This window comes from Schistocerca americana, chromosome 7 (genome assembly GCF_021461395.2).
Source record: "Schistocerca americana isolate TAMUIC-IGC-003095 chromosome 7, iqSchAmer2.1, whole genome shotgun sequence".
Classification (NCBI taxonomy): domain Eukaryota; kingdom Metazoa; phylum Arthropoda; class Insecta; order Orthoptera; family Acrididae; genus Schistocerca; species Schistocerca americana.
In genome coordinates, this window is record NC_060125.1 from 617,728,736 (window position 1) to 618,017,093 (window position 288,358).

General features: G+C 43.9%; 1 protein-coding gene and 1 pseudogene across 1 annotated transcript; both read right to left on the reverse strand.

Moving 5' to 3' along the window:
- Nucleotides 1-13,249: 13,249 nt before the first annotated feature.
- LOC124623149 lies at nt 13,250-232,595 on the reverse strand. The gene is made up of 13 exons (XM_047148940.1): nt 232,575-232,595; nt 210,996-211,442; nt 182,020-182,258; nt 174,388-174,587; nt 159,459-159,680; nt 138,154-138,426; nt 122,389-122,562; nt 89,528-89,912; nt 65,792-66,119; nt 59,801-60,038; nt 45,670-45,891; nt 37,210-37,473; nt 13,250-13,571 (listed from the first exon to the last, which is right to left on the reverse strand). The coding sequence occupies exons 1-13, from the start codon at nt 232,578-232,580 to the stop codon at nt 13,384-13,386; spliced, it is 3,186 nt and encodes a 1,061-aa protein (XP_047004896.1). The 5' UTR covers nt 232,581-232,595; the 3' UTR covers nt 13,250-13,383.
- LOC124623234 lies at nt 230,763-230,880 on the reverse strand (annotated as a pseudogene).
- Nucleotides 232,596-288,358: the final 55,763 nt, after the last annotated feature.

A 288,358-nucleotide genomic window follows, 5' to 3' on the forward strand; every position in this document is an offset into this window, starting at 1 on the left:
CAGACACATTTTCATAGGACCTCTTTCCTTCATTTCCAAACAGGAATCCGCCCGTGAAGTTTGTCGGTTTTATTAATTTTCATCCTATGTACATTCAAATTTTTTATGGCGTTTAAAAATTTTATTTTCGAAAAATAACACATGTACCTTTTTCTCAGAAACTATTCTTGAGATTTCTACAAAATGTTCTCCTTTTAATCTCTCTGCATACGGTAAGCTTCTCTCGTGAAGGTTTTTGAAGCTATCGAATGGAAGAATTTTAATACTTTTATAATTATGTATACACAATATAAAATGAATGCAAAATTCGAACCACTTTGTCCCATTATACTCAGAATTTCAAAACTTTCTGTTGAGACAACGGTTATTGGTATTATAATTCTAGCCTTCATGGATTCTGAGGAAAAGGTACAAAAATTAAAAAAAAACAATTTTCAAAAAATGCAATTCAAATTTCAACTGAGCATTTTTTCTTGTGCCAGAAGGTCCCAGATTTGTACTTACGATCTTCTTTTCTTTCCACGCCTCTCTTCTGGTTCTTGTTTTCTGTCATCTTTCCTTTACAATGTCACAAACTGACCTTTCAGTTGCAGAGAGGCGCTGTAGTTGCATTTTTCTCAAGATGAGTGAAATTTCCTATCTAAAAGTCCATTCTCTCGAATACCTCCAACCGCCATACGTTCCCATCGTTAAATACAAGAAATGCGTCATACGTTGCAATTCTGACGATTGAAGCAGGTGAAAACAAGAATTGTTTCTTCATAAACGAAACAGCTGGTTGTTTATTGTTTCTAAGATACGGAACTAAGATCTATAAAACCTAAGAGAATATTTCACCGCTGTGTAGATACATTCCGTGCAAATTTGCTTGAAAGTGAAGCGTGGAATCGGTGTTTAACGAGCTAATATTGTAGTTTTGCTTCAAAAAGCAGGCATGGCAGGAAGGCAGTTACACACACTGAATAATTTTTCAGGTACTTTGGATGTGATTTCAGCATTGAAACTTTGGGAACGTATTGTCCAGGAGTTCCATTAACAAGTTAAAAATAAATTGAAAATTTATATTTTAATGCAAGCTAGAAGAATACCTGTAGTATGAACGCAACGCCACCATTTGGGTATAAGCAAGTAAGTAAATTGGACAATAAAGTACGTAGGGAAGTGTGTTCCCTGTACAGCTCGGGCGCTGATAACCTCGTTGTAGTGCGCCCTAAAACACTAATCATCATCATCTCTCTAGAGCTGTATAGGAGTCATTAGGCAAATTAGATAGTGGTGCCCCATAGGAGAGCGAGGTAGCGCACAGGCACAAGAGCACTCAGGTTCTGCAGGTGCCAACAGATGGAGCAACAAGGGTTGTCTACAAGTCAGTCACAGGAGATACGACGCATGGCCACGTGATCGACAGTCACGAAGATATTGCTGGTGTCAATAGGCGTTTCGGTATTGGTATCCACTGGAGTTACATTGATATCATGAAGAGAGCCAGAGTATAAATCTTCAAACAAGAGCCAAGTTTGTAACAAGATCATTATCCAGAGAGGCATTGCAATTACCAGTGGAAATACCACGGTAAATCTACTTGATTGGCCAGGAGACCCCATCTGGTGTGTTCGGCCAGCTGGTGCAAGTATTTTTATTTGATGCCACTACGGCTACTTGCGGTTCGGTGGCGCTGAAGTGATGATGAGAGCACACAAACCCAGTCACCAACGGACAAAATCCCCGACCAGGCCGGAAACGGTTCCCTGGGACCCCGCGATCAAGAAGCACCGACTCACTGCAGGACCACAAGCTGGTGAACAGTAGTTCTGTAGACTTAATATACTACTGGCAATTAAAATTGCTACACCGGGAAGATGACGCGCTACAGACGCGAAATTTAACCGACAGGAAGAAGATGCTGTGATATGCAAATGATTAGCTTTTCAGAGCATTGGCACAAGGTTGGCGCCAGTGGCGACACCTGCAACGTGCTGACATGAGGAAAGTTTCCAACCGATTTATCATACACACAGCAGTTGACCGGCGTTGCCTCGTAAAACGTTGTTTTTGTGATGCCTCGTGTAAGGAGGAGAAATGCATACCAACACGTTTCCGACTTGCATAAAGATCGGATTGAAGCCTATCGCGATTGTGGTTTATCGTATCGCGACATTGCTGCTCGCGTTGGTCGAGATCCAATGACGGTTAGCATAGAATGGAATCGGTGGGTTCAGGAGGGTAATATGGAACTATGTACTGGATCCCAACGGTCTCGTATCACTAGCAGTCGAGACGACAGGCATCCTATCCGCATCGCTGTAACGGATCGTGCAGCTACGTCTCGATCCCTGAGTCAACAGATGGGACGTTTGCAAGACAACGACCATCTGCACGAACAATTAGACGACGTTTGCAGCTGCATGGACTATCAGCTCGGAGACCATAGCTGCGGATACCCTTGACGCCGCATCACAAACAGGAGCGCCTTCGATGGTGAACTCAAGGACGAACCTGCGTGCACGAATGGCAAAACGACATGTTTTTCGGATGAATCCAGGTTCCGTTTACAGCATCATGATGGTCGCATCCGTGTTTGGCGACATCGCGGTGAACGCACATTAGAAGCGTGTATTTGTGATCCCCATACTGGCGTCTCACACGGCGTGATGGTATGGGGTGCCACTGGTTACACGTCTCGGTCGCCTCTTGTTCGCATTGACGGCACTTTGAACAGCGGACGTTACATTTCAGATGTGTTACGGCCCGTGGCTCTACCCTCCATTCGATCCCTGCGAAACCCTATATTTCAGCAGGATAATGCACGACAGCATGTTGCAGGTCCTATACGGGCCTTTCTGGATACAGAAAATGTTCGAGAACTGCCCTGGCCAGCTAATTCTTTAGATCTCTCACCAACTGAAAACGTCTGGTCAATGGTGGCCGAGCAACTGGCTCGTCACAATACGCCAGTCACTACTCTTGATGAACTGCATAGGCAGCTGTACCTTTACACGCCATCCAAGCTCTGTTTGACTCAATGCCCAGGCGTATCAAGGACATTATTACGGCCACAGGTGGTTTTTCTGGGTATTTATTTCTCAGGATCTATGCACGCAAATTGCGTGAAAATGTAATCACATGTCAGTTCCAGTATAATGTATTTGTCCAATGAATACCCGTTTATCATCTGCATTTCTTCTTGGTGTAGCAATTTTAATGGCCCTTCATCTGTAACCTTGCGAAAGCCCTGTCAGCGCAGAGACCGCATTTGAGGCCATTGTGTCGAAATACATTTTGAGTCTAGCGCCTCACCGATTTCAGCAGACTAGCAATAATTTTTTGCGTAATGGGAGAGCCAGGTGACTAAAGAGTACGACTATGTCTCGGTTTATGAGGCATAGCCAAACACGTCATTGTGTCCATTCTTACCCTACAATTAGGTTCCCACTTGAGTGCGACATAAACTGTAGGGGCTTACAGGATAGCCACATCAACAGACAGATACGCAAACGTAACATACTCCCCAAGAGTTGATCAAGGATGTTTCGTATACGAGCAGAGGTCAGTTCTCTATGAGTTCAGCACCCACAGAGCTACTGCAGATCTTAGCATGAGCTTTTCATTTGGCGTTCGTAAATTCAACGGAAGTACTGCAGATGCCAGCAAGAAAGTCAGCATGTGTAGCCACACAGGTCAACCGTGGGAGTTCCAGGCACACTATTAAGAGGTCGACAGAGCCACTGCTTGCGTCAGCAGCCGATTCAGGCTGTGTGGGCTAAAACATTATGGTAAGAAATACTAAGTGTGCTGGAGCAAACATCACGTAAATGTATTCCAGGTGCCATCAAGTGAGTTCATACGTGAGTTCCCGCAGGTCACTCAGAGTTCTAGACAGGCTTCGACGTGTGGCTGAAAGAGGTATAACACGTGTGCTAAAGTACATGTGTTGTAACAGTTTGGCTATAACAACCGTTCGTCCGTAATTTTAATCCTCGTGCACATCACTGATCGATTTTGCTGAGCGGTCAGACGTAAAAACATGTAGGGGACTTATTTTGTGGTAATTTGCCACAAAACGTGTTGTTGTTGTGGTCTTCAGTCCTGAGACTGGTTTGATGCAGCTCTCCATGCTACCCTATCCTGTGCAAGTTGCGTCATCTCCCAGTACCTACTGCAACCTACATCCTTCTGAATCTGCTTAGTGTATTCATCTCTTGGTCTCCCTTTACGATTTTTACCCTCCACGCTGCCCTCCAGTACTAAATTGGTGATCCCTTGATGCCTCAGAACATGTCCTACCAACCGATCCCTTCTTCTGTTCAAGTTGTGCCACAAACTTCTCTTCTCCCCAATCCAATTCAATACTTCCTCATTAGTTATGTGATCTACCCATCTACTCTCCAACATTCTTCTGTAGCACCACATTTCGAAAGCTTCTACTCTCTTCTCGTCCAAACTATTTATCGTCCATGTTTCACTTCCATATATGGCTACACTCCATACAAATACTTTCAGAAACGACTTCCTAACACTTAAATCTATACTCGATGTTAACAAATTTCTCTTCTTCAGAAACGCTTTCCTTGCCATTGCCAGTCTACATTTTATATCCTCTCTACTTCGACCATCATAAGTTATTTTGCTCCCCAAATAGCAAAACTCCTATACTATTTTAAGTGTCTCATTTCCTAATCTAATTCCTTCAGCATCACCCGACTGAATTCGACTACATTCCATTATCCTCGCTTTGCTTTTGTTGATGTTCATCTTATATCCTCCTTTCAAGACACTGTCCATTCCATTCAACTGCTCTTCCAAGTCCTTTGCTGTCTCTGACAGAATTACAATGTCATCGGCGAACCTCAAAGTTTTATTTCTTCTCAATGGATTTTAATACCTACTCCGAATTTTTCTTTTGTTTCCATTACTGCTTGCTCAATATACAGATTGAATAACATCGGGGAGAGGCTACAACCCTGTCTGACTCCCTTCCCAACCACTGCTTCCCTTTCATGTCCCTCGACTCTTATAACTGCCATCTGGTTTCTGTACAAATTGTAACTAGCCTTTCACTCCCTGTATTTTACCCCTGCCAACTCCAGAATTTGAAAGAGAGTATTCCAGTCAACATTGTCAAAATCTTTCTCTAAGTCTACAAATGCTAGAAACGTACGTTTGCCTTTCCTTAATCTTTCTTCTAAGTCGTAAGGTCAGGCCAAACGTGTTCCAGTATTTCTACGGAATCCAAACTGATCTTCCCCGAGGTCGGCTTCTACTAGTTTTTCCATTCGTCTGTAAAGAATTCGTGCTAGTATTTTGCAGCTGTGGCTTATTAAACTGACTTACTTATTAAACTTATTAAACACAAAACGTATAGAAAGAAAAAGTTCTCCGATGACTTGCAGTCTACGGAAACCCTGAGAAGACGCTACCTGTCCTGCTCTGCGTGGGAAGCGGCAGCAGGGCGACAGTACTGCAGCAGACACAGGGTGTCTGGACTCCACTGTGGCTTGCAATAAATATGAAATTAAATATTAAATTGTGTCTAGTCAGTCTTTACAATGTATTCCTGATTCACTAAGATATACTAGTGGCCATTAAAATTGCTACACCAAGAAGAAATGCAGATGATAAACGGGTATTCATTGCACAAATATATTATACTAGAACTGACATGTGATTACATTTTCACGAAATTTGGGTGCATTGATCCTGAGAAATCAGTACCCAGAACAACCACCTCTGGCCGAAATAACGGCCTTGATACGCTTGGACATTGAGTCAAACAGAGCGTGGATGGCGTGTACAGGTACACCTGCCCACGCAGCTTCAACACTATACCACAGTTCATCAAGAGTAGTGACTGGTGTATTGTGACGAGCCAGACGTTTTCAGTTGGTAAGAGATCTGGAGAATGTGCTGGCCAGGGCAGCAGTCGAACATTTTCTGTGTCCAGAAAGGCCCGTACAGGAACTGCAACATGCGGTCGTGCATTATCCTGCTGAAATGTAGGGTTTTGCAGGGATCGAATGAAGGGTAGAGCCACTGGTCGTAACACATCTAAAATGTAACGTCCACTGTTCAAAGTGCCGGCAGTGCGAACAGTAGGTGACCGAGACGTGTAACCAATGACACCCCATACCATCACACCGCGTGATACGCCAGTATGGCGATGACGAATACACGCTTCCAATGTGCGTTCATCGCGATGTCGCCAAACACGGATGCAACGATCATGATGCTGTAAACAGAACCTAGATTCATCAGAAAAAATGACGTTTTGCCATTCGTGCACCCAGGTTCGTCGTTGAGTACACCATCGCAGGCCTCCTGTCTGTGATGCAGCGTCAAGGGTAACCGCAGCCATGGTCTCCGAGCTGATAGTCCATGCTGCTGCAAACGTCGTCGAACTGTTCCTGTAGATGGTTGTTGTCTTGCAAACGTCCCCATCTGTTGACTCAGGGATCGAGACGTGGCTTCACGATCCATTACAGCCGTAAGGATAAGATGCCTGCCATCTCGACTGCTAGTGATACGAGGCCGTTGGGATCCAGCACGGCGTTCCGTATTACCCTCCTGACTGCTAACAGTCATTGGATCTCGACCAACGCGAGCAGCAATCTCGCGATACGATAAACCGCCATCGCCATAGGCTACAATCCGACCTTTATCAAAGTCGGAAACGTGATGGTACGCATTTCTCCTCCTTACACGAGGCATCACAACAACGTTTCACCAGGCAACGCCGGTCAACTGCTGTTTGTGTATGAGAAATCGGTTGGAAACTTTCCTCATGTCAGCACGTTGCAGGTGTCGGCACCGGCGCAAACCTTGTGTGAATGCTCTGAAAAGCTAATCATTTGCATATCACAGCATCTTCTTCCTGTCGGTTAAATTTCGCGTCCGTATCACGTCAACTTCGTGGTGTAGCAGTTTTAATGGCCAGTAGTGTAATAGTTTTCCGTTGCCAAGAAACTTACTTAATTTAATTGCATTGAATTTTGAAATATTTTAAACCTTTAATAACAGACACAGAGGTATATGGTGCACTCTAAGTAATATTTTTTGGAATAATAATATGCAATATGCTACAACATCCTACCCTCCACATGATTCGTAGCTAGAGTTCTTTTGTGTGATAGTAGTGAATTGTCAATAGTGAATTTAACTTTAATATATTGAACAGTTTTATGTCATTTGTAATATTAGTATCTGTTTCGATAGCTTAAATAGACCTACATTCGATAATCTAACAATGCAGGCTCATAAAAGCCAAACAATTTGTGTAAAAATTTCTTAGATCGTCGCTGAGCAGCGACTACCTGATATTTCAAAGAAGATCATACGCGCCACAGCGCAGAATACGAATTGTTCATAAATTGTATCGATAGTGATATTTTGTGTTTCTTATTTTTTTACAGCTGAAGAATTGTAATCCTCGTCTGTTACCACAGACCTGATATATTTTTTTTAAAGACGGCGGACGTGTATATTGCGTGGTCCGCAAACACTAATTAGTAATTATAAAATATTACTATTGTTCAGTGGTATGTAACAATTTGTGTGTGCAGCTAAGATGAAATGTCGAAAATGTTAAAGGACGTTATTTAAAGAAGCAGCCAGCAAGATATAAAATTGAAATATTACGGAGCCTATTGCTAGCAATACTGACTGAGGTAATTAAATTGGTTATTGTGCTCTCAAATGCTGTAGTGCCTGCTTATTACTCAAAGTATTTCTCTGCTACCCATCTCCTATTAATGGCAACAGAAATAACGTTGTTTTTATAGTTTTCATACAGCTACCAGCGACTGACTGCATGTCGGGAAACGTCGTAGTTAAGGCAGAAGGCGCACTGCTATTTACCTTGTTTGTGTTTTAAATCCAATTTCTTTTAATGTGTGTTGTAGTATACGAAGAAAATTTCCAGTTCTGTCTGGTCCCTTAGGTTTCTCTGTTCGAGTCTCATATCCGGTCGTGATCGAACGTGATCACGGCACAAATAAATTAAGTGGCAATGCGAACTCTGTTCTTAATCTTGAGAACGCTACGGCTTGTGCAAACGATTTCAGGTGACATATAAACCATCACATACAGTACTTAAGGCTCTAAAAAGTCTTTGCTCTTCCCGCAAAGAAGTGGTGCAAACCTCACGACAGATTCCTGAATCCTCACAAGAGAATAATAATTTAATCAAAATATAAATACATTTAAAAAACACTACACATTGTGGGATAGCTAATTACGAACGGTGCATAATACACCGAAGCTCCAAAGAAACTGGTATAGGCATGCGTTATTAACATATAGAGATATCTAAACATGCAAAATACGGCGCTGCGGTCAGCAACACCTATGTAAGACAACAAGTGTCTGGCGCATTTGTTAGATTGTTTACTGCTGCTACAATGCCGGATCATCAAGATTTAACTGAGTCTGCATGTGGTATTATAGTCGGCGCACGAGCTATAGGATATCGCATCACCGAGGTAGTGAATAAGTGGTAGATTTCCCATACGACCATTTAACAAGTGTACCGTGAATATCAGGAATCCGGTAACAGATCGAATCTCCGAAATTGCTGCGGCCGGAAAAAGATGCTGCACGGACGCGACCAACGACGACTGATGAGAATCGTTCAACGTTTCAGAAGAGCAACTCATCCGCAAATTGTTGCAGATTTCAATTCTGCGACATCTGCAAGTGTCAGCGTGCGAACAAATCAACGAAACATCATCGATATGGCCTTACATAGCCGATGGCGCACTCGTGTACTCATGATGACTGCACGACACAAAGCTTTACGCCTCGCCTGGGATCGTCAACACCTATATTGGACTGATGATGACTGGAAACATGTTTCCTCGACGGACGAGTCCCGTTTCAAATTGTACCGGGCGGATGGACGTGTACGGACATGGAAACAACCTAAAGAACCCACGGACCCTGCATGTCAACAGGGGACTGTTGAAGCTTCTGGAGGCTCTGCAATGGTGTGGGGTCCGTCCCGTTGGAGTGATATAGGACCCCTGATACGTCTAGATACGACTCTGACAGGTGAGACCTACGTAAGCATCCTGTTTGATAACCTGCATCCATTCATTTTCATTTGGCATTCCGATGGACTTCGGCAATTACAGCGGGACAATGCGACACCCCACACGTCCAGAATTGCTACAGAGAGGCTCCAGGAACACTCTTCTGAGTTTAAACACTTCCGCTGGCTACCAAGCTCCCCAGTCATGAACATTATGGAGCATGTCTGGGATGCAACGTGCTGTTCAGAAAAGATCTCCACTCCCTCTTACTCTACGGATTTATCGGCATCCGTGCAGGGTTCATGGTGTCAGTTCACTCCAGCACTACGTCAGACATTAGTCGAGTCCATGCCACGTCGTCTTGTGGCACATATACGTGCTCGAGGGGCGCTACATGATATTAGGCAGGTGTACCAGTTTCTTTCGTTGTTCAGTGTATTTACTCTTTCGAAACGCTCGTGTCTCTGAGAGATTTGGAACTTGAGATTTCGCATCAGAGAAGAATTTTAATTACATTGGGATCATATCAGTGATTATTGAGGGCATCAATCTAATAAGCAGTTGCGCATGATTCTGGAGATTTAATGCTTGGCCCCTAATGCAGGTGATCTCACATGGACCAGAATTTAATATTCTATAATTATCTTTGATCAGGAGTGTGTGTAAACGAACAGTTACAAGTCACGTTATGATCAGCTCAAGATAGACAGAACGTCACATTGGCAACTACAGACACGTCCCAACAGTATGTCATCACAGGTCAGAAACGGATTGGCTGCGATCAGCGTGAGCCACATAGCCAAAAACGTATTGCAGCTGCCTGCGCAAATATCAGCACATGTGGCTCCGTATGACAGTTTTTGCTGACATCCATGAGAAAACATAGCACAACCTTGGGCAGCTCCACCTTCCTTCAGAAACGCGGTTCGATGCATGGTTTGTGGTAAGAACTCTGGATATACAAAGTATGAAATATTCGTATTGAAGGTAACGTAGTTACGCTTTATTGGTTCATAATGTCTAAAATGTGTATATCTGTGATATGTATGGTTTTGGGATAGAAACAGTGTGCAGTGTGAGTTGCTGTTTCTTTCTGTTACTATGGTTCGAGGGCGCTGGAACAATTGCGCTGGGCTTGCTGCAACAATGTGCGGCGTCGTTGAAATCTGGTCATCATACGCAAGAAGTCGACGGGCATGCCAAGCTGAAAGATATCGTCGTTGCGACAGATGCCTTTCATTATTATTAAAAACAAACATATTGTATTGCATTTGAAAAATAAAAAAAGATCAACATCTTTGTGTGATATTAATTCACGTATCAGTTGTTGACTGGTTATGTTCACATCATTAAGTCCCATTCATATACAGGAGCATCCAGAATTCCTTTTATTACACTAACGATACAAATGTATTATGAAGAACGAACAAAAACTGAAGATAAGATGTTGTTACGAAATTTAAGACATGTGCTGAGAGGTTATTTGTTGCAAGAGCGTTTGTGTTAGACTCTCATCGTGTTACATCTTATCCAGCTCATGTTATTCAACAGAAGCGGAATGATTAACTGTGTGAAGCTCATAAAAAGGAAAGTGGATTGTCTTCAAGACTGGAGATTTTCGGTGGAGTGACTTTCAATTTCGGAGGGAGTATTAAAATTCGCGATCAGCTTTGAAAGACTATAACTGCACGTAAAGTGAACAGGTGCCGCAATTTTTGACAGTGACGTAACGCTAGCTCAGAGATACGAGTTACGTAATTGCCCTCATGTCTGACTAGATGCATGTTCTTAACAACGGACGACAACAACTATATTTTGAACAGCAAAGAATACGTTATTGCTTAAGATAATGAGCAGATTTATTTATTCCAGTTACACTACTAATGCCAGCTAATCCTGTTAAACAAGAGACTACTGGCATAATATATTTCTTCGGAACAGACTACGGTGATATAGACCCAGTCGGTATTAGTGCAACAGTTTGCAACATTATCATGAAGTCAGGGCCTTAGCAGGATAGTATTGGTAACTGGAGTGAAGACTAGGTAACTGCTAAGAGCACTGAAAGACCGACCTGGTCAACATACGAGGTGTGTGAGAAAAGTAATGAGACAGACAACACTGGTAGCGATCTGGCAACGCTGTCTTGTTCTCCTTCAATAGACCGGTGTGTTCATCCCATTCCAGATGCTCAGCCCGTGTTTCAGCTCAGTACAGCCATCACATAATTTTTTAAAGTGTCGTCAGTGAAACTACGTTTTTGTTGTGGGTTATGGAATTATAACAGTGAAATTTAGAGAAACATTATGCCATATTTGTGTTATACATGTTGATTCACCAGTGTGACCTTCGAAAAGTTGAAACAGCCTTATAGGGAACATTCCTGATCAAGAGCGCAAGTTTTTCGTAGGCAGAAATCATTTTTGGAAGGCCGAGAATACGTTGCAGATGAACCTTGCTCAAGGAGACCTTCGACTTCAAAAACTGACGAAAACGTCGAACGTGCGCCTGCCCTTGTAAGATCAGATTTACGTTTAACAACAAGGAGGATGGGTGACCTGCTAAACACTTTCACCGTACATCAAATTTTGACCGAAGTTTTTCTCATGCGAATGCTTTGTGCCAAAACTCTGCCGAAAAACGTCACAACTGAGCAGAACGACAGTCGGAGAAACATGTGTATTGATCTTGAGAGTACTTCCAGTGACCACGAATGGTTCAGTGGTGTGATCACACGTGACGATCCTGAGGTGAAGTGGCAAAGGGAGGAGTGGCACACTGAGATATCTCCTAGACGGAAAAATGATAGAATCAGCAAATAAAATATCAAAACAACGTCGATTTGCCTTTTTAGCAGTGGGATTGCCGTGCATAAGAAATTTCTTCCTCCAGGACAAACTGTCAACCAAGTGTTTTACAAAAGAGGTCCTTGAAGGGCTCAGGAAAAGGGTTAATCGAGCGAGCCTCGACGTTGCAGGCAAGTGGTTGGTGCCCCATGTCACACGGACAATTCCATGACAGAGTTTTTGACCTCAAAAGGCATTCCTGTTGTTCCGTTGCCCCCCTTGTTCAAAAATGTTCAAATGTGAGTGAAATCTTATGGAACTCAACTGCTAAGGTCATCAGCCCCTACGTTTACACACTACTTAACCTAAATTATCCTAAGGACCAACACACACACCAATGCCCGAGGGAGGACTCGAACCTCCGCTGGGACCAGCTGCACAGTGCATGACTGCAGCGCCCTAGACCGCTCGGTTAATTCCGCGCGGCTGAAGCCTTGTGACGTTTTCTTTCCCCGAAATTGAAAAAGTCTTAAAAGTACGTCATTTTGGTACTCTGGAGAACATTCAGACTAATCTGACCGACATGTTAAAGGTCCTATCAGCTGAAGCTTTTCAGCGCTCCTAGCTACACTGGGAACGACTCCGCCGGTGTATAGCTGCCAAGGGGAAAATATTGTTGGTAGAAAAAAATAAAAATTTCTGTAGACAAAATATCAGTTTCATTACTTTTCTCACATACCTTGTATAGCATCACCGTTGCTAATACCATTGGAAATCTTTTGTTGTTAACTAAGTAGACAGTGAGGTCGAGTAAACGACACAGTGGAGAAATGTCTCTGTATGTCTGTCTTTTTAGAGATGGTTGTGGGACTCGACTGTTCGATAGCGGATGTCAAATTAAACACCTTTTCCACCTTATTGTATTTGGCAACCAGTTTCAGCGTTTTACTTCGCTATCTTCAGGCCCATAATCGACGTGCAGGAAGAATCTACCTCGGTTGTGATCATAGGAGAGGCCAACAATACTGGTATTAGCAGATATCTACTTGCTACAGTGAACAAGCGATGTCAGCATGTGATGCTTGAAGTGTTCACTGTAGCAAGTAGATATCTGCTAATACCAGTATTGTTGGCCTCTCCTTTGATCACAACCGAGGTAGATTCTTCCTGCACGTCGATTATGGGCCTGAAGATAGCGAAGTAAAACGCTGAAACTGGTTGCCAAACAAAATAAGGTTGAAAATTGACGGCTCAAAAGTGTTTGACAACCCCCATTGGAGAAATAGTATGCCCACGCGCACACGCCACAGTTTCAGGAGTGCCAGGTGCAACAAAAGACGTGGCACACACTGGCAATGTATATGTCAGCAGCCAAGTCAGCAGTTGTGGCCTCACAGGTCAGCGACAGGAGTGCTCCGCGCGCCGTGAAACGGGGTGCTCACAGGTACTGCAGGTGTCAGTAGGTGAGTCAGCACCTGGGATCCCACGGGTCAGTTCCAGGTGTGCTGTGTGCGTGTGCCGCAGAGGAGTGGTGCACAGAGATGCTGGAGACACGTCAGCAGGCGAGTCAGCACTCACTCGTCGTAGGCGAACCAGGTGCGGCGCGACACTCGGACGCGCAGAGGTTCGGCTGGAACCAGCAGCCGCGCTAGCGGGTGAGCTCTCGGCGGGCGCTCCGGAGTCCGAGAACACCGGCTCAGCTCGAACTGGGCGAGCAGCGATGCCAGGCCGAACTTCATCGTCGTCTTCGAGAAGATTTCAGCTGAACAGAAGAAGATGCGACATGAAAACACTTAGGATCTCGAGTGAGCTACAGTGGTTAACATTGAGGTGACAGGAGAAGTCATGGGACAGCGATGCGCGCGTATGGACATGGTGGTAGTATTGCTTACACGAGTTGTAGAAGTGCAGTGCATTGGCGAAGCTATTATTACTACTCAGGTAATTCCCGTGAAAGGATTTCCGACGCGATTATCGCCACACGATGGGAATTAACAGACTCTGAACTCTCAATTGGAGCTATAAGCACGGGACATTCCATTTCGGAAGTCGTTGGGAAATTCAGTATTCCGAGATCTACAGTGTCAAGAGTGCGCCGAGAAACCCAAATTTCAGGAATTGTCTCTCACCACGGACAACGCAGTGGCCGTCGGCCTTCACTTCTACATCTACATCTACATCTACATCCATACTCCGCAAGTCACCTGACGGTGTGTGGCGGAGGATACCTTAAGTACCTCTATCGATTCTCCCTTCTATCCCAGTCTCGTATTGTTCGTGGAAAGAAGGATTGTCGGTATGCCTCTGTGTGGGCTCTAATCTCTCTGATTTTATCATCGTGGTCTCTTCGCGAGATATACGTAGGAGGGAGCAATATACTGCTGGACTCTTCGGTGAAGGTATGTTCTCGAAACTTCAACAAAAGCCCGTACCGAGCTACTGAGCGCCTCTCCTGCAGAGTCTTCCACTGGAGTTTATCTATCATCTCCGTAACACTTTCGCGATTACTAAATGATACTGTAACGAAGCGCGCTGGATATTCTCTATCTCTTCTATCAACCCTATCTGTTACGGATCCCACACTGCTGAACAGTATTCAAGCAGTGGGCGAACAAGCGTACTGTAACCTACTTCCTTTGTTATCGGATTGCATTTCCTTAGTATTCTTCCAATGAATCTCAGTCTGGCATCTGCTTTACCAACGATCAATTTTATGTGATCATTCCATTTTAAATCACTCCTAATGCGTACTCCCAGGCTATTTATGGAATTAACTGCTTCCAGTTGTTGACCTGCTATATTGTTGCTAATGATAAGGGATTTATCTTTCTATGTATTCGCAGCACATTACGCTTGTCTACATTGAGATTCAATCGCCATTCCCTGCACCATGCGTCAATTCGCTGCAGATCCTCCTGCATTTCAGTACAATTTTCCATTGTTACAACCTCTCGATACACCACAGCATCATCCGCAAAAAGCCTCAGTGAACTTCCGATGTCATCCACAAGGTCATTTATGTATATTGTGAATAGCAACGGTCCTACGACACTCCCCTGCGGCACACGTGAAATCACTCTTACTTCGGAAGACTTCTCTCCATTGAGAATGACATGCTGCGTTCTGTTATCTACGAACTCTTCAATCCAATCACACAACTGGTCTGATAGTCCATATGCTCTTACTTTGTTCATTAAACGACTGTCAGGAACTGTATCGAACGCCTTGCGGAAGTCAAGAAACACGGCATCTACCAGTGAACACATGTCTGTGGCCCTCTGAGTGTCGTGGACGAATAGCGCGAGCTGGGTTTCACACGACCGTCTTTTTCGATACCCATGCTGATTCCTACAGAGTAGATCTCTAGTCTCCAGAAAAGTCATTATACTCGAACATAATACGTGTTCCAAAATTCTACAACTGATCGACGTTAGAGATATAGGTCTATAGTTCTGCACATCTGTTCGACGTCCCTTCTTGAGAACGGGGACGACCGAGAGCAGCGGCGTAGAGTTATCAGTCCCAGCAGACAAGAAACACTGCCTGAAATAAGTGTATAAATTAATGTGGGACGCACGACGACCGTATCCGTTGCGACAGTGCGGCGAAGTTTGGCTTTAATGGGCTGTGGCAGCAGACAACCGAAGCGAGAGCCTTTCCTAAGAGCGCAACTTCGCCTCCTGGGCTCAAGGCCACACATGTTGGACCCTAGACGAATAGAAAACCGTGTCCTCGTCAGGTGAGTCACCGCGTCAGTTGGTAAGAGCTGACCGTAGGGTTCGAGTGTGGTGCATACACCACAAAGCCGTGGTCCCAAGGAGTCTACAATGCACTGTGCAAGCTAGTGGTAGTTCCATAATGGTGTGGGCTTTTTTTACATGGACCGAGCGGGGTGAAGCAGTGGTTAACACACCGGACTCGCATTCGGGAGGACGACGGTCCAATCCCGCGTCCGGCCATTCTGATTTAGCTTTTCCGTGATTTCCCTAAATCGCTTTACGCAAATGACGGGATGGTTCCTTTGAAAGGGCACGGCGAACTTCCTTCCCCATCCTTCCCTAATCCGATGAGACCGATGACATCGCAGTTCGGTCTCCTCCCCAAAATCAGCCACCCCCTGCTTTTTTACATGGGATACGCGGGTCCTCTGGTCCAACTGAACCGGTCAGACCATTTGGAGCCATTCATGTACCTCATGTTCTCCAGAAACGATGCAATTTTTATGGATAACAAAGCACCACGTCACAGAATCACAACTGTTGACAGCTGGTTTGAACAACAATGTGGACAATTCGAACGAATAGTTGCTCCCAGACTGCCAGACACGAATCTCATCGGACAAAATGGGATATAATCGAGAGGTCAGTTCGTGCACAAAATCTTGCACCGGAAACACTTTCGCAATTATGGTCGGCTGTAGATGCAACATGGCTCAGTATTTCCGCAGGGCACTAACAACGACTTTTTGAGTCCATTCCACGTCGAGTTGCTGGAAACGAAGTCTGACACAATATAAGGGGTATCCCATGATTTTGGTCACCTCAGTGTAAACGTTCTGTATACTATAGTTGCGATGTTTCGCTAGAAACTGTAAACAGAATATTGGGTCACCCCCTTAGAAATACCAGGGTTTTCAAAGAACGAATGTCACAGTAATTTTATACTTCCGCTTTTTAAAAGCGCCTTTCGCTGGACTGCTAGCGGTTATGGACTGCTTTAACGTGGAATGAAATAATTCTTGGAAACGAGTTAGGAAATTATAGCTACCAGTCACCATTCTCTAAAGTGAATTTTCAGTTTAATAAACGAGAAAGATAAAAAACTTTAAGCTTTTCTCTGAGGGTCCTCTGCAACACAGAAAAGCTGTAAGAATGGTAGACAATCCACAGACAATATGTTCGCCATTAGACAATTCATTAAGGAACACAGAGAATTCGGTAGAGACACACACTGACCATTCATATACACTCTAAGACATAAAGCACTGATACACCAAGAAGGAGTTGTGGAAATTGGTTTCTGACTGATATTCATACATGTATCGACGGAAAATGCAAAATTTTTAACTTCATCGGCTGATGAATGAAAGTGTGATGCTGTGGCGGAATTTTATCTCACTGCTGGCAAGGATAGTAAACATGGAACATGTCGATACTACCGTGCGGTTAAAGGCGCTGCAGTCTGGAACCACAAGACCGCTACGGTCGCAGGTTCGAATCCTGCCTGGGGCATGGATGTTTGTGATGTCCTTAGGTTAGCTAGGTATAAGTAGTTCTAAGTTCTAGGAGACTGATGACCTCAGCAGTTGAGTCCCATAGTGCTCAGAGCCATTTGAACCATTTTTGTCGATACTATTGCATAAAGTGCTTACCAATTTCACTCTGTGTACTCAGCGTGACAGTAGCTATTCTTCGAAGCAGGAGCGTGGACAACATATGCAATTGTCAGCACCTGAGACAGTAGTTGGGCTTAAAGAAGCCTGTCGGAGGAATCAGCGAATCGCTCGACATTTGAACAGGAGCGATGCTGCTCTTTGATAATGTTGGCAGGAGTGTGTGAACCTTGACCGAATACACCAACAGTAAAGCAGCGGTCGACGCAGAACGACGAAAGAACGTGATGGCAGAGCAAACGTCAGAGAGGCACTCAGAGACCAGAATTCATCACTATTCTCGATCAGACGTGCTTCAGTGACCACAAGAACCACTAATAGGTGGCTCACAGAAAAAGGGGCTGAGGTCACGGCATCCCTTGCGCCAGCTACCGCTGGCCTTCGGTACACCAGCATCCCCGCCTGCAGTGATGCCGGGCACATTCGGCCTGGAACCTCACTGACTGGAGTAGAGTTGCCTTCAGTGATGAGTTTGGCTTCGAACTGAGCCCCTATGACAACCGAACACTTGTCTGGAGACGCCTCACACAGCGGTGGTGTACCAGCTTGACCGTCACCCGTCAGGCAGGGGTGATGGCGTGGGGTGCCATTTCATTTCATACCAGGACCCCTTTGTCATCCGCGGCACCCCTACAGCACGGCAGTACGTCGACGATATTCTACGTCCCGTTTTGATGTCCTTCATGACAGGCCATCCTGAGCTTACATTTCAGCATGGTATTGCCCGCCCGCACATGGCGAAAGTTTCTACTGCTTGTGTTCGCGCTTGCCAAACCCTACATTGGCCAGCAAGGTCATCCGAGCTCTCCCAAATTGAGAACTTTTGAAGCCAGGAGCCTCCAACCACTTAAGGGTTTTGACGATCTAACACCCAAATTGAATACAATTTGGCACAATGCTCCTCAGGAGGGCTGCCAACTGTCAAAAGCGAATAACTGCCTGGATAAGGGCCAGAGGTGGACCAACGCGTCATTGACTAGCTCAATCTTTGAAGCTCTTTCCCTTGAATAAATCACTTGTGTTAATATACGAGGTGCATTCAAGTTCTAAGGCCTCCGATTTTTTTCTAATTAACTACCCACCCGAAATCGATGAAACTGGCGTTACTTCTCGACGTAATCGTCCTGCAGACGTGCACATTTTTCACAACGCTGACGCCATGATTCCATGGCAGCGGCGAAGGCTTCTTTAGGAGTCTGTTTTGACCACTGGAAAATCGCTGAGGCAATAGTAGCACGGCTGGTGAATTTGCGGCCACGGAGATTGTCTTTCATTGTTGGAAAAAGCCAAAAGTCACTAGGAGCCAGGTCAGGTGAGTAGGGAGCATGAGGAATCACTTCAAAGTTGTTATCACGAAGAAACTGTTGTGTAACGTTAGCTCGATGTGCGGGTGCGTTGTCTTGGTGAAACAGAACACGCGCAGCCCTTCCCGGAAGTTTTTGTTGCAGTGCAGGAAGGAATTTGTACTTCAAAACATTTTCGTAGGATGCACCTGTTACTGTAGTGCCCAATGGAACGCAATGGGTAAGGATTACATCCTCGCTGTCCCAGAACATGGACACCATCATTTTTTCAGCACTGGCGGTTACCCGAAATTTTTTTGGTGGCGGTGAATCTGTGTGCTTTCATTGAGCTGACTGGCGCTTTTTTTCTGGATTGAAAAATGGCATCCACGTCTCATCCATTGTCACAACCGACGAAAAGAAAGTCCCATTCATGCTGTCGTTGCGCGTCAACGTTGCTTGGCAACATGCCACACGGGCAGCCGTGTGGTTGTCCGTCAGCATTCGTGGCACCCACCTGGATGACACTTTTCGCATTTTCAGGTCGTCATGCAGGATTGTGTTCACAGAACCCACAGAAATGCCAACTCTGGAGGCGATCTGTTCAACAGTTATTCGGCGATCCCCCAAAACAATTCTCTTCACTTTCTCGATCACGTCGTCAGACCGGCTTGTGCGAACCCGAGGTTGTTTCGGTTTGTTGTCACATGATGTTCTGCCTTTATTAAACTGTCGCACCCACGAACGCACTTTCGACACATCCATAGCTCCATAACCACATGTCTCCTTCAACTGTCGATGAATTTCAATTGGTTTCACACCACGCAAATTCAGAAAACGAATGATTGCACGCTGTTCAAGTAAGGAAAACGTCGCCATTTTAAGTATTTAAAACAGTTCTCATTCTCGTCGCTGGCGGTAAAATTCCATCTGCCGTACGGTGCTGCCATCTCTGGGACATATTGACAATGAACGCGGCCTCATTTTAAAACAATGCGCATGTTTCTATCTCTTTCCAGTCCGGAGAAAAAGAAATCGGAGGTCTTGGAACTTGAATGCACCTCGTACTACATTGTAGCAGGAAACATGCAACATCTACCAATTATCAGAAATTGGCTTTGCAGAAAACGGAAGATCTAAGAACAGGACAAGTTTGAGAGTAAAATCTAGAGGCAGTTTGTCTCCAATTCTTTATAGTATTTATTTTGGCAACATGCTGAAGCAATTGATGTATGGCATGCTGCCGAGTACAACCTGACTTTCCAGATCAGGCAGCATGCCATATATCCAACTACTAAACATCATGATGGTACAACGAGAAAAATCTCATTACCCCCAGTCAATATACTAGGGTCGTCGTGAGCATCGGATTCCGGAGGCTCACGGACATCATGAGAAGAATCGGAGCTTCTCAAACTCCCTCAAGACCAAATGCAAACACTACATCGGCACATTCAACGTGAACACACTGATGAAGGCAGGAAAGATGAAACAACTGACAGACACTCTCGAAAAATTTCAAATCAAAATATGTGCACTGCAAGAAACGCGATTCACAGGCGAAGACCATTTCAACACGGAGAATTTCAGAATATACAACTGAAAAACCTAAGGCTTTTTGGCACAGGATTTGCAATACACAGGTCCATCACGGACAGCATAATCGGCTTTCGTCACCAAACGAAAGAATCAGCATCACCACAGTGAAATCAGCCAACAAATCCTACACAATAATCAACGCACATGCACCGACTAATGACTACAACAGGAAAAACCCGGGCGAAACTGATGACTTCTGGACGACAATGGAAGAAACTATCAGAAAAATTCCTGCACATAGAGTCAAATAATACTGGGAGACTTCAATGCTAAACTCGGAAAAGAAAAGATATACAGACATACCACAGGAAAACATACTCCACACAAGGACACAAACAAAAACGGAAAACATCTGATAGACTTTTGCAAAAGCCACGAACTCGCCATTATATCAACAAAACTCAAGAAACCAACACGGAAACTTACCACATGGAAGTTCCCCAGCGGAAAGCAAGAACTACAAATCAACCACGTAATAGTCCAGAAAGAATCACAAAAAGAAATTTTGAACATAGACACACGTAAAGGCTACTTCGACTCAGACCACCACCTACTACAGATCAGGATTCGTCTTTTGCCCAAGAAAAAGCTCCAGAAGAACAGAATTGTTAGACCAGATCCAGTATACCTTACTTTAAACCAGATACAAATATTAGACAAAATTAAAATGGAGAAAACGACAGACTGGACACAACTTTCAGGAAGAATCCGAGAGGCCATGAAACGAGCACAAGCACCACGCACAAGGAAACACCGTTGGTGGAACCACACATGTTACCAAGCTATTGACCAACGACTCAGTGCATGGAAAAAATTTAGTAGCCATAAATCCCAAGAGAATTGGATGAACTTCCTGAAAACATAAAAGCAATCTAGCAAAATCATTCGCAGTGAAAAACGGCAGTATGATAAACGGCGACTGACGGAGATCGAATCGGACTTCATGAAGAACAATACAAGAAACTTTTACAGAACGTTCAGAGAAAATATGACTGGATATCAACCACCCAAATTGTGCTTCAGAAGACCGGATGGAACCCTAGAAACCAATACCAAAAACAATTGTGACATTCTGGCAAAGTACTTTGCAAAACTGCTCAACACGGAACCCCCTATGGTGAAATGATGACAGAAACGAGCACGTACAATCTAGATAGTGAACCTCCAGCTCTAGCAGAAGTTAAAGAAATAATCAAGTCACTCAAGAATCGCAGAGCACCAGGAGAAGACGGCATCATCGCGGAAATCTGGAACTTACAAGACCCAAAACTCACCAAAGACATCCACAGGACCTTGGAAGATATCTGGAAGACCATGAAAATTCCTGACGACTGGAAAATTGCCCTGATACACCCACTACACAAAAAAGGTGACAAGATTGACCCGAACAACTACAGAGGAATATCTCTACTACCGGTCACATACAAAATCCTCTCTAAAGCTTTACTGAACAGACTAGATTGACAGACCGACCACTTGATTGGGGAATACCAAGCAAGCTTCCGTAAAGGGCGGTCTTGCGCAGAACAAATTTGGAACCTGAAAATGATTTTACAACACAAACAGATTCTGATCATTACCTATGTCGACTTCAAAAAGGCGTACGACTCTATCGACCAGAACACTCTCTTCAAAATTCTAGCAGAATACAAAGTAGACAAAACCAACACGACCTCCAAAGTAAAGCTCTGTGGGGAACTATCTGAGCCCTTTGAAACTCGCACAGGTGTCCGACAAGGCGATGGCCTCTCACCTCTCCTTTTCAATCTGGTGTTAGATAAGGCCATAAAAGAATGGGAAACATCACAACAGGGGATAACCTTAGGAAACCTACAGATTAAATGCCTGGCTTTTGCAGACGATTTGGCGATTGTCACGAAAGGTATAAAAGAAACAAAAGACGCTATTGAAAAACTACACGAAATCGCTTCCATAACTGGACTACAGATCTCTTACGAAAAGACACAGTTTATGAACACAAAGTATGGCACGATTTACAAAACGGCAAACTTCAAATACCTCGGTGAAACACTGCAAATGAGCGGACATAACAGAGACTCAAACGAAGTAAGAAAAAGTAAACTGGGCAAGGCATACAAAGTAGTGTGGAATCATTACAACAAGATCTCACAAAAAGCCAAATTACGCCACTACGACACGGTGGTGCTCCCCGAGGCACTGTATGCAGCAGAGACCACACTAATCCTAGGGCATACACGTATCAGACAACTAGAAAAAGTATAACGGAAAATACTTAGGAAAATATTTGGCGCAACTAACAACAATGGAATATGGATCAAGAAACCTACAGAGGAACTATACAAACATACGGAGACAATCGCAGAAAAGATTAGAAAACGCAGACTTCAATTCTATGGACACCTATACAGAATGCCATCACACAGACTGACCAAACAGATCTTTGACTGGGTAACCACTAGAAACAACAAATGGGTGGCAGAGGTGAAAAACGACCTGAAACAGCTCAACATAACAGCAGACACAATAAACGACGGAATAAAATTCAGAAACATCATTAAGAAAAGTAAACTACATGACATACAATGTGACAAAGGAACAGGCGTAAAATAGACCGAAGAACGCAAGGAAGATCATAGCCGGAAGATGAAAGAAATATGGGCAACCAAAAAGGCAATCAAGATGAAGCCGAAAACACAAAGCCGACAAGAAACATGGGAAGAGGACCAGAAACAGAAACACAGCGAGCGAATGAGGGAAGTTTGGGCCGCAAGGAAGGCAGCAAAAGGAACTGGCCACGTAGTTAAGTCCAAATGCGCTCTTTAAGGGCAAAACACCAATAATAATAATAGTAATATATATTTATATATACAGGGTGGTCCATTGATAGTTATCGGGCCAAATATCTCACGAAATTAGCATCAAACTAGAAAACTACAAAGAACGAAACTCGTCTAGCTTGAAGGGGGAAACCAGATGGCGCTATGGTTGGCCCGCTAGATGGCGCTGCCATAGGTCAAACGGATATCAACTGCGTTTTTTTAAAAATAGGAACTCCGATTTTTTATTACATATTCGTGTAGTAGGTAAATAAATATGAATGTTTTAGTTGGACCACTTTTTTCGCTTTACGATAGATGGTGCTGTAATCGTCACAGACATATGGCTCACAATTTTATACGAACATTCGTAACAGGTAGGTTTTTTAAATGAAAATACAGAACGTAGGTACGTTTGAACATTTTATTTCGGTTGTTCCAATGTGATACATGTACATTTGTGAAATTACGCATGCTGTTACAGCGCGATTACCCGTAAATACCACATTAGTGCAATAAATGCTCAAAATGTGAGATATTTGGCCCCGTCACGATCAATGGACCACCCTTATTACTTCAATGAAAGAAATTATTTCTACTCTTTACTGTCGATCAAATTGTGATTACTGATGAGGTAAAACCTCTCATACGAGCTGGTCACATTTAATAGCTCCAAAGAGAACAAAAGTTAGCCGCGCGGGATTAGCCGAGCGGTCTCGGGCGCTGCAGTCATGGACTGTGCGGCTGGTCCCGGCGAAGGTTCGAGTCCTCCCTCAGGCCTGGGTGTGAGTGTTCGTCCTTAGGATAATTTAGGTTAAGTAGTGTGTAAGCTTAGGGACTGATGACCTTAGCAGTTAAGTCCCATAAGCTTTCACACAGAACAAAAATTATGCCTTTCATGGGCCAGGGTCAATTTCCAGTCAGTAATAATTAATGGACAGTAAACAGAAAGAGAGAACCTTTTCAAAACCCGCCTCCGTGGCCGAGGTTGCTAACGCACGCCTCTGCGGTGGCGCTCGCACCGAGGAATCCATGGACGCTGCATGTCAGCAGGGGACTGTTCAAGCTGGTAGAGGCTATGTAATGGTGTGGGGCGTGTGCAGCTGGAGTGATATGGGACCCCTGATGGTCTAAACACGACTCTGACAGGTGATACGTACGTAAGCGTCCTGTCTGATCACCTGCATCCATTCATGTCCATTGTACATTCCGACGGACTTGGGGCATTATCAACAGGGCAATATCAACACCAATAGTCTTTTTGTTGCCACTTCCCACAATTATTTTAAAAATTCTGATGGAATATTATCTTTTCCTTCTGCCGTATTTGCACTTACGTCTTCCAAAGCTCTTTTAAATTCTGATTCTAATACTGGACCCCTCTCTCTTCTATATAAACTTCTGCTTCTTCATCTATGACATCAGGCAAGTCTTCACCCTCATGGTGGTATTCAATTTACTCTTCTCATCTATCCGCTCTATCCTCTACATTTAACAGTGGAATTGCACCTTTGACACTACCATCCTTGCTTTTCATTTCACCGAAGGTTATTTTGACTTTTTACATGCTACACACGCCCAAAATTGCTACAGCGTGGCTCCAGGAACACTCTCCTGAGTTTAAAAACATCTGCTGGCCACCGAACTCCCTAGATATGAACATTCGTGAGCATATCTGGGATCCCTGTAACTTGCTGTTCAGAAGAGATCTCCACCCACTAGTACTCTTACGGATTTATAGACAGCTCTACAGGATACGCGGTGTCAATTCCCACCAGCACTACTTCAGAAATTATTCGAGTCCATGCCATGTGTCTAGAGGAGTTTGTGGCACAGCTTGACTAGAAGAAGTGATCGGTTGGTAGGACATGTTCTGAGGCATCAACGGATAGCCAATTTAATACTGGAGGGCAGCATGGAAGGTAAAAATCGTAGGGGGAGACCAAGAGATGAATACACTAAGCAGATTCATAAGGATGTAGGCTGCAATAGGTACTGGGAGATGAAGAGGCTTGCACAGGGTAGAGTAGCATGGAGAGCTGCATCAAACCAGTCTCAGGACTGAAGACCACAACAACAACAACAACAACAACAACATGTCAAATCGTGTTGCGACAGTTCTACGTGCTCGCGGGGGTCCTACACGATATTAGGCTCTGAGCACTATGGGACTTAACAGCTATGGTCATCAGTCCCCTAGAACTTAGAACTACTTAAACCTAACTCACCTAAGGACAGCACACAGCACCCAGTCATCACGAGGCAGAGAAAATCCCTGACCCCGCCGGGAATCGAACCCAGGAACCCGGGCGTGGGAAGCGAGAACGCTACCGCATGACCACGAGCTGCGGACCACGATATTAGGAAGGTGTGCCAGATTCTTTGGCTGTTCAGGGTAAATAAACACACAAACAATGGCTCTTCCAACTTCTCAGGAAATTCTGTCTCATTCATGACTAAACTGAACATTTAAAAGGAAGCAGAAATATTTATTTACGTAACGGAACAATCTACACTACCTTCAGAACTAAAATAAGAAAGGAAACTCTGCGTAAGTTCTACCAGTCAAGACGTATGGAAGTGAGTCATGGGCTGCAACAAAGAGAAATTAAGAATACAATAATATAAGATACAAGGCGCATTACAACACGGAAATGCGATTCCTACGAAGTATTCCTCGGACACACAATGTTGACGTCATAGAAGAACGGGATTAACGAATACAGGAAAATTGTGATGACCACGTCACGAAAATGGAAGGCGAGAGTACACCAAACTTAATTATGAATTATTACCTAGTGGGCATTTGATCTTTAGGAAAACCGTGGAAAAGGTGGAAAGGTCAGTAAGTTGTGCCTACACCACAGGCAGAATAAAGAAAATGAGTGAAAAAGTTTTACTTGCAGTGTCTTTTTTTAAAGTTTTGGAAGTGAGATGCCATGAGAAACTATTAATTAATTTTGTGCTGACGAGGAAACCCTGTCTTCATGAACTACGTTTCTGGTTTTCATTAATGACGTTTTAATGGTATAAAATACGTATCCTGCACTTGAACGAGTATCTTACCATTTCTCAGTCTATTACGACATTAGCGTATTTTGTTTTGGTGCAGCTATAGAGACAATTATGAAATTATGCTTTATTTGTAAACTTTTTACTGTGGTTAAAACGTTGTATTGAAGGTTACTTGTTAAGATACGGTCATTGTTCCAGCAATGTTTCTTCGTACTATAAGGTCCTCTCTTGTTGTCCGTGAACTAATGATAAGACATTATTGGTGTGTACAAGATTTAGCTAGGCATAATAACTAAGGGCAGGCATGAACTGTAGATAGTTCCAGGAGTCATGAAACTGCACACGGTCCATGTAGCCAAGTAAACCACAGTTCCCAATCATGATTCAATGTCAGGACGTTTGTGTAACTCATTTTATGTTACCAAATCTGAAGTTTCTGAGGAGAGGTGCCGATGGCAACGAAACTGAAAGTTTAATGCAACTATTCTATGTCATTTTTTTCCAGGGATTTGTCTTCTCCGTATCCAGTCTGACCAAAGTACACATTACTTTTGTTTTGGTGTGCGAGTATTTTGAGTTCAATGCATTCAATCAGCTGAGACATATATGATGTTACGGCCAGCGTATGCGGCAGTATAAAGAGCAGGACGGACTATAGCATAAAGTATATTTACGACTTTTCTGAAAACTTTCACCCCAAAAAGGGTTAGTGGTAACCGTTGGAAATCAAAGTATTCGAACTTTTATGCACACTCTCAAAACCCAGAGATCACAAACACACGCCACTAAGATAATTGCCATTCTATTGGTGGAGGTGGTAAGTTACTATGGAACCAAGCTGCTTACGTCATCGTTCCCTACGCTTACACACTAATTAATCAAATTTAAACTAACTTAAGAGAAGAACAACACACACACACACACCCATGCCCCAAGGAGGACTCGAACCTCCGACGGGGGGTAGACGCGCGAACCGTGGCAAGGTGCCCAAGACCGCACGGCTACCCCGCGCAGCATTCTACTGGTTACAGTTATTATTGCACATTACGAACAGATAATAGTGTCGCAGTACTTTGTGTGTAGAATCAGACTTTTGTCTCCAGCAACCGTTCATTTTCTACATTAAAAATTTTTATTGGACGTTGTGGATCTTCCACACCGCCTGGAAAATGTACGAATTATTTTACCCTTGACCAGTACAGCTGCTCCCTCACAGAAATGGGTGACGTCATTTCCAGGGATCCTGAGGCCGCCCTACAGCACGGCAGCATAACCGAGCAGAGCCTGAGGTATAGCTCCTGTGATGAATGAGAATTGGCACAAGAGCCAACACCGTGTTACTAGAGGAGGCCGAAATGCACGCGTTTTAGCTCAGGCAGGCTGGCGTGAGGAGGGAAGAACTATACTGACGTGAGGTCTGGAACATGACAAGGAATTAGAATTCAGAAAGCGGACGTAGCTAGTTTGATACTTAACTTTAATCCATTAATGATGAACGTCGCTCTTGACGGTACATGATTCACAATATTGTCTGTTCAGAATACATAGTAACTGAATGTGGCACCTTGCTAGGTCTTAGCAAATGACGTAGCTGAAGGCTATGCTAAACTGTCGTCTCTGCAACTTAGAGCGTATGTAGTCAGTGAACCATCGCTAGCAAAGTCGGCTGTACAACTGGGGCGAATGCTAGGGAGTCTCTCTAGACCTGCCGTGTGGCGGCGCTCGGTCTGCAATCATTGATAGTGGCGACACGCGGGTCCGACGTATACTAACGGGCCGCGGCCGATTTAAAGGCTACCACCTAGCAAGTGTGGTGTCTGGCGGTGACACCACAAGGGCTATCGATGATGAGAGACTAAAGAGAAAATGACAGAGTAATTTACGATGCAAAAGGCACCAAAACTCCACCGACTTCGCTATGACACCTGTCCGAATAAATGTACTCACTTATTCCTGACGAAGAGATTGTTATTGAAAATTCGAATTTAAGTTCCAATTTGACGCTATAAGAAAGCCGAGATTATTATATGCCATGAAGAAACTGTTGATGAATTGGGCTGACCTTCAGCATCTACAAAAGAGCGACAACAGGAGCGTGTTCGATGCGTTCAAGCACGCAGTCAATCACAAAGATGTGGAGGCAAGGAAGATCTTCTCTGTTCCGAGCTGCCTGAGTTGGCGGTTAAGTTTGCGTCAGTCGTACTTGCTTGTGTGTATGAGTGGTGTGTGTTTCTCTTTGCTGAAGAAGGCTGTAGCCGAAAGCTTTGTGTAAGTGTCTTTTAATTGTTCCTGTCTGCAACTGAACGTGTCTCCTTTACGTTAAGCTGTAATCCATCTTTTCCTATATTTCCTATTTCCCCGAAATGTGCAGTATAAAATATGTAACAAGCATAGTACATTGAACAGGAGGTGCATTACATATCATTGTTTGACGTGTCTTTCCTGAAAATCACAATCACAGATTATCAGGACTGACGTTACTATTTTGGTCCAGATATGTATAGCCCACCGTCAGGGTCGTATGCCACACCTAACTATACTGAAAGTACCGTTCGAGCAAATTCATAACTAGTGGTCATTAACAGATGTAAGCAGATTATTCGTGTTGGTATGTAGAATGTATGAGAGTGGCCATATCGGAAAAATATCATCCACAGAATTCAGAAGATTATAAGAGCCGACAAAGGCGAGAACTGTCTCACAATCAGCTTAACAACTCACGCATGTAAGCTACTGACAAGATTAATGCACAGAAGAATGGCAAACAATGCTGCGGATCTCTTTAGATGACGTCAGAAATGTGCCAAGACTGAAAGTTATATAATGCAAGGATGAATCTGTCTCCTCTACTGTTGAACGTGTATGTCGAAGAACAATGAAGAAATAAAAGAAGTAATCAGATGTAAGTTCAAAGTGCAGTTATAACAATATCAATAATAAGATTCGCTGATGAAACTGCTATCGTATGTGATATGCGGAAGGAAAGTGGGACCTTTTCCGTGGAATGTACAATATCCTCTGCCAGACAATTAAATGTGATTTGTAGGGTATCCATGTAGACGTAAAAGTAGATGAAGGAATTCTGTCATGAAGGGAGTAAAATAACTCATGACGAACAAAACAAATAGGGCAAAAAAATGGCTCTGAGCACTATGGGACTTAACAGCGGATGTCATCAGTCCCCTAGAACTTAGAACTACTTAAACCTAAGGACATCACACATATCCTTGCCCGAGGCAGGATTCGAACCTGCGACCGTAGCTGTCGCGCGGTTCCAGACTTAAACTCCTAGAACCGCTCGGCCACTCCGGCCGGCACAAATAGGTCATAAGAAGCAAGCTAGCTCAGGCAGAGTTCATTCTCTGTGGAACATTCATCTAATATCAGTTACAAGCCTTATATATGAAAAAAGGAAACTTCTAAGAATGTATGTGTCAGGCATAACATTGTGTGGAAGTGAGTCAAGGGCAGTAAGAAAACTGGAGAAAGTAAGAATCGAAGCGTTTTCCATGAGACGTTGCAGAATAATGTTGCAAATTAAATTAGCTGATAAAAATGGGGGTGCATTCTGTAAAATTGGAGAGCAAAAGAGTCCAGCACATGATAGTTAGATTACGGACCAAGACGTCTGACAGTATCAGGCATCAGGAGCTATGGAGAGTAACATTTGTAGGAGGACAGTGAATCTGGAAGATATACAAGGCGTAACTCAGACCTGAGAAGAGGTGTAATTTTGAGGTACGGAGGTAAGTGTAGGATTTGAAATCATGTTATCAAACCAGGAGGTGAGTACACTTGCCCATACGTTGTGAACAAGCAAGTTCGTCGGATAGCTATCGGCGAAAGCAAGATTATATCCACTACTTTTCTCGATCTTCGTTACTAAGTCAAGACGTGACCTTCTGTCTGGGTATATCGCAGTAGTTCTGCATAACAAGCTACTACAAGTTGTGATAACTTAAAATTATTAAATGGCTGCAAAGATGGATCAGAAACATGTAAACGTAATTCATCTTGAGTCTGAACGCCGCCTGTTCTACAGGTTCCACAAAAATCGATGTTTTAACGAGTTTCTCCTTGGCTAAAGTTAAAAATTTTAATAGCATATATGTTTTGGTATAAAAACATTGTGTAGAAGTTTGTTTGTCGACGCTTTACCGAAATAACACATGACTGCAGTTTGAAGCTGCAGAGTCAAAATCGCAATAGATATATCTGAGCACAAAAATATCGTACGGACGTTTCAATAGCTTCGTGTTCAATAATTTCAAAGTTATTTGAAAAACTATCGATTTTGGTAGAAAATGTCGTAAGGCGTAACAGTGCCGCTACTCTTTAGAAGTAAGTTATGTTCTAGCTAGAACAGCGCAATATATTGGCTGTAAAATGGTAAACATGTACTCAGTTTCAATGAAGTTTACATGATAATATTACAGCGACGACAGAAAACGCAGTTCAGACGACAGAGGCCACTCAAAGCTCTATTGAAAATATTGTACGGGCTGTATTCATTGAAATAATAAAAGTATAAAAATTGTTGGATGTAAGGTCCACCAGTTATTTGGCGGACCTTACATCCTACAATTTTAACTACAAACACGGTAAACACAAAGAGCTTCATATCCAAATGAAATCAAAACATAAATATCACGTTATTTAAACATTTATCTACCGTAGAAAAAATATACAGGAAACAGGCATAGTCCGAGTTGAGAGAGTCACTGGAAATTGAATGCAGCGAGAAGGATACTTTCGAAGCGCATAATTAAATATACTACAGGTCCAAGTCACAGCTGCAAAATACTAACACGAATTCTTTACAGACGAATGGAAAAACTAGTAGAAGCCAACCTCGGGGAAGATCAGTTTGGATTCCGTAGAAACACTGGACCACGTGAGGCAATACTGACCTTACGACTTATCTTAGAAGAAAGATTAAGGAAAGGCAAACCTACGTTTCTAGCATTTGTAGACTTAGAGAAAGCTTTTGACAATGTTGACTGGAATACTCTCTTTCAAATTCTAAAGGTGGCAGGGGTAAAATACAGGGAGCGAAAGGCTATTTACAATTTGTACAGAAACCAGATGGCAGTTATAAGAGTCAAGGGACATGAAAGGGAAGCAGTGGTTGGGAAGGGAGTAAGGCAGGGTTGTAGCCTCTCCCCGATGTTGTTCAATCTGTATATTGAGCAAGCAGTAAAGGAAACAAAAGAAAAATTCGGAGTAGGTATTAAAATTCATAGAGAAGAAATAAAAACTTTGAGGTTCGCCGATGACATTGTAATTCTGTCAGAGACAGCAAAGGACTTGGAAGAGCAGTTGAATGGAATGGACAGTGTCTTGAAAGGAGGATATAAGATGAACATCAACAAAAGCAAAACAAGGATAACGGAATGTAGTCTAATTAAGTCGGGTGATGCTGAGGGAATTAGATTAGGAAATGAGGCACTTAAAGTAGTAAAGGAGTTTTGCTATTTGGGGAGCAAAATAACTGATGATGGTCGAAGTAGAGAGGATAAAAAATGTAGGCTGGCAATGGCAAGGAAAGCGTTTCTGAAGAAGAGAAATTTGTTAACATCCAGTATTGATTTAAATGTCAGGAAGTCATTTCTGAAAGTATTTGTATGGAGTGTAGCCATGTATGGAAGTGAAACATGGACGATAAATAGTTTGGACAAGAAGAGAATAGAAGCTTTCGAAATGTGGTGCTACAGAAGAATGCTGAAGATTAGATGGGTAGATCATATAACTAATGAGGAGGTGCTGAATAGAATTGGGGAGAAGAGAAGTTTGTGGCACAACTTGACCAGAAGAAGGGATCGGTTGGTAGGGCATGTTCTGAGGCATCAAGGGATCACCAATTTAGTATTGGAGGGCAGCGTGGAGGGTAAAAATCGTAAGGGAGACCAAGAGATGAATACACTAAGCAGATTCAGAAGGATGTAGGTTGCAGTAGGTACTGGGAGATGAAAAAGCTTGCACAGGATAGAGTAGCATGGAGAGCTGCATCAAACCAGTCTCAGGACTGAAGACCACAACAACAACACAGGTCCAAGAGTGACCGTTTCGTTTGCTATTCGCACTGAGAAGTATCAGAAACGAGAATATCCAGGAACCCAACATCAGTACTTGGGGTTCACGAAGAAGATGAAAATGAGGACTTCTGCTACTTAGATAGCAAAACAACCCATGACGGACTGAGCAAGGAGGGCACAGAAAACAGACTACCACAAACTACTAGTACAATCCTGGCCAAGAGAAGTCCAGTAGTGTAAAATGTAGGGCATAATTTGAGGAAGAAACTCTTGGGAATGTACGTTTGGCGCACAGCATTTTATGATAGTGAAACACGGGCGGTGAGGAAAGAGGAACAGAAGAGAATCAAAGCATTTTAGATTTCGTGCTACAGACGAATGTTGAAAGTTAGGTGGACTAATGATATAAGGAATGAGCAGGTGCTCCGTAGAATCGGCGAAGAAAGGCGAAGAAGAAGGTACATGGTGGGCTTCCGTTAAGTCATCAGTTAATGGCCTCCACCGTACTAGAAGGTGCTGTGGAAGGTTAGAACTGTAGCAGAAGATAGAGATAGGAATACATTCTGAACATAATGAGGTTGTAGCTTGCAAGTGCTACTTTGAGACGGAAAGGTTGGCACAGGTCAGGAATTCGTGGCGGGCCACACCAAACCAGTCAGAAAATTGATGATTCAATAAATAAATAAGAATAAAAAAAGAGAGGGACTGTGGTCATACTTGATTCGTACTGTATTACACCGAAATTTTGTGTTAGCATTAGACAATTATTTGCATTATCTGTTCCTGTTTAGTGATTGTTTGTGTGCCGCTCGTATTCAAACAGCGCGTGGCGTGTGGAATATTTAAATTTGTACTTTAAGGCGAGCTAAGCTATCTGCGTTCGGTCGAGTCGATGTTTGATAGAGACAGAGTTTGAAGAAATGCGGAAGCCACTTTGATTGTGAACTGTTCTAGGTACAGGGGAAAGGGTACACTGTTACCGAAATGTTAGAATTTTGGGCGCGTGGTCATCATCATTTAACAGTTCCAGTTCCCCGGATACTGGTAATGAGCTTCTTCCACTGTAGAAATTCAAATTTCAACAACGTAAGAAAAACGATTGCTGGATCGTAATCTACGGACTTCCTTCACAAGTTTCTGTATTGTGACGTCATCGGTGTCTACCAAGTTACCACAGGCTAAATGGTGTACATCAACGCTACGTTTCGACAGCGTGCTAACATTGATTTCGAAATTCACCTCACATTTCAAAGTGCGTATGCTCTGAGTGGGAGCTAGCAGCCTTAGGAGATAGGTGAAGTATTTCAAAGAGGGGAAAACGAGAATTCAAGATGAGTCTCTCAGCTGCCGCCTGCGAACTGCCTCCACGGAATGCAACAAGGAGATAGCTTGCGTTGAGCTCGTTATAAAATGGGTCTGAGCACCACGGGACTTAGCATCTGAGGTCATCAGTTCCCTAGAACTTAGAACTACTTAAACCTAGCTGACCTAAGGACATCACACACATCCATTCCCGAGGCAGGATTCGAACCTGGGACCGTAGTGGTCGCGCAGTTCCGGACTGTAGCGCCTAGAACCGCTCGGCCGAGCTCGTTAGAGAAGACAGGTGTGTTACAACTAATGAAACCGCTGCTAGGTTTGCAGTAGGGCACAATGCAGCGCAAGAATTGACTCAAAGCCCGTTGTGTCTCATGTTTGTTGACCGAACACCATAAACTTCAGAGAAGAACCTCCAGCCAAAACCTTCTCCACAGACTGCAAAATGAAGGTACTGATTTTTTTGACGAGTATTGTGGCAAAAATAAAGGAATCGAACCACCCGAGCCATATTATCAAAAAGGTATTTATTTCAAACAACTACTTTCAGCGCTACGCTTCCCCTATCTTCAGGTCCACTGTAAACCAGAAGAGTACTTTCACTCGGCCTGTGTATCGTAGAATCCAAATAACACTTCTTGTCGTGGGCTGCACACATCAGCAGCGTACACTCCACAACGTGTTGTCGCCATTGTGCTGACCTGTTTTCGAGTGTTATGGCATCATGAGGTACAAAGGTGGTACAGTGAAATTTTGTACGATCAAATATACTAAACTAGTGCTTCTGCAGAGCATCTCCTTTTCCAGGGATGAAAAATGGTAATGTTACATTTAGGAATAAAAGGAGGGGAAGGATTTCAGCGTAAATGCGATGTCAGATTATCTAACTAAGATAAAATATGTAAATAATAAACTAGTGAACTATATACAATAAATCAATGCAAATATCTGTAGACTAAGATGATGTACTTGGTTTCTCTAAAAAAGACAAGTGTTAAGAGATTAAAAATTATTGTTCACTACTTTCGGTACGACCGTAGTACTTATGGAGAGTTGGAAATATGGAAAAGTGAAGTACAGACTAGAGCATCGATTCCCAACCTGGGGGTAACTACCCCCTGAGGAATAAAATGGAATATTCCGAGGAGGAAAAACTAAACGATTCGATTCCTTTTCAGTCACGGAACTAAGTTATTTTCAAAAGATCTTTACTATTACTATATTTTGTAAGATTCTATTAATAATTATATCAGTTGTCAATAATATCTTTTTTTCTCATTTAGTAACATTAATGCGGTGTTCCTCAAATAGTCCACCCACTACACACACTGTTGAGCTCTATCGCGGAAATCGCTGATGATAAAAGTGAGACGTATAGCTCAAAAATGCTAAATATCTCGAGAACATGTCTTTTCCATGTTGATCACAGTACCTACAGTAGTTCACAAATTGCTTCATTTCTAGCTTCGAAACAGATAAATGAATTAATTCGCAACACGACACAGCAGCAACTTCATGAAGGCCACTGTAATGCCGTACACAGAATTATTATTGTTGTTCTTGTTATTGTTGTTGTGGTCTTCAGTCCAGAGACTGATTTGATGCAGCTCTCCATGCTACTCTGTGCAAGCTTCGTGATCTCCCAGTAACAACTGCAGCCTACATCCTTCTGAATCTGTTTAGTGTATTCATCTCTTGGTCTCTATCTACGATTTTTACCCTTCACGCTGCCCTCCAATACTAAATTGGTGATTCCTTGATGCCTCAGAATGTGCCCTACCAACCGATCCCTTCTTGTAGTCAAGTTGTGCCACAAATTTCTCTTCTCTCCAATTCTACTCAATACCTCATCATTAGTTATGTGATCTACCCATCTAATCTTCAGCATTCTTCTGTAGCACCACAGAATTATTATTATTATTATTTCTTTCTTTCATCAGACGTTATGTCTGGTTAAAAATGGAAAGTGACGCGGACCTTGATCAAGCGTGACTTCCTTTTAACTGTACGGTATGTGTTACATTGCATTTAGGAACTTTCGGGTAATTGAACATGTATCAATAATTACAGATTTCTGTAGTTATATATATACGTTTGGATGTAGCTGTATTGTGTTGATGTACTGGTGGATATTGTGTGGTATGACTCCTGTAGTTGATAGTATAATTGGTATAATGTCAACTTTATCCTGATACCACATGTACTTGACTTCCTCTGCCAGTTGGATGTATTTTTCAATTTTTTCTCCTGTTTTCTTCTGTATATTTGTTGTATTGGGTATGGATATTTCGATTAGTTCTGTTAATTTCTTCTTTTTATTGGTGAGTATGATGTCAGGTTTGTTATGTGGTGTTGTTTTATCTGTTATAATGGTTCTGTTCCAGTATAATTTGTGTTCATCATTCTCCAGTACATTTTGTGGTGCATACTTGTATGTGGGAACGTGTTGTTTTATTAGTTTATGTTGTGTGTCAAGTTGTTGATGTATTATTTTTGCGACATTGTCATGTGTTCTGGTGTATTCTGTATTTGCTAGTATTGTACATCCGCTTGTGATGTGATCTACTGTTTCTATTTGTTGTTTGCAAAGGCTGCCTTTATCTGTTGTGGTATTGGGATCTTTAATAATATGCTTGCTGTAATATCTGGTGTTTATTGTTTGATCCTGTACTGCAAACATGAATCCCTCCGTCTCACTGTATATATTGCCTTTTCTTAGTCATGTGTTGGATGCGTCTTGATCGATATGTGGCTGTGTTAGATGATACGGGTGCTTGCCATGTAGTGTTTTTTTTTTCCAATTTACTTTCTTTGTAGCTGTTGATTTTGTGTGATCTAAACGGTTGTAGAAGTGGTCATGAAATTGCAATGGTGTAGCCGATGTATTTATATGAGTGATTGCTTTGCGTATTTTGCTAGTTTCTGCTCGTTCTATAAAGAATTTTCTTAAATTGTCTACCTGTCCATAACGTAGGTTTTTATGTCGATAAATCCCCTTCCTCCTTCCTTTCTGCTTAATGTGAATCGTTCTGTTGCTGAATGTATGTGATGTATTCTATATTTGTGACATTGTGATCGTGTAAGTGTATTGAGTGCTTCTAGTTCTCTGTTACTCCATTTCACTACTCAAAATGAATAGATCAATTTTGGTATAGCATAAGTATTTATAGCTTTTGTCTTGTTTCTTGCTATCAATTCTGTTTTCAGTATTTTTGTTAGTCTTTGTCTATATTTTTCTATTAGTTCTTTAATATTTGTATTATCTATTCCTATTTCTTGCCTGTATCATAGATATTTATAAACATCTGTTTTTTCCATCGCTTCTATGCAGTCGCTGTGGTTATCCAATAAGTAATCTTCTTGTTTAGTGTGTTTTCCCCTTGATTATGCTATTTTTCTTACGTTTGTTTGCTATTTATATCGTTGCTGAATACTTCTGTTATCTTTAGTAATTGGTTGAGTTGTTGATTTGTTGCTGCTGCTGTATTATTATTATTATTAGTAGTAGTGGTAGTAGTAGTAGTAGTAGTAGTAGTAGTATTACTATTAATGACCGTGGCTGTGGTCAGACACAAAGCATTAACAGCATAAAATCTTCCAATTTCTGCCAGTTCAGAAGTGCAGCAATCAAGTGATTTACAAACAGCAAGTACACTGTACACATTATAACTTGGTTGACTTTAAATGCCGCTGCAGTGTGCAGGTCAAGCAAGTACCGCAATGGAGAGGAGTAATGGCGGGGAACCACGTTTATAACAACTGTCTAACCTCATTGTGGATAGTTAGCTTTCTTATCTGAGAAGGAGTTGTGGATAGCACTTGCGACGCACCACGAATTCCTTCGTCACACACACACACACACACACACACACACACACACACTAAATATCACTCATGTTCCATCATCCAACAGCCCGCCACGCCCCTCCCTATTGTGGGAAGCGCGGTCAGCCAGACTCACCCACGCAGCGACGCTGGCCCGCTCCGTAGGGCATGTAGACGCCCGGGTGTCGCCCCGCGCTGTTCTCCGGGCTCCAGCGCTCCGGAATGAACCGCAGAGGCTCCGGGAAGTGTCGCGGGTCCCTCTGGAGCGAGAAGAGCGGCGCAACGACGTGGGTGCCCGCCTCCACCACGACGCTGGAGCCTCCAGGGCCGCTGAGGCGGTGCGTCTGCGTGCACTCCTCCAGGTACGCGCCGGCCATCACCGGGTACAGCCGCAGCGTCTCTGCCGGAAACGCCTGCTGTCAGCTCCCCTCCTCAGGATAGGCGCTCGAACCCGCCTCCCTGACCTAAACCGCTAACGCGCGCCTGTACATTATTTTCCGGCTCACAGGCAGCCATTTCGAGTGCTGTTTGCTGAGGGAATCGACTACGCTAGTATGTGAGTGGTAGGGGGAGTAAACGTCTTGGTACTCATGTAGAGGCTGACAATTATTGAACAATATGAAAAAAAATCGGCATGTTTGAACGGTCTGCGTGAGGACGTTCAAACTGGACGGTTGGCGGCGAGGCGTGATGAGAATTAGTCTGCGCATGCGTGGTTTTTATTTAGCGACGAAGCCTTAGCTTTGGATGAGGTTGCTCAGAACAGCCATTCCGGAGGTCATCGGCATCAGTGATGTTTTGCCACAGCGAAACGGGCTCATTTTGGGCACTGAGAATCCGCATTCCACGATCGAGTTGTCTCGTCACCCTCAACGGGTGACTGTATAGTGCGAAACGTCCAGTCATAGAATAATCGTTGCAATATTCCTTGAAGGCACGATGGCTACTACACGGTACGTAAGGGTTTGGAAGATGATTTCATCCTCATCATCCAAAGTGTCTCTGATTTCAACAAAATGTGGTTCATGCAAGACTGAGCTCGACCCCATCGAAGGAGGGGAGTGTCTGATGTCCTGGAGGAACAATTTGAGGACCGCGTTCTGGAGGATACCTAGAGGCCAGTGGTATGGGCCTCGATTGGCCGCCATATTCTCCGGAGGTGAACACATGCGACTGCATTTTGTGGGGCTATATTAAAGACAAGGTGTACAGCAATAACCTCAAAACCATTGATGAGCTGAAAACAGCCACTCAGGTGGCATTCGACACGAGCGGCTCATGCAGAAGTTCGCTAGTCGTTTGCGCTACATCGTCCACAATCCAGTGACGTTTACATTTTGAATAAACCGTGTGCACGCCGTAGTTTGTAATTAATTTAGGTTCTATCATACAATTCAATAATTGTGACCCCATCAAAACGTAAGCTTCTGTCACCAAAAGTGAGAGGGGCGCTCAATGAATAATGCAACACTTCATTTTTCTGAAAGCAGGTTCAGTTTATTCAGGTTTCCAATACAGCACATTATTCTCCAGTCTTTTACCTTAAAAACCCAATTTTTCAACATAATCTTCGTTCAATGTGGCGCCCTTACGGTCGTCTTACTGGGAGGGTGTGTATGCACGCATGGTGTTACTTGTCTGTCTGCCCCCGGTAGCTGACTGGCCAGCGTAACAGAACGTCAATCCTAAGAGCCCGAGTTCGATTCCTGGCTGGGTCGAAGATTTTCTCCTCTCAAGGACTGGGTGCTGTGTTGTCCTCATCATCATCATTTAATCCCCATCGACTCGCAAGTCACCGAAGTGGCGTCAAATCGGAAGTCTTGCACCCGGCGAACAGTCTACCCGACAGGGGGGCCCTGGTCACACGACATAATCACCACTTTTCTGGTCGACGTCGGAGCCAACGGGTTACTTCTTCAATAAACTCCCAATCATCGACGTACTGCTTTCCTCAGAGTGCGCCCTCCATTGGGCCAAACAGATGGAAGTCGGAAGGTGCGAGTTCTGGACTGTAGGGTGGATGAGGAAGAACAGTCCAAAGACGTTTTGAGAGCTAGTCTCGGTCGCACAGACTCGTGTGAGGCCTTGCTTTGTTATGGAGATGAAGAAGTAGTTCGCATTTTTGCGACCGCAAACACGCTGAAGTCGTTCCTTCAGTTTAATAAGGGTCGAACGATACCCTTCCGAGCTGACCGCCGCAGCCTGAAGGTAGACATCAAACAGAATAACTCCCTCAGAGTCTCACAAGGCCGTCGCCATGACTCTACCGCCCGAGGCTGCGGCTCTGAACATTTTCTTCGGAGGACAGGTGATGTGGAGCTACTCCGTGGATTGGCGAAGTGGTGAACGCATGTGCAACGTCTGTGACACTGTTATGCAAAATATTGTGACCATCAGTCTCGCAACGCCCAAGCAATTACCCACAGATGGTCCTGCGTTGTTCTTTATCGTCTTTTATTAAGCGGCGAGGAACCCAGCCGGCATAAATCTTCGATTACCCCAACTGGTAGACGGCTTTGTCGGCACTACCAACAGGGACGTCCATTTGCGATCCTATGGTCACACCGAATGAGAGTGTCCGCACTTTCCAGAAGTGCAGGAGTCACTGTTGTTTGCGGCAGGCTCGAGATCTGACAGGTTTGCGCCACCTTGTTGCGATGATGGCAGACGCCTCGCCCAACGACTCACTGTGCTTTTATTCACTGCCAGGTCCTCCCAAGACATTCCACAAGCGTCTATGAATATCTGCGATGCCCTGGTTTTCCACCAAAAGAAACTCAATGACAGGTCTTCAACCGACTTAAATTAAAATTTGAAGATTGATTTGTTTAAAAACTAAATTTTGAAAGTTTGTTCTATTTGAAATTCTTGTTATCCAGGCCTTAAGCCCTGAGTTGTTCAGTGTCCAGTGTGTGGCCTTCAGCCGCGCTTTTACGTGAAACATTTTTAAGATAATGCCTTCAACAGTCTTAAATTAAAATTTGAAGATTCATTTGTTTAAAACGATTTTTTTTTTTTAAATTTGCTGTATCTGAAATTCTTGTTATCCAGGCCCTGAGCCCTGAGTTGTTCAATGTGTTGTGTGAAACATTTTTTAAGTAAGGCCTTCAGCTGCTTGTATTCTTTGAAGCAATTTTCTGATAACTTGTGTTCAGTCCTTCAGCCGTTCTTGTTTTTGATGTGGTTTTGGGCCTTCAGCCCAGGATATATCTCAATTTTTCTTAAGTAGGCCTTCAGCCATATTGTTTTATTTTGATCCTTTTAAGGCAATGTGTAATTAAATGGTTCTTAGGAAAATAAAAGTTTTGTGTTTTGTGCAACTGACAGTAACTGATTATGGCCGCCTCCACAACCATAGCCTGATCCGCTCTATCCTGCGTAACCAGATTTCTAGGACGTTTGGATAAAACATAAACGACCCTTGAAAGAGCACCCAAATTCTGTTACCCATCTTGTAAGTTTTATCGGTCCTGCTTTATGTTCTTTCTAATGAAATAGTAATTACCTTGTTAAAGCCACTCTAGTTCTCAATAGTTATCTGGTCCTCAATTTGCATTAGTAATAATAATAATTTGTGACCCAATAAATTTAAAAACGTTTTAAATGAACAATGTTCAATTTCCCGCTCCCCCTCCGTGGCCCACTCATTCCTAATGTGTGAAGCCGAGCACACGCATTGGTACCGTAGTGCCACACTACATACGCTCCCTCTTCTGATAAAGTCACCGTGCCGCTATCGCTGATTCATCCGATACCCTCTCTCACTGCAGTCCATTTTACACAAGATTCTCAAGCGGCGGCCCTGACGTAGTGTCATCCAGCTCCGTGTACTGGCCGGTTTTTGCACTGGTTTATATAACACCCCATTTCATTTCTGGCATACGGGTCAAGTTTGGCCTCTCTAAAATTGGTTCAAATGGCTAACTATCAGCGTCTCTTTGCCGTCCGTGTCCAAAACTCGACCGTTTTGTGATTATTCAGGCCGTACATTCCTCAAATAACAATACAATCTATTGGTTTCTCTTTGGTCCATCTCAACTGGCACCTCAAAGAGCTTTCTACTAGCAGTGTACTGAGCGTGTTCATAGACATTCTTTTAGAGATCGAATGCTCGATACTGTGTGTACCTTTGCAGAATATCTGCGATTTCAAATATGGGAGAGAGTCAGTACTGAAAATTGTCACTTTGACAAACCACTTACATGTTTTACAAATATATTACAACAAGATCAATATAAGATTAATTTTTGTAATAATTCTGCCCTTCCATTATTATTGGACCTATAATTATCGTTGTCTTCTGGTAGTAAACTGCGCAAGAAACGTAAAATCACCTAATTATCTGAGATTCTGTGTGGGAATAGTCTGCATAGGAGCAGTGAACCAATGCTAAAGCACATACATACATATCCAGTGATCTGCGGCTCTGCACACTACACGCTGTTTCAACTGCCTTCAGCCCTCAGATCTACCAGGTAATTCACCAGGTCGTCCATATAGTGCTGTCTTGGTCTTCCTGATGTCTGGTTCCCTTCAAGTGCCTTGTTCACCTTTCTTCTGGATTTCGGTCTACATGTCCTGCCCACCGGATTCTTATGCTCTTCGTCTACTGTAGGACTGTTGGTTGTTGCACCAAGAGGGTGAATTCCTCTTTGTTGCTCCTCCTTCATTCTCCTTTGTCTAAGATCGATTATATTTATTTATTTATTGTTCCGTGGGCCCAAATTAAGGAGAAGTCTCCATGGTCATGGAACGAGTCAATACATGAAATTATAACACGATAGTAGAAACAGATAAAATGAAATACAACAAACGTATTCAGGCGACAATTCGTAAGTTTAAATAAACAAAATTAACAATTGGAATTTGCTTAATTTTTCAGCTCTTCCAGGAGCTCCTCGACGGAATAGAAGGAGTTTGGGCTACTGCTAAGATTTTTGAGTCTTGTGGTAGCTTATCGAAAATGGATGCAGCAAAACAGTGCACTCCTTTCTGCAAAAGAGTCAAGGAGGTGCATTCCACATGCAGATTTGATTTCTGCCTAGTATTAACTGAGTGAAAGCTGCTAACTCCTGGGAATAAGCTAATACTGCTAACAACAAACGACATTAAAGAAAATGTATACTGTGAGGGCAATGTCAGAATTCCCAGACTATTGAATAGGGGTCGACTAGAGGTTCTCGAACTTACACCACATATAGCTCGAACAGCCCGTTTTTGACCCAAAAACACCCTTTTTGAATCAGAAGAATTACCCCAAAAAATAATACCATATGACATAAGCGTATGAAAATATGTGAGGTAGACTACTTTTCGTGTTAAACTGTCACTTATTTCAGATACCGTTCTAATGGTAAATAAAAGCAACATTTAGTTTCTGAACAAGATCCTGAACATGGGCTTTCCACTACAGCTTACTATCTATCCGAACGCCTAGGAACTTGAACTGTTCCATCTCGCTTATAATATGCCCATTCTGTCTGATCAAAAATCTGGTCTTGTTGAATTGTGAGTTAGAAAGTGTAAAAACTGAGTCTTACTGTGATTTAGCATCAAATTATTTTCCACAAGCCACAAACTTATTTCATGAACTGCATTATTTGGTAATGTTTCAATATTACACACAAGATCCTTCACTACCAAGCTGCTGTCATCAGCAAACGGAAATATTTTTGAATCGCCTGTAATACTAGAAGGCATATCATTTATATAAATAAGAAACAGAAGTGGCGCCAGCACTGACCCTTGGGGAACGCCACACTTAACAGTGCCCCATTGGGACTGAAATCACTACCACTCTCAATATTGCGGAGAATTACCTTCTGCTTTCTGTTCTTAAAGTAAGAGGCGAACCAATTGTAAGCTACTCCCCTTACTCCATAATGGTCCAACTTCTGCAGCAATATTTTGTCTTTAACACAGTCAAAAGCCTTCGTTAAATCAAAGAAAACACCTAGCGTTCGCAACCTTTTATTTAATCCGTCAAAAATGTCACAGACATAAGAGAATATAGCATTTTCAGTTGTTAAACCATTTCTAAAACCAAACTGTACATTTGACAGCAAATTCTGTGAATTTAAATGCTGCAGTAACCTTGTATATACAACCTTCTCGATAACTTTAGCAAACACCGATGGCATAGAAATAGGTCTATAATTGTCAACATTACCCCTGTCTCCCTTTTTATAAAGTGGCTTCGCTACCAAGTACTTTAATCGGTCAGGAAACCGACCACACCTAATGGAAATACTTAGGAATACTTTCCTCGTTCCTCTTCTTTAAAATATTATTAGTTTTTCCTTTCCTCGTTTAGTCATGTTCTGTGTTTATGAACTGAACACGACCGCTGGGTATATGGAACTTAACATCTGAGGTCATCAGTCCTCTAGAACTTAGAACTATTTAAACGTAACTAATCTATGGACATCACACACACCCATGCCCGAGGCAGGATTCGAACCTGCGACCGTAGCGGTCGCGCGATTCCAGACTGTAGCGCCTAGAACTGTTGGGCCACACCGGCCGGCTTTGCCTCTCTACCTACATTATTCCGTGAAGTAGCGCAGTTTCAAACGTTAGCGGCCTTCGGGTCACCCCGTATTACGTAAAGAAACGATTCTAAAGGAACGAAGTAGCTGAGCCGTGGTAAAAATTGCTGTTTTGAAGAGCGCGCCGCAGCAGCCCCCCTCCGTTTCTGGCGGTGGCGCCGCTGTGGCAATCGCAGCTTTGGTGTCTCCCTCTGGTGGCAAAGGGGAAAGGTTGCCTGTTCAAGTGCATTTGAGGGGCGCTATGAGCTCGACACTGAGTCTGGGTCAGTCTGGGTCAGTCTCTCGTCCCCAGCTTGCTAGTCTGTCTCTCGTCAGAATTTGTTAGGCAGTTAGTGTCTGTCTGTCGTTCGGAGTGCTAGTATGTCTGTCGTTCGGATCAACCTTTAAAGCCGGCAAAAGGAGAGTCTTTCCACTCCGCCAGTAAGAGAACTCAGCGAGTGGTCGCCCGGTCGGGGCTTAGTTCCTGCATCTGAGTCTGCGCGTTAGGCCGCCAGTCGGCTCGAGTTTGCTCAGGCAATGGTCATTGGCGGCTGGATCTATCGATTGGTCGGTCGCGCACTGAGACACAAGATGACTTGCCCGTCTTGAGCGTCGGCGCATGTGAGGTCGCCACGTGAGTCCAGTGGGCCGCGGCGTATAGCGAGGGGTAGTGGCTTCGCGGTCGAAACGAGAGCAACAGGAGTCAACCCACGACATCGGTCTGGCCGGTGCGAGCTGCGCCGCCGTGAGACGGGAGATCGGCGCGCCTTCCTGCGTCCGTTGAAGCGGCTGGCAGCGGACGGTTCGGGAGAGCGATTTGGAGGTACTGCGCCAGGTCTTCTCGAGAAATCGCAGTTTATTAGAAGTTAAGTGATTGGTGATATGTTGTTTAATTTACTCTTGTTAAATTCTACTTGTTTTCTTGGTGAGGTCATCAGCCGTTTTGCTTTTGAGGTCGTCCCACCACTCTTCTCCGTTTGCCCACCCGCGGGAAGGTGGTTGTTTATAAATTGGGTGGTCCGTTTTTGCCTTCTGGGGTAGGGGCGGGTTAGAGCGACCTTCGTTTTGGGTTGTTCGGTAATCTCCCTATCAATGTACCGTAGCTGCCTCTGTCATGTTTGATTTGGTGTGTTAACGATTTTATTGCTTGGAGTGTAACGGCCTAATACCTGAAATATGTTTTGATCTTTGGAAACATTTATGTTATTGCCTTTGATCTTGAGTGGCGGTATCTGTGTACTGTAGAGCATCTTAACTATTGTTTGGCCAACCTTGAAGAATTTTATATAAGATTGCATTTCATGGGCTGTTATTTAAATGATCATTTTAGTATATAAAGTTGCCACCCTTTCACCGTAAGACTTTTCTTAGAAGTTAAAATCAAGTTGCACCTTCGGTGGCAAGTTTGATATTTTAATTGTTAGTGTTTTGTACCATTTCCATCCCTCCTACGAGGGGGGGGGAGGGGGGGTGCATAGTTTGTGTGCTTGTGTAAATTGTTAAAACTCTTAGTTTAAGGTTATCTGGTGTGCTGCAGAACTGCACCAGTGTAGTCTTTCAGAGGCTGTTGTGAGCGGTCGTAACTACGGCCGTGTCCAAAGGGAGCGGCAAGGTTCTCAGCCCGAAAGCTCATACTGTCAAAACTTGTTTCTTTCTGCATCAGAATAAATTGTAACTTTGATATTTAGAGGATGCTTTCTGATTATAATTTTTAAATCTGTTTCTTTTAAAAAATGTTTTTAGGCCCTATTAAAGTGAATAAAATTCCCATTTGTTAAAAGGAATTTGGTTATGATTTCATCAGTTACTCCCTGGCAACTACTTCAATGCTTAGACAGTGTGATTAAATGTGTTAATGTTCTTCATGAATCGCTAGTAAATAAAATAAATTCTTAAGTATATTCTTGCGAAATAAATCACGGTTCAGTAGCTTTTTTTTTTAATCTAGTTCTGAGGTTTCAAAACACAGTACTCGTACCAGTCGTCTCACCGTCATTAGTGGTTGCGGAACGGGGAATGCGTGGTCTGGTCCAACTGCTTTACTGTCAGACGGAGATCAGTGGCCTTACCGCTGAGCACCATGTCGAGGTAGGTCATCTCCTGGACGGCCTCGTAGCTGAGCCTGCCGCCGCGTGCTCTCAGCGCCGCGTCCACCTGCTGGCGGGCCCGCGTCTGCACCTCGGTGTCCAGCGACAGCTCGTACAGGCAGAAGCTCAGGGTGCTGGCCAGCATCTCCAGTGAGAAGCCGAACGTGGCGAACACGTACGCCACCAGGGAGTCGTCCGAGAACTCTGAAACACGTCACCGCGATAACAAAGACAGTCACTACTGGAGATTAACACTTTAGGCCGTATACAGGGTGTTACAAAAAGGTACGGCAAAACTCTCAGGAAACATTCCTCACACACAAATAAAGAAAAGATGTTCTGTGGACATGCTTCCGCAAACGCTTAATTTCCATGTTAGAGCTCATTTTAGTTTCGTCAGTGTGTACTGTACTTCCTCGATTCACCGCCAGTTGGCCCAATTGAAGGAAGGTAATGTTGACTTCGGTGCTTGTGTTGACATGCGACTCATTGCTCTACAGTACTAGCATCTACCACATCAGTACGTACCATCAACGGGTTAGTGTTCATCACGAACGTGGTTTTTCAGTCAGTGCAATGTTTACAAATGCGGAGTTGGCAGGTGCCCATTTGATGTACGGATTAGCACGGGGCAATAGCCGTGGTGCGGTACGTTTGTATCGAGACAGATTTCCAGAACGAAGGTGTCCCGATAGGAAGACGTTCGAAGCAATTGATCGGCGTCTTCGGGAGCAAGGAACATTCCAGCCTATGACTCGCTAGTGGGGAAGACCTAGATCGACGAGGACACCTGCAATGGACGAGGCAATTCTTCTTGCAGTTGACGGTAACCCTAAAGTCAGCGTCAGAGAGGTTGCTGCTGTACAAGGTAACGTTGACCACGTCACTGTATGGAGAGTGCTACGGGAGAACCAGTTGTTTCCGTACCATGTACAGCGTGTGCAGGCACTATCAGCAGCTGATTGGCCTCCACGGGTACACTTCTGCGAATGGTTCATCCAACAATGTGTCAATCCTCATTTCAGTGCTAATGTTCTCTTCACGGATGAGGCTTTATTCCAACGGGATCAAATTGTAAATTTTCACAATCAACATGTGCGGGCTGACGAGAATCCGCACGCAGTTGTGCAATCACGTCATCAACACAGATTTTCTGTGAACGTTTGGGCAGGCATTATTGGTGATGTCTTGATTGGGCCCAATGTTCTTCCACCTACGCTCAATGGAGCACGTTATCATGATTTCATACGGGATACTCTAGCTGTGCTGCTAGAACATGTGCCTTTACAAGTACGACACAATATGTGGTTCATGCACGATGGAGCTCCTGCACATTTCAGTCGAAGTGTTCGTACGCTTCTCAACACCAGAAACGTGGATGTGCTTGATGCTAGTACTGTGGAGCAATGAAAAAAGTCGCACGGAGCGATATCTGGTGAATAAGGTGGCTGTGGTAGTACTGACATTTATTTTGAGGTTAAAAATTTCTGTACTGACAGAGCAGTATGGGATTGCGCATTTTCGTAATGCAGAATCCAATTATCAGCAATGTTGGCACGGTCACGAAGAACTCTTTTACGAAATCCTTCTAAAATTTCTTTGTAGTAATATTGCTTAATTGCTTGTCCAGGAGACACCCACTCTCTTTATGAACAATTCCCTTGGAATCAAAGAAGCACACAAGAATACATTTCACTTTTGGCTTTGACATGTGAGCTTTTTTTTGGTCTGGGTGATCCCTTTGAGCACCATTGCGAACTTTGCCGTTTTGTCTCTGGATCGTACTGAAAAAAACAACTTTCATCAGCAGTGATAACACGGCTCAAAAATTCTGGGCTGATTTGCGTTTGCTCTAACAGATCAGGCGCCACATTTTTCCGCGTGGTGTGAGATTTTTGGGGACCATTTTTGCACAAATCTTTCTCATACCAAGATCTTCAGTTATTATTAGACGAACCGTTTCTCGATTGATGTTCGGTTCTTCTGCAATCATTTTCACGGATAATCTTATATCAGATCGTACGAGTTCACGCAACTTAGCCAAGTTGACATCCGTCATTGAGGTTGATGGTCGTCCATTGCTGTCTTCATCTTCAACATTCGTTCTGCCTTCACTAAACATTTTATGCCAACGAAAAACTTGACCTCTTGACATAACCGCCTCTGCAAAAGCCTTTTGAAGCTTACCGTAAGTTGTCGTCGCGTTTTCACCCAATTTAACTCAAAAAGAAATGGCATACCGTTGCGCAACATTATGCGGTCCCATTTTCGTAAAAAGAGACACAAACACGTGCTAACTTATTACAGCGCAACTCACGGATGAGCAGTTGCATCGATGTGCAGCTAGGACTAGAAGCAGCTTATACACCAAGGTCAAAGATATTGTGCCTATGCAAGCCTGCAGTGTTGACACATCTTGCAAAGAAAATCAGTCACATTACTTTATTGTTGCACCTCGTACATCTACATCAACACTCGTGTCGAAAATTAAAGCAACTGTAAGTAGGCTGTTTATGTTTTCTTGTTGGCAACGTTACGTAGCGCTCTGTATGAAAATCACTGGCTGTGCTGTGTGCAGTCTGTGGCTAGTTTGCATTGTTGTCTGCCATTGTAGTGTTGGGCAGCGGCAGCTGGATGTGAACAGCGCGTAGCATTGCGCAGTTGGAGGTGAGCCGCCAGCAGTGATGGATGTGGGGAGAGAGATGGCGGAGTTTTGAAATTTGTAAGACTGTCATGAACTGCTATATATAATATGACTATTAAGGTAAATACAGTGTTTGTTCTCTATTAAAATCTTTCATTTGCTAACTATGCCTATCAGTAGTTAGTGCCTTCCTTAGTTTGAATCTTTTATTTAGCTGGCAGTAGTGGCGCTCGCTGTATTTCAGTAGTTCGAGTAACGAAGATTTTTGTGAGGTAAGTGATTTGTGAAACGTATAGGTTAATATTAGACAGGGCCATTCTTTTGTAGGGATTATTGAAAGTCAGATTGCGTTGCGCTAAAAAATATTGTGTGTCAGTTAAAGCACAGTCTTGTATAATTCTTCAAAAAGGGGACGTTTCACAACAAACCACTATTTCCCGATCTTGTATCTAATTCACGATATAACCCAGTCAACAGACGTCCGTACGATCGCCTCCTGCACGGAAGATGGCATTGTGCTCAACGGACAATCACCCCAACGATGACGTCAGGGCACCTATCGAATGGGATAGTGTTTGCTGGGTAGTCCCACAGCCAGAATCACTGTGTACACAGACGGAGCATCATGGCAGAGAGAAGACGCCTACCAGGCTCTCAGCGGTGTAAGCCCATGGGAGGAATGGAAGCAGGATAGTCGAAAACTGATGTATCGCGGTGGCTTAAGGGGGGTAGGACGTCAAACGGGCCGACTTCGAGAACGACAGGCACCACAGGACATTTTAATTTTCATTGTCTATACGTTTACAAATGAATTCATAAAACTTTGTCAGCATGACCAGGAAGGATTCAGGATTCACACTCATAGCAGTGGAAGTTCAAAAACATGAAAAAATAATATTTTTGAAATGTGAAATTTCATTATTTTTTTCACTTTCTGTTGGTTGCATTTGTTGCTATAGGTACACTTTTCTCCACAAGTAAGAGAGATTCTTCGATAAATTTTGCGCAGCTTAGAAACCATACTTACAGATGTATGACACTTTAGAATTTATTTAATCTATGGAAAAATGAATGGGCTGTTACGTTTTAAACTTCGTATTTATAGAAAACTCGAATTTTACAGTTGATTATCTCAATTTTCACCACAGTTTTCAACAGATTTGGCAATTCTAGTGTTGCATACACCTGTAAGTATGGTTCGTATGCTGTGCAAAATTCACCGAAGAATCTGTGGTGTCACCGCCAGACACCACACTTGCTATGTGGTAGCCTTTAAATCGGCCGCGGTCTGTTACTATACGTCGGACCGCGTGTCGTGACTGTCAGTGATTGCAGACCGAGCGCCGACACACGGCAGGTCTAATCTAGGAAGACTCCCTAGCACTCGCCCCAGTTGTACAGCCGACTTTGCTAGCGACGGTTCACTGTCTACATACGCTCTCATTTGCAGAGACGAGAGTTTAGTATAGCCTTCAGCTACGTCACTTGCTACGACCTCGCCAGGCGCCATGTTCAGTTACTATGAAAGTATTCTGAACAGATAATATTGTGAATCATGCACCGTCAAGAGCGACGTTCATCATTAATGGATTAAAGTTATCAAACTAATTACGTCCGCTTTCTGAATTCTAATTCCTTGTCATGTTCCAGACCTCACGTCAGTATAGTTCTTCCCTCCTCACGCCAGCCTGCGTGAGCTAAAACGCGTGCATTTCGGCCTCCATTAGTAACACGGTGTTGGCTCTTCTGCCAACACAACCGAATCTCTCTTTCTTATGAAGATAAGTGTACCTACAGCAACAAATGCAGCCAATAGCAAGTGAAAAAATGATGAAATTTCACATGTAAAAACATTTGTTTTGTTATCTTTTTGAACTTCCTCTGCTATGAGTGTGGATCCTGAACCCTTCCTGGTCATACTGTCAAAGTTTTATGAATTTATTTGTAAAAGTATGGACAGTGCAAATTAAAATGTCCTGTGCTGCCTCTCCTGCTCCAAGTCAGCCCCTTTCACGTCCTACCCCCCTTAACGAAAATCGTTCTGTTCTTTTTCGGATGTGGCTACAGTTTATAGAGATCGAAACTGTATTCCGGAGACCAGGACAGGACCGACCATGTGTGACATCACAAAGAGAGGACCGTTATTTGGCTGTAAGGGGACGATGGTACCGCCTTAGTACCGCACGGCAACTGGCATCTGGCCTCGCAGCATCCACTGGACGTGTTGTATCGAGGCAAAGGGTGTACAGAAGGCTGCGGCAGAGTGGCCTTTATCGTCGGAGACCTGTTGTATGTCTGCCTCTGACGCGTCTTCACAGAAGGGAATGTCTACTAGAGTGGAACCGTCGACACGCCACTTGCACAGTGTGCCAATGCTCTTTTCACAGATGAGTCCTGATTTGGTCTGGACAGTCATTCTCGACGGATTCGCATCTGGAGGTAGCGTGGAGCACGGCTTCGGGGCGCAACCATTGTGGAAAGAGACTGACATGGAGGAGGATCCCTAATGGAGTGGGCAGGGATTATGTTGACCATTGGAACACCTGTTAATGAAATGGTACAGGTAAACAGGCAAGGTTTAATTGCCGTCAGGTTTAGTGACGGTATGTCGGGACCTATTGTGCGGTTGTTGCGAGGTGCTGCGGGCCCAGACTTCGTACTGCTGGACCATTATTTTCGGCCTCATAGATCACGGGCGGTTGATGTTTTCCTGAAAACGGAAGATACTGCACACATGGCATGGCCGGCTCGCTCTTTCGATTTGCATCCCACAGAGCACGTCTGGTATGTGCTAGGAACATGGGCTGCATCACGTCAGCATTCACCAACCATTCTCCAAGACTCGCGAGCTGCGCTGCAGGAAGAACCGGCGGCATTGCATCAACATGAGACTGATGGTATCATTCACAGCATGGCACATCGTTTGTCAGGCCTGTATTGCTGCCAGAGGCGGTCACGCCCCATACCGAGCGCATTAGCCAGTCGACGGAATGCGTGTGTGAATCCGTTAAGTTCGGAAGAACGAAGAACACTTTTCACCAACTGCGACATAATCTACACTATATTTTAAATCTGTATGACGATGCTATGCTGATTATATTTATATGTTTTGACGATGCCATTATGGCCGTATCACTTTAGGACATGGTGTAAAAACGATCTGAAGATGGTCATTACAGACTGAAACCGGTAGTCGTCTAAAGAACTAATTTGTGATCAGAGACTGGAATAAAAAAGCATTTTAATAACATTTTTGTCTATCTTTATGCATGTTGCATTTGTTACGTTCTGTGTTCATTATATAGTTTCTACATTACTATCACCAGATTGTACTGTATTGTGGCTAAAATAGACACAACCTTGCCAAATTCCGGTCTGTTACTTCAGTCTTAGACACCAGTGTACATAGATAATCCGCTGCCCACCGTACGGTGGTTGGCGAAATGTACCCTGTCCCATTACTAGTAATTTCTTTTCCTGTTCCACTCGCAAATAGGACAAACCAAAAACGGCTATCAATACTCATCCCTATGAGCACTAATTAGACACTGGACTCGCATTCGGGAGGACGACGGTTCAATCCCGCGTCCGGCCATCCTGATTTAGGTTTTCCGTGATTTCCCTAAATCACTCCAGGCAAATGCCGGGATGGTTCCTCTGAAAGGGCACGGCCGACTTCCTTTCCCATCCTTCCCTAATTCGATGAGACCGATGACCACGCTGTCTGGTCTCCTTCCCCAAACAACCAACCAACCACTAATTCCTACTTTATCATCTTCGTGGTACTTCCGCGCAATGTACACTATCGGCCATTAAAATTGCGACGCCAAGAAGAAGTGCAGATGAAAAACGAATATTCATTGGACAAATATATTATACTAGAACTGACATGTGATTACATTTTCACGCAATTTGAGTGCTTAGATCCTGAGAAATCAGTACCTAGAACAACCACCTCTGAAAATAATAACGGCCTTGATACGCCTGGGCATTGAGTCAAACAGAACTTGGACGGCGTGTACAGGTACAGCTGCTCATGCAGCTTCAACACGATACTACAGTTCATCAAGAGTAGTGACTGGCGTTTGTGACGAGCCAGATGCTCGGCCACCATTGACCAGACGTTTTCAAATGCTGAGAGATCTGGAGAATGTGCTGGCCAGGGCAGCAGTGATACAGGACCTGCAACATGCGGTCGTGCATTATCCTGCTGAAACGCAGGTTTTCGCAGGGATCGAATAAAAGCTAGAGCCACGGGTCTTAACACATCTGAAATGTAACGTCCACTGTTCAAAGCGCCTTCAATGCGAACAAAAAATCACTTAGAAGTGTAACCAATGGCACCCCGTACCATCGAGCCGGGTGATACGCCAGTATGGCGATGACGAATACACGCTTCCAATGTGGGTTCACCGCGATGTCTCCAAACACGGATGCGACCATCATGATGCTGTAAACAGAACCTACATTCATACGAAAAAATGACGTTTCGCCATTCGTGCACCCACGTTCGTCGTCGAGTACACCATCGCAGGCGTTCCTGTCTGTGATGCAGCGTCAAGGATAACCGCAGCCATGGTCTCCGTGCTGATAGTCCATGTTGCTGCAAACGTCTTCGAACTGCTCGTGCAGTTACTTGTTGTCTTGCAAACGTCCCCATCTGTTGACTCAGGGATCGAGACGTGGCTGCACGATCCTTTACAGCCATGCGGATAAGATGCCTGTGATCCGGACTGATAGTGATACGAGGCCGTTGGGATCCAGCATGGCGTTCCGTATTACCCTCCTGAACCTACCGATTACATATTCTGCTAACAGTGTTTGGATCTCGACCAACGCGAGCAGCAATGTCGCGACACGATAAACTGCAATCGTGATAGACTACCATCCGTCTTTTCTCAAAGTCAGAAACGTGATGGTACGCATTTCTCCTCCTTAGACGAGGCATCATAACGACGTTTCACCTGGCAACGCAGGTCAACTGCTGTTTGTGTATGAGAAGTCGGTTGGAAACTTTCCTCCCCTGTCAGCACGTTGTAGGTGTCCCCACCGGCGCCGACCTTGTGTCAATGCTCTGAAAAGCTAATCATTTGTGTATCACAGCATCTTCTTGGTCATCCTCGTGGTGTAGTAATTTTAATTGTCAGTAGTGTAGCTTAGGAGTAACAAGGAGAGGGAGAACGAGGACTGAGAGGGTAGGGGAAATGGTGTACGAGCAAGCCTTGGAGAGCAGATTCGACGCAAGGCTAAGGAGTTGTGGGCAAGGAGATACATGAAATGCAAAGACCAAGAGGGAGACAAGGAAATAGATGATGGAAAAGTTCGGGGGAGTGTAATGAAAAAAGAGGCGAGGACTGGACCAGATTGAGCACAGGAAGATGGTGGGAAAATAGGACTAGAAGGGGAGGCTTATGTTCGAAACTCACCGGAGCTGGAACTTGTTCAAGATTATGATGGCGATGATGATGATTACGATGGTGGTGGTGGTAAGGGATGTACAAAAAACGTGTCAAAATTTATAGAGGTTTATTCTTCAGCCCAAAATGTTACGAAAAGTGCGAATGAACGTGGGGCCGAAAATTCTTGATGATTGCACAGCGTCCCATTGGAGACAAAAACAAATTAGCGCGTCGAAGATTTAGCTGAAAATTATAATGCCTCTTAAAAAAGCTTTCATACACTACTGGCCATTAAAATTGCTACACCACAAAGATGACGTGCTACAGACTCGAAATTTAACCGACAGGAAGAAGATGCTGTGATATGCAAATGGTTAGCTTTTCAGAGCATTCATGGAAGGTTGGCGCCGGTGGTGACACCTACAACGTGCTGACATGAGGAATGTTTCCAACCGCTTTCTCATACACAAACAGCAGTTGACCGGCGTTGCCTGGTGAAACGTTGTTGTGATGGCTCGTGCAAGGAGGAGAATTGCGTACCATCACGTTTCCGACTTGGATAAAGGTCGGATTGTAGCCTATCGCGATTGCGGTTTATCGTATCGCGACATTAGTACTCGCGTTCGTCGAGATCCAATGACTGTTAGCAGAATATGTAATCGGTGGGTTCAGGAGGGTAATACGGAACGCCGTGCTGGAACCCAGTGGCCTCGTATCACTAGCAGTCGAGATGACAGGCATCTTATCCGCATGGCTGTAACGTATCGTGCAGCCACGTCTCGATCCCTGAGTTAACAGATGGGAACGTTTGCAAGACAACAACCATCTGCATGAACAGTTCGACGACGTTTGCAGCAACACGGACTATCACTTTGGAGACCATGACTGCGGTTACCCTTGACGCTGCATCACTGGCAGGAGCGCCTGCGATGGTGTACTCAATGACGAACCTGGGTGCACGAATGGCAAAACGTCATTTTTTCGGATGAATCCAGGTTCTGTTTACAGCATCATGATGGTCGCATCCGTGTTTGGTGCCATCGCGGTGAACGCACATTGGAAGCGTGTATTCGTCATCGCCATACTGGCGTATCACCCGGCGTGATGGTATGGGGTGCCATTGGCTACACGTCTCGGTCACCTTTTGTTCTCATTGACGGCACTTTGAACAATGGACGCTACATTTCAGATGTGTTACGACCCGTGGCTCTACCCCTTATTCGATCCCCGCGAAGCCCTACATTTCAGGAGGATAATGCACGACCGCATGTTGCAGGTCCTGTACGAGCCTTTCTGAATACCGTAAATGTTCGACTGCTGCCCTGGCCAGCACATTCTCCAGATCTCTCAACAATGGAAAACGTGTGGTCAATGGTAGCCGAGCAACTGGCTCGTCACAATACGCCAGTCACTACTCTTGATGCACTGTGGTATCGTGTTGAAGCTGCATTGGCAGCTGTACCTGTACACGGCATCCAAGCTCTGTTTGACTCAATGCCCAGGCATATCAAGGCCGTTATTACGGCCAGAGGTGGTTTTTCTGGTTAATGATTTCTCAGGTTGTATTCATCCAAATTGGGTGGAAATGTAATCACATGTCAGTTCTAGTATAATATATTTGTGCAATGAATACCCGTGTATCATCTGCATTTCTTCTTGGTGTAGCGAATTCAATGTCCTGTAGTGTATATTCTTACAGTTCCCTTGTAAGCAGACAGAAGTAGGAGGGTTTTGCATTCGGCTGACCTCTGGCAGGACCTAGTATAACTACAGTATATAATTGAAACTATTTGCACACCCTTACGTAATGCGGAATTGACCACTAGATGTCATCAGAGGCGTATAAAAGGAGGAGAATACTGTTTTGTCAGTTGAGAAGCGGTAACTGCAGAATGGGCCGGTAAGAGCAGCTCAGGGACTTGTCACGTAGTAGGACCTCATCAGAGTCACAAATTAATTTGGGGCATTTCAAACACTTTAAGCTGCGCAAATCGACTTGGACTGCAGTAGAAGTGATTGTAAAGTGATAACGTGGAGAGACAACCAGAACCAAGCCAAAGGGAGGCACGCCTCAATTACTGACCGACACGGACCGTAGAACATGATAGAGGCTGAAACTGTGTAGCGGACCGAGATTCGAACTCGGGTCCCGACTTCGAGTGTCGGTAAAGCACACAGTTTTAATCTGCCAGGAAGTTTCATATCAGCGCACACTCCACTGTAAAGTGAAAATCTCGTTCTGATTGCGGAGGGTGTTTGTAAAAAAGTCACACGAAAGCTGCGGAAGGAATCCCTCGTGAGTTCCAGTGTGCTGCCAGCAGTGTAGCTAGCACTATGACTGTGTGTAGGGAATTAAAAGGAATGGTGCAGAATGACGAAGCAGCTCCTCATAAGCCACATATTTCCGTAGTCAGTGCTAAGTGGGAGGTGTAAGAAACGACACAAGTGGTGAGTGTGTAAGTGGAAACGGGCGATCCGGAGTGATTAGTCACGCTATACCCCGCGGCAAGTCAATATAGGGCGGGAGGTCACACAATAAAGAAGTACGTTACCTTGTACTGCACAACAGGCACATAGAGAGGCGTAGGCTTGTTATAATCTCTTTGGCGGTATAAGCCCATTGCTGCTGACACGTATGCTTCCCTGTGTAAGTATATGTTAACGCAATCACTCTCATTAGCACGATACATCACACACCTCCAAAACACATCTTCGATAAGATGAGCCCAAACGGAATAGACTCAAGCAGAACGTCCTGTTTTCCTCCCAAACGTGAAGAACTTTCACAGCAACAACGACCTTGCTAGACACTGGTCGAAGCCACTTGCGTATCAAAGACATCAGGGAGACATAGTCGTGATGCCGACGCAAACGCGAACGATCAGAAGCCAATAAATGTGTCATATTACGGTAAGGTAAGCTACTCATAAACAGAATATATGAAAGATAGGAGACTATAAAGGCCCCCCTCCCCCAAAAGTATTCTCCATATCAGGTTTTATTCTGCTTAAGGGCACGTTGCAAGAATCATTTACACTCGTCATTGTCTGGTGTTGTGGACTTCGGTGATGGGGCGTGAACTTCTGTACCAACGGAGAGGTATCTGTTCTTCTCAGCCTTTCTCCACTGTTCGGTCAACATGTAGCGAAAAAATATCTATTACCACAAGGAGAAGGCTTATGAAACTTAATCGGATTCAGCACAGATTGTCCTCATGGCCGATTTATGTCCACAATCTCTGGCTAATATGAGCACTCTTCCCAGGAGTGATTACAGTGTGATTCGTAAAATGTCTGAGTAAGAGGTAACTTGCAAGACGACAGTGAGAAACTACGAAATATTCGTTTCCTGAGAAGACGAATCGAACAGCCAGATATACTTGTACGTGAGGAGTTCAATAAGTGAAGCAACACATTTTATTTCTCGGCCAGTTACGGTTGAAAAAATTCAGAATTTGTTGTGGGACCTTGTGAAGTAGTCCCGCTTCAGACCCTATAGTTTCATGAAGTTCCGATAGGTACGGCGCTGTGCATAGCCTTAAAAATGGCTTCTGTAACTGAGCTGCGTTCCAGTTAGAGAGCAGTCGTTGAGTTTCTTTCTGCAGAAAGCCGGAGCATCGTAAGTATTCATAGACGCTTGCAGGATGTCTACGGAAACGCCAACAAAAGCACGGTGAGTCGTTGGGCGACTAGTTCGATTCCCTGCATGCCGGCCGGCCGCACACAGATGTGACTCCTGCAGTGTTGGAACGTGCGGACACTCTCATTCGACGTGATCGACGGATTACAACGAAACACCTCGCTGCACATCGGGACGTCTCTTGTGGTAGTGTCTGGCCGCTGGGTTCCTCGCCGCCTAATACAAGACCGTGAAGAGCAGTGAAGGACCATCTGCGCGGAACTGCTTGTGCGTTACGAAGCCGATAGTGGCAATTTTGTGCTGCACATATTCACAGAACATGAAACTTATATTCACCACTTCAATCAGAAAACAATACTACTATCCATGGAGTGGCGCCACACGACTCTCTTCTGAAGAAAAAATTCAGAGCCACACTCCGACCCTGTAGTCATGGAAACGTCTTCTGGCACTCTGAAAGCGTTTTTTTTGTGTCGTACCTCTTGGCTCAACGGTCAGTTCGTAAGTGACTCGCGCTACCCTCAGGAAACTAAAGAAACAACTGCAGCTTGTTACTCGCCGCTAAAATGCAAACGAGCTTCTCCTGCTCCCTGACAACGCACAATGGGGGAGCTCACACACCCTCGTTGGACTGTTCTTCCTCCTCCACCCTACAGCCCGGATCTCGCACCTTCCGACTTCCATCGGATTGGCGCATTGGGGAATGTACTCCACGCGACGACCTACTTGGATAATGCAGAGGTCATTGATGCAGTAAAACGTTGGGTTCGACGTCGACCAGTAGAGTGTTACCACCTGGACGTACGGGCCCTCACAATAAGATTGCGTAAGGCCGTCACACTGAGCAGAGATTATGTTGTAAAATAATGTTTTCTTACCGAAACAACGGGAAATAATGAGTGTATTGGAATCCTTAGTAAAATCAACCTGATATCAGAAAACAATGTGTCTTTTACACTACTGGCCATTAAAATTGCTGCACCAAGAAGAAACGCAGATCATAAACGGGTATTTATTGGACAAATATATTATATTACAACTGACATGTGATTACATTTTCACGCAATTTGGGTGCATAGATCGTGAGAAATCAGTACCCAGAACAATCACATCTGGCCGTAATAACGGCCTTCATACGCCTGGGCATTGAGTCAAACAGAGCTTGGATGGCGTGTACTGGTACAGCTGCCCAATGCAGCTCCAACACGGTACCACAGTTCATCAAGAGTAGTGACTGGCGTATTGTGACGAGAAAGTTGGTCGGCAACCATTGACCAGACGTTTCCAGTTGGTGAGAAATCTGGAGAATGTGCTGGCCAGGGTAGCAGTCGAACATTTTCTGTATCCACAAAGGCCCGTACAGGACCTGCAACATGGGGTCGTGCATTATCCTGCCGAAATGTAGGGTTTCTGAGGGATCGATTGAAGGGTAGAGCCACGGGTCGTAACACATCTGAAATGGAACGTCCACTGTTCAAAGTGCCGTCAATGCGAACAGAAGGTGACCGAGACGTGTAACCACTGGCATCCAATTCCACCACGCCGAGTGATGCGCTAGTGTGGCGATGACGAATACAGGCTTCCAATGCGAGTTCACGGCAATATCGCCAAACACGGATGCGACCATCTTGATGCTGTAAACAGAACCTGGATTCATCCGAAAAAAAAAAAAAAAACGTTTTGCCATTCGTGTACACCACCGCAGGCGCTCCAGTCTGTGATGCAGCGCCAAGGGTAACCGCAGCCATGGTCTCCGAGCTGATAGTCCATGCTACTGCAAACGTCGTCGAACTGCCGTGCAGATGGTTGTTGTCTTGCAAACGTCCCCATCCGTTGACTCAGGGATCCAGACGTGGCTGCACGATCCGTTACAGCCATGCGGATAAGATGCCTGTCATCTCGATTGCTAGTGATACGATGCAGTTGGGATGCAGCACGGCGTTCCGTATTACCCTCCTGAACCCACCTATTCCATATTCTGCTAACAGTCACTGGATCTCAACCAACACGAGCAGCAATGTCGCGATACGATAAACCGCAATTGCGATTGGCTACAATCCGACCTTTATCAAAGTCGGAAACGTGATGGTACGCATTTCTCCTCCTTACACGAAACATCACAACAACGTTTCACCAGGCAACGCCGGTCAACTGCTGTTTGTGTATGAGAAATCGGTTGGAAACTTCCCTCATGTCAGCACGTTGTAGATGTCGTCACCGGCGCCAACCTTGTGTGAATGCTCTGAAAAGTTAATCATTTGCATATCACAGCATCTTCTTCCAGTCGGTTAAATTTCGCGTCTATAGCATGTCATCTTCGTGGTGTAGCAATTCTAATGGCCAGTAGTGTACTTACTGAGCGCCCCTGTTATTACAAATTCTGACAAGTGGAACATTATAGATAGTATTATTAAGATAATAGGTATCCTACCTGTGTTGATATTTTGAACAGACTTGAGACCATTTAGCCTCACTTTCAGCAGCTCATTCATCATATCGTCTCGGCACAGTTTGTTGTCTCGCCTGTAGCGAAGAATGTCCAAAGCGACATCCCTGAAGAACTCGTACGTATCACGTGACAATATGTCTGGGCGCAGAACGCTGACAATGTGCGGCTGCCATAGCGACATGACGTCTGCGAAATTTTGCCACCGGTTGATAAACACAGCCTGTAAATTCAAGATTCAGTGTCTCTGCCATTGGAAGAAGGCTTTCATTAGACAGCGTGCCAAAATTTCCAAACATTAGAGCATTCCAACTTCGCTCACAGGTATGCCATACATAGCGATGATTGATTTGCTGAACAAGCAGATTTCCATTGTATTTTGATACGCCCGATTTTTCTCTACCTGTTGTCATGTACACGGTATCCCAGGAGGAATGGTCGTTATTCAGTAATAAGACAGGAAAGATATGTCGAGGCAAAAACTTTCAGTAAAACAACAGCTCTATAATACATACCTGTAAGAGCTATGAGTACCTGTTCAGTGGAAGAGTAGCGAAGATGGAGAAGTGCTCACAGCTCTTAAGGCATGCACTTTAGAGTCCACTTTTCCTAGACACCTTTTTCCCTGTTTTTATCTATACAAACACCTCTAGAAATGTGGAAAGCAAAGAGCTTACTGTATAAGAGATGTGTTTCACAGTACCAAAGATGAAGAAGTGTTCAGATCTCTTAAGGTATTCGTTTTAGAGCCCATGTTTACTAGGTTTTGTTGGTAGGAAAGATAGTTCCATTAACGTCCCTTAATACTAACCATTCCTCCTGGGATAATCTACATACATTTCTCGATAATTGGGTTATAACTAAAGCTGCATACTATTTCAATTTTGAAAACAAGGAAAAATATTTTCTGATTTACAGGCAAAAAATTAATGTAGCACGTGAATAAGATTCAATACATTAAGTAGATTGTTCTGATTGATAAAAACTTGAATGAGAATAGTAATATTACCGAGGAACTCAGGAATCGAAGTTGAAAACTTGTGCTCTTCGTTTAGTTATTTGTTTTGAAATAAACAAATCAATGTCTTAACAATTGTGAAGTATTTTCATTCACCATCATCTAGTGGCCTAATTTTCTGGTGTGACTCATGACTTGGAAAGTACTGACTGACCAAACACGAGCAGTGAGAATAAAATGTAATGTTCACTCATCGGTTAGTCTGATGTTCTATGGATCATCTGCACGATAAATCGCAATGACGCAGGACATGTCATTTTATATTCACAAATTATTTTGTAAATATGCATACATGGTGATAATTGAGAAGGTGTGTGTTTGTGTGTGTGTGTGTGTGTGTGTGTGTGTGTGTGTGTGTGTGTGTGTGTGCTTGATTTTTAGTAAAAATGAAGGATTACGGATATGAGCACCCATCACAATGATAGACACTCTTCTACGGAATACAAGAAGTTGTCAAGGAGAAACTTCATCACTTCATTTTCAAATTTTACTTTGCTGCCTGTCAGACATTTTATGTCAGTGGGTAAGTGATTAAATATTTTCGCTGCATCATTGTGCATCCACTGCCGTGTTTCAGGCAACCTTAATATGGCATAGTGAATGCCATTTTCCTTCTGGTGTTGTACTTATGTAGATCATTGTTCCTTTTGAAGTGCAGTGGGTTGTTTACAACATACTTCATGGGGGAATAAACACACTGTGAAGCAGCAGCTAAAATACATATCTCGTTAAACATATTTCTACAAGATGATCGTGGGTGAGCAGCACATATAGGACGTTTTTTGAGAAATGTAGACTTTCTTTCTTAAAGACGAGTTACCCTAGAACACTAATCCACATGACGCTATAGAATGAACATCTGAGAAACATGTCGACTTACTGATTTGTCTCTGTCAAAGATCTATAATGATTCAAAGTGTAAAGGTGCTGAACTAAGTTGTTTTAGGAGTTCCAAAATGTGATTTTTCCAGTTTAAACTGTCATCAGTATGGACACCTAAGAATTCTAAAGATCTATTATCACCTCTTGAACAATTCTTCAAAGAATTTGGCATTTTAACTACGCTTTCCACTATTTATATTCACTTATGACATTAGTTATAGGTAACTGATAACCACTTGCATGCACTGGAGTGGTGGCTTAGCTTTTTCGTGACTAACAGCAGCGAAAAATGGTCGCACATATTCTATCGTGGGTTACCAATTACCACCATGCGAAATAACTCACGAATGCTCCCCATAGAGCCTCTGTTTGTCTCCTAACAGCGACTGTTGGCATTTTAGTGCCACTAAAGTCTGAGAAGTTTACCGTCGCTGGTCTAGTGAAGCTGTAAGAAGCACAATATATCGATGTACCCACTGCTCAGATAAATTTGTCTACCACTCGAAGAGTTACACAGCTTCTCTATGTTTTAGTTTTCTACGATGACATGGCAGCAGACCAGAAGAATTTTAATGAGATTAACAAGGTACGTATTTAGTATAAAAGTGGTACCATGTAGAAGCGTGAGATATCGAGAATTCGTCTGTTAGTGGTGAGATGTGTTAGGATGGTGCGTAAGCTAGAGTCGTTTTCACTTTGAATTTGGTATTCCGGTTTCTACCCGCCAGGGTAGCAGAGAGCGCTAATGCGCTGCTTCCTGGACTCGGGTAGGCGCGCCAGCCCTGGATCAAATCTGCCCGGCGGATTAACGACGAGGGCCGGTCTGCCAGCCAGCCTGGATGTGATTTTTAGGCGGTTCTACACAACTCGCTAGGTACAAACCGGAGTGGTCGCCACGTTCCGCCCCATTTACACGACTCGCAGACATCTGAAGACGTTCGCACTATTTCATGGGCTACACTAGATGCAGACAGCTGAGGTACACTAATTCCGTCCCGGGGGAGGGGGTCGAGATGGCTGCTGGAAGGGTCACCGGCGACCCTCTGCAACTAACACTGCCAAAGCAATAGAAACACGGCCGACTACGCACGACGCGGGACAAAGGCCCCAACAAAGAAGGAAAATTTCGTATTCCGGTTGCTAAGCATTTATTTACCGACTGTCATATTTTATTTTTCAAGTTCACTGTTGCTATTTGAGTTTTCATATTATCACTGTATCGTATTGTACGTTAACCAGGGACCTAGAAACGACGGAGAGGCTCCGTCCACACCGCAGCCGCAGCGGTCCAGAACAGAACCCCACGACGACTACCGCAGTCCACTTCACCCCCCCCCCCCCCCACCGCCCCACACCGAACCCAGGCTTATTGAGCGGTTCGGCCCCCGGTGGACCCCCCAGGGAACGTCTCACACCAGACGAGTGTAACCCTTATGTTTGCGTGGTAGACTAATGGTGGTGTACGCGAACGTGGAGAACTTGTTTGCGCAGCAAGCGCCGACATAGCGTAACTGAGGCGGAATAAGGGAATCAGACCGCATTCGCCGAGGCAGATGGAAAATCGCCTAAGAACCATCCACAGGCTGGCCGGTTCACCGGACCTCGACACAAAGCCGCCGGGCGGATTCGTGCCGGGGACCAGGCGCTCCTTCCCGCCCGGAATGCAGATGGTGAGTGGAGCTGTGTCAAGTGGAGAAATCAGAACATTTCCGATTTACTCTACAGTTCGAGTTCAGTGGAGGGGAGACAGCACCGGAGGCAGGCAGAAATACCCGCGCGATGTGTGGGGATAATGCAGTTGGACTGTTCTTCTTTTGAGGAGGACCGTTTTGACATTAGAGACTCTCCACGGAAGACCTTGGGGGTCAGATGAAAATCGTTTAAATGCATTAATCCACAATGATCCACGTCCGTGTAGTCGAGAACTGGCAAGTGTGAAGGACGGTGTTAATTTCATCAAAGCGCGACATGTGCATGCGATGGGGAAGATTCTGAAATCAGGGGTGTGGGTACCACATGCTCTAACCCATAATCACAAAAATCAGCAGGTTGAACATATGTGCATCTCCGCTTGCTCTTCATCAATTGGCTCGTGAACACCACCGATCATTCTTACCCTGCTTCGTTAATGATGACCAGAGATAGTGTCTCTGTGCTAACTTAAGGAAAAGAAAGCAATGGTCGAGCCCAAACACCCAAACAATGCAGCAACTATCCGGAAAAAGACCTGAACGCATCCACAAAAGAAGTGTTATACACCTGGTGCGACGGCGACGGTGTGGTGTACTACGAATTGCTTCCCCGAGGTGTAACAATAACTTCTGACATTTTCTATCAACTGAAACTTCTTTGCAGACGCAATACATGAACAACGACCAGCAAGGCTGCGTGAAGTGTGCTACTCAACGATAAATACGTCGGCACACGGACCGTGCTGTCGAACGTTAACGTTGAGCGTGCCAAGTTCAACGTGCTGCTGAACGCTCAGGAACGATGCGACTTGTGCATACGGTACGTGGGTCCCAACGTGGTATACGCGATCGCAACGCACTCCAGCGGCAGTTGAGGGATGTTTCTAGTTCGTAAATCACACTATTTACTCAACAAGCGCGGCGTAAAATTCCCACGTTAGCCCTATTAAAACGCTCATTCCCTCCATCGTCCACGAAAAGGAAAGTGCCATGTCCAATCAATAAGGACACAGGCTTATAAAAGTTCCATTGCAAACAGTGCGGTACAAATTTGGAATACTTCTCCGCACAAGATAAACATTATTTCATCATTCCCATATGTTAGTAAAACCCCAAGGTCAGTCTTACTTGATCACTGTTCCTACCCAGCAGCAGAATCTTTGCAACATGTGAATTACGAAGCGTAAAAGAAAAAGGAGCAAAATATCTTTATACAAGTAGCGCAAGCTGTCCTGTAGATTAAGCCAATCCAACAAAGTCACCCCTCAAAAAAAGGTGAACTTATATTTACATAACATCGTATATTATAGCGTATACTTATATTAAACTAATAATAAAGTATCAGAACCTAAAAAAAAAAAAAAAACGCGAATTGTAGGGAAAAAAATTTGGTAGTACGAAGACGCGAACCACCGCCTTACCGAAAAACTAAATACTGTACAATGACGCTACTCATTACACTAAACCAAGAAGAACGTTGCCTTACCAAAGAACTAATCACTGTACAACGACGCTACTCATTACGCTAAACCAAGCACAACATCCTTGTGGTTGATCATATTATGTTACGCCCTGCTGAAAACGTTAGATAATTATGTTACTAATTGAAATTTAATTATAACAAATTGTACCAAGAGCAATGCATTGTGGGTGGATCTTCAGTGTGTCGCTGCCTTCAGATAACCTACTCTCATAATATGAAAATTGCATAATTATTTTGCTACGAATATGATGTTTCTCATTATTTTATTGGAACGAATTACACAATTAACAACGGGTTTTCCAGTGATTCTCAATTTGCTGTTGCTTAGAAATGGCATATATAACATATAGGCTTGAAATAAATGCCAATATGGCGCCTCACAACTCTGTACTGAAGGGAGCCGGCGTGCGTGTGACGTAGGTGGCGTAGTGCCATCTCATTGGTCAACGCTCAGAAGGACGCTCACAATATCTGACATGCCAGATATTGCTCTGCACGTTCGGAAAGACTCCTGAACGTGCTGTTCCACGCCATGACGTTCGGATGCACGGTCCGTGCGCGACGGCTTAAGGCCCTCCCGCATTCCGCTAAACTGACAAAAAACGCTCTTGCCCCCTCAGATTTTCACCTTTTCCAGTCTCTATAGAACAACCTTCAGGGAACTTCCTGTCGCGGAATCGAAAAGTTGCCCCAAAGTTGGCAGGCTGTTGTAAATAGTGGAGGAGAATGTATCATTGATGAGTAAAATCTCTATCTTTTGTGTTTATCAAACTTATGGAAAAACGCTACGAACTTATGCACCAACCCATCCTTCATACTGTGTGATTATTTACGCTTTTGCCAGTTACCGGAGGACATCACGCTTCCTCTCCGTGAAACGTGTGGAGTTCCGCCGTGCTTACCTCGTGTGATAAGAGGAGGAACTTTGAGCGCGGGTCATCGATGGCGCCGCATTCGATGCCGAAGGCGCAGCAGCCTATGGCATCGGTGGCGAACCGCGAGCAGACGCACATGAGGTCCAAGTCTCTCCAGCCGACATCTTCTATCCGCTGCGACAGCGCGTTCTGCATGCGTAGGCCGCACTCTTCCAGTAGGAAGGACACCTTCCGCGTCTTCTCCGTTACGAAGGCCTTCGTTAGATGTCCCATGATCTCGCGCCAGTGGCGGTCATCAACATCCAACAGGTTCCTCGAAATGGGATCCATAGCATTGCCTTTTATACGGGCGCCCCTGTGTGACAGTAAACCAGCGTGAACTGTTACGCAAAATGACATAGCTATAGATGTAGAATATAAGACGACATAGCTACCTGTGTAGTATCGAGTCCTTTCTGAAAGTATTTGTATGTGTAAGGAAGTGTAAGGAAGTGAAACACGGACGACAAATAGTTTAGACAAGAAGAGAATAGAAGCTTTAGAAATGTGTTGCTACAGAAGAATGCTTATGATTAGATGGGTAGATCATGTAACTAATGAAGAGGTACTGTATAGAATTGGGGAGAAGAGGAATCTGTGGCGCAATTTGACGAGAAGAAGGGATCGGTTGGTAGAGCACGTTCTGTGTCATCAAGGGTTCACCAATTTAGTATTGGGGGGCAGCGTGGAGGGTAAAAATCGTAGAGGGAGGCCAAGAGATGAATACACTGAGCAGATTCAGAAGGATGTAGGTTGCAGTAGGTACTGGGAGATGAAGAAGCTTGCACAGGATAGAGTAGCATGGAGAGCTGCATCATAACAGTTTCTGGACTGTGACCACAACAACAACAACAACAACATCTTTGCGGAAGGTGACTTTTACAGAGGAGACTTTCGCTCTCCAAGAACTTCATAATTCTTGTGCATAAAACATGTACTATAATTCTACAAGAAATCGACGTCAACGATATACGCCTATAATTGTGTGCGTCTGTCTTGTCGCCCTTTTGATAAAGTGAATTACCTGCAATTTTTTTCCAGGCACTCGATACCCTCCGTGACTCCAGTGTCTAATGCTGCTACAAAAGTTATTTCGCATAATGTTTGTAGAATCTTGAAGGTGCCTCGTCTGGTGCTGATCCTTCTCCGCTACTAAGCGAAAGCAGTTGCTTTCGTATTCCGCAATCGGTTATCTCTATATTTGCTGTGTCGACGCTCTTACGATGACTGAAAGGAGACAACGCGTTACAATCTTCTGCGGTGAAACAATTTCGGAAGGCCAAACTCACTATTTCGGCATCTCTTTGTTATCTTCCGTTTCGGTGCTAGTATGGTGGCTGACAAAGGAACAAGTGTCAATTACCGACATTGATGAAACTTGGCGGATTTGTAGAGGGGACAAACTAGGGTAATGTGTATTTTTTTGTTTCTAAACAATTTCACTGTTAAGCGGTAAAACACATCCCGAAAGATATCTTGACGTTTTAGGTTTAGAAGGAATATCTTCGAAACAATGATACATGAAAAACATTTTTCATATAAAAGTTGATACGAAATTAATGTTCTTGAAAACACTGCAATCAATTTTTGTCATAATTTGAAACTTTACACAATACCTCACCACAATTTAGTTATAACAATGAGAAATTTTTCGTTTCTGAAGTACCATTTTTGGAAAATGAGCAGTACACAATGTCCTGTCAGAGTATTTTCAACATACGCAATTAAAATATCTAAAAAATTCATTACTTTTCTAATTATTTACTTTACATATTTTTTTTCGTTTTGAATTGTTATTTTAAGTTTTTCATTCTTCTCTTTTAGTTTACCGCTTCACGTACGAGTATTTTATTAATTGAAAATAATGAATTACTCATTATTATGATAGATAATAATTATAATGACGAAAATCTGTAAGGAAACGCTGAAAACATAACCTTTTTTTTTACAACATGCACATACAATGAACGAGAATTCTTAATGTAATATACACAACAGAGAATATAGAATAAAATTCAGCATGATCGTAAACTGGCGCGAATAATTCCCTGAATATCCTGACTTGTATCAGGCATGTTTTAGTGCATTGGTAACCCTTGGCGAAAGGCTCTGGTTATGTACTAGTGACTGCAGCTTGATTATATTGTTTATCTTTATTGTATTGTATTGACATCATAATCATTGAACAGAACTAGATCTGAAAGTCTTTTCACAAAGTTCTTCCAATATCGAAAGCTGCATACGCGTCACGGCTGTGCTGTCTAGCTCTTTGGAGTCACCAAATGAACAAGTTTCTTGCCCTCAGGTACGATGGTCTAAAGGCTTCTTCCGCACTAACCATCGGAAGAACCTATCAATGGCACAGGTATTTCTCTCTCTCTCTGTGAACGGAAACATCTTTCAAATATCCTCTGAACTTGTCAGACGTCTGTCTATCAGATTACCATGCTGTCACAATGACATTTTCGGCTTCAAAACGAGATTATCGATTTCTAGGTCCAAACTCACCATTAGTTTCTTTTAATACTGCGAAAAGCCGTGTGATCAGTGTGAAAAATACAGCTCTGAGCGTCGTACCCGAGTACGAGAAACATCTGGTGATTTCAAAGGGTTCGGTATCACAGGTACAGCCGTGGAATGTACACGGCTTTCTACATCTCCATCTACCTGATTACTCTGCTATTCACAATAAAGTGCGATGCTGAAAAGAACATTGTGAGAGGATTTTCAGATCTATTTTTGTTGAATGATTATGACGTCTGCCTCCACTTCTGAAGCAATACAATTGAGCTACAGACACTAGTGCATAATCATTCTTCTTCGCCAAAGCTTAACAATGTACTGACATACGCGTGATGCAACTCAGGACGTTTTGACACTCACTTGCGACGATTTGAAATCCTGCTGAATTATGTTTTATACTGTCTACTCCATTGTGTATATTACGAGTAGAAATTTCGTTCATATCATGTGTGTGGTGCAAACCAAAACCTGATGTTTCAAACATTTCCATACAGATAATCATTATGGTAATAATAATTTCTATCACAATAACGAGTTACTTATTATTTTCAATTAACGGTGAACTAGGAAAAGCACATGAATGTAAAACGTAAAATAATAATGTAAAACACAAAATACATATTAGCAAAATAAATAATTAAAATAGTAATGAATGTTTACATATTTCAATTAGATATGTTGAAGACACTCCGACAGCACATCGTGTACTGCTTATTTTCCAAAAATGGTATTTCAGAAACCAGCTTTATTACACAGGGATGTATATGACTTGAAAGCCTCTTTAATTACATCAGGTCACCCTCCATTAGGAAAGCGGGTACACTCAGCGACTGTGATATGATTTATAAGTTATAGAGCGCAGCTATCAGTCGCCCTTTTTCTTTGCAGGTTTTATTTGGCAAGTCCAGACTTCGGCGAGTACCTAGCCATTATCAATGCCCTATTTTCTAGTCTAGATGTATGTCAGTTCCCTGTCGTTCGAGCCTCCGTCACAGTTCTTTGAATACTACCCGAACAGGGGACTGACACTCATCGAGACTAGAAAATAGTGCATTCATAATGGCTAGGCACTAGCCGAAATCTGGATTTGCCAAATAAAACCTGCAAAGAAAAAGGACGACTGATAGCTGCGCTCTGTAACTTATAAAACTAATCACATGTCACGAAAAAAAAATTTTCTGATATAACATCGATTAGGAGATATTCCCTCTGAACCAAAACGTCAGATTACCTTTCGGGATGTGTTTTACCCTAAAAAGTGAAATTTGATAGAAACAAAAAGCTGGCCGGTGTTGCCGAGCGGTTCTAGCCGCTGGAACTGCGCGACGCTACGGTTTCAGGTTCGAATCCTGTCTCGGGCATGGATGTGTGTGATGTCCTTAGGTTAGTTAGGTTTAAGTAGTTCTAAGTTCTAAGGGAGTGATGACCTCAGATGTTAAGTCCCATAGTGCTCAGAGCCATTTGAACCATTTTTGAACCATTTTGACAGAAACAAAAAAAATATGTTATGCACTGTTTTGAGCGTTCTACACACCCACCAAGTTTCATCAAGATCGTTTATTGACACTTGGAAATGTTTCCTTTTGAATGAATATTCAGAGGATTGCGAACCGCTGATTTTATGTAGATCCAAAACATGTCAGAGTTTTTATTCACATTGATAAAGTATTACTTTCAAATTCATTGACTGCTTTCCTCATTGCTTAGCTTGTGCTCCTTACACGTTTGCGCTAAGCTTCATCGGATTTACAGTGTGGTTTGAATTTCGCGACAGACTGGACCTTGAAGAAAGAAAAAAAAGAGAATAGCCTTCTTACTTTCTTTGACGCATCACGTGCCTGGAACTTCAGCCTCAGTAGGCGGCCCTCAACAGTGGCCGTAATGTTTTGGTTCGTCAGTGTATCGGGGCCAGTGGATAAACAAGAAAGATTCCCCACCTTGCCTCTCGTTCACAGGCCTCGATGTTCTAGTTTTCCAGAATGAATGCTCTAAACAATCCCATAGGTTTTGGCTAAGCCAATTCTCAGCTTCTTTCTTTCGTCCAAGAATGATAGTTTTGGAAGTTATACAGAATAACGCCTGTGAAATATAGAGGATAGGAGATGAGGTACTTGGTGAAATAAAGGTGAGAGGCCAAGTAGTGAGTCGTAGTTGGATAGTTCAGTTGGTGGAGCACTTGTAGTCGAAAGGCAGAAGTTTCCTAAAAATTATTCCATTCTTGAAGTATCGGAAGGCAATGATATTGATGAGGTACTGCTAGTACGAAAATGTTCAAAAATGTTCAAATGTGTGTGAAATCTTATGGGACTTAACTGCTAAGGTCATCAGTCCCTAAGCTTACACACTACTTGACCTAAATTATCCTAAGGACAAACACACACACCCATGCCCGAGAGAGGACTCGAACCGCCGCCGGCACCAGCCGCACAGTCCATGACTGCAGCGCCTTCAGACCGCTCGGCTAATCCCGAGCGGCACTGCTAGTACGCTTCACAACTATAGTCTGTACGCAAATAATATCAGAAGGCAAATTAGAGCACGCTTCATGACTATTGATTATTATTGATTGAGATGATATCAGAGGGCAGATTAGGTAACATTTACTATAATCTACGGTATGAGAAGAGGGTTTTTTCTCTGGTAATCATAAACCTCGTCCAATCAACATGGAAATGTGTGCGGTTGTATTTTGTTTCTCAACTCTTATGTGTCACACTTCCTGGTCCTGTCTATAGCTTTCCTCGTATGTAAGAGGGCATGATAGGAGAACGTAATGGGATGTAGATAGGGGAAGGACTAACCCAGACATAGGCAGTAGGCTTGCCACAGCATAGTAAGAGAATGTTCAGCACAGAATTTGTCTGTGGGGACTGTAGAAAGATCGAGTCGGACGAGAGTAGAGGGCGCAGGTTGGCCTTCAGCCAATGGGAGACCAGCAGTTAGAACGAGGGACTAGTGTCCCCGGAAAGCAGCTGCCGTGTTCCGGCACTTCTAGTAGCGGGGTCGTGCTGAAGAGACGTGCTGTAGTTGAGCTCCGGTTGGTATGTGAAAAGAAGTTGAGAAATGAGTTACATCATTATGGACAGGACTTGTTTTACTGACGGTTGATTTGATTAGTGAACTGGAAAATGTCGATGTAATTATTATTTTGGTGGAATAGATGATGAGAAAGTGGTAGTTGCAACCGTTTTGTACTAGTGTTGACCATCACTCTTACACATTACAGGACCAGCTTCGGAGTGTTAAATAGTGGTGTTTACGAAAGCATGTGAAATAATAGACGTAAATTTTGAAGTAGTTTTCTTTGTAATAGGGTCATAGACACCGGTTCGTACCATTGCTGGGGTGGCACAGTAACTATGGAAAGTACATAGGCTTGAAATCGGTCGATAGTAACGAGCGTTCAGGTCCGATAATAGAGAGGGAGCTAGAATGCTTTTAGTTAATTATGGGACAAATTCGTTGCATTTTCTTCCCACCTTGTGTCTTGTGTGCGCGCCACACTTTTGTAAAGAAGTCAGTAACAATCAGAATATCGCGGCTGGTGAGTGTTTAACGGTGCTCAGGAATAATTAGAGGTTCTGCAGAATAGATATTTTACTCGATCATCAGTCTTGGTTTGACTCTCTTTGTGGTTCGCACTTTGTGTTACCCACGTGTATGCCAATGGTAGGCAGTATCCTGATCAGGGTAACTGGATAATAACAGCGTCCAGACGCATATTTAAAGTACTTTGGAACTTCTTGATATTGGTTTTGCGTGAATTTTGAGTACTGTTTTCTGCGTTTCTTCGCAAAGATCCAAGCGGTGTCTGTGGCATAGTTATTCATTTAGTGTTCCCCCTCTTTAGATGTCATTGGCGGAATTATAAATCGTTCAGAAACGTATATTGTTAACATTCATGCAGCTTTTGCGTGAGTGATGGCAGTTCTGAGTGTTCACGCGAAAAATGTATAATGCCCCTGCCTGTCCACGTTATTAGGTCAAGTGATGAAAAATCCTCCCATTTGAACATGTATTTGTTCATTATTTCAGCCAGTCCTTCTCGCTTCACGAGCTTATGTAAAAAATGCACCCTCAGGCATCTTTGATGCAGAGCTTTCGCAGGAAGTACGATGGCGCAATTAGTCTTAACAGGAGAGCGCAGCTGCTTTCGATGTGCGTATCGGTGAAAATGTTGTGTTGTTCTAAGAGCGTCCACCCCCCCCTCTCTTACCAAGGGGTAATACATAAGGGTTAGATCGATTAAGGAAAGTTCGTTTTTATAGTAGTTCCATATAAGAAAATTTACTATATTCCAATTCAGAAATAATGTTGGATAAAGTCCACGTAGTTTAAATACAGAGAGAATATTGTTTGATACAATAACGGAAGTTCGTTCATGCAAATTACGTGTTACTCGTGACAATTCGTAACCCCTTCGTTATTAATTAGATGATGCAAATCAAATACAACCTCCATAAAAGAAAAGAGTAGGTACAAAGTTAAATGAAATTAAACGAAATAATTAATAAAGTTCCGATAGTTCAATTTAGGGTCAGTTTGGTTAGGGGCACGTTTCAAGCAAGCGGCTCCTACCTATATGTTGAATGCGTTGATTGAAGGTGTCCCTATCGTTATAAGTTGCATTTCTTAACTTATTACTTCCAGAGATCACGAGAAGTAATTTAGTGTAGGACCACTGAGAATAATTAAACGGAATTTTAGCACTGGCACCTCAGCATACGACAAGAGGCAAAAATTTGTCTTAATGAGTGGGATAGAATAGTACAGAGGTAACAACAACGGCACAGACAAATTGCTTCATGTACCTGCAGCCAAGCCAAAAGGAAAAAGCTAACAATTAAAGACACCGAAGGTGAACTTGCAATATTTGTAACTGACATTGTAACGTAATCGTTGTATTTAAAACAAAAATTATTAAGAGTGAGAGGAAATCTCTGTGAGCTGCAGTAAATCATGTTTCCTAGTAGGTATGTACCTCGAACACTCAAAAAATAATTTTTTAAATGGCAAATTAGGCTTAAATACTAAGTAGTGTATTACTGGAAGAATGTCTACACATACTGGTTCTCTATATGATGACAGCCCTCGGGCTCAAATCGCAGGGTGGCTTGCAGCGTGTACAGTAAGACGTAGAACAGTCACAGGCACTATTTTGCTCTTTATACCGTAATTTAAGGTGCACAGTCGCCCATGGGGAAAGCCGATACATACATATTCATGATCTTACAGTCACGAACATCAACCAAAACGTTAAGTTTGACATATATTCGTAAATTACACGTACTGATGTAACAGTTGGTAACCCACTGTTTCATTTCATCTCTCACAGACACTCAGTCCAAGGGACACGAAGCGCAGACCTCACACACAAAAATTAGGGCTGCAAGGTATCAATTGAGAATTACACATAATGTAACAAATGGCTGGTCATCGGTCCTATTGGATTAGTGCAGGATGGGGAAGCAAGTCGGCCGTGCCCTTTCAAAGGAACCATCCCGGCATTTGCTTGAAGCGATTTAGGGAAATCATGGAAAACCTAAATCAGGATGGTCGGACGCCGGTTTCAACCGTACACCTCCCGAATGCGAGTCCGGTGTGCTAACCACTGCGCCACCTCGCTCGGTAAAATGGTTTTAAAAAGGTCTACAACATATAACAGTCGCCAATTTTTCGCACAGATATACAAAGACAACAGCGTTGAGAAAGGAGATAGCGTTGAGAAAATATCTACTTCATGTATTCTCCGCAAGATCTAATCTCTTATTTTGTCCTTACAGTCAATCGAGTTGCAAGTTTGGGACGGTATAATTAATCTGCAATCTGTAGCAAATGTTGGTTCTCTTAACATAGGCAGTTTACGTTTCGCGAAAAGATCGGTTTCTTTCTTCCAAGCATTCGCATCATAGCTCCCAAAGATATTCCTTAACACTTTCCTACTGACCTGGCAGACCGGTCACAAATTAACAATTCTAGCAGCACGTCTTCAAATAGCTTCGATTTCTTCTTTTAATTCTAAGCACTCGGGACATACGCAAGGATGCGTGGTACAAACGGTCTGGTCGCGATTTCAAAACTACCCTGTTCTATCGTAGTCGATTAGTTGCCTTCTCCTAAAAGTAACCGGATATTGTCGTTCCATTTGGTACCGTTTTGCAACACTAAGCCGTTAACCTAAATGCTGTATGCTAACAAGCCAGATTTACACTACTGGCCATTAAAATTGCTACACCACGAAGACGACGTGCTACAGACGCGAAATTTAACCGACAGGAAGAAGATGCTGTGATATGCAAATGGTTAGCGATTCGGAGCATTCACGCAAGGTTGACGCCTGTGGTGACACCTACAACGTGCTGACACGAGGGAAGTTTCCAACCGATTTCTCACACACAAACAACAGTTGACCGGCGTTGCCTGGTGAAACGTTGTCGTGATGCCTCGTGTAAGGAGGAGAAATGCGTACCATCACGTTTCCGACTTTCATGAAGGTCGTATTGTACCCTATCGCGATTGCGGTTTATAGTATCTCGACATTGCTGCTCGCGTTGGTCGAGATCCAATGACTGTTAGCAGAATATGGAATCGGTGGGTTCAGGAGGGTAATACGTGTAACGCCGGAAGTGCATATCCTCCTATTTCCATCTATTGTACTATTATTTTTTTTCCTTGTTTTGTTACCTCAAGATATGACATTTCTGTCTCTTTATATATTGTAATTGCTTTACTGTTTGTATATATATATTTATGCATTTATGTCGATGTATAATTGGTTTGTTTCGTAAATATTATTTGTATTTTTACGCTGGGTCTTGCCTAGGGAAAACTGCTATCGAACGATTACATCGATAGGCCGTGTGAAGAATCAAAGTGTGTAGGATCTTTGGTAGTGTTAACTCTGCCGCGTGGAGCGCGGGCAGAGCAGTCGGAGTCTGGCTGGAGTAGCGAGTGGAGCAGGTGTGTTGTGTGACGCTCCCGCGAGTTGCCGCGCTTTCGGGGTTTGGCAGCATGCAATTGCGCTCGACTCGCGATGATAGTTTCTGACATGGTGTCGCGGACGGGAAGCATTAGCTGGCGCACATCAAGAGCCCGTTTCGCCTGGTGACCGTGTCGAGAAGAAGGCGCGCGAACATCCAGCTTCTGCAACAGCGACGGCCGACAATGAGTGACTGTCGCCACCTCCTCGATCGACGGCTTCAAACCTTCAGTCAACCAACAAGGAAGACTAAAAGCACGTAAAGTTTCAGAACTTGTTGGCAGACCTCAGCTTTTCAAATTGTTCCATTTGCCTCGCAAAATTACAGCAACTTAGCATGAACCTTTGTTGCTCATTGTCCCAATTGCATTGCCAAGCAGGGTCCCTTCCTTTTCCGAAATGAACCCGAGTGTCGTTGAAATTCAAACGCCAGCATTAAAATAATATAATTAGATTTCACTGCTTTAATTTCAAAGTTCAGTAGCTGGCTACAATATTTAGGTTACACGAGCACAAATTTAGAGTGCGAGTTTTGTTAGCATATTTTAGCTTACCTGTGACTGCAGCTCAGCTTGGTACGTACTAAATTTTACTATTGTTAATAGTTCAGAATCATTTAATTCAAGTTCAAAGTTAAATCTCTTGTTTCTAAATTGCGTAGAGTCAAGTTGCTTTTGAAATGATTGTTGAGGTAGTCCAAGACTAACCGTATTTTACTGGATTTCGATGTGCTTCAGAAAGAAAGCTCACTATTAACTTCAGTCACTAAATTAACTTTCGATTTTCCGGTTTTATTAATTCTTTTGCTAAATTAAGTCAGAGTGTAGCGAAATTTATTACTTCTGACAAACTTTCAGTTTTCACACTACACATGTCAACCTTCAGTTGCCACGCTTCTAGTGTTAATTATATGTGTAATAACCTTTCTTTTTCAGTTACTATAGTAATTGTCCTTAGGACTGGCGACCGTGATTTCCCCCAAATCTCAAATATCTAATTACCGCTAGTTAATTGTTAACGTAACGGCCGCACATTTACTTTCTTTATTAACTTTACCCCTTTTCAAAATTAATTTCCACCAGTTTCATTTGCATTTTTCCTTTCATATAGATGTAACCCTTTCCTCCCTCTTTACCGATAGATTAACTTCGGTGACGATTGCTTTTCCCAAATTTCCATTAGGTACACGCGGTTTAATTTTTCACTGTCATTAAGGTCGATAAGTGAGGGGGGAGGTTACATACGGAACGCCGTGCTGGATCCCAACGGCCTCGTATCACTAACAGTCGAGATGACAGGCATCTTATCTGCATGGCTGTAGCGAATCGTGCAGCCGCGTCTCGATCCCTGAGTCAACAGATGCGGACGTTTGCAAGACAACAACCATTTGCACGAACAGTTCGACGACGTTTGTAGCAGCATGGACAATCAGCTCGGAGACCATGGCTGCGGTTACCCTTGACGCTGCATCACAGACAGGAGCACTTCCGATGGTGTACTCAACGACTAACCTGCACGACCGCATGTTTCAGGTCCTGTACGGGCCTTTCTGGATACAGATGATGTTCGACTGGTGCCCTGGCCAGCACATTCTCCAAATCTCTCACCAAATGAAAACGTCTGGTCAATGGTGGCCGAGCAACTGGCTCGTCACAATACGCCAGTCACTACTCTTGATGAACTGTGGTATCGTGTTGAAGCTTCATCGGCAGCTGTACTTGTGCAAGCCATCCATGCTCTGTTTGACTCAATGCCCAGGCGTATCAAGGCCGTTCTTACTGCCAGAGGTGGTTGTTCTGGGTACTGATTTCTCAGGATCTATGCACCCAAATTGCGTGAAAATGTAATCACACGTCAGTTCTAGTATAATATATTTGTCCAATGAATACCCGTTTATCATCTGCATTTATTATTGGTGCAGCAATTTTAATGTCCAGTAATGTACAAGGGGCATTCAATAAGTAATTAACATCACCTTTTTTTCTGAATGCAGATTGCTTTGATTCAGAATTCCAATACAGCACATTGTTCGCCACTCTTTTCTCTACTCTTTTCTCTCTATTTTTCAACAAAATCGTCTTTCAGCGCGACACCATTTCACCATCTTACTGGGAGAGCCTGAATGTCCACATGGTACCAATCTACGGGTTATCATCGGAGCCAGCTTCTTGCTGCTGTATCAATTATCTCCCATCTTCCATGTACTGCTTCCCGCGGAGTTCATCCTTCATTGGAACAAACAGTAGGAAGCGGAGTGAGGATGTCCGCAAGTTGCAACATTGCAGGAGCCACGACTGTGTGCCGCCGGCCGCCAAGCGGTAGATGGGACGGGTCTGTCGTCATGACGACACACACCTCGCTCGACGACGCACCGTCCTTCTGTTCACTGCCAAGTCTCTGTAGATATGCTGCAAGCGCCTATGAATATCAGCGGTGCTCTGGTTTTTCGCCAAAAGAAACTCAATAACAGATCTCTGCTTGGAACAGACCTACGTTTATAACGGTACTTTGCGGGCAGGCGTGTCAATTAGCATCACATTAATTAAAATTGGGGAAGAATTAAAAAGGGAAAAGTAATATGAAACTTTAATAACTGCACAGTATTACTAAGAAGCAATATAATGAAAAGTAATAAAAAGCAAAGTAGGAAAGACCAAGCGGGACAGAAAGATATAGGGGCGCGTTTGTTTTTTAATGCATATAAAAGAGCATGTAACACATTATTGAGCTCTCTACCTTCAGTTATCGCGATCGGGCTAGTCGATGAAAAAGTGGTACGCGACTGCGAAATTCGTTAAGGAGATTATTTAAAGACTCTTCAAGCACGTTTAAAATACATTACGTGTGGCGAAGTGATCAGAGACGTTTATTGTCGGGTGGAGTGAAAATGAATCCGACAACATAACTCGAACTTTGTGTTAGCCGGGAAAGATACTCTTGGGAAACTATTATGGTGGTGGAACCCACGAAAGTTGTGCGCAACGGAAAGCTGCAGTTTACGTAATTCTGCATTTTATAAAACGGTGAAACGCGTGTGCGCGGAACATTAATAGAATCTTACCCTTGGACGGTTGCGGGGGTAACTGATACAAACAACGCGCGAGCATAAAAAATAGTTCGCTTATTAACTACCAGATATTAATTAACGGGGACCTAAAATACTAAAAAGAAGGATAGGGTCATCACCTCCAATCCCGATTCATATTTCATATTTAATTAGTGAAAAGAGAAGTGTTAATAAACAAACTACATTTCCATTTTATCCACGATTTTGGCTTCATTACGTAGTCTTGACTACATGATAAACAATATCTGTGGAAGTTGTATGCAACGTATCATCATAATATGTAGCCAACCAATATTGTGGGACACCAAAAATGCAAATGCATTACATTGTTCTTACAGCGTATGTATAATGTGGGAGTGCGACGAACTATATTGAGAAACTGAACATCCATTACGTACTTGCATATTTATCTGCGAAAATAGTCCTTGTCGGTACATCAGCATAGAGTTCGAATAGAATCGCTGGAAAATTGCAAACCATTCATATTAATCGATCATCTAAATATGCATACTGCTGGTACCACCAGGATGTGTTCTTTCCTCTTACCCCCGTGGCAGCAATTGAATTAAGAGTAATGAAACTATGGGGGCCGAAGCGGAAATATTCCACGATGTCCCACAGCAAATTACGCATTTTTTCAACAGAAACTGGCCGACAAAAATAAATGCTGAAATACTTATTGAATGCCCCTCGGATGCCCCAGTTAAGCTAACGTAACAAAAGCATGATGTAATAATCCCATTCTTAGCAGAACACTGGGTGGCATAATAGTCCATAACATAAAACAGAAGATGAACAACATGGATTACACAAAAAAATTGCGTCCCACATCTAATTCCTACTACATAGGAAAATGCAGCAGAAGATAAAGAATTGCATGCTGCGAAATGCCAGCTATTTCACAGCATGTGGCTGAAGCTAAATACGTTATTAACTGTAAACGGAACACTCTGTCAGTACTATACGATCAGGCCAATGGCAAGAACCGAAATGTGCAGGAACGATTAGACAGGCACCGTCATGAAACCTATAGATAAATGAAGAGGTAGATTTCGCTATCCGGACTTATTTCAGGAATTTTGAAGACATATCCTAAATGCAGCACCATGTAATAATTAATATGGCTGCCTCTCAACCGGTAACAAGACGATTTTGTGTACTCTCAAGACGGAGAGTATTCTAGCATCAGTGGTTTGATCAAACATAAATTTGTAGTGGCATAATAATGTTTTAAGAACCTTCGTGACCTGCTACCCATACGGGAAAAGTTCCCACTGATTAAGTAAACAAGGCAGCATTCGTGCGTTCCTCTGGAGGATGGGAATTCGACGCTGTGTATCTTCAGGGGTTAAAAGGCTGTAACGGAATTACGAAACAATAGTGAAATACTGTAACATCACAAAGACGTAGAAACTTATATTCGCATGTTTTTCTATGTTATTTATTACAGAGGCTAATATTTTCTCACTACAGTGGTGGATCACACCGGAACATAGTGCTTCCCCTCACGTTAACCATGGATTTAGCAGAGTGAGACAGCTTGCACTCCTCACCTATACAAATAGCCATAAGTGTAGGTACAACCCCAACGAAGTGGTATCGCGGAGAGGCCAGACCATCTTCTCGTTCTTGAAGAGGGGTCTTGTCAGTAGTTCGAGGAGAAACAGTCTGGACTATTGACTGTTCGTATCCTGTAACATTTAACCGACATGATTTTTCTGTATTGGTACTGACAACAGGTGAAAGCGAGGGAAAAGTGCAGGCGTTATTTTTTCCTGTGATACGCAACTCTACCGTATGGCATGAAGACGAGACCTCTTCTTGGGTATCTGAATCTTCGGCTAGTGACGAGGAAGATGATGTCATCAGGAGAATGAAAGCAAGAGATGTACGGATCAGAGTGTGGAATGTTGATCTCGTCTGTGTCCTTAAAGCCAAAGTAGTCCCTCAGGGAATGAAATTAGGGAACTGGATGCATGGACCCTGTACTGATGCTCTACGCAAGGTCCTAGGATAAGTGGTTTTTTCATTTCCTTCCTCCGACCAGTTACGAAATGTCGAGTTTTAACTGTGTCTAGTGGATGGCTGTGATGTGGGCTTGTACAGTGTATTATTGGATTTGTATAGTTAAGGATGAAAGTAGAGCAGAGGGTGAACTGGTGATAGTATAGCCTCTCGAATAGCACCAAGGTGGTCGCCGATCTTAAACCACCCATCAAGTGAACGTATCACTGTTAACAGTGTCACGTGCCGTCACTTCATGCGACAATGAGAAGAAATTTGGAATATAATCCAGGATACTGGCGCAAAGACTGAACTTCACGCCACCGAATCTCCTCCCCTTGGTAGCCAAATATTGGCAGTGAAAATTGCATCCACCACCAGGATTCGAAAATGCGTACCAGTGCTGGAGCGTTCGTTGGTGACCTCTAATAGGCAGGCGAGTGGTAGGCATGTCAGAGATCATAGTGGAAATTAGTGACGTGCGGCTGGCAGAAGGGACAGGATTTCTGGTTTGGTGAGTACGGGTTATAAACAAAACATGAAATAAGGGTAAGAGAGGAATAGCAGTAAATAACAAACTTGGAATATGAATGAGCTGCTATGAACAACGTAGTGAACATATTGTCGTAGGCAAGGTAGACGCCAAGCAAACAGCCTGAATAATACAAGTTCACATGCCAATTACATCCGCAGGTGGTGAAGAGAATAATCGAATGTGTGATGATATAAAATAAATTATTCAGGTATTGGAAAAGAAAATTTAATTGTGATGATAGATTGGAATGCAAAGGTAGGAAAAAGAAGAGGAACAAAAGTAGTGAGAGAACATAAAGTGGGTGAAAGCAATGATAGAGAAAGCTGTAGACGTTTTTACACAGAGCACAATTAAATTATTGGTAAGACTTGGTTTAAGAATCAAGAATGAAGTCTGATGAGATCTTCTCTGGGTCCACCGGCATATTACTAAATTTCGTATTCCACGTGCGAGAGCTTCTAGCTGCACAATGACTGCTTTGTTACAAAATGTTACGATTTTATGATTTTGCAGCTACACGAGAAACATAAATTATAATGCTTTAGTTTGACATGCGTACAAAATAAAATATAATATGTAATGATGTAAAGAACGGTTTACATCTACAGATACAGGAAAGAGAGCAAAGACAATAGCCAAGTAACTAGGAAATATACACTAGCTCTCCATACTAGGAATACTGTTGCCCATATTATGTTCAACACTGAAGAAAGGAATCCACCTGAGAACATGACTGAATGTATAGGGTGTCCTGCAGTTTCTGTTGCAGATTATATGTATGTCAGTCACGTAGATCCATAATGAGTACACATTAAAGTGAAGGAGAAAAGGTATTATTTCACAGTTGCTTAGCATTCCCTGCATGACTGCAACCTTATAACATTAGGTGTGATGCTTTCAACAGCTCAAACAAAGGCAGAAAATTAACATCACTGGAATTTACGGTTATAAATGAACACCAAACATGGAATAGTGTCTAAGCCTTAATGACACCGCTCCCCTCCGTCCCCCCACCCCTTCCCCGCCACACCTCCGTCTTCCTACGGTTTACTTTCACCAACCTTTGTACTTTTGTCCATACGAGCACGTTATACTAGTCTGTGCCAGTATTCACTCGGTGCACCGTTTTCGTCCCTACATTCATATATTTTTAGCCTTTGAGTACAATGTAATGTGAGATATATTTGTGCATACCTTCTTTGCGTATGTTTCATTATGCTTGTGACAGTTTATCGGTTTCTGTACACTTTAGAGACTATATTTAACAGATGTATAGGTTCTGTCATACAATGTGTTGAAACCAGTTAGTCAATGGGCTATGGATTTATACTTGCATCTTTATAAACTAAAAATTCAGTGCATAATAACAATATTTTTGTTTTGTTTTGTAGTCTTCCCAGAGTGAATCACTACAGTGTGTGTTTCTCGTAAATATGTACAATCTGCAAACTGTCAGTTACCTTTGAAAATAAAACTTTTTGTTCAGCTAGAAACTTTTGCTGATTTTGTGTATCATTTTATTGTAGAACATTAATACTGTGTGTTACAGTTTATAATATTTCCATGTTGCTCCAAGTACTGAACGAACATTTCATTTAAATATATACGGGTGTGCGTGTTCTTTCATTTTATATGTGTATGCCTGTGTCTGTTTCTCCTTTCACTTTAAGGAACTTTTTCATTACAGACGCCACGCGGGATTAGCCGAGCGGTCTGACGCGCTGCAGTCATGGACTGTGTCGCTGGTCCAGGTGGAGGTTCGAGTCCTCACTCGGGCATGGGTGTGTGTGTTCGTCCTTAGGATAATTTAGGTTAAGTAGTGTGTAAGCTTAGGGACTGATGACCTTAGCAGTTAAGTCCCATAAGATTTCACACACATTTGAACATTTTTGAACACATTAGAGATACCACTAACGCACTGGCATTTTGATGAATAGTAACTGTGGGCTGATGAAATAAAGTCAAACAAGTTTCCACAACATGATTCATCACCTAGTTGATGGAGCAACCTTATCCTCTTTATATTGATTAATCACATTTCCTTGTTGAGAATAACAGATATGTATGACATAACCTCAGTGATATATAACTTTTGTAGCTGTTAAAGGTCAATGTGCGAGTTGGAACTGTAGGTTACTCTAATAGGCACATACTCTTCCTGATTACATGTTAGAGGATCTATGTACAAACAGTTGACCCAGAACACTATTTCTGATTAGGTACACGATGTCCCAGTGCAGCCAAAAGTTTTATGCAACACTTGGCTTAAGCACATTGAAGTCAGATTTTTCAAGATGGATTAGACGATAGTTTTCATGGCAGAGGGACATAAATGGGAGGACTGTTCCACGGACCTCAACTCTTAGGATTATTTACTGTGTGGAAAACCAAAATAATTGGTTGATGCAGAAGATATGTCTGTAATGCGAAGCCTACGAAACTACCCCCTGTATTGCTTTGTCCATAAGGCACACAATGAATAGAGGTCTGTACACGTAAGTACTGGCATCTGGTGGTACAGTATACAGTCTCTTATTTACTTAATTTTAAGAAAATTGAAGATTTTCCTGGAAACACTGCTGAATAAATGTAGAGAGTGTATTCGAAGGAAACTGCGGCACAGTTGTATGGCCCTCACTGTACGAAGTACGTAGACCTCATGAGGATCACATGAAAGAGGTACAGAAGTATTCTTACAATTAGAAGAATTTTTGATTCGTGCATAAATTAATGAAGTAACGTACATTATCGTATCCTGCTGCCTCATTTCTTAATACAATATACTAATCGTATTCTCTCGAAAGCAAAACCTCATCTGGTTTCGATGGAGTCTGCAATAGAGCACTAAAGGTTTGTTTTCACATGACAAACCCCTGTTTTATCTGAAAACCGTAACGCATCACTAACTCGAAGCTATTTTCCAGAGAGACTGAAACATGCCGTTGTCAAATTCCTATTGAAGAACGGAGATAGGAGGCGTGCCAATATAGGAGACATCCCAATAACTATCGTCTACTTTGATTGTTGACATCATTTTCCAAAATTTTTGAGAACGGTGTCTCACTTGAACAAGAAGAATATCCTCAGCAAATCGCAGTTTAGATTCCAGAAGCGTTACTATACTGAGAATGCCATTTACATGTTCACTAAGCAAATTTTACATGCATTCAGTAATAAAATAGTACCGGTTGGCATTTCTGCGACATGTCTATACATTTGACTACACGAATCACAGTATTCTCCTAGACAAATTTATCTTTTATGGGATTGATATTATATCTTACCAACAGGTAATGTAGTATCTAACCAATAGAATGCAGAAAATTATGCTTAGCTATTGATCCAATGGGGCTGTTATTCCGACAGAGATGATTTTATATATATGTATATGGGGTTCCCCAGCACTGAAAGGCCTAAGTCGAAACAAGGCCCTGGGAGTAGACAACATTCCATTAGAACTACTGACGGCCTTGGGAGAGCCAGTCATGACAAAACTCTACCATCTGGTGAGCAAGGTGTATGAGACAGGCGAAATACACTCAGACTTCAAGAAGATTATAATAATTCCGATCCCAAAGAAAGCAGGTGCTGACAGATGTGAAAATTACCGAACAATCAGTTTAATAAGTCACGGTTGCAAAATACTAACGCGTATTCTCTATAGACGAATGGAAAAACTGGTAGAAGCTGACCTCGGGGAAGATCAGTTTGGATTCCGTAGAAAATTGGAACACGTGAGGCAATACTGACACTACGACGTATCTTAGAAGCTAGATTAAGGAAAGGCAAACCTACGTTTCTAGCATTTGTAGACTTAGAGAAAGCTTTTGAACATATTGACTGGAATACTCTCTTTCAAATTCTGAAGGTGGCAGGTGTAAAATACAGGGAGCGAAAGGCTATTTACAATTTGTACAGAAACCAGATGGCAGCTATAAGAGTCGAGGGGCATGAAAAGGAAGGGAGTGAGACGGGGTGTTAGACTCTACCCGATGTTGTTCAATCTGTATATTGAGCAAGCAGTAAAAGAAACAAAAGAAAAATTCGGAGTAGGTATTAAAATCCATGGAGAAGAAATAAAAAATTTTAAGGTTCGCCGATGACATTGTAATTCTGTCAGAGACAGCAAAGGACTTGGAAGAGCAGTTGAACGGAATGGACAGTGTCTTGAAAGGAGGATATAAGATGAACATCAACAAAAGCACAACGACGATGATGGAATGTAGTCGAATTAAGTCGGGTGATGCTGAGGGAATTAGATTGGGAAATGAGACACTTAAAGTATTAAAGGAGTTTTGCTATTTGGGGAGCAAAATAACTGATGATGGTCGAAGTAGAGAGGATATAAAATGTAGACTGGCAATGGCAAGGAAAGCGTTTCTGAAGAAGAGAAATTTGTTAACATCGAGTATTGATTTAAGTGTCAGGGAGTCGTTTCTGAAAGTATTTGTATGAAATGTAGCCATATATGGAAGTGAAACATGGACGATAAATAGTTTGGACAAGAAGAGAATAGAAGCTTTAGAAATGTGGTGCTACAGAAGAATGCTGAAGATTAGATGGATAGATCACATAACTAATGAGGAGGTACTGAATAGAATTGGGGAGAAGAGAAATTTGTGGCACAACTTGACTAGAAGAAGGGATCGGTTGGTAGGACATGTTCTGAGGCATCAAGGGATCACCAATTTAGTATTGGAGGGCAGGGTGGAGGGTAAAAATCGTAGAGGGAGACCAAGAGATGAAGACACTAAACAGATTCAGAAGGATGTAGGTTGCAGTAGGTAGTGGGAGATGAAGAAGCTTGCACAGGATAGAGTAGAATGGAGAGCTGCATCAAACCAGTCTCAGGACTCAAGACCACAACAACAACAACAACATGGGGTTCACGAAGGCTCAGTCTTAGGCCCACTATTGTTCCTCATATATGTAAACTATCTTCCATCTAATACACAACAAGCATAGCTATTAGTTTTTACAGAGGACACTAGTATTTAAATCAATCCAAGCATCCTTAGAGAAAAAGAAGAAATGGTAAACAACGTTCTTGCAGTATGATTGACTGATTTTCTGTGAAAGATAGCACTCTCAATTTTATGAAAGACACAACATATTCAGTTATGCACAACGTAGTGTTACCACATCAGTGATAAGGGTAATACATGATTAAGGTTCAAAATGGTTCAAATGGCTCTGAGCACTATGAAACCTAACTTCTGGGGTCATCAGTCCCCTAGAACTAAGAACTACTTAAACATAACCAACCTACGGACATCACACACATCCACGCCCGAGGCAGGATTCGAACTGCGACCATAGCGGCCGCGCGGTTCCAGACTGTAGCGCCCAAAACCGCTCGACCACCCCGGTCGGCATACATGATAAAGAAATAATAAATAGGGTGGAAACTTCAAAAATTTTAGATGTCCATATTGATGAGAATTTAAAGCGGAAGAAATATATTTTCGAACTTCCGAAACAGCTTCGTTCAATCACATTTGCACTTAGAATCATTGCAAATCTGGGGAGAGACAAATCAGAAAATAGACGTATTTTCCATATTTTCATTCAATACTTTCGTATGGAATAATGTTCTGGGGTATGAGTATATTTAAGAAAGTCTTCATTGTACAGAAACGTGCTGTTACAATAGTACGCCGTGTTCACCCATGATCATTTTGTAAACACCTGTTTAAAGAGTTGCGCATTTTGACTACTACTTCGCAGTATATTTGTTCGCTGACGAAGTTTGTTGTAAATAATCGAGTGTAGTGCAAAAGTAACAATTATGTACATAATTACAATACCTGGAAGGGAAATAAGATCCATTACTCCACATTAAGGAGATCTTTAGCACAAAAAGGTTGCACAATGTTGCAACTAAAATTTTTGCTCACTTACCCAGTGACACAAAATGGCCAAAGACAGAAAAGTAAAATCTGAAAAGAAACTGAGAAAGTTTCTCCTTGACAACTGTTTCCATTAAGTAGAGGAATTTATATTACTGTAATGTGTAAAAGGTGATACGTAGAAATTAGTAACTCACATATGTATGTTTGTTGAATAAAAAACACGAAAACACCACGTAAATGTTCAACAATATTAAGAGAAGGATAGAGTGCTACTCGCAGCAAAAATGATTCGTTGAGTTGCAGCAGGCGCAACGACAAGACTGTTACACATTCCAGCTTTCGGCCAAAGCCTCCTTTACCAAAGAAAACACACAGTCACGCCGAGCACATGTGACCGTTACCACCGAAAGCTCCGATCGAAATGCGACACACTCAAATTGACTAGCGATGTGCATGTTACATGACTCATTCCACATCACCACGATTTATTGTGCAAAATGATCAGAGGGATATGAAACTAACTGAACTTTACGACAAATGTCAGAAGCGTGTTGTAACTGATTACAAAGTTATTAAGACTTTCGTGGCGACTTGTTGACCAACTCTCTGTTGATTTCTGTCTGGGGTGCTTCGGACGACGATTGTGAAGGGTGAAACTTTGAGAATGATAGCCACTCGTACTGCTAAAACGTCAGACAAATTGTAAACAAAGGCCTGGCAAAGAACCAGAGACAGAAACTAACAGGTAATGGTAATTACTTTTAAAGTGCCTTAAGCTATTTTGTTTGTAACTCGAGTTTCCTTTATTTTCTGAGGGAATTCTCCGAAATTTTCAGACGCAACTAACGTATAACGCGAACCGAAATGTAATGTGAGGAGGGCCATGCGAGAGGCGTTCAATGAATTCGAAAGTAAAGTTCTATGTACTGACTTGGAGGAAAATCCTAAGAAATTTTGGTCTTATGTCAAAGCGGTAGGTGGATCAAAACATAATGTCTAGACACTCTGTGGCCAAAATGGTACTGAAATGGAGAATGACAGACTAAAGGCCGAAATACTAAATGTCTTTGCCCAAAGCTGTTTCACAGAGGAAGACTGCACTGTAGCTCCTTCTCTACATTGTCGCACAGATGACAAAATGGTAGCTATCGAAATAGACGACAGAGGGATAGAGAAACAATTAAAATCGCTCAAAAGAGGAAAGGCCGCTGGACCTGATGGGATACCAGTTCGATTTTACACAGAGTACGCGAAGGAACTTGCCCCCATTCTTGCAGCGTTATACCGTAGTTCTCTAGAAGAGCGTAGCGTTACAAAGGATTGGAAAAGGGCACAGGTCATCCCCGTTTTCAAGAAGGGACGTCGAACAGATGTGCAGAACTATAGACCTATATCTCTAACGTCGATCAGTTGTAGAACTTTGAAACACGTATTACGTTCGAGTATAATGACTTTTCTGAAAACTAGAAATCTACTCTGTAGGAATCAGCATGGGATTAGTAAAAGACGGTCGTGTGAAACCCAGCTCGCGCTATTCGTCCACGAGACTCAGAGGGCCATAGTCACGGGTTCCCAGGTAGATGCCGTGTTTCTTGACTTCCGCAAGGCGTTTGATATAGTTCCCCACAGTCGTTTAATGAACAAAGTAAGAGCATACGGACTATCAGACCAATTGTGTGATTCGATTGAAGAGTTCCTAGATAACAGAACGCAGCATGTCATTCTCAATGGAGAGAAGTCTTCCGAAGTAAGAGTGATTTCACGTGTGCCGCAGGGGAGTGTCGTAGGACCGTTGCTATTCACAATATATATGTAAATAACCTTGTGGATAACATCGGAAGTTCACTGAGGCTTTTGCGGATGATGCTGTGGTATATCGAGAGGTTGTAACAATGGAAAATTGTACTGAAATGCAGGAGGATCTGCTACGAATTAACACATGGTGCAGGGAATGGCAATTGAATATCAATGTAGAGAAGTGTAATGTGCTACGAATACGAAGAAAGAAAGATCCTTTATCACTTAGCTACAATATAGCAGGTCAGCAACTGGAAGCAGTTAATTCCATAAATTATCTGGGAGTAGGCATTAGGAGTGATTTAAAATGGAATGATCATATAAAGTTGATCGTCGGTAAAGCAGATGCCAGACAGAGATTCATTGGAAGAATCTTAAGGAAGTGCAATCCGAAAACAAAGAAGTAGGTTACAATACATTTGTTCGCCCTCTGCTTGAATATTGCTCACCAGTGTGGGATCCGTACCGGTTAGGGTTGATAGAAGAGATAGAGAAGATCCAACGGAGAGCGCGCTTCGTTAGAGGATCATTAAGTAATCGCGAAAGCGTTACGGAGATGATAGATAAACTCCAGTGGAAGGCTCTGCAGGAGAGACGCTCAGTAGCTCGGTACGGGCTTTTGTTGAAGTTTCGAGAACATACCTTCACCGAGGAGTCAAGCAGTATATTACTCCCTCCTACGTATATCTCGCGAAGAGACCATGAGGATAAAATCAGAGAGGCATACCGACAATCCTTTCTTCCACGAACAATACGAGACTGGAATAGAAGGGAGAACCGATAGAGGTTCTCAAAGTACGCTCCGCCACACACCGTCATGTGGCTTGCGGTGTATGGATGTAGATGTAGATGGATGTAGATGTATTAAATATAGGTGCGGGAGAAAAGGTCACCGTCTTTACATAGTGGGTGCAGCTTTTCTGGAGGAGTAAGGGTCACAGTCTCTTACACACTACGTGAAACTTGCCTGAGGGAGTAGTGGCTGGAGTCGTGCTTCACTTTCCAGACGAGGTCGGGGTCTCGCAGCATGAGGCACGGCCTGCCCACCATGTAGAAGCCCCCGTAGGGCTGCCCTTCCAGCTGGCGGTACACCTCGTCCATGACGCCGCAGAGGTGCGTGGTGCCCAGCAGCAGGTCCTTGGCGTGCCCCAGGAAGAGCCGGGAGGTGGCCTGCGCCACGCCCATCCGGCGCCAGTAGCCGCGGGCCACGTGCGCGTCGGCCACCAGCAGCGCGAGGGCCAGGCCGAGCAGCGCGGCCGTCACCCAGCTGACGTCACACAGTGGCCAGTAGGCGGCCGGCATGCCTGTCTCCGGCTGGACCGCCGAAACACTTGCCGATCGCTTCCTAGCTACTGTTCAGCAGTCTCGCCACGAAGTACGCGTGACGTATCACATCAGAAAGAATGCTGAGCCTACAACTTTAGTAGCATTTACAAGAACTTAGAGGCAATAAACCAGTGGGTATTTCTCACAGCATTAGACAGCATTTCTTCTCAAATACTGAGCCACTTCACATATTCCTCCAAAGTGAGCAAGAGAACTGATGATTTGTATTCACTGTTCCAGTCGCTACAAGACGAGTGACGACAACTAATTAATCGACGAGAGCCTCGCTTTGAATGGCGCGATCTGCAAATCATCCCACGGTATCCTCTTCACACAGTACCTGTTCGAGAGTAGGCGCTGTCGAATGCAGGGGAGGAAGGTGCTAGCCGCTCGCGTGGTCCTCGTGCGACGGCTCACTGCCAGTGACTTAGCGCAGCGCCTGCCGAAAGATGGAGAGACGCCACGATGCCGTCACGTGATCTCTGTTATGTCAGAGCTTATCTGCTCGTATCGGGCGGCAGAGCACTCCCCACCGGCCGCTATCTCCACTGCGGCCTACCTCACTCGAGCGATATCTCTCGGCTTCGTATGACACTATTCGGAGTATCTACTCGTGCTATATGAGGAATAATACACTGAAGCGCTAAAGGAAATGGTACAGGCATGAGTATTCAAATACAGAGCTATGTAAACAGGCAGAATACGGACAAGTGTCTGTACCTCTCGTTCGACTTCGACCCAATCTATCTGCAGATGAGCGCTTATTAATGGTTAATCCAAACCAGACGTACGCAAACATTGCAGTACCCACATCCTGCGACACCTCACTTTAGTGAATACTAACCCTTATGCAGAGATGCCAGTAGAACTATTGTGTTGGCCATCATGCCGGTGTGGGCGTGGAGGGGTTCCACCTCTACTTAAAAAAAAAAAAAAGGCGCAGTTGTTAAGCCGCTTCGTGCTGCTGCAATGGCAGGTTATCAAGATTTAAGTTTCAATGTGGTGTTATGGTCAGCGTACGAACTGTAGGGCTCAGTACCTCCGATGCAGCGATGGTGATTTTCCCGTACGACCATTTTACGAGTGTACCGTGGATATCAGGAATCCGGTAAAACACAAAATCTCCGACATCGCTGTTGCTGGAAAAACATCCTGCAAGAACGAGGCCAACGACATCTGAAAATTATCGTTCAACGTGACAGATGAGCAACCGTTCCTGAAATTGCTGCAGATTTCAGTACTGGGCCACCAACAGGTGTCAGCATGCGAACCATTCAACGAAACGTCATCGATATGGGCTTTAGGAGCCAAAGGCGCACTTGTGTAACCTTAATGACTAAACGACACAAAGCATTACGCCCAGTGTGGACCAGCCAACACCGAGAATGGACTGTTGACGATTGGAAACAAGTTGCCAGATCGGACGAATCTCGTTTCAGATTGTATCGAGCGGATGGGCATGTACGGGTATGGAGACAGCTTAATGAATCTATGGACCTGCATGTTAGCAGGGGACTGTTCTAGCTGATGGAGGCTCTGTAAAGCTGTGGCACATGTGCACTTGGGGTGATATATATATCCTCTGATACGTTTAGATAAGAATGTGGCTGGTGACACTTCCATAAGCATCCTGTCTGATCACCTGCATCCATTCATACCCATTGTGCATTCCGACGGACTTTGGCAATTCCAGCAGGACAATGCAACACCAGACATGTCTAGAGTTTTTACGGAGTGGCTCCAGGAACACTCTCCTGAGTTTAAACACTTCCGCTGGCCACCATACTCCTCAGACATGCACATTATTTAGCATATTTGGGAAGTCTTGCAACGTGTTGTTGAGAAGAGATCTCCACCTCCTTACGGATTTATGGACAGCGCTGCAGGATTTATAGTGTCAATTCCTCCATCACTACTTGAGACATTAGTCGAGTCCATGCCAAGTCGTGCTGCGGCACTTATGCATGCTCGCGGTAGCCCTACACGATATTAGGCATTTGCACCATTTTCTTTGGCTATTCAGTGTAGGAAAGTTGGCAGCCCTGAATTTCTTTCATACCTCTGGTATGATATAAAATAAGACTTGTCGGATATGGCTGTAATTCATGAAATGGTTCTAGACTCTGCGAAACAATACCAATTGGTCTAAGAGCACTACAGGATTAAGATTGGAACATTGCAATTGATAAAATTACGACACATATGAAAGAGGCACTGTTTTTGGACTGTATAATGTCTATTAACCCCCCCAGTGATAGAGTTACTTTTTGTTATTTTTGTTTGCATTTATTACTTTTCGTTGCAACAAAAGAAAATTAGATGTTCAAACTGAAAAATGTAAGATTTACCTTGCTAGTTTTAATATCCACACATCAAAAAAAGTTTTGCATCCCCCCAGTTACCATAACTCCTGAAGTTCGACGTTGACTGTGGATATTGTATCACAGACACAGTTCCTTCGACTGGTCAGAGATGTCATTAAACACGCCCAAAGATATAAAAAACCATGCATGAGCAGCGCCTGTTAGACGGACGGGGTCTGACAGCCGATCACTTCCAGCCATTCCACCACGAAGAAGGTACACGGCTCGTGTTATCTATAGTTCAACCATGCCCAGACGGTGAATACCGTGGTTAGATAGTGCCCGCATTGATACTCGCCAGCAACGGCTCTCAACAAGCGAAGTATCCAGGTGTCTCGGAATAAACCAAAGCGATGTTGTTGGTACATGGAGGAGATACAAATAGACAGGAACTGTCGATGATATGCCTCGCTCAGGCCGCCCAAGGGTGGATGATCGCTACCTACGGATTATGGCTCGGAGGAACCCTGACAGCAACGCCACCATGTTGACTAATGCTTTTCGTGCAGATACGAGACGTCGTATTACGACTCAAACTGTGCGCATTCGGCTGCATGATGTGCAACTTCACTCAAGATGTCCATGGCGATGTCCATCTTTGCAACCACGACACCATGCAGCGCGGGATAGATTGGTCCAACAACACGCCGAATGGCATCATGTTCTCTTCACCGATGAGTGTCGCATATGGCTTCAACCAAACAATTGGAGACCACTCGGTCGGGCTGAACGCCTTAGAGACACTGTCCAGCGAGTGCAGCAAGGTGGAGGTTCCCTGTTGCTTTGGGGTGGCATTATGTGGGGCCGACGTACGCTGGTGGTCATGGAAGGCGCCGTACCGGCTGTACGATACGTGAATGCCATCCTCCGACCGACAGTGCAACCATATTGGCAGCATACTGGCGAGGCATTCGTCTTCATGGACGACAATTCGTGCCTCCATCGTGCATATCTTGTGAATGACTTCCTCCAGGATAACGACATCTCCAGAATAGAGTGGCCAGCATGTTCTCCAGACAATGAACCCTATCGAACATACCTGGGATAGACTGAAAAGATCTGTTTATGAACGACGCGTCCCACCAACCACTCTTAGGGATTTACGCCGAATCGCCGTTGAGGAGTGGGACATTCTGGAGCAACAGCGCCTTGATGAACCCACGACGAACACAGGCATGCATCAAAGCAAGAGGACGTGCTGCTGGGAATTAGAGGTACAAGTGTGGACAGCAATCAGGACCACCACCTCTGAAGATCTCGCTGTATGGTGGTAGAACATTCAATGTGTGGTTCTCTTGAGCAATAAATGATGTTTATGTTGATCTCTATTTAAATTTTCTGTACAGGTTGCGGAACTCTCGGGACCGAGGTGATGCAAAACTTTTTTTGATGTGTGTATTTCTTTCCCTTTATAGCTCTTATGACCTTTCTGTATTACAGATCATAAAGCGGTGATTGTACTTCCGTCTTGGTACAAATATCAGAATCTTAAATTTTATTTGTAACGAAGGAGGTTTATTCATAGAGGTTTTAAGGTACATAGCCGCTGTGAATGAGTGCCCGAGAACCCGACCTACGAACCAAATTTGTCCTACTACAAAGACAACTGTTGCCACCGCTACTTTTAGTCTACCAGTTAAACATGTGAAAAAAATCTTCCACTTCAGGCATTGGCGATTAACTAACTCTTTATGCCCAGAACGTGTTACAGTATACGTATGTTGGACACTAGCAATTGTTTTCCTTTAAGTGTGTAGTAGCACTGAACGATGTACAAATTAATATTTGGTTTTGACAAATAAATAACCTGCAATTCGAATAAACGGTCTTGTCACGTTAAGGCAAACAACGCTGTATCACAAATCTCAAATTCCGGAATTCTGGTACCACAATATCCCGCAGTTAAGTTGTATCCACCAGCTCAATATAGTTCAACACCAGTTCCACAGAAAGTCGGCTACAACTCTTCCACACTTATTGGCTCTGAACTGGCGCACTAGTACAATAAATCAGAATAAAATAGAAGTCTAAGTCTGTTTAGATTCCGTAGAAATATTGGAACACGTGAGGCAATACTGACCCTACGACCTATCTTAGAAGCTAGATTAAGGAAAGGCAAACCTACGCTTCTAGCATTTGTAGACGTAGAGAAAGCTTTTGACAATGTTGACTGAAATACTCTATTTCAAACTCTAAAGGTGGCAGGGGTAAAATACAGGAAGCGAGAGGCTATTTAAAATTTGTACAGAAACCAGATGGCAGTTACACGAGTCGAGGGGCATGAAAGGGAAGCAGTGGTTGGGAAGGGAGTGAGACGGGGTTGTAGCCTCTCCGCGATGTTGTTCAATCTATATATTGAGCAAGCAGTAAAGGAAACAAAAGAAAAATTCGGAGTAGATATTAAAATCCATGGAGAAGAAATAAAAACTTGGAGGTTCGCCGATGACATTGTAATTCTGTCAGAGACAGCAAAAGACTTGGAAGAGCAGTTGAATGGAATGGATAGTGTCTTGAAAGGAGGATATAAGATGAACATCAACAAAAGCAAAACGAGGATAATGGAATGCAGTCGAATTAAGTCGGGTGATGATGAGGGTATTAGATTAGGAAATGAGACACTTAAAGTAGTAAAGGAGTTTTGCTATTTGGGGAGCAAAATAACTGATCATGGTCGAAGTAGAGAGGATATAAAATGTAGACTGGCAATGGCAAGGAAAGCGTTTCTGAAGAAGAGAAATTTGTTAACATCGAGTATTGATTTAAGTCTCAGGAAGTCGTTTCTGAAAGTATTTGTATGGAGTGTAGCCATGTATGGAAGTGGAACATGGACGATAAATAGTTTAGACGAGAAGAGAATAGAAGCTTTCGAAATGTGGTGCTACAGAAGAATGCTGAAGATTAGATGGGTAGATCACATAACTAATGAAGAGGTGTTGAATAGGATTGGGAAGAAGAGAAGTTTGTGGCACAACTTGACTAGAAGAAGGGATCGGTTGGTAGGGCATGTTTTGAGGCATCAAGAATTCACCAATTTAGTATTGGAGGGCAGCGTGGAGGGTAAAAATCGTAGAGGGAGACCAAGAGATGAATACATCAAGGAGATTCAGAAGAATGTAGGTTGCAGTAGGTACTGGGAGATGAAGAAGCTTGCACAGGGTAGAGTAGCATGGAGAACTGCATCAAACCAGTCTCAGGACTGAAGACCACAACAACAACAACAAGTCTGTTCTAAATAATTCTGAAACTAAAGTGTTATACTATCAAAAGTAGTTTGTTTACACACAGCCATCAGCTAATATCTCTCAACTATTTAAGCCCAAGAATTAGTGATGCAGACTTCGAATCGTAGGGGAAAAGTATCTCAAATAAGCGTAGGAAGCCGTATGGATCTCTTGATTAGCCCAAACTATCCTTTGAAGCGCAATATTCAAGGTACCACAACTCCCGTGACTTTAACGACCCCGTAACGTCAAACCGACTGTGCCAATTCGACACACCCCTGCAGACTGACATCTTTCTTACGCTCTGACAGAGGCCATACTACCTATCAGCAACATGTTAAAATTTTTGTGAGCCATCAAAATGAACAAACGATCAACGCTACTACTAGTTATAATTTTAATTTTGATTTTGCTCGTTGGCCGTCGATATTTACTCAGCAACCAGGTGTGACATGGTGGATTCTCTTTCTCATTCATTTGGCTTGGGTTCTTTTCTTTGGATTCTGCTTTTATCTACAACATGAAACAATTTATAAAACATAACCACAAGTACAAAACCTATCAGGGACATATCCGAATGAACAGAACTCACTCATGACGATTGCAGGTGATGTCAGAATTTCTGTTTTGGCACGTATAAGGGATAGGGGATCCATGTATTAGAATCAGAATTTAAAAGAGGCTTGGATGAATTAAGATCAAATAAGGCTGAAGGGATAGATAACACTCCATCACAATCTCTAAATTAATTGAGGAAGATGGAAACAAAACGACTGTTCACTTTGATGTGGAGAATATATGACACCGGCGATACACCATCTGACTTCCGGAAAAATGTCATCCACACAATTCCAAAGATTGCAAGAGTTGACAAGGGCGAGAAATATAGCACAACCAGCTTAACGTGTCATGCAGCCGAGTTGCTAACAAGAATAATTGACATAAGAACGTAAAAGAACGTTATGGATGTGTTAGATGACGATCAATTTGGTTTTAGGAAATAATAAAGTCATCAGAGGACAATTCTGACGTTTCAATTTATAACGGAAGCGAGACTAAAGAAAAATCATGACACGTTCATAAGATTTGTCGATCTCTAAAAATCTTTCTACGGTGTAAACAGGAGCTAGATGTCCAACATTCTGAGGAAAATATGGGTAAGCTGTAGGGAGAGACGGGTAATATACAATATGTACAAATTCCAAGAGGGAACAATAAGAGTGTAAGCCCAAGAACGAAGTGCTCGTATTAAAAATGATGTAAGACAAGGATGTAGTATTTCACCCTTCTGTTGAATCAGTACATCGAAGCAATGATGGAAATAACTGGAAGGCTCAAGATTGCAATTTCCATTCAAGATGAAATCATATCAATGATGAGATTCGCTGATGACATTGCTATCCTCCGTGAAAGTGCAGACGAATGTACAGTCTAATGAGTACCGAATATGGAGTGTAAATCAAAGAAAGGCGATAGTAATGAAAGATAGCAGAAATGAGAATAGAAAGACACTTAAGATCACGAAGTAGATGAAGTTCAGGAATTCTTCTACTTAGGCAGTAAAATAACCCATGACGAATGGAGCAAGGAGGACATAAAAAGCAGATTAGAAGTGGCAAATAGAACCTCCTTGCCAAGTGAAGTCTACTAGTATCAAACATAGGACTTAATTTGAGAAAGAAATTTCTTACAATGTAAGTTTGGAGCACAGCCTTGTAAGGTAGCGAAACATGGATTATTTGAAACCCGGAACAGAAAAGTATCGAAGCATTTGAGATTTGGTGCTACAGAAGAATGCTGAAAATTAGGTGGAATGATAGCGTAAGGAATTAGGAGATTCCCCGAAGAATAGGCGAGGAAAGGAATATATGGAAAACGTTGCTAAGAAGAAAGTACACGGTGGTGCGACGTCTGTTAAGACGTCACGGACTAAGTTCCATGGTATCAGAGGCAGCTGTAGACTGTAGTGGAAAAGAATGTAGAGGAAGACAGAGAAATAATTGAGAATGTAGCTTGTAAATGCTACTCTGGATGTGGAATGAAGTTGGCACGGGAGATGATTTCATGACGAGCCGCATCAGACCAGACAAAGGATTAAATAAATAAAATAAAAACTGAAATCTGTGGAAACCAGGTGGGACATTCTACAAGGCTTCCATCTTTCCATTTCCCATCTCTCTAATTCCCCATTCTTTCCCCAAACTGGCGTGAAATGCTACAGCTGCTCTCCTCTTTATACTAATATACTGATTCATACGATATTGACACTTCGAGAAATGTATTGTGGCATCAAACATATCCTTCCAGGTGAAATAATTAAGTGATACTTGCTTATTATTTCGAATACCAAACATTAATCGGCCAGCTGTAGATCTTAACAGTAAACTTCCTCAACAGCTAGTCACCTCAGTAAATTTCCTCCCATGTCTTCTCTCTCTCTCCATTGAATGTTTCGTTTCATTTAGTCCGATATCGAAAGGGATACTGATGTGAATCAATACTGGTATTGCAAATGTGTGCGGGAAACCTGCTCCGAGAGTCTCTTTATGTTCGTCTTTTCAGAGATGCTTGTGGAATCTCAGCTGTTCAGCACAGATTGTCAAATCAAACACCTTTCAGTCGTCTAAATTTGCAGACTGTTATCTTATTGGGGTACGACTTCCATTGTTATATTTCACCATCTTCGGGCCCCAACTTCAGCTCAGCATTTAAAGACTTGTGTCTGTAATCAGTTATAAATATACAGATAATAGTCTTCGAATGCTGGCCCCTATTTTGACCAGAATCGAGGTTGGAGTCTTCCTACACATTGGTCAGGGGGCAGAAGATAGCGTATTATAATGCCGAAAGTACTAGCCCAATAAAATAACGGTTTCGAAAATTAGATGGCTGAAGGCATCGCTGCCTCCTAAAGAAGTGACGCTCTCAGAAGGCGAGGGGGAAACAAAATGAAACTTCACTGGTTGAGAGTGAGATGTTATTTCAGTGAATCAATCCACATTTACAAAGAACTTGTCACTTTCTTTTGGGTCATCAGTTTTCTGACTGGTCTGATGTGGCCTGACACGATTTCCGCTCCTGTGTTAACTTGCTCCTCTCAGAGTAGCACTTTCAACCTACGTCCTCTATTATTTGCTTGATGTATTCCAATCTCTGTATTCATCTACAGTTCTTGCCTTCTACAGCTCTCTCTAGTACCATGGAAGCCATTCTCTTAACAGATGTGCTATCACGCTGACCCTTCTCTTTATCAGTGTTTTCCACATATTCCTTTCCTCTCCGATTCGGCACAGAACCTCCTCATTCCGTACCTTTTCAGACCACCTAGTTTTCAACATTCGTCCGTAGCATCATATCTCAAATGCTTCGATTCTCTTCTGTTCCGGTTTTCCCACAGTCCATGTTTCACTACCACACAATTCTCTATACTCAAGATGTCCATTCTCAGAAGTTTCTTCCTCAAATTAAGGCCGATGTTTGATATTAGTAGACTTCTCTTGGCCAGGAATGCCCTTTTTCCCATTGGTAGTCTGCTTTTGATGTCCTCCTAGCTCCGTCCGTCACTCGTTATTTTACTGCCTAATAGCAGAATTACTTAACTTCTTCGTGACCATCGATCTTGATATTAAGTTTTTCGCTGTTCCCATTTCTACTACTTTTCATTACCTTCGTCTTACTTCGATTTACTCTCACTCCATACTCTGCACTCATTACACTGTTCATTCCGTTCAGCAGATCATGTAATTCTTCTTCACTTTCACTCAGGATGGCGATGCCATCATTCGAGTCTGCCAGGGACACGGTTTTAATCTACCGGGAAGTTTCTGTCAGGTGTTGATAATGTAGTCCCGCACGAAGGCATGGTATCTGCGTGTGCTTCACAGTGATCACTCAACGTCTGACGCTGTTCACGCCGCTTGTACATCCTACCAGGCCTGGTAACAATACCTGACACGCACAGTACTAATCCACTCTGGTGGACGTTCTACTTGTTGTAGAGAAAGACAGCTCTTATAATTCACACACCCGCCTATGATGTGTATATGTAGGAAGTTACACTGACATGCAACCATGTCTGCTGGGTGCTCCATTTTTTTGGCAGGCAGTGCGTAAAGCCACAAGTGTCTCATTGTCGGCGTCTCAGTTGCCCAGTCGCTCTCCGTCGGTCTCGATCGTCGTCGCTGACGAAATTCGGGAACAGCATCCCCAACATGTTGGCAGATCCCGCACGCGGGGTGAGCACCGCACCTCATTGTTTTCCTACCTCTGTACTCCATCCTCTCAACTCTTGCTAGGCCCTTGATAGATTACTCTTTGGGGTGAGTACCCATCAAAAATCGATGTTACGTCTCTGTCTATTATTTAACATGTATGCATGTGAGCTCGAATTATTTTACTGAAATTAGTAGGTACCTCTCCCACAGATAAGTCCTATATCTAACATAGGAAATACGGTTCTCGAAGTCCACTTTACTCGTCTCCTGGCTTCCAGAAACGCTAATAAATTCCTTTACTTTTTTTCTCCAACAAATATGAATCTTTATTAAGTTGAGCACGTGCACAAGGTAGAAGATACAGTATGTCTTTTACATCACGGTAAATAACAAGTAATTATAAGAAAGTAATTATAAAAATAGTACGGGACCCGAGCCTCTGTTGCAAGTGGGGAAATAAGCTGGCTGTGCAGGCGACAAATAACATTCACCTTTACTTAGATTGCTTAATACAGTGTGGTCATAAAGACTCGATCTAAGAAATAATGACTGCATTTAGATAATACGTAATTATAACTCATTTCTGTGATAACGCGGGCCTATTGCTTTTATCCAGGATAATCAAGACGGATGCTTCCGATAGAGGAACGTGTCACTGTTGTTAACGCGTGGTTTATCTTATCTGGATGGCCAACAGGAGTTCTCTTGGAGATTTCAAAAGCCAGCTGCAATAAAAGCAAACATGTGGTTGTTTGTCAGAAAGTTCGAAAGAACTGGAAAATCCGACGATAAATCACGCTCATGGAGATCTTCTGTACCACAAGGAAATGTTCGACGGATCAGAAAAGCAGTCGATTCAAGGCCGAATGAGTCAACTCGTCGTTTAAGCAACGAAGCAGACGCGCCACAATCAATAATTTAGAAAGTTTGACACTGTACGTTAAAGAGAAGAGCGTATCTGATTATGGCACTTCACAAATTGGGTCACGGACAGCTCGTGGAGCTCCTCCTTACGATCTGACAGACAAGCAGCAACCTTATGCATTACATTTTATTTCCTGGTGAGACGGCTTTCCACAACTGCCGCACTGGGTAACTGGTTACCTCAGACTACGACGGAATGGCAGAGACACATAAAGAAAGTATGTGCGACTCGGATTCACAAAGACAGTTTATGGATCCTTCGTGTTTCCAGAAGAGACGATTGGGGAAACTTTTAACTTGATGTGCTGCAGCGTGTGAAGACATTGCTTTCCCCGAAGGTCGATAATATTTTTTTTCTTTTGTGCATTAACTTGTGATAGTACGTATGTATCATTTATTTCAACTATTCTTTATTTGTTAATACGTCACATTGTTTCTTCATTCATTTTGCTACTGTTTTATATTTTATATTGTACTAATATGAATGTTCTGGTTTTATATGGTTTGTAAATCTTTGGTTAGGCTAGGAGAAGTACTGTGTCAGAGAGAGAGCGAACGACTATCGATAGAGAGCGTGTGAGTTGCGTGGTATCGTGGCCGGTTCGCGGGTGGAGAAACGTTGCAAAGCTCGGCTTAAAAGTCGGTGATACGCGGAGGAAATATTAATTACAGCGCGTCCGCTGTGTTAATAGGAGATCGTGCATTGTTAAGTGAACAGTAAAACCTGAAAAGTATATTGTGTGTTTGCGGTGACGATTTCACACACTGTGTGAACTTGTGACAATTAGCCGTCAACCAGACACCATTGTCGTGTGGAGACACTAACTGTTAGAATTGCGTGAAGGTGGAACAAACCAAAATGTTAAGTAAAAGAACAGTGCTGTGATTTGATCAAGAAACATTTATTATATCATCCAAACTGTCTTAAAGACGACGACGTAAATTGAACTGACGTTTGACTGATTGTTATAGTGATAAAACACATGTGACTGTTTTCCTGTGGCAACACAGACAAAAGAACTATGCGAAGTATTGGCATTAACCGACTATATATCGTAAAATACTAAAGACACTGCATAATTCCGAACTACCCGCATAGCGTGATTGATAAAGTTTTATTAATAAAACGCCGCGCTTGCGACGACAACGTACACACTGGAACTATTATTATCGCGCCAGTGCTGCCAGCTGATTCGACTACAACGAAGACGTGGACCACCGCCGTAACTGGAATATTAATGAAACAGGAAGACCCATCATTGTCTTCACGCCACGAACCAGGATTAACTTCACACATCGTCCGCGCGGACCACCGCTGACGACACCGCAATGCCAGCAGTAACAGTTAAGACATTAAAAGAAAATTATTACGCTATCTCTCATTTCAAAATTAAAGACAATTGCAGTTATCTATTTTAAAAGTACTGTCACGATATCAAGGTTCAATTTTGCTTAGTTCCAATAAATATTCTTTCCATTATTTCGTCTTGTTGACAGTCTTGAAAACCCGCCAAATTAAAGTTCAATTAATAATTTTCTTTCAAAATTCTTCTAAGACATTTTGCTGCTTATCATAATTTTATTTTAATGTTTATGTGTAACATATTTTATTTTTTTGCGAAGTAAAATTAGCTACCACAAAATTACGTATATTACCAGCTGATGCTGTCCGCCATTACTGCTTGAAAACTAACCAATAGTATTTTTGCACCTATTTTCTCGTTTGCTGTCAGCTTCAAAACAAAATTACCTATTTCCTGGGCATCTAGCAGATGTAGGCCCCTACAATATTTTTTTTTTTTTTTTTGCAGGTTTACTGGGATTATATTGACTTTAATTGTTCATTTGGCCCCCGTTAAAGTGATTTATCGCATCTATGTAATAATTGTACTGAATTACCTAATTTATTTTTTTATTGCGTAAACATTGACATACCATATTTAGATTAAAATTGACGTCTTATTGGCCCCATGTAAGATTCTGCACGTTCTGACAAAGAGTATGCCAAATTTTTCTTCCGTCCATGACTAACAGGGGTAGTCAGATTCCTTGTATAGGTCATGATTTATTATTTAAAAGGTTTTTTTTTAGAAGTAGAGAACCGGTTTCTTTACAAGCGGTTCCTGCAACCACAGTTTCAGTAGTCGGTATTGCGGCAATGCTGACGGTGTAGTGTTCCGTTGTATTCCGACAGGGTGGAGCACCCCTTCATTTTGCTCTCACAGTGCGGAGTACATAAATCGAAGATTCGCCAGCAGATAGATAAGCGGAGGTTCAGCTGGACTGTGGCCTTCGGGGTACATAAAGTCAAAGGGGGACATAACGAAATCTCCAGGAACTAAGATGTTAAATCTGGGTCACAGCGTCGGCTATTTCACCACGTATGCATCAGAATGTATTCAGGTTTCCCTTCAAGGTTCGGGCAATGCTTTTAAATGGACGGAGGCAATGATGTAGTGCGATGAAACTGAATACGTAAACTAGCAGTAAATATGCTTTATATAAATTTATTTATTATTTCTTAATAACAGATTGAATCTTTAGTACCACCTTCCATATTTCTTTACTTATGTCTTGATCACATCAAAACTTAGAATTTGTGAAGCAACATTCAGAGTGAACACCAGAAAGCCTTATGCCTCAGTAGGGCGATAAGTTGACACCCCGCTAAGGCATAGATTTTATTGCTACTCGTACCGAATTTTGTTTCATAAAATCTAAGTTTTGTCGCGATGATGCCAGTAGCCGAAAAGGCTTTCTAAGTAAATTAATATACCAAGTGATCTAGACGGCTTAATTGATAATCATAGCCAACTCATTTAGGACATTTATTTCCCTCATTAATACGTTCATTCTCATTACTTATGAATTAATTTCGCCAGCACAGCTTCTTCTAGAAACCTATTGGTCCAAAAGCATTACCATGGCCTGTGTAAACGGATAACAGTGACAGTATGATTCTAATTTGGCGTTGGTCAGAAGGTGGGGTTATTTGAAAAGCTACGACTCTTCATTCATTATTGTGCTTTTGATCTAATGGCACTGTATTTAATGAAGCCAAAAAGCACTTGGGAAAGCCCTATTATGAAAGTAACTTCAATACCATGTATTTCGTGTTTAGTCCACTAATAAGTTACATACAGTATTGAATTAAGACGCTGGAATGTAAATTATCCGTGGGAAAATATGTCCCATGCGAGGTGCTGTGCACAGCGATGAATAAGTTTCAAGTCGAGTGATAGACGCATAGAATTAGGCCTCCTTCTGAAAAACACCTCCCTGTTGCTATGCGCGTCTCTGCAAAAAGTGCAGACGGACAATGTTTGTGTAAATGTTAAATCTGTTGTGAATCGGTTGCTGCTTTTCCATACGTAACAAAGCTGCTGATGATTTTTGATTTTAAACGGCCTGAATGATTCGCATTACTTGAACAGGACCCTGTGTACCGTGATTAATGACTAACAGTGGTCCACACATTTCAAGAAGAGCTCAGTAATAACTCTAGTGGCGTTCTCACTGTTTAATCTCATTCCAGAATTATCAGTGCCAATAAGACAGATCGTAGAAACTGTGACGCTGAATAATTCTGTGCGTCTGAGGCTGTACAGCAATATCCCCCGCACCCACAAGAAACAAAAATCTTGACAATATAACATCTCTAGAATACGGTATTGAGTCCTGTTCCACCATAGCACACCTATAATACGTACAAAAAATATGAAGGAACGGCTTTGTCATTATTTTTCGAAACAAGACATCTTGTTATTGTTTCTGCAAACTTGATGAAATATGCCGTGCAGCGTTGTTCACAATCACACTTCACTGAACAGGAACTAAATAATTGTCAGTATCGAAGTTCTTCTCACGTTGCACGTCTGTGAGACGGATTACTATTGATAGAGTGACGTCATCTGTGGTACGAATTTCGTGTACAATTGCAAGAGACGGACCGCCAAGTGAGTTAAGCAGCGATTCTTGCTCCACCCCCCCCCCCCCAACTTTTATCCATAGAGAAAATATTATGAGGTAGATGGAGACCGGGGACTACCCCAAACATCATCACCTTTCTCTGAAATAAAGCTTATATTCTCTGTTGTTTACCAGCACCCCGAGAACCGAATAACATTTTTAATATTTCCTAAATTAAATTTAGTAGTTTAGTAGTTTAGTTCATTACAGAATTGCATGGGATAGCATTTTTTTAAAATCTTTAAACTTCCTGGCAGATTAAAACTGTGTTGCGGACCGAGACTCGAAGTCGGGACCTTTGCCTCCGCAGGCAAGTGTTCTACTATTTTTTTTTTCCTTTTAATCTCATTTTGTTCGATATTGTTCGTTGCATTTTTTCGTGGCCGTCGTCAAGTTCATCGATGATTTACTCACTCAGTTTTTTATTGCAGAGAGCTGTCTAATCCCGTACCGAACACGCTGAGATATCTTTGTCTCTACCTCGTCTCCTACCTTCCAGAATTCACAGAAACTCTCCTGCGGACCTTGCAGAACTAGCACTCCTCAAAGAAAGGATATTACGGAGATATAGCTTAGCCACAGCTTTTCGCTCTGGAGCGGAGTGAAAATTTCATTCATATTCGTATCTTCAAAATATATTCAATGCAGTCTTCGAAAACGGTGCTAATTATCAACAAATGGACAATGTTCTGAAAAACTACTGCAGATACATGTCTGAGACATGTTTTATTAGAATCACCAGACCAATAAAAAATTCGATATCGTGTTTTACTTTAACTTCGCACAGTTTTGCGATGGTTTCATATTAGCGAAATTGCTAAATTTCAGGCGAAATCTTTTATTTGCCATAACTCCGTAACTAAACATTTCTACAAACTTATTTCTTTAGTTTTACTTGTAGAATAGCATGTTAAAATATTTTGATATCTTCGTGAACCATCCTGTATATGTCATTGTAATAGGCGACCCTTACGTTAAGCTTCCACCAGTAATACCTACGTACGTTCCACTGTTCATTGCAATCCTTACATCGTGTTTGTTGCAGTCGCTTTTACCTGTGTGTCTGTTTATATGCTTATACGTAGTTCAGCATTACCCCCAAGGTCCATATGTGTTTGTCAGCTGCCATTCAGATGTTGGCTTTAAGTTTTCTGCCAGCATGGACATCATGTCACATCGGTTCTCATCGTCATTACGCTACGTTTCCTGCAGTCAAATGCCTGTGGGTCAGTGCTCATGAAATCCGTCTATTTATTATCCTTCTTTCACATATACGTCGTTCTTGATGTCACATGCTTCAGATTTCCCGCAGTGAAACATATGCAGCGTGAACTTCAAATTCTCTAATAAAATGTTCAGGGATATTGTCTGAGCACTAGATGTAAGTATCCTGAGGTCTCCGATGGATCGTTACAGCCTTATAATGTAATTATGATTATTCGGCAAGTTACTGTAATTAGTTTTATTTCTGTGACAAATTTACAACATTAAAAATGTCTGTAACAAGTAATCACCAAAACGTGCAACACAAAAATCACAGAGTATTGCAATAGCACTCAGACAGATAAAACCAAATGGTTATGTCGTCGCCGTCGCCGTGGGAACAGTGACTTGATTTCGGTGAGCCCACACACACAACGAGTATCGGTCAGGTACACCCACTCATACTGCTGTAACTCATGCTAACGTACAAGTAACACGGCCGGGAAAACGAAACGAAGAAAATACTGAGCGGTATTGAGAGCAAGCTGGAGGATGAAGGGTAAAGTGGTCATAAATGTTGTCAACTGTATGTATAGTAAGTGAATGGAATATTCGGTTTCCAAATAAGGCGCACAGCGCATACCGTCGACATTTCAACTGTTGTGCAGATAGTTTCAGAGCAATACGATGCAATCTTCAAATAGTGCATGATATCAAATGCCGTTACGAGGGTGAGTCAAATGAAAACCTTAAATTGGTAATAACAAATCGAAATTTCGCGCCGTTGTCCCGTAAGTTGGTAAGCGTGCTACAAACAGAGTGCAGAATGGCCTGTAGGTGGCACCATAGTGCAGATGCACTCACACCGTCGCAGTATCACTGTAAAGATGGCCGCCCCACTTGCGACTTGCACCAGGGAAGAAAAGCGTCCTGTCATTCGGTTTTTGCGTAGTGAAGGTGTGAAACCTATTGAAATTCATCTACGAATGAAGGTTCAGTACGGTGATGCATGTTTGTCACCGCAGCAAGTCTACGAATGGAGTGGGAAGTTCGCAAATGGCGTGACTTCGTTGGAAGATGCTGCTCGTCCAGGTCAGGCGCAACGAGTTGTGACTCCACAGAACATTGCAGCAGTTGAAGCCATAGTGAAGGAAAACCGCCGAGTGACACTGCATTACATTGCAGCATGTTTACAGATTAGTCATGGGTCAGCACACCACATTGTGCATGATGTGCTCCAGTTTCACAAAGTGTCTGCAAGATGGGTGCCACGGCAGCTGACTACAGAAATGAGAGAACGACGTGTCGATGCTTGTGAAGAACTTCTTCGGCGCTTTGAACGAGAAAGTAATGGCTTCCATGCAAGAATCGTTACTGGGGACGAAACCTGGGTTCACTTCTACCTCCCGGAAACGAAGAGAGCGAGCAAGGAATGGCGCCATTCCTCATCACCAAAAGCAAAGAAGTTTCGAACAGAACCATCAGCAGGGAAGGTCATGCTGACTTTTGGGGCGAAAAAGGCGTCATTTTGGAGCATTACATGTCTAGAGGTACTACTGTCACCAGTACAGCACACACAGATCTCCTAAAAAATCACCTGCGGCCTGCAATCAAATCAAAGCGACGTGGATTGCTGTCAGCAGGTGTCTTATTGCAACATGACAATACAAGGCCCCACACTGCCCGTACAACAGTTGCAAGAATCGCAGACCTGCATTTTGAGTGTCTTCCTCATCCACAATACTCACCAGACATTGCCCCAAGTGATTTTCATATGTTTGGACCACTCAAATACGCAATAGGAGGAAAGAAATTCCGTTCTGATGAAGACGTACGCCTCGCGGTGCATGAATGGTTGCGCGGACTACCAAAAGAATTTTTTTCTAAAGGAATTTATGCAGTTTGTAAGTGCTGGAGAACTTGCATTGAGCGTGGGGGAGATTATGTCGAAAAGTGATACAGCTTTGTACCACTTGTGCACAATAAATAATATTTTTTAAAAATATTTCAAGTTTTCATTTGACTCACCATCGTACTTTGGAATGAGGCACCGGAAACCACGAACCCCTGTACCAAAACAGGAAATATGGCTGAGCATACTGCGGATCTTTGATAGTTGAGTTTTGTTATCACTGTGATTATGTGTCGGTGCACCTTACGATGGTTCCTTCAGGTTTCCAGCAGTCACACATAAGGAGGTATCAGTGTTCTAGACGATGTTTATTTCCTGTTTTTTTTTTTTTTTTTTTTTTTTTTTGTTTTGCACTCATACAAGTATGTGAGCGACAATCGCAGTGCTTGTGACACATCTGTTTATCTACGTGTCTTTATGGTAATGATGATATGCTGTGTTTCGCAAGGCACTCTTAATCATGTGACTGTGTTAGTGACGATGCGCACGCAAGAAACAGGACAATGAAATGTCGTGTGGATAGACCCGTCGCCTGGTGCAAGTCTTTTAAGGTGACGCCAGTTTGGCGACTTGCGTATCGATGGGGATGATATGATGAAGACAATACCCAGTTCCTGAATGGAGAAACCCTCCAACCTAGGCAGGAATCGAACCCTAGCGCCTTTGCGTGGCATTCTGCGGCGCTGACAACTCAGCTACCGAGGCGAACAATCGGACAACCATGCATACGTGGTTGGTTTCCTAAATGTGGTAAATTTCCATGGAAAAATGGGAAATCTGTGTTGCGCTTTCATAGTTGGTAGGCTTTATTATTCCAAGAATCGTATATTGAATTTCAACAATGTACAGCGTAACGTTTACTGATGAGATCCGTCTGAATCGGTTAGTGTGTCGACTGCGATTCAAAACGAAGAAAACCGAGCTTCGTGCTGCCATTTAACATAATTCGATGAAGTTCACACGGACTCCGCACCATCATTGGAGCCCATTTACTTTTCGATTAACGAGTTTAAACGTGGTCAGGTAAGCACCGCAGAAGAAGCGCGCTCCTGCCGTCCAATGTGGTTTTTTTCGGAGACAATCAGCCTCAGGCACGGTGGAAAAAAGGTAGGCAGGGGTCGAATCCCGAGGCCTCGCCAAGGTGCCTGTCATTTTGCTGGTCGCCTACATGTACTGATGGGCTTTTTTTTAATTTTTTTTAAACCTTAGAACTTGCTTTTCCAAAAAGAATGAAACACAGTCCGAGTGAAACCAATATGGCTACCACCACTGTAAAAAGAAGAAGGAAGTTTCATTTCCAGTCGTAGCCTGCAACAACCGTTCGTTAACTTTTTTTTTATTAATGAGAAGGAAAGACAAAAAAACAGGCCACAACAGTGAAATGAACTGCGTATCAATACGCCTGAAAAGGGGCTACGACAAGGATACAGACGAGGACCTGTTTAATTCATCCGATATCTCAACGTCGAAATACAAGGTTCAACATATTGGCAAATAATTCGCGATACTGTAGCGGGTGCGAACAGTTCCATGTGCAATATCCATACATTTGTAGAAGGTGAGTGGGTCCATGCCGCCTCTTTTTTAAAATGTAGTGAAGATAGTGGCCTAAAAAGACTAAAAACCATGCAATGGTATTTCACTTTGTCCTGCGAAAGTACGAGGAGGCTGGACACTACTATATCAGCCGGAAAGGCAGTTAGAAACGCTAGTTAATTCGTTTCCATAGTTGGTAAGCTGGATTATTAGAAGGATCACACAAAGAATATCAACAATGTACAGCGGAAAGTTCATTCATGACAGCCGTCTGAATTGGTAGGTGTGTCAACAGCGATTGAAAATGGAAAATACAGAGTTTCATGCTGTAACTACACATTTTAAAGTGAAGGGGTGGACTGCCGCTCAAATCAAAACAGAATTAGATGAAATTCATGCTGACTCTGTACCATAATTTGAGCCCATTTGCTTTTTGATTAATGAATTTAAACTTGTTCGGACAAGCACAGAAGACGAAGCGCGCTCCGGCCTTGTGATTGGCGTTGCTGCAGAGGAAACCCTTGACAAAGCATCTGATATGGTAGTGCCAGACCGCCGAATAAAAATTGGTGAGCTTTCTGAGACCTTAGAAACTTCAGCTGAGCGAGTGCATGGTATCCTGCAGGGAGAACTGTCTACGAAGAAGCTGTGTACGAGGTAGGTGCCGCCATTGCTCACAGTCGACGAAAACCGCACCCGACACAACATTTCGACACACTATCTGGCCATGATTAGTCGCAATCCGCAAGACTTTTGGCGCCGCTTTGCGAATGTTGGTGAAACCTGGATCCATCATTACACACCAGGATTAAAACAGCAGACAAAACAATGTGCACCAAAGAAGGTAAAGGCCATTTTGACAGCTGGTAAGGTGATAGCCACTGTTTTTTTGGGATTTTCAAGGAATGATGCTGATAGATTACTTGGAAAAAGGCAGAACCATAACTGGACCCTATTATCCTTAATTTTTGGACTGTTTGAAACTTGCGTTGCATGAAAAAGAAAACGCAAAAACAAGCTTTTTCACCAGCACCATCCCACATATCAGCGATAACAATGGTGAAAGCGCATGAATTGGGCTTCAATTGGTTCGTCATCCATTTTATTCAACAGACGTAGTCCCAAGTGAGTTTTTCTTGTTTCCTACTTTAAAACTTCGGCTTATTTGGAAGAAAGTTTCGTTCAAAATGGCTCTGAGCACTATGGGACAACGTCTATGGTCATCAGTCCCCTAGAACTTAGAACTACTTAAACCTAACTAACCTAAGGACAGCACACAACACCCAGTCATCACGAGGCAGAGAAAATCCCCGACCCCGCCGGGAATCGAACCCGTGAACCGGGGCGTGGGAAGCGAGAACGCTACCGCACGACCACGAGCTGCGCACGAAAGTTTCCTCAAAAGACGAAGTGATAGTTGCAGTCAACGAGTATTTTACAGACTCTGGCAGAACCTATATTTCAGATGGGACGAAAAAGCAGGCGGACCAGAGGATCACGTGCATACCCATTAAATAAAACTAAATCTAGAAGTAAGATGAACTACTTAAAAAGTAAACATTTTTCTTGGTGTTTTACCAGGCTTATCAATTCACCATATGTGAATTAGAATACGTGAAAATGCTTACGTTAGGGTTCCTACAATAACGGGTGTATACACTACGTGATCAAATTATTCGGACGTCCCCATGTAACACGCAATCGACCAATAGATGCCACGAGATGAGGGAACGTTTTGTTGTCAGTGTGAAGTAGTAACAATGGAATGTGTCCGTCAGGAGAGCTGAGTAACTCAGAATGTGAACTAGTCTTTCGATGTCATCTGAGAATCAAATCCACCACGAACATTTCAACCCTTCGGAAGCTGTCCATGTCACTTGATTGTGAAGTGTAAACGCGAATATACACTACTGGCCATTAAAATTGCTACACAACGAAGATGACGTGCTACAGATGCGAAATTTAACCTCCAGGAAGAAGATGCGGTGATATGCAAATGATTAGCTTTTCAGAGCATTCACACAAGGTTGGCGCCGGTGGCGACACCTACAACGTGTTGACATGAGGAAAGTTTCCAACCGATTTCTCATACAAAAACAACAGTTGACCGACGTTGCCTGGTGAAACGTTGTTGTGATGCCTCGTGTAAGGAGGAGAAATGCTTACCATCACGTTTCCGACTTTGATAAAGGTCGGATTGTAGCCTATCGCCATTGCGGTTTGTCGTATCGCGACATTGCTACTCGCGTTGGTCGAGATCCAATGACTGTTAAAAGAATATGGAAGACAACAACCATCTGCACGAGCAGTTCGACGACGTTTGCAGCAGTATGGACTATGAGCTTGGAAACCATGGCTGCGGTTACCATTGACGCTGCATCACAGACAGGAGCGCCTGCGATGGTGTACTCAATGACGAACCTGGGTGCACGAATGGCAAAACGTCATTTTTTCGGATGAATCCAGGTTCTGTTTACAGCATCATGATGGTCGCATCCGTGTTTGGCGACATCGCGGTGAACGCACATTGGAAGCGTATATTCGTCATCGCCATACTTGCGTATCACCTGGCGTGATGGTATGGGGTGCCATTGGTTACAAGTCTCGGTCACCTCTTGTTCGCATTGACGGCACTTTGAACATTGGACGTTACATTTCGGATGTGTTACGACCCGTGTCTCTACGCTTCATTTGATCTCTGCGAAACCCTACATTTCAGCAGGATAATGCACGACTGCATGTTGGAGGTCCTGTACGGGCCTTTCTGGATACAGAAAATGTTCGACTGCTGCCCCGGCCAGCACGTTCTCCAGATCTCTCAGCAATTGAAAACGTCTGGTCAATGGTGGCCGAACAACTGGCTCGTCACAGTACGCCAGTCACTACTCTTGATGAACTGTGGTATCGTGTTGAAACTGCATGGGCAGCTGTACCTGTAGACGCCATCCAAGCTCTGTTTGACTCAATGCCCAGGCGTATCAAGGCCGTTATTACGGCCAGAGGTGGTTGTTCTGGGTACTGATTTCTCAGGATCTATGCACCCAAATTGCGTGAAAATGTAATCACATTTCAGTTCTAGTATAATATATTTGTCCAATGAATACCCGTTTATTGTCTGCATTTCTTCTTGGTGTAGCAATTTTAATGGCCAGTAGTGTATATGTTTATTCTAAATGATAGTCCCATTTTCAAAGCCTTGTATTTATTCAAATGCAAATGCTAAATGAACAAGTTTTATACAAATGAAAAGACGAAGTTTCGAAGTTTTTGTTCATAATGTTTGATATCAGTGTAATAAATTAATTATTTTGTAATAATTTGTAATTAATTATTTTTAATAATTATTTAGTAATTAGAAATGTGATAAATGCTATAAATGTTCAATGTGGTCACCGTTGGCTGCACGGCAAACATCGACGCAGTAACCAAAATCGTACCACACCCGCGAAAGCGTATCTGCTGTTACTGAGTGCATCGCAACAGTGATCCATTTCCGCAGATCGTTCAGAGTGGTTGGTAGTGGCGGGACGAAATCGGCTTCCTTCACGTAACCCCATAAGAGAGAGTCGCAGGGTGTGAGATCAGGCTGGCCAGAAGCGCAGAGCCAGGTCCTCAGGTCCCCCGAGACCGATGCACTGCTGGGGAACCGAGTCATTTAATAGCCTCGTACATAATGGTGCCAATGGGACGGAGCCCCATTCTGCTGGAACATGAATACCTGGGAATCTTCCATAACGTGAGGGAGCAGCTATTGTTCCGACATATCCAGGTACGTGACTCGCGTTACAGTTCTTTCCGCAATTAAAAATGGTCCACAAAAACCTTTGTACGGGATACGGCGCAGAACACCTTGTTCTTCGGTGAGTCTCTTTCTTGTTGCAATGGTGAATGTGGATTTTCCGAGCCCCATACTCGAACATTCTGTCTGTTGAGTTTTCGACCAGGGTGGAACGTCGCTTCATGGTTGAAAATTACACGCTGCAGAAATGTGTCATCCTCCATCTTTGCTAGCATAAAACTACAAAATGTGTTATTGGGGTTGAGAGCCTGCAAAAGTTGTAATCGGTAGAGTTTGTACAATAAACGCCGACTCAGAACTTTCCATACAGTTGGTTGTGGTATTCCAAGTTCCCGACTGGCTCTATCGGTAGACTTACCGGGACTGCACAAAAAACTTTCTTGAAACCGTCAGACACCATCCTCTGACACGCGCGGTCGACCTGTGCTTTTTCCTATGCGCAGTCTCCCAGTCTGTTTAAATTGCTTAAACCAACGGCTAATGCTTTTGAGAGTTGGTGATTGATTGAATACCGAATTTGGTACGAAATGCCCGCTGAATGACAATTTGCCACAAACTTTTCGCGAACTCAAGAACGCGGAAAACCTTGTGCTCCACAGTCTCCATCTCAGTCACAACAGACAGTGAAACGGAATGACGCCCCTATCGCCGTGCAAACTCTACCGGCCGCTTCTACAACCATCGCCGCCCCTCCCGCCGCCGGTATAAAGCTCGTTCCTTTTGAATTTGTACTTGGATACATACGAATTTTTGAAAATGGGTCCATCGTTTAGAATAACCCGGTACAGCAATCACGACCAGGCCGACTTCATGTAATGATGGACAGGGACCATCGAGCTTAAAAATGTTCAGATGAGTGTGAAACCTTATGGGACTTAACTGCTAAGGTCATCAGTCCCTAAGCTTACACATTACCTAACCCAAACTATCCTAAGGACAAACAAACACACCCATGCCCGAGGGAGGACTCGACCCTCCGCCGGGACCAGCCGCACAGTCCATGATTGCGGCGCCTTAGACGACCATCGAGCGTTGCAGAGGACGATTGAATGGTTCAAATGGCCCTGAGCACTATGCCACTTAACATCTGAGGTCATCAGTCCCCTAGAACTTAGAACTACTTAAACCTAACTAACCTAAGGACTTCATACACATACATGGTCGAGGCAGGATTCGAACCTGCGACGTAGCTGTCTACATCTACATCTACATCCAGACTCCGCAACCCATCGGCCGGTGTGTGGCAGAGGGTACTTTGAGTACCTCTATCGGATCTCCCTTCTATTCCCGTCTCGTATTGTTCGTGGAAAGAAGGATTGTCGGTATGCCTCTGTCTGGGCTCTAATCTCTCTGATTTTATCCTCATGGTCTCTTCGCGAGATATACGCAGCAGGGAGCAATACACTGCTTGACTCCTCGGTGAAGGTATGTTCTCGAAACTTCAACAAAAGCCCGTACCGAGCTACTGAGCGTCTCTCCTGCAGAGTCTTCCACTGGAGTTCATCTACCATCTCCGTAATGCTTTCGCGATTACTTAATGATCCTGTAACGAAGCGCGCTCTCCGTTGGATCTTCTCTATCTCTTCTATCAACCCTAACTGGTACGGATCCCACACTGGAGAGCAATATTCAAGCAGAGGGCGAACAAGTGTATTGTAACCTACTTCCTTTGTTTTAGGATTGCGTTTCCTTAGGATTCTTCCAATGAATCTCAGTCTGGCATCTGCTTTACCGACGATCAACTTTATATGATCATTCCATTTTAAATCACTCCCAATGCGTACTCCCAGATAATTCATGGAATTAACTGCTTCCAGTTGCTGACCTGCTATATTGTAGCTAAATGATTACGGATCTTTCTTTCTATGTATCCGCAGCACATTACACTTGTCTACATTGAGATTCAATAGCCATTCCCTGCACTATGCGTCAGTTCGTTGCAGATTCTCCTGCATTTCAGTACAATTTTCCATTGTTACAACCTCACGATATACTACAGCATCATCCGCAAAAAGCCTCAGTAAACTTCCGATGTTATCCACAAGGTTATTTATGTATATTGTGAATAGCAACGGTCCTATGACACTCCCCTGCGGCACACGTGAAATCACTCTTACTTCGGAAGACTTCTCTCCATTGAGTATGACACGCTGCGTTCTGTTGTCTAGGAACTCTTCAATCCAATCACACAATTGGTCTGACAGTCCATATGCTCTTACTTTGTTCATTAAACGACTGTGGGGATCTGTATTGAACGCCTTGCGGAAGTCAAGAAACGCGGCATCTACCTGGGAACCCATGTTTATGGCCCTCTGAGTCTCGTGGACGAATAGCGCGAGCTGGGTTTCACACGACCGTCTTTTTCGAAACCCATGCTCGTTCCTACAGAGTAGATTTCTAGTCTCCAGAAAAGTCATTATACTCGAACATGATACGTGTTCCAGAATTCTACAACTGATCGACGTTAGAGATATAGGTCTATAGTTTTGCACATCTGTTCGACGTCCCTTCTTGAAAACGGGGATGACCTGTGCCCTTTTTCAATACTTTGGAACGCTACGCTCTTCTAGAGACCTACGGTACACTGCTGCAAGAAGGGGGGCAAGTTCCTTCACGTAGTCTGTGTAAAATCGAACTGGTATCAGCTTAACTGTCGCGCGTTTCCGGACTGTAGCGCCTAGAACCGTTCGGCCACAACGACCGGCTGGGCGATTGAAGTCAGCGGAAAGAATCATTAGCGATCCCAAAGTGCTACTAGCGGTCTAGCTAACAAGATTACCCTGCTATGGTCGCAGGTTCGAATCCTGCCTCGGGCATGGATGTGTGTGATGTCCTTAGGTTAGTTAGGTTTAAGTAGTTCTAAGTTCTAGGGGACTGATGACCATAGATGTTAAGTCCCATAGTGCTCAGAGCCATTTTTTGAACAAGATTACCTGTGCGTAGAGAGTTAAAAAGATTGCGTACAGTGGTCGAGCCACTCCCCATAAGCCACTCGCTTCGATAAAGTCAGTGCTGAGCGACGCTTTTAGGTGGATGTAAAAAGCCAAGACCATTGGTAGTGCTTGACTGGAAACGAGTGATTTGGAGTGATGAATCAGGCATCAGACAAAAATATCTGGGGTTGGGGAATGCTTGGAGAACATTACTTGTCATCATGTGTAGTGCCAACAGTGAAGTTCAGAGCAAGTGATGTTACGGTTTGTGGATGTTTCTCGTGGTGAGGGAGTGCTTTCAATCAAACTTCATAAAACGTTAAATGTGAAGGATATGAGCACATTTTACAATATTATGTGCAGTGTACAGTAGAGAAACCTTTCAGAGATGATTGTATCAGCATAACTGTGCACCCAGTCATCAAGCAGCATTTGAGGCAAACATTTGTGGACAATAACATTCCTGAAGTGGGCTAGCCTGACCAGAGGTCCGACCTGAACCCAGTGGACCATCTTTATGACCAGTCAGAACGTCGACCTCGCTCTGGACCCAAGCGTCCAACATCTGTACCTTCTCTGGTTTAGGCTGGTCTGGGTTCGTATTCATCCACAGACATTCAGACAGTCCATTAAAGGTTTCCTCAGTAGAGTTCAAGCAGTCACCAAGCCGTAGGCTGTAGATAGTTCTTATTAATGTCGAATAGAACATGTCCGGCACTTTTGATCTGATAGTGTATGTTGCAGTCAAGATGGCAATCCATGTCAGGATTCCAGCATTTGAGCATGATTTTGTGGCAGCTTTGGTCGCTTGTCTATGCGTCAGGTTCTATTTACGCAAAGTTTCACGAAGGAAGATATTTCCAAGTGTTAGTGATGATGATGATGATACTTACGGCTGTTCCGTGCAGAAACCCTTATCTATTCGTAAACGTTCATAAATATACCTGCATCAGGCAGGTTTCCTGCAGTCAAGAATATGCCTACACCAACGGGACTGTGGCGATACTTATATGTCGTTATTAAAATGTCACGAAACAGTATGTTGATTGTTAAAAATACTACCATATTCAGAAGTGCATACGGTGGAAATATAAACCTCTCTAGATATTTCAGTTAACCAATGTCTGCCTATTCCTCCACTGGTTGTGGAAATGAAAACTTTGTTTAGGGTCAATCGTCAGAGTGTGGAGACAAGTATGGTAGAAATGCAGACTTCGGTGGTAATTGGGTTGCGTCGACATAGCGTAGTAGGAAGTAAAATGTTATGACTATTTAAGTATCTATGTACAAAACTCACACAAACTTAAATTCTAGCGCCTCACAATTGTTTGTAACTTTGTTTCCTTGTTCCGTTATGTCATCAACTTATTTGGATAGGAGTAAATTGAATATGTTTGAAGACATCATATTGACGTGTTAAGTGCCGGAATCCAGTGACATGACCAGAATATTCTTCATGACTTATTGAGAATCGCTGATGAACTTTGTGCTGCAATTTAACGTTTGACGACTTTTGACAACAAGATGTGTGTGGACTGCCTCAACAGACGTGATTGACAACTTCGACAGAAAGGATTGCAATCGTAGATTAGGTCGGTGACAGCGTACTGTGTTACAGCTTCAGCACGCCAACCAGTTGCAATGGGAATCACTTCCTCGTTAGCGTCCATGACCCGTCTTACGAAGGCTTAACACGGTCTTATTTTTGCTTTGTTTCTTGTAGGTATCATTTAGCAATGTAGAGTCTGTTGATTTGTGGATAGTAAAACATACACTCTGAACCCTTTTTCTAAAAAAAATTATATACAGAGTGTAGTCGTTCACAATATTTAACTTACGATCGTCTCCACGAGTTTTCGTCCAAATTATTCTCGTATCATACAACGTATATTCGAAGACGTAGATACTGATGTTATTTCTGATTAGATCAATACAGCTTCAGATATTTAACTCTTTTATGTAGAAACATCTCGAAGCGATATTCGTTGAAAAACATAAACTGAGGTGACAAAGGTCATTGGATAGCGACTGCACATACATCGATGGCGGTAGTATTGCCTAAACAAAGTATGAAAGGGCAGGGCATTGGCGGAGCTGTTATTTGTACTCAGACGATTGATGTCAAAAGGTGTCCGATGTGACTATGGCCGCACGACGGAAATTAGCAGACTCTGAACGGGAAAGGGAGTTGAAGCTAGACACATGGGACATTCCATTTCCTAAATGGAATTCAGTATTATGAGATTCACAGCGTCAAGAGTGTGTCGAGAATACCAAATCCCGGGTACTGACAACACAATGGCCGGCGGCCTTCGCTTAACGTCCGAAAGCACCGGCTTGTGAGTAGAGTTGTCAGTGCTAACAGACAAGCAACAGTGCCTGAAATAACCGCAGAAATAAATGTAGAGAGTACGACGAACTTATCCGCTAGGACATAAATATTGACATTTTTACCGGTTGTAAACCGTAGTTAACGTATTTTATGAATATAATTAGTATAAAAGATGCAATTAATGTTCTTGAAACAACTGATATGCAGCGATAATTTAAGAGTAGCATCTTTATTTAATGTCTGTGAAAATAAAAAGGGATCGAAAGAGACGCGATTGTATGGCCGAGGAGGAAGGACGTACTTTAGGGCACACACACGGTTTTGTTTCGCGATACGAAAGGCAGCCATTGAGCGGCTACACATATTTTATGTAAGTTATTCGTATTTCTGCTAGAATAAACTTGTTATTGTTATCACAAAATGAATTTCCTTGTAATAGTTGTCACCTCAAATGCTCGCAATGGCTGATTATTTTTAATAAGCATTTTTTTCAGTAATTTGCGCTGCAAGAAGCTCATCTTCCGATGCAGCCTCTGGTCGGCCATTACGGCCGAAGTATTAATTTATTTTTCAAAGCGTTAAAAGTAACTGAAAATGCGAGAGATTTCGTTGTAAGAACCTTTTTAAATTGCAACAGATAATTAATTTCCGTTGAAGTAAATTTTCTAAATCATACAGATTCCATGAGTTCAGTAGGTTTTATCTTGGCCGCTCCACGGCAACAGTCGAAATTCTCTCGAGCCTTGCTTTGCAATCAATAAATAGAAAGTAACCAAATTACATTCAATTCAGTTAACGCCAACTACAATTTAGTCATCACGTTCAAAAAATAAACTTGTTACATGAATAACAGCGGCCCTTCAAGTACCCGTCTCATATTTACTTATGCTCGTAAGTAAAAGTGATAAGAAAAGACAATATCCCTGAGAGAAAGAATAATGCACTAACAAAAGAAAAATTCATGCTGACAAATTAAAAATAAAAATATATAAAATATATATGTAATTTTTTTTTGTATATAACGTAACAAATGGCACCAAGTAACAGGCGGTGCAGCGAAATTTGGTGTTAATTGACTATGGCAGAAGACGAGGGATGTAATTGATTTTGCTAACAGCACGACATCGCTTGCAGAGCCTCTGCTGGGCTGGTGGCCATACCGGTTGGAGTCTAGACGATTTGAAAGCCGTGGTCTCGGCTGATGAGTTCCGATTTCAGTTGGTAAGAGCTGATGGTGGGTTTCGAGTATGGCGCAGGTCTCGCAAAGCCATTGACTCAGATTGTCAGCAAGGCACTGTGGAAGCTGGTGGTGATTCCATAAGGGTGTAACCTGTATTTACATTGAATGGACTGTGTCCTCTGGTCCAAATGAACCGACCATTACTGTAAATGGTTATGTTCTGCTATTAGGAGATATTTTTCAGCCATTCATGGATGGAATTGTTATGGATGAGAATTCACCATGTCAACGGTCCACAATCATTCGTGATTGGTCTGAAGAGCGTTCTGGAAAGTTCCAGTGAACGACCCAGATCGCCCAACATGAATCACACCGAACATTTTATGGGAAAGAATCGAGAGGCCTGTTAGTAAACAAAATCCTGCACCGGCAACACTTTCGCAATTATGGATGGCTAAAGAGGCAGCATCGTTCAGTATTTCTGCAGGGGCCTTTCAACGGCTTGTGGAGTCCATAGAACGTCGAGTTTCTGCACAATGCCGGGCAAATGGAGATCTGGCACGATATTAGGAGGTATCCCATGGCTTCCGTCATCTCAGTGTATATACTATTTATGTTACAAGTAAATTTGTTATCGGTAAGCGATGTAATTGTAATAGATTTCTGGACACACATCATTTCCACAATACTAAAAGCAACTAAATATAGTGGGACCTCTGAATAACTGCGCATGTTGAGTACAAGCAGCGGTAAACTGAGTCGAGTTGGTATGTATGTAAATTACATTAAAACCCATAAGAAGTTCATAGGTTAAGTATTATGAATGATTTTACTGTGTTTATGATACAATGTAGTATTGGAAAAAAATTCTGATGACTTGTGTCCTAATTGAGCACTCATCCCAACTTCTCATAATTACTAAACACATACCTCAGTAGATGTTGGTGCTTTACATGTACCACCTTTATTTTTCACATAATGTCTACCCAATGACAGAGTGAAAATAATAAATATTCTGCTCGAAACACCTTAATATGCCAGACAATATAATGTGAAGTGCAGCTCTGGAGCATTTTATAGCACAGATGACAACAGCAAAAATAACATTGCTGCATGAGTTCATGTCTTTTGCAGTGATCACAACACATCTTGATTCTGAACCACTTTGAATTCCTGAAGAAGATGAGATACCAGCTGAAACAGGTGGGATTCAGGACCTGCTAGTCTAAGGGCAGTCAGTTCCTGTTGAGTATCTTCAGTCGCATCTCATGCAGCTTCAGAAGGCGTTGTCTCTGCGGGTGCTGGGTAGTCGCTCCCGATTTGAGTATCGAGATCCACCAAGCGGGATACAAGTGGGAACGCCAGGTCCATTCCTGCACTGCTTAGCTTTCAGGCTGCCATTGTCTGCTGGAGAGCTTAATCCAGAGCTCGCCTGTTAGTTGCAGCATCAGCAGGTGTGGGTCTATGGGCTGGGAATCGGTATATCCACTGCTAGGAAGTGCATATAATTGCCTATGCTTGCTAGTCACAAGGCAGCCAGTGCCTATTGGAGATCCTGACCAATCCCTCACCTCTGAGGTGTACCATCGGCAGATACAGGTCTGTGGATGCCAGGTAGTCATCTCTGGGATTAGGCCACAAGGTCTACCAAGGAAACTCCAGGCAGGACTCCACCTCACTTAGTTTCAGGGCAGCCAATGCCCAGTGGAGATGACCCACAGCCCACCTCTGGGATGCAGCACAAGAATATATTGGTCAAGGCCCACTGGGTGGTTGGGGCTGGAGAATGAGACCATCGTGAGGGATACCAGCGGCAGCTGTGTGTATAATTACACACACTTGCTTTTCACAAGGGAACCAGTGTTTGTAGGTCTTAGCCCATAACCTACTTCTGGGGTACAGCATCAGCAGACATGGGTTTATTGGCATCATAGGTCATTGTTAGGTTTCGGAAACAAAATCAACCAGGAGGTGCACGAGGAAACCAGATAGGTTCCTACATCGCTTACTCCCATGGCAGATCTGCAGATGTCACATGAGATCGTGACCCATTGCCCATTGCTGTGTTGGAAGGTCAGCAAGTCTCAGCATGTCCATTGGAGATCTTGACCCACAGTCCACCTCTGGGATGCAGCACAAAAATATATGGGTCAAGGCCCACTGGGTAGTTGGTCTTGGTGCTGCAGAATGAGATCAGCCATGAGGGATACCAGTGGCAGCTGTGTGTACATATACAACCACCTGCTTTTCACAAGGGAACCAGTGCTTGTTGGAGGTCTTAGCCCATAACCTACTTCTGGGGTATAGCATCAGCAGACATGGGTTTATTGGTATCAGAGGCCAATGTTAGGTCTGGGAAACAAAATCAACCAGGAGGTGTATGAGGAAACCAGATAGGCTCCTACATCGCTTAGTCCCATGGCAGATCTGCAGATGTCGCAGGAGATCGTGACCCATAGCCCATTGGTGTGTTGGAGAGTCAGCAAGTATGGTTCTGAGAGCAATGAGTAGTCGGTAACAGTGCTGTGTAAGGGGATCCACTAGAAGAGTTACGAGTGGGAACACCAGGTAAGCTTCTGGCCCACTTAGTCTCAGGTCAGCCAGTTGGAGGTTCTGATCTGCAGGCCACCCTGTGGTGCAGCACCAGCAGACATCTGTCTGTGGGCGCTGAGTAGTTGGCCCTGCAGCTGGGACATCAGCTCCTCGATGAGGGGTACAAGCAGGAGCTGCATGTTGGTTCCCACACCTGCTAGGCATATGGAAACTAGTGCCTGTTGGATGCCTTGACTCACAGCCCACCTCTGGGAAGCAGTGTCAGCAGACATGGATCTATGGTCACGGATTGGAATTGGGAAACGAAATCCACCATGAGGAGTATAAGTCAGAGCACCAGACAGGTTCCTCTCGCTTAGTCGCATGGTAGCCAGTGCCTGTTGGAGATCCTGACCCAGAGTCCACCTTTGGGGTGCAGCAACAGCAGACGCGGGTCTATGGGCGCAGGGTACTCTGTTCTCGGGCTTTGGAACAGCTCGTAGCGGGATAGCAGCCGCGCTAAGGTCGTCTTCATCAGCAGGAGGGCCAGCCGCTCTCCTGCAACAATAAATATACACAGAATTGGTTACAGCCACGTGTAATGTAAACACGAGTATTCTGGTAGTGTGAATAACGTATTCGATGTATCAGATAAGTTTAGATATATATTCACTGACAGAAATTCAGAGCATAAAACTTAGAATACTTCAAATAAACGCAACCAAACCTAGACTCCTGCATTTAAATGCCTGTGGGATGGATTGATTAAAACTGCATACCGTGCGAGCTTATTTTTGGTACAAGAGGAAAGCTATTATTACAGATAAAGAACAGTGTGATTACTTGATAACTTTTGGGTGTCTAGCGTTTGAAAGTTTTCAAGCATAGATCGCAACTGGACTAGCAACACATGCAGTTCATCGCTATATTTCAGATTTTGAAAAGTACGAATGATTGATACAGGTAGATCTGATGATGTCTGCGAAGCCAAAACCGGTTACTGGCATGCCCCCAAGACACTGAATTTTGTAACAAATCCTAGATTATCTTCCAAGTATGTTAGAGTGAAACAGGAGGTCTTGGACAAAGAAGGGAAGCACGAATGGGGGTTGACTTGTTTAACCAGGTGGGGAGTGTCACGAAAAGTAGATGTGGACATTCCTGCAACAAATTCACAGAACCAAATCGTCAACGGAATCATGACCATGTGTGACCTTCTGTAAGAGGGATACAAATTTAGAAGACGGGAAAGCGATACGTCGGAACTTTGGCAACTCTCCTACATGTAGTGTTAGATTGTTGAACTCGGAGAGACTTTCTACTGTTCGTCATCGTGCTTGCCAAATCCTGTCTTGGCCAACAAGATCGCCGGATCTCTCACTAGATCAGAACGTTAGGACCACTATGGGCGGGGCTGTCCAGCCACCTCGCGGTTTTGACGATCTAACGCCCCAATTGGACAGGATTAGGCACGATATGCATCAGGAGGGCATCCAACATCTCTACCAATCAATACGAAGCAGAATAAATGCTTGCATAAGGGCATCAGTTGGACAATACGTTACCGACCTGCTCAATTTGTGTAGTTTTTTCTCTTCAATAATCATGTAACTGCTCTGAAACTGCACTCATTTGTACATCTGTACGTGGTGCATTGAAGTTCTAAGGCCTCCGATTTTTTTTCTAATTAACTACTCACCCGAAATCGATGAAACTGGCGTTACTTCTCGACGTAATCGCCCTGCAGACGAACACATTTTTCACAACGCTGACGCCATGATTCCATGGCAGCGGCGAAGGCTTCTTTAGGAGTCTGTTTTGACCACTGGAAAATCTCTGAGGCAATAGCAGCACGGCTGGTGAATGTGCGGCCACGGAGAGTGCCTTTCATTGTTGGAAAAAGCCAAAAGTCACTAGGAGCCAGGTCAGGTGAGTAGGGAGCATGAGGAATCACTTCAAAGTTGTTATCACGAAGAAACTGTTGCGTAACGTTAGCTCGATGTGTGGGTGCGTTGTCTTGGTGAAACAGCACATGCCCAGCCCTTCGCGGACGTTTTTCTTGCAGTGCAGGAAGGAATTTGTTCTTCAAAATATTTTCGTAGGATGCACCTGTTACCGTAGTGCCCTTTGGAACGCAGTGGGTAAGGATTACGCCCTCGCTGTCCCAGAACATGGACACCATCATTTTTTCAGCACTGACAGTTAACCAAAAATTTTTTGGTGGTGGTGAATCTGTGTGCTTCCATTGAGCTGACTGGCGCTTTGTTTCTGGATTGAAAAATGGTATCCACGTCTCATCCATTGTCACAACCGACGAAAAGAAAGTCCCATTCATGCTGTCGTTGCGCGTCAACATTGCTTGGCAACATGCCACACGGGCAGCCATGTGGTCGTCCGTCAGCATTCGTGGCACCCACTTGGATGACACTTTTCGCATTTTCAGGTCGTCATGCAGGATTGTGTGCACAGAACCCACAGAAATGCCAACTCTGGAGGCGATCTGTTCAACAGTCATTCGGCGATCCCCCAAAACAATTCCCTCCACTTTCTCGATCATGTCGTCAGACCGGCTTGTGTGAGCCCGAGGTTGTTTCGGTTTGTTTTCACACAATGTTCTGCCTTTATTAAACTGTCGCACCCACGAACGCACTTTCGACACATCCATAACTCCATCACCACATGTCTCCTTCAACTGTCGCTGAATTTCAATTGGTTTCACACCATGCAAATTCAGAAAACGAATGATTGCACACTGTTCAAGTAAGGGAAACGTCGCCATTTTAAGTATTTAAAACAGTTCTCATTCTCGTCGCTGGCGGTAAAATTCCATCTGCCGTACGGTGCTGCCATCTCTGGGACGTATTGACAATGAACGCGGCCTCATTTTAAAACAATGCGCATGTTTCTATCTCTTTCCAGTCCAGAGAAAAAAAATCGGAGGCCTTAGAACTTGAATGCACCTCGTACATGTACATCATGTTACCGATTTCCGCCTCATTCGGATAATTCGCTGTGTGTCGCTTTTTATTTGTTTTAAAGTGTGTTAGCAAATGTGTGGCTGAGTGACTTTAGCGCTTGCTATCAGTGTCAGGCATAACCTATTTTCGTCACGTATTGTTTATGATTCGTGGCCGGATTTAGCAATTCGATATCTAATCCACGAAGAGCATTTGCATTTTGTATCCACTGACAGAAATAAATCGCAGCACCAAGTAGGAGTTGTGTGACATAAACGAAAGTTGGTACAAATGGTTCAAATGGCTCTGAGCACTATGGGACTTAACTTCTGAGGTCATCAGTCCCCTAGAAATTAGAACAACTTAAACCTAAATGACCTAAGGACATCACAAACATCAATGCCCGAGGCAGGATTCGAACCTGCGACCGTAGCGGTCACGCGGTTCCAAACTGTAGCGCCTAGAACCGCTCGGCCACCCCAGCCGGCAATCGAAAGTTGGTAGGTGTAGTGTTGGCAGAAGCGCCAACACTGGGTTGCTAGAGGAGGCCGAAATGCACGCGTTTAATTACACGCTGACTGGCTTTAGGTCTGGAACAGGACAATATCTTGAGAATAGCAAATAAAGTACGTAGTTGATATAATACTTAACTTTAATCCACAATTGTAGAACATCGCTCTTGATGATACATGCTTCATATAATAAATATCAATTGAATACGGCGCCTTGCTAGGTCGTAGCAAATGTAGCTGAAGGCTATGCTAACTATCGTCTCGGCAAATGAGAGCGTAATTTTTCAGTTAACCATCGCTAGCAAAGTCGGCTGTACAACTGGGCGAGTGCTAGGAAGTCTCTCTAGACCTGCCATGTGGCGGCGCTCGGTCTGCAATCACTGACAGTGGCGACACGCGGGTCCGACGTATACTAATGGACCGCGGCCGATTTAAAGGCTACCACCTAGCAAGTGTGGTGTCTGGCGGTGACACCACAGTAGGTATGTTTCTACATCTGAAAAAGGATGACTATTCAAATTTCACCCTATTGGCGTAAGAGTGGCGCTAGTTGCTACACTATCAGGATGCAAATCAGGTTTACTATACTTACACGTGTAACGATCGTGAGCGTTGGCTACCTCTGAGACTGGACGTGGTAAGTTGATGTTAGTCAAGAATGCCTGTAAGGCGACAAAGACACCATTTTCGGTACCCCAGAGATCATGAACGAAGTCGTGTACTGAGACTACGAGAAGCTGGATGTTCCTTCTGTGAAACTGCAGAAAGACTTGGCAGGAATAAAGCCATTGTACATGATTGCTGGCAGCGGTAGTCGCTAGAATGTATATTCCCAAGAAGACCGGGCTCCTGACACATGCGTTGCACAGTAGTGTTCGACGTATGTCTTTGGCTCATCGTATTGCCTCTGCAGCAGCAAACTGACGAGCAGTTGGCACCACAGCGGCACAACGAATTATTAAAAATCGATTACTTCAAAGTCATCTCCGAGCCAGGCGCCCTGCAGCATGCATATCACTGACCCCAAATAATGGCCATTTCCGACGCTATTGGTCGCAAGCGAGAGCTCATTTGAGAGCACGGTGAAGGTCTGCTGTGTTTTCTGGTGAAAGCTGGTTCTGCGTCGGTGCCAGCGATGGCCGCTTCTTGGTTAGAAAAGGCCAGCTGAGGCCTGCAACCAACTGCATGTTAGACAGACTGTTATGGTCTGGTGTGCGATTTCGTAAGACAGTAGGAGCATTTTCGTGGTTGTCCCACCCATCCTGACTGAACCTCAGTCTTGTGCTGTTGTGCTGCCTTTCATGAACAGCTCTCTAGGTGGTGTTTTTCAACAGGATACCGCTCGACCGTATACCGCTCTTATGAACCAACACGCCCCACGTGCTCTACATGGTGTCAACAGGTTGCCTTGACCGCTCGGTCTCTGGATCTGTCTTCAATCGAGCATGTGTAGGGAATCATCGGACAACAACTCCAGCTTCATCTACAGCCAGCATTATCCGTACTTCTATAAACCTATCAACTGCAACAGACATGGAACTCCATCCCATAAACTGACACTGGAACCTGTACAACGCAATGATGCGCGTCTGCATGCTTGCATTCGACATCGGTTATTAATGTTCCAGCATTTTACATCTGTAATGGCTTTTCTCGCGGTTACGTTAACCTGTGACCTTCAATGTTACTCACCTAAATATGTCATTTAGACAAATGTATTCCATAAATTTCATTACTCTAATTATTTTTTGGTGTTGCGATTTTTTACATCAATATATTCAAATCCACGTTTTGGATCAGGTGTTTTCATGACAGCACAACGTAAATCATAGATCATAAATCTGACTGTTCGATGTTGAGTTTTGATGCTTTTTAGATCAAATAATATGAGTTAAGTTGAAAGGAAATTTCACGTCTTCACTGCTGTTTCACCCTTTTCGTCAATTTAGCTAAGAATTATTAAATTACCTTTGGAAGACATTAGTTGTGAATAGTCGCGAGGCTTGTAATGATACCATATGCTGATGTTATTACAGGACAATTATCGTATTTCAATTCTATCGATAATTTAAATAGAACTATTTATGCTACGAGCAATTTATACTAATATGAAGCATTTCCTGGCATTAGTTAATTAATTTGAGATCACGAAAGGCAGGTTTAAGTCGATAATTTCTAGGCATGCACGGTTTTGTCGTCCCGTTATTGTGTTGCCTGAAAACGTTACATTGCTAGCCCAAAATCAATAGCAGATCTTTTCCGATGGCAAACAATTTTCGCTGCGTTACGCACGCTTGTCTGTAACGAATCATTCCTGAGGATAATAACATCGCGGATTAATGTTATTTTCTTTGGGTTTCACTAAGTTTTGAAGGAGAAATAAAAATGGTGAAGTTCGCCGTTGACATTGTAATTCTGTCAGAGACAGGAAAGGACTTGGAAGAGCAATTGAACGGACGGACAGTGTCTTGAAAGGAGGATATAAGATGAACATCAACAAAATTAAATCGAGGATTATGGAATGTAGTCGAATCAAGTCGGGTGATGCTGAGGGAATTACACTCCTGGAAATTGAAATAAGAACACCGTGAATTCATTGTCCCAGGAAGGGGAAACTTTATTGACACATTCCTGGGGTCAGATACATCACATGATCACACTGACAGAACCACAGGCACATAGACACAGGCAACAGAGCATGCACAATGTCGGCACTAGTACAGTGTATATCCACCTTTCGCAGCAATGCACGCTGCTATTCTCCCATGGAGACGATCGTAGAGATGCTGGATGTAGTCCTGTGGAACGGCTTGCCATGCCATTTCCACCTGGCGCCTCAGTTGGACCAGCGTTCGTGCTGGACGTGCAGACCGCGTGAGACGACGCTTCATCCAGTCCCAAACATGCTCAATGGGGGACAGATCCCGAGATCTTGCTGGCCAGGGTAGTTGACTTACACCTTCTAGAGCACGTTGGGTGGCACGGGATACATGCGGACGTGCATTGTCCAGTTGGAACAGCAAGTTCCCTTGCCGGTCTAGGAATGGTAGAACGATGGGTTCGATGACGGTTTGGATGTACCGTGCACTATTCAGTGTCCCCTCGACGATCACCAGTGGTGTACGGCCAGTGTAGGAGATCGCTCCCCACACCATGATGCCGGGTGTTGGCCCTGTGTGCCTCGGTCGTATGCAGTCCTGATTGTGGCGCTCACCTGCACGGCGCCAAACACGCATACGACCATCATTGGCACCAAGGCAGAAGCGACTCTCATCGCTGAAGACGACACGTCTCCATTCGTCCCTCCATTCACGCCTGTCGCGACACCACTGGAGGCGAGCTGCACGATGTTGGGGCGTGAGCGGAAGACGGCCTAACGGTGTGCGGGACCGTAGCCCAGCTTCATGGAGACGGTTGCGAATGGTCCTCGCCGATACCCCAGGAGCAACAGTGTCCCTAATTTGCTGGGAAGTGGTGGTGCGGTCCCCTACGGCACTGCGTAGGATCCTACGGTCTTGGCGTTCATCCGTGCGTCGCTGCGGTCCGGTCCCAGGTCGACGGGCACGTGCACCTTCCGCCGACCACTGGCGACAACATCGATGTACTGTGGAGACCTCACACCCCACGTGTTGAGCAATTCGGCGCTACGTCCACCCAGCCTCCCGCATGCCTACTATACGCCCTCGCTCAAAGTCCGTCAACTGCACATACGGTTCACGTCCACGCTGTCACGGCATGCTACCAGTGGTAAAGACTGCGATGGAGCTCCGTATGCCACGGCAAACTGGCTGACACTGACGGCGGCGGTGCACAAATGCTGCGCAGCTAGCGCCATTCGACGGCCAACACCGCGGTTCCTGGTGTGTCCGCTGTGACGTGCGTGTGATCATTGCTTGTACAGCCCTCTCGCAGTGTCCGGAGCAAGTATGGTGGGTCTGACACACCGGTGTCAATGTGTTCTTTTTTCCATCTCCAGGAGTGTAGATTAGGAAATGAGACACTTAAAGTAGTAAAGGAATTTTGCCATTTGCGGAGCAAAATAACTGATGATGGTCGAAGTAGAGGGGATATAAAATGTAGACTGGCAATGGCAAGGAAAGCGTTTCTGAAGAAGAGAAATTTGTTAACATCGAGTATAGATTTAGGTGTCAGGAAGTCGTTTCTGCAAGCATTTGTATGGCGTGTAGCCATGTATGGAAGTGAAACATGGACGATAAATAGTTTGGACAAGACGAGAATAGAAGCTTTCGCAATGTGATGCTACAGAAGAATGCTGAAGATTATATGGGTAGATCACGTAACTAGTGAGGAGGTATTGAATAGAGTTGGGGAGAAGAGGAGTTTGTGGCACAACTTGACAAGGAGAAGGAGTCGGTTGGTAGGACACGTTCTGAGGCCCAAGGGATCACAAGTTTAGCATTGGGGGGCAGCGTGGAGGGTAAAAATCGTAGAGAGAGACCAAGAGATGAATACACTAAGCAGATTCAGAAGGATGTAGGTTGCAGTAAGTACTGGGAGATGAAGAAGCTTGCACAGGATAGAGTAGCATGGAGAGCTGCAACAAACCAGTCTCAGGACAAGACAAAAACAACAACAACAACAACAACAACAACAAGTTTTGAAGAGCGTGTCTTCATTGAGGGCAATTTCAAGTAGAACTCTAATGTCCAGTGCTACTAGAAAAGACTCGTCCAATTTAGCGGACACCACAAAACATAGAGCAAGTGGAGGACTCCCTTCTTTGAGAGGTTAGTGGAAAAATGTAGACAATCTATAGAGCAGACTGCTGGAAAATCACTCGTTAGGTTGTCGCACCAAATAGACTAACATAAGACATTGACCTTACACACAGAAGAGCAGCACAGGCATCTACATCTACATCCATACTCCGCAAGCCACCTGACGGTGTGTGGCGGAGGGTACTTTCAGTACCTCTATCGGTTCTCCCTTCTATTCCAGTCTCGTATTGTTCGTGGAAAAAAAGATTGTCGGTATGACTCTGTGTGGGCTCTAATCTCTCTGATTTTATACTAATGGTCTCTTCGCGAGATATATGTAGGAGGGAGCAATATGCTGCTTGACTCCTCGGTGAAGGTATGTTCTCGAAACTTTAACAAAAGCCCGTTCCGAGCTACTGAGCGTCTCTTCTGCAGAGTCCTCCACTGGAGTTTATCTATCATCTCCGTAACGCTTTCGCGATTACTAAATGATCATGTAACGAAGCGCGCTGCTCTCCGTTGGATCTTCTGTATCTCTTCTATCAACACTATCTGGTCTGGATTCCACACTGCTGAGCAGTATTCAAACAGTGGGCGAACAAGCGTACTGTAACCTACTTCCTTTGTTTTCGGATTGCATTTCCTTAGGATTCTTCCAATGAATCTCAGTCTGACATCTGCTTTACCGACGATCAACTTTATATGATCATTCCATTTTAAATCACTCCTAATGCGTACTCCCAGATAATTTATGGAATTAACTGCTTCCAGTTGCTGACCTGCCATATTGCAGCTAAATGATAAGGGATCTTTCTTTCTATGTATGCGCAGCACATTACACTTGTCTACATTGAAATTCAATTGCCATTCCCTGCACCGTGCATCAATTCGTTGCAGATCCTCCCGCATTTCAGTACAATTTTCCATTGTTACAACCTCTCGATATCTACAGCATCATCCACAAAAAGCCTCAGTGAACTTCCGATGTTATCCACAAGGTTATTTACATATATATTGTGAATAGCAACGGTCCTACGACACTCCCCTGCGGCACACGTGAAATCACTCTTACTTCGGAAGACTTCTCTCCATTGAGAATGACATGCTGCGTTCTGTTATCTAGGAACTCTTCAATCGAATCACACAATTGGTCTGACAGTCCATATGCTCTTACTTTGTCCATTAAACGACTGTGGGGAACTATATTGAACACCTTGCGGAAGTCAAGAAACACGGCATCTACCTGGGAACCCGTGTCTATGGCCCTCTGAGTCTCGTGGACGAATAGCGCGAGCTGGGTTTCACACGATCGTCTTTTTTGAAACCCATGCTGATTCCTACAGATTTCTAGTCTCCAGAAAAGTCATTATATTAGAACATAATACGTGTTCAAAAATTCTACAACTGATCGACGTTAGAGATATAGGTCTATACTTCTGCACATCTGATCGACGTCCCTTCTTGAAAAATGGGATGACCTGTACCCTTTTCCAATCCTTTGGAACGCTACGCTCTTCTAGAGTATGGATGTAGATGTTGATGTCTGTGCTGCTCTTTTGTGTGTAATGTCAATGTCTTCTTTAAATCACGGAAGGTCATCGTGGATATGTTGAAGAACCTGAATCGGCTGACTCATGAAGATCAAATTATTCCTCGATAGCCTACTTAAGAAGTTTCAAAGACCAGAATACCCTTCGTCCCCCTACGAGTCTCTCCCCTAGGGATCGTGAAGACAAGGTCAGCCTCATTATTATACCCTCAGACACATTTAAAAAGTCATTCTTATTGTCCTCTACTCGTAATTTGAACGGGAACAATCCCTAACACGTGACAGCGTGCTAAGTATCCTCTGCCATACGCTTCACAGTAGTTTGCAGGGTATTTTTGAAGAGGTAGATGTAGATCAGCAAACAACACTCAGAGCCGTATCATTATGTAAGGGGCACAAACTTGGCAAAGGCGGGAGGTGCGAAGTCGAAAGATGTAAACGGGGAAGCTCTGTGCAAGACGCCGAGAATGTTGTGAAACACTGACAGAGGTGAACACGTGGTTTCCACGCAATAAATGTGCAAAGACACCACTTAGCCTAAAGGACGGTTCTTCGAAGTTGGGTAAAGATGGGAGAGAAGTAATGCGGTGTAGACAAATAATTTTGTCAGAGAAATAAAATGAGAACGAGTTTCAAGGTAATGTGGTGTTGAAGCTAAACGTGTATCACACTTATCAGTAACGGCTAAACTTGAGTCGATCACAATAAGTGTAACGACGGAATACGTCACAGATAGTGATCCGCGGTAACTAATAGGGATGGCAGTCGCTTCTGTGTGGGGGCTCGCATCTACCTTGTGGACTGCGGACAGACAGAAAGCACGCAGTGCCTTCAGCAAGCGCGCCCTTGAGTAGCGGTTGATCCCAAGTATGAGCAGATTGTCACGTTTTAGACAGCTTTCACAGGTTTGTATCGATGTGAATTTTAATTATTTAACAACCGAGAAATTCGTTCATAGAAAGCTTTGCTTCTCTCCAAACCAAGAACGCACACCCACCTCATGCTCTTTGCTTGCGTCGCATCCGTCTGACAGTGTCAGTGTCTTATCCCTGATGACGACATGGTTTCGGAACAGTGCGATTTGCGTATGCGTATTGTTATAGTTTTGTGAAGTGAATTTTCACATGGTAGGTGCAGTATGGTGAATCAAGTTCGGCTTCGTTTAAAGAGACACATTGCAGAATAGGACTGCACAGCGATGTATTTTCCAGAGCGAGCTTTAAATCTGCTTACATTCATTGGCTGTACAACATCGGCTAGACCTCATAGGGAAGGCATCTTCTGAATTTATGATTCTCCATGCCGCTCTTTGTGATATCGTGCCAAGCACAATCTGTTGAAACTGTTTCTAAATCGAGCAAGGTAATTAAAAGCCACAGCGCGACAACAGCAAATGGTCTGTAAACCATATTGCGTACTGCAGTTGGTTGTCGGCTGAGGAAACTCCTTTGAATAGTTATTTTTCTCAAGGTTTATTGACGTAGTAGAACTGTCTCAAGCAGAGAGCCTACTAATGGTAGTTTAGCTGTACAAAAATTAGAAGGCAGGTTTTCAGCACGGTGGGCTACAGATGACAAAAGAACTAAAAGACGAAAGAAACTTCGCACGACGTATCACTGCCAAGAAACATAGCTCGATCAAATTTCGATGATACATGGAAAGAACATATTGGTACTAAAGCCACCGCGATTTGTGGTAGTCCCCTGGACATTACAAAAGCCGAAACGTGAAACTTAATATGATCTGTGATGACCATGTACAGCGTACATGCTCTGCAACTTCCTGCCATGACGACCACAAGGTTGGTAAGAGTTCTTGCGGTACGGTGCTTCATTTCTCCATCGGCGCGGTTGAAAACCGCTGGGCGGTGGTCACAGCATGTGGGTATGCTGCAATTGATCTCCCCAACGAATCTCACAGAGCAGTCCATTCGCCGCGTATCCTCTCGTTCCCACAGCTGCTTGATGTTGTGTCGCATTGTCATTCTTCAAAATAAAGTCGATATGGAATGCACACCTAAAGAGACGCACATGGGAAATGAACACAGCACCACAACAGCGTTGGCCGGTGAGTGTACTATGCCGGCCGCTGTGGCCGAGCGGTTCTAGGCGCTTCAGTCTGGAACCGTGCGAGCCTACGGTCGCAGGTTCGAATCCTACCTCGGACACGGATGTGTATGATGTCCTTAGTTCTAGGGGACTGATGACAGATTTTAAGTCCCATAGTGCTCAGAGCCATTTCAACCATTTTTTGAGTGTACCATGTTCAAAGATTTGGAGGGTACAATGCGACATTATGCCTTCCCACACCACTACTCCCGAGTCACCAAAACGATCATTTTGGACAATTTTGAGACTGAAAACATGGTACAAGTGGGCTGTATTATTTTTCTTATCTCTGCGATCGGCTAATCACAAGACAGATGACGAGAAGGAACAGCCTACCTGGACCGTGTTTTCACTCTCAAAACAACCTAAGACTGTGGACCCCTTCAAGAATAAAATTTTAAAACGTTCGACAATGTTGCAAATTGCCTCATATGGTGAGATGGTGCGAAAATTGTCCAATAAGATAGTTTTGGTTGTCGAGGTGTTGTCCTCTGGGGAGTAATAATGTTGCATGGACGCACTGAACTTCCAATCTTTGAGCAAGATACACTCACAGATCCACATTGCTGTGACATTTCACTCCATTCCCATGTATGTCTTTTCAGGGATGCGTTTGACCCTGACTTCATTTTTGCGGATGACATTTCGTAACGACGTCGACCGGCGCAGATGGAGGAGCTGTTGCAACGACAGTATTTTGGGGGAATGGACTGGCCTGCCCATTCCCAGACTTAAAATGCATTTAGAACGTGTAAAAAGCGTTGGGGAGAAGTTCTGCAGCACGTCCGCCTGCACCAGCGGCTATCCAGCAGCTGTTCAAATGGTTCAAATGGCTCTGAGCACTATGGGACTTAACATCTGTGGTCATCAGTCCCCTAGAACTTAGAACTACTTAAACCTAACTAACCTAAGGACATCACACACATCCATGCCCGAGGCAGGATTCGAAACTGCGACCGTAGCAGTCGCGCGATTCCGGACTGCGCGCCTAGAACCGCTAGACCACCGCGGCCGGCCCAGCAGCTGTTAATCGCGTTGCTGAAATAATGGAAGGCTCTACCACAGGATGTCTTTACCAAACCTGTGGCCCGCATGGGAACACGTTGCAGACCATGCAGGCCGTCTGTGGTGACCACACACCCGATATGAACCAAGTCCCGCCGTTTGTAATACCCAGAGAACCATCAAAAATCTCGGTGACTCCAAATGCAATTTAGTCTTTCAATGGAAGTGTAACGACAGTTCGTCTCATACCGTATTTCTGTCAGTTACCTTCGGTACTATATTGTAGCAGTTCTTTCTATGTACAGTCAAAATATCGTGGAGCTACACTGATAAGCCAAAATATTACGACCACCACTTTAAAGCGCACTGCTCCATCTCTGGATCGCAGTTCAACATTGTATTTGTGTGCCTTAGATTCGACATGTCTCCAGAGGTTCATGGCCCCAGACGCCGACGCACAGGTTATGCACATCCAGTAACTTGCGGGCGGTTGGTTCGTGGGCACAGAGCTGGAGTCCAACAGCGTCCCAATTGGGTTTCATCGGATTAAGCCCAATTTGACGGCCAAGACATCAACCTGAGTTCACTATCATGCTACTCAAAACATGACAGCACGATACTGGCCTTGTGACACGCACCGTTATCCTTTTGGAAGATGCCATCGCTGTTAAGAAATATATCAAGCGTAAGGGGTTACAGGAGGTCCCTAATAATATTCACGCAGGCCACAGCTGTCATAGTGCCTTCTATTACTACCGCAGGTCCCGTGGAAACCCAGATGATGTGCACCAGAACATAATACAGCTCCGACCAGCCTGCGTACAAAGAGTGCTCTATGTTTCGAGAAACGTTTCGCCTGGACGGCAGAGTATCTGGACACGACCATCGACCTGATATAACAATAAACAGGATTCATCCGACCAGGCGACAGGATTCCATTAATCACTGGTCCAGTCTCTATGACCCCATGCCGACTGTAATCATTACTAACGATGATGGGTGAAGACGGGAAAGCGTAGATGTCCTCTGCTGCGGAACACCACGTTCAACACCGTTCTCTGAACAGTGTGTACCAAAACACTAGTGCCTGCGCGAGTACTGTACTCTGTCGCTAGATCTGCCACATATCGCTTCTTTAGAGTGTGGGCAAGCCTCTCATCCATTTGTTCCGTGGTGAGGTATAGTCGTCCAACTTCTTGTCGCCTGCTCGTGGTTACAGCATTCTTCAATAACTTTCCTCTGATACTAACGATGGTAAAACTAGCTTCGCAGTTTCCGAGGAGTTCGCTCTCAGACGCTGGACCACAACAACTTCGCTAATACCAAGGTCGCTTAAGCCGGCGGATTTCCGCATTTTCGCCTGTTATCATCGCTGAAATGATTTCTCACTCGTCTCTGCTCCACTCATACACTGCAGACCATTACAATTGCTACACCACGAAGATGACGTGCTACAGACGCGAAATTTAACCGACAGGAAGAAGATGCTGTGATATGCAAATGATTAGCGTTTCAGAGCATTAACACAAGGTTGGCGCAGGTGGCGACACCTACAACGTGCTGACATGAGGAAAGTTTCCAACCGATTTCTCATACACCAACTGCAGTTGACCGGCGCTGCGTGGTGAAAAGTTGTTGTGATGCCTCGTGTAAGGAGGAGAAATGCATACCACCACGTTTCCGACTTTGACAATAGTCGGATTGTAGCCTATCGCGATTGCGGTTTATCGTATTGCGACATTGCTGCTCACGTTGGTCGAGATCCAATGCCTGAATTGGTGGGTTCAGCAGGGTAAAACGGAACGCCGTGCTGGATCCCAACGGCCTCGTATCACTAGCAGTCGAGATGACAGGTATCTTATCCGCATGGCTGTAGCCGATCGTGCAGCCACGTCTCGATCCATGAGTCAACAGATGGGGACGTTTGCAAAACAACAACCACCTGCACGAACAGTTCGACGACGTTTGCAGAAGCATGGACTACCAGCTCGGAGACCATGGCTGCGATTACCCTTGACGCTGCATCACAGGCAGGACCGCCTGCGATGGTGTACTCAACGACGAACCTGGATGCACGAATGGCAAAACATCATTTTTTCGGATGAATCCAGGATCTGTTTACAGCATCATGATGGTCGCATCCGTGTTTGGCGACATCGCGGTGAACGTACATTGGAAGCGTGTATTCGTCATCGCCATACTGGCGTATCATCCGGCGTGATGGTACGGGGTGCCATTGGTTACAAGTCTCGGTCACGTCTTATTCGCATTGACGGCACTCTGAACAGTGGACGTTACATTTCAGATGTGTTACGACCTGTGGCTCTAACCTTCATTCGATCCCTGCAAAACCGTACATTTCAGCAGTATAATGCACGACCACATGTTGCAGGTCCTGTACGGGCCTTTCTGGATACAGAAAATGTTGGAGTGCTGCCCTGGTCAGGACATTCTCCAGATCTGTCAACAATTGAAATCGTCAGGTCGATGGTTGCCGACCAACTTTCTCGTCACAATACGCCAGTCATTACTCTTGATGAACTAGGGTATCGTGTTGAAGCTGCATGGGTAGCTGTAACTGTACACGCCATCCAAACTCTCTTTGACTCAATGGCCAGGCGTATCAACGCCGTTATTACGGCCAGAGGTGGTTGTTCCGGGTACTGGATCTGTGCACCCAAATTGCGTGAAAATATAGTCACATGTCAGGTCTAGTATAATATATTTGTCTCATGAATACCCGTTTATCATCTGCATTTTTTCTTGTTGCAGCAATTTTAGTGGCCAGTAGTGTGTATCTGTCTTACCGCGTCACGTTCTCTCAACGCCACCAGGCAGCGTACAACGTCGCGAAAGGCAGTGATCATAATGTTTTCGCTTGAGTGAAACATCCACCTCGCAGTGGCTAAGCCACGTCTGCACAATATCCTTTCTTCCAAGAGTGCTAATTCTGCAAGGTGTACCAGAGAGCTTCTGTGAAATTTGGAAGGTAGGAGACGAGGTATTACCGGGATTACAGATGTGGTGACAGGTCATGAGTCCTGCTTGGGTATCTCAGATGGTAGAGCACTTGTCCCCAAAAGGCAAAGGTCCCGAGTTTGTCCGGTACACAGTTTTAATCCACCAGGAAGTTTCATGTTTTGGCTTGTCAGTGTGTGTTACTTGGCAGTGGCGGGTAATGCGAAAGTTAGCTTGGTCTTTAAGCTTTGCAGGCAGCGTAGTTAACTGTAGTCTGCACCATCACTTGACCGTACAGTTGCGCCGACGTCGTCTGTGGGTTGTCCGGTGCGCGCGACTTACCGAGGCACGAGCGCTGCCCCGCGCCGAACGGCAGGTAGGAGAAGGGCGTCTGGCGCTCCAGCTGGTCCGGGCCGAAGCGCTCGGGGTCGAAGCGCTCGGGCTGCGGGAAGTAGCCGGGGTCGCGGTGGAGAGCGCAGATGGGGATGTGCAGCGGCGCCTCGCCAGGCTGCAGGTGCAGCGCGCCGTCCCCCAGGCGCGTCGTGCCGGGGAAGGTGTAGGGCGCCGTGCAGCTGCGCGACAGGTTGGACATGGGCGGGTGCAGCCGCAGCGTCTCTGCAACCACACACACACACACACACAGCCGTACCGTGTGACGTCATCCAAGAGACTTCCTAAAACTAATAGCGTAGGTGTCTGAGCCGTCTCTAGGCGTCGCTCTCACGTCAGCCTGTTTCTTGCAGTATAAGACATTCTGTGACTGAGATTTTCACTCTGCAGCGGAGTGTGCGATGATATGAAACTTGCTGGCAGATTAAAACTGTGTGCCGGACCGAGACTCGAACTCGGGACCTTTGCCTTTCGCGGGCAAGTGCTCTACCGACTGAGCTACCCAAGCACGACTCACGCCCCGTCCTCACAGCTTTATTTCTGCCAGTACCTCGTCTCCTACCTTCCAGACTTTACAGAAGCTCTCCTGCGAACCTTGCAGCACTAGCACTCCTGAAAGAAAGGATATTGCGGAGACATGGCTTAGCCACAGCCTGGGGGATGTTTCCAGAATGAGATTTTCACTCTGCAGCGGAGTGTGCGCTGATATGAAACTTGCTGGCAGATTAAAACTGTGTGCCGGACCGAGACTCGAACTCGGGACCTTTGCCTTTCGCGGGCAAGTGCTCTACCGACTGAGCTACCCAAGCACGACTCACGCCCCGTCCTCACAGCTTTACTTCTGCCAGTACCTCGTCTCCTACCTTCCAGACTTTACAGAAGCTCTCCTGCGAACCTTGCAGCACTAGCACTCCTGAAAGAAAGGATATTGCGGAGACATGGCTTAGCCACAGCCTGGGGGATGTTTCCAGAATGAGATTTTCACTCTGCAGCGGAGTGTGCGCTGATATGAAACTTGCTGGCAGATTAAAACTGTGTGCCGGACCGAGACTCGAACTCAGGACCTTCGCCTTTCGCGGGCAAGTGCTCTACCAACTGAGCTACCCAAGCACGACTCACGCCTCGTCCTCTCAGTTTTACTTCTGCCAGTACCTCGTCTCCTACCTTCCAAACTTTACAGAAGCTCTCCTGGCCACCACAGCAGTAGTTTTGGGTCTGTTGTTCGTGTCGTACGCACGAGGAGGAGAGCTTCTGTAAAGTTTGGAAGGTAGGAGACGAGATACTGGCAGAAGTAAGAGTGTGAGGACGGGGCGTGAGTCGTGCTTGGGTAGCTCAGTCGGTAGAGCACTTGCCCGCGAAAGGCAAAGGTCCCGAGTTCGAGCCTCGGTCCGGCACACAGTTTTAATCTGCCAGGAAGTTTCATTCTCCGATGTCTTGCCATGTCAGTTCATTGTAAAACCTCACGCTCTCGTCTATGACCTCCAATGTGTACGACACGAACAACAGACCCAAAACTACTGCTGTGGTGGCCATATATACTGAAGAAACTGGTATAGGCACGCGTATTCAGATACGGAGATATGTAAATAGGCAGAATACGACGCTGCTGTCGGCAACGCATATATGAGATAATAAGCGTCTGGTGCTGCTGTTAGACTGTTGTTAGATCAGTTGCAGCTGGCCCAACGGCAGGTCATCAAGATATAAGTGAATTTGAACGTGGCGTTATAATCGACGCACGAGCGATGCGACACAGCATCTCAGAGGTAGCGATGAAGAGGGCATGCTCCCGTTCGACCATTTCGCGAGTGTACCGTAAATATCAGGAATACGGCGAAACATCAAATCTCCGACGTTGCTGCGGCTCGAAAAAGATCCTGCAACATCGGGACCAACAACGACTGAAGAGAATCGTTCAGCGTGACAAAAGTTCAGCCTTCCGCAAATTGCCCCAGATTTCAATGCTGGGCCATCAACAAGTGTCAGCGTGCGAACCATTCAACGAAACATCATCGATATGGGCATTCGGGGCCGAAGGTCCACTCGTGGTGTACACTTGTTGACTGCACGACACAAAGCTTTGCGCTTACCTGGGCCTGTCAAAACCGACCTTGGACTTTTGATGACTGGAAACATGTTGCCTGTTCGGATGAGTATCATTTCAAAATGTTCAAAAATGTTCAAATGTGTGTGAAATCTTATGGGACTTAACTGCTAAGGTCATCAGGCCCTACGGACAAACACACACACCCTTGCCTGAGGGAGGACTCGAAGCTCCACCGGGACCGGCCGCACTGTCCATGACTGCAGAGCCCTAGACCGCTCTGCTAATCCCGCGCGGCATTTCAAATTGTATCGAGCGCTTGGACGTGTACGGGTATGAAGTCAGCCTCATGAATGCATGGACCCTGGATGTCAGGAGACGACTTTTCAAGCTGGTGGAGGCTCTGTAATGGTGTGGGACGTGTGCAGTTGGAGTGATATGATACCCCTGATACGTCTAGATACGACTCTGACAGGTGACACGTACGTAAGCATCCTGTATGATCACCTGGACCCGTTCATGTCCACTGCGCATTCCGAAGGACTTGGGCAATTCCAGCAGGACACTGCGCCACGCCACACGTCCAGAATTGCTACAGAGTGGCTCCAGAAACACTCTTCTGAGTTTAAACACTTCCGCTAGCCACCGAACGTCCCAGAGATGGAACTTTATTGAGCACATCTGGGATACTTTGCAAAGTGCTCTTTGGAAGAGACCTCTACCCCTTCGTACTCTTACGGATTTTTGGAGAGCCCTGCAGGATTATTGGCGTCAATTCCCTCGGGCACTGCTTCAGTCATTACTGGAGTCCATGCCACGTCGTGCTGCGCGGGGACCCTACGCGGTATTAGGCAGGTGGACCAATATCTTTTGCTCTTCAGTGTATAGCCCATAGACGGCTGGTGATTGTCCGACAATCACGTAGTGCCGTCGCGGATGGCATGAACACCAGCGCTGGTGGCACAGCCACTCCCGTAATAACGTAAACATTGCAACGAATATCCCTGCCTCTTCTCCGTATCGGGAGTTCGCTGTCCGCACCGCTTAAATTATATCCACTGTCGCGGTTGACGTTCTTCTCACACGTTTTTATTTCTGCACCATCTTTAATTACAGAATTGCAGTATGTAGGAGCCTGGGACAAAATTTTTGTTTCGTCAAACAAAATTTTGTATCTGTTTGCATGACTGTATTCAGAAACCATTGCCATTGATGTTGTGTACAGCGGTTGTAAACGCTAAAGACGGACTGACCCATGTAATTGCTTCCGCATTGACAAAAAATGTCAGAAATCCCAAGGATCCTGAGGCCGAGACTGTCATAGCATCTCGTTCATTTTCTTAGGAGGTCGGAAAAAAGGTCATACACCTCGTCTTCCGAGAGGGGGAGGACCGAGCGACGTGGCGCAGTGGTTAGCACAGCGGACTCGCATTCGGGAGGACGACGGTTCAAACCTGCGCCTGGCCATCCTGATTTAGGTTTTCCGTGATTCCCCTAAATCGCTTCACGTAAGTGCTGCGATGGTTCTTGTGAAAGAGCACCGCCCACTTTCTTCCCCACCCCTCCCTAATAAGGCAGGACCGATGACCTCGCTGTTTGGTCCCCTCCCCCGAATCAACCAACCAACCAGAAGGGAAGAAACACCCATCATGTGAATTTTCAACATTTTCACGTCCCCTATTGTTGGAGAACGCTGATTACATATCACATGCCCCATAGCCGCTCTTTGGCCGCAAGTACTTCAGATGATTAATTTCGAAATCCAAGTGCTCTTCATCAGAAACAGTTTTTACTCTACGTACTTAAAGGTGCTCTCTCCTGTACTGGATGGTGAAACATCTGGGAGCGCAGATATAAATCACTGTGCGTCAGGTTCCAGTACACTGAGTGACCGAGGCGTCCACCCGACTTGTATCAAAACAGCTGAAAATGGCAGCCCTCCTTCTCTGTCTGTCTCTGTTAGAAGGAAATTACAGGAAACGGACCGAATCGTGCAGCAACGCGTTGCCCGCTAAGTCGACCATACAGACTTCCCTTAACCATTTGATTCATATTCACAGGGTGTGTAGTGCTCGTCTAATAATTCAATATATATATAAACAAATATATTATTCCCCGCCGTTTTCGACGAAACTGGGTTTGAAAAGTTTGTGAGTCTTTATGTACAATATGCCCCCTGCTCGTGGTCTCGCGGTAGCGTTGTCGTTTCCCGAGCATGGAGTCCCGGGTTAAATTCCCGGCGGGGTCAGAGATTTTCACTTGCCCCGGGATGAATGGGTGTTTTTGTGTCGTTTCCATCATCATCATTCATCCTCACTGCGGTTGGAGGAAGGCGGTCAGGGCCTCCCGCATCGTTCCCGTACGCTCTGCCAAAAAGCATGGGACTTCATTTCCATGTACAGTATAGTCGATAGTATGCGAGTAAGTAGCCGCTTATTTTCATAAGCGCGTGGTCTTAGGATCGAATCTCACTCCTGGGCTTATTTTTCCTCCGTTACCATATAATTATAACCATAGATTTACTACGACTGTGCTAGATTTCAATATCTAAGCAATCATTTACACTGACAGAAAAATATCGCATCATCAAATAATAATTAATGTATAGAAATGAAATTTCGGGAACGCATTTGTCTAGATAACAGAGCCGTGGTAAAAATTTACTGTTTTGAAGAGCGCGCCGCAGCGCGTAGTGTGAAGCAGTCACCCTCCGTGGCGCCACTGTGGCAATCGCAGCTTTGGTGTATCCCTCTGGTGGGAAAGGGGAAAGGTTGCCTGTACACGTGCATTTAAGGGGCGCTGTGAGCTCGCCAGTGGGTCAGTCTGGGTGAGTCTGGAGTCGGTCTGGGTCAGTCTCTCGTCCCCAGCTTGCTAGTCTGTCTCTCATCCGGATTTGTGGGGCAGTTAGTGTCTGTCTGTCGTCTGGAGTGCTAGTATGTCTTTCGTTCGGATCAATCTTTAAAGCCGGATTTATGAGAGTCTTTCCAGTCGCCAGCAAGAGAACTCAGTGAGTGGTCGCCCGGTCGGGGCTGAGTTCCTGCATCTGAGTCTGCGCTTTAGGCCGCCAGTCCGCTCGAGTTGCTCAGGCAATGGTCATTGGCGGTTGGATCGATCGGTTGGTCGGTTGCGCACTGAGAAACAAAATGACTTGTCCGCCTTGAGCGTCGGCACATGTGAGGTCGCCACGTGAGTCCAGTGGGCCGCGCCGTATAGCGAGGTTAGGTTAGGTGAGGTTAGGTTAGGTAATGGCTTCGCGGCCGACACGAGAGCAACAGGAGTCAACCCACGACATCGGGCTGGCCGGTGCGAGCTACGACGCCATGACACGTGAGATCTGCGCACCTTCCTGCGTCCGTTGAAGCGGCTGGCAGCGGACGGTTCGGGAGAGCGATTTGGGGGTGCTGCGCCAGGTCTTCTTCAGAAATCGCAGTTTATTAGAAGTTAAGTGATTGTTGATATGTTGTTTCATTTACTTGTTAAATTCTACTTGTTTTCTTGGTGAGGTCACCATCCGTTTTGTTTTGGGGTCGTCCCACCATTCTCTGCTGTTTGCTCACCCGCGGAAAGGTGATTATTTATGAATTGGGTGGTCCGTTTTCCCTTTGTGGAGTAGGGGTGGGTTAGAGCGACCTGCGGTTCGGATTGTTCGGTAATCGCACTATCAATCTGCCGTACGTTAGTAGCTGCCTCTGTCATGCTTGTCAGATTCGGTGTGTTAACGAATTTATTGCGCGGAGTCTAACGGCCTAATTCCTGAAATATGGTTTTATCTTGCCTTTCATCTTGAGAGGCAATATATGTGTACTGTAGAGCATGTTAACTCGTTTGGCCAACCCTGTATAATTTTATATAAGACTGGATTTCATGAGCTTTTATTTAAATGGTCATTTTAGTATATAAAGTTTCCACCCTTCCACCGTAAGACTTTTCTTAGAAGGTAAAATCAAGTTTCACCTTCGGTGGCAAGTTAATCTTTTAATTTTAGTGTTTTGTAGCATTTCCATCCCTCCTACTGGGTGCATAGTTTTTGTGCTTGTGTGAATTGTTATGACTTTTACTTTAAGGTAATCTGGTGTGTAGCGGATTTGCACCAATGTAGTCTTTTAGAGGTTGTTGTGAGCGGTCGTGACTACGGCCGTGTCAAAAGGGAGCGGAGAGGTTCTCAGTCCGAAAGCTCATACTCTCAAAAATTTGTTTCTTTCTGCCTCTGAGTAAATTGTAGCTTGATATTTAGAGGGTGCTTTCTGCTTATCATTTTAAATCTCTTTCTTAAAAAAAGGGCTTTTAGGAATAAAATTCCCATTTGTTAAAAACAATTTGATTCTGATTTGATCAGTTACTCCCTGGCAACTGCTTCCACGCTCACATAGAGTGATTAAATGTGTTAATGTTCTTGATGAATCGCTAGTACATAAAATAAATTCAGGTACCCGTGGTCTAGGGGTAGCGTCTTTGATTCATAATCAAAACGTCTTTGGGCCCGGGTTCGATCCCCGTCACTGCCTAAATTTTGATAAATAATCAGCATTGGCGGCCGAAGACTTCCGGCATAGGAAGTCAGCCTCATTCTGCCAACGGCCCTCTCAAAGAGGGCGGAGAAGCGGATAGAGGTTCAGGGCACTCTCTTGTCCTAGGGGTGGGAAATTGCCCCTAAAGGCGGAAGAATTAGTAATGATCAACGACATGAGGATGTAGAAGACAATGGAAACCACTGCATTAAAGACACGTAACGTGTATCCACAGGACATGTGGCCTGTATTTGAAGAAGTGTCATGATGATCTCTCCATTGGAAAAAGATTCCGGAATAGTCCCCCATTCGGATCTCCGGGAGGGGACTGCCAAGGGGGAGGTTACCATGAGAAAAAGTTTGAATAATCAACGAAAGGATAACGTTCTACGAGTCGGGGCGTGGAATGTCAGAAGCTTGAACGTGGTAGGGAAACTAGAAAATCTGAAAAGGGAAATGCAAAGGCTCTATCTAGATATAGTAGAGGTCAGTGAAGTGAAGTGGAACAAAGACAAGGATTTCTGGTCAGATGAGTATCGGGTAATATCAACAGCAGCAGAAAATGGTATAACAGGTGTAGGATTCGTTATGAATAGGAAGGTAGGGCAGAGGGTGTGTTACTGTGAACAGTTCAGTGACTGGGTTGTTCTAATCAGAATCGACAGCAGACCAACACCGACAACGATAGTTCAGGCATACATGCCGACGTCGCAAGCTGAAGATGTACAGATAGAGAAAGTGTATGAGGATATTGAAAGGGTAATGCAGTATGTAAAGGGGGACCAAAATCTAATAGTCATGGGCGACTGGAATGCAGTTGTAGGGGAAGGAGTAGAAGAAAAGGTTACAGGAGAATATGGGCTTGGGACAAGGAATGAAAGAGGAGAAAGACTAATTGTGTTCTGTAACAAGTTTCAGCTAGTAATAGCGAATACCCTGTTCAAGAATCACAAGAGGAGGAGGTATACTCGGAAAAGGCCGGGAGATACGGAAAGATTTCAATTAGATTACATCATGGTCAGACAGAGATTCCGAAATCACATACTGGATTGTAAGGTGTATCCAGGAGCAGATATAGACACAGATCACAATATAGTAGTGATGAAGAGTAGGCTGAAGTTCAAGACATTAGTCAGGAAGAATCAATACGCAAAGAAGTAGGATACAGAAGTACTAAGGAATGACGAGATACGTTTGAAGTTCTCTAACGCTATAGATACAGCAATAAGGAATAGCGCAGTAGGCAGTACAGTTGAATAGGAATGGACATCTCTAAAAAGGGCCATCACAGAAGTTTGGAAGGAAAACATAGGTACAAAGAAGGTAGCTGCGAAGAAACCATGGGTAACAGAAGAAATACTTCAGTTGATTGATGGAAGGAGGAAGTACAAACATGTTCCGGGAAAATCAGGAATACAGAAATACAAGTCGCTGAGGAACGAAACAAATATGAAGTGCAGGGAAGCTAAGACGAAATGGCTGCAGGAAAAATGTGAAGACATCGAAAAAGATATGATTGTCGGAAGGACAGACTCAGCATACAGGAAAGTCAAAACAACCTTTGGTGACATTAAAAGCAACGGTGGTAACATTAAGAGTGCAACGGGAATTCCACTGTTAAATGCAGAGGAGGGAGCAGATAGGTGGAAAGAATACATTGAACGCTTCTATGGGGTTGAAGATTTGTGTGATGTGATAGAAGAAGAAACAGGAGTCGATTTAGAAGAGATAGGGGATCCAGTATTAGAATCGGAATTTAAAAGAGCTTTGGAGGACTTACGGTCAAATAAAGCAGAAGGGATAGATAACATTCCATCAGAATTTCTAAAATCATTGGGGGAAGTGGCAACAAAACGACTATTCACGTTGGTGTGTAGAATATATAAGTCTGGCGATATACCATCTGACCTTCGGAAAAGCATCATCCACACAATTCCGAAGACGGCAAGAGCTGACAAGTGCGAGGATTATCGCACAATCAGCTTAACAGCTCATGCATCGAAGCTGCTTACAAGAATAATATACAGAAGAATGGAAAAGAAAATTGAGAATGCGCTATGTGACGATCAGTCTGGCTTTAGGAAAAGTAAAGGGACGAGAGAGGCAATTCTGACGTTACGGCTAATAATGGAAGCAAGGCTAAAGAAAAATCAAGACACTTTCATAGGATTTGTCGACCTGGAAAAAGCGTTCGACAATATAAAATGGTGCAAGCTGTTCGAGATTCTGAAAAAAGTAGGGGTAAGCTATAGGGAGAGACGGGTCATATACAATATGTACTATAACCAAGAGGGAATAAGAGTGGACGATCAAGAACGAATTACTCGTATTAAGAAGGGTGTAAGACAAGGCTGTAGCCTTTCGCCCCTACTCTTCAATCTGTACATCGAGGAAGCAATGATGGAAATAAAAGAAAGGTTCAGTAGTGGAATTAAAATACAAGGTGAAAGGATATCAATGATACGATTCGCTGATGACATTGCTATCCTGAGTGAAAGTGAAGAAGAATTAAATGATCTGCTGAACGGAATGAACAGTCTAATGAGTACATAGTATGGTTTGAGAGTAAATCGGAGAAAGATGAAGGTAATGAGAAGTAGTAGAAATGAGAACAGCGAGAAACTTAACATCAGGATTGATGGTCACGAAGTCAATGAAGTTAAGGAATTCTGCTACCTAGGCAGTAAAATAACCAATGACGGACGGAGCAAAGAGGACATCAAAAGCAGACTCGCTATGGCAAAAAAGGCATTTCTGGCCAAGAGAAGTCTACTAATATCACATACCGGCCTTAATTTGAGGAAGAAATTTCTGAGGATGTACGTCTGGAGTACAGCTTTGTATGGTAGTGAAACATGGACTGCGGGAAAACCGGAACAGAAGAGAATCAAAGCATTTGAGATGTGGTGCTATAGACGAATGTTGAAAATTAGGTAGACTGATAAGGTAAGGAATCAGGAGATGAAGAGGTTAGCACAGGAAAGGAATTCGTGGTGGGCCGCATCAAACCAGTCAGCAGACTGATGACCAAAAAGAAAAAAAGAAAAACAGTTCGTTGTGTCACTATGGAGCCAACTGCTGGTCACACGGCCAGTGCACATGCAGCAAGATGTGCCAGAGCCATATGCCGGACACGATGGGCGTAGTGCCACGTGGACATCCGCAGCCCGGTCTCCTTCGGACAGTACATCCTCATGACCACCACTGCCAGCAATCATGTACAGTGGCTGCATTCCTGAGATCTTAGTACATCCATATTTAAACTGGATGAAGGTGGGACACAGCTGGTATAATTTTTATTAAAAATGAAATTCCTCCAGCTGTACTTAATATTTTATATTTACTTCGCTACTAGCTTCTGCCCGCCATCCATGTGGAGCACGTGTTGATCTCACCGCGGACTGCTAGACTGAGCCATACTCAACTGATTTCACCAAAGTGTGTGGGTCTGAAGATGGCGTTGACGGAACGTCGAAACTGGTAGCGAAGTAAATATAAAATCTTAAGTACAGCTGGAGGAATTTCATTTTTTAATATAAAACATTCCTGAGAAGTCTTTCTGCAGCATCGCAGAGCCGGCCGGAGTGGCCGTGCGGTTCTAGGCGCTACAGTCTGGAGCCGAGCGACCGCTACGGTCGCAGTTTCGAATCCTGCCTCGGGCATGGATGTGTGTGATTTCCTTAGGTTAGTTAGGTTTAATTAGTTCTAAGTTCTAGGCGACTGATGACCTCAGAAGTTAAGTCGCATAGTGCTCAGAGCCATTTGAACCATTTCAGCCAAGTATGGCAGAAGAACCATCCAGCTTCTCGTTGCCCTGTTACACGAGCTCATAAAGCTCAGTGAGGCGTTAATATGGCGTCTTTGTCGCCTTAGAGCCGTTCTCAACTGATTTCAGCTCACCACGCCCAATCTCAAAGGCAACCGACGCTCACGGCCGCTAAAGCGTGTATTTAAAGTAAACCTCATTTGTATCCTCGTAGTGGCGCTACTAGCTGCACTGTTATGCGACTGGCGCGAAATTTGAATAGTAATCACTTTTCCGATTTATAAACGCGCCTAGCAACTTTCGTTTACGTCGCCCAACTCCTCCCTAGTGTTCGCAGCTTTTTTCCGTCAGTGTATTATCTTTCGTAATCTGTATTCTGAAGAATGGAGTTTTTTTTTTCGAAAGGGGATTGAAAATAAAACTTGATGCACGATAACTTTTAATTGAACGGGTAAAGTCATTTTGTTTTAATTATTGTACATACATTTGTTATAAATATAATGTGCAACCTATGGAACACTGCGCAAATAAGGATGATATTGATTGTACAAACATGAGGAACAATAATTATTGCAACATTCAGCACAAGTAATGAACGCCAAATATTTGGACGTGCACTGTGTTTTCGACGTGTCTGTTGTCTAATAACTTGGTTTACGTTCATAAACGGATCTTGGCCATCATCACAGTTTCGTGACGTACCATGCATATCGAAGCATGTCACCAAATAACCAAATAATGGTGCAGTCTTCTTTACCTGATAGACGACGTACGTGCAGTTCTGTAATCGTTTCATAAAGCTCTTCATCCATGCGTAAAAAAAAAAAAAAAAAAAAACTTGCAGCAGGGCTACACCAGCAGAGTACATTTTGGAGGAATTATTTTAAGGTCGTAGGCTGACAGACCCTCTCTTTCCAGTCAAGCTTCGCTGTACAAACCTAGATTCGTTTGCACTCCCTGCGTATCGAGAATCTACAGAAATGATTCTTCTCCCACGTATGTACAGGGAAGAAACGGGCTCATGTTGAGTTGGAACGTACCTGCGAAAGAATGGAAAACCACTTCCAAAATCTTAACGAAAGTACTGATTTTTCACCGTTAGAGTCCAAATATGTACAGACGTAAAAAATCTGTTCTTATAATTACGTGGAAACGAAGAGAAAAGTACCTAGAGCGAAAGTCGCAGAGACTGCGCGATTATGAAAGTAACCGGTTACTCACTCATTTGCGAACACTGCATCTACATCTACATGGATACTCTGGAATAGGGTGCATCGAACCACCCTCACAATTCCCTTCTATTCCAATCTCTATAGCGCGCGGAAACTCCGTAGGAGTTCTGATTTGCCTGATTTTATCACGGTGATCGTTTGTCCCTTTGTAGTTCGGCGCCAAAAAAATATTTTCGCCGTCGGAGGAGAAAGTTGGTGACTGGAATTTCGTGAGAAAATTCCGCCTTTGTTTTAATGCTGTCCACCCCAAATACTGCAGTTATACAAAATGGGCTGCCCTTCTTTGAATTTTCTCGATGTACTCCATCAGTCCTATCTGGTAAGGATCCCACACTGAGCAGCAGTATTCTAAAAGAGAACGTAAAAGCGTCGAGTAGGCAGTATCCTTACTAGATCTGTTACATTTTCTAAGTGTCCTGCCAATAAAATGCAGTCTTTGGTCAGCCTTCCCCACAACATTTTCTATGTATGCCTTACAACTTAAGTTGTTAAAATTTGTAATTCCTAGGTATTTAGTTAAATTTACGGCCTTTAGATTTGACTTATTTATCGTGTAACCGAAGTTTAACGGATTCCTTTTAGCTCTCATGTGGATGACCTCACACCTTTCGTTATTTAGGGTCAATTGCCCATTTTCGCACCATACAGACATCTGTTCTAAATCGTTTTCCAATTTGTTTTGATCTTTTGATGAATTTGGTAGTCAATAAACGACAGCGTCATCTGCAAACAACCTAAAACGGCTGCTCAGATTTTCTCCCAAATCGTTTATATAGATAAGGAACAACAAAGGACCTTAGGGAACGCCGGAAAGACTTCTGTTTTACTGGATGACTTTCCGTCAGTTACTAAGAACTGTTACCTCTCTGACAGGAAATCACGAATCCAGTCACATAACGGAGATGATATTCCATAAGCACGCAATTTCACTACAAGTCGCTTGTGTGGTCAGTGTCAAAAACCTTCCGGAAATCCAGAAATACGGAATCAATTTGAAATCCCTTGTCAAGAGCACTCACCACTTCATGCGAGTAAAGAGCAAGTCGTGTTTCAGAAGAACGATGTTGTCTGTATCCGCGGTGGCTGTATGTCAATAGACCGTTTTCATCGAGGTAATTCATAATGTTCGAACACAATATACTCGTATGTTCCAAAATACTGATCCATATCGACGTTAATGATGTGGGCCTGCAATTTAGTGAATTACTCCTACTACCCTTTTGATTATTGGTGTGACCTGTGCAACTTCCCAGTCTTTGGGTACGGAACTTTCTTCGAGCGAACGGTTGTATATGATGGTTAAGTATGGAGCTATTGCATCAGTATACTCTGAAAGAAACCTAATTGGTATTTTTTAATATCTGCGACAATGCAAAGCATGTAAGCACCCAAAAATTTTTAAACTGCGTTTTCCCTAAAACGGTTGAGAGTTGTTTCTTGATGTTTACATATCTTGAAGTCCTAACAGTGCCCCACACATCCTGTGAATATGAATGAAGTCGATGATGGGTAGTTCATAATTTCCTCTTGTAAGTTTTGAAAGTGTCTTGAAAGGAGGATATAAGATGAACATCAACAAAAGCAAAACAAGGATAATGGAATGTAGTCGAATTAAGTCGGGTGATGCTGAGGGAATTAGATTAGGAAATGAGGCACTTAAAGTGGTAAAGGAGTTTTGCTATTTGGGGAGCAAAATAACTGATGATGGTCGAAGCAGAGAGGATATAAAATGTAGGCTGGTAATGGCAAGGAAAGCGTTTCTGAAGAAGAGAAATTTGTTAACATCCAGTATTGATTTAAGTGTCAGGAAGTCATTTCTGAAAGTTTCGTATGGAGTGTAACCATGTATGGAAGTGAAACATGGACGATAAATAGTTTGGACAAGAAGAGAATAGAAGCTTTCGAAATGTGGTGCTACAGAAGAATGCTGAAGATTAGATGGGTAGATCACATAACTAATGAGCAGGTATTGAATAGAGTTGGGGAGAAGGGGAGATTCTGGCACAACTTGACAAGAAGAAGGGATCGGTTGGTAGGACATGTTCTGAGGCATCAAGGTATCACCAATTTAGTATTGGAGGGCAGCGTGGAGGGTAAAAATCGTAGAGGGAGACCAAGAGATGAATACACTAAGCAGATTCAGAAGGATGTAGGTTGCAGTAGGCACTGGGAGATGAAAAAGCTTGCACAGGATAGAGTAGCATGGAGAGCTGCATCAAACCAGTCTCAGGACTGAAGACCAGAACAACAATAATAAGTTTTTAGTCTACTTTTCCTAATAATATTTTCGGTGAGCATCGTAATTTTACTAAAGAGTACAGGGTGATTTGTCTGAATGGGTACAAACTGCATCTAACGGCTCCTGACCGGATACGGAGCAGGAAAGGTCACATTGACATATGGCTGGAAATTCGTTCCATGAGAGATCTTTGACAGTGAAGGTTTTAATGACGGAGTCCACATATCAGAACACACAAGGAATATGGGAATGTTCTGGCTGTATTAGTGTTTTACCTGCTCACTCAAGAGGGCAGTGGTATATAGCACCACCATGTAGTAGCAACACTACCCATCGCACTACCAAAGACACGTCTTCTAGCAGCGTAATTAGGGTTAACAAGCAGGAAGTCCAGATGGGCTCCAAGTGGGAGGCATTGTGGGAGGGTGGCTGGTCCCAAAAGGCTGTCGCCAATAATACCCTTACAGACATTGAGGGTGAACCAATGCTGACCATTGGCAGCCACCATACCATGGTGATTGTAGTCCACATGTGGGAGCTGTCAAGTGCGTCGGTACTGCCCTTTGTGAAGGTAGCCTCATTTGTGAAAAGGGTGGCTGACGGAAGTCCCAACACCGTGGTGGCCTGTGCGGGGATTCATCGAGCCAAGTGGACAAATATTAAGGAGTGCACAGATTGTGAGTGGTAAGGGTATCGGCAATTGTCATGGGAAATGTTCCACACGGTCGTCTGGCTTATCCCATGCTGCCAGGCCATATGCCTGATTCTGATACCACGGTCACTGTCAAAGACATACTGGTGTCCAAAAACTATCGACAGGTGTCCATACGACCGTTTTCTGCACGAACAGAGGCATTCCAGTCAACGAACAACCACGCCGACGATGACGTTGGGGCCTACCAAACAGGGCCATGTTTAGAGGGTAGTCTCACATCCACAATCGCTGTGTACACAGTCATAAACAGTACAGTATGGTACAGAAGAGATGCCTACCAGACTCTCTGGGGTGGTGGGCTATAGGAAGTCCCAAACTGATGTGGTTCAGTACCTCACTGTGAATCATTTTGTTGTTTCTCGGATGTGGCGACTGTTTACAGAGACCGAAACTGTACCCCGAAGACCAGAGCAGGGCTGACCTTGTGTGACATCAGAAAGAGAGAATCTTTATTTGGCTGTAAGGGCATAACGGAAAATGGCGTCTGACATTACAGAATCCACTGGACGTGTTGTAACGAGGCAAAGCGGGTATAGAAGGTTTCAGAAGAGTGGTTTTTATTGCCAGAGACCTGCTGGATGTGTACTTCTAACGGCTATCCACAGAAACGCGCGATTAGAGTGCAGTCGTCAACATGCCATATGGTCGGTCGAAGAGTGGGCCAGTATTCTTTTCAGAAATAAGTGCCACTTTTCTCTGTACATTGATTGTCGACGATTTTTTATTCTGGAGTGAACGTGGAACAAGGTTTCGAGATCCAAACATTGCAGAAAGGGACCGATATCAAGGAGGTTCAAAATGGTTCAAATGGCTCTAAGTATTATGGGACTTAACATCTGAGGTCATCTGTCCCCTAGACTTAGAACAGCTGAGCCTAAGGACATCACACACATCCATGCCCGACGCAGGATTCGAACCTGTGACCGTAGCAGCAGCGCGGTTCCAGACTGAAGTGCCTAGAACCGCTCGTCCACAGCGGCCGGCTATCGAGGAGGATCCCTAATAGTGTGGGAGGGGATTATGTTGACAACTCGAACACGAAATTGCACGGGTGAATCGGCAATGTTTAGGTACTCTCGGGTATCGTGACGAGACCTTGGAGCCGTAGAGCATGGGTGGCCGATTTTTTCTTGGAAACGGAAGATTCTGCAATTATGGCGTAGCCTGCTCGATCTGCCAATTTAAATGCCGTAGAGCATGTTTCGGATGCACAGGGATGGCTTGCGTCACGTCAGCATCCACCAGCCGCTCTCCAAGACTTGCGAGGAACTCTGGAGGAAGAATGTGCATTATTGTTTCAATATGTGATTGAGAGCATCAACCTTACAAAATTTCAGTTTCTTGCTTTAATTTTGGGCACCAGTGTTTTATAAGTCCTCCTTCAAGTGGGCGTAACTCCCTTGGAACTCAGTTCCATCCACATGTTCATATAATCTCATTTGCTCGTATTGCTCTCAGGAATAGTTTCCTACAGTTTGTCCCAATTTAGCAGACTCACGCTACATACAAACGGCTCAGAACAAGTGGATGGATACGGGGGCTTACTAGCCTACCTTGACTGTGTCTTCAGGTATCGGCTCACTGGTTAGTTTACAGTCTTTAGAGATGAACTTCATGCTATCGTGAATGAGTTGGAAATGATGAGCAAGAAATTTCTCAAGCGCTCCGGTTCTCTTATTGGTCTACAGATACTAGAAACAATGTAGCCACCGAACAAAATGACTGAATTTATGCTGGATAAACTACTCCTCTCCAACAGTATGCGAAGCAAGTAACATTTTGCTGGTTTCCAAGGTATGTGGCAACTCAGGGAAGTTGAGATAATAGATGTAGAAGCCAAGGAGGCCTGTGCAGAAGTCAGTGCGGCTCTGTGCACCTTACTCCAGTAGACCGTCGTCTCACTATTGATACAAAATCCGTGCACCTGAACGAGGGAGCGTGGTAAGACATGAAGGACAGCAAACTGCAGTCAGCCATGTGGCCAAGGCGTATCCCATACCTCTCACTCCGACGCGCTGAAGTCACGCGCCGGCCGGGGTGGCCGAGCGGTTCTAGGCGCTACAATCTGGAACCGAGTGACGCTAGGGTCGCAAGTTCGAATCCTGCCTCGGGCATGGATGTGTGTGATGTCCTTAGGTTAGTTAGGTTTTAGTAGTTCTAAGTTCTAGGAGACGACCTCAGATGTTAAGTCCCATAGTGCTCAAAGCCATTTTAACCATTTTGTTGAAGTTACGCTGACTCGTCTCCACATAGGACACCGACCGTAACTCACGGTTTCTTACTGCGGCGAGAAGAACATCCAGCTTGTGCTGATTGTGTTGTACGACTCACCGTGTGCCATGTTTTAGTGGAGTGCATTTTATATCCAGGCCAGAGCGCATGGGACCTACCCATTGTTTAAGCTAATGATGAGACGAGTGTGGCAAAACTTTCAGAGTTTTGTGCACTGTCTGGGCTCCACCCTAAGACCTTCGGTTGTCGCAGAGTGGTTGGCGAATTTCTTATTGTAGTGTCCAGTGAGCTACAAATACCTAGTGTTGTTATATTATTAAATTTCAGCCTCCAGTTGCATAAGTAAATAAACTTTACGTAGGTTTCGGCTATAATAATGTAGCCTTATTCAGAAATGTCACAATATAAAATTAAAATTATAGCATGCTAGACATTAAGTTTGACAAGGCCAATATCTGGCATGTTTTAATTTTAATTTTATATTGTAACATTTCTGAATAAGGCTACTTTATTATAGCCGAAACCTAGTTAAAGTTTATTTGCTCATGCAACTGTAGGGTGAAATTTGATATAATTACTGAAGTAATCTCTTAAGAACTGACATAATCATCACGGTTATCAATGCTGGAAAACATGTTTAGGAGACAGATAAGGAGCCATAGAGGCAGGTGTCGGCAAGTCCTCCACTTTCTTCACACATGTACTGTAGGTGATGAGGCTGTAATTGGACTGCGCGAACCACAGCATGTAAAATTTTTGCAACATCTGAACTCTCTGCACTAAAACATCAGTTTCACGAAGGTGACAATAAAACATAACTAATTTACAAATTATTCGTTTTATTCAAGCAAAGCTTCGATAGCTCGCCAGGGTTTACCGTAAATCACCGTTGTTGTTGTGGTCTTCAGTCCTGAGACTGGTTTGATGCAGCTCTCCATGCTACTCTATCCTGTGCAAGCTTCTTCATCTCCCAATACTTACTGCAACCTACATCCTTCTGTATCTGTTTATTGTATTCATCTCTTGGTCTCCCTCTAAGATTTTTACCCTACACGCTGCCGTCCAATACTAAATTTGTGATCCCTTGATGCCTCAGAAGATGTCCTACCAACCGATCCCTTCTTCTAGTCAAGTTGTTCCACAAACTGCTCCCCAATTCTATTCAATACCTCCTCATTAGTTATGTGATCTACCCATCTAATCTTCAGCATTCTCCTGTAGCACCACATTTCGAAAGCTTCTATTCTCTTCTTGTCCTAACTATTTATCGTCAACGTTTCACTTCCATGCATGGTTACACTCCATACACTCCTGACACTTAAATCTATACTCGATGTTAACAAATTTTTCTTCTTCAGAAACGCTTTGCTTGCCATTGCCAGTCTACATTTTATATCCTCTGTAAATCACCGTATGTAGACAGATTTACTCTCACATGCCACCAGCTGCCAAGCCCATCGTAACCAGAGGCCGTCCTCGCCACACTGCCGTATACACTTGCCGACAAAGACAGTTTACCAGATGAATTGCAGCACCTACACAGCTTTCCTCTAAGAATTCTTACAGTAACAGCGAGGTCCAGCGTGCTATAAAGACAAAGACGGCTACACAATGGCGTTTATCTCTCACGTCGGCAACACATCAGTGAAAATCGGAAAATACACTCCGGAAGTATAACGTTAACTGCGTATTTCTCCCCCTACCCAAGACGAAAGCCTTGTTGGACGACTCTCAAGGACGAGTTATGACTCCGGAAACCAGAAGCCCAGCACATCCGCTGCCACTGTTGCGAAATGTAAGGCAGATTATATGGACCGTACGGTAAAGATGAGCGGTGCGTAACCGTCACACGGGTAAAGAACAACCAACAAACTCAGCTGTTGCACAGTACTGCATCTCTGAAAGGTACACCATGAATTATTACAGCATCATGTCGTTACAGCAAGCAAACTCATTCCTTCATAGTCTCTTAAAAGAACTTATAAATAAAGACTGTGCTTTTCAATGAAGTAAGGATCCAGAACCAACCCTGAGCGTGCTCAAAATATGACGAAAGTCGGTGGGAGTCTCTGCCCACGCTATCCAAATTCAAGAGCTGAGAGACGGCCAAGCAGAAGGGGCCTCTGCTGCATCCCTAGCGATACGAACCAGGGGCAGAGGCATACACACTGAGTGCCGCTGTTCGTGTCCCGACCGCGAACTTCCCCGTCCACCTCGCCAGCGAAGCCACGTCCGACCACTGCACACGTCCGTGGCCAACAGCAGGTGGCAGGAGATGTAAAGGCGCCACCCATCACGAGACGATCAATGAATGAAATTATTTCCATTTTATCCATTATACACATTCTTATACGTTTTCAGATTTTGTGCAAAATTTCAAGGTTGTCTTGGAGTTTGAAAGATAGCCTATGTCTTTGAATTGTGTTGCTACTGACGATTTCTTACAGTTCTTGGCTCTGTAAAAGTCACTATGTTCTTTAAATCGAGTTCTGAAAGTTCTGCCTGTTTGGCCAACATAACAGCTGTTGGATTGGCCGTGCGTTAGTTTTCAAGTGTCAGATACGTCAAGTTCAGTATCTGACTGTTTGATATTGTGAATAAATCTGCTACTTAAGTTACTGCTGCAGCTGAAGCTGATTTTTACATCTGTGTGGTTGAGTAGTCTAGATGATTTATCAGAAATTATACCATAATATGACAGAGACAGCAAAGGACTTGGAAGAGCAGTTGAACGGAATCGACAGTGTCATGAAAGGAGGGTATAAGATGAACATCAACAAAAGCAAAACGAGGTTAATGGAATGTAGTCGAATTAAGTCGGGTGATGCTGAGGGAATTAGGTTAGGAAATGAGACACTTAAAGTAGTAAAGGGGTTTTGCTATTTCGGGAGCAAAATAACTGATGATGGTCGAAGTAGAGAGGATATAAAATGTAGACTGGCAATGGCAAGGACAGCGTTTCTGAAGAAGAAAAATTTGTTAACATCGAGTATAGATTTAAGTGTCAGGAAGTCGTTTCTGAAAGTATTTGTATGGAGTGTAGCCATGTATGGAAGTGAAACATGGACGATAAATAGTTTGGAAAAGAAGAGAATAGAAGCTTTCGAAATGTGGTGCTACAGAAGAATGCTGAAGATTAGATGGGTAGATCACATAACTAATGAGGAGGTACTGAATACAATTGGGGAGAAGAGGAGTTTGTGGCACAACTTGACTAGAAGAAGGGATCGGTTCTGAGGCATCAAGGGATCACCAATTTAACTCTGGAGGGCAGCGTGGAGGGTAAAAATCGTAGAGGGAGACCAAACACTAAGCAGTTTCAGAAGGATGTAGGCTGCAGTACGTACTGGGAGATGAAGCAGCTTGCAGAGGATAGAGTAGCATGAAGAGCTGCATCAAACAAGTCTCAGGACTAAAGACCACAACAACAACAACATTGAATTTATTTCCGTGAGTTTATTATTTCATTATGTGTTCCATCAAATAGAATGAAGGTGTCATCTATATACCTCTTACAGAATTTAAGTTTGTGATATTAACTTTTAGTGATACCATTTCATTCTCTACACTGTTGATAAATATCTCTGTTAATAGGCCACTAAGATGCAACTCACTCCTAGCCCCAGGTCTTTCTTGTGAATTTTGTTGTTGAATTAGGAGAAATTATGTGAGAGTAATAAATTAAGTACAACTGTGTTATTTCAGGTCTTTTCACTGTCTTGTTTTTCAATAGCTTCTTCCTTAATATCTCAACTGTTTCATTTAGAGGTACAGAGTGTGTGTGTGTGTGTGTGTGTGTGTGTGTGTGTGTGAACAGAACAATATTTGTTGCTAACCAATTGGTCAGTGTATTCGTAAATAATAGTCATGCCTTGAGTAGTGTATGTAGCGACCATGTCGTGAATCCTTTGCTATACTTTCAAAATTGGGTACTGGCTCTCCTTTCTACAGTCCTGTAGTCTATTAGTGCTCGACATCATACATCGGCCACGATTTTTCTGTTTAATGGGCTGTGGTGAAGACTGACGAGTGGTGTCAGCGAGCATTAACAGACGGAGATTTCGGGGATGGCGTCATAGGAGCAGCTGGCGAGTTCAAAGAGAGTGCTCAGGCCTCACTGCTGACCTCTAACGTGCCGGCACCCTTGAAAGGTATGTGCTAAGGTCTGACCAGGGTAGCTCCAGAAAATAGTCGGTACTTGCCAACCGCAAGGTGGAACGAGTATAATACCTTTGAGTACGAGGTTCTTTGATGGTTAAGAGAGTTGGGCACGCGCAGTAAAAAACAGAAGGGTCGCAGGTAGGTGCCCCGAGAAAGCACACGTCTGCTTCCTCTGGGCACCTAGCTGCGACTCCTCGGTCTTTTACTGCGCATGCCCAGCTCTCTTAACCATCAAAGATCCTCGTACTCAAAGATATTATACTCGTTCCACCTTGCGTTTGGCAACTACCGACTATTTTCTGGAGCTACCCTGATCAGACCTTAGCACATACCTTTCACCCTTCCTGCAACGCTTCTCACCTGAGAGCACCATGTCGAGGTAGGGCATGTCTGCGAGCGCCTCCAGGCTCAGCTCCTTCCCGTGCCTGCGCAGCGCGGTGTCCACCTGGAGCCGAGCCCGCGTCTGCACCTCGTGGTGGACGGCCAGCTGGTGCAGGCAGAAGGCGAGCGTGGCGGCCACCTTGTGGCGGCCCAGCATCAGCAGCATCATCACCTGCGACGCCAGCATGTCGCCGCCGAAGTCTGTGGCAGAGTGAGTGAGTGAGTCAGCGAGAGTCACCGGCCTGGCGCAGGTGAGCGACGATTTGCAAAAGAACAGCTTTAAAGCTGCATACAAATACTTTTAATCTGACCGGTGTTCATGACTAGGAATAGTACACTGGCACCGAATGCAGTCAAGTCAGCATGAAGTACAACTGTCTAGCAGCTAATGATTACTTTCGTTGGAGGAAAATTTAAAAATACAAACACCCAAGGATAGCAGCCAATTGTAAAATGCGTAATTTATTGTATGTCTAGATTTCGACTCTAACACTGTCATCATTGGTGCATCCGTCAAGGTATTTTACTTTATTTTTATTTATTTATTGCCAAATTATAGACCTGTTACCTGATGTTCAAAACAGGTTGTATATCTTACAATATTCGTTTTTCATCTTTTTACAGTTTTCTTTTCTCTTGTTTTGCCTACAACATTTACAAAGAATGATACTTTTCAAAATAACAATAATTTAAGGATGAAATATAAATAAAATTTTGTTGTTTTGTAAGAAGAATATAAAAAGACGATAGGATAGAGGAGAGATTTGTTAGTACCATCACCGAATGTGACTGACGGTGAATACCTCGGAATGGTCTCTTCGAGCCGTTGACCGCCAGTCACACACACACACACACACACACACACACACACACACAGACACACACATACACAAATGGTTATTAGTAGAGAAATAATGTTCCATATCCTATTTATTACAAATCCTATATATTAACTACTTTAGGTGCCCATCCATGTACAGCATTTGGTGTTTTCGTGGCTAGATCGCCAGCACCTCATGCTTATTTACAGTCACATCTCAGCTTCCTCCTCCTCTTCCTCCTCATTGTCACTATTTTCGCTGTCACTGTGGGTATCGCTGTCCATACTCTGGAGATTGTTGTTACGCTCCACATAGGCATGTTTGCAATGTCGTGTCCGCATGTAATCGTCATGTATTTTTTTTTAAATACTGTTTGTCAGTGCGTTTAATTGTGCCCATTGTTCTTCGTCTCTTACTGCTGTGTATACATCTATGTCTGTATCTGTGTAATCTAAGTGTAGTGTATGTCTATTTTTTGCGTACTGCCCGCAGAAAAGGACAGTGCGTTCTGCGGAACCTTCTTCTCCGCATGTGCATGTAGGTGTCTGCCTCAGACTCACGCGTTTTAAGTGCGTGGGATAAGGTCCGTGTCCGCTTAACAAATGTACCATACCGCGGCTGGAATCGATATGTCTCATTCTGAAACGCTTGCTTATGTCAGGGAGGAAGTCGTGCAGTCCACGTCCCTTATCACTTACATCCCACTCACCTTGCCATGTATCCAAACGCCAAATTTTAAGGTGACGTATCGTCTCTATCGGCAGACCGGTTATTGTGTATACCTTATCTAGTTTCCCCATCTTCAACCAGTACCTTGCAGCTCTGTATTTGATCGTGATATCTATGGGGCATATTCCGAGCACCACAAACAGTGCATCCGCTGAGGTGATACCGAAGGCTCCAGATAGCCTAAGTAGGACACTTCTCTGCCCTCGTCTGACGGATGCTATGTTGGTGACCACGTTCAGTCTATGTGCCCACGAGCTAGCTGCAAAGCTGAGTACTTATTCGAAGAGCGCACAGTGGTATGTACGTATGACTGGTAGAGGTAGTCTGTACTGTTTTAAATTTAGCCTCACCAGTTTGTGTAGTATTTTTTCTGCTTTGTCTGTTGTTAGCCTTATGTGTTCGCGGATATTCAATTTTTCATCTATCCACCAGGGTAGCCGAAAGCGCTAATGCGCTGCTTCCTGGACTCGGGTAGGCGTGCTGGCCCCGGACCGAATACACCCGGCGGATTAAAGGCGAGGGCCGGTATGCCGGCCAGCCTGGATGTGGCTTTTAGGCGGTTTTCCACATCTCGCTAGGTGATTAACAGGCTGGTACCCGCTTTACGTCTCAGTTACACGACTCACAGACATTTGGAACACGTTCACACTCTCGCACACCGTATACTAGACACAGAAAGCTGGGGTACATTCATTCCATCCAAGGGGGTTTGGTGTGATGGTTGGAAGGGCATGCGGCCACCCTCTGCAGTTAACACTGCCAAATCAATAGTAACAAGGCCGTCCCCGCATTGCAGCGGAAATAAGGCCTCAACCAAAAGTAAAAGCATTGTCATCATTGGTTCATTTACCAAACAGTCCTAACATGTCAGAGCATAACATACGACAAAATTACAGTAGCCATTACATGGGAGATACAGGTTATAGTCTACATTTTGGCACTTTATTTTATAGGTCCGTCTTGATTACATTTTTTTTTTCACTATGTCCAGTTTCGACCACTGCCATCTTCAGATCATAAAATATTCTGATGGAGTATCAACGTCAAACTAAATAGCCGGCCGCGGTGGTCTAGCGGTTCTGGCGCTGCAGTCCGGAACCGCGGGACTGCTACGGTCGCAGGTTCGAATCCTGCCTCGGGCATGGGTGTGTGTGATGTCCTTAGGTTAGTTAGGTTTAAGTAGTTCTAAGTTCTAGGGGACTTATGACCTAAGATGTTGAGTCCCATAGTCCTCAGAGCCATTTGAACCATTTGAACCATCAAACTAAATATGTATGTAGGGGAACTCGGGGCAGAACGGGATAGCAGGGCTCAATGGGAAATTGCTCTTTTCTAGACTACACAGTGCTGCAACCTGTTGTATGGGCATGTAACTATTTCTCCGAATGGAACGGAAGTTAGGGAAGCCATTTTTATTTAGTTTGAAGTGCGAGATCTAAGTGAATTGTTGTCCGTCACGTTACCGCTTGCGTTGTTCTAACGTTTGGTGAATTTCAACGCCAGGTAAGCTGTTAATTGTATACCCTAAAATGACACATTCCCTTAAAGTGCATGCCATTTGTTACACTTAAGATATTTAATACGTTTAAATAAGTCAGTTATTACACTCCATAAAAGTTGTTAACCTCAAAAGTGCTCTTGGGGCGGAACGGGACGTGGCAGAATGGGATAGTGTCCCGTTCTGCCCTGTCATATTTTGATGCAAGTAGAAAACAAACTGTATTCGTTTTCTTTCCCCCTTGCTGTTCCAGATGGTTCTAACGTACAGGAAAAAGACTGATAGACAACAATGGGACGTAAAAGCGATGGAAATGGCAGTTTCAGCCGTTTCATCTTCCCAAATGGGATTTTTAAAAGCATCTGAGCAGTTCAACGTACCGAAATCAACATTTCAAATATATCTTCCTAAAGCTACGAATAATCCTGACTACATAATTGACAAATCAGATGCGAAATTTAAAAAGGTGTTCACCACAGAACAAGAACATGAGCTGGTAACATATCTCAAGTCAATGGAAAGCAGACTTTTTGGTCTAACAATGAACGATTTCAGATCACTAGCCTATCAACTAGCCGAAAGAAATGGCTTACCACACAAATTTGACAAACAAACTTGTCTAGCCGGATAAGACTGGGTTAAAGGATTTATTACGAGGTATCCTACACTGATGATGGAGAAGAGAGAATCAGAGAGAGAGAAAGGATGCTGAGTGTCTCTACTGTGGGGACTTTTACTCCGTTTCTAATGAGGGCTGGGTCGCTTGCTAGAGGTGTTTCAAGTGGGCACACAATTCATGTGCTGGCATAGACAGTGAAGATGAATAGGAAATATTTATTTGTGACTATCGTCGAAAGGACTAGTAGTTAGTGGTTTGGTGGTTATTAAGCATTGTACATTTCTCAGAATGACATTAAAATATTCTCGTATTTTGAAGAATGACTTTTCAACTGTTTAAATTACACATTCCTTAGTCTGAATTGCCTTTTACACAACATTTTGTAATAGTTTAATACGATATTCGTAATTCAAATTCAATGATTATGCAATAATTTAAGAAAAAATAACCTTATGCCATTCTGCCCCGTGGGTGGGGCGGAACGGGAAATATGCAAGACTTTCTTTGAAAAATAGTAAAAAATGCAAAATGTATTGTTTTAAGTGATTTTAAAATAAGGTACATTAGGTTACACTTCAAGGTGGTTTTTTTTTATAACTTTAAGAAGTGTTTCCTTGTGTTCCCTTATTTTATACGCATTGTTAAACCCCAGGGGGTACACCAGATGCGTGTAACCCCTATGTTTGCGAGTTAGAGTAATGATGGTGTACGCTAACGTGAAAAACTTGTTTGAGCAGCAATTGCCGACATGGTGTAGCTGAGACGGCATAATGGGAACCAGCCTGCATTCGCCGAGGCAGATGGAAAACCGCCTAAAAACCATCCACAGACTGGTTGGTTCACCGGATCTTGACACAAGTCCGCTGGGCGGATTCGTGCCGGGGACCAAGTCCTCCTTCCCACTCCGGAAGGCCGTGCGTTAGACCGCTCGGCTAACCGGGCGGGCTTGACGTTGATACTACATGAGAACATTTTATGATTTGAAGATGGCAGTGACCGAAACCGGTCACAGTGAAAAAAAAAAAAAAAAAAAAAAGAAAAATGTGATCAAGATAGACCTCTAAAATAAAGTGCCAAAAACATCACCACGGACTCATTTTCCGACTTTATGTCTTCAATTGATATAGCCTAAATCTAGATCTAAAATAAATTACATATTTTGCGACTGACTGCTGTAATTTCTTCAGTTTCAATATTCAACAATCGCTGCGGACACAGGTATACAATGGATGCCAACATCATGAAAACACGAAGAAGGAACGCAGCTGCTGTGTGGTACGCATAATGCTACTGGATTCATTGATGCCAGGATAATATTTTCGATGATGGTGTTGTCTCGAACATCAGTCAAACAATAAACAAAAGTTATAAGCGAATTAAAGGTGTTGTTTTGGAATCTGTACGTGGGAGTTGCGGAGCCCCGTATATTCCAAATGTTTGTACTTACTCAGAACGCATTTCGGATGATGGACTTCTACCCAGTAGCATTTTACACGATTTTCTTTAAGTAACCACAATATATAGGAAACCAACGGACAACAGTAAGAACAGAGGACCGAGAGAAAACTACTCACACCAGGAGTAGTTAAGTTAAGACAGCAGTTATTGTCGAGTTCTATTCAAGCTACAAGTGAAAAAGAAACTCATGGAAATACAACGAAGGTTGAGAAGTGTAATTAGAATTCAAGGTAAGCAGGTATCACATGTTACAATTCACCGACGACATAGCCATTCCCAGTGAAAGTGATTCATAAGTGCCGCTTTTCAATAGAGTGAACAATCCGTTGGTCTGGTAAGGGGTGTACATGGTGGCAGCCAATCAAGGAATATTTCAGTGAATTGGTTTAAAAAATGTATTGCAAAGGCCCAGTCAAATTTTTACAAGTCTACCCCCAGAGGAACTTACGCTGTGCCTACGTGACTCAAGTTTCCTGTCTTTCAGAACCGAGGCAGTTCTGTCCAGTTGAAACTGCTGACAAGAGACGCCTTGAGCCCTCTGCTGAAACTGCTGGCGAATTCACGCCATTGTCTTTAGCCAATAGCGTGCGCGGAATACCGATCACGTGTGTGGGCGCTGGAGTGGTCTGCGGTGCAGAACGCAATTGTTTCTCTCTCTTGTACTCCAGACCTCGAGCAGAACAGACGTCTTCTTGGAAGGCAGATCCTCTCGCTCTCCTTTTCGTGACCGGCCACCAACGTAAGTTAACATGAACCACTTCCCCTTCCGTTGCCCACTTCAATTAATTGTTCGACCTCCTAGACTGGCCTAAACCTGGTAACTTCCGACCCTAGGCGCGCCCCTTGTACACCTCTTTACTGTACCTAATTTCCTTTTTTGTCATTGAACGGTAGCTCTGGATGCCCACTTTCTAATCCTGAACGCTCGATCTCCTGCATCCTGTCGTCACGAGGCATATGTGTAAGTAGGCTGTTTAGGTTTTTATGTTGGTAACGCCACGTAGCGCTCTGTATGAAAATCACTGACTGTGCTGTATGAAGTCTGTGGCTGGTTGGCATTGTTGGAATAGTCGCTATTGTAGTGCTGGGCAGTTGGATTTGAACAGCGCGTAGCGTTGCGCAGTTGGAGGTGAGCCGCCAGCAGTGGTGGATGTGGGGAGTGAGACGGCGGAGTTTTGAGAGCGGATGGTCTGGACGTGTGTCCAGCAGAGAGAGTAAATTTGTAAGACTGGATGTCATGAACATATATATACTACGACTTTTGAACACTATTAAGCTGGCAGTATTGGCCCTCGCTGTATTGCAGTAGTTCGAGTAACGAAGATTTTTGTGAGGTAAGTGATTCATGAAAGGTATAGATTATTTCCAGAATGAGATTTTCACTCTGCAGCGGAGTGTGCGCTGATATGAAACTTCCTGGCAGATTAAAACTGTGTGCCCGACCGAGACTCGAACTCGGGGCCTTTGCCTTTCGCGGGCAAGTGCTCTACCATCTGAGCTACCGAAGAACGACTCACGCCCGGTACTCACAGCTTTACTTCTGCCAGTATCTCGCCTCCTACCTTCCAAACTTTACAGAAGCACTGCCATCGTGCAATATTGGTTTCCCCCATATGTGCACAACAAGTACAACCCAGAGATGTCTGTTTCCATCGTTATCTAATGAATTTGATCAAAAAGTATCAAAACTGTCCTTATCTCGTCGAGACAGAAGAATAAACCACATCCCGGCAAGACTGCATCACAATGCATTTCGCTTTACGTCACCAGCTATCCTCACCAATATTTTCCGAAATGATGCACTGCGCGTGGCTTGCTCCCAAACTGTGTGATTAGACAAAATCTTTTATGGATGTAGATGAAGTTTGTTTCTGTATACAAATTTTAAGACAGCCATATAGCTCTAAGAATGCGGCGTTTGTAACGTGCGCATGATGCCAAGAAAATTACCACTTCTCCTGTTTTTACGATGAATATTACAATAGCACGTGCAAATTATCAACTGTAAGATAATAAAGATATCTAATTTTATGTGCTAAGTCCCCATGTACGCTTTATAATACGTGTCTTGAAAGGCCGGCCGGGGTGGTCGAGCGGTTCTAGGTGCTACATTCTGGAACCGTGCTACCGCTACGGTCGCAGGTTCGAATCCTACCTCGGGCATGGATGTGTGTGATGTCCTTAGGTTAGTTAGGTTTAAGTAGTTCTAAGTTCTAGGGGACTGCTTACCTTAGAAGTTAAGTCCCATAGTGCTCAGAGCCATTTGAACCATTTTTTGTCTTGAAAGTTAATGAACAATTTCACAGTTTTTCTTTGTATTTTCGTACCTGTTTTGAAAATACTAATGAAAACAATATATTGATCAGTATTTCGGTCAATTTGCAGTGTAAGTAACGTAAATACTGAAAATAAAAGGAAAAGTGTCCACAGAGGAACTCGATGCCACTATCCTGGGATTGCCATACTGTACTCTTTCCGCCAACCGCCGCCAGGAAACTGCGCTAAAATCAGTGGCTCGTGTCTCTGCCGACCAGCGTCATAAAAATGTTATTCTTTTCCAAACAGTTGGCCATCCAGAGCTCTCACTTCAGTCAGCTTCATTTCTGGCCAAACCCTACATATATCATAAAATTGGACGAAATGGATGGTGACGAGTAGGCGCCGTCCTCTTATGAGGGTAAACTGAGAAACGAAACATTGCTGTAGGGTAACGAATCACGTGGTATAAGGACATCACCGCACGACTGATGAAGCGTGGACAGCAGACTCAGACGAGCACACGTGAAGAGAGCTTTGTTAGCCTAGCTCAGTTACCATCTCTATCTGAAAACTTAAGCTTTTTACGCATGATGTCACAGAAAGACTCTGTCAAGGCGATGTGAAATGAAACGAGATTGTAAGGGTAGTAGTAGGGAAGGCAAATGAGAGAATTCAGTTCATTGGTAGATCTTCATGGAAATGCACCTGACCTATACAGGAGACTGCGTACGGAACGCTGGTACGACCTGTTCTTGAATACTGCTGGAATGTTTAGGATTCCTGCTAGGTAGGATCGAAGTTGCTCAGAGGTGTGCTGCCAGATATTTTAACGGGTATTACAGAAAAGCTTCGTGAGCTCAAATAGGAATCTCTGGAGGGAAGACATATTGTTTTAGAAAAATACTTCTTTCGGTATTTGCGTCTGACTGCAGAACGGTTCTTCTATTGCCAACGTGCATTTAGCGTAAGGACCACGAAGACAAGATACAAGAAACTGATGCTCATACGGTTGCCTATAGACGGACTTTTCTCCCTCGCTCCATTTGCTAGTGGAAACGGGAAGACAATGACTAGCAGTGCACTAGATATCTTGCGCCATGTACCGTGTGGTGTCATACGGAATACGTATCCAGATTCAGTTATAGAACAGTTATTTTAGGTTCTGTACAGAATAGACAAGGATATAAATATCTGAAGAAAACTAGAGGAGCAGACATTACGTTAGAATATGTGCTACGGAAGGACGGAATAGCTTCCTTGGTACTAAGGGGAATCGCACAAAGAAAATTGAGAGCAAAGAAAATGATTAGATTATATACGGTGAAATCGCTAAAACTTGCACGGTAAATATTGCTGAAATGGAAAGTGCTACTGATGTGCGGTTTTCACAGAATCGATTGGCAGTCAGGATCTCGTATTGTTGGCCCATAAACAGATTATAATAATACTTAGGAAGTGTAACTTTTGTTCAAACATAGACTTTTTAAATGGAACAATGCCTATTTAAACTAACAAACTGAAAGTAGAGTAAGTTAGACTGTCAGTGGTGTCTGGTGCAGGATTCTAGCGCGAGTCGATTACGAGACTTCGTATTTTGAAAAGTTTCCACATAGACACTTGTTTGTGCGATTCACCCCGCGTAGTTGCTAGGTACAATGTTGTTATGTTTGCTTACAGTGTACTTAGGTGTTCCTTGAGTGAACTGCAGCTTGCTAGTCAACGTGTGACTGTCCAAGCAGCAGGTTGTGAGTGAGCGATAGGATTTACCAATGCGGAAAATGACGACATGCTTGTGGCGTATGGAGAGTGTAGGATGAATGCAGTTCGTTGTTGTTGGGCAAGATATCCCAACAGACGTCAACCATCTTGGAAATCATTTATCAACCTCTTCAGTCAGTTACGTGAAAACAGTAGTGTAACATGTAGACCAACAGAAGGAAACAAGTGACGGCAACAGGGGGGGCAGTTAATGTTCTTGCTGCTGTCGCGGTAGCTCCCGCGCAATAGCACGAGGAAGTGGCAGGAGTCAAAAATGGTTCAAATGGCTCTGAGAACTATGGGACTTAACACCTGAGGTCATCAGTCCCCTAGAACGTAGCACTACTTAAACCTAACTAACCTAAGGACATCACACACATCCATGCCCGAAGCAGGATTGGAACCTGCGACCATAGCAGTCGTGCGGTTCCGGACTGAAGCGCCTAGAACCGCTCGGCCACTGCCATGGCCAGGTAAAAAGCCGAAATATGCACTATTGATTTGTCGACAATCCTCATTACCATTGTCGGGTGGAGCGTCACGGTCCACGGAGTGTAAACATGTGGTGTGGGACAGTGAATCATCAGCTTATAGGCTCGTTTTTCGTAGACAGAAGACTGAACGCGCACAACTATCGCAGCTACCTAACAGATCGTGTTCCAAGGACGCTAGAAGACGTTGCGCTGCAGGCTAGAAAGAACCTGTGGTACCAATATGCACAAAGCACTACAGCATGTCTTCAAGAATTATTTCCAGATCGTTAGATTGGACACTATGGACATGTACCCTGGCCGGCCCATTCCCCGGATTCGACACCTGTAGATGCTTTTCTGTGGGGAAAGCTGAAAGATGTTGTCTGCTAGGAAACGCCAACTACACGCGATAATACGCAACAACGTATTACTGCAGCCTGCTCGGACATCTCCGCTCAAGTGCGACCAAGTGTCAACAGTCGTTCCGTACAAGACTGGAAGCGTGTGCTACTGCTGCCGGTGATCGTTTTGAACACAACCTGGGATGGTCAGTTGCCTCGTCACTGGTCAGAACCACATAACCAGTGTAGTACTTTCGTTCTTCTATACCGTGGGTATAGTACAAGTGTCAGTGTGGAAACTTTTCAAAATACGATTACTCGTAAACGATTCGCATTACAATCCTGCAACGAACACCACTGATATTCTAATTTGCTCTACTTTTAGCATTGTTCCATTTAAAACAATGAATGGCTCCACAAAAATCAGCTTTTTAAATATTACTACATTTGTTGGCTGGCTGACAATACGAGCCCCTGGCTACCAACCCATCCTGTGAAAACTGCATATGAATAACACTTCCGATGTCCGCAATATTTGTGGTAAAGGTTTCAGGCGATTCATCCTGAATGTAACGAACTGTTGAGATTGTTGGGCGTATGTCCTACTCTGAGATGAAGATACTCACACGAGATGAAATAGGTGGATCATTGCAGCATACCGATCGGAAGGCTGATGACAAGAACATATGAGAAACAAGGCACGCGACTGCATTTTATGCTAAGGAAAGCGTAGATACTATAACATGTGATGTATGTACATGTGACCCTATGTATGTATGTAGGTTCCACATCTCCTCCTAAACAACAGAACAATTCAAAAGGAACATGGTACACACGTCGCTTACTTTCTGGAAATAATCACTGTGGGAGTACGAACGAGCTAAAGGGATGGGGGTAGGGGTGAAAAAGAAGTTAGACTATAACGGGCGAAATTCCAAGCCATATTAACCCAGTATTTGGTAATGAAAGCAGTCAGCGATTTGCAAATAACTTAATACATGAACTCAAACAATTACGAAAGCTTTTGTCGCTGGCCTTCTCCGCAAGATGTTGACAGGAGAACAGTTTATAGCTTACTACATTTTCGCTGTTCACGTAGTAAAACTGTCGCATCTGGCAGTTATTATTTCTTTACAACTAATAATATTGGCAACACATTTTGCATACAGTACTCACATATAGCAGTGAATATATCTACAGAATTATGATTCCACGAAATATCATTGCATTGCAGGAAATATCACGTGATAACGTTTGAGCTGCGTGAAAATGAAACTACAAGGCGAAATTCGCTAGAGATACAGGTGAAGTACGTGTACAAATGTGTGAGAAATATGTTAAGAATGTATAAAATGCACTACTGGCCATTAAAATTGCTACACCAAGAAGAAATGCGGATGATAAACGGGTATTCATTGGACAAATATATTATACTAGAACTGACATGTGATTACATTTTCACGCAGTTTGGGTGCATAGATGCTGAGAAATCAGTACCCAGAACAACCACCTCTGGCCGTAATAACGGCTTTGATACGCCTGGGCAAACGGAGCTGGGATGGCTTGATACCCCTCGGCATTGAGTCAAACAGAGCTTGGATGGCGTGTACAGGTACAGCTGCCCATGCAGCTTCAACATGATACCACAGTTTATCAAGAGTAGTGGCTGGCGTATTGTGACGAGCCAGTTGCTGGGCCACCATTGACGTGACGTTTTCAATTGGTGAGAGATCTGGAGAATGTGCTGGCCAGGGCAGCGGTCGAACATTTTCCGTATCCAGAAAGGCCCGTACAGGAGCTGAAAGATGCGGTCGTGCATTATCCTGCTGAAATGTAGGGTTTCGTAGGGTTCAAATGAAGGGTAGAGCCACGGGTCGTAACACATCTGAAATGTAACGTCCACTGTTCAAAGTGCCGTCAATGTGAACAAGAAGTGACCGAAACGTGTAACCAATGGCACCCCATACCATCATGCCGGGTGATACGCCAGTATGGGGATGACGAATACACGCTTCCAATGTGCGTTCACCGCGATTTCGCTAAACACAGACACGACTATCATGATGCTGTAAACAGAACCTGGATTCATCCGAAAAAATGACGTTTTGCCATTCGCGCACCCAGGTTCGTCGTTGAGTACACCATCACAGGCGCTCCTGTCTGTGGTGCTGAGTCAAGGGTAACCGTAGCTATGATCTCCGAACTGATAATCCATGCTGCTGCAAACGTCATCAGACTGTTCGTGCAGACGGTTGTTGTCTTGCAAACGTCCGCATCTATTGACTCAGGGATCGAGACGTGGCTGCACGATCCGTTACAGCCATGCGGATAAGATGCCTGTCATCTCGATTGCTAGTGGTACGAGGCCGTTGGGATCCAGCACGGCGTTCCGTATTACCCTCCTGAACCCACCGATTCCGTATTCTGATAACAGTCATTGGATCTCGACCAACGCGAGCAGCCATGTCGCCATACGATAAACCGCAACCGCGATAGGCTACAATCCGACCTTTATCAAAGTCGTAAACGTGATGGTACGCATTTCTCCTCCTTACACGAGGCATCACAACAACGTTTCACAAGGCAACGCCGGTCAACTGCTCTTTTTTTGTATGAGAAATCGGTTGGGAACTCTCCTCATGTCAGCACGTTGTAGGTGTCACCACCGGCGCCAACCTTGTGTGAATGCTCTGAGAAGCTAATCATTTGCATATCACAGCATCTTCTTCCTGTCGGTTAAATTTCGCGTCTGTGGCACGTGATCTTCGTGGTGTAGCAATTTTAATGGCCAGTAGTGTATGTGTGTTATGAGGTAGAATATATGGGACATGTGCATATGAGGACAAATCAGCTGATAAAAGACGCCTAAGAAGACCATCGATCGATTTCAACCGAGCTATCTGCAACGATATACTGCTGAAGAGTTACCCCAAAATATTATACCATATGACATTATGGAATGAAAGTAGGCAAAGTATGCAAGCTTTTTCATTTTTACGTCGCCTATGTCAGCTAACACTCGAATTGCAAATACAGATTTGTTAAGGCGTTTCTGTAATTCTGTGGTGTGCTCCTCGCAACTGAATTTACTATCAGGTTGTAATCCCAGGAATTTAAGACTGTCAACCTCTTCTATCTCCTCTTCTTCATACTTTGTGGATATGCTGGGTGGAAACCTCTTACAGGTTCTGAATTGCATATAGTGAGTCTTTTCGAAGTTTAATGTCACTGAGTTGGCTTTAAACCATTTATTAATGTCCGTGAAAATATCACTAGCAGATCTTTCTCGAAATACACTCAACATACTATTTATTGCAATAGTTGTGTCATCTGGAAACAAAATGAACTCTGCTTCTGGCAGTGTAACTGATGTTGTTGCTGTTGTGGTTTGATGCAGCTGCCCATGCTATTCTGTCCTGTGCAAGCTTCTTCATCTCCCAGTACTTACTGCAAACTACATCCTTCCGAATCTGCTTAGTGTATTCATCTCTTGGTCTCCCTCTACAATTTTTACCCTCCACGCAGCCCTCCAATGCTAAATTTGTGATCCCTTGATGCCTCAGAACATACCCTACCAATCGATCTCTTCTTCTAGTCAAGTTGTGCCACAAACTCCTCTTCTCCCCAATCCTATTCAATACCTCCTCAATAGTTATATGATCTACTCATCTAGTCTTCAGCATTCTTCTGTAGCACCACATTTCGAAAGCTTCTATTCTCTTCTTGTCCAAACTATTTATCGTCCATGCTTCACTTCCATACATGGCTACACTCCATACAAATACTTTCAGAAATGACTTCCTGACACTTAAATCTATACTCGATGTTAACAAATTTCTCTTCTTCAGAAACGCTTTCCTTGCCATTGCCAGTCTACATTTTATATCCTCTCTACTTCGACCATCATCAGTTATTTTGCTCCCAAATAGCTAAACTCCTTTACTACTTTAGGTGTCTCATTTCCTAATCTAATTCCCTCAGCATCACACGACTTAATTCGACTACATTCCATTATCCTCATTTTGCTTCTGTTGATGTTCGTCTTATACCCTCCTTTCAAGACATTGTCCATTCCGTTCAGCTGCTCTTCCAAGTCCTTTGCTGTATCTAACGGAATTACAATGTCATCGGCGAACCTCAAAGTTTTTATTTCTTCTCCATGGATTTTAATACCTACTACGAATTTTTCTTTTGTTTCCCTTACTGCTTGCTCAATGTACAGATTGAATAACATCGGGGAGAGGCTACAACCCTGTCTCACTCCCATCCCCACCACTGCTTCCCTTTCATACCCCTCGACTCTTATAACTGCCATCTGGTTTCTGTGCAAATTGTAAATAGCCTTTCGCTCCCTGTATTTTATCCCTGCCACCTGACTGATGAGAGATCATTAATGTAATGGCCGTAAGATGGATGGAATGGTTCAAATGGCTCTGAGCACTATGGGACTTAACAGCTATGGTCATCAGTCCCCTAGAACTTAGAACTACTTAAACCTAACTAACCTAAGGACAGCACACAACACCCAGCCATCACGAGGCAGAGAAAATCCCTGACCCCGCCGGGAATCGAACCCGGGAACCCGGGCGTGGGAAGCGAGAACGCTACCGCACGACCACGAGATGCGGGCATAAGATGGATCCTTGTGGGACACCAGATGTAATTTCTTCCCACTATGATGATAACTGATGACTTAATTCACTAGTTGATGACTTAATTCACTAGACTGTAAAGAGAGAGGAGGGAGGAGCAGATGAATGGAGGGAGTGGGGAAAGAGAAGATGGACTACTAGAAGCGGAATAAACACGTACCTCTGTAACGCCAGGTACTCGGCTAGTTCTTTATGAAATTGTCCCCCGTACGCATACTTTCCATCCCAGAGCGATTACCTACGTCGGCTGTGACTCTGGGCGTTAGCAGTGTACAGAGGCGGGCCGCTGCTACTACTGACCGGACTGTGGGGAGTCCCCGGCGTCCTCCTTGGCGGCGAGCGCCATCAGCAGCTGCATGAGGTCGTTGCGGCGCACGTTGTGGCGGCGGCGGTGCGCCACGATCTCTGCCGTCAGCCAGCGGAAGACGTCGGCGTCGCCGGAGCGCAGGAAGCCGACGCCCATCGCCCTGGCCGCGTCGGGCACCGCCAGAACCAGGGTCCTGCGACAGGCGTCAGACGCTTTAAAGCTGGACCTGCCCTCAGCTGAAGGTGCCCAAACACTTGTTATCTGCATTGAAGAGCCAAAGAAACTGGTAAACTCGACTAATATCGTGTACGGCCGCAGAGAACGCGTAGAAGTGCCGCAAAAGGACGTGAAATGAACTCGACTAATGTCTGAAGCAGTACTGGAGCTAACTCACACCATGAATCCTGCAGTACCAGGAGGTGGAAATCGCTTCTGAACAACACCTTGCAAGCCATCCCAGATATGCTCAATAATGTTCAAGTCTGGGGAGTTTCGTGGGTAGCGGACGTGAGTTCCTGCAGCCACTCTAAAGCAATTCAGGACGTGTGGGGTGTCGCATTGTCCTACTGGAATTGCCCAAGTTCGTCGGAATGCACAATGGACGTGAATGAATGCAGATGATCAGACAAGATGGTTACGTAAGTGTCACCTGTCAGAGTCGTATTTAGACGTAGCAGGGGCTATTATCACTCCAACTGCACACGTCTTACACCATTACGGAGCATCCACCAGCTTGAAACATGCAGGGCCCATGGATTCATAAGGTTGTCTTCATACCCGTAAACGCCCAAGCGCTCTATACAATTTGAAACGAGACACGTCCGAACGAGCAACATCTTCCCAGTCTTCAAAAGTCCAATGTCGGTTTTGACGGGCCCAGGCGAGGCGCAAAGCTTTGTGTCGTGCAGTCATCAACGGTACACGAGTGGGCCTTCGGTTCCGAAAGCCCATATTGATGATGTTTCGTTGAATGGTTCGCGCGCTGACACTTGTTGATGGCCCAGCACTGAAATCTGAGGAAATTTGCGGAAGTTTGCTCTTCTGTCACGTTGAACGATTCTCTTCAGTCGTCGTTGGTCCCGTTCTTGCAAGATCTTTTCCCGGCCACAGTGATGTCAGAAATTTGATGTTTTACCAGATTCCTGATATTCTCGGTACACTTGTGAAATGGTCGTACGGGAGAATCCCCAATTCATCGCTACCTCGCAGATGCTGAGACCCATCGCTCGTGCGCTGACTATAACACCACGTTCAAACTCACTTAAATCTTGACAACCTGCTATTGTCGCAGCAGTAAAGGATCTCACAACTGCGTCAGACACCTGTTGTGTTATACAGGCGTTGCTGACCGCAGTGCCGTTTTCTGCCTGTTTACGTTATCTCCGTGAATACCCATACCTATACCAGCTTCTTTGGCGCTTCAGCGTATATGTTCGCTGATGTCCCATCGACAGGTGAGATAAGACTGACGCAGAGAGGGTTTTGGGTCGTGAGGAGAGTACGAGGGTAGCGATGGGGCTACCAGTGAAGAGTCGTAATCAGTCTGTCGGAATTCCAAGTGCTGTGTGGCAGCCGCAAGGCCGACCAGACACTCGGGGTTAGGTGAAAGGCATTACGGTTTGTGTTGTCGTGAGGTAAATATGAGCGAATTTTCTGACCCAGAGGCTTGGTTTGCGAAGCATTACAATTTAGTATCCGGTTTGGAGACGAAGCTCTGGGTCCGACATAGAGCAGCAAACACTGGGGTACGTCGGTCGAATCACTACTGTGGAACAGTGTTCACTGCATTGCACACTCCAGACGGTGCGTGGTAGGCTCTACGCTGCTCCGGCTTGATAGGGATATTCGAGGTGAATCGCTCGCTACGTTAGGCGTTCGCCCCTGTAGACAGCACGAGTGATAGTGCGACATACGTATGGCGCGTTAGCGTCCAGTTTGCCGTTCACGATCTCTGTCAGTCCAGTGAATTACATTGCGTGATCCGCATTCCAAGCATGATCCGTGGTGTAGGACTCAACCATTCTCGACTCTGACAATTGCACTGCAGCAATTTACATATTTTTTCTAATTATATGTTATTATTTTGGCTCTCGTATTTCACTCTTGGGTCTTTATGATAGTAAAAGGCTGTAATCACACTCAACATCTTCAGTTTCGTAGAAATTAGAAACATATTTATGTGAGAGAGAGTTGAAGTAGTGGAGAATCTATTTCATTAGAGCACTATGGCCAAAAATATTAGTTAAACTCAGGTCACCGTTGCACGTAGTTTTACATTGGTATTGCTGGTGGCTAACTCTATCACGTGGGGTAGCACCTGACAAATTGGAATAGTGCATGTTACCCCACTTCCCCATACTCAGCGTTCATCCCCTGTAAATGACAGCTCGAGAATCAATAAAATGCTCAAAGGAAGACACCATTGCTTTTCTCGTGTAATGCTCTACATGTTCTACATGTCAGATGACTCTCATCTTATCTAATAATAAAGATTTGCCCCAAGATGGCGGCTTTCAAAATGGCCACCATGTTGGTAACATGTCCTCAAGGCTTCTCCTCCCCTCCCCAAATCTCACACTATTTCACTTTAAATTTCTGCTTATCCAAATTTTCCTTTGGTTTGGAAAGGTGGTTCTACCCTTTGGACCACCCTGTAGATTTTAAAGGCACCCACTATTTTCTTGGCTACCTCTGGGCTCCTTCTTCTGGTCGGCTCCATTCTTCTAGGAAAGATCTTCCCTGGTATTATTATCAGTGCCTTCATCTGGACAGAAGCACACTTCCACGTTCTTGTAGTACGACGTAACCCCAAACGACTCGGCATAGCACAACTCGAGGTCAGAAATTGTGGCATCACATGCCCGCAGTACTCGCAACGAGTAAGTCCATGAACCAGTATAAAAACCAGATCGAATGCAGTCAGTCCTCTGCCGCGGTCACTGAATGGGTGTTAACTGCAAACCCTTACAGAGTTGTTGCTTGTACTCAAAAACCATGTTTAAAGTACTGCTGTGAATATAAAACCATTAACATAAATTTGATAGTACATTATTTATATACTTCTGCTGTACCGTTACCAACCGAAAACGACGTTCCGGCAATAGACCTGTGTGAGTCTTCTTACGGCTGGATTAGCTGAAGTTTGTCTACACAATGAGTTCAGTAATAGTCATTCGCCAATACCAAGGACATCTATATAATGGATCATACCACCAAACTCTTCCAAAGATTGGACGTGCTGAAAACTAATGTCTCCGTATTCTTTTACGTGGATGCTCTTATACCTTTTTAAATAAAACAAACGTTATTAACATTCTCTATCATTATTCTTCATGACTACATATTATTTATTTCTCAACATAGTCACCCTAGCGACGAACACATTTCTTCCAACGAGAATCCAGTTTGTTGGTGCCATAACTATAGAATGTTCGACTTTGTTGATGGAGCCACGGCTTCAACACTCAAACTGAAATCCTCAAAGGTGTTCTATAAGTTATGGAAACAGTTGAAGAGCGGCTAGGGCCAAGTCGGAATCGTATGAGGGATGATCGATGACAGTGAATACAAGGTGGCGGATTGTTGAAGATGTCGCAGCGCACATTTGAAGCCTGGCATTGTCATACTGAAGCAGGGGATGTTCCATGTGTGGACGAACTCTTCTAATTCTGAACTCGATTAAGGCGCTCTGTTTCTTGCGCGCCAGCAGAGTTACGTTACACACAGTCATGTTACACCCTTCAATTCGGAGCCTTCTAGCGGCACATGTCTGGAAATACGTAGCCATGAAGAATAAGGATGTAGACAGTTAAATCATCATAATCATCATCATCATTAGCCAGTTCTATCAGTTAATGATGTGGCTTCTTTGATTTGGCGTGTAGCAAAGCATCCCAGTAAGACCTTCCATCTCATCTGATCCTGAGCTTTCCGCTCCCGATTGAACACCACTGTCTTCCTTGTATCTCTATCCCATCTGTCTGGTGGTCTTCCTCTACATCTTTTTTGTTAAATTTGGCTGCAGTCTAGGGCAGTCTTATTAGATTTGTTTAATCAAATAGATTAAGAGTTATCACATTAAAATTCGGGGCATTACTTTTCAGCACGCCCCCCACATGTTACATCTCTGTGCGAAGATGTTCAGAGGGATATTGGTAAACGTAGGTTTTATCACATGGGTCTCTGTATAGGTTATATAACAATCCAGTGTCACCTACCTGTGATTATTATTTAAAAAAACCTAAAGGAGGGAAGTCGGATAATATCGTTGTGAAACACAACTAGTCATTTATTCATGCGATGTAGTGAGTGCTGTCGGCATGCGATCTCAAATTGGTTCCATATTTTCAGATTCCCAGGCGGATTTTCACACCGTTTCTCACAGGCGACTGCTAATCTTACTGCGTACCTGTGGAGTATAGCCTAGTTGTGCTACTGGATTCGTGGTTTCTGCCAGAAAGGTCACAGTTCGTAAGCTGTTCCTAATCCACATAAACGATTTAGGAGAAAATCTGAGAGCTCTCTTGGATTGGATTGTTTCCTGATGATGCTGTCATTTGCCGTCTGGCAAAGTCATCAGAACATCAAAACCAGCTGCAATATGATTTAGCAGGGTATCGGTATCGTGTGAAAAGAGGAAACGAATCCTAAATAACAAAAAGTGTGAGGTTACCCACATGAGTACTAAAATAAATTCGTTAAATTTCGGTTACAAGACAATGTTACACAACTCTAAACCGAATGATTTCAACTAAATAATTAGAGATTACGATTACCAACAAGAAAATCGGAACGTCAAGACTGATAATGTCTTGGGGAAAGGTAACCAAAGACTGCGATTGACTGACAGAACACTTAGAAGATGCAACAGGTCTGCTAAAGAGACTGTTTACATTATGCTTGTCCGTCCTCTTCTGGAGTATTGCTGCGAGGTATGAGATTCACATCAGATAGGATTCACGGAGAACATCGAAATAGTCCAAACAAGGAGAGCACTTTTTTTACCGTCGCGAAATAAGGGAGAGAGTGTCAAGCACATGATACGCAAGCGTGGGTGGCAGCTGTTAAAACAAAGGCATTTTTCGTTGCGGCGGGGTCACTTCACGAAATTTCAATCAACATTTAGTTGGTGTCCACCTACACAGGAAGAAATGATTACCTTTACAAAGTGACAGAGATCAGAGCCCGCAGGGAAAGATTTAAGTGCTCGTTTCTCTCACGCACTGTTCGAGAGTGGAACGAAAGAGAAAGAGCTTAATGATGGTTCGATCAATCATGTGCCAGGCACTATATTGTGAACTGGTGATAACCTGTGTAGATACAGAAGTAGAAACGTGTGACACGTTTGAATACACATGTCTGTTACGTAACGTACGATACAAGTTACAGCTGCAGCATAAATGATAATAAGGACATATCACACAGTGCAGGTTACATCAGACGACAAACCCGTAAGTTATTTCTTAACATAATGATAGTTACCAAAATAAATTCAGTAGACTGTATTTACGTACATGACATTAAAAACAGAAATGTCTAGTGTTGTGTTGTATGTTACAACTATGAATGTAGCAGTTTTTTTTTAGTTAATAATGGCGTTCTTTAAATATTTAGAACATGTAGAACACTGCTTACAGACGTGATCGTTCAGTTTTTCTTGGCAAAACTGATTAACAGTGCGCTTCAGGTTGTTTTGTGGTGGTGGTGTTGTTGTTGTTTTCACTTTCTGCGTAAAATGGAAACAATAACTTGACAGAATACCCGAAAGCACATATCAACTGCTGACAAACATCTTCCTTTAATCCAGCCTGATGGGAATCCCAGAATCACAAAAAGGTCTAAAAATAGTTCTGTACGTGCTGTCATTCGTAAGCGCACAGATCTGTCCCAATAAGCCGTAGTCAACCATTCGACTTCCGTAAAACTGAGATTACGTGCGTCTTTCATTGCACGTTACACGTTGGTACTTAAGCTACACAATTGCTGCAAACGATTAGTACTGTAGCTAAACATTGCAGAAATGTTCCCTTCATTACTTATAATTAGCTTAAATTAAATTAATATATATTTATCGCTACCTGGCGTTCATTCTACCGAACAGAAATTATGCGCAACTCATCCTGAAACAACTCGTGTCGGCTTTGGCCTTTTGCAGCGTTATTTGAATGCCCAGAAGCTAGTGCACTGTCGGTACCTTCTTTTTTGGCGCAGTGGAACTTCCTGATAAGCCTGGATCTCGCCGTGTGATCCTGTACGTTGCCAGAAGCTCTCCTGTTAATCCTGAGGGACTAGGGCTCCTCAGAGCAGAGACGTGGCGGAGAGAGGAACTCATCGTCTCCTCTCGGTGGTCAGGTGTGCGACTCTCAGTGAAGAGCAAGAAACGGTAGTGGCCACTCTCCGAAGCCAAACCCACACTTTTTTGAAGTAATTGTATTGATTCGATTCTGCCTTCTATCTTTACCTACCCTGCGTTAACCTATTATTATCTACAAAAGTACTATACTCACTAGCAATGTATTCAAAACGGTCTTGACTGTAATAAAATATTAATTTGTAAAGGTAAACGGTCCCGGTCAGAATGTGACTGTCTTCTGAGCTTAGTACCATGATGGTAGGCGACGGAGGTGAAAGAAGCAGTCGCCGACTGGAACACCACGTTCAAACTAACTTACACCTTGATAACTTGCCATTGTAGGAGCAGAAACCGACCTAACAACTGCGCCAGACACTTGTTGTCTTATATAGGCGTTGCCGTATTCTGCCTTTTACAAATCTCTGTAATTAAATACGCATCCACAAACCAGTTTTTTTGGCGCTTCAGTGTAGGACGGCCGGCGACAGCCGCTCAGTGCATTCGCACTTGGAGCCTTTTTGTTGTAAAATCGTGACAAAAAATAAAAACACCTACAGCCGTCCTTAAGATTTTATTTTATTTAGTCGCTACCAGTTTCGACGCTTCATTGCTTCATCTTCAGGCTGTATTGATGCCGTACAGGTTGATAAGATCCCCATGCATAACCCATCGTTTGCCAGCAGTACTGGATTCGCAGGTAATGTGTCAGCACTCAGCACTCTGTTTTTTGTGGAATTATTTGTAATGAATCTTCGTTAAGTAGACCTTCTGTTTGTTGTGCTAACTAGTTCGCTAATCATTTCTGCTCCTCTCCAATTTGCCTACAAAGACTGTTGCCACACCACTCTGTACGGTAGCTCTCCTTACCATTATGTACGCAACACAAACACATTAAACTATGTTACGTGGCGGTGACGCATCATTTGAAAGTTACTTTGTCCTTAAGTTTTGTACAGCAGTGTATTTGATCTGTAGTATTTGTCAATTCTGCGAGAGTCTCGAAATCTCTAATGTTTCTGGAATATTAAGCGTTGCTATAAACAACAGCTCCTTCCGTATCTGACTTCAGTTCTGTCCTGGCCGTACATTGGGATCAGTAATAAATCTGCTTTCATTGCTAGGAGTTATGCTTAACTGACGACGCTGCGTTCAGATTAGTACTTGATTGTGGTTTCAAAATGACAATATTATCGTAATAAAATAGTAAAGCGGGGATGATTTTCGTGAGGTGCTACGTAAGACGCAGAAGGCTGTAGTGTTGAGTGCACAGTACCGTACTTTCTGAGCCTTCTGAGGAGCGAGCCGCTGGCCATTCGCCTCGTCTTCCTCACGACGAAGCAGTCGTAGTTCAGCATGGACTCGAACTCCACGCCGAAAGCGCACGTCCCCACAGTGTCGATGACGAAACGGTGCATCTGGTCGTAGACGTCCAGCTCCAGGAGCCGCTCTGCTGGAGCCTCCAGCACCTTCAAAAGACGTTGTGCCATCTCGTCCAGCAGGAAGAACACGTGCCTGCAAAATCATCGCCTTTGCAGTTCCTCTGCTGTATAGCTCACTGAAAGATCAATGCTAAACATTATTGACACAAGTTTGAAGTCACAATGGTCAATATTAATGATTCTGTGAGGATCATTTAAGTATTCTCTTTGCATTGTTACTAGAGCTCATTCCGAGGGATTCCCCAATTCCCCATCACCGCCATTGGGCATCAAACCTATATCTCAACATACTGTGTATTGTAAGAGGTGTGTGGCTGCGCGGTGCGGTGTTACAGCGATTTTGCAGCCAGTTTCAACAGACTATGCTGCCATCTCTAGGTCTTAAAATCTCTTGTCGCAATAGACGTTCATTTTACGCTGACCTCACGCACAGGATGTCATGTGGACAACATGCTATTTTTATCCACCTGACAACATGTGCTTGAGGTCAGCGTAAAATGAACATGTTTTACAACAAAAGACCTGAACATACAGTATAGTCTGTTGAAACATGCTGTCTTAAAAAAAAATAACAATTACATGAAAGTATTTACGTGCGTGAAATTTCACTCTATTACGGCTAGCTTCCATACACAAGTTACTTCCAAGCCTTGATCTAGGCTGTCCAAAGACTGAAAAGACCACACGCACCCATCATTCATAACCGTTTTCAGTTTATGGTAATTATTAGTTGTCCTTCTACGAAAGCTTAAAACCCAATGGTTTCTTTTATAATATCTCTCTGAAATGTTGCTACAATCACTCTCAAGGAACAAAATGTTCACGTTCGAGAGTAAGCAACACGCCACGCGGAATTTAGTTATTTAAAATGTCACCAAAACATCCGAATTGTAGACTGTGCAATAAATCGAACTCTCTTCCAAACTTTATGGCACTTCCCAAACATTTCGGCACAGGAAACATCACGATATTAACAATTGTCATGGGAGCACCGATCGACAGGTCTGCTCACTGTGAGATCGAAGCCCCGACTCTAGTCATCTCTCTACGCCAAATAAGTCTCTACTTCCCAAACTACGGGCGAATATGCTAATTTCTGATTGCAAGAGAGAAACATCACAGCTAATGGGAAAGCAGGATCAAAGCGTCTCAAATCCGCGCATATATACAGAACCAATCAAAATTTGTCACTGAATGAGAACAGTAAATTAACATAAATAAATTTCGAAAAACCAGAAATATAAATTTTTAAATTTCTGTTAACAAAGCTACTTTACCGAAATCATAATCTCATTTCGCCAGTGCCATAAACTGACGGAATAGTTTATAAGAAATTCCGCGGTACGATTGACTTGCACACACGTAATTCTCGAGCATTCCTCAGGAGACCAGTTACTTCAAAGTACAGAATAAAAACTTTATACAAAACGTTATTTCACATTCACACTTTCATTCACTCTGACAACTGAGCGCAATTATGGTGGTAATTAATACACAATTAGATAAACAAACAGAGCTGCAAATAAAAATGACAGTATTCTGACTGCAGTTCAGTGTCCGTCAGCTAGTGACATCTACGAGATCGCGTAGAAAGTACATATACCATGACATCTGATGCCACTTGTCCTACTCGTGACTCGTACTGCACGCTTGTTCACCACTGTTATGCCGGTCTCAATACGCGCGATGTAAGGCGCTACGTCTCGGATGGTGTCCCACAGATCGTTGACATTTGAAAAATGTCTTGATTACTGCCTCAAGCTGCTGATTTTTTATTTTTTTTATTTTAAAACCAGTTTCGTTCGACAAACCATCATCAGGGCTTCAAAGCATTTACAGCATCATATCAGACGAATAAAAATCATTGACAAGTTTGTTTGCGTGGCCATCCTCCGCAGAAATCGCAGAAATACTTGTTCTGTAAATAAAACCGCAATTTCTTGCTGCAACTTAAATTATTCTTTCCAGATGCGTTTCGCCTTTTTCTTGCTCTAAGGCATCTTCAGTAGGATCTATAACGAAAGAGGTTTGTTACTTTTAGATAATCTAAAAATACCGAAACTGTATCGTTACAGATCCCACTGAAGATGCCTTAGGATAAGAAAAAGGCGGAGCGCGTCTGGGAAGAATAAATTAAGCTGCAGCAAGAAAAGGTGGTTTTATTTACAGAGCAAGTACAAATCACTGACGCCAAGTAATGGAACCACTACATCGTCACAGTTCTCAAATCGTTGAAAACCGTTAAAAATTTAGGACGTTATTGTTTGATGTCACTTTACATTCGCCTAATATGTCGCCATAAATGCATTCAAGAAAATGGTGATTGTTTGTCGACCGAAAGTGGTTGTGAAATAGAGAATTTTATGAGCAGCACGATGAGGTAGTCATGACACTTTCAAGAAGCTATGTCTCTCATTACCATCGATTCATCCCATCCCCTTTTCACGGAACTACTCAATTAAATGCAGACACTCTGCAACACAAGTATCGATATTATCTATAACGACCTTATGTAATTCCTATGTCTGTTTTTACTTAATATGACTTCTATATAACTATGGTCTTTGATGTAAAGTGTTTTATACTTTGTTTATGATAATTTATATCATTTTAATTAATCTGTGGACGTAATGTGAGAAGTAATGCGCTGTAAAAGAATGTGAAAAGCTAAATATTTAATTGTAATATTGGTTCATGCAAAAGGAAAGTAGGTTTGCAGTCATGTAAAACTTGGATGGAGGTCCCTCAGCAACGGAACTGATTGGGCAGGAACAGGAAAGGTGGATTGGCGGTCGAACTGCGAGGCTCCTGTGTGGCATGAGTCAGTCGGTCGCTAGCAGGCAAAGGATGCGCACCTTGTGAACCGACAGAGGCGAGAACTACTGCACGATCATGTGATATAACATCGGATGCGGACGTAATGCGGCTTATTATTCATGGCATACTTTGGTTAGCTCTGTGCTATGAAAATCCGACGCGAAGAGGAGAATTTTCAGAGCTGGTCACACAGGAAGAGGCATAGATACTTATTGCTGCACTTTTTTGAATAGCTGAGGAGATCGACGCTGCCACCATCTTCATCTCACATTAGCAGTTGAGTAACTGCATGGACCAGATACATGATTCCATTTTCAATAACAATTTTGTGTTCTGTACACTTCTGTTGCGTCGCCGTATTTAATCCTCAGTCATTGACATAGATAGAGTCATGTCCTAAATGCTACGATGAATCCGAGTATCCTGCTTTACTGAACCGAAGAGCAGTTATTTTTCTTAACAACATTTAATACATTTTGTGGAGTTCTAAAATACAAAATTATTTAGTGAGCGTAAATTTTCAAATAATCCACGTAGTTCTCATGAATGGAGAGTTACTCAGTTCAAAGATTGTTTTCATTGAATACATGGATATTCTGCAAATCACATTTAAGTGTCTGGCAGAGGGTTCATCGAACCACCTTCACAATTCTCTATTATCTCAATCTAGTATAGCGTGCGGGAAGTACGAATACCTTTTTGCTTCCGTACCAACTCTGATTTCCCTTATTTTACCATGGTGATAGTTACACCCTCTGCAGGCCTGCGTCAACAAAATATTTTCGCATTCGGAACAGAAAGGTGGTGACTAGAATTTCGTGAAATGATTCCTCAGCATGAAACACGCCTTTTTTTTTTAATGAAGTCCATCTCACATTCTGTATCACGTCAGTGACATTCTCTCTTCTTGGAACTTTCTCGATGAACTCCGTCACTCCTATCCGGTAAGGACCCACATGGCGCAGCAGTATTCTAGAAGAGGACGGACAAACGTAATGTTGGCAGTCTCCTTAGTACATCTGTTACATTTTCTAAGTGTCCTGCCAATAAAACGCGGTCTTCCCCACAACATTTTCAATGTTTTCCTTCCAATTTAGGTTGTTTGTAATTGTGATTCCTAGGTATTTAGTTGAATTTTCTGTCTTTTGATTTGACAGATTTATCGTGTAACCGAGGTTTAACGGATTATTTTTAGCACTCATGTGGATGACCTCATACGTTTCGTTATTTAGGGCCATTTGCCAATTTTCGCGACATACAGATATATTTTCTAAATCTCATGCAATTTGTTTTGATCTTCTGATGACGTTACTAGTCGATAGACGACAGCGTCATCTGAAAACAACGTAAGACGGCTGTTCAGATTGTCTCACAAATCGATTATATAGATAAGGAACAACAAAGAGCCTACAATACAGCCTTGAGGAACGCCAGAAATCACTTCAGTTTTACTCCATGACTTTCCGTCAGTTACTATGAACTGTGGTCTCTCTGACAGGAAATCAGTAATCCAGCTATATAAGTGAGACGCCCAGCACAAAATTTTACTACAAGCCGTTTGAGTGGTACAGTAAAAACAGCCTTCCAGACATCAAGAAATACGGAATCAATTTGAGATCCCTTGTCAATAGCACTCAACACTTCATGTGAGTAAAGAGCTAGTTGTTTTTCACAACAACAATGTTTTCGAAATCCGTGTTGACTGTGTGTCAATAGACCGTTTTCTTCGAGGTAATTCATAAGCTTCGAACACAATATATGTTCCAAAAGCCCTCTGCATATCGTCGTTAATGGTATGGATCTGTAATTTAGTGGATTACTCCCACCAACTTTCTTGAATTTGGGCTGATGTAGTTAACAGTGTTTCCCACTTTGTGTTGTGGCTTAAGTGTTGAGCCACGATCTGGATCTACCGATAAATTAGAGTCTGGTTCCCTTGCTGGTTGTTGAGCCAAATTTAAATGTCATATTACAATACAAGTAATGAAAACTAAGCAACTTGCTACAGTTATTCAAACTATATAAGGTTCAGGTGCCTCATGTTCCATTTGAGCTAAATAATATAAGGTACTGAATATTCCTTGAGAAAGCAAATAATAATCAGTACAAAAGATATTATTAATTGACAACTATTTCAGTAGTACTAATTTCCTATAATTACACTGACAAAAGAACCTCTCGTCCATGTGAATGGTGCTCCACCATTAGTAACCATTTACCTATAATTATCATCCTCTTCCTACCGTTGTATACAGACAGTAAGAGTTACTGAGAGCCAATTGTTGCCTAAACACATTATTACTTCTTCAGTGTAGTTCATCACACTTCACTGGAACATTACTTCCTAAATTGTACTACTGTCATGTATCAGCAAAACAAAAGTTTGGTATCAAGTAAAGTCAAACTACATAGATAAGAACCATGCTAGTACTGAGTACAACTTTGCCTAATTAGGCTGACAACAGTTTCTTTTTATGTAATTACAGTCTGCTTGATTACTGATAGAACCTTGGTTCTATTCCCGTTTATTTTACTATTGTTACCTCTCAAGAACAGTCCTTCCATGATCGAAAGATAGTCCCACACGTTTCAATTACACACAGTCGCCATTACAAAATTCCTTCACAGGAATAACAGTATCTGGACACTGTAAATTCAGTAGGAGCCGGTAGTGTTAAAAGTTCTATCGAAATTTAAAAATTAGTGGTACTTTGTTCAGGAATACAACAAATGAATTATACCCAGCACACATTTAAATTTCATCTAGCATTAATATTCTCTTAGATCAAACAATAACAGTATCTGTAACATACAAGAAGAGCTGCTGTTACTTAAACTATCATAGTATGCATATTACTTATTCAGTAAAACCCAATTAACAGCCTTTACTTATTTCCTTTAGTAGGACCTGCACGGACCCAGTTCAAGGGAAATTGAACCAGTTTTTCACAAACGATTTTCACAAGTCATCATGTTGTAACTACCACAAATAGATGTGCTAAGGTGACTCACCTGTTGTTTATTCTCTCCTAATACTGTACAATACGTGCAAAAAGTTTAGTTTTTTGAGGCATATATATATATATATATATATATATATATATATATATATATATATATATATATATATTTCAACGTTCTCAGTGATCAACTATACCCCTTTTTTTCTACATCCGCATATATATATATATATATACAGGGTTATTACAAATGATTGAAGCGGTTTCACAGCTCTACAATAACTTTATTATTTGAGATATTTTCACAATGCTTTGCACACACATACAAAACTCAAAAAGTTTTTTTAGGCATTCACAAATGTTCGATATGTGCCCCTTTAGGGATTCGGCAGACATCAAGCCGGTAATCAAGTTCCTCCCACACTCGGCGCAGCATGTCCCCATCAATGAGTTCGAAAGCATCGTTGATGCGAGCTCGCAGTTCTGGCACGTTTCTTGGTAGAGGAGGTTTAAACACTGAATCTTTCACATAACCCCACAGAAAGAAATAGCATGGGGTTAAGTCGGAAGAGCGTGGAGGCCATGACATGAATTGTTGATCATGATCTCCACCACGACCGATCCATCGGTTTTTCAATCTCCTGTTTAAGAAATGCTTCTGCTTTAGCCTTTTCCTTAAGATTTTCCAAACCGTCGGCTGTGGTACGTTTAGCTCCCTGCTTGCTTTATTCGTCGACTTCCGCGGCTACGCGTGAAACTTGCCCGCACGCGTTCAACCATTTCTTCGCTCACTGACTGATGTGAGTGCATTTCAAGCACGACATACGCTTTCTCGGCTACTGTCGCCATTTTGTCTCGCTGCGCTCTGGAGCGCTCTGGCGGCAGAAACCCGAAGTGCGGCTTCAGCCGAACAAAACTTTATGAGTTTTTCTACGTATCTGTAGTGTGTCGTGATCATATGTCAATGAATGGAGCTACAGTGAATTTATGAAATCGCTTCAATCATTTGTAATAGCCCTGTATATATATATATATATAGGGTGCAATGGATATCAGACCACAAGTGGACACATTTTTAAATACAGTTCACAGTAGGGTATCTGTTGTTCTTTCCCTGAGTTGAGCAGTCTTCCAATGAACATGTCCCATAATTTACGACCTGATGTTGTTAGTATGGCTGTAGCTCTCCACTAAGTGGACTAGTGGACTACACCTGTCAGTGTAGACCAGCCGCTGCGCTACCTATCGTCCGCGATTCGACACGTAACCTGCCGCCCAGGGGAAAATACGAGTTAATGGCTTGCTCTTTCCACATGTACTTGGACGTACTAACCAACCAAAAAACGTAAACTTGTAACAGCTACAACTGTTAGTCTACAAATGATATAAATACTGATGTAATGTTGGTTAGTACACCGTCGTCAGTCACCAATAGAAATATCGGCGCCTATAGAGTCGAGTAGCTCGAAAAAGTTCATTACTCACAGTGCCACATGAAGCAACACGTCTTCAGTCAATCCATGAATTTTAGAGAGCAGTTTGCTGATTTTCAGAACGTATGAGTCAATTCGAGTCGAATGCCTTCCTGGCCGAGGATCATCATCAAATGACTGGTGACCACTTTTAAACCGTGAAAAGCATTTGTTACATTGCATATGTCACTGAGCATCCGTCAGCTTCTTTCAAAAGCTGAAACGTTTCTATAAAAGTTTCAGGCAAAATTGTACCTTGCACCAGAAAGTTGCATGTTTCAAAAACTAACACTTGAAGACGCTGCACTAAAATAATAATTTCACGAAACTTCAATCAGATGCCAACACTCTAAAAAAGAACATGGTTACAAAGGAGGTAACGCGCAAGGCAGTGATTCCAAAGCCATATCACTAGATATCTTCGTTGGCCTGTACTTCAAGATGTTCGGTTATTTTCTGAACAGGTCTCGTATAGCAGGTCGAAAATGGTTACTTGCAGTTTTAGGGACGCTTTAGGTACAACTCGGCACCTGCTGTTCAGGTTCGAACGATCAAGAATCAGAATGTTTGTTTCAACATTCTCAGTGGTAAACTATAGCCCTTTCTTTCTACATGCTTATCATAGATATGCTGTGTACATTCCTATTTTCCTAGATGACCACGGCCAGGCTCCCAGGTCTACATGCATACGTCCCTTTTTTAGACGATCACTCAGGCATCACGCCGTACTCTAACTGCCCCACTGAATCACCAGACTTTAATCCCATAGAAAATGTCTGGGAACAACGAGCGAAACGTAGTAACCAACATTCCTGACATTTGGTAGGTATGTGGGATCTTATCATCAGATTCAACTGGACATATCCCACCAGAAGAAACTTATACATTCGTCGCCGCCCGCAGCTCGTTGTCGTGCGGTAGCGTTCTAGCTTCCCACGCCCTGGTTCCCGGGTTCGATTCCCGGCGGGGTCAGGGGTTTTCTCTGCCTTGTGATGACTAGGTGTTGTGTGATGTCCTTAGGTTAGTTAGGTTTAAGTAGTTCTAAGTTCTAGGGGACTGACGACCATAGATGTTAAGTCCCATAGTGCTCAGGGCCATTTGAACCATTCGTCGCCGAATTAAGGGTGTTATCAAGGACAGAGGCGAAGTTACATGGCATTTAGCTGATTTCTGCTAGGGATGCCTCCTTTTTGTTTGGCGCGCTTATGTGTCTCTCACCCCGTGTACGTTTCTGTTCTTCTGACACTTCTTTATTTCAAAAGAACTAAATTAATGTCCAAAGGTAACATAAGACAGTCGATTCTACTGTTCAACGGCTCGCCAGAAAGACGTCGGTAAGGTCCACAGGTAAAATGTGCGTGAAGGTAAATGACCGCTGCAGTCCTGGGACCGACTTTAAGAGCTAATAATACAGTTATAAATCCTAATCATCGCCATCATCATCAACAACAACAACATCATTTTATAGTTTATGTTTGCTGAGGACTGTTAATGAGCTTCTTCCACTTTCTTCCTTCCACGTAGAATCTGTCACGTAGAACATTATCCATTGTCTTTCATTTGACAGCGATGTCTTCCTTGACCATGTCCAACGAATGGGTTCTGGGCCTTCCTCCTGGTTGTTTTCCTTGCTTCCTCTTTTTCCAAATGTATTCATTACTTTCTCGCGCCACTCTAGACTGGATAAGTCGTTTCTCCATAAAAGGGATGTCTTGAATCTGGCTTTCTTCGTTACCTTATCGTTCCTTAACTTATCTATTTTACTCTTCTGGAAGGTGCATCTAACGAATTTCATTTGTGATGCCTGGATGGTTTGATAGCGTAGGTCATTATAGGCACTAAGTAGCTGTTGAACATCACTAATTTTGCTTTTTCTGAAATATTGTCGTGCCATAAATGGGTCCTCACTTGTTGGTAGAATTCAACACCCTTTTGCACTCTCCTGGTAATCTCCTGTCAGAGTGCAAGAGGGTGTTCAATTCTATCAACATATATGGGACGACAAGATTCTACAAAAGCCAAAATTAGTGGTGTTCAACAGCTACTCCGTACCTATATTGACCAACGGTATCTGAGCAAGATCGCTCACAAAGAAAGGGGCACCGAGGTTCCAGGCATCATAAATGAATTTCCTTTTCTCCCCCATCCAGATGATTTAGATGGATAAGTGAAACAATTAGAAGACCATGAGGAAAGGTGGAATTAAGACGTCCATTCTGGACAGAATCAGAACACCCAGCTATCCGTTAGTGATCTAAACTAATGAAATAATGTAAAATCCCGGATTGAAAAATGACAATATTATAAGATATTAATAACCGGTGTAACCGCCACAGTGTTTAATGCAAACACTCAAACTTGTATGGATTGTGTTGTACAGGTGCCAGATATCAGTTTGTGGGTAGGACTTCCATGCCTGTTACACTTGGTCTGTCGGTACAGGGACGGTTAATGCTGATTCTGCATGACACTGGAGTTGCCGGCCGATGATGTCCCATATCTTCTCGATTGGAGACAGATATGCTGATAGAGCAGGCAAAGCAAGCTTTTGGCACTCCTTAGAGCATGTCGAGTTACAACAGCGGCATATGGGCGAGAATTATCCTGTTGGAAAATACCCCTGAGTGCAGTTCATGAATGGCAACACAACAAGTAAAATCACTAGACTGACGTAAAGTTTTGTAGTCAAGGTGTGTGAGATAGCCACGAGATTACTCCTCCTGTCACACCCCAGACCATAACGCAAAGTGTAGGTCCATGGCGTCTAGCACGCAGACAGGCTGGTTGCGGGACTTTAACTAGCCTCCTTTTCATCACTGGCACAGAGGCAGACATAGATATCATCAAAAGCAACAGACATCCACTCTGCCCTCGAATAAGCTCTCGATTGACACCACCGAAATCACAAATGGCAGTGGTATGGGGTCAGTGGAATGCACTACAGGGGGGTCGGGTCAGATCTGTCCTTGAAGTAACCGGTTTGAATCTATTTGTTGTATCACTGTGGTGCCAATTGATGTGAAAATGCAGCCGCCGATGCAGTACGATGCCCCAGATCCATCCGCTGAACGCGATGGTCTTTCCTGTCGGTAGTTCCACGTGGCAGTCCGGAGACTGTCTTATTGCGACCCTACGTTCTTGCGACCACCGCCGCTTGCATTCGTGTGCAGTGACTATATTGCTGAAAATTCTTTCTGCAACACCGAAGACGGAACATCCAGCTTCTCGTAGCCCTATTAGACGACCTATTTCAAACTCAGTGAGATTCTGGCAATGACGTCTTTTAATAAAACACTCTCCGGTTTCAAGCCGCGTCAAGTGGTTTGCTGCCCACGAGCTTTCGGCAGAGATCTCCTCTGCGATTCTCAAGTGGGTGACTGTCGTGTGGTTGTCACTGGCGTGCTTATTGCCGCGCCGTCGCTCGTGACGTCACTGGAGCTCGGTCCCGCACCATATGTGGTAAAGTTTTGGCCGCGCGACTGCCGGGCACGCTTCAACTCCCTCAACACCGGATCCCACGCTGTACTCAGCTGCAATCCACCGTCTCTACTGAAGGTTTTGTCAGAAATTCTGATCTCTATAGCCTCGTTAATCACGCTATCCCAGAAGCCATTTGTCCGTTTAATAATAGACGTCTCATCGAATGCAATTCGGTGTCCGTTTTTCAGAGCATGTTCTGCTACAGCTGACTTTTCGGGATAGCGCGGACTGTAACACCTTTCATGTTCTATGCGGAGCTGTTCAGTAGTGCGAACAGTCTGGCCGACATAGAACTGCCCACATCCACACGGTGTTTCGTAAACTCCTGGTGTTCTGAGGCCTACATCGTCTTTCACAGATTACATTAGTTGCCGGATCTTTGTCGGAGGCCTGAAGATTGTGTCTATTTTATGCCTTTTCAGGAGCCGACAAATCTTCCCTGTTGTCGAACCACAAAATCGTTAAAATGCAACCTGCTTGGTGTCTTCTTCAGAGGTCTTCTTCCTTTGAGGCTTGGATGACACTGCTTGTGAGAACTTTTTGTTGTTGCAACCATTTTCCTTCAAACCTTTGCGTAAGTGGCTCAATTCTCTCGGCAAGTTTTCAGCGTCCGAGACGGTTTCAGCTCGAGGTACTAAGGTCCTTAGAACTTATTGTTTCTGTGCTGGGTGATGGAAGCTGGTGGCCTTGCGGAAAACACTATGACCTAGAGACCCATTGGGTTTACGGCGGACAAGCACGTCCAAGAACGGCAGGGAACCGTCCTTTCCTACTTCCATTGTGAAGTAGATGTGGTCGTGGATGCTGCTGAGGTGCTCCAGGAACTCTTCTCACTTTTCTTGTCCATGTGACCAAATGACGAAGGTATCGTCGACGTAGCGATTAAAACAGCTCGGCTTTCTAGGAGCCGTGTCCAAGCCGATGTCTTCGAAATGATGTAATAAATATGATGACGTCAGAGTGTGCTTAACGAAGCCATACAGATTAGAATTTCAGACAACACATTCAATAGAGACGGTGGATTGCAGCTGAGTACAGCGTGGGATCCGGTGTTGAGGGAGTTGAAGCAACCCGCCAGTCGCGCGGCCAAAACATTACCATATGTGCTGCGGGACTGAACACCAGTGACGTCACGAGCGAAGGCGCGGCTATATAAGCACGGCAATGACAACCACACGGCATTCATCCACTTGAAAATGGCAGAGGAGATCTCTGCCGAAAGCTCGTGGGCAGTAAACCACTTGACGCGGCTTGAAACCCGAGAAGGTTTTTACTAACGGATATTGCTGTGAAACCATGCATTCGTACAAAATGACGTCTTTGTCGCCTTTAAAGACGTTCTATACTAATATCGACTCACCACGTCCAGTCCCAAAGGTAACTAACGGTCACTACCGGCACAGCGTTTGTTTACAGCAGACCTGATCTGCATCCTCATAGAGGCGCCACCAACACTACTCTTATACAACTGCCACGAAACCTGAGTAGATATTATCTTTCAGATGAAGCAACACGCCTACCAACTTATCCGTAAGTGAATATCAACAGAACCTGACTAAGGCCTCTCACAAACTACTTAAGTTAATTATTGAGGGGATAGTCTTTAGATTATAGTTTTGAATGTTACTTAGCACACTAATAATGTGACTAATTCTTCTGTAATAACATTAAATAAACTTCGGAGCCTGCCTACTATCGTATCACGAATTTGCGGAGTGGATATTTGGTGTAGTGGATGTCTTTCATAGTCAGCCAGGTTTCAGTATAGGCGATACTGATAAAATTGTAGTATATAACAATCTTAATTTTTAGACCATGCAATTTTGTTCACTCAATTTCTTTAAACATACGTGGATAGTAAGGAGTCCACTTGCGTGTGTGCGTGTGCGAGGAGCTCTCTCAGTGGAGGCTGGATAGTAGCTGTCGTCATTAGCACCCCGTCTTTAGGCAACAAGTGGCCCATCGGGGCCATCCGACCGCCGTGTCGTCCTCACTGAGGATGTGGATAGGAGGGGCGTGGGCTCAGCACACCGCTCTCCCGGTCGTTATGATCGTTTTCTTTGACCGGAGCCGCTACTATTCGGTCGAGTAGCTCCTCAATTGGCATCATGAGGCTGAGTACACCCCGAATAATGGCAATAGCGCATGGCGGCCCGGATGGTCACCCATCCAAGTGCCGGCCACGCCTGACGGCGCTTAACTTTGGCGATCTGACGGGAAACGGTGTATCCACTGCGGCAAGGTCGTTGCCTAGCTGTCGCCATACACCATTAAAAATGAAAATCCCGTCAAAGGAAACGTTCCTCAAACAGGGCTATTATGAGATTGCAGTTTCTGTCCACGCATCCGTCATACGCAGATTCTTACGAGCAGGAAACATCCTATTTTACAGGGTGTTAGAGACATAGGCACAGGTTTTGTGATCACTGGCAAGTTAATATGTACCCATATGTACCCACCTCCATGTGTTAGTTGCTTTTTTTCTGCGGCTAACACTCGTCCGCCAAACACGCCACGTACAATACTGACCATTAAAATTGCTACACCAAGAAGAAATGCAGATGATAAACGGGTATTCATTGGACAAATATATTATACTAGAACTGATCTGTGATTACATTTTCATGCAATTTGCGTGCATAGATCCTGCGAAATCAGTACCCAGAGCAACCACCTCTGGGCGTAATAACGGCCTTGATACCCTTGGGCATTGAGTCGAGCAGAGCCTGGGTGGTGTAAACAGGTTCAGCTGCTTATGCAGCTTCAACACGATACCACTGTTCATCAAGAGTAGAGACTGGTGTATTATGACGAGCCAGTTTCTCGGCCACCATTCACCAGACGTTTTCAATTGGTGAGAGATCGGGAGAATGTGCTGGCCAGGGCAGCAGTCAAACATTTTCTGTATACAGAAAGGCCCGCACAGGACCTGAAACATGCGGTCGTGCACTATCCTGCTGAAATGTAGGGTTTCGCAGGGATCGAATGAAGGGTAAAGTCACGGGTCGTAACACATCTGAAATGTAACGTCCACTGTTCAAAGTGCCGTCAATGCGAACAAGAGGTGACCGAGACGTGTAACCAATGGCACCCCATACCATCACGCCGCGTGATACGCCAGTATGGCGAAGACAAATACACGCTTCCAATGTGCGTTCACCACGATGTCGCCAAACACGGATGCGACCATCATGATGCTGTAAACAGAATCTGGTGTCATCCGAAAAAATGACGTTTTGCCATTCGTGCACCCAGGTTCGTCGTTGAGTACATCATCGCAGGCGCTCCTGTCGGTGATGCAGCGTCAAGGGTAACCGCAGCCATGGTCTCCGAGATGATAGTCCATGCTGCTGCAAACGTCGTGAAACTGTTCGTGCAGATGGTTGTTGTCTTGCAAACGTCCCCATCCATTGACTCAGGGATCGAGACGTGGCTTCACGATCCGTTACAGCCATGCGGATAAGATGCCTGTCATCTCGACTGGTAGTGATACGAGGCCGTTGGGATCCAGCACGGCGTTCCGTATTACCGTCCTGAACCCACCGATTCCATATTCTGCTAACAGTCATTGGATCTTGACCAACGCGAGCAGCAATGTAGCGATACGATAAACCGCAATCGCGATAGGCTGCAATCCGACCTTCATGAAAGTCGGAAACGTGATGGTACGCATTTCTCCTCCTTACACGAGGCATCACAACAACGTTTCACCAGGCAACGCTGGTCAACTGCTGTTTGTGTACGAGGAATCTGTTGGAAACTTTCCTCATGTTAGCACGTTGTAGGTGTCGCCAGAGGCACCAACCTTGTGTGAATGCTCTGAACAGCTAATCATTTGCATATCACAGCATCTTCTTCCTGTCGGTTAAATTTCGCGTCTGTAGCACGTCATCTTCGTGGTGTAGCAATTTTAATGGCCAGTAGTGTAGTGATGAATGTATAGGTATTTTACTTCGGTGTACTGAAAATACTTTTGGCAGCACATTGCTGGAAAGCACTCCCTGGAATGCTGTTCGTGAATGACATCACAACAGATTGGACCACCAGGCTGACGTACGATTTTGCATCCAGGGTGCGTGAGATAACCAAGAGAGTGCTCTTACTGTCATTTCAGAAACCAGATTTATTACACATGGATGTTTATAGTTTGAAGGCTTCTTTAATTTATCTTGTAACACAAGTTTTCATTTTTCAACATTAATGAATGGTGATGGGGTATTCTGCAAAATTTCAAGTTGTTACAAAACTCGATTATTCAATTTTCAAGAACGTTAATTCCGTATCAACTCTGATATGAGATATATATTTTGTGTATCATTGTTTCGAAGATATTCCTTCCAAACCTAATATGCCAAATTGTCATTCGTGGTGTGCATAATCCAGTAAAACTGTAACTGGGCACAATATAAAAAATACGTATTGCCTTATTTTGCCCTTTCTAAACACCTACCAAGTTTAATAAAGATCGTTTATTGACACTTGGGAATGTTCCCTTGTTAATGGACTACGCCTATCGGTATAGAATGACTGGTTTGCGTCCACGCATACACACTTTTGACACCTGACCTGCTGTCCATGGGAAAATAAGGATTAATGGCTTGCTCTTGCGACGTGTACTTGGAGCTACTGACCAACCTAAAAACATACCACTCCTAATAGCTATAGTTATTAGTCTGCAGATGAAACAATTACTGGTATAATGTTATTCAGTACACTCTCCTCAGTCAGCAACAAAAACATCTGCAATTATACCCCTAAACTCCGTATATAATGGAACTTTTGATCCTAAATATATTAATTGGAATACAAAGCTGGAATTTAATAGAATATGTGTTTCAGACTAGTAGCGCATAAGGACTTGAATTACATAATCAGTTACAATTGTGTAATTGCGTCGTACAACGATTTCTAGCTTAGACAAAGAATTACAGGTTGACTCTCCTGAAACTCGTGTGGAACGACAGTTGTCTTGCATAAATCTCATCACACCGAGTAAAGTTGTTTGATCATTCCAAAGACCGCCTCATTCTGTTAGTCACGGAGTGTAACGGTTAAACACACTCGTTGCACGCTACAGCGTAAGAACTCTAGAACTGTCCCAAATATGTAAATAGAATGGATTATAAAGAAGAGGGATACCACAATGGCAACTGAATGCAGTGACCTCAGACAAGCTGACAAATGTATGGGACGAGTTTCACAATCGTCTGGATGTTTGTCTTGCGTCCGATGGAGACACTGAACATTTGTGAAAGTTAAATGAAATCTTTGATCCTAAACTTAATTGTAAAAAGTAACACAAAGTTACTGTGGACAAACGTAAAAGTTACACCTTTGCCTCTTTTCAAAGTAAGAAGTTTCTATTCCTATACGTAAGCTGCGATTTACTCAGAGGTTATCTCTTATTCATGTAGAAGATGTAATATGTGAAATCGTAGGTATGTTTCTGAAAGGCCTTATCGTTTTCGAAGTGAGAATCTCAAGATGGCCGGTATTTATTATGGAGAAATACTAGGGATGAGAAATCGCTGGCGAGACAACTGGGAAAAGATCGGCGACGTATAAATAACATTGATCTGTGAAAAGTGAAGTACACAAGTACCACAAAAGCGTATGCTCCAGTCTTGACTTTCAGATGCGAACACGAGGAAGCACATAATTTCCAATGCGCAAAACATTTGTTTACACAGAATGTCTGTCAGTGAAATGTTTAGATAAGCCTGATACACAAATGTGTACACGGGCAGTGTAATTAACGCAGCGCAAGTTCTTCGTGCAAACAAAATATCGATTGTAGGTACTGATACACAGACTGTCTAATTCACTACAGAGGGACGGATTTCAGAGAAACGGTCTGCTGCAGTCGGATGTAATGGAGAACTTCTCTCTCACCCCTTGGACTTCATCGCTTGATGTTTGGGCAGTCTGTTCTGGGAATTCGCGATGGAGAAACTTGGAGGCTATTATGGAGCCGTGTCACCACTGCCACTGCCCCGTCTGTCTCCTCTGTTCGGCGAATAGTTGCCTGTGTAGACGGCAGTGAAACAGCCGGCCTCGGTCTGGAAATACATCCCAGAGCCACCGCAAATTAATGTTCGGTTGGTACATAAGTTCTTAGCATTTTTCCCTTAAGTTTAAAGAACACAACAGATAAGCATAACAGAGACTTTAGTCGTCAATAACATATTCTCCTTCACTGTGTAGAACCGCTGCCAACGCTGGGTAACTTTTTTGAGTTTGCGACTGTATCACATGGTTCTGAGGCTAAGAACTCGTCGAACCATCCTTGTAGCGCATTTTCATCCGGAATGGAAGTTCCTTGAAGGTTGTTCGACAGAGAGTTGAAAAGGTGAAAACCTGAGAGCGCAATATCAGATGTATAATGTGGGTGTGGCGTGACTTCCCAACCAATTCCAGTATAGTGTTCTTTGTCAGTCCAACAGAAAGCGAGCTGGCGGTATTGTGGAGTAGCATGACTTCACGCAGTCATCCTGGTGGTTGTCCTTGGACTGCGTCTGCAAGACGTCTCAGTGGTTGACCATAAATGTCAGGAGTCATGGTTACACCTTGCAGAAGCAATTTTTGGTACACCACACCGTCGCTGTTCCACCAGATGCATGACACTAAATTTTGTGGACGCTCGCATGTCTTTCTATGGGAAATTGCTGCTTTTTTAAGGCTCAGCCATTACTTTATTTTCCTTCTCTTTGCATAAAGCCACCATTTCCCGTCTTCAGTAACTATACCAAAATGCAAAACAAAAACGTTGCGAACTTATGCTGCGACCTAACATATCTAAGAAAAAGACCCATAAAAAATGAAACTAATGTCATTGGTGTAATTAACCGTTATCTGTTGTAAGACATTCTTTACGTAGGCTATCCTTTAACGGAGAAAACTTTTTTTTTTCCCCGAGCTCTGTCTATTGGCATTATACACGGCGCAAATATTTCTGGCTGCGTCCATTGCTGCCACCCCTCTATTGAACTCAGACAGTAGAATATGTCGGAACTGTTCCAATTTCTCGACTTGGCACCCCATTTCATAGCGTCCACAGCTCCTCCTACTGTCTCCAGAAGACAAAATGACAGTATGTACACTCAGATAGCAACAGTGAAGTACAAATAAAAAATGACAAACGACAGATAAACCCGTAACAATCGGAATACCAAAATGCAAAACAAAAACGTTGCTAACTTATGCTGCGACCTAACATATCTAAGAAAAAGACCCATAAAAAATGAAACTGATGTCATTGATGTAATTAACCGTTACCTGTTGTAAGACACTCTTTACGTAGGCTTCGCGTTTCCAGACTAGATGGTGACAACAGCCGCGCGTGCACAAAATGTTCGAGACATTTGTGTCTAGATGGAAGAGATAATTAAACAAGGGGATGGAACTAAATGTCAGAAAAAGGAAAACCTCAATTGCAAACAAAAGTGAAGAAAAGCATAATTTCACACGTGAACGTGAGCCATTACAGCTGCTTTTTAATTTAAGTGCCTGAGCTCTACCATCAGTGTAAACGCGTACGTGAAAGCAGGAACCACGGAAGATCTGCGGCAGCAGAGCCACCCGTTTAATGTAGTGGGGCAGAGATTTGAAATAGTTGGCGGTATATAGATCTATCTAAATAGTCCTATGCCTCTGAGCCTCGGATGGTGAGTAAGCGTGCAAATACTCTGATCCAGGCAGCTGAAATGTGACACCTACGGAAAATAGAAAAGAACACCAGGAGGGTCACGATCCGAAATTCGACTATTCCGAGAAATTTAAATATGAAGTTTCTGGAAATGGTTCTGTGAGAGTAAGTGCTTAAATGATTTGGTCAGGTCCTGGGATGTCGAAAAATTGCCTGTCGAGAACAATGAAGAAGGTAAGGGTTGAAGGGGAAAGGGGGGACAATCAAAGACTTGGGAAAATAAAACAGAAGAGGCACTGAAGGAGTGGTCACAGTGAGAAGGCCGGTAACTGCGACTGCAGTCGATTAACACAGATCCAGCAAACCATTTACATAGAACTGATTGAAAAAATTATTATACACAAGCTAATTCGTTTTAAGTGTTTAATTTTTCATGGAGTGGTTTTAGATGTTGAGGGCTCTTAAATTTACTACATTTCTGTACAAGTATTTTGCAATACCTTGTAACAGAAATAAATATATCAAATCTGCTAGTCGTTTCCAAAATAAAGTAATACTTACTTTTGTGATATACAGGGTGGTTCATTGATCGTGACCGGGCCAAATAACTCACGAAATAACCGTCAAACGAAAAAACTACAAAGAACGAAACTTGTCTAGCTTGAAGGGGGAAACCAGATGGCGCAATGGTTGGCCCGTTAGATGGCGCTGCCATAGGTCAAACGGATATCATCTGCGTTTTTTTAAATAGGAACCCCACTTTTTATTACATATTCGGGTAGTACGTAAAGAAATATGAATGTTTTAGTTGGACCACTTCTTTTGCTTTGTGATACATGGCGCTGTAATAGTCACAAACATATGCCTCACAAAATGGTACAAATGGCTCTGAGCACTATGGGACTTAACATCTATGGTCATCAGTCCCCTAGAACTTACAACTACTTAAACCTAACTAACCTAAGGACATCACACAACACCCAGTCATCACGAGGCAGAGAAAATCCCTGACCACGCCGGGAATCGAACCCGGGAACCCGGGCTCGGGAAGCGAGAACGCTACCGCACGACCACGAGCTGCGGACTATGCCTCACAATTTTAGACGAACAGTTGGTAACAAATAGTTTTTTAAATGAAAATACAGAACGTAGGTGCGTTTGAACATTTTATTTTGGTTGTTCCAATGTGATACATGTACCTTTGTGAACTTATCATTTATGAGAACGCATACTGTTACAGCGTGATTACCTGTAAATACCACATTAATGCAATAAATGCAGAAAAAGATGTCCGTCAACCTCAATGTATTTGAAAGTACGTGTAACGACATTCCTCTCAACAGTGAGTAGGTCGCCTTCCGTAATGTGCGAACATGTCTTGAAAATCCACTGCCGCATGTTGTCAGGCGTTGTCGGTGGATCACGATAGCAAATATCCTTCAACTTTCCCCACGAAGACATCCGGGGACGTCAGATCCGGTGACCGTGCGCACCATAGTATGGTGCTTCGACTAATCCACCTGTCATGAAATATGCTATTCAATACCGCTTCAACCGCACGCGAGCTGTGTGGTGGACATCCATCATGTTGGAAGTACATCGCCATTCTGTCATGCAGTGAAACATCTTGTAGTAACATCGGTAGAACATTACGTAGGAAATCAGCATACATTGCACCATTTAGATTGCCATCGATAAAATGGGGGCCAATTATCCTTCCTCCCATAATGCAGCACCCTACATTAACCTGCCAATGTCACTGATGTTCCACTTGTCACAGCCATCGCGGATTTTCCGTTCCCCAATAGTGCATATTATGCCGGTTTACGTTACCGCTGTTACTGAATGACGCTTCGACGCTGAATAGAACGCGTGCAAAAAATCTATCATCGTCCCGTAATTTTTCTTGTGCCCAGTGGCAGAACTGTACAAGACGATCAAAATAGTCGCCATGCAATTGCTGGTGCATAGAAAGACGGTACGGGTACAATCTATGTTGATGTAGCATTCTCAACACCGACGTTTAGGAGATTCCCGAATCTCCCGCAATTTGTCTGCTACTGATGTGCGGATTAGCCGTGACAGCAGCTAAAACACCTACTTGAGCATCATGATTTGTTGCAGGTAGTGGTTGACGTTTCACATGTTGCTGAACACTTCCTGTTTCCTTAAATAACCTAACTATTCGGCGAACGGTCCGGACACTTGGATGATGTCGTCCAGGATACCGAGCAGCATACATAGCACACGCCCGTTGGGCATCTTGAACACAATAGCCATACATCAACACGATATCGACCTTTTCCGCAATAGTTGCCGGCCGAGATAGCCGAGCGGTTCTAGGCGCTGCAGTCTGGAACCGCGCGACCGCTACGGTCGCAGGTTCGAATCCTGCCTCGGGCGTGGATGTGTTTGATGTCCTTAGGTTAGTTAGGTTTAAGTAGTTGTAAGTTCTAGGGGATTGATGACCTCAAACGTTAAGTCCCATAGTGCTCAGAGCCATTTGAACTGTGGTGTCACCGCCAGACACCACACTTGCTAGGTGGTAGCCTTTAAATCGGCCGCGGTCTGTTAGTATACGTCGGACCCGCGTGTCGCCACTATCAGTGATTGCAGACCGAGCGCTGCCACACGGCAGGTCTAGAGACACTTCCTAGCACTCGCCCCAGTTGTATAGCCGACTTTGCTAGCTATGGTTCACTGACAAATTACGCTCTCATTTGCCGAGACGATAGCATAGCCTTCAGCTACGTCATTTGCTACGACCTAGCAAGGCGCCATTACCAGTTACTGTTGATGCTGTAAAACTTGTACCGTCAAGAGCGATGTTCACCAATTATGGATTAAAGTTAAGTATTCCAGAAGATACGTACGTTTTTTGCTAGTCTCAATTCCTTGTCCTGTTCCAGACCTCACGCCAGCCTGCGTGAGTTTAAACGCGTGCCTTTCGGCTTCCTCATAGTGGGTTGGCTGTCTTGCCAATCCACAACATGAACCATTTTTTTCTGCGTACAACAAATCTTCCCGGAATACGGTACAGATCTGCATCGCATCAACGTAAAGACAAATGTTCAAAGTGGCCTCTGTCAGGTGACAGGCATAGTAGCGGTTATCATGCAGGATACACATAATCGTACTTTGCATTACGCCATGTTGGCGGGGCACTTCCGTGGATATCTTGTAGATCCTCATCCTCAATACCTGGCGTACGCGCAGTCTGCCGCCTCCCTGCACGTCCGTCTGTCTGAAAGGACACACGTTCGCACACGCGCCCAAAAAGGGCTTTAAATGTTGTGTGACGTGGTTGGTGTCTGTGAGGGTACATGTTTTGGTGTCTCCTTGCTGACTCTCGACCGTTTCCATCTTCTTAGCCGTACACAAACACCATCTCGGCTTGATCCCGACATGAACACCGGACCATTCTGCTGCTAACAGTACCATGCGTCAATGTCACAAGGAACACACGGCATGCGGTCAGAGGAACGGCCACTCTCACCGCCAGCTACCGTGGCAAGGACGCATTTCCGGACACATGTTTACTCCATTTCCAGTCAGAAACCTGTCTCGGTTTTGTTAGTGTTCACCCTCTTTAAGGGGCAATAAAAAAATTTCCGTTTGAGGCCGTTGGTGCAGCGTATACGCAACGTTGCACCACTGTGATACGGGTATACAAGCACCGGCGTGTAGGTAACAGGTTACTGTGACATTCGCGTCTTTCCGAAGTGCGCGTGGCAAATCAGGAATCATGGTCTATAGCGACACTATAACCAAACGCGTCCAAACAGCACCAATGTACTGTTACTCTTTTCTTGGCCGCCGAAAGACAAACATCGGTAGACATCCACCGGAGAATGAAAAATGTGTATGAGGCAGCACGGCTCTCGAAAACCATTGTTGTGGAATGGTGCGCGACAAAGGTTACAGGTGCTTCGTAGTAATGCACGTCTCCATGTCGCAAATGTACACTACTGGCCATTAACATTGCTACACCACGAAGATGACGTGCTACAGACGCGAAATTTAACCGACAGGAAGAAGATGCTTTGATATGCTAATGATTAGTTTATCAGAGCATTCACACAAGGTTGGCGCCGGTGGCGATGCCTAAAACGTGCTGACGTGAGGAAAGTTTCCAACCGATTTCTCATACACAAACGGCAGTTGACCGGCGTTGCCTGGTGAAACGTTGTTGTCATGCCTCGTGTAAGGAGGAGAAACGCGTACCATCACGTTTCCGACGTTGATAAAGGTCGGATTGTAGCCTATCGCGATTGCGGTTTATCGTATCGCGACATTGCTGCTCGCGTTGGTCGAGATCCAATGGCTGTTAGCAGAATATGGAATCGGTGCGTTCAGGAGGGTAATATGGAACGCCGTGCTGGATCCCAACGGCCTCGTATCACTAGCAGTCGAGATGACAGGCATCTTATCCGCCTGGCTGTAACGGATCGTGCAGCCACGTCTCGATCCCTGAGTCAGCAGATGGGGACGTTTGCAAGACAAAAGCATCTGGGAGAACAGTTGGGAGACGTTTGCAGCAGCATGGACTATCAGCTCGGAGACCATGGATGCAGTTACCCTTGACGCTGCATCACCGACAGGAGCGCCTGCGATGGTGTACTCAACGACGAACCTGGGTGCACGAATGGCAAAACGTCATTTTTTCGGATGACACCAGGTTCTGTTTACAGCATCATGATGGTCGCATCCGTGTTTGGCGATATCGCGGTGAACGTACTTTGGATGCGTGTATTCTTCATAGCCATACTGGCGTGTCACCCGGCGTAATGGTATAGGGTGCCATTGGTTATACGTCTCGGTCACCTCTTGTTCGCATTGACGGCACTTTGAACAGTGGACGCTACATTTCAGATGTGTTACGACCCATGGCTCTACCATTCATTCGATCCCCGCGAAACACTAAATTTCAGCAGGATAACGCTCGACCGCATGATGCAGGTCCTGTACGGGCATTTCTGGATACAGAAAATGTTCGACTGCTGCCCTGGCCAGCACATTCTCCAGATCTCTCACCAATTGAAAACGTCTGGTCAATGGTGGCCGAGTAACTGGCTCGTCACAACACGCCAGTCACTACTCTTGATGAACTGTGGCATCGTGTTGAAGCTGCATGGGCAGCTGTACTTTTACACGCCATCCAAGCTCTGTTTGACTCAATGCCCAAGCGTATCAAGGCCGTTATTACAGCCAGAGGTGGTTGTTCTGGCTACTGATTTCTCAGGATCTATGCACCCAAATTGCGTGAAAATGTAATCACATGTCAGTTCTGGTATAATATATTTGTCCAATAAATACGCGTTTATCATTTGAATTTATTCTTGGTGTAGCAATTTTAGTGGGCAGTAGTGTAATTCCGATCCCTCGCCATGGGATTATCACGTCTTCAGTCCCCTACAGAAGCCTTGAGGTTCGACGATTCCTGTAGGACAAGGACGTGCAACACGCAGTCACGGACTTCATCACGCAGCAGGACACGGTGCTTTGCCAAAGGGGTATCTTCAGCTTCATGCGTCGCTGGGATTTTAGGCCTATTTTTGCTTGTTGATTAGGACTGGGATTTGTTTTACACTTTATGATTTCATAGAGTTCCGAGATATGAGACTGTGTCTATGTACACTCCTGGATATGGAAAAAAGAACACATTGACACCGGTGTGTCAGACCCACCATACTTGCTCCGGACACTGCGAGAGGGCTGTACAAGCAATGATCACACGCACGGCACAGCGGACACACCAGGAACCGCGGTGTTGGCCGTCGAATGGCGCTAGCTGCGCAGCATTTGTGCACCGCCGCCGTCAGTGTCAGCCAGTTTGCCGTGGCATACGGAGCTCCATCGCAGTCTTTAACACTGGTAGCATGCTGCGACAGCGTGGACGTGAACCGTATGTGCAGTTGACGGACTTTGAGCGAGGGCGTATAGTGGGCATGCGGGAGGCCGGGTGGACGTACCGCCGAATTGCTCAACACGTGGGGCGTGAGGTCTCCACAGTACATCGATGTTGTCGCCAGTGGTCGGCGGAAGGTGCACGTGCCCGTCGACCTGGGACCGGACCGCAGCGACGCACGGATGCACGCCAAGACCGTAGGATCCTACGCAGTGCCGTAGGGGGCCGCACCGCCACTTCCCAGCAAATTAGGGACACTGTTGCTCCTGGGGTGTCGGCGAGGACCATTCGCAACCGTCTCCATGAAGCTGGGCTACGGTCCCGCACACCGTTAGGCCGTCTTCCGCTCACGCCCCAACATCGTGCAGCCCGCCTCCAGTGGTGTCGCGACAGGCGTGAATGGAGGGACGAATGGAGACGTGTCGTCTTCAGCGATGAGAGTCGCTTCTGCCTTGGTGCCAATGATGGTCGTATGCGGGTTTGGCGCCGTGCAGGTGAGCGCCACAGTCAGGACTGCATACGACCGAGGCACACAGGGCCAACACCCGGCATCATGGTGTGGGGAGCGATCTCCTACACTGGCCGTACACCACTGGTGATCGTCGAGGGGACACTGAATAGTGCACGGTACATCCAAACCGTCATCGAACCCATCGTTCTACCATTCCTAGACCGGCAAGGGAACTTGCTGTTCCAACAGGACAATGCACGTCCGCATGTATCCCGTGCCACCCAACGTGCTCTAGAAGGTGTAAGTCAACTACCCTGGCCAGCAAGATCTCCGGATCTGTCCCCCATTGAGCATGTTTGGGACTGGATGAAGCGTCGTCTCACGCGGTCTGCACGTCCAGCACGAACGCTGGTCCAACTGAGGCGCCAGGTGGAAATGGCATGGCAAGCCGTTCCACAGGACTACATCCAGCATCTCTACGATCGTCTCCATGGGAGAATAGCAGCCTGCATTGCTGCGAAAGGTGGATATACACTGTAGTAGTGCCGACATTGTGCATGCTCTGTTGCCTGTGTCTATGTGCCTGTGGTTCTGTCAGTGTGATCATGTGATGTATCTGACCCCAGGAATGTGTCAATAAAGTTTCCCCTTCCTGGAACAATGAATTCACGGTGCTCTTATTTCAATTTCCAGGAGTGTATAAAAAAATGCGAACTTGCTTCCAAATATATCTCATTAAATCATTGGTGGTTGAAAAATGTACGTTCCGGTGGGTCCACAGTGAAACCACCCTCTTAATTTTTGCCAATTTTTTCTCGTGTTCGTTGCTAAATATGATCATAAATGGGAATGTTCTGAAATATTTTACAATTATATCATTGGAGTCAATGAGTTAAGGAAGTGGTACAGGAAAGAACGAATTATTTCTATACGACTACAAAAAGACTCAAGTCACTACTGTTTTCAAAGAGTTTTAAAAATGGAAGTACAGAAGTATACAACAATACGGCTTACATCTCTCTCGTTGTAGGATCGAAAAGCGTAGCTGCACTCTTATATAATGACATTCTTGGAACAAAAGAGACTGTTCCAAAAAATTTAAACAAAAACAAATGAGGAAAATATTTTCGTGTAAAAGAGCATGTTTTATTCATTTACGATATCTTGCAAATTTTAGGTGCACGTGACCAGTGTCTCCACAGAAATGTGATCGATGAACACTGTGAATGTCCTACATAAGAGAAAGCAACATCGGTTGTGGTCTATGGAGGCGTAATAGGACCTCTGATGTTCTCATTACATGTAAACGATATCAGATAGGATCAGAGGCATTCCATTCGGTCGTACTTTTTGTGAACTGGTTTGTAGTGCACAGAATCTTTTTCCACAATCTCTTCCTGCAGTGCCTAATGTTTAGGCAACATTTCACACACGCTAAATGACAGGTTGCGAGATACTTTGGTTTTAATGTGCCTCCCTTTTTGCCTATCTCCCCAGCCCCATCCTTCCCACAAAATGCAGAGTGTAATTCCTCACTCCACCAGAGTATAGCTGCTTTCGTAACTGGCCTGATGACAGTGGGATCGACAGTTGTGGTACAACGATCCACCCATATCTGAACGCAATACAGCGTCCCCTTTGCCTAAATGAACATACGACGTGGTGACTTCTTTCCACTCACTGTTCTTTCTAGCAGCGAAATTGTTGTGTACATAGTTCCGTGTACTCAGCGCATACACAACATTCCCACTAGAGCGCGCTCCGCTAAGCACAACAGCGCAGGCGCAGCGCTCGTCTGTCTCTGCACTACGAGATGGCGCTGCCATAGAGACGGACCAAACTCTGCTTCCACCGATCCACGTATTAATATGTAACGCGGCCAATGAGATTGCTGCTAACGTAGAACCTTTTCTCCTCGTGGATCACACTCGCTTAGTGATATCTGAACGCGTGACGTATTATAACGAGTGCACAGACCTCTGATTAGTCAGTCTGTATTTGTCTGCACCAGTCTGTACCAGTCTGCATTAGTCTGTACCAGTCAGGTTTCAGTCTGCACCTAAGAAGATTATCATATTCCTGTACATATCCATGAAGATAAATGAATAGACACTTTGTCAAGTATCAGAGATATGTGAGAATAAGATTAACGTACCAAGACCAAAGGAACTTCAGATTATCAATTGTAAATAACATCCAGACTCAAGTTACTTAATGTTTATGCTTGTTATTATTTTAATAAATGTGTGTGAAAATTAATCAAATTCTGTTTAATGTTGGTCACCATCAATCTGCTACTCTAAGCGTGCAAGTGGCATTTCTATCGTCTGACGTAACGGCAGAAGATAAACACACCACGATAAGACCACGAGACGTATTGCTGACACTCGCCTACTTCGTTAGAGCGACAAGTCAAATAATCTGATGATGTGTGTACCGAAGGTCTTACAGTACGCACACCACACGAATCCAAACAGAAAGTGATCAACTCCAGCCGGCTTCACTCTGGTGAGCAAGATGTATGAGACAGGCGAAATTCCCTCAGACTTCAAGAAGAATATAATAATTCCAATCGCAAAGAACGCAGATGTTGACAGATGTGAAAATTACCGAACAATCAGTTTAATAAGACACAGCTGTAAAATACGCGAATTCTTTATAGACCAATGGAAAAACTAGTAGAAGCCGACCTCGGGGAAGATCAGTTTGGATTCCGTAGAAATATTGGAAAACGTGAGGCAATACTGACCCTACGACTTTTCATAGAAGCTAGATTAAAGAAAGGCAAACCTACGTTTCTAGCATTTGTAGACTTAGCGAAAGCTTTTGACAATGTTGACTGGAATACTCTCTTTCAAATTCTGAAGGTGGCATGGGTAAAATACAGGGAGCTAAAGGCTATTTACAATTTGTACAGAAACCAGATGGTAGTTACAAGAATCGAGGGACGTGAAAGGGAAGCAGTGGTTGGGAAGGGAGTGAGACAGGGTTGTAGCCTCTCCCCGATGTTATTCAATCTGTATATTGAGCAAGCAGTAAAGGAAACCAAAGAAAAACTCGGAGTAGGTACTAAAGTCCATGGAGAAGAAATAAAAACGTTGAGGTTTGCCGATGACATTGTAATTCTGTCAGAGACAGCAAAGGACTTGGAAGAGTAGTTGAACGGAATGGACAGTGTCTTGAAAGGAGGATATAAGATGAACATCAACAAAAGGATAATGGAATGTAGTCGAATTAAGTCGGGTGATGCTGAGGGAATTGATTAGGAAATGAGACACTTAAAGTAGTAAAGGAGTTTTGCTATTTGGGGAGCAAAGTAACTGATGATGGTCGAAGTAGAGGGGCTATAAAATGAAGACTGGCAATGGCAAGGAAAGCGTTTCTGAACAAGAGACATTTGTTAACATCGAGTATTGATTTAAGTGTTACGAAGTCGTTTCTGGAAGTATTTGTACGGAGTGTAGCCATGTATGGATGTGAAACATGGACGATAAATAGTTTGGACAAGAAGAGAATAGATGCTTTCGAAATGTGGTGCTGCAGAAGAATGCTGAAGGTTAGATGGGTAGATTACATAACTAATGAGGAGGTACTGAATAGGATTGGGGAGAAGTTTGTGGCACAACTTGACTAGAAGAAGGGATCGGTTGGTAGGACATGTTCTGAGGCATCAAGGGATCACCAATTTAGTATTGGAGGGCAGCGTGGAGGGTAAAAATCGTAGAGGGAGACCAAGAGATGAATACACTAAGCAGATTCAGAAGGATGTAGGTTGCAGTAGGTACTGGGAGATGAAGAAGCTTGCACAGGATAGTGTAGCACGGAGAGTTGCATCAAACCAGTCTCAGGACTGAAGACCACAACAACAACAAGACGACACGTTTACTTTAGAACTCTTGTTGCAGTTCCTTGGCATCGATATCAATGATATCCTAGCTGGTTACAATTTCCTTACAGCAATTTAAAGCCGTGTGCAGCTCACCATTTGTAACCTACTCTCCAAGGTATGTGACATTTAATAGACTGCTCAGTTAGAAAGTGACGTAAAGAAACAAGGTGTGACGTTCAGGGTATTACCTGGCGCCTTTCGGTCCGAACCCCGGCTCGAGGCTGTCCCTGAGGGTCCTCCAGCGGCGGTCGCCCCTGAGGAAGAAGAGGTCCTGCAGCATGGGGTCGGAGGCGCGGTGGCCGCGGTCCCGGAAGCACTCGAAGTCTCGGACGAGCACGCGGCCCGCGATGGCGGGGTCGCGCACCAGCAGCGCCGGCTGCCACAGCAGGAAGATGCCGGCCAGCGGGTGGCCGCGCAGGCGCGCGTACAGCTCGCCGAACACCTGGCCGCAGGTCTGCCGGTTGAGCGCGAAGCCGGCCGCGTTGCCGAGCAGCAGGTGCGGCCGCAGGTAGGGCAGCCCGCGCCGCGCCCAGTGGGACGCGCTGCGCCGCAGGAACCAGCAGGCCGCGCCCGCCGCCGCCATCGCTGCCGACAGCAGCAGCGCCGTCCACATGCCGACGCCGCTTCACGCTGCGCTGCAGAGGGACAGGCGATGGAAAAGTTGTTCCAGTCCATGTGTGCCATAACAGCAAACCAGTGCTTAAGAGTATCGGTTAAAAACAGTCTTGGTTGCAATTTTAGTTTTGTTTTTTGTTTCTCAACGACGCGTTTCGCCTTAGTTAGGCATCTTCAGGTTATCTTTTCTAGATGGACGCGAGAGGCACCAAGATCGAAAGGGTGCAAAAAGGGGCAGCTCGTTTTGTATTATCACGTAATAGGGGAGAGAGTGTGGCAGATTATGGTACGCGAGTTGGGATGGAAGTCATTAAAGCAAAGACGTTTCTCGTCGCGGCGAGATCTATTTACGAAATTTCAGTCACCAACTTTCTCTTCCGAATGCGAAAACATTTTGTTGAGCATAACCTACATAGGTAGGAATGATCATCAAAATAAAATAAGAGAAATAGGAGCTCGAACAGAAAGGTTTAGGTGTTCGCTTTTCCCGCGCGATTTTCGGGAGTGGAGTGGTAGAGAGATTGTGGTTCGATGAACCCTCTGCCAAGCACTTAAATGTGAATTGCAGAGTAATCATGTAGATGTAGATGTACATGACGAAAATCTTGGTGCCTCTCGCGCCCATCTAAGAAAGATAACCTGAAGATGCCTAAATAAGGCGAAACGCGTCGTTGAGAATATATATATATATATATATATATGAAGACAGTAACTGTTCTCGAAAGAACTGATACTGTTGATGACCGTGCAGCGTTTCCCTGGAATAAATGATGACTAACTGAAACCTTCAGCTGCCGACAGGTGTTGTTGTTCAGCTGTCCACATCGAGGTATATCAACAATACCTGTCGGCAGCTGAGAGTTTCAGTTAGTCATCATTTATTCCAGGGAAAAGCTGCACGGTCATCAACAGTATCAGTTCTTTCGAGAACAGTTACTGTCTTCATATATACAGGGTGTTACAAAAAGGTACGGCCAAACTTTCAGGAAACATTCCTCACACACAAATAAAGAAAAGATGTTATGTGGACATGTGTCCGGAAACGGTTAATTACCATGTTAGAGCTCATTTTAGTTTCGTCAGTATGTACTGTACTCCCTCGATTCACCGCCAGTTGGCCCAATTGAAGGAAGGTAATGCTGACTTCGGTGCTCGTGTTGACATGCGACTCATTCCTCTACAGTACTAGCATCCAGCACATCAATACGTAGCATCAACAGGTTAGTGTTCATATCGAACGTGGTTTTGCAGTGAGTGCAATGTTTACAAATGCGGAGTTGGCAGATGCCCATCTGATGTATGGATTAGCACGGGGCAATAGCCGTGGCGCGGTACGTTTGTATCGAGACAGATTTCCAGAACGAAGGTGTCCCGACAGAAAGACGTTCGAGGTAATTGATCGGCGTCTTAGGGAGCACGGGACATTCCAGCCTATGACTCGCGACTGGGGAAGACCTAGAACGACGAGGACACCTGCAACGGACGAGGCAATTCTTCGTGTTGACGATAACCGTAATGTCAGCGTCAGAGAAGTTACTGCTGTACAAGGTAACGTTGACCACGTCACTGTATGGAGAGTGCTACGGGAGAACCAGTTGTTTCCGTACCATGTACAGCGTGTGCAGGCACTATCAGCAGCTGATTAGCCTCCACGGGTTCACTTCTGCGAATGGTTCATCCAACGATGTGTCAATCCTCACTTCAGTGCAAATGTTGTCTTTACGGATGAGGCTCCATTCCAACGTGATCGAATTGTAAATTTTCACAATCAACATGTGTGGGCTGACGAGAATCCGCACGCAATTGTGCAATCACGTCATCAACACAGATTTTCTGTGAACGTTTGGGCAGGCATTGTTGGTGATGTCTTGATTGGGCCGAATGTTCTTCAACCCACGCTCAATGGAGCACGTTATCATGATTTCATACGGGATACTCTACCTGTGCTGCTAGAACATGTGCCTTTACAAGTACGACACAACATGTGGTTCATGCACGATGGAGCTCCTGCACATTTCCGTCGAAGTGTTCGTACGCTTCTCAACAACAGATTCGGTGACCGATGAATTGGTAGAGGCGGACTAATTCCATGGCCTCCACGCTCTCCTGACCTCAACCCTCTTGACTTTCATTTATGGGGGCATTTGAAAGCTCTTGTCTACGCAACCCCGGTACCAAATGTAGAGACTCTTACCGCTCATATTCTGGACGGCTGTGATACAATACGCCATCCTCCAGGGTTGCATCAGCGCATCAGGGATTTCATGCGACGGAGGGTGAATGCATGTATCCTCGCTAACGGAGGACATTTTGAACATTTCCTGTAACAAAGTGTTTGAAGTCACGCTGGTACGTTCTGTTGCTGTGTGTTTCCATTCCACGACTAATGTGATTTAAAGAGAAGTAATAAAATGAGCTCTAACATGGACAGTAAGCGTTTCCGCACACATGTCCACATAACATATTTTCTATCTTTGTGTGTGAGGAATGTTTCCTGAAAGTTTGGCCGTATCTTTTTGTAGCATCATGTATATGAAGACAGTAACTGTTCTCGAAAGAACAGATACTGTTGATGACCGTGCAGCTATTCCCTGGAATAAATGCTGACTAATTGAAATCCTCAGCTGCCGACAGGTGCTGTTGATATACCTCGATGTGGACTGCTGAACAACAACAGCTGTCGGCAGCTGAGGATTTCAATTAGTCATCATTTATTCCAGGGAAAAGCTGCACGGTCATCAACAGTATCTGTTCTTTCGAGAACAGTTACTCTCTTCATATATATAGTTAAAAGGCTACCCAGCCATTGACCTTCGTCTGTGCGAATGCGCACAGGTTGCCCAAAGTCTTTCGGGAATCGCCAAAGCGTGCGCGAGTAATGAGTGGATGGGCAAATGTCTATAAGGTACGTTACATATGTAGAATTGTTGACAGTTGGGAATGTGAGTCTTACGGGAATCGTGCAAGGGATAAGTCCCTGCAGTCGCGCTATTCATCTGTGTCCTCGGTGGCACAGATGGATAGAGCGTCTGCCATGTAAGCAGGAGATCCCGGGTCCGAGTCCCGGTCGGGGCACACATTTTCCGCTGTCCACATCGAGGTATATCAAGAACACCTGTCGGCAGCTGAGAGTTTCAGTTAGTCATCAAATAAAAAAAAACTAAAATTGCAACCAATACTGATGGAAAAGTTGTTACTTGAGGACGCTGCTACTGTACTGGTGCACGCAACTGGTGCCTTTTGTGCAGTGAGGGGCAGAGTACACCTCGCGGTGTAGCCAGTGTGGCGTCTGCGCTCCAGCTGCTGCCTACTACGGCAACCGGCAGTATTCTCGTAGTTGCTTCTGCTTCCGACCCCCACAGAAAACATTATACACTACCTGACCAAAAGTACCGGGTGATCAAAAAGTCAGTATAAATTTGAAAACTGAATAAATCACGGAATAATGTAGATAGAGCGGTACAAATTGACACACATGCTTGGAATGACGTGAGGTTTTATTAGAACCAAAAAAAAAAAAAATACAAAAATTCAAAAAATGTCCTACAGATGGAGCTTCATCTGATCAGAATAGCAATAATTAGTATAACAAAGTAAGACAAAGCAAATATGATGTTCTTCTCAGGAAATGCTCAATATGTCCACCATCATTCCTCAACAATAGCTGTAGTCGAGGAATAATGTTCTGAACAGCACTGTACAGCAGGCCCGGAGTTATGGTGAGGCATTGGCGTCGGATGTTGTCTTTCAGTATCCCTAGAGATGTCGGTCGATCACGATGCACTAGCGACTTCAGGTGACCCCAAAGCCAATAATCGCGCGGACTGAGGTCTGGGGACCTGGGACGCCAAGCATGACGAAAGTGGTGGCTCAGCACACGATCATCACCAAACGACGCGCGCAAGAGATCTTTCACGCGTCTAGCAATATGGGGTGGAGCGCCATCCTGCATAAACATCGTACGTTCCAGCAGGTGTTTATCAGCCAGGCTGGGGACGATGCGATTCTGTAACCTATCGGCGTACCTCTCACCCGTCACGGTAGCAGATTGAAAAACAGAATCACGCATTTCCTCGAAGAGAAAAGGCCCGATAACGGTAGATGTGGTAAATACAACCCATTCCGTGACTTTCTCGTCGTGCAATGGAGTTTCCACGACAGTTCTAGGATTTTAGGTAGCCCAAATTCTGCAGTTGTCGGCGTTGACAGACCCTCGGAGCGTGAAATGAGCTTCGTCGGTCCACAACACGTTACTCAACCAATCGTCATCTTCCGCCATCTTTTGAAACGCCCACACCGCAAATGAATTCCGCTTCACCAAACCGCCAGGTAACAGTTCATGATGCCGGTGGATTTTGTACGGATAGCATCGGAGGATACGCCTAAGTGCCAACCAAACAGTAGTGTATGGAATGCCGGTGCGACGTGCGACTGCACGAGCGCTGACTTCCCCGTGCATAGACGAACCCGATACAGTCTCTATTTCTTCCTGAACTGTCTCAGCAGCATTACGCCTTGTGCTCGGTCGGCCACTACGGGGTCTATCGTCTAAACAACCCGTGGCTTCGAACTTCGAAATCATTCTCGCCACAGCTGCATTTGTCAACGGACCTTTACCCGTTCGAATCCCCTTCCTATGGCGATAGGATCGTAACGCTGAACTAGCACATTCCCCATTCTGATAACACAGCTTCACTAAAAGCGCATTTTCGGGTAACTTCAACATGCAGCGACTGCTGGCGCATCTGATTCTCTCTGTCATTACAGCTCCTTTTATACACGATTGTCATGCGCAGTCACTGACGTTTTTCTGTCCAGCGTCATCTGTCGGACAGTTTGTGAACTTGGTTTTTTTTGGTTCTAATAAAACCTCATGTCACTCCAAGCATGTATGTCCATTTTTACCTCTCCGTCTACATTTTTCCATGGTTTATTAAGTTTTCAAATTTATACTGACGTTTTGATCATCTGGTATACAATCACCTATTATTACTCGACATCAATATGAGGACTGTCCACCTTCACCTTTACACTGAGGTGACAAAAGTTATTGGATTTCTCCTAATATCGAGTCAGACCACCGGTTGCCTGCCACAGTGCAGTAGTTCGACTTCGCACGGACTCAACAGGTACTGAAAGCCCCCTGCAGAAGTTCTGATCCATACTGCCTCCATAGCCGTCCATAATTATTAAGTCAGTTGCTGGCGCAGGATTTTGTCCACAGAATTAGTAGAAGTTGAAGACTTTGGAACACGCATTACGTTCGAGTATAACGATTTTTCTGGAGACTAGAAATCTATATAGGAATCAGCATGGGTTTCGAAAAAGACGATAGTGTGAAACCCAGCTCGCGTGATTCGTCCACGAGACTCAGAGGGCCGTAGACACGGGTTCTAAGGTAGATGCCGTGTTTCTTGACTTCCGCAAGGCGTTTGATACAGTTCCCCACAGTCGTTTAATGAACAAATTAAGGTCATGTGGACTATCAGACCAATTGTGTGATTGGATTGAAGAGTTCCTAGATAACAGAACGCAGCATGTCATTCTCAATGGAGAGAAGTCTTCCGAAGTGAGAGTGTTTACAGGTGTGCTGCAGTGGAGTGTCATAGGACCGTTGCTGTTTACAATATATATAAATGACGTTGTGGATAACACCAGAAGTTCACTGAGGCTTTTTGCCGATAATGCTGTAGTATATCGAGAGGTAGTAACAATGGAAAATTGTACTGAAATGCAGGAGGATCTGCAACGAATTGACGCATGGTGCAGGGAATGGCTATTGAATCTCAATGTAGACAAGTGTAATGTGCTGGGAATACACAGAAAGAAAGATCCATTATCATTTAGCTACAATACCGCAGGTCAGCAATTGGAAGCAGTTAATTCCATAAATTATCTGGGAGTAGGCATTAGGAGTGATTTAAAATAGAATGATCATATAAAGATGATCGTCGGTAAAGCAGATGCCAGACTAAGATTCATTGTATGAATCCTAAGGAAATGCAATCCGAAAACAAAGGAAGTAGGTTACAGGACACTTGTTCACCCACTGCTCGAATACTGCTCACCGGTGTGGGATGGAGAGAAGCGCGCTTCGTTACAGGATCATTTAGTAATCGCGAAAGCGTTACGGAGATGATAGATAAACTCCAGTGGAAGACTCTGCAGGAGAGACTCTCAATAGCTCGGTACTGGCTTTTGTTGAAGTTTCGAAAACATACGTTCACCAAGGAGTCAAGCAGTTTATTTCTCCCTCCTACGTATATCTCGCGAAGAGACAATGAGGACAAAATCAGAGAGACTAGAGCCCACGCAGAGGCATACCGACAATCTTTCTTTCCACGAACAATACGAGACTGGAATAGAAGGGAGAACCGATAGAGGTACCCTCCGCCACACACCGTCAGGTGGCTTGAGGAGCACGGATGTAGATGTAGAACTGGCCTCTCGATTACATCCCACACATGGTCGATGGAATTTATATCTGGCAGTCTGGTGGTCCAAATAATTCGTTCTAATTATGCAGAATGTTCTTCAAACCAGTCGTAAACAGTGTTATGGCACACTGTCGTACATAAAAATTCCGTGTTTGTTTGGGAACTTGAAGTCCTTGAATGGTTGCAAACGGTTTCCAAGTAGCAGAGGTTGAAAATACCGCTTCAGTTGTAAATTACTTTATTTTCACACGACCGGTTTCGGACTGTTGTAAGCCCATCCTCAGGTGTCGTAGCTGTGCTGTGGTCCCCGAGCGCCGCATGTACCAGGCGCCGGGTGCTGCCTATGAGCGCTCGTAGGCAGCACACAGAGCCTGGTACACGCGACGCTCGGGGACCAAAGCACACCTAATGTCTTCCATTAATCCGACCTGGTACGGATGCAAAACCCTTGAGCATTATTCAAGAATAGGTTGCACTAGCGTCCCATATGTGGTTTCCTTTCCGCGCCCGGGTTCCCGGGTTCGATTCCCGGCGGGGTCAGGGATTTTCTCTGCCTCGTGATGACTGGGTGTTGTGTGCTGTCCTTAGGTTAGATAGGTTTAAGTAGTTCTAAGTACTAGGGGACTGATGACCATAGCTGTTAAGTCCCATAGTGCTCAGAGCCATTTTTTTGTGGTCTCTTTTCCTAGAATTCTCCCAATAAACTGAAGTCTACTATTAACCTTCCCTACCACAATCATCAAATGCTCATTCCATTTCATATCGGCAACGTTTTGCCCAGATATTTAACCCACATGACTGTGTCAAGCAGGGCGCTACTAATGCTGTATCCGAACATTACAGATCTTTTTTTCCTACTCATCCGTATTAACGTACGTTTTTCTACATTTAGTTCTAGCTGCCATTTATCACACCAACTAGAAACTTTGTCTTAGTCATCTTGTTCCTCTTACAGTCACACAACTTCGCAGCAGCATCAGAAAACAACCGCAAATTGCTTCCCACCCTGCCTGCCAAATTATTTATGTATATAGGAAATAACAGCGGACCTATCACACTTCCCTAGAGCACTCCTGACTTTATCCTTGTCTCTGATGAACTCTCGCCCTCGAGGACAACATAATGGGTTGTGTTACTTAAGAACTCTTCGAGCAACTGACGTATCTGGGAAGCTACTCCGTATGCTCGTACCTTCGTTAACACCCTGCAATCGGAGCCGTGTCAAATGCTCTTCGGAAATCTAGAAATATGGAATCTGCCTGTTGTCCTTCATATACAGTTCGCAGTACATCATGTGAGAAAAGGTCAGGCTGAGTTCCACACAAGCAATGTTTTCTAAAACCATGCTGATTCGGGGACATAAGACTATCGGTCACAAGAAAATTTATTATATTCGAAGCGAGAATACGTTCAAGGAGTCTGCAGGAAACCGATGTTAGGGATACTGGTCTTAAATTTTCCGGGTCCGTTATTTTGCCCTTCTTAGGCACAAGAGTCACCACTTTTTTCCAGTCGCTTGGGACTTAGAGTTGGGCAAGAGATTCTCGATAAATGCAAGCTAAGTAAGGATCCAATTTCGTTGAGTACTCTTTCAAACACCATACCTGTCGACTTATTTGGTTTCATACAATTTTTGAGAACCTTATCAGCGATCTTTAAAATTAAAATTTAAAGATTAAAACAGTCTTGATCGCAACTTTTTTAATTTTATTGGAGTAACCGGCTTCGGTTCTATTTAAGAACCATCTTCTGACTCCAGAACAGTGGGTGGACTCCGTGGTGCAAGTTGCGCCGACCGTCGACGCTGGAAGAAATACTCCAACAAAAATAAAACGTTGCGATCAAGACTGTTTTAATCTTTAAATTTTACTTGTTTTCAGTTTCTTCACTTTTTCCTCTAAGCCAGGGATGCCTATTATTATATCGGATACAGGTGAGTCCGTTCAATGGTGAAACAACGGTACGATTGTAGGCCGGCCGGGGTGACCGAGCAGTTCTAGGCGTGTCTGGAACCGCGCGACCGCTACGGTCACAGATTCGAATCCTGCCTCGGGCACGGATGTGTGTGATGTCCTTAGGTTAGTTAGGTTTAAGTAGTTCTAAGTTCTAGGCGACTGATGACCTCAGAAGTTAAGTCGCGTAGTGCTCAGAGCCATTTGAACCATTTTGGTACGATTGTACCATTCTCCTCCGTGGACGATTTCTTGAAAGTGATATTTAAAGCTCCGACTTTTGTTTTGCTATTTTCAGGTGTCTCACCAGACTGATCAACAAGTGACGGAATGGAAACAAACCCACTTAGCTATTTTACATAGTTCAGACAAGCAAAGTATATAAGCTTTCCCAATTTGGTACTACGGAAGAACTCAATCGGTTAGATGGATACATTAGATAGCCAGTTTGGCGATACTTATTCGGACTGGGGAGGAAAGACCTTAATGGTAGACGTTCACTTTAAAAGTGGACAGACTGATAGTAAAACCACTGAGACTTCAAACGGTAGACATGGAGAGCCTTCCACAGTATAGACTGCCATGGTCTGCTGCATCTTGCCGGTCTTCGAAGATTATGACAACATTCGTGCTAAAGTGCCAAAATTCTACCGCAAACAACGACAGCAACAATATCACAGGATATGTGATATTCTAAATTTGGCAGTTAGTTCAAAAAATGATTCAGTGTGAAAAGAACTGTTAGAAATGGGATGACGCTCATGAACTGCAAGAGATGGAAATGGGTGTAGTATCTGGATAAATTTTTTGCTGCCATTTCGTTAATTATTTGATGGCTGTGACTCAATAGATTATTAAGTTTCTATTACGACTACCATATTGCAATTTCTCAACTTATACAACCACGCACAATACACGCCTCAACATAAGACTCCACTGGAAAAATTCAGCGCTTGGTAAAATTCCTTTTATTACTTAACTAAGGTTGGCTTATTGAGGTACGTTACGACAGCTGTGGGAGATACAATCAGCACATGGCCTAGTAATTTACGCGAGTGTACTTTTGTACATCGAATGGCGGCAACGGTGGTTTTTCTCCATCTATGGAGCGTCAGAAGCTATTTGTGAGTATACTGACCGTCAAAAGTGCTCATATTAGATTTATGGCTGACGTGTTGCAGTCGTTAACACGTTGTACCCGAGGCGATGAATGTCCGGTTCTCAGCTTTGTGCTGTAGGCGTTCCTTGGGTTTGTATCAGTGTAGATTTATTCCTGCTAATCGAAATACTCGTTACGCCAAGCGAATTCCATTACCAACTACAAAACTGAGATTGTTTTTAGCGTTTTCCTGCATTCCTCCTTTAATGCCGATACATCAGGTAATTAAAACGTTCGCAAACAGGAAACCTGCAAGCCAGTAACAAACAGAACAATAAAAATACTTTTAGTATAGAAAATATGCACCAGAAAATTGCAAAATTGTGGAATTGATTGTAGCACCTGTTGACCTCACAAGCCCTGTTGTTGACACAATACTAAATAAAGAAAAAAAGGCTGCAAATAACACAGCTGAAGAAAAAGACTGAAATGTATATGTGTAAACATTGGTAATGTATCTCAAAATATTGGAAAAGATTTGAAGAACACGTCAGATGAAAATAAAGTTTCCTGTATCCAACAAATATCAGTGGCAGTTCGTACACTGTATAAACAGTTTTGCGTGTGATAAAGCATTCCACCGGTAATTAAAGGTCACGACAGAAACAAATGGAGATCCACTGACATCGAAAAACATGTGAAGGCAAATTACTAAATGAAAAGAAAAATGATTAAAAGCGACTCAGTGACTTTCTTCAAATGTGTTGACGTTCTTAATTAAAGAAAAACTTTCAGAATAATGTGTATAAAAGTACCTATCTCATTGCTATACAAGCAAATAACACATCGTACTTTGCTTAACTGTTGCCTTTACTCAGAAAGTTCATACATAAGCCTGCTGACGATCTGTAACGTCATAGTCTTACATTTGTGTCTAATTATTTCTGCTTCAGGTGTTTAATAGGTCTGGCAGAGAACGCGAGATAATTCTGGTCGTATGTAAAATCGCTAAGCGGATCTAAGACTTCCTTTCAGTCACTTGATGATCAGTCTGGTGTGGCCGTTGAAGATAGCACAACGAAAGCAAAGGTTTTAAATTTCACGTTCAAGAAATCGTTCACGCACGAGAACCGTGCAAACATACCGTCATTTGACCATCGGACAGACTCCCATATGTGGACATAAGCATACCTGGCGTAGAGAAGTAACTGAAATATTTGAAAACAAATAAATCATCAGGTCCGGATGGAATCCCAGTTCTATTTTACGAAGAGTGCTCTACGGCATTAGCACCTTGACTGGTTTACATTTATTGTGACTCTCTCGCCCAGCACAAAGTCCCAAGCGACTGAAAAGAGCGCAGGTGACTCCAGTATATAAGAAAGGTAAAAGAACGGACCCGCAAAATTACAGACCAATATCCCTTACTTCTGTTTACTGCAGAATCCTTGAACATATTCTCAGTTCAAATACATAAGATTTCTTGAGCTAAGCAGCTTATGTCCACGAATCAGCATGATTTGACAAAGCATCACTCATGCGAAACTCAGCTTACCCTTTCCTTACATGATATACAGAGAACTATGGATGAAGGGCAACAGAGATGTCATATTTCTAGATTTCCGGAAAGCATTTAACACGGTGACCCACTGGAGCCTGTTAACGAAAGCACGAGCATTCACAGATATGTGAGTTGCTCGAAGACTTCTTAAATAATAGAACCTAGTATTGTCAGGAGTACCCCAGGGAAGTGTGATAGGACCGCTGTCGTTCTCTCTCTCTCTCTCTCTCTCTCTCTCTCTCTCTCTCTCTAGCTAACATTCATCAAACCAACTGGGAATTTTGTCTAAACCGTCTTGTACCCTCGTACAGTTACGGACGGGGTGGGTAGCAAGCCGCGGTTGTTTGCTGATAATGCCGTGGTGTACGGTAAGGTGTCGAACTGTAGGAGGGTACAAGACGGCTTACAAGGGGAGGCCGCCAATTGTGAAATTCAGATTCGATTCATACTGCGCATAATAAAAGCTCATGGCCAGAGGTGTAATGTGGCAAAGCACCAAGGTGCACTTCTCAGCCGTTGTCGAGAAAATCAACAGTTAAAAGAAACCGTTGCTGTGATATACTCTCTACGATTGATGATTTTTTTCCACAGCGTCGTGGCGCAGCGGTAAGCGCTCGGTTTTTTAATCCGAAGGTCGCCGGATCGAATCTCGCACCATGCAATTTTTTTTTAGTATCTGTTTTTTGTAATTCAAATGTGTGTATACACACACACACACACACACACACACACACATATATATATATATATATATATATATATATATATATATATATATATATATATTTCCCGGCAGTCAGTTGCAACAATTATGCATATAATAAGTTGTTGAAAGTCGTTTGTCGTGGAAAAACTGGCGACTTCGAACATCATTATGTTTTCCGCAAACAGAGTTATATTTCACAAACGTTATTAATTGTCTTCATAATGTTAACCACGTATAGTTAACGGAAGACGTAGAAACGATATTCCGAAACGATTACGTATAACGTAAGTCAAACGTTCGAATTAGAATAGAGGCCCCATGAACACAAATTCGCTGTGGCAGGTATGAAATATAAACTCCGTTACTCGCTCGTTACACTTGAAGGACAGATGTTGAATGGGCCGAAACGAGCCGCCGCATAACAGCGTAGTTGCCTGCTAACTTCGAAAGAAGGTAGATGCGGTCCCTAGCGCAACTTATAACATCGTCGAAAAATCAGTGCGGACGTGAGAGCTTTGGTACACCCTGTTAAACAAACGGAAAAATGGAGGCGGTACAATTGGAGAGCGATCCGCCTTCACCAAAATGCATAAGCAATTCATTAATAGTTTATATATATATATATATATATATATATATATATATATATATATATATATATATATATATATATATTTGAATTACAAAAACTAATAATAAAAAAAAATTACATGGTGCGAGATTTGATCCGGCGACCTTCGAATTACGAACCCGAGCGCTTACCGCTACGCCACGACGCTGTAGAAAGGCTGTTAATCGTAGAGAGTATTTCACCGTAACGGTTTCTTTTAACTGTCGATTTTCTCGACAACGGCTGAGAAGTGCATCTTGGTGCTTTGCCACATTACACCTCTGGCCATGAGCTTTTATTATGCGCAGTATGAATCGAATCTGAATTTCACAATTGGCGGCCTCCCCTTGTTAGACAAAATTTCCAGTTGGTTTGATGTTGCTCTAAATGTGGAGAAATGTAAGTTAATGCGGAGGAGTAGGAAAAACGTACCTGTAATATTGTGATACGGCATTACTAAGATACAGCTTGACACAGTCAAGTTGTTTAAGTGTCTGGGCCTAAAGATGCAAAGCGATATGAAATGGAACGAGTATGTGAGAACTGTGATAGGTAAGGCGAATGGTCGACTTCGGTTTATTAGGATGTTTGTAGGAAAGAGTGGTCCACCGCATATAGAATGCTGGTGCTACCGATTCTTAAGTACTGCTCTAGCGCTCGGGATCCGTACCAGGTCCGATTGGAGGAAGACATCGTAGCAATTCAGAGGAGTTCTGCTAGATTTTTTTCCGGTAGATTCGAACAAAACATGTTACGTAGATGCTTCAGGAACTCAAATGGATATCCCTGGAGGGAAGGTGGCGTTCTTTTGGGGAAAAACTATTTTTAAAAAATTAGAGAACCGGCTTTTGAAGCTGACTGCCGGACGATTCTCCTGTCTCGCAACATACATCGCGGGTAAGGACCACAGAGATAAGATACGAGAGATTAGAGCTCATACGGAGGCGTACAGACGGCCGTTTCTCCCTTGCTCTATTTGGGAGTCGAAGTGGGGGGAAAATGACAAGCAATAGTTCAGAGTACCCTCCACTACTCACCATACGGTGGTTTTCGGAGTACCTGTGTATATGTAGATGTAAATACAGATGTAGATGTAAATAATATCTCAGTGGCTTGTTTGTTAATCTTTCGGTTTTGGTTGTGCGCAAGTGTGCTGTATAATTGACGATTAACATCTGTGAGTTGCAGTACCGCAGGCACACAAATTCCGTAAACATAATTGCTTTCAAATCTCTCAGTACACACATGACGTCAAACGACAAACCAGATAAATTTCCACTCACGTGCATTAGGGCGAAATTTCCCAAACACTGAAGCTGTTCAGGAAATAGTCGTTAAATATACTAACGTGATAAAACGGGAAACCGAGCGAGGTGGCGCAGTGGTTAGCACACTGGACTCGCATTCGCGAAGGCGACGGTTCAAACCCCCGTCCGGCCATCCGGATTTAGGCTTTCTACGATTTCCCATCACTCCAGGCAAATGCCCGGATTGTTCCTTTGAAACAGTATTGCCGATTTCCTCTCATCTGAGCTTTCGCTCAGTCTATACTGACCCTAAAATCGACGGGACATTACATACTAATCTTCCTTTCTTCTTTGGAATGTCGATCACCTCGCGCCACATTTGCACCTTCTTCGGTCTTTTTGAACCGATAGGAACCCATTCGGCATTTTGTCGTTTTCTGGTAGGGTTGTATTGACAATACAAAGTTTCGTCACGGGTGACGACTTTTGATAAAAAAAGATTTCCACATTTTTTTTAATTACAATCAAGTCGCTGCAGGCATCCACGCTTTGTCGTTTTTGTGCGAGACAGACTTTGCACACACTTCTCTCCTCTTCAAAACATTCTGGAGAATATCTTGAACACTTTATTTAGAGGTGTCCAGTTAGTTGTTTCATTGCGATTTATAACACAACAGTGCGGTCGCAAGTCCACTACTTAACACAGTCCGGTCACAACTGACAGATCGAATGCATATACACACATCAAAAAAAGTCTTACATCACCTCGGTTCCGAGAGTTCCAGAATCTGTACAGAAAACTGGAACAGAGATCAACATAAGCGTCATTCCCGCCCTTTTTATTGTTCATGAAAACCACACATTGCATGTTGTACCACCATACAGGGAAACCTTCAGATTTTTTTTTTCATAATGTGGGGCTACAGTCATAATATATTTCTTTAAAGTCAGTACCGCCATTAGACTGTTTTTTATTTGCAGTGTTTCATTTACATGATCATGATTTCGGCTTCAAAGTGCCATTATCAAGTGTTTTAATGTTATACAGTGCCCGAGATGGCATACTGTCGTATTTAATAGTGTTAAATACGACAGCATGGTTCAAATGGCTCTGAGCACTATGGGACTTAACATCTGTGGTCATCAGTCCCCTAGAACTTCGAACTACTTAAACCTAACTAACCGAAGGACATCACACACATCCATGCCCGAGGCAGGATTCGAACCTGCGACCGTAGCAGTCGCACGGTTCCGGACTGAGCGCCTTAACCGCGAGACCACCGCGGCCGGCGACGACAGCATTCCATCATAGGCACTGTATAACATTAAAACAGTTGATAATGGCATTTTAAGCCGAAATCATGATCGTGTAAACGTAACACTGCAAATAAAAACAGTCTAATAGCGGTACTGACTTTAAAAAAGGCTTCAGAGGTGGTGGTCCAGATTGTTGTAAACACCGGTACCTCGAATACCTCTTGCACTGTTGGTCCAGATTGTCACACACCTCAACGGCGATGCGGCGTAGATCCCTCAGAGTGGTTGGTGGGTCACGTCGTCAGTGAACAACCCTATTCAATCTATCCCACGCATGTTCGATAGGGTTCATGTCTGGAGAACATGCTGACCACTTTAGTCGAGCGATGTCGTTATCCTGAAGGAAGTCAACCACACGATCTGCTCGATGGGTGCGCGAATTGCCGTCCATGAGTACTAACGCCTCACCAATATGCTGAAGATATGGTTGCACTATCGGTCGGAGGATGGCATTCACGTATCGTGCAGCCTTTACGGCGCCTTCCATGACACCAGCAGCGTACGTCGGCCCTACACAATGCCACGACAAAACAGCAGGGAACCTCCACCTTGCTGCGGTCTCTGGAGAGTGTGTCAAGGCGTTCACCCTGACCGAGTTGATACCAAACATGTCTCTGACGTTTCTCTGGTTGAAGGCATATGCGACAACCATCGGTGAAGGGAACATGATGCTAATCCTGAGCGGTCCATTCGGCATGTTGTTGGGCCCATCTGTACCGCGCTGCAGGGTGTTGTGGTTGCAAAGATGGAGCTCACCATGGCCTTCGGGTGTGAAGTTGCACATCGTACAGCCTATTGCGCACACTTTCAGTCGTAACATGACGTCCTGTGGATGCACGAAAAGCTTTATTCAACACGATGGCGTTGCTGTCATGGTTCCTCCGAGTCATAATCCGTAGATAGCGGTCATCCACTGCAGCTGTAGCCCTCGAGCGGCCTGAGCGAGGCATGTCATCGACAGTTCCTGTCTCTCTGTATCTCCTCCATGTCCGAACAACATACTTCCTTCCTCGTGGAATGACTGGAACTGATCGGCTGTCGGAGCCCCTCCGTCTAATAGGCGATGCGTGGCTGTCTACATCTTTGGGCGGGTATAGTGACATCTCTGAACAGTCAAAGAGACTGTGTCTGTGATACAATATCCACAGTCAACGTCTATCTTCAGGAGTTCTGGGAACCGGAGTGATGCAAAACTTTTTTTGATGTATGTATATTGTTTACCGCTCTTAGTTCAAGAGGCCACAACAGTTACTTCACTGACGTTGCTTCTACGCCAGGAATAAAATCAGACTCGCGAGTAACAGGACAGACGATGAGTATTTCTCTGGAACTCAAACTAAGCTGCCCTGACGTCTGCTTCTACCAGTCTCTCCATTCTTTTGTAAATAATTCTTTCAACATTTTGAAGTCAAGACTCATAAATTGATGATTCGGTTGATTGGTACCTTTCGCTGCCTTCATTGGAATAGTTACATTTTCTTAGAGTCTGAGAACAATAATCTCGCCTACTAGACGGAACAGCTTTGCCATCTTTCTCAAGAATCTCAACAGTTCTAATGGTAAGTCAGCTACTTCAGGCGCCTTCTTTTGATATGAGTATTTCAGTGCTCTATCAAATTCTTTATCTACTTCCTCATTCCTTTCCGCAATACTGGCTGCAAGTTCGTTTCCTTTGTATTGACTTTCTCTGTACAGTGTTATTACGAGGGTTATTCCAAAAGTAAGGTCCGATTCGCCGTAACTATTGAAATTTGGCGCCAATGACAAAACACGCATGCGCGCCGACTCCCGGCAAGCCTTGCGCGTCAAACGCCGCCATTCGCTTTGTTACTGTTGCTGAGTGTAGTTCACAGTGTCACTTTACAATGTTTAAGACAATTGATCAGCCTGCCGATTGTGAAGTAAGGGCAGTGATACGGTTTTTGTCTGCAAGAAACAATTCAGCGGCGGAAATCCATCGGCAGATTACTGAAGTATACGGTCCTAACATAATGAGCGACAGTAAAGTGCGCAAGTGGGTGCGAGCTTTTAATGAAGGACGGGATAATGTGCACGATGAACCACGGTGTGGCAGACCATCAGTGACTTCAGACGATTTGGTCAATGCGGTTGACAAAAAAATTCGTGAAGATCGCCGATTCACTATTACAGACGTAGACATGCATTTTCCGAATGTGAGTAGAACAACTTTGTACAGAATTGTGTCTGAACATTTGAAGTTTCACAAATTGTGTGCCCGTTGGGTTCCCAGGCTGCTTACTGAGCCCCAACGAATGAAAAGAATGGCTTTTGCTCTTGATTTTTTGGAGCGATATCATAAGGAAGGTGACAGTCTTTTAGACAATGTTGTCACAGGGGATGAGACATGGGTTTCTCACATCACTCCAGAGTCTAAACGTCAGTCAATGCAATGGCGTCACACGTCATCGCCAGTCAAGGTCAAGGCAAAGCAGACAATCTCAACACGTAAGGTTATGGCGACTGTGTTCTGGGATAGACGTGGAGTATTGTTAGTCGACTTTATGGAGAGAGGAACAACGATTAATAAAGCCGCCTACTGCGCTACCCTGACTAAACTTCGACGTGCAATCCAGAATAAGCGACGTGGTCTTTTGTCGTCTGGAATCTTGTTGTTGCATGACAATGCCAGACCCCACACTGCAAATGAAACGCAAGCTCTGATCAAGAAATTTGGATGGGAACAGATGGACCATCCTCCTTACAGTCCGGACCTGGCGCCAAGTGATTTCCACCTGTTCCGTTACTTAAAGGAGTTTCTCGGCGGCAAGCGCTTCGACACAGATGAAGTGAAAGAAGCAGTTAAGGACTGGTTATCGTCACAGGCGGCCGATTTCTATAACATGGGCATTCAAAAGCTTGTTGAACGATGTGACAAATGTTTAAATAAGTGTGGAAGTTATGTAGAAAAATAGATAAAGATGTAAGGAATGTAAATAAAACAATTGTTTTGAAAAAACATTTTAGTTTTGATTTTTTTTTTATAACCGGACCTTACTTTTGGAATAACCCTCGTATATTCAAACTTCAACTGTTTCAGACAGTGTAGACGGAAAAATCTTTACAGTAGGGTATCCAGGCTGTGTGCTCCACGATTTGGGTTGTGAGTAGTGTTAGTGTCACGACTTGCCGTTAGGCGCCAGCACTGGTATGGCCAAGTAGGGTTGAAACACAATAATCAGTGTGCATTACAGATGCAGTCAGTCAACATGGGTTAGTGCAAGGTGACCAAACTGTACTCGTAAAGCTGTTTCACCTAAATAACAGGAATATCGACGCGGAATTCGGAGAAGTCATATTTCCTCACCACATGTGAAGAACGTGATTATGAACTTTGCTACCTATACAAAAATAGTCACGATACTAAGATCTGTCGTTGTCTTTCAGTTAAAGTATTTATTGAACAATGATAAAGTTATAATCTACAACCATTCGTCCTGTTAGTATTTACTCTTAGGAAGTGATGCCCTTTCTGTCCTTAACAAAACAGTAGATTACGTGGGTTACGACTGTACCGAAGTGTGTGGTTAGGTTATAAGATGTTACAAAAAGACTTATATTAGTGTATGACACAACCCTACCGTCAACAAATGTTTCCTTTTCTTCGGTATTCATTGATATAGCTGCGACTTATGAAAATGTGAAAATCACAGCACTGGAAGAATCTTGTATCCATCGGTTTACCTCTGAAACTAATCTGTGTAATTGGTTATTTGCATTCAGAAAGAAGAATCTATGTTAAGTACAATGGAAATGCCATCGGCCCTCCGGTAGTCGAGAATGGTCTCCCTCAGGGAAACATACTGATACCTCTCCGGTACAGAGTGTATACGCGAGACCTTGAAAAGTGTTTTGCGTCAAGAGTATCCAGCTTACAGATCGTTCATGATGCTTGCCTTTATTAAGGTTATTCTTCTGTAGAAAAAAAATATGGACCGTGCTGTATCAGATCTTAGAATTTGGTTGAAAGAGAATAACCCGGAGGCAACCACAGAAAAATCATCGATATTTTCACACGAAGATGAGTTCCACATTATCTGGATAGTATGAGAGTTGATGAAATAAATATTCCACTCAGGAGTCCAGCTAAGTTTCCAAGCATGAGAATTGATTCGAGAGTAACGTGGAGACCTCACATAAATGATATTCCTTCTAAGACAGAACTTACTCTGAAAATAAACAAAGCTCCACCCAAATAGGCCATGAAGGCCCAACGGTACCGACCGGCCGCCGTGTCATCCTCAGCCCACAGGCGTCGCTGGATGCGGATGTGGAGGGCCATGTGCTCAGCACACTGCTCTCCCAGCCGTATGTCAGTTTTCGAGACCGGAGCCGCTACTTCTCAATCAAGTAGCTCCTCAGTTTCTCTCACGAGGGCTGATTCCACCCCGCTTGTCAACAGCGCTCGGCAGATTGGATGGTCCCCCATCCAACTGCTAGCCCAGCCCGACAGCGCTTAACTTTGGTGATCTGACGGGAACCGGTGTTACCACTGCGGCAAGGCCGTTGACTCTAAGACAGAAACAAGGATGAATTTACCTCATATAAATGATATTTCTTCTGAGATAGAAACAAGGATGAATGTATTGAGAGCAGTCTTCGATTATGGGTGTGTGTTTTACCATGGGGGCAGGAATTTCGATATCGAAGCTGAACAAACTTCATGATCGCTGTATTCAAATATGCTTTGACCCATGCTATCCACACCTACCAATGCTCTCGTTGTTGAGGTAGGAGTAGCCCGACTGCGCATCACAATGGAAAAACTCGTGAATGAGTTCATTTTGAATCGAAGCCCGCAGAAAGGACAATCAATGGCATAACGAAATATCTGCCAGACATCGCAAAATTTAAATATTTCTCTGGAAATAGAAGAAAACCACTGATTATGAAATATCTTCAAAGGTGGACCTTGTATGAAAATAAAACACAGAAATACGATATCTTACCAGAATTCCTAGTCCCATTCATCTTCAGAGAAGAAAATGTATTAATCTTTCATAATTTCATACAGTATGAACATATTTCATACAGTATAAACAATCTCTAAATGTGAAGACTGAAATCAGCATTTTGCTCAGTACTATCTTCCTGAATTCATCAAAGATTCCGCATCTCGTGGTCGTGAGGTAGCGTTCTCGCTTCCCACGCCCGGGTTCCCGGGTTCGATTCCCGGCGGGGTCAGGGATTTTCTCTGCCTCGTGATGGCTGGGTGTTGTGTGATGTCCTTAGGTTAGTTAGGTTTAAGTAGTTCTAAGTTCTAGGGGACTGATGACCATAGATGTTAAGTCCCATAGTGCTCAGAGCCATTTGAACCATTTGAGCCATCAAAGATTTATACGTACAGATCGAAAACCATCGACGGCAACAAAGTAGGGTGTGCAGTATGCAAGTCCGCAGAAAATTATCAAGCCCTATAGTCTCTAAATAATGCAGCAAAAATCTATTACAGGAAGCCATAAAATACGGCAGATCTTGCATACGAAGCTGTATGGTGATATTAACCAGTTCTCTGAGTGTAGAAGAAAGAGCCTTAAAAACAAAAGGGATAAAAAGTGTGTCGCCTGTAATTGCAGCTATTACTAAAGAAGTCCTTCTAAACAGGGAAGCTGGAATGAAGTAGTAGACAGCTTAGCAAAGCAAGAACTTACGTGAAATCCTAAATGATAGATTGCCCTCTGAAGGAACGCTGAGCGCAATGGATCAAAAGTCAAGAAATGACTGGTAGACGCAATGAGATTTGACCGAGATAGCAAAACGAGTACAACACGTCCAGCTGCTGGCTAAATTAGCGTCATCCACTTGGTTTACTGACTGGAACAGGAATAGACGGTCAATAACAACGAGTACCACGCATGCGCTTAAATCAAGGCAAATTCATAACTCAACTCTTCCTTAAAGTATTCTAGGAACGTCCATTACGTGATTTATGCAAGGAAGAAGGAGACGTGAATCATGTACCGTTTTGTCTACCAGATGCAAGCCACAAAAAAATCTTTTGTCAGAGCATCGGTTAACGCAAAGGTTACTCTTGCAGTGTTGTCAACCCAAAACAGTGCACTAGCATCAAATATGATGTTCATCCACTAAAATAAGTGCGACCTAACTATCTAAAGATACCGTGTACATGATATGTGATTTCTGTTCTTATTATTATGGTATAACCACTTCTTGAGCAGTTTATAGTGGCGACATTTATTCATACCCTCATAATTCAGATTCAGAACGCTGTAGGTTGCAGTAGCTACTCGGAGATGAAGATGCTTGCACAGGATAGAGTGGTGCGGAGAGCTGCATCAAACGAGCAGTCTTAGGACTGAAGACCACAACAACAACAACAATTTTTTTTGTAAATAATGATTCACGAAGTGTATAGTGAAAATTCGTTAAGAATATCTTAAAAAAGAAAAGAACAAAAAAGCTGGAGTTTAACTTAGTTCATGAAACCTAAAACAACAAATATTACAATCAGATAGATTTAAGCTGAGGGCGGTGGGGGAGAAAGAGAGAGAGGAACATCACAACACTACAAATAATGAAGAGAGGGGAAAAAAGGTGGCATGATCAGCTCAGATACGAACAGAGGAGTAGGTGTGCTTGTGTGAGGCTGATGGCCTGTGTTTCACTGGCAGAGAAAACTGAGTACGTGTGATAATTTTTAGGGAGAAGTTATGACGGTGACAAAAGGAAAAGTTTTTCAGCGTTATAATGAATGGAAAGCGGCGCGGCGCTGAAGTGTGCTCAGAGTTCGGGTCACCGGCATCAGGGAACGAGTTTGGGACCGTTTCTGTATCATGGACAAGCACGCAACTACGACATCGACAGCTAGAACGACATTTAGAAATCGATTCTGGCGCGTTTACGTGGACCAACCAGAAGCGGTATTGAGAAACATGTTTGCGGGGAACGTACATGGAAGCGCCACGCGAATATCGAGACAGATGAGCAACGGCTCATCGCGTATTTTGAAATCTGCACCGACCTGTTAGCCTGCTGAGGCGGTGGCGATGACGCAGCTGACTTCTCGGCTGATTACCTGTGACGTCACATTACGGTGCAGGCAGCAAAGTCCTCCGCGGTGTGGTATTCGGCGGGCAGGCGGGCGCACTTGTTGCGGCGCGGCGTGCTATTCGCGGCTGACTGCTGACTGCGGCTATTCGCGGCCGCCTGCTCCTCGAAACGCAGGTGGGAATTCCCTGCCTCCGACCCGTCGTCCTTGACAGCGGAAGCCCCCTCCGCCACCCACCTCCGGCCCGCGGGTTCCAGCCGGCGCGGCGGCGTCCGTCCACTGCAATTTGCCGGCGCCGAGGCGAGTGTTGGCGCAGTGCTGCGGTGGCGTGTTAAGCTTTCCTCCGTAACCAGTTTGCTCAGTGACCCCTGGACCACCTGGATTAAGAGCTTTGGCCTCATCCCACTGAACCTCAACTCCAACGTGACCGTCGGTCGCTTTCTTCTGCTTCGTTCTCCATACTGCAATCAGGCAAAAAGATTCGATTCATCTGTGCGTAACAAATGATCGCTTACAAGGGAAGGCCACGACGTTGGTATCACATATTTACTTCAAACTTTCTACATCTTTGCTGATATTCTTCACGGGTTTGCAGCCGGATCATGTCGTCGTCCAGACGGACCAGTTGGCCGCCATCTTCAGGTGTGTTAATGCTCGTGCAGTGCCTCGCCGGAAACTGAATTCCGGCCATTTTTTTTCCTTTGTTGTATTTCGATTTCCCCCCCCGAAGGGGTCGGGATGGCAGCAGCGTATTACGCTGCTCTGCAGCCTACAGACTTTTTAAAACGTAAGAAAGAAGATAAGAAACAATAAAAGGAGGCGATAAAACGGTGACTGAAATTGTAAAACGGCGGAAAATTGCGGAAAGTTAAAACATAAAGCAAAGGGTTGGCAAAACTAATAAAATACACAGGAAGCAGACAGGGAACATAGTAGACAGACAATTAAAAAACATGACGACAGTCTGGTTTCTGTTCGCAAGAGATATAAAAATCACACCCAGCGACAGTATGATGTCCGTTCGCAACACTTCAGAGAAGACACACAACACTGAACACTCACTGTAAACACTGTACTAAAATGTCGGCACAAAGATAACACACCATAGCCGAGGACAGATGGGGGTTGGGGACCTGGGCAGATGGGGTGGGGGGGGTGGGAACAAGGAGGGAGGAGAGGAAAAACGAAAGTGGGGGAACCAAAGGAGGGCGAGGACTCATAAAGGGGGGAGGGGCAGGGCAGACGCGAGAGGGAATGGGAAAAGACAGAGGAGGGATATGCAAATGACTCGGCAGAGAGAAGGGGGGCAGAGAGAAGGTAGGTGGGGGAAAAAAAAGAGGATAGAAGGGAGGGTGAGAGGGAGCGCACCAAAAGTATGGAGGAAAGGAGGGGGGGCCGGTGAGGATCAGAGTTGATAGGAGGGATAAATGGAGGGAGAGAGGGCATCATCCGGGAGGGGGATGGAAGCCACTTTGGGAAAGGAGATGAAGGGTGGAAGATTCCGGCCACAACGACGGAGACCTATATACACCACGTACAGAGCACCGTGCGTGCGCGAGATGATGGACAGCGCCTCCTGGCGGCAAGTAGACACGCAGCGTGCCGGTGGGAGAAGACGGCAGAAACGATAAATCGCCACAGCAGTAGTTGGAAGGATCCAATGATCGAAAAGAAGACCGTGGATGTTTAATGTCGGACAAAATGGGATTCTATATTTTACTTAGAGCAAAACCTTTATCACTGTTAATAATATTACTTGATAATCTAATATACAATAATCTAATATATAGAGGATATAAAATGTAGACTGGCAATGGCAAGGAAAGCGTTTCTGAAGAAGAGAAATTTGTTAACATCAAGTATAGATTTAAGTGTCAGGAAGTCGTTTCTGAAAGTATTTGTATGGAGTGTAGCCATGTATGGAAGTGAAACATGGACGATAACTAGTTTGGACAAGAAGAGAATAGAAGCTTTCGAAATGTGGTGCTACAGAAGAATGCTGAAGATAAGGTGGGTAGATCACGTAACTAATGAGGAGGTATTGAATAGGATTGGGGAGAAGAGAAGTTTGTGGTACAACTTGACTAGAAGAAGGGATCGGTTGGTAGGACATGTTTTGAGGCATCGAGGGATCACAAATTTAGCATTGGAGGGCACCGTGGAGGGTAAAAATCGTAGAGGGAGACCAAGAGATGAATACACTAAGTAGATTCAGAAGGATGTAGGTTGCAGTAGGTACTGGGAGATAAAGAAGCTTGCACAGGATAGAGTAGCATGGAGAGCTGCATCAAACCAGTCTCAGGACTGAAGACCACAACAACAACAACAATTTAATTTCAGTGGATTCTTTAAGAAAACATTCCCAATAGAGAGAAACAGGAGCGATCAATTGTGTCTTGTCATACATCATCCTGTGTCCTCTTTTAAGGCAATGTTCCTCCACTGCCGACGTCTGAGGCTGGAACAACGGAGTGTGCCGATGATGTTCCACACACCGCTCCTGAATAGTTCAATACTTTGACCAATATACTTCTTTCCACAGTGACCCCGGGCTACCTCAAGCAAAAATTATCTTTAACTGAGCCAAAAAGGGCTCTAGTCTTGGCCACCGGTTGAAAAACCCTTTCAATATCTACACTACTATTCATTAAAATTGCTACACCAAGAAGAAATGCAGGTGATAACCGGGTATTCATTGGACAAATATATTATACTAGGACTGACATGTGATTACATTTTCACGCAATTTGGCTGCATAGATCCTGAGAAGTCAGTACCCAGGACAACCACCTCTGGCCGTAAAAACGGCCTTGACACGCCTGGGCATTGAGTCAAACAGAGCTTGGATGGCGTGCACAAGTACAGCTACCCATGCAGCTTCAACACGATACCACAGTTCATCAAGATTAGTGACTGGCGTATTGTGACGAGCCAGTTGCTCGGCCACCATCGACCAGACTTTTGCAATTGGCGAGATATCTGGAGACTGTGCTGGCCAAGGCAGCAGTCGAACATTTTCTGTATCCAGAAAGGCCCGTACAGGACCTGCAACATTCGGTCGTGCATTATCCTGCTGATATGTAGGGTTTCGCAGGGATCGAATGAAGGGTAGAGCCACGTCGTCGTGACACATCTAAAATGTAACGTCCATTGTTCACAGTGCCGTCAATGCGAACAAGAGGTGACCGAAACGTGTAACCAATGGCACCCCATACCATCACGCCGGGTGATACGCCAGTATGACGATGACGAATACACGTTTCTAATGTGCGTTCACCGCGATGTCGCCAAACACGGATGCGACCATCATGATGCTGTAAACAGAACATGGATTCATCCGAAAAAATGACGTTTTGCAATTCGTGCACCCCGTTTCCTCGTTGAGTACACCATCTCAGGCGCTCCTGTCTCTGATGTAGCGTCAAGGGTAACCGCAGCCATGGTCTCCGAGCTGATAGTTCATGCTGCTGCAAACGTCGTCGAACTTTTCGTGCACATGGTTGTTGTCTTGCAAACGTCCCCATCTGTTGACTCAGGGATCGAGACGTGGCTGCACGATCCGTTACAGCCTCGCGGATAAGATGCCTGTCATCTCGACTGTTAGCGGTACGAGGCCGTTGGGATCCAGCACGGCGTTTCGTATTACCCTCCTGAACCCACAGATTCCATATTCTGCTAACAGCCATTGTATCTCGACCAACGCGAGCAGCAATGTCGCGATACGATAAACCGCAATCGCGATATGCTGCAATCCGACCTTTATCAAAGTCGAAAACGTGACGGTACGCATTTCTCCTCCTTACACCAGGCATCACAACAACGTTTCACCAGGCAACGCCGGTCAACTGCTGTTTGTGTATGAGAAATAGATTGGAAACTTTCCTCATGTCAGCACGTTGTAGGTGTCGCCACTGGCACCAACCTTGTGTGAATGCTCTGAAAAGCTACTCATTTGCATATCACAGCATCTTCTTCCTGTCGGTTAAATTTCGCGTCTGTAGCACTTAACCTTCGTGGTGTAGCAATTTTAATGGCCAGTAGTGTAATATTTTCTTAAAATTCTTGAAATTTTGGATGATATACTTCCCGCAAAATGTAAATAAGCAACAGATTCAAAAGAATCGTCTATTGGCTGGCGTGACTGAAGAGCAGGGCATATTTGTTGTTCCGTATATCCATTCTGTTTAAAAACAATCTTCAAATGATCAAGTTCTTCTTTCAAATGTTCCTCGTCAGAAATGGCATAAGTTCTTTTCACCAGAGTCCGCAAGTTTCCACTACGTTGGTGTGGTGAATGATAGCTGGTCGCATGAAGATAGCGTTCAGTATGAGTAGGTTTCTGATAAACACAGTTTCCAAAAGTCCCATCGTCCTTTCATAACTAAAACATCAAGAAATGGAAGTTTACTATCAGTTTCAATTTCCATAGTAAATTGAATACTCGGATTTAGACAGTTAAAATGATCTAAAAAGAGATTCGAAGCATCAATTCCATGCGGCCAAACCATAAAAATCTACGTATCTTAAAAAACATCTTTACTAGGCCATTAAATCAATATAATGTGCAAGTCATAAGGTACACTATGGCAATTCCGAGAACATCACAGGACAAGTTTCACGCGTCTATTATGGAAGTGATGTCACTGTCCGAACATTCCATCCATAAGACGCCTACCTGGTCACGTGCTTAGCATTCGCCCTTAGGTAGAAGATCGCAGAAGAGCCGACGGTTCGAATCCCGTCAAGACTAATTTTTTGATCTATGTTTTTTTCATCACTGGTCATATTATTTAATTTATTTGGGAGGTTCAAATGGCTCTGAGCACTATGGGACTTAAGATCTGTGGTCATCAGTCCCCTAGAGCTTAGAACTACTTAAACCTAACTAACCTAAGGACATCACACACATCCATGCCCGAGGCAGGATTCGAACCTGCGACCGTAGCAGTCGCGCGGTTCCGGACTGAGCGCGTAGAACCGCTAGACCACCGCGGCCGGCTATTTGGGAGGTAATATAGACAAAAAAAAAGCCACTTGCATTTTCATGAAGTTGTAGTAAATTTCATATGTTACTTGGGCATTTAGTATTTTTAATTAAATTTTCAAGGACTAGGGACAGCCTTGGAAAACCCAAGTCAAAACTTGATAAACAACGATGCAAATGTTATTCAGTAATATAGCAAGCCTCAATGTGCCAGACACAAGAGTAATGTACAGTTACTCGTCAGATGCGCTCCATATATCGTACGTTGAATACGATACGTTATAGCAATTCCTATGTTACTCTGATTACAATGCAAAGTTCCTTTCGGCATGCATGCAAGTCCAAAGGAACTTTGCATCGTAATCAGAATAACACAGGCATCGCAATATCGTATTTATCTGACGGTACCGGGAAAGCGACTTTCAACTACAATGTCTGACCTGTACGGGAATATACATAATGGATGTACGAGTACAGTTCGTAGACGCATTGCTGACGACGTGTGGAAGTTCGGGTCTGGCAGTGAATCGTACACGGACAGCCAAATGGTCAGTTCCGCTCCGAGCGGGAAGGTGCTTGTTTATTTCACTCGCCGCAGCGCCGCTTGTGTGAAGTTTTCCTCGTTAGTGTTGTCCTGCCTTACTGTCTGTTTATCTACTTGCAGCGGCGTTGGCCGCTCCGCTATGGCTACCATGGTTTCACGTGCATTCCACGAAAAGGTACTGTGAGCTTCACTTTCGATAAAACAACGCGACATGTGCACCCCAGGATCTCTAGAAATCCTCGATTGGCTTGTCGATACAATTCATGCGAACTCTCATCATGCGCACACCGCCTATTTTGACGCAGACGAGTACGTGGTTTACGTCAAGTTTATGGATCCCATTCACGTTGAAAGATTATTGTAGTGAGATGGTTCTCAAGTCCATTTCAAGCATCGCGGTAATTCTGTTAAAATAGTGTCACTTACAGATGCTGAAATTGACTATATCAAATGTTCGAGCGTTCAACCAGCCGCCGGAGGTGGATGACAACTTTCTAAAGGACATATTGACTCCTAATGGTAACGCTAAAAACGTCCGTCGTGAACGTTGCTCTACTCAACACAGATTACGGTGTTAGACTGGAATTCGTTCCGTGAAAATGCGTGTTAAACGAAATATTCCATCATATTTACTAGGGGGTGGTTATCTCGTTCGTGTCATTTATGCTGGTCAAGAGGGAACCTGCTTCCTATGGAATGCCCGCGGAGGGTTTTTGTATTAAATTCGTCATTAATGCAGCGTTGCAGATTGACGGTTGCTGATCTTGTTCCTTCCACTCCCTATGTTGTGTTAGCAGTTAGCCAACACTACGAACACTACCTGAGTGAGGAAGCCGATATGCACGCGTTAACCCACGCAGGCTAGAGATAGGTCTGAAACAGGATACGTAATGAATGCTATAAAGAAAAGTACGTAGCTCCTGGAATACTTAACTTTAATCCATCCTTGTGGTACATCGCTCTTGACGATACAAGTGAGACTCTTTAGATACAAGCTATGTAAGGCTAATGGCGCCTTGCTAGGTCGTAGCCATTGACTTAGCTGAAGGCTATTCTAACTATCTGCTCTGCAAATGAGCGAGGCTTCGTCAGTGTGCATCGCTAGCTACGTCGTCCGTACAACTGGGGCGAGTGCTAGTCAGTCTCTGTAGACCTGCCGTGTGGTGGCGCTCGGTCTGCTATCACTGAAAGTGGCGACACGCGGGTCCGACATGTACTAATGGACCGTGGCCGATTTAAAGCTACCACCTAGCAAGTGTGGTGTCTGGCGGTGACACCACACCCTACGTCGGACCTGCTTCTGCTTCAGATCATAATGAACTAAATGTCAGCTCTGATAATCGTGTAACTGAATTTCCGCTTTTACCTCCGCGTCAGGTTCAGAATCCCATTGCCCCCGGGACAGAGCCCGCAACAGTGAGAAACAAGCGACGTCACACTCAAGATGGTGAGGGTGAGAATTTGGCTGTGCCTTCTGCCCCAACCACCTCCGCATCGATTGTGTCCCCTGCTCCTCTCGATGCTACGATACCTCCCATCCGTGGTAAGATGAGTGGCGATGAAGTTATCTCCAACAACCCTCCTATTTCTCTAAGTGGCTCCTCCTGAGCTACCTGTATGTGGAGAGGGAGCGGAGACCCGCCCTTCTTCTTTGTGTCCTCCGTTACAGTCTGAGACAGCGCAATGTCCTCCTGCTCCTTCGTCTTCAGACGCCGACGGTTTCCCAAATTTGCCACCTGCAACAACTCCTGAGGAGAACAAAATTAGCGACCAAGTAGCACCTGTTGCATTGCCAGTTCCACAGAATGCTTCCGCCTAAGTGACTGGACCTGCAGTACATCACCCTTGTCCTGAGGGGCAGGAAGCTATGCCCATAATCCCTCCCACATCCCCATCTGCAGAGGCCGCCATGCCACGTAGACGACAGAAACAGCGTGTACAACCTGACAGTGCGATGGCACGTAGGAAATCTAAGAAAAAAGGTTGTGATGATGGTGGTTTTGGTCCCCCGATGTCTGATTCATCTGTGTACTCCGCAATGGACCTTGACTCTCAGCTGTCTACCTAATTCTCCTCAATACCTTCCGTACATACCTGTACAGCTGTGACCAATGACCCACGCCTACACGTTCCTTTCCTTAAATGTTAATCGCGTGGAATCAGAATTGCGATTGGCTTCGCTACATCAGTTCATTTATGATTCATGTGCGGACAAAGCCTTCTTACAGGGGGTGTTATTTTGTAATTTCTCCTTACATGATTAATGTTATTCTTTCGTGAAGGCATTCGTACTGCTGAGGTGGGAATGTTTTGGACTCTGGCATGGGCATAGATTGTCAACTTTTTAATCTTACCTTGGTTCTTTTATATGCCACTTCTGGCACTGGTCGCGCAGTGGATCGTTCGCGTTTTTATAAAGAGGATATTGTTTATCTGTCCTCCGGGTATTCTGTTGGGTGATGATTTTAACTGGATATTGCGTCCTGCTGATCAGTCTCCAAATTTTAATTTATCTCGTGAATTACATGAATTGGTCCAATCCTCACACCTAAGAGACGTCTGGATATGTAAATACCCGACGTTTGTTAAATTTACCCACTTTACTGCGACTTCTAGTAGCAGATCAGATAGGTTTTACTTAACACACAGCCTTAGCGATAGTATTCTTGCTTCTGAAGTCATCCCAGCTTCCTTTACGGATCACTGTGCTGTGACCACAACTCTCAGTCTTGAACGGCAACCTGTCAAATTGTTTCGCCCTCCGTGGATGTTAAACGTCGCTCACATAGCTGACCCCTCTCTCGATGACGTGATGCGAGTCGTGTGGGAACGTACTCTACGGTCCACTGGAAATTACTCTTCAACCCTTCACTGGTGGACACAGCTAGCAAAACCGAGGCTGAGGCAAACTTTGGTACTTTTCTGTGCTGCCAAAGCACGAGACTTTCAGAGAACTTACGAATATTGTTACTCCATCCTGCGTGTACTTTATGCTGCTTCGGATCACGCCCCTCTGCGAATTGCGGATGTTAGGCATGTAAAGGCAAAATTGTTTACTTTGAAGAGAATACAAATGGAAGGTTTGAAAATCCAATCGAAACCGCGTTCATTGGTGACAGAAGAACTGACTTCCATATATCAGTTGCTTCGGCATCAGACCCGTCGCCGACACGCTCGTATTCATTCTCTCACTACAAATGATGGACGTATTGTAATGGCGCAAGCTGATATAGTGCGTATCTTACACCAGTACTATGTAGACATCCATAACATCGATGAGTCCATTGAAATGTTTTGCGACCCACTTGTAAGAATCTTGGATACGACAATTACACCTGAACATAATCCAACGCTCTTAGTTGCCTCTCAGCCTGAGGATGTTTACAGAGTTATTGTGGGATCGCCGTCTCAAAAGTTCCCGGGTCTAGATGGCCTTCCCAAGGAATTTTACGTGCGCTTTTGGCCGTTGTTGGGTGCTACCTTTACCTCCCCTTTGAATGAAGTGTTACAGGTTAGAGTAGTGCTCACCTCTTTCAATGTGGGAGAAATTGGTTTAATCCCGAAACACACTGGACTGGCTGCCCCTGATAGCTTTCGCCCACATACTTTGTTAAACTTTGATAATAAGACTGTGCCGAGGTCAGTTAACAGTAGGATGTCGGTTCTGATGGAGACGATTATTGCAAAACATCAGAGCTACGTACCTGATCGTACCATTCTTACCTCTCTAGTCGAGTGTCGTGACGCGGTTTCTGTTGCTGCTGTAAAGCCCGTCCCTTCTGCCCTTGCTTATCTAGACTTCGATAAGGCATTTGATCGTGTTAATCACGACTTTCTGCTTCGAATTCTAGAGGCAGTAGGTTTCACTGTTGACACACGGCGAGTGCTCTCAAATCTGTTTAGGGGTATTCGATGGTTGTTAATGGCCAACTGGCGCCCCCAATAAATATCGATAGGGAAGGGCCTCAAGGAAGTCCGCTGTCAGTGTCTTTGTGTTGTCTCTGGAGCCCCTACTTAGCATTCCAGCCGACAGGGTGGACGCTTTCCCGCGGGACTATAGCTGTTAGTGCATATGCGGATCATGTGATGGTTCTACGAGGGCAGTTCAATAAATAATGCAACACTTTTTTTTTCTCGGCCAATTTTGGTTGAAAAAACCGGAAATTTCTTGTGGAATATTTTCAAACATTCCCGCTTCGTCTCGTATAGTTTCATTGACTTCCGACAGGAGGCAGCGCTGTACGGAGCTGTTAAAATGGCGTCTGTAACGGATGTGCGTTGCAAACAACGGGCAGTGATCGAGTTTCTTTTGGGGGAAAACCAGGGCATCTCAGATATGCATAGGCGCTTGCAGAATGTCTACGGTGATCTGGCAGTGGACAAAAGCACGGTGAGTCGTTGGGCAACGCGTGTGTCATCATCGCCGCAAGGTCAAGCAAGACTGTCTGACCTCCCGCGTGCGGGCCGGCCGTGCACAGCTGTGACTCCTGCAATGGCGGAGCGTGCGAACACACTCGTTCGAGATGATCGACGGATCACCATCAAACAACTCAGTGCTCAACTTGACATCTCTGTTGGTAGTGCTGTCACAATTGTTCACCAGTTGGGATATTCAAAGGTTTGTTCCCGCTGGGTCCCTCGTTGACTAACCGAACACCATAATGAGCAAAGGAGAACCATCTGTGCGGAATTGCTTGCTCGTCATGTGGCTGAGGGTGACAATTTCTGGTCAAAGATTGTTACAGGCGATGAAACATGGGTTCATCACTTCGAACCTGAAACAAAATGGCAATCAATGGAGTGGCGCCACACCCACTCCCCTACCAAGAAAAAGTTTAAAGCCATACCCTCAGCCGGTAGAGTCATGGTTACAGTCTTCTGGGACGCTGAAGGGGTTATTCTGTTCGATGTCCTTCCCCATGGTCAAACGATCAACTCTGAAGTGTATTGTGCTACTCTTCAGAAATTGAAGAAACGACTTCAGCGTGTTCGTAGGCACAAAAATCTGAACGAACTTCTCCTTCTTCATGACAACGCAAGACCTCACACAGTCTTCGCACCCGAGAGGAGCTCACAAAACTTCAGTAGACTGTTCTTCGTCATGCACCCTACAGCCCCGATCTCGCACCGTCGGATTTCCATATGTTTGGCCCAATGAAGGACGCAATCCGTGGGACGCATTACGCGGATGATGAAGAAGTTATTGATGCAGTACGACGTTGGCTCCGACATCGACCAGTGGAATGGTACCGTGCAGGCATACAGGCCCTCATTTCAAGGTGGCGTAAGGCCGTAGCATTGAATGGAGATTACGTTGAAAAATAGTGTTGAGTAGCTAAAAGATTGGGGAATAACCTGGTGTATTTCAATGCTGAATAAAACAACCCCTGTTTCAGAAAAAAAATGTGTTGCATTACTTATTGAACTGCCCTCCTACTTCGCAGTCCTGCTGAGATACCTCCACTGAAGGCTATAATCGATGATTTTTGTCGGAGTTCAGGTGCAAAACTTAATGAAGGTAAATGAAAGCTTCTTCCCTTACGTGGTTTTGATGACGCGCTTGTTCTATGGGCTACTATGGTGGATCGGCATGCGTCTCTCGGTATCAACATTGATCGTTGTCCACTCAAAATGGCGGCGCTCAACTGGAAGCCTGTTACGGACAGTCTGCGTGTGATGGCCTTATGTTAGTTAGGTTTAAGTAGTTCTAAGTTTTGGGGGACTGATGACCTCAGAAGTTAAGTCCCATAGTGATCAGAGCCGTTTGAACTATTTCTTCTGCTCAACGTCAGATGAATTCAGATTCCATTATCCACATTTTTAGGGCCAGACTACTTGAGTCACTCCACTAGTCAAACTGTCTGTGCCTCCCAAGATCCTTGTCCTGAGTAGTGTTACACCACCTGTTAGCTGTTTAAGATATTCAGTCAATAACTTTTTTAGCATAATTTATGTCTGCTTTTTTTTTAAAAAAAAAGTGTTGTTAGAACACTAAAATTATGCCAACACAATCAGTCGTTTAAACATTCCCCACGAGAGTTACCTTTGAACAAATTGCATGTTGTACCCCCACCCAGCGAGACCTTCAGAGGTGGTGGTCCAGACTGCTGTACACACCGGTACCTCTAATACCCAGATGCAAGTCCTCTTGCATTGATGCATGCCTGTATTTGTCGTGGCATACTATCCACAAGTTCACCTAAGCACTGTTGGTCCAGATTGTCCCACGCCTCAACGGCACTTCGGCGTAGATCCCTCAGAGACGTTGGTGGGTCACGACATTGCTGTGTACCAGGCTGTACTGTAAATTACAGGGCGAGCCAGCGAAAGAATTTCAGTATTTTCATTCCCAAGAGACTCAAACATTTGGACTAAGTGCTTCTGAGCAATTTAAAGCCCAGCTCTTTTTCATGTTCCACGATTCTTCGGATACCTCTGCGCCTACTGTAATTAATCTAATCTTATCCTCACAATCCCCATGGGAGTGATATGTAGCGGATTTTACTATATTCCTTGTCAATTAGACCCGGCTCTTGGGACTCTGTCAGAATATATTCCATCAATCATTGCAAGAAATCTGACAAAGATTTGGAGAAAAACTTTGTCTTTGTGTAGCGAATGGCAGCTCTCTTTAAATGTTGATAACTGCACGATAAACCAAACAGTGGAGATAAAGAATCTTGATAGTATCTGATTACAAAATTAATGGTGAATCTCTTCAACACATCACAACTGTTAAGCACTTACGGGCAATGTAAGAGCCGATATGAATCATGTGAGCTATCGTTTTAGCCCATGCGAAAGTTTAATAAAAATCCTTGGGAATATTAACGTGTAAGTCATGGAAGAAAGCAGACATAGTTTTCTTGAAACTGTATGTGGAGATGACTGTGCAACCATTGTGCCGTCACTGCGATACAGGGATGAATTCTGTTGCTTTTGCCGAGAAGCACCCAGATACTGAAGATAAAGTGAAGCGAGAAGGTGGTTGTGTGCTAATCCTGCAGAGCTTGAATATCATGCATATGAGGTTGGACACCCATACAGTAAATACACTGAAGCACCAAAGACTATATAAGGGAACAAGTGTCTGGCGCAATGGTCGTATCGGTTACTGCTGTTACAATGGCACATTATCAAGATTTAAATGAGGATCTTCCAGTACGACCATTTCACGAGTCTACAGTGAATATCTGGAATCCGGTAAAATATCAAATCTCCGACATTTCTGTGGTCGGAAAAAGATCCTGCAAGAACGGGACCAACGACGTCTAATCGTTCAGCGTGACAGAAGAGACACCCTTAAGCAGATTGCTGCAGATTTAAATGCTGGGCCATCAACAAGCGTCAGCGTGCGAACCATTCAATGAAACATCATCAATATGGGATTTCGAAGATGAAGGTCCACTCGTGTACCCTTGATAACTGCACGAAACAAGACTGTACTCCTTCACTGAGGCCGTCAACATCGACATGGGACTGTTGATGACTGGAAACATGTTGCCTGGTAGGACGAATCTCGGTTCAAATTGTATCGTGGACGTGTACGGGTATGGAGACAACCTCATGAATCATGGACCCTGCATGTTAGCAGGGGACTGATCAAGCTGGTAGAGGCTGGTGTGAAGTTGGAATGATATGGGACCCCTGATACATCGATATACGACTCTGACAGGTGACACGTACATAGGCGTCCTGTCTGATCAGCCGCATCCATTCATGTCCATTGTGCATTCCGACGGACTTGGGCAATTACAGCAGGACAATGCGACACCCCAAATGTCCAGAATGCCTACAGAGTGGCTTCAGGTACACTCTTCTGAGTTTAGACACTTCCGCTGGCCACCAAACTTCCCAAACGTGCCTTGCAATGAGCTGTTAAGAAGAGATCTCCACGCCCTCGTGCTCTTACGGATTTATGGATAGCCCTGCAGGCTTCATGGTGTCATTTCCCTCCAGCTCTACTTCAGACATTAGTCGAGTCCATCCCAAGACGTGTTGCGACACTTCTGCGCGATCGCGGGGGCCCTACACGATATTAGGCAGGTGTACCAGTTTCTTCGGCTCCTCAGCGTAGTTTCCCTTCTACACAGGCTCAAGTGGCGGGAGGTTGATTGTGACCACCGAGCGCATGTTAATGTCAGTTCTCATACACTGTCCTGCAGCACTCAGACCGTGACCTCACTCGAGGTATTTAGAGGCCTGCCTTCAGGTAGATCTCGCTGCGGTGCCACGTTTTACTGCTACGGGCAATTGCATCACTGATGTGCGGTTTTGGAATTCCAGGTCGCCTGGCAATTCCCTGCTTACGCAGTTCGGTTTGTGTCGTTTCAGTGCTAGCGGGGTTTGCGAGTGCGACATTCAGATCTGCAGTGGCATTTGCAGCTGTCGTCCCCCTATCACTCGCCACAATCCTGTTCAATGACTATCTTTCGCGGTCATTCACCAACAACTATATATGTTACTGACAGGAAGTCAGTCACTTAAAAATGGCATAAAAGGCAGAAACCTGGGTTTTAATTAAATAAACAATAGTACAGTCAAATGGCGGTTTGTTCATTTTTTAAAAAAATCAACGCCGACTTCCGTCTGTGTTGTGATTTAGCGGGTGATATTTTTTGCTTTCCTCGTATATGGCACAAATCTACGATGCGCTAACTCTTCATGCACCAGACACTTAATCTCCAAATGTGCAAATGTGTGTCAAATCTTATGGGACTTAAATGCTAAGGTCATCAGTCCCTAAGCTTACACACTACTTAACCTAAATTATCCTAAGGACAAACACACATACATGCACATCCATGCCCGAGGGAGCACTCGAACCTCCGCCTGGACCAACCGCACAGTCCATGGCTGCAGCGCCTTGCCGGCCGGAGTGGCCGTGCGGTTCTAGGCGCTACAGTATGTAGCCGAGTGACCGCTACGATTGCAGGTTCTAATCCTGCCTCGGGCATGGCTGTATGTGATGTCCTTAAGTTAGTTAGGTTTAATTAGTTCTACGTTCTAGGCGATTGATGACCTGAGAAGTTAACTCGCATAGTGCTCAGAGCCCTTTGAACCATTTTGCAGCGCCTAGACCGCTCGGCTAATCCCGCGCCACACTTCATCTCCCTTGGTTATGGAGGCACCTACCATACGTGTGCCAACAATCTGTCTTTGTTCCAATTCACTCAGAACTACACGACAACTCTTCTCACCATGACTGACACATATTCAGGACAACGCACAGTTCCTGTCGGTGGTCAAATACAACGGCCTAACCTACAGCCTCGGCTAGCATCTACATTTATGTTGGAACATTCATTTTTACATTTACATCTTACATTTACATTTATACTCCGCAAGCCACCCAACTGTGTGTGGCGGAGGGCACTTAACGTGCCACTGTCATTACCTCCCTTTCCTGTTCCAGTCGCGTATGGTTCGAGGGAAGAACGACTGCCGGAAAGCCTCTGTGCGCGATCGAATCTCTCTAATTTTACATTCGTGATCTCCTCGGGAGGTATAATTAGGGGGAAGCAATATATTCGATACCTCATCCAGAAGCGCACCCTCTCGAAATCTGGACAGCAAGCTACACCGCGATGCAGGGAGCCTCTCTTGCAGAGTCTGCCAGTTGAGTTTGTTAAACATCTCCGTAACGCTATCACGCTTATCAAATAACCCTGTGACGAAAGGCGCCGCTCTTCTTTGGATCTTCTCTGTCTCCTCCTTCAACCCGATCTGATATGGATCCCACACTGATGAGCAATACTCAAGTATAGGTCGAACGAGTGTTTTGTAAGCCATCTCCTTTGTTGATGGGCTACATTTTCTATGGACTCTCCGAATGAATCTCAACTTGGTACCCGCCTTACCAACAATTATTTTATACGATCATTCCACTTCAAATCGCTCCATACACATACTCCCAGATATTTTACAAAAGTAACTGCTGCCAGTGTTTGTACCGCTAATATATAATCATACAATAAAGGATCCTTCTTTCTATGTATTCGCAATGCATTACATTTGTCTATGTTAAGGGTCAGTTGCCACTCCCTGTGTCAAGTGCCTATCCGCTGCAGATCTTCCTGCATTTCGCTGCAATTTTCTAATGCTGCAACTTCTCTGTATACTACAGCAATTTCCATATTTTTGTCCAAACCCTGTGTGATAGTGATAGCAGAATGGTCACACAGTCATCTCGAAATACAGTTTTCTTAAACTGAGCGTTCGCGACAACTATGACATCTTTCTTCCATGACTTCCGCATCAAGTCTCCCAAGGATTTCTGTCAAACTTTCGCATGAGCTAAAACTGCCAGTTACATGATTAATTAGCGGTCCCTATATTGCCACTAAGCACTTATCGGTTATTGAAGAGGTACACGACAACATCTGTAATCAGATAGTATCAGATTCTCTCTCTCCATTATATGGTTTATCTTACTTTTATCAACATTCAAAGAGATCTGCCATTCATTTCCCAAATCGGACATTTTGCTCAAATCTTTGTCAGATTCCTTGCAATGGTAGATGGTGTTCCGGCTTAAAAGTCAAGCGCCGACACGCCGGTCGGGAACGTTAAAGCAGAGAGGGCTGTGAAGAAGACGTCAGCAAACTGCACGCTGTCCGACCCCTTTCCAAGAAGACAACGCGACCGCAGTGCCCTCTACGCAAAGAGAACATAAGCCCTGCACGCGACTGGCCGCGGCCCTTTTCTATGAGTTCTACGGCAGCGAGATCGAGAATAGCATCGAGACAAGTCATTTCACTTCTACTATACAGCATTGTCTATACTGAAGAGATTTCTTATCTTGTCTGTCGCCCTTCACCTGCGACACATCTGTATTACTAGAAGTATTGTCATTTACACTACTGGCCATAAAAATTGCTACACCACGAAGATGACGTGCCACAGACGCGAAATTTAACCGACAGGAAGAAGATGCTGTGATATGAAAATGATTAGCTTTTCAGAGCATTCACACAAGGTTGGCGCCGGTGGCGACACCTACAACGTAGTGACATGAGGATAGTTTCCAACCGGTTTCTCATACACAAACAGCAGTTGACTGGCGTTGCCTCGTGAAACGTTGTTGTGATGCCTCGTGTAAGGAGGAGAAATGCGTTCCATCACGCTTCCGACTTTGATAAAGGTCGGATTGGACGGCCGGTGTGGCCGTGCGGTTCTAGGCGCTTCAGTCCGGAACCAGGTGACCGCCACGGTCGCAAGTTCGAATCCTGCCTCGGGCATGGATGTGTGTGGTGTCCTTAGGTTAGTTAGGTTTAAGTAGTTCTAAGTTCTAGGGGTCTGATGACCACAGATGTTAAGTCCCATAGTGCTCAGAGCCATTTGAACCATTTGAACCAAAGTCGGATTATAGCCTATCGCGATTGCCGTTTATCATATCGCGACATTGCTGCTCGCGTTGGTCGAGATCCAATGACTGTTAGCAGAATATGGAATCGGTGGGTACAGAAGGGTAATATGGAACGCCGTGCTGGATCCCAACGGCCTCGTATCACTAGCAGTCGAGATGACAGGCATCTTATACGCATGGATGTAACGGATCGTGCAGCCACGTCTCGATCCCTCAGTCAACAGATGGGGACGTTTGCAAGACAACAACCATCTGCACGAACAGTTCGACGACGTTTGCAGCAGCATGAACTATCAGTTCGGAGACCATGGCTGCGGTTACCCTTTGACGCTGCATCAGAGACAGGAGCGCCTGCGATGGTTTACTCAACGACGAATCTTAGTGCACGAATGGCAAAACGTCGTTTTTTCGGATGAATCCAGGTTCTGTTTACAGCATCATGATGGCCGCATCCGTGTTTGGCGACATCGCGGTGAACGCACATTAGAAGCGTGTATTTGTGATCCCCATACTGGCGTATCACCCGGCGTGATGGTATGGGGTGCCATTGGTTACACGTCTCGGTTACCTCTTGTTCGCATTGACGGCACTTTGAACAGTGGACGTTACATTTCAGATGTGTTACGACCCGTGGCTCTACCCTTCATTCCATCTCTGCGAAATCCTACATTTCAGAAGGATAACGCACGACCGCATGTTGCAGGTGCTGTACTGGCCTTTCTGGATATAGGAAATGTTCAACTGCTGCCCTGGCCAGCACATTCTCCAGATCTGTCACCAATTGAAAACGTCTGGTCAATGGTGGCCGAGCAACTGGCTCGTCACAATACGTCAGTCACTACTCTTGATGAACTGTGGTATCGTGTTGAAGTTTCATGGGTAGCTGTACCCTTACACGACATACAAGCTCTATTTGACTCAATGCCCAGGCATATCAAGGCCGTTATTACGGCCACAGGTGGTTGTTCTGGGTACTGATTTCTCAGGATCTATGCACCCAAATTGCGTGAAAATATAACCAAATGGTTGTTACAGTATAATATATTTGTCCAATGAATACCCGTTTATCAACGGCATTTCTTCTTGGTGTAGCAATTCTAATGGCCAGTAGTGTATTTCTGTAATAAAAGCTCATTAATATGATTTGCTTGAGCTTGTCAAGCCATCCGAGAAAGCAGATATCCTCGGCACCCCATATTCGACGGGTAGGCAAGATACAACAGATGGAAACTATTACGACAAAATTTCTGCAACCGGCATTAAACAACAACTCTAGAAACATATTACGATCCCCAGCTTATCGCTCCCATAGGGATTGTGGGGATAAGATTACATGAATTAAAGTATGTAGGGAAGCATTTAAAAAATCATGTAACAGGAGAAAGCCCTAATAACTAGTACAGTGGGACATAACATCTGCTTTTGTGACACTACAGTTTTCCTATAAACAGTCACATAACGTATGCGGATTCATAATGAAAGTTCCAACTGACCAGGAAGAGGAGGAGGAGGAGATAGTGTTTAACGTCCACTCGACAGCAAGATCATTAGAGACGGAGGACAAGCTTGGATTTTGGAAGGGCGGAGAAGGAAATAGGTCGAGCCCTTCCAAAGAAACCATGCTGATCTTTGCCTAAAGCGATTTATGGAAATCGCGGGAAATCTAAATCTGGATGGCCGGACGCTGGTTTGAGCTGTCATCCTCCCGAATGGAAGTCGGATGTGCTAACCACTGTGCTATTTCACTCGATCCCAGTTGACCAGAATATTTAATTCAAGCCGAGGAATACGATAAACAGTAGTACTGGTAATTGTCAGTAACTGACTAATACAACCTTAATCTTCGTTTTTTCTTGATTCGGTTTTGGATGCTTTGCAGAAGAGAAAGAACATTGAAAGCATTCTGGACCGTACAGGAACAATAAGAATAGGCTGCTGCCCTTACAGCAATTTCGCAGAAGGCATCCCGAGGGAGAGGCCAGAGTCAATATCTCATGGACAGGCAGTTCTTCGTAACACTGTTGTTGGGCACCTGAAGGTTCTTGGACAAGCAGAAAGAACCTCTGGTGGCGCTAGCTCATCTCGAGAACAGAATGTGAACCCACTATTTTCTGCCTTTGAAGACATAAGACGCCACTGGAGGTGTTGACTCAAGGAAAAAAAAAATTACGTGACACAAAAATTTCAAGGATTGTCTCAAGTGAATAAACTACAATTTATACAGAGAAGTTCATCTGTGCCGACTAGGACTGTCTAATTGATCACAGAGAGAGAATGCTGCGACGTTTTGCTGTGTCAAATGGTAGGACGAACATTCTTCGTTAACCAAGGAGAGGAGAACCCGGGGATGGTGACTAGCGTGTTCTAACGGACATTTTTCATCGGTTGTTGCTCGGAAGATCTGGACCCCAACCAGTCTGAATTCTTTAAGAAATAGAAGATGCGTCGTTCTGAAATTTTATTGTAGTAAAATTTGTAGCAGAAGTCACCACGTCTTTTTTCCTTCATCGTCAACATCATCTGAGACTACATCTTCGACTTGGTCGCCTCCAGCTCAGCTGATGCATCAATGGACTTGGAGAAATTTCGGGCAGATCAGTAGTTTGCCGTTGGCGAGAGTAGTTGGTTCCGTCAGTGGCTCATGATGCATCCACTTCAGCCGCAACCGCAACCGCAACACTAGCGCGTAGGGAAACTAAAGTCATTTTATAATGTTCTGAACACCTGGATCTTCGCGTTGAACACTTGTATTTCGAATCGGTGAACAGTCTACTTTCAGCTCCAACTACAGTTCTGACATATTCTCCTCTGCTACCCTATCCGTTTACAGTTAACATAAAAACAGTCATTGAGTACTTCACAGCTGCAATAAATTCACTTGAGCAATTATTAGCATATTTCTCCCCGACCTCTATGTCAGATATTCCAAGCGCTGTTATAATAACGTTGCCACTCTCTGTCACCTGCTCTGTGAATCATTTTATCGGAATAAATCAAAGGAATGGTGATTCATGTTTATTTTAGTAATGACAAATTTCCTCGTACATCGTTTTGGAGGGCACACTCGTTTTTGCGACGCCTGCCAGGCTTACAGTCCATTTAAACCCGAGTAATCTTACACATGCATTTCACATTGGTTCGCAGAGCGTACATTTAGTTGTAGATGTAGATTACATCGCCTGACGCGTACAATTTACTGTAGGCAACACAGTCCTCAACTACAGTCCGGAACCGCGGGACTGCTACGGTCACAGGTTCGAATCCTGCCTCGGGCATGGATGTGTGTGATGTCCTTAGGTTAGTTAGGTTTAATTAGTTCTAAGTTCTAGGGGACTGATGACCATAGCAGTTGAGTCCCATAGTGCTCAGAGCCATTTGAGCCATTTTTGAACCATTTGACCAGTCCTCAATAAACAACCTTACAGCGGTGCTGACCTGGCAAATCATTTGTGTATCAGAAGCATTTCAGCCCTGTTATGCTTCTTGTGTCATACCTGATGTTGCTATTGTTTTTGTGAAGCATTCACCGCCCAGTCTAGCGTACTGGGTACTTTTAGTCGAACATTCCTCGAACGAGTCATTTATTTGCAAAGATACTCCGGATGAATACCTCTTGATCGGTAATGTGTTATGGTGTCGAAAGTCTTTCAGAAATCTAGTAAGGCAGTACCTACCTGTTCAGCTGCACCTATTGTTTAGAACCTGTTCAGCTGCACCTATTGTTTAGAAGATATCGTGGATGAATAAAGCAAGTTTTGTTTTACAATAGTGGCATTTGTTTTCTACACGATTGTTGATTCTTTGAGAGGGCCTTCTGTTCCAACAGGAATTTCATAACGTTTAAGCTTAATATGTGATCAACGACCCTGCAGGGAATGGACGTCTGCGGTGTCGGTAACTCTAAGCTCCGCACAGCCACTACAACGCAGGATTTTGCGATCTACCTTGTCTTTACTGCAGCAAATGGTAACAAATTGTAACACAAAATTACGCTAAACTCCTTAAATTTAAATTGTGGTTGCCCAATCACTAGGCATATGTGGCAGGAAATTGTGAATCACTTAAAAGAGTATTCCTGAATTCAGTAATGTTTTCTAGTGAGGGAACTACGTGACTACGTTTGCGGTGCGTTTGCAGAACGTCTGACTATCCACAGCAATGCAGATGCTAGTAGTCAATACGTCACTTTAGATGGTAACTATGAAAGGATGTTTCCAAATGGTTCAAATGGCTCTAAGTACTATGGGACTTAACATCGGAGGTCATCAATCCCCTAGACTTAGAACTACTTAAACCTAATTAACCTAAGGATATCACACACATCCATGTCTGAGGCAGGATTCGAGCCTGCGACCGTAGCAGCAGCGCGGTTCCGGTCTGAAGCTCCTAGAACCGCTCGACCACAACGGACGGCTGAAAGGATGTCTTCCATAGAGCTTATAATATGTATATAGGATGAGAGAGGAGGAAAGGTACATGCTTTGCGGGATGACAGTATTAGTGATTCTGAACAAAAAACTTTGTATGGACATATATGCCTTATTATGAATGGTTTCTGAGACAGAACACATTTAATATCACTTTTGAACATTTTCTCTTGAGTAACTGGAAAACCACTCCCTCCAGCAATAATGTGTCGCGGCAAAAAATTAAAATACATCAAATTTCCTACAAAAAATGGCCTATTCATTCTTTTCTCCAGCACTAATAGTTTCTGCGTAGAGAGGGCGAGAATATTCAAACTCTCGTGCAACGCATGTGCGCAGTAACTTAGGTAGTTTTGTAGGCCAACGAGAGGTAGTTTTCCGATTTATTAGACCACAAATGTCCTGTCAAATTGTACGTCTCAGCTTCCTCTACAGTACTGCGTCACATTGTTAACAATTACTATGACTGGAAATACAGAAAATAAAATAAAAATGGTTCAAATGGCTCTAAGCACTATGGTACTTAACTTCTGAGGTCATCACTCCCCTAGAATTTTGAACTAAATAAACCTAACTAACCTAAGGACATCACACACATCCATGCCCGAGGCAGGATTCGAACCTGCGACCGTAGCGGTCGCGTGGTTCAAGACTGTAGCGCCCAGAACCGCTCGGCCACTCCGGCCGGCGAAAATGAAACACAGTGTACATTAAATGCATTATATCTCTGAAACTGTTCGGAGGAGGGCATACGCCCAACTGACGTTTTTTGTTCAGGAACACTAATACTATCAACCATCAAAGCTTGTGCCTTTCCTTCTGACTCACCCTCATGTTAATTTGTTTTTCTTTTGAGAAGTGCTAGTACAGTTCATTTGTAATTGTTGTCTTCAGTGATAGCATGTTCGTGGAAAAGATGTAGATGCATCTTCGTTGTTTGGGACACTTGATCTTACACATTACTAAAAGTTTTCGATGATGCAGTACCTCACTACATCCGAACCACACTGGCGTTCCGAAATTATTTTGAAATCATTGACCATATTCTTCTCTAGAATAATGGAATATGCGATGTAATAACTTATGGTAATGCATAATCAGAAAGTACTATCTTCTTTGTTTTGTGAATACTTCGTTACTTGTCTAATTGTAAGTGCAACACGAAGGTCACCAAGTATGAAGAACGTCTGCCACCACGTCCATGGAGCTGCAGTGTGACATCAGTGAGTTTGCACAGCCAGTGTTCTAATTGTGCTCATCACATACCAGTGACAGTCGTATTGTTCATGTCATCGGAACAACCAGTGAAGAAAGTCTACATTCAGCAATAAGCAATAATTAGGTGTCTCGTATTGTCATCATGAGGTCTTCTCCGATTTGTTTAAGGCCTTTACTGTAGCAGTCACAACATTCTGTCAGAGAAAAGTTACACAGAATTCATGGTCAACGCATCTTTGTTTTATTTCCTGTTTAATAAATAAGATGTATAAAGGTACACTAGAATGGCCAGATAATTCTTATTTAGATTTTGCCCTTTTGTCAGGGGTTCAGTGGAGAAGTCAAGTACAAAGATATTCAACATGCTGCCATCCAATACAAAGCAAGAAATTCGTATCTCTGCCACTTCCGCTTACAGAAAAGTTAAATAACTCACTTTTCGCTCCTCTTGCAAGAATTCCTGTTAGCAGCATTATAAGTAGTAAACAGAAGAAAGTAATAAAGTACCAACGGATAATCAACTGTGCTATTTTAAATAGATAAGAAAACAGTAGATTTTTTCCGAAGTACCTGTATTCCTTCTAAGTTCATATTTTACATTCAGCTGTCTTACGGGCAAATAATATTAACCCTTACATTTAATGATAACACAGAGCATTGCTTAAGTTTTTATGATTTCCTGGAATGACTTTGTGGCTGTCACTTACAGCTGCTAAATTAAATAACTTTATTCATTTTCGTGTTAACTCTGTGTGACCATGTTGATCTTCCATCTTCCATCTTGCTGAAGATATTGGGACGACACCTAATATATGTTTGCAGCAGAACACAATGAACTATTTATTCTTGTTATTATGACATCCATTTCGCACAGCTGTATTTAATGTCGTTTATTAATCGATGAGAACTAAAAACAAATGTCACAAGTAGAGAATAGAAGCTTTTGAAATGTAAATAACTGATGAGGTGGTACTGAACGGCATTGGGGGGTGGGGGGGGGGGTGGGGGGGGTGGGGGGGGGGCAGAGAAGAAATTTACGACACAACTTGATTAAAATTGTCATTTTATTGCTGCAGGGAAGTGGGGAACTGCATATGCGTGTGTGGTGGTGGGGGGGGGGGGGGGGGAGGGAGAGAGGGAGCGGAGGGGAGTTGCCAAGGTAATAACTTCATAGGGAGATCAAAGTTTGAAAACAATGAGCACGTTCAAATGGTTGTAGGTTGTAGTTACGCAGTGATGAAAATGTTTGTACAGAATAGCTGGAATAGAATAGAAAGTTGTATCAAACCAGGCTTCAGACTGAAGAGTACAATAACAATTTCGATTCCGAAGTGCTCAGTGGTTCATTATCAGGCATACGTGGTGCCTATCGACACATTGTACAGCCAAAAATTTATCTAATAATTATGGATCGTTATTCTATGGCTCCCCCTTAAGATGAAATCTCCCATAGATTTCTCTTTTGTACTTCAATTCATACCTTACGCGTGCACTTAGTGAAAATGGGTAGATCGAATAACACAACCTTTCAGGTCGTTCCACCCTTCTGTTCTAAGAATTTCAGTTCGTCCGCGTTTCAATTTCTTTAGTGATGCGCTCCAGGCGCTCATTTCCAGGAAGTTGTACGCCATTTCCTTATCAATATCTCATACCTGTCGAGAACTTCAACTCTAGAAGGCTTTCTGCGACTGACAAATCTACTCCAGATATCTTCCTCACTTTCGAAAGTCACATACAATCTTATTCCAGGAACTGCTGAATTCTTTCACTAGTTATTATACCCTGTCATCCCCAATTTCGAAGTTGAGAAGTTATTTTTCTTCTCGTTCGTACCTGTCACAACTACCTTCGCCCTGCTGTGTGTGTCCTCTCTCGGTATACAGGGCGGTTATAATTACTGTGCAGATACCCACAGAGCCGCGTGTGGACTGTAACTACCGTATGGCAGCGAAACGTTATAGATACCCTAATGTGTTTTTGCGGAACTGCGTTACACTGGAATAAAAAATAGTTCCACTTTTGGCTACCAGGTGCAAATCTGGTCCTGTCAATTCAAGAGAGACGTATAGAAATGAAACTTCCTGGGAGATAAAAACCGTGTGCCAGACCGAAACTCGAACTCGGGACCTTTGCCTTTCGCGGGAAAGTGGTCTACTATCTGAGCTACCCAAGCACGACTCCCGCCCCGTCCTCACAGCTTTACTTCTGCCAGTACCTCGTCTCCTACCTTCCAAGCTTTACAGGAGCTCTGCTGTGAACCTTGCAGAACTAGCACATCTGGAAGAAATGATATTGCAAAGACATGGCTTAGCCACAGCCTGGGGGATGTTTCCAGAATGAGATTTTCACTCCGCAGCGGAGTGCGCTGATATGAAACTTCCTGTCAGATTAAAACTGTGTGCCGGACCGAGACTCGAACTCGGGACCTTCACCTTAGTGGGCAAGTGCTCTACAACCTGAGCTATACAAGCACGACTCCCGCCCCGTCCTCACAGCTTTACTTTTGCCAGTACCTGGTCTCCTTACCTTCCAAACTTTACAGGAGCTCTCCTGCGAACCTTGCAGAACTAGCACTCCTAAAAGAAAGGATACTGGGGAGACATGGCTTGCCGGCCACGGTGGCCGAGCGGTTCTAGGCGCTTCAGTCCGGAACCGCGTGACTGCTACGGTCGCAGGTTCCAATCCGGCCTCGGGCATGGCTGTGTGTGATGTCCTTAGGTTAGTTAGGTTTAAGTAGTTCTAAGATCTAGGGGACTGATGACCTCAGATATTAAGTACCATAGTGCTCAGAACCATATGAACCATATGAGACATGGCTTAGCCACAGATTGGGGGATGTTTCCAGAATGAGATTTTCACTCTGCAGCGGAGTAAAGCTGTGAGGACGTGGCGGGAGTCGTACTTGGGCAGCTCAGATTGTAGAGCACTTGACCGCGAAATGCAAAGGTCCCGAGTTCGAGTCTCGGTCCGGCACACAGTTTTAATCTGCCAGAAAGTTTCATATCAGCGCACACTCCGTTGCAGAGTGAAAATATCATCCACGTATAGAAATGTTTCTGTACGTGGTTTCTTAAAAAATGGTTCGAATGGCTCTGAGCACTATGGGACTTAACTTCTAAGGTCATCAGTCCCCTGGAACTTAGAACTACTTAAACATACCTAACCTAAGGACAGCATACACATCCATGCCCGAGGCAGGATTCGAGCCTGCGACCGTAGCGGTCGCGCGGTTCCAGACTATAGCGCCTAGAACCGCTCGGCCACCCCGGCCGGCGATTGATTAGGAATGGAATGTGTGCAGAATAGGTGAAACATGTGGGAAAGACATAACGTTGACTGCATTATTTACTGCCGCTTGCACAGTTTGTTCAATATGAACTTTGGAGAGGTCCACGAAGTGCTGCATTCGTAAAATGCCGTGATCAATAGCTGCTCGTAGCAGTTCTGGTGGACAGTGAGCAGCGTGTTCCTGTATATTGGTCTTCACATCAGGTTGAGACAGAACGCGTCCCTGGCAAACGGGTTCCTTTAGACATCCCCAGAGCTCGAAGTCTCATGGATTCAGAACACGTGGTCTTGCATGCCTTTCCTCTGCAAAACCTCTGGAGATAAGACATCTGTGGAAGGTTGCATCAACCAGATCTTTCACTGGGCGAGCGACATGAAGTGTTGCCTCATCATGCACGAAAACAGTGGTTGCTCTGTTACAAAGTAGAAGTCACATGTTGTACAAGGAGGTCTCGATAATGTGCAGACGTCACGGTACACCTGACAGGCGCTTTGGGAGTATTGCCTTGAATTAAAATCCAACCGAAAATAAAGGTGTTTGTGAATCCACAATCTACAGTCACATACGGCAAGTGCAGTGGTTCTTCCTACACAACACGTGGTTTAACAGTACCCTAAATTTGGTAGTTCTGTGTATTCAATGCACCCTGTAGTGTAAAATGTGCCTCGTAACTCCATGCCAGAAACCGGAGAGCTAATTCAAAACGTTGCTGTGGATCATGAGGTTGATCATGCTGCTTGATCTTTCATGGTTACCCCTGTAAAACAGACCTCAAAACTTTCCGCTCTATTGACCATCGGATCGACAATTCTCGTGACACTGCAGACGCTGCATAGTCAGTTACAGCAGGACCAAAGGAGTTAATAACTTCCACCGGCATAATAAGCCTTCCTGTTCTCTGGCGCAGTGGCTAACACACTGGACTCGCATTCGGGAGGACGACGGTTCAATCCCGCGTCCGGCCATCCTGATTTAGGTTTTCCGTGATTTCCCTAAATAGCTTCAGGTACATGTCGGGGTGGTTCGTTTGAAGGGGCACGGTCGACTTCCTTCCCCATCCTTCCCTAATCTGATGAGACAGATGACCTCGCAGTTTGGTCTCTTCCCCAAAGATCAAACCCAACCAACTTTCCTGTTCTAGATGCTACCGAGATCTTCCCTGTTTTCGAATTTCATTATCATCTTCTTTACACCATTGAATGACAGTGGGCCCCTCCTCAGACCTTTGAGCCGGACACACTCTCTCAATGCAGCACTGTAATTGCTGCCGTTCCCTTAAAACTGCTTCACTATCAGCGCACGTTCTCGTCTCTATTGCCATACAGTTGAGTCACGTCATGGCTTGTCAAATGACAGCATGATTGTATACCACCATACAGTCTGCAGCGCCAGATTTGCACGTGGTGGCCACAACTGGAACTAATTTGTTTACCAGCGTAAATCGTTTCGCATTAACGCATTAGCATATCTTCCAAGTTTCACCGTCATACGATAATTACACTACTGGCCATTAAAATTGCTACACCACGACGATGACGTGCTACAGACACGAAATTTAACCGACGGGAAGAAGATGCTGTGATATGCAAATGATTAGCTTTTCAGAGCATTCACACTACGTTGGCGCCAGTTGCAACATCTACAACGTGCTGACATGAGAGAAGTTTCCAACCGATTTCTCATACACAAACAGCAGTTGACCCGCATTGCCTGGTGAAACGTTGTTGTGATGCCTCATGTAACGAGGAGAAATGCGTACCATCACGTTTCCGACTTTGATAAAGGTGGGATTGTAGCCTATCGCGATTGCGGTTTATCGTATCGCGACATTGCTGCTCACATTGGTCGAGATCCAATGGCTGTTAGCAGAATATGGAATCGCTGCGTTCAGGAGGATTATATGGAACGCCGTGCTGGATCCCAACGGCCTCGTATCACTAGCAGTCGAAATGACAGGCATCGTATCCGCATGGGTGTAACGGATCGTGCAGCCACGTCTCGATCCCTGAGTCAACAGATGGGGATGTTTGCAAGACAACAAGCATCTGCACGAACAGTTCGACGACACTTGCAGCAGCTCGAAGACCATCACAGACACTAGCGCCTGGGATGGTGTACTCAACGACGAACCTGGGTGCACAAATGCCAAAATGTCATTTTTTCGGACAAACCCATGTTCTGTTTGGAGCATCATGATGGTCGCATCTGTGTTTGGCGACATCGCGGTGAAAGCATATTGGAAGCGTGTATTCGTCATCGCCATACTGGCGTATCACCCGGGGTGATGGTATGGCGTGCCACTGGTTACACGTCTCGGTCACCTCTTGTTCGCATTGACGGCACTTTTTGCGGTGGACGTTACATTTCAGATGTGTTGTGACCTGTGGCTCTACCCTTCATTCTATCCCTGTGAAACCCTACATTTCAGCAGGATAATGCACTACCGCATGTTGCAGGTCCTGCACGGGCCTTTCTGGGTACAGAAAATGTTCGACTGCTGCCCTGGCCAGCACATTTTCCAGATCTCTCACCAACTGAAAACGTCTGGTCAATGGTGGCCGAGCAACTGGCTCGTCACAATACGCCAGTCACTACTCTTGATGAACTGTGGTATCGTGTTGAAGCTGCATGGGCAGCTATACCTCTAGACGCCATCCAAGCTCTGTAGGACGTAATGCCCAGGCGTATCAAGATCGTTATTACGTCCAGAGGTGGTTGTTCTGGGTACTGATTTCGCAGGATCTATGCACCCAAATTGCGTGTAAATGTAATCACACGTCAGTTTTAGTATAATATACTTGTTTTATGAATACCCATTTGTCATCTGCATTTCTTCTTGGTGTAGAAATTTTAATGGCCAGCAATGTACATCCCACACTGGACCTCCGGTTGCAGATATTAATTATAACCACCCGCTCTATTGTGCTAAGAATGCTCTCCATTGCTTTAATTAAGTTTTCTTTGCCTTTGTTACATCACATCACAGTGCACTGTACGGTTTATGTTTATTGAAAACACTGATGATTCTAACCCTCATCTCTGGGACGCACGCAAAGTTACATTCTACTCTGCTTAACATTGGAGTAACGAGCCACTGTGTACTCAGCGACTTTTCAGGTAGGTGCCTGGCGATCTGGCAGAGAGGCGGACGGAGTCTCATTTGCCAGTATTCTTCATCTAGATCCGCCTCTAAAACCACACTGCACAAACCAACGTGGAGGGAGTTTTCCAGTTCTACCATCTGTCTGACAACCAGTGGAAACCTCCTGTAAACTATTCTCAAAAGAGGAGGAAGGAAAGATTTTTGATTCCATTGTGCGACAAAAAATATCAAATCCTAGTGAATGGGAAAAAGTGTACTTTGTCAGTCGAACTCTTGTTGAACATGTGCGGCGCGCCGTTGTAGTACATGGAGAGCGCACAATGCAGTCACCCGAAAGGATGATAAAGAAGAGGGGAAAAAGGAAATTTGAGCTACGAGTGTTGTTACGTAAGGGCGATAATGCCACCTCGCAGTCTGTCATTAGTCCTCTTCCTGTGGCCTTGGTTGTTATACAGCGCTCGCTTGGGACTCCGCAGGGAGATGCGGAACCGCACAGCAATGTCATGAGCGCCTGCGGTAACAAACGCATGCGGAAGGGGCTACGCCGGGAATTGGATCGCGTTCTCTCCCTGTCCACTACAGTGGGTCTGTAACGTGGTTATTGGTAGCTGTCAGCTTAACGACGTGGAAGCAGTGCTTCATTTAACAAATGCTCTAGCAGGTAGTGAAGATACTTTATGAAAAAGTTGCTGCCAGCTAAATCGACGGTGTGGATCACGATGACACTCGTCTGATAAAACGTTACGGCGCTCCTAGAGGAAAAGAAGTTTCGCTTAAGGATTGAGTCCAGATTCAGAAAAGAAACAACTAGTTTCAGTGTTTCACATTATCTTGCATGTGGCGGATGCTGCTGAACATGCTGATTTCATCTCCATCGTCACACGTGTGCAACTAGTTCGATAAATATTTTGCTAACAATACTCAGTACGCTATAATGGATGCGAATGTTCAACGGAAACGAAAGTAGTATTGGGCTAACACAAGGAAGCGTAGCAGGACGTGTACTGGCGTGACACAAGGAAGTGTAACAGGACCCCTAATTTTTCTCAGTGCACTTAAAACGTTTGGTAAGTAACCTCGACAGAATCAGAACGTCAAATCCAACACCTTTCGGCCGTCTAATTTCCAAGCTGTTATTTTTCTGGGTTCAAAAAAATGGTTCAAATGGCTCTGAGCACTATGGAACTTAACTTCTGAGGTCATCCGTCCCCTAGAAGTTAGAACTACTTAAGCCTAACTAACCTAAGGACAGCAGACACATCCATGCCCGAGGCAGGATTCGAACCTGCAGAGGTTGCGCGGTTCCAGACTGTAGTGCCTAGAGCCTCTCGGCCACTTCGGCAGGCTATTTTACTGGGTTACCAGTTCCGGCAATATATTACCCGATCTTCCTGTGTACAGACAACAATGGATGCAGTATGAAAGAGATAACAAAACGGGTGGTGCAAGTCTTATATACAGTGGTAATATTTAACAACATAGCAACACCAAACTGCAGAGGCGAAGCTACAGATAAATTAAGGAAATAAAATAAGAGAAGAGTTGAACACTGTATTAACATAAACTAGGGAGTAAAATATGTACCGGTATGTCATACAATCGCAAAAAACAGAACCTACTAAACGGAGGTCAATATTGCATATTATGCAAAAGTAATCACGGTGTAATGCTAACGCAATGCCTGTGAAACAACTGGAGTAAAACAATATAATCATGTACTGATGAATACAGAGTGAAGGTAAAACATGTGAGTACATGCTGTCATACACTAGAACAAAATAAACCACTTCCTGGAGGTCAACCCCATAACTATGTGTTTCATCAAGTTCCATTTACTAAGAGTAACTAATAAAATTACAGTATAAAGTTACATCAATGCAATATATCAATCCCAGACTCATAAGATACAACTTATTTAATAAAATATTTTTAATGAACCGAACTGTGAATCTTATGAAATATACCGTAACGAATTCCCACTAAGCAGTAAGTATTGAAACTTATGGGAAAGCGCTTAATGAAAGTTATCAAAAATGGTTCAAAGGGCTCTGAGCACTATGGGACTTAACTGCTGAGGCCATCAGTCCCCTAGAACGTAGAACTACTTAAACCCAACTGACCTAAGGACGTCACATACGTTCATGCCCGAGGCAGGATTCGAACCTGCGACCGTAGCGATCGCGCGGTTCCAGTCTGTAGCGCCTAGAACCGCTCGGCCACCCCGGACGGCAAAGTTATCACGATAAGCAGGCGTGCATCTGGGTGATACACCAAACCATAAGCTATGACGTATGCCTAAAGAAGAGCACTGCGACACATACGAAGTATATTAGAAAGACACTCATTTCAATCAGAACAACTAAAGTCACGTACGTCTATATGTCACTTGGCATAGGACGACAAAGGATAGTATGACCTACGACAGAAAGACCACCAGAAAACGTGTGGCAGGGTATACCATACAATGTGTAATATGCCAATTGGTACATTTATGAGTATATGGTTAACTGAGAATATGAGTGTCAAGGATTTACCAGAACCCCATCTCGAGTATTATCAAGTCAGCAGAGGTATAGGTGTGCAATGTGAATAAACACCCCTGTCGACAAATAAAAGTAGTCGCCTGAAAACGAACACTCGTCATGTACCACCCAAACAATGTAAAAAGGGACGAACTCATAACACTAACACCAAAATGCCAACAAATTTAGTGCAGAGACCATTGTGGTCACTGTCGAAGAATGAAGGTAAGCAAGTAAGTAGGTTAAAGCAACGTTAAGTTACGTCATGCGGGACTTGTGAAAAAACTAGGATTATACAAAAAACTAACAATATCTGTTCCGGCGTAACCACAAACGCTGGCACAGCCTCGGCCGCACAGGAGCAGAGCAGGACAGTACAAGACGACACCAGTAGGGCCGGACTTGAGATCCACATCCATTACTTGCAACGACATTGTAAATAGCGAAAGACATTGATTATTTGCATGTCACCAATAGCTGGCAAAACACGTTCTTGTATACCAAAGTTAAGTATTGTCAATCTACGTTACTGTAACAGAAACCATTAATGTGATTTGCTTGAATTGTTGCATAGCTATCCGAGTAAGCAGCATCCATTAGGCACTCTGTAAGCAACGAGTGGGCAGCACCCAACAACATCTGTACTATTTCAAGAATAGTAACTACACTATTGTACGAGGTGCATTCAAGTTCTAAGGCCTCCGATTTTTTTTCTCCGGACTGGAAAGAGATAGAAACGTGCGCATTGTTTTAAAATGAGGCCGCGTTCATTGTCAATATGTCCCAGAGATGGCAGCACCGTACGGCAGATGTAATTTTACCGGCAGCGGCGAGAATGAGAACTGGCGACGTTTTTCTTACTTGAACAGCGTGCAATCATTCGTTTTCTGAATTTGTGTGGTGTGAAACCAACTGAAATTCATCGACAGTTGAAGGAGACATGTGGTGATGGAGTTATGGATGTGTCGAAAGTGCGTTCGTGGGTGCGACAGTTTAATGAAGGCAGAACATCATGTAACAACAAACTGAAACAACCTTGGGTTCGCACAAGCCAGTCCGACGACATGATCGAGAAAGTGGAGAGAATTGTTTTGGGGGATCGCCGAATGACTGTTGAACAGATCGCCTCCAGAGTTGGCATTTCTGTGGGTTCTGTGCACACAATCCCGCATGACGACCTGAAAATGCGAAAAGTGTCATCCATGTGGGTGCCAAAAATGCTGACGGACGATCACATGGCTGCCCGTGGGGCATGTTGCCAAGCAATGTTGACGCGCAACGACAGCATGAATGGGACTTTCTTTTCGTCGGTTGTGACAATGGATGAGACGTGGATGCCATTTTCCAATCCAGAAACAAAGTGCCAGTCAGCTCAATGGAAGCACACAGATTCACCGCCACCAAAAAAATTTCGGGTAACCACCAGTGCTGAAAAAATGATGGAGTCCATGTTCTGGGACAGCAAGGGCGTAATCCTTACCCATTGCGTTCTAAAGGGCACTACGGTAACAGGTGCATCCTACGAAAATGTTTTGAAGAACAAATTCCTTCCTGCACTGCAACAAAAACGTCCGGGAAGGGCTGCGCGTGTGGTGTTTCACCAAGACAACGCACCCGCACGTCGAGCTAACGTTACGCAACAGTTTCTTCGTGATAACAACTTTGAAGTGATTCCTCATGCTCCCTACTCACCTGACTTGGCTCCTAGTGACTTTGGCTTTTTCCAACAATGAAAGACACTCTCCGTGGCCGCACATTCACCAACCGTGCTGCTATTGCCTCAGCGATTTTCCAGTGGTCAAAACAGACTCCTAAAGAAGCCTTCGCCGCTGCCATGAAATCATGGCGTCAGCGTTGTGAAAAATGCGCACGTCTGCAGGGCGATTACGTCGATAAGTAGCGCCAGTTTCATCGATTTCCGGTTAGTAGTTAATTAGAAAAAAAAATTCGGAGGCCTTAGAACTTGAATGCACCTCGTAGTAGTAGTAGTAGTAGTTGTTGTTGTTGTTGTTGTTGTATTTTTCAGTCCATTGACTGGTTTGATGCAGCTCTCCGTGCTACTCTATCCTGTGCAAGCTTCTTCATCTCTCAGTACCTACTGCAACTTACATCCTTCTGAATCTGCTTAGTGTATTCATCTCTAGGTCTCCCTCTACCATTTTTACCCTCCACGCTGCCCTCCAATGCTAAATTAATGATCCCTTGATGCCCCAGAAGATGCCCTACCAACCGATCCCTTCTTATAGTCAAGTTGTGCCACAAATTTCTCTTCTCTCCAGTTCTATTTAGTACCTCCTCATTAGTTATGTGATCTACCCATCTAATCTTCAGCATTCTTCTGTAGCACCACATTTCGAAAGCTTCTACTCTCTTCTTGTCCAAACTATTTATCGTCCATGTTTCACTTCCATACATGGCTACACTCCATACAAATACTCTCAGAAACAACTTCCTGACACTTAAATCTATACTCCATGTTAACAAATTCCTCTTCTTCAGAAACGCTTTCCTTGCCATTGCCAGTTTACATTTTATATCCTCTCTACTTCGACCATCATCAGTTACTTTGCTCCCCAAATAGCAAAACTCCTTTACTACTTTTTAAGTGTCTCATTTCCTAATCTAATTCCCTCAGCATCACCCGACTTAATTCGACTATATTCCATTATCCTCGTTTTGCTTTTGTTGATGTTCATCTTATATCTTCCCTTCAAGACACTATCCATTCCGTTCAACTGCTCTTCCAAGTCCTTTGCTGTCTCTGACAGAATTACAATGTCATCGGCGAACCTCAAAGTTTTATTTCTTGTTCGTGGATTTTAATTCCTACTCCGAATTTTTCTTTTGTTTCCTTTACTGCTTGCTCAATACACAGATTGAATAACATCGGGGAGAGGCTACAACCCTGTCTCACTCCCTTCCCAACCACTGCTTCCCTTTCATGCCCCTCGACTCTTATAACTACCATCTGGTTTCTGTACAAATTGTAAATAGCCTTTCGCTCCCTGTATTTTACCCCTGCCAACTCCAGAATTTGAATGAGAGTATTCCAGTCAACATTGTCAAAAGCTTCCTCTAAGACTAGAAATCATAGAAACGTAGGTTTGCCTTTCGTTAATCTACTTTCTAAGATGAGTCGTAGGATCAGTATTGCCTCACGTGTTCCAACATTTCTACGGAATCCAAACTGATCTTCCCCAAAGTCGGCTTCTACCAGTTTTTCCATTCGTCTGTAAAAAATTCACGTTAGTATTTTGCAGCTGTGACTTATTAAACTGATAGTTCAGTAATTTTGACATCTTCAACTCCTGCCTTCTTTGGGATTTGAATTATTATATACTTCTTGAAGCCTGATGGTATTTCGCCTGTCTCATACATTTTGCTCACTACATGGTAGAGTTTTGTTAGGCCTGGCTCTCCCGAGGCTGTCAGTAGTTCTAGTGGAAAGTTGTCTACTCCCGGGACCTTGTTTTGACTTAGGTCTTTCAGTGCTCTGTCAAACTCTTCACGCAGTATCATATCTCTTACTTCATCTTCGTCTACATTCTCTTCCATTTCTATTATATTGGGCTCAAGAACATTGCCTTTGTATAGACCCTCTATATACTCTGTCCACCTTTCTGCTTTCCCTTCTTCGCTTAGAACTGGGTTTCCATCTGAGCTCTTGATGTTCATGCAAGAAGTTCTCTTTTCTTCAAAGGTCTTTTTAATTTTCCTGTAGGCAGTATCTATCTTACCCCTAGTGAGATAAGCCTCTACATCCTTACATTTGTCCTCTAGCCATCCCTGCTTAGCCATTTTGCACTTCCTGTCGATCTCATTTTTGAGACTTTTGTCTTCCTTTCTGCCTGCTTCATTTACTGCAATTTTTTATTTTGTCCTTTCATTAATTAAATAAAATATCTCTTCTGTTACCCAAGGATTTCTATTGGCCCTCGTCTTTTTACCTACTTGATCCTCTGCTACCTTCACAATTTCATCTCTCAAAGATACCCATTCTTCTCCTACTGTATTTCTTTCCCTCATTCGTGTCAATCGTCCCCTAAAGCTCTCCCTGAAGCTCTCTATAACCTCTGGTTCTTTCACTTTATCCAGGTCTCATCTCCTCAAATTCCCACCTTTCTGCAGTTTCTTCAGTTTTAAATTACAGATCATAACCAATAGATTGTGGTCAGAGTCCACATCTGCCCCTGGAAATCTCTTATATTTAAAACCTGCTTCCGGAATATCTGTCTTACCATTATATAATCTATCTGCGGCCTTCCAGTATCTCCAGGCTTCTTCCATGTATACAGCCTTCTTTTATGATTCTTGAAGCAAGTGTTAGCTATGATTAAGTTATGCTCTATGGAAAATTCTACGAGGGGCCTTCCTCTTAAACTCCTTACTCCCATTCCATATTCACCTACTACGTTTCCTTCTCTTCCTTTTCCTACTATCGAGTTCCACTCACCCATGACTATTAAATTTTCGTGTCCCTTCACTATCTGAATAATTTCTTTTTTCTCATCACACATATCATCAATCGTTTCGTCATCTGCGGAGCTAGTTGACAAATAAACTTGTACTACTGTGGTAGGTGTGGGCTTCGTATCTATCTCGGTCACAATAATGCGTTCACTATGATGTTTGTAGTAGCTTATGCGCATTCCTATTTTCCTATTCATTATTAAACCTACTCCTGTATTACCCCTATTTGATTTTGTATTTATAACCCTGTATTCACCTGACCAAAAGTCTTGTTCCTCCTGCCACCGAACTTCACTAATTCCCACTATATGTAACTTTAACCTATCCATTTCCCTTTTTAAATTTTCTAACCTACTTTCCCGATTAAGGGTCTGACATCCACGCTCCGATCCGTAGAACGCCAGTTTTCTTTCTACTGATAACGACGTCCTCCTGAGTAGTCCCCGCCCGGAGATCCGAATGGGGGACTATTTTACCTCCGGAATATTTTACCCAAGAGGACGCCATCATCATTTAATCACACAGTAAAGCTGCATGCCCTCGGGAAAATTACGGCTGTAGTTTCCCCTTACTTTCAGCCGTTCGCTGTACCAGCACAGCAAGGCCGTTTTGGATAGTGTTACAAGGCCAGATCAGTCAGCCATCCAGACCGTTGCCCCTGCAACTACTGAAAAGGCTGCTGCCCCTCTTCAGGAACCACACGTTTGTCTGGCCTCTCAACAGATACCCCTCCGTTGTGGTTGCACCTACGGTACGGCTATCTGTATCACTGAGGCGCGCAAGCCTCCCCACCAACGGCAAGGTCCATGGTCCATGGCGGGACTATTGTAATGTTTGTCTGGCCTCTCAACAGATACCCCTCCGTTGTGGTTGCACCTACGGTACGGCTATCTGTATCACTGAGGCGCGCAAGCCTCCCCACCAACGGCAAGGTCCATGGTCCATGGCGGGACTATTGTAATACAGTCTATAAAAATGACGTTACAAACCAAGGAAGGAATAGGTGTAAAGAAATATTGCTGTAGTTGTTGAAGACCAGTAAAGCAATATCGTGTGTCGTTACACATTTATTGTACGAAATTGTTAGCTAGAAGTACAGCAAACACGAACTACAATTACGTATTCCTCGTAGAGTGGTGTGTCATACATACAGTATACCTGAAAGCGTTGCACTCAGTACCGATCCATAGCCCGGAGAGTAAGTTAATGTGTTCTAATATAAAGGCAAACACAATTTAAGATAGAACCACATTTTAATTACCAATGAACAAAATGATCACAGGTTTACAGTTTCCAAACTGTTGTACGTTAGTTTACAACCACACTGAGACATCAGACTGTCCACTGACACTGCTGTAGACTACGAGAAAGCACAGCTGTACGATGATCATATGGAAATAGAGAAAGAGATGGACGAAATATGAACTTGGTGTAATTAATGGCAGCTTACCTTATATGTAGGTAATGTAAGACAGTGACCATCATAAAGGGAAAGAAAACGATCGTATTCTATTACAAAACAAAGTTGAAAGTCTAGAGCACGCAATATCGTTTAAATATGGAAACTTTCCCGTTAGAAACGTTTTCTTAGCCTCCCCCCCCCCCCCTCCCCCGTATACAGCACAGCAGCACTCTGTCTTCAGGCCACAAGTGGCCCATCGGTACCATCCGACCGCCGAGTCATCCTCAGTTGAGGATGCGAATAGGAGGGGCATGTGGTCAGCACACCGCTCTCCCGGTCGTTATGATGGTTTTCTTTGACCGGAGCCGCCACTGTTCGGTCGAGTAACTCCTCATTTGGCATCACGAGGCTTAGTGCACCCCGAAAAATGGCAACAGCGCATGGCTGCAGGATGGTCACCCATCCAAGTGCCGACCACGGCCGACAGCGCTTAACTTCGGTGACCTCACGAGAACCTGTGACTCCACTGCGGTATAGTAATAGATTAATATGCTAAAGGAAATTAGTAAATATTTAACAGCTGACGGGATAAGGGCAATAAGTGGAAAAAATTATTTTCTTAACATGTGTGTGAAAATATTGCAAGTTGCAGGTGGTAAAAAGTATCCGAGCCGACATCCAGCTTCGTGTTCAAGGCGATGGAGTACCCGGAAGAGCGGTGATGGGAACCATGGTCTAAGAACAAGCTGCGCTACAGTCACAAGCAGCCGTTCTCTTCCCAAGAATTAAGAAAAATGTGGCACTGTAATGCTCTCTGTCGTTGTATTGTATCTATTCTGGACTGACGTTCAGAAGGTTGCGATAGGGCAGAGCTGCTGCCGTTATATTATTATTAGATCCGTAAGAAAGTTTTGATTTATGAGACACAGTTACTGAAATGTTATTAAAAGAACTTATAAGTTCTCAAATCAGAGATCTAAGTTCTATTTTACAGAGTGAAAACCCGCTCGTCACTCCCTTTTTCAAGAAGGGTCGCCGAAGAGAAGCAGAAAACTATAGGCATTTATCTCGGTCTGTCGTACAGTTCTGGAAATGTTTTATACTCTGGTATTAGGCCATTTCTGGAAACCGAAAAATCCCATCTGCACGAATTAACACGTGTTCCGGAGACAACAAATGCTTGAGAAAGACTTTTCGCTCTTTGTCCGCGAGGAGCAGATGGTGGCGCCCAGGTAGATGCCGTGTTCTTTGGCTACCAGAATGAGTCCGATACAGTTTCGCACTGCCACCTAACGAACAAAATACTTGCATACGAAATATCGGACCAGCTGTGATTGGACAGAATAATTTCTCAATGAAGAGAAATGTACAGACGTAAAACTAACGTCTCGTGTACCCCAGAGCAGGGTTATGAGTCCATTATTTCTCACAATGTATACAAATGTTTTGGTTGACAACGTTGGAAGTCCTACGAGGCTAGGCGCCTGTTGAGGCCGTGCGGTTCTAGGCGCTTCAGTCCGAAACCACGCTGCTGCTACTGTCGCAGGTTCGAATCCTGCCTCCGGCATGGCTGTGTGTGATGTCCTTAGCTTACTTAGGTTTAAGTAGTTCTAAGTCTAGGGGACTGATGATTCAAAGAACGTGCTGCACGAGGCACATAATGCGCATTCGGGTTTCGTTCCTCAATGCGTGCCTGCAGACCAGTGTACGTTCCAGACACATTGCTTGTGTTGTCATATGACTGGCCTCTACAGTCAGTAATATCAATGGAATTTGTAGACATGACTTTTAGTGAGGCCTCAACTAAGTTTTCAGACTTGTGTCCCAGATTTGGTACAAACAGAAGGAAACATTCAACGGGTTCTCCATTCTCGTTCACATATTTTAATAGCTCAATGTGTGAAATGTCCGCAGTAAAATCTATTATTGTAGAGAAATATTTGGCCTGTTTTATTCCAATTATGATAATTCTTTTTATTCGTTCAGAAAGAAGCTCTATTATTTCAACACATATTGTTGAAGAAAGATAACTTTTATGTCCCTGACCTGGATTTCCATGTCGATCAATGTGCTCTACGAGAAAAGGATCAAACTCGGCTGTATGTTCAAGAGACATCGTAAATTGGCCATTTTGTAATGAATGGAATCTTTCAACGTGTCCACGGAGGGGAAGTTCACGACTTGTTAGCTTCTTCACCACTGCAAACACCCTCTTCGACACACTGCGCCAGTACATTTTTTTCTGTCTCCTCATATGACTCGAAATGGTTATCTATTCTTCCAAGTGACTTTTTTTCTTGTTAAGAGTGATAACTCAGAATTTTTGTGTTGAAGTGAACTCTCATGAAGAAATAAAATATTAGAAATATTTTTCAAAACTGCAGTACCATTAGTAGCAATCGCGGCCTTACCTCCGATCCATTTACACGGTACACAAGAAACACCACCAGAGCTACAGGAGTATGCTAGAAAGTCACGAAAAGTTGATTCACTATTTAAAAGATTACGGTAAAATACATTTTTGTTCAAATATCTGGTTTTATCGCCTATTAATCTTCTTGAATTAGAAAAACTACCGTTACAATTTTGATTAATGCCACGTTGTAAGAGAATGTCGATTGTTGATTCACACCATTCTGCAGGATCATCGCTAACGAGGTTATTTCTTTTTGTAATGTCTGACTCGACACTTAGTTTTTCGTCAAACTGAAAATCAGGAACAATTTGCTCTCCTTCATTTTTAACTTTTGTTTCGTCTGTACTTACTTCTTTTACAACAGCTGCAGCGCCAGAAATATCATCCATACTGCTTGAACTCGAAGTCGAACCAGCAACATTTTTGCGAAAAGTTTATCTGCCACGCGTTTTTAGAACAGTGGCTTCTCGTTCTCGCCTTTCCTTCGATAACTTCCGAAACGCCGCCCCACTTAATTTTGTACGTTTGCTTTTTTCGCTGTTATTCATGTTAATGCACTTACAGAATTGTCAACCAACAGTCGAAACAAAAGAAAAAAAATTGTAAAAGAAAAGAAAGAAAGAAAGAAAGACTGTATCCGTTCCAATAGTACTGCACGGCACACGAGCACACAGGTTTTTCCTTTTGTCACGTAGCGATGAACTGACCGACACGGATCACTCGACGTAACTGTACTATGAAAGAACGACAATGCAGAATAATTTAATTTCATTGTCGCCTCTTTCTCTCTTGTCAGCGAACACTAGAGACACACCTGCCAGCTGGAATTCGTCTCGTAAAGAAAACGGTACAGCCCCTTTTTTTGGCTTCTGTTTCGCTCGTCGCCGGAATTATAGCTGGGACGCAAATATCTTCTGAATATTCTTGACACTGTCTTTCTACTTTAAAAAGCAAATAATACTTTGCAATTTCTTGCAGTGAGGTGTGCTGGATCGAGTTTTATACCACTTATTCTTATAACATTTTGCGGTGTCTGTGGGCAGAGAAGACAGACTACAAAGTTTAAGTAATCTGTTTGGCAGTTGATGTGCTGTGTTATGTCTACACGCAACTGCACCTTTTGTTCCAACATAAAATATAAATAACCTTACCTCAAACAAAAAAAGCTTAGTTAAGAAGTTTAATATAAAATTTGCAATGCCACGTACTATTCGCTTGTACAGAGGTGGAACTTTGATATCGTGCAGGCTGCAGCACAATAAATGAGCCAAACGAAAGTTGGTTTCTTCTTCTTTTATCGCCAAAGAAAGTAACTAAGTAAATAACTAAATAATATTCTTAAACTGTTGCGAAATGTATTTCACACATTATTAGATACTCTGCTTGTATTCAAATAACTAAATAATATTCTTAAACTGTTGTGAAATGTATTTCACACATTATTAGATATTCTGCTTATATTCTTTTCGTACAAACAGCTGTTTAATACATTCCCAGTATCAACATGTTTTGTTAAACGGTTGTCATTAAATCAAAGCTCAGATATTGAAGACTAAAGAGCTTTCACATTAATCACAGTAATGGAGGGTTGACTTCATACTTCCCCGTAATTGCTTCAAGAAATTTTAATAGAGTCGGGTTTTCCATACTGAGGCCCACACACGTTACAGTATTTAAGAAACTGCTGGTTAGTTTATCACAGCTTTTCAGGCGTCCCGGTATTTTCATTGGGAAAATTTGGTAGGGGTAAGTATAGGCCGACAACATTCTCGGAATAATAACGATTCAAACATTTCATTGTAGATTGCCATCCTGACAGCTTGCTTCAAAATATTTTGAACAATCATGAAGATGATACCAGACAGAAACCCAATGTTAAATTTCCATTCAGTCATCAAGTAAACTATGTATGTTTCTAAGCTTGTATTGTCGAATTTCGTTCTTAAGGCTAATTTATCTTGGCAAGTTGTTTAACAGTATTAAAAATTTTTGTAGTTTGTAAGCGCAGTTATTTTAAAACGTACAAGGTTAAAATGAGTATAGAGCAAAAAAATTCCGCCCCCTTTAAGTTACCGCCCCTAGGCCCATGTGTAGAGGACCTATATGTAAATTCGCCACTGGAAGTGAACCTAAGCTCAGGTCAAACTGTACTGCTCAGGATTTGAGGTTAAGTAATAACTTTAAAAAATAAGTTCTCCTTATTACACTCCTGGAAATGGAAAAAAGAACACATTGACACGGGTGTGTCAGACCCACCATACTTGCTCCGGACACTGCGAGACGGCTGTACAAGCAATGATCACACGCACGGCACAGCGGACACACCAGGAACCGCGGTGTTGGCCGTCGAATGGCGCTAGCTGCGCAGCATTTGTGCACCGCCGCCGTCAGTGTCAGCCAGTTTGCCGTGCCATACGGAGCTCCATCGCAGTCTTTAACACTGGTAGCATGCCGCAACAGCGTGGACGTGAACCGTATGTGCAGTTGACGGACTTTGAGCGAGGGCGTATAGTGGGCATGCGGGAGGCCGGGTGGACGTACCGCCGAATTGCTCAACACGTGGGGCGTGAGGTCTCCACAGTACATCGATGTTGTCGCCAGTGGTCGGCGGAAGGTGCACGTGCCCGTCGACCTGGGACCGGACCGCAGCGACGCACGGATGCACGCCAAGACCGTAGGATCCTACGCAGTGCCGTAGGGGACCGCACCGCCACTTCCCAGTAAATTACGGACACTGTTGCTCCTGGGGTATCGGCGAGGACCATTCGCAACCGTCTCCATGAAGCTGGGCTACGGTCCCGCACACCGTTAGACCGTCTTCCGCTCACGCCCCAACATCGTGCAGCCCGCCTCCAGTGGTGTAGCGACAGGCGTGAATGGAGGGACGAATGGAGACGTGTCGTCTTCAGCGATGAGAGTCGCTTCTGCCTTGGTGCCAATGATGGTCGTATGCGTGTTTGGCGCCGTGCAGGTGAGCGCCACAATCAGGACTGCATACGACCGAGGCACACAGGGCCAACACCCGGCATCATGGTGTGGGGAGCGATCTCCTACACTGGCCGTACACCACTGGTGATCGTCGAGGGGACACTGAATAGTGCACGGTACATCCAAACCGTCATCGAACCCATCGTTCTACCATTCCTAGACCGGCAAGGGAACTTGCTGTTCCAACAGGACAATGCACGTCCGCATGTATCCCGTGCCACCCAACGTGCTCTAGAAGGTGTAAGTCAACTACCCTGGCCAGCAAGATCTCCGGATCTGTCCCCCATTGAGCATGTTTGGGACTGGATGAAGCGTCGTCTCACGCGGTCTGCACGTCCAGCACGAACGCTGGTCCAACTGAGGCGCCAGGTGGAAATGGCATGGCAAGCCGTTCCACAGGACTACATCCAGCATCTCTACGATCGTCTCCATGGGAGAATAGCAGCCTGCATTGCTGCGAAAGGTGGATATACACTGTACTAGTGCCGACATTGTGCATGCTCTGTTGTCTTTGTCTATGTGCCTGTGGTTCTGTCAGTGTGATCATGTGATGTATCTGACCCCAGGAATGTGTCAATAAAGTTTCCCCTTCCTGGGACAATGAATTCACGGTGTTCTTATTTCAATTTCCAGGAGTGTATTTACAAGGAGTCCTTACAGTCGTAGATATAAAGTTCAGCATGAGACTTCGCAGTTTAATAGCATACTTCAGGGTTGTCCACCCGTAAAAGTTGTAAAGTTTCCTAGCCCGAATATTCTGAGAAAAGGGGCCCTAAAATTTAACGAGGGGCTCTTATACTAGTCAATTTATATGCTATGGCAGCACAGTGAAATGCCTTCGCCTGTAGCGGACTTGCGGCTGAACCAGGCTCAATCCTGTTTTTTAAATTATTTTCAAAATTATAACAACTATCAAACAACGTTAATGACCCAGAATATTATTAATTAAAACACAAAGAATTTTATTTTATTTATGACATGACTGTGGCAACTAATTAACATAAAATGTGAATTACATTCAATATTTTCTTTTTAAAAAGTTGAATAATTTGAAAATATTTTATAATGGAGGTAAATTTAAGATTTAATTAGTGTTGCAATTAAAATATTATTACAAATTAGACGATATTATAAGCTGTGGAAATGTTAAGGGTATTCGTTGTAAATTTGGGGAACCGGTTTCTACATGGAAGAGTAAAGTGTAGCTCTTGCCCTGTTGCACATACAAATATGCAGAAGGTCAGGAAGTGTCAAGAGTCTCACGGAACTAATCGACCAGTGCTCCTTTCGTGCTACAGCATTATACATACAGTTGCATCCACCCTTATTCCTATACAAGCTCGCACTAATGTTCCAGTTCATTCTTGACTTTCACAGAGGTTGGAGCGTTCTGTACTATAAAATAGCCTCGCAATTTTTAAAATGTTATGAATTAAAAAGGTATGTTAATGAAAACATCATGAATTTATCAGGAGCTGTAGATGAAGTCAGCCAATATTCATTATACAATGATATGTCGTAGGTAAGGTTAAAAGATGAGGTCATTTATTACGTAAATGTGTTTGCTGAAAATAATTTGATTACACAGGAATCTTCAGCATAAATTTCTTGTGAAGCAGTGCTCTTGGGTGAAGAATTGGCGATTTTCTTATGGACGTGTGGACTGAAAAAGTACTTGTGACTGTTGATGAACTTGCTCACGAAAATGAAAACCGTGAAGAGCAGCCCTTTGATAAAGTCGCAGACCATAGGCCATCAGATGAATATGAACAAGAAGAAGGAAAACGAAGAGAAGTAGAACATATTTCTTTGGATTACAAAATTACAACTGTTAATACCGCAAAGGACGACTCCCCATAGAAACTACAAACATTACAACAAGAGGATGCAGAAGGTTAAAAATGAAGGAATATTTATCCAAATGGGAAGATGAAATAAAAAGGGACAAATCACTATGATAAATAAGCAACAATCAATTCCTCGACATATGAGAGTTTTGTTGAAGCCCAAGAGAATTATCAACAAGTGACTACTCGCATTTTACTGAAGTAGGTTTCAGTAGCAACACAGCAATTTACAGATTATTAATTTAAAGCTTCTGACAGCTGGATTCAGATACTCTAAAATAAGCATGGAATTCGCCAACGATAAGTGGAAAAATATGTTTAGAAAACAAGAAAAACAGACACTCGAAGAAATCTTGGCTGCTATACACACTTTTCGAACCCAGAGTTTCAAACTGACACCGAAATTCAATAGAGATTTTGTTATCAACACTGGATAGACAGGCAGATTATTGCAGAGTACTTACAGATTCATTTTGCTTTCCGTTTTTACAACTCTCTGCCAAAATAATTCAGTTTCGGTTGGTTTCTTTGTCCAGGATGTCAATGACAGTCGGTATACAATAGGACTCCACTGTTCAATATGTACTCACACTGGCTGGAAAAATCCTACCTCAAATATTTATTTCCTTATCAGAAGGAACTTTGATCTTCAAGATCAAAAAAAGTAAATATACGAAAAAATATAAAGAACCATGTAACAGCGTACTCGACACTTGCGAAGCTAATGACAGGATTGTGTATTAACTTATTCAACCGTTGTTTAAAGTCTTACCTTGGAAAAGAACAGTTTCTATTAATTACTAACTCTTTGGGGGGACAAGCAAAGCCTGAACTATATAAAGAAATCATTCAGGATGACGAGAAATCACAGACACGTCTCAGTCAATCCGATTTCTCCAAAGTGCATACCTCTCGTTCAACCTGACGATGTCTGCTTTATAGACAAATAAAAAACCTAATAAATGTAAGCAAAATTGCGCTTATCTGATTGAAAATAATAGAGAAATAAATTCCTGTGGAGATTATATAAAAGTACTATCAATAGTGCAACATCAACTCTGATAGTAAAATTTTAATGAAATGATCCTCTATGCTTGATGTGCTTACAGACTTTCTGATGAAAGAGAAGTTTTCGTGAATATTAACGGACTATGTTTCCAACAGATCTTTTAGAGAAACGTTGTTCGTATAGACAGTCGTCTTTCATACAGTATGCAAAATGTCATAAAATATTTTGTTCACGATTTTTTTACAATAATTATGATTCTAGTGCTTGTATGTCATACGAAATTGACAAATAAAGACAACGTTCTAAAAATTTTAATATAAATGGCACCCTGTCCAAAATTTTGTTACCGTTATAATTAAATCTTTAATTTACCTACATTAAAAAGGTATTTGAAGTTGCTCCCCTTTTTAAACGAAACTATTGAATGTAATTCACATTTTATGTTAATTAGCTGTAACTGTCAAGTCATAAATAAGATAAAGTTCTTTATCGTTTAATTGATAATATATAAAGTCATTAAATTTAGTTAAAATTTGTTATGTTTTTAGAACGACTAAAAACCCAAAATAAAATGTTACTCGAATGTAGGATCAAACCTGGATCACCCGCGTGTCCACTACAAGCACAGCCATTTCGCTGTGCTGCCGGAGCCTATAAACAGACCGGTATTTGAGCTGCAAGTAAAACCTTAGCGCCCTTCTTCTAGTAATTTTCTGACTCGTGCACTTGATAACTTTTATGAGGGATACTACTAACCTGCGAATTCTCCCATCCCGAACCGAATTTCCGAGACTGTAAGGTCCCCTTGTTAGAAGGGAAACACAACATTGTTGGCTTTTCCAATCTAGAACTTGTATTAAGGTGGTTCATATGGTTCAAATGGCTCTGAGCGCTATGGAGGTAACATCTGAGGTCATCAGTCCCCCTAGAACTTAGAAGTGCTTAAACCTAACTAACCTAAGCACATTACACACATCCATGCCCGAGGCAGGATTCGTACCTGCGAGCGTAGTGGTCTACATCTACATCTACATCTACATCCATACTCCGCAAGCCACGTGACGGTGTGTGGCGGAGGGTACCTTGAGTACCTCTATCGGTTCTCCGTTCTATTCCAGTCTCGTATTGTTCGTGAAAAGAAGGATTGTCGGTATGCCTCTGTGTGGGCTCTCTCTGATTTTATCCTCATCGTCTCTTCGCGAGATATACGTAGGAGGGAGCAATATACTGCTTGACTCCTCGGTGAAGGTATGTTCTCGAAACTTCAACAAAAGCCCGTACCGAGCTACTGAGCGTCTCTCCTGCAGAGTCTTCCACTGGAGTTTATCTATCATCTCCGTAACGCTTTCGCGATTACTAAATGATCCGTTGGATCTTCTCTATCAACCCTACCTGGTACGGATCCCTCACTGCTGAGCAGTATTCAAGCAGTGGGCGAACAAGCGTACTGTAACCTACTTCCTTTGTTTTCGAATTGCTTTTCCTTAGGATTCTTCCAATGAATCTCAGCCTGGCATCTGCTTTACCGACGATCAACTTTATATGATCATTCCATTTTAAATCACTCCTAATGCGTACTCCCAGATAATTTATGGAATTAACTGCTTCCAGTTGCTGACCTGCTATATTGTAGCTAAATGATAAGGGATCTTTCTTTCTATGTATTCGCAGCGCATTACACTAGTCTGCATTGAGATTCAGTTGCCATTCCCTGCACCATGCGTCAATTCGCTGCAGATCATCCTGAATTTCAGTACAATTTTCCATTGTTACAACCTCTCGATATACCACAGCATCATCCGCAAAAAGCCTCAGTGAACTTCCGATGTCATCCACAAGGTCATTTATGTATAATGTAAATAGCAACGGTCCTACGACACTCCCCTGCGGCACACCTGAAATCACTCTTACTTCGGAAGACTTCTCTCCATTGAGAATGACATGCTGCGTTCTGTTATCTAGGAACTCCTCAATCCAATTACACAATTGGTCTGATAGTCCATGTGCTCTTACTTTGTTCATTAAACGACTGTGGGGAACTGTATCGAACGCCTTGCGGAAGTTAAGAAACACGGCATCTACCTGGGAACCCGTGTCTATGGCCCTCTGAATCTCGTGGACGAATAGCGCGAGCTGGGTTTCACACGATCGTCTTCTTCGAAACCCATGCTGATTCCTACAGAGTAGATTTCTAGTCTCCAGAAAAGTCATTATACTCGAACACAATACGTGTTCCAAAATTCTACAACTGATCGACGTTAGAGATATAGGTCTATAGTTCTGCACATCTGCTTGACGTCCCTTCTTGAAAACGGGGATGACCTGTGCCCTTTTCCAATCCTTTGGAACGCTACGCTCTTCTAGAGACCTACAAGAAGGGGGCAAGTTCCTTCGCGTACTCTGTGTAAAATCGAACTGGTATCCCATCAGGTCCAGCGGCCTTTCCTCTTTTGAGCGATTTTAATTGTTTCTCTATCCCTCTGTCGTCTATTTCGATATCTACCATTTTGTCATCTGTGCGACAATCTAGAGAAGGAACTACAGAGCAATCTTCCTCTGTGAAACAGCTTTGGAAAAAGACATTTAGTATTTCGGCCTTTAGTCTGTCATCCTCTGTTTCAGTACCATTTTGGTCACAGATTGTCTGGACATTTTGTTTTGATCCACCTACCGCTTTGATATTAGACCAAAATTTCTTAGGATTTTCTGCCAAGCCACTACTTTACTTTCGAATTCATTGAACGCCTCTCGCATAGCCCTCCTCACACTACATTTCGCTTCGCTTAATTTTTGTCTGCAAGGCTTTGGCTATGTTTATGTCTGCTGTGAAGTTCCCTTTGCTTCCGCAGCAGTTTTCTAACTCGGTTGTTGTACCACGGTGGCTCTTTTCCATCTCTTACGATCTTGCTTGGCACATACTCATCTAACGTATATTGTACTATGGTTTTGAACTTTGTCCACTGATCCTCAACACCATCTGTATTTGAGACAAAACTTTTGTGTTGAGCTATCAGGTACTCTGAAATCCGCTTTTTGTCACTTTTGCTAAACAGAAAAACCTTCCTACTTTTTTTTAACATTTCCATTTACGGCTGAAATCATCGATGAACTAGTCGCTTTATGATCGCTGATTCCCTGTTCTGCGTTACCTGTTTCAAATAGTTCGGGTCTGTTTGTCACCAGAAGGTCGAATATGTTATCGCCACGAGTCGGTTTACTGTTTAACTGCTCAAGGTAGTTTTCAGATAAAGCACTTTAAAAAATTTCACTGGATTCTTTGTCCCTGCCACCCGTTATGAACGTTTGAGTCTCCCAGTCTATATCCGGCAAATTAAAATCTCCACCCAGAACTATAACATGGTGGGGAAATCTACTCGAAATATTTTCCAAATTATCCTTCAGGTGCTCAGTCACAACAGGTGATGAGGCAGGGGGCCTATAGAGACATCCAATTACCATGTCTGAGCCTGTTTAACCGACACCTTCACCCAAATTATTTCACAATTCGGATCTCCGTCACGCGGTTCCAGACTGAAGCGCCTAGAACCGCTCGGCCACAACGGCCGGCTGTTAAAAACGTGGAAACTTCTGATCTCGGAAAAGAGGGTTTCTGTTAGAGAGCGTCCTGGACTGAGTGAGCGCTGCGAGTACAAGGTGCGCGATAGGCGCGTGACGGTTCGCCATCTCTCACTCACTCCTTCTAAAGCGCCGCTTTGCGATTCTGGAAAATCGCGAGACGCTGGCTGCGCAGACGGAGGTCCGGTGATCGATTACGGTTACTGCTTAGCAGGCTCGGGTGGCACATCAGTCACAGGTTCCGATGTAGCTGTGGACATACGGGCCTGTTGCCAATGACGCGGCGAGACGAGAATGTTCGTGTTGTTACGATTGCTTACCACTGTCTGATGAACCTCTGAACGAATTTTATGCGGCTTGTTGTTGTCTCTTACGATTATCTGACCGAATCGCTGCCGGCCGGAGTGGCCCTGCCGTTCTAGGCGCTACAGTCTGCAACCGCGCGACCGCTACGGTCGCAGGTTCGAATCCAGCCTCGGGCACGGATGGCTGTGATGTCCGTAGGTTAGTTAGGTTTAAGTAGTTCTAAGTTCTAGGGGACTGATGACCTCAGAAGTTAAGTCCCATAGTGCTAAGAGCCATTTGAACCATTTTTGAACCGAATCGCTGAGAGTTGGTTGCAGTCGCCAGCAGACTGCGCTCTTAGTCACACGCGAGACCATACGACGGCTCGCCGGCTTCACTGTCATGTCCAGCGCTGATCCACAGGGCAGCTGCAACCACACCAGTCTAGCAGAATATAGTCGCTTAAGGTGAGAAGTGTCCGTTAAGAAAGTAAGTACATTTCCTGTTTAAGATCGTGATCACTGTTAATATGTTGCAAATTAAACCGTCGAGAATGCTAAATATACTGATGTCCAATAATTAATGCAACAAACTGATATTTCCACGTCCTGTGTCAAATTCGAGATATAATCATACAAACTGTCAACAGATGTCGTTACAGTCGTGTTCTGCACGGGTGACGGCGTTCCAATCAACGGACAAACACGCTAGCAATGACGTCAGGGCACCTGTAAAGCGGGATGGTGTTTGCAGGGTAGTCCCACATCCACAATCGCTGTGTAGGTCACAACCGTACAGTATGGCACAGAGAACACACCAACAGGCTCTCTGCTGTGCAGGGTCATAGGAAGAATGGGAACAGGAGAGTGGCAAACCAATGTGGCTCGGTGGCTTAATGTAAATCGTTCTGTCGTTTCTCGGATGAGGTGACATTATATAGAGACCTAAGCTGTATCTCGGACACCAGGACAGGGACAACCACGTGTGACAAAGATTTGACCGTTATTTGGCTGTAAGGGCACTTCGTATCACCTTTGTGCTGCACTGCAACTGGCATCTGACGTCCCAGAAACCGCTGTACGTGTTGTATTGAGACAAACGGTGTACAGAAGGCTTCAGCAGAGTGTCAGTTTATCACTGGCGCGTCTTCATAGAAGGGGACGTCTAGATTGAGATTGGACCTGTCAACAAGCCATGTGGACAGTCGAAAGGTCGAAGCATGTTCTTTACACAGATGAGTCTCGATTTGGTCTGAAGCGTGATTCTCAACGGATTTGCATCCAGAGGGCACGTGAACCACGATTTTGGGACCCAAGCATTGTGGAAAGGGACCCATATCGAGAAGGATCGCTAATTATGTGGAAAGGGCTTATGTTGATCACTCGAACACCTCTTCATGAAATTTTACTGCCGGCCGGAGTGGCCCTGCCGTTCTAGGCGCTACAGTCTGGAACCGAACGACCGCTACGCCGGAGGTTCGAATCCTGCCTGAGGAATGGGCGTGTTTGATGTCCTTAGGTTAGTTAGGTTTTATTAGTTCTAAGTTCTAGGCGACTAATGACCTCAGAAGTTAAGTCGCATAGTGCTCAGAGCCATTTGAACCATTTTTTGAAATTTTTCTGCTTAATCAGTGAGATTTAACTGCTGTCAGGTAGCGTGAGGAAACCTTGCGATCTTAGGAGCGGTTGTAGCTAGGTGCTGTGGGTCCAGACTTCGTATTAATGAACCATAATGCTCGACCTAACAGAGCACTCGTGGTTGTCGTTTTTTTTTCTGTTCTCTCTATCGATTTGAATCCCATTGAGCATGTCTAGGATGCGCTAGAGAGACGGCTTCCATCACATCATCATCCACCAACAACTCTTCAAGACTTCTGAAGCAAGGACGGGCGTTATTGCCGCAACATGACGTTGGTGACAGCATTCGCTGCATGCCCCGTCGTTTCCAGGTCTGTATTGGTGCCACAGGTGGTCACACGCCATGTTGATCACATCAACCCGTTGTTAGAATCTGTGTACAATTTTGTTAAGATGGAAAACACGAAGAACATTCAAAAAATGGTTCAAATGGCTCTGAGCACTATGGGACTTAACATCAATGGTCATCAGTCCCCTAGAACTGAGAACTACTTGAACCTAACTAACCGAAGGACAGCACACAACACCCAGCCATCACGAGGCAGAGAAAATCCCTGACCCCGCCGGGAATCGAACCCGGGAACCCGGGCGTGGGAAGCGAGAACGCTACTGCACGACCACGAGATGCGGGCACGAAGAACATTTTCTCTACTGTTATGCATGTTACAGTTGATTACGTTCTGTATTCTTTGCATTATTTCTGTTTCACTGTCACCTGTTTATAATGTTTTTTCGTAAAATAAACACAGCCTTGCAAAATTACCGTTTGTTGATTTAATTTTGGACACCAGTGTATATTGCTTTATGTATTATGCCGTTTGCGGTATTGTCGGCATCAGACATCTTACTATCAAAGGAACATAGAGAGTGACACGCGTTTCGTACACAATGCACAAAAAATTGAAAAGCAGAAAAATACTTTTTAAAAGGTAGATTCATCAAATCCTTTGACTCTGTCACAATTGTGAATTCTTTAGACATCAGTTGCATCAGGTGCTGAAAGAATACCTAAAGGTGACACGTGACACTTTGTGCCGGACTGAGAGTGAAATCCGGTTTTCCCGCTTATGGTGAGTGGTCGCCTTAACCATCTGGGCTGACCGTCCATGTTTCCAGAACTGATCCAAACCTCCTTACGCTACAGTGTCTGCGCACCATAATGTCGCAGCAGTGTTAATGAGACAAATGTCTGAAGGAACAGACACTGTAAAAATAATTATTAGAGTCTAGATGGGCAAAAAAGACAATACTACTTACGTTGAATACGGTCTTCTCATTGACCCCGGATTTAGAATTGTCTCTTCTTTATAAGAGAATATAGAGCAAGGGAGAAAAAGGAACAGACACTGTAAAAATAAATATTAGAGTCTAGATGGGCAAAAAAGACAATACTACTTACGTTGAATACGGTCTTCTCATTGACCCCGGATTTAGAATTGTCTCTTCTTTATAAGAGAATATAGTGCAAGGGAGAAAAAGAATATTAATAAAATAAGACAAAAGTTTGAAGATATCTATAGCACAGACACTTGTCAGCTGGAACTTCACATCTACGTATAAATTTTAAACCAGACGTTAGTTGACGCCCTGGCCAGGGACATCTTTTAATATTATAAGTGAACCTCGTTTCGCAAGTTCGGAGCTTTCTGGTAGTTGAACCATTAAAAAATACTTTTTAACGTTTTAATTTTTGATACCTTCATGTTGTACAGGAAAGTCCTATCACTCTTAGTGTTGCTTTAATCTTAATTGCAGATGTCTGATGCTGGCAGTGGCCGTAACCTCGTAATACATAAAATAATATATTTACCAATCTGGATGGTTTAATTCACAAAATATTCGGTGACTGCATCTACATCTACATCCATACTCCGCAAGCCACCTGACGGTGTGTGGCGGAGGGTACCGTGAGTACCTATATCGGTTCTCCCTTCTATTCCAGTCTCGTATTGTTCGTGGAAAGAAGGATTGTCGGTATGCTTCTGTGTGGGCTCTAATCTCTCAGATTTTATCCTCATGGTCTCTTCGCGAGATATACGTAGGAGGGAGCAATATACTGCTTGACTCTTCGGTGAAGGTATGTTCTCGAAACTTTAACAAAAGCCCGTACCGAGCTACTGAGCGTCTCTCCTGCAGAGTCTTCCACCGGAGTTTATCTATCATCTCCGTAACGCTTTCGCTATTACTAAATGATCCTGTAACGAAGCGCGCTGCTCTCCGTTGGAGCTTCTCTATCACTTCTATCAACCCTATCTGGTACGGATCCTACACTGCTGAGCAGTATTCAAGCAGTGGGCGAACAAGCGTACTGTAACCTACTTCCTTTGTTTTCGGATTGCATTTCCTTAGGATTCTTCCAATGAATCTCAGTCTGGCATCTGCTTTACCGACGATCAACTTTATATGATCATTCCATTTTAAATCACTCCTAATGCGTACTCCCAGATAATTTATGGAATTAACTGCTTCCAGTTGCTGACCTGCTATTTTGTAGCTAAATGATAAGGGATCTACATGGTGATGACAGGAACCGATAAGCCGTAGTAAATAAACATACTTTACGATATAGACGATTTAGTTGAGAAATATTTGTTTACTTAGAAACCAGTGCGCAAACTATAAGCTTTTGGTAACACGGAAAAAGAAGTGGGGGTCATATGTAAGGATTTGACATTATCCCCTACTTTTAGAGGGGAGCCGCTACAGTATGGAGAAGTAAATATTAAGAAGGAATATAAAATTGAATGAATAAGTAAATTTAGTAATTGGGAAAGGGAATTTGAGAAAGACTTCTCATGACTTTGTTAATTATTTTAAAAGCAGAATTCTCTTTGTGGTTCAGTAGCTGATACATATCGAGAATCATTGGTTGGAAAGTTTGGACATTTGTGGTAAGATCTTATGGGACCAAACTGCTGAGGTCATCGGTTCCTAAGCTCACACACTACTTAATCTAACTTAAAAAAACTTACGCTAAGGACAACACACACACACACACACACACACACACACACACACACACACACACAGCCATGTATCACGATAATGCCAGATTCCAGCACGATTCAGCACACATAATGAGCTCTTGAGAGTGGGTTTGCGACCCCGAAGCCTGCAATAAGAAAATAAAATAAACAGAACAACAATATAAAAGTGTAGAAGTGGAATTTATACTTACAAGACAAACATTTACATTGGTAGAAACCTTCTGAAAAAGTGCTGTGCATTTGTATAAAACGAAAAAGAGTCGGAGATGCGAAAATTGTAGAGAACTGCTATAGCGTTTGGAGTCTTTATCAAGTAAGCATGACAGTTAGAACGTATTACTAGGGCAGTAAATGGTCATTATGACTGGTACGTAATCCTGACAAAAATGCCAAGACAATAAAATGGAAATCCCTGCAGGAAACCGGACCTTTTTTTCTCAAAACCCATATAGACGAATTTACAGAACCTATAGTCAAGATAATTGCCTAACCATTGTGTTTACCGACGTATATTACGTATAATGAGATTAAGGTAATGGAGAGTAGGAAGTCTTACAGAGGCAGGGTAAGTGGGTACGTTGAATGCATTCACAGATAATTTAATGACTTTTTCATTTTGTTATAAACGGATAGGTTGAGCACACTAGCCACTTACTTACTAACATTTTTTTAATAAACGGATCACTTGAGTGTGCAAACCAACACAAAATAAAAAAAGACACAACAAAAATTTTCAAACACAATTCTATACTGAGAATCATATGTCAAATTCTGCAGCCAACAAAATGAAAAAGCGCTCCGAAAAGCTACACAACGAACTCCAGATCATGAAATTCGTTCTCATTATTTTTAGTCTTTTTCATTCCTTTATATTTCAGTTTAATGACACCGTCTTTAAGAAATTTGAA

Coding starts and splice junctions, on each gene's coding strand:
- LOC124623149 (XM_047148940.1), bottom strand. Junction 66,120..89,527: donor TCCAGCCACTACTCCCTCAG/GCAAGTTTCACG, acceptor ACTGTCACACAG/GGGCGCCCGTATAAAAGGCA. Junction 13,572..37,209: donor GGGCCAGCGTCGCTGCGTGG/GTGAGTCTGGCT, acceptor TCTTCTGTTCAG/CTGAAATCTTCTCGAAGACG.